Below are 288,358 nucleotides of genomic sequence, written 5' to 3'. Positions count from 1 at the left end.
TCCCCACAATATCCAGCACAGAGCTTTGCTCATTAAAAAAAACAAAAAAGAGAGATATAGTTTCTGATGTGTACTGATTGATCAAAATATCTATTAAGATTATATGAATGAGTTGGCCCTACAATCCTTCATTTCAGTCATCAGTATAGTATGTACCGATGCCTGGCTTATGGCCTGAAAATATTAACTTTCTAGTCTTCTTAAAATTTTTCAGAAGGTGTGATAAAAGGCTGACTTTGTCCTGAGCTTTAAACAAACCAGAGAAACATTAAAATACTTGAATGGCTTATCAATGTGAACCTGTTTATATGTAAATATTTTTTAGATCATGAGTAAACAGATTTGGGGTGGGGGGTTGCGAAGGACTGCCTGGTTATTTTAAAATAGGATTGAGAAGTCAGGCTCATGTGGCAGTTGGTAAAGATACAGAATTCCACAACTAGAACAAAAAAATTTCCACATCCCCCTCTATCTTCATTGTGTTCTTTCTTAATGCTGAACTTGGCATGACAAAGAAGTCTGATGTTTCAGAGGTGAGCTGCAAAGTGGCCAAAACCGCTCTTTGGTGCACTATAGCTTGACATAATATTTGCTGCCAGCTTTTTGTTTAAAAAATGCCATCAGTTTAACATTAACTGAAAAAGTAATTATTCTCCAGTTTCACTGAGCTATTAAGCGAAAAAAAAAAAGTTCATTGAAACTCCAGGAGATGAAATATTCTGCTTTTAGGTTTTGTTGGAAGCCTTTCAACATTCAGAGCAGAAAAACATAAATTAATTAAGAAGGGGATTTAGGAACTTTATTGAATGAAAAGCAAGAAAATTATGCTTCAGGAGAGATAGTCTGGATCAACAGAATTCAGCCAACTCTGCTTAGATTAGACACTTTTCACATATTCTAGAAACAAGGCCATTTACTTCTATAGAATCCTCGAGACATGACCACACACACTTTAGCCCTGTGTACTAAACCAGAAAAACATCCAATTAGTTTGAACTATGAAATGCTGTTAGTTACACTAATGACCAAATATTTCTTTACATTCAGTCACCAAATGGTATGGAGCATGGGTGAGTATGAAGAGATGAAGGGCGCACGATGGGAAGAGGAGACAGCTTTTACAGAAACATCCAGCACGGGAGATCTCTCCCTGTAATAACATTCTCAATTCAGTTGTGAAGACAGAAGATAACATTCAGACGACAACTGAGGAAAACCTTGCTGGTGCATGTAGAATAAACCGAGTTTACATAAATTGAAGAAAATATAAGGAGTGGATAAGGAAGGTAGGATCAGGAGTGGAGAGGTTTTACAAGGATATGCAGATGGCAGAATGTCTGTAGAGATATAAAGTTTAGAAATCACAAGATGTGAATGTGGGCTGTGCATCTTCTTTGCTAATTAACTTTGAACAAGCAACTCCTTGAACCATAGATATATAGGGCTGGAAGTGCTTTGCATACTGCAAGATTGCTCAAATATTGGTTCTTATTCAGAAATGACCTCCTGAAGCTTTAGGCAGAAAAGACTACTTTTTGAGCAAATTACAATTATATATCTTTAATGCCAACATTTTCTTGATATCTTTATGAAAATTTTTAGTTTACATGTTTTACTACTATGTATTATTCAGTAATTTTAAGATGGATGGTCAAAAAAGAAAAGGACCTAACTGGGGGAATGTTGCTAAACGTTATAAACTCATTTTTATCACTGAAAAAATAAGACCTTAACTCTCATTTCTGGATTCTTGAAAACTAATCAAATATACAACTGTTTAGCTATCACAGAAGATAATATTCTAATCTATGGAAACATATTACAGTAGAGAGTGTTTAATTTAAAAGTCTAGAAAGCAGCAGTCAGCACCAAAACTTATTTTATTTGTTTTAGTTTTAGATTTCATTTGTTGCAAAAAAAAAAAATGAAAAAAATAGTAAAAAAAAAAAAAAGAGAGAGAATATCTTACATTGTTTTATGGTCACAATTAGAGCAGAGTTAGAGAATCAGACTATGCCGATGGCTTTGCAGTTAAGATTTTTTAACAACTGCTGTTTATTCTGGGACATCTGAACATCACATGGGCAAACGAGCAGTTTTAAACTGCATGTGTTACAAGATAAACATGGGGAAAATCTCCCCAAAGCTTGACTTTTCTTTGACATAGTAAAATAGGAGGGAAAAGGATGGGATGGCCATAAAAAGCCATAAAATTTGTTCTTCAAAAGGATTATTTTTGTACTCTGTATCTGTCCCAAAATTGTTAGAAAGACTCAATAAAGCATTATAGTAATGAAGCTAGTATAACCACTGAACACAAGATATATGGATCAGTGATGGTGGCAAGACGCAATGTACTGATAGCATCTCTACACAAATACCATGTGTACTGCGATCCTATCGAATTTGGAGACCAGTCCACTTATACGGCATGCTGGTATTTCTGAAGATGGCACAAAAATAATAGACAACAAGCAAAGACATGCTCAGTGAAGGCCTTGAATGTTGGGATCAAGTTACAGAGGTTTGAAAAGTAGATCGTTTTGATATCTATGGGCTAATCATGGTTGACACATTCTTAAATGGGTCTTATAGTAGCAGAGACAAGATAGATTCTATTAATTACTTCAACTATTCACCCTCCCTGGTATCCACTTCTTTGCCCTGTGACTTGGCAATCTCTTTCACAACAGATGATTCTGGCATCAGCAATTTGATGTGCTCTAGCCACTAGAATGAGATGGGATTGACAGTGTGTCTGGCCTTTGAGGCCCTGCATGTCTCTACTTCCTCCCTTATGCTTCTACTGCAGACAATCCTTGGATACCAGGAGGAGTATAACCAACAATGGACATGAGCCCACTCACTCAATGCAACACAGACAGCCAGTCTTCAGTTGGCTGTATGTATGTTAGCTGGACTAGAATGCCCCTTGCTTGTCTTATCTAGTTTCACCAACTGTGAAAACTTGCAAGAAATATTCAATGACTTGTTAGAAGCTGTGGAGCTTGAGTGCTTGGTACACAGCATTACATTTTTGTAAAAATAATTAACTGATAGGACTTCCCTCGAGGTCCAGTGGTAATGAATCCACTGCCAATGCAGGGGACGTGGTTTGACTGCTGGCCCAGGAAGAGCTCACATACCTGGGGGCAACTAAGCCCTTCTGCCACAGCTACTGAACCTGAGCTCTAGAGCCTGCAAGCCACAATTACTGAAGTCTGCATGCCTAGAGCGCTTGTTTGCAGCAAGAGAAGCCATCGCAATGAGAATACTGTTCACCGCAACTAGAGAAAGCCCAAGTGTAGCAACAGAGTGTAGCAACCAGCACAGCCAAAAACTAAAATTTTAAAAAATAACTGATAAAATACCTAATCTCAAGATTGTGATCTTTTTCTATTTATTGCACTTCTTTTAGGAAAAAAACATTGCTTTAGCGTATATATGATTACATGCTGGGCTTTGTCTTCAAGAAATATATATGTGAATCATGCTCAATCTCAAGATGTAGGTCAAATGTAGCTGAATGAATTGATTAGTGAAATTCAGAATAGGAAAACTTTTAATTCTCTGTTTCACACTAATGAACATACAAGAAGCTCTTCAATTTCTATATTTGCTAAACAATATAATTTCTGTTCATATCACTTTGCAAACAATATATTTATATGCTTGTTCTGCTCATTAGATTATTTCCTTTAAGAAAATACATTTGGAATCAAATAAATTTCTCTATTCAATGTCTTCAGTACATTTTCATGCATATAAACAAGCAATTTTTATTTCATGTTTGAAATATCAACCGCAGCCATCTGAAAATTATCAAGAGCTTTAAAACTAACCAACAATTATTTTTTCTCTTAAGAATATAATATAAATTTATCTTTTGTTTGATGGATGGGATAAAAGAATGAGCAAGTTCTGTGAAAATATGTCAGATGGAAGTCAAAACTATATCTTGTACTGCACATTGAACACTGAAATTTGAAATTAATCAGACAAATACTTAAATAAAATGAAATCTACCCAGCCAAAGAATATCTAAATATTGTACCTACACAGTCATGGATTCATCAGAGACCTTCAATAAAGCTAACAGAAGTGGTGTCAACAGCTGAGTATCATGTAGGAAATAAGGGAATCCCAAGGTTATAACATAATTGAAGAAACACATTCATGAACAGAGCTGAAATAGTCAAGTGACCAATATTCTTTGAGGAAGTGGAAGTAAATGACCTAAGGGTATTGGAGTTGCTTCCATTTTCACCTGTTATTTCCTCCAGTTTTTCTTCTTGGTTGGAATTAAAAACATGTATACTCTTTATGGGGCTTCCCTGATAGCTCAGTTGGTAAAGAATCCACCTGCAATGCAGAAGACTCCAATTCGATTCCTGGGTTAGGAAGATCTGCTGGAGAAGGGATAGGCTATCCACTCCAGTATTCTTGGGCTTCCCTGGTGGCTCAGCTGGTAAAGAATCCACCTGCAATGCGGGAGACCTGGGTTCAATCCCTGTGTTGGGAAGACCCCCTGGAGAAAGGAAACGTTACCCACTCCAGTATTCTGGCCTGGAAAATTCTATGGACTATATAGCCCATGGGTGAGTTTATGTTTGAATTATAGAAGATTCAAGAATTAATAAAATGTTTAAATAAAACCTAAGTAGGTGTACTTTTAGCTAATAAAATAGATTTTTTTAAATTTTTATTTTTACTTTATTTTACTTTACAATACTGTATTGGTTTTGCCATACATTGACATGAATGCACCATGGGTGTACATGCGATCCCAAACATGAACCCCCCTCCCAACCCCCTCCCCACATAAAATAGATTTGTTGCTGAGATAGTGTTCATAGAATCATAAAGGTTTTTAAATTGCTGTTTATTAGCTATAACACTTTGTTTTACTTTTCTAGTGTTTCATAATGTGCATCTTTAGCTTATCAAAGTCCAACTTCAATTAATACTGAACACCCCAACCTTATACTTGCAACCACCCCTGCACACTCAGTCCATCATTTGTTTTTCTACCTTTCATTTCACTTTACTTTCTCTATATTTTATAAAACCTAAAATAACTTATTTTGCTTTTAAAACCCATTCTTATAAAAACAATTTTAAAACACAAGAATATTTTATATTTGCATATATATATATATATAATTTGTTGTTCATCATTACTTTCTAAAGATTCAAGTTTTCATATGGTATAATTTTCCTTTGCCCTGAAGAACTTCTTTTAACTTTTCTTGTAGGGCTAATTATCTGGTGGCTTATTCTCTCAGCTCTTTCTTGAAAATGTATTTATTTTTGCTTCAATTTGGAAGGATATTTTAGCCAGATGTAGAAGTCTAGGTAGAAAGGGACTTTTGCTTTTGTTTTCGTCACTTTAAATACTCCGTATTATCTTGCATCCATTATTTCTGGTAAAAAGTCAGCATATGTCTTATCTTTGGCTTTCTTTCATCTCCGCTTTCAAGAATTTCTCTTTTTAACTGATTTTCAACAATTTGATTACACTGCATGCTGATGTATTTTTCTTAGTTGTTTATCTTGCTTGGGGGTTTGTAGATTCCTTGGATTGATGAGTTGTATTTTTCATTAAAAGGGGGGAGGAGCATGATGCACTGAGATACTAGCAATGATGGGAAGCAGTTATGATTCCCTGGATGTAGAGACACGAAGGCGGCAGCATTTCCAGAAGTAAATTCATGGCAGGGTCGCCTGGGAAGAGCAGAACTCACTAAAGGAAGAAATGCTTTGATTTTTCCATACCTTCGACTCTCTCTAATCTTCTGCCAATACCTCCCATAGGCTGAACTTACCAAGAAATCAGAAGCCAAGAGACCCTCAGGAAATGCTAGTCCCTACCAGGAACTGCAGAGCATAGAAGGTTAGCATTGCTGAGAGCAAGTCAGCAGCAACCCTCACAGCAGGACTGCGTTTCTTCTCTGTCCCTGTGGAATCTGTATCACAAAGAAGGCACATATTTGATGAATGCATGAATAAATGGGTAAAAGAATGAATGAATAAAAGATCATTTCTAAACTCATGGCTTATTATGGAGGAGACTGAAGCTCCTAGAGGCTTCACAATTTACTCAAGTAGTTAGTGGAAGAACTAAGACTTAGATTTGCCTTCTCTGATTCGTACTTCAGAAAGCAACTGCTTCTCATTTCTGTAAATCAAATCATGTTTTAAATGCCTACCAGAACTCTCTTTCTGGAGGCTCTCGATATTGAATCTTTTTGTAAAAATAAAAATCCTTTAATTAGGTGGACTTTTTCTGAACCTTTGCTTGGTAGTTTTTTCAAGTTTCAATTTCTCTCCAAGCTCTGGACTATTTCTAATGCTAGGATTTTTTATATAACAACTCTATTTTTAAAAAGTACAGCGCATTCCAAAAGGGTAGCTTTTTTTTTTCTTCTTCTTTCATTTTGGTGGAAGAGTCAGTACAATGGAAAAGACAGAACTTGGCTTTTGATTCCAGATAAAATTAAATTCTGATCCAGGAGTTGCAACATAATCGCTGTTTGAACCTTAGACAAAACATTTAACTTTTCTGGTCCCTGGTTCCTTCTACTGTAAATTGGAGATAACAGTATCTCTCATCACTTCACTGAACTAAGAGAGCAAAATTAGATGATACAAATATGTGAATATACATGTTGTTATTCCTTAGCTGTGAACTACCTTTTCTCCAGATCTCTGTTTATTGCTAGGACAAAGTCCAATTCCACGATTATGACAGGTAGCAGTGGTTGCAGAAAACAAGTGGTTGAAACGTAAGAGGCCACAACAACAAAAACTTCATTGTCCAATGAGAGTGAGCCAAAACAATTAGACTCGTAGGTAAAGGCACAGCAAAATGTTGATAAGTTCAGTAAGAAAATATATGAGGTAAACACTTCCCTATCTTGTACTTTCCACCCTAATGAGCATTTTCATTAGTGAGGAGGAACAAGAAATCTTTACCCAGAGACTCACAGCCCAGTAAAGAGAACCATTGTGATACTTTCAATGTTTGTTCTGGGCACCACTAAAGCCATAAAATGTTTTAAAACAGTTTTATTGAGATATAATGAATATGCTACACAATTCACCCACTTAAGCACAAAATTTAGTGGTTGACCTTTAATAACTACAGATTGCACATCCATCTATCATCTATAACCAATTTTAGAATATTTTCATTATTCCCCAAAGAAACCCTGGATCCTGTAACAACACGCTCTAGTCCTCTGCTCCCTATTCCCAGCCCTGGGGACTCACTGATCTACTTCCTGTCTCTATGGATTTGCCTGTTCTGGACATTTCACAGAAATGGAACTGCACGGCAATGGAATATTGTGTGTCTGGCTTCTTTCGCTAGCATAGAGCATTTGAGGTTCCTCATGTTGTAGCATGTATCAGTACTTCATTTCTTTTTATGGCTGACGTTGTTATGGTTTTTTGAAGCGTTTCACTTCATTGCTATTTGAACTTCCAATGATTTACTTGTCCTAGCAGCTGAATATTAAAAATTACAAGAATTCTTAGAGATCATTAATTTGTGCATGCTAAAGCTGCTTCAGTCATGTCCAACTCTGTGTGACCCCATGGACTGGAGACTGCCAAGCTCCTCTGTCCATGGGATTCTCCAGATAAGAATACTGGAGTGGGTTGCCATGCCCTCTTCCTAGGGATCTTCTGGCCCCTGGGATAAAACCCGCACCTCTTACATCTCCTGGATCGGCAGGTAAGTTCTTTACCACTAGTGCCACCCAGGTAGCCCACCTTTTAATTTAATTTAATTCAACTACCTTTTAATTTTGAAGAAAGGAAAGTCTAGATTGTTTTGAGAATCCAGTGTTACACTTTCACCTGTGTACTAGAGAACATGGGTCCAGTTTCTGCCCTCTTATTGTACAAGCCTTAACTTCTTTAGTGTCTACTCTAAAATGACAGTAACTCACTCTCAGATAGAATCTAGTTTATAAAATGCTTTCATATACATGGGTCATCATCAGCATACAAAACTTGTTTTGACAAACAGGCAAGAGAGAGAGGGAGATACTAAAATTTCAAAGTATAATCACTGATCAAATTATCAGATAAAAAAATAGACATATCCCCAAAGGACTTCCCAAATAGCCTTTAGAAATGACAAATCCATATACACACTATTGATACTGTGCATAAAACAGATAACTAAGTGAGAACCTACTCTACAGCACAGAGAACTCTACTCAACGCTCCATAGTGACCTAAATGGGAAGGAAATCCAAAAAAAGAGAAATATATTTTAAAAAGGGGGATATACGTAAATATATAGTTGATTCACTCTGCTGTACAACAGAAAGTGATACATTAAAAAGCAATTATACTATATAAAAAGTTTTCATAAAGAAATGGCAAATGTAAACACCTGTCCAATCTCATTGACTACTTCTTAGATTCCAAATATTATGTATGACTTTCTGTTCTTACAATCCATAAAAATACAGATACAAAAAACTATGACAGTCTTGATGTCCATGAAGAAGCACTTCTGTGTTGGAAAAAAAAAACGGTTCTGATTTAGATCTGTTAGAATATGGATGTTCTAAACCCAAACGTGACTGCTCCTTTCCTCTCCATAATACGTCATAAATTTTCTGAAATCTTTTATACCAAAGTGACTCAGAACATGTATTTATATGCCATTTCGGAAGTTTGACATGCAGTAATTCAACATCAGTACTGATAGAATATAAGCTGCAGAATCAAATGCTATTGGTCCTGCTACTTGGTCAAAAATGAGCAACACTAGTATGAGTGATGGTGAAGTCCTTTCCAAAGATTTAACCCAAAGGTTAAAATCTTATTTCCCTTCTTAAGCACCTTTTCATCTTTTCTCCAGTGCAGTATTTGCATGACTTATTCTGCCATCACTGAACTGCTCTCTGACCTCATTAACATTCTTATCTCCCTGAAAAAAAAATGTTGCAGGAGACTGGCTATTATCTCTACCACCTAGGACTTAAAGTTCGGCTGTCTGCTTCAAACACATTTACACTGAAATATATCTAAGGCCACTTTCCCAAAAGTGCTGGGTTCTAACGTTAGAGATCCACTCCGTCTGTTTTCTGTTTCACACTTCATGATTCCTCATGCAGGAAATGGCCCAAAGCAGTAACTGCGTTTGGAAAACAACAACAACAACAACTAAGCCATAAAACGCTAGGACTGTTACACTCAGTAGGATAAACAACAGAATAGAGAGATCCTATAGAAAAGAGATCCGAGTTTATTCCATTGTTTTGGTATGTATGAAATTGACTTTTGCAAAAGAGAAAATGGAGAGATTGATATTATATTTGTACAATGTATAATATACTAATTACAGGTTTGACAATTAACCCATTGCATTTTCAAATAAGAGTAGTATGGAAACTGTGAAATGGTAAAAAAAAAAAAAAGGCATATATATCAAATTTTGAGGTCAAGAAACAATATTTTCAATAGTGACTGAAATAATATTACTTTTAAGTACATGTTTTCTGAACACTTCCTATTTGTAGTAATGCCCCAGTAGCTCTGTTCTCCCTCCCAAGTTCCTCCATTTCTACTTTCACTTAAAGGAAATAATGTGATACTTTAAATCAAAGAGAATTTTAACACAATTTGGTTTGAGGATTTATCTTTCTCATGGGGTACTTATAACTCAGTCTAAATGGTTTGTTCCTTTTTTAGCTCCCTATAGAAGCATGATTTAAGTCAACATATAGGTAGGGTATACAGGAGTTTACCCATAAATTACTGCCCATAACACACATACCTACATACATATGTCTGTGTATATGAGTAAAATGTATCTGTGTTCATATCTTTATCAACTTCTCTACCATTGGGTCAAGAAAACAAAGAAAGCATTCAAGTTTCATTTCATTCTTCTACTCCTGAGTGGCTGGGGGTGGGAGATACCTTTCTTTATAACGGGGAGTTGTTTTCTATTTCTTATTTTTTTTTATTTTACTTTACAATACTGTATTGGTTTTGCCATACATCAACATGAATCTGCCATGGGTGTACGCGTGTTCCCAATCCTGAACCCCCCTCCCACCTCCCTCCCCATACCATCTCTCTGGGTCATCCTAGTGCACCAGCCCCAAGCATCCTGTATCCTGCATCAAACTTAGACTGGCGATTTGTTTCTCATATGATATTATACATGTTTCAATGCCATTCTCCCAAATCATCCCACCCTCTCCCTCTCCCACAGAGTCCAAAAGACTGTTCTATACATCTGTGTCTCTTTTGCTGTCTTGCATACAGGGTTATCGTTACCATCTTCTCTTTTTTTTAAATTATTTCTTAGATTATGAAAGTATGATAACACATTTACAGGAGACTTGGAAAGTACGAAGTCACACATAGCTTCACTATATATTACAATGATTTTTTAAGGAGATAAATTAAGATTTGTTTAGTTGGAGTCCCAATATCAAACTCTCACAAATTAACAGAATATACAGAGAAGTAGAGGGATATAGTAGATCTGAAAATCATCTGAATAAATTCAACATACTCAAGATTTATACAGTTTTCACACAACAGTAGGATACAAATTCTATTCAAGCTCCTATAAGCTAGGAGACACTGGACCATATCCAGGGACATAAAACAAGGTACGAATATTTCATGGTCTAAAGGCACTGAAATCATATAGAGTCTATTCTCTTATCAGTGTGGAATTATGTTAGAAATCAATATCAAAAGATATTTGAAAATAAACCACATATTTTCATGTGAAATGTGACATTTACCAAGAGACCTTTGACTTAGCCATTGAAAGCCTTAGTAAAGTTAGAAGAATAAAAATCAGAATGGTTATAGATAAGAAAGCATTTAAATGAGAGATTAAAATCAAAGATACTTTAAAAATCCTATGTACTTGGCAATTAAATGTCCACTTTTAAATATCTAAGAGGCCATAATAAGGAAAAATTTTAAATATCTGTAATAGAATAGAAAAGAGAATTTACCAGAATCTGTTGCAAGCAGCTGAAGTGACTCAATGCAGTTAAATACAATGTGGAGTCTTGAACAAGGAATGGAAACAAATAATAGATGGTAGCATAAAATCAGTTAATAATACAGTATCACATGTTAATTTCCTGTTGTTGTTTTTTTCTACATCTGTTTTCTGTTTGTTACTCTTAATGAAATCCTGGATTTCAGATGGGCATGTGGCCACTCAGAATAAAGATTGTATCTATTTTCTCCCCATGGAGTCAACAGCAGTAATGTGTACAACTGCCAGAACCTGTTTCATTTTGTTTTTTAAGGAGCACACTGTCTCTCTTTTTCTTTCTTTCTGGCAGGAAGGCACAGCTTCGTCCTGTACTACAGGGCTGTCGCTAAAACAGCAAAGCAGCAAGAGTCGAGGATACTCACACTGGACTAAGGTTGTGCCATAAACAGTCTTCCTTCACATCTAATTATTCATCAGGTTTACGTAGTTTTCTCCTTTTATGATCCCTTACGGGATCAGTCTCGTTTTTACTTCCCACGTCTAAATTCAATTTTGTACTCAATCTCTCATCTAGGTTTTGAAATGACCTCAGAATTGCTTCTTCAGCCTCCTTCCTTTCACATGTTGCCTCCAAAACAAACTATGTAATGCACAAGCCTGGTCATAGAAAAATAGTGGTGTCAGAATTGTAAATCACCATCTTAATACAGAGCTGAAATCTCTGAGATACAGTGGATAGCCAGGAAGAGAAAGAGTAGACCTACTCAAAAGATGGGCATACTAAAACTGATCAGACCTGAAGTGTGCACGGGACTCTGAGTAAGCCACGGTGGATATGTTCGTGTCCAGGTTGTTTCAGAGGAGAAGGTAATGGCACCCCACTCCAGCACTCTTGCCTGCAAAATCCCATGGACGGAGGAGCCTGGTAGGCTGCAGTCCATGGGGTCGCCAAGAGTCGGACACGACTGAGCAACTTCACTTTCACTTTTCACTTTCATGCTTTGGAGAAGGAAATGGCAACCCACTCCAGTGTTCCTGCCTGGAGAATCCCAGGGAGGGGGAAGCCTGGTGGGCTGCTGTCTATGGGGTCGCATAGAGTCGGATACGACTGAAGAGACTTAGCAGCAGCAGCTGCAGCAGGTTGTTTCAGATATTGCTGGCCTGTATGTCATTTGCACCTTTACAAGCAGCCTCGTATCTGAATTAGTGTTTTAGAAACTCAACATAACCTGGGATTACTATGAATGACCAGCTGCTAAGAATGAACATGGGACACAGGAAATAATCCTTTTCAGCATTCAAAACCACTTTCTGCATACATTAATCCCTAACATTCACCTATGAGAATCATTCTCTTGCTGTACATTCTCTATGAGAAATAGTTATGGTTGTTCAGTTACTAGTTGAATTGTTCCTTAGCCTATTCACATGCACTGATTTTGTCTATTTTACCTATTTGAAAAATTCTATACTTCTCCATTTCAATCCACAATATAGTAGTACATTAAAAGAAAAACACTAAACATGAATATGTTTAATTGAACTGAAAACCTTATAACTGATGGAGAATTAAACTTTTCTGAAGAGAAATTTCTTGATGTGAAATATCAAAAAACTCATGAGTCCAGTACAGTGATGGGGCCAGATAACATAGGGTTCTGATTCTTAGATCTTAAAATCACTTGACTTACAGCCTGAAACAGACAGAAATTTTATGATCATAAACGAATTAATCTTAGTTCTTCCCAAACACTTTACACCAAAGTCCAAGTGAAGCAAAATCAGATGAAGCAAAATGGTGGCTTTCAGAGTGAAAAGAGGCACACGCACCTCCTTTATATAATTAAAATACTATTTGCATGAAACATATGACCTACAATGGAATGGTATTTAATTAGAAAAGCTGTGTGCTTCCTAATGCTTATTTAGTCTAGTTAAATAACTATGTTTTAAAATAGAATTTTACCATCAAGATATTTGCTTAAGTACCATCTTTACAATGTTGTCTGTAAATAATTTCTTTAACTAATTGGTGGCCTTTTCTTCTGTGAGGTATTTAACATTTACGTCTTATCTACTTGCTTTTTATGTGCTCCAGTGCTATGACTGCCTAATACTTCTGAGCTAGGACAACGGCATCCTCCGTGGAAAGACCAAGCTACCATTAGAAATGGGTCATGAAACAAATGTCATTAACTTATTTTTAAAAGGGCAGAGCCCAACAAAGCATTACCGACAAACCTGCTTCCTTGTGTCCATTTGTCTTTATGAAATATCACATTTAATATCTACCTCCACGCATGAGATGGCATCCTGAAACATCTATAAAAACCTTAAAAACCACTCTAAATTAAATTTACTTTCAGGTATTTACTTTGAAAAAACAACCTAATTCTTTTATGAAAGATTAAATAGTAAACTAAGTATTAGTAATTCTCACTAATAAAAGTCATGATTCCAGAGTTACTACTTTGAAAACATCCATGGGCTCTCAGAAAAGGAAAATTCAATGAATAGAGGCAATGATGGAGAACAGGCAGATCAATGTAGGTTCTTTTATTTTCTCCTTGATTCTGGTTGCAAAAAGACAACTTGAGACAAGCATCTGCATATTCTCCACATACCAAATGAGAAGTTTCTTAAAAAATAATGTTAAAATGATAACAAAAGTGATAGGGAATGATATTTCTATCCCTACGCAGGTAGACTTTCTGTACGAACTTTTCACATTTTATTTTAGAATGAGCTTCTGCCTTCAGCATTCAATCGGAAATTTCTTATAGTAAGGAAAGATAATCTATGCTCTGTAAATCCCCTTCTAGGAAGGAGAGCTTGGTAGAATCCATCTTTATATCCGTTTTCCTCCATGGTAGAAAATTTTTATGAATTTTCTCCCCTTTGGGTGTCATTATAGAGGACACTGCCAAATAAGGCCAGGGGCAATTCTTGTGAGAGGAGTGTCCAGTCAGACAAAACACTTTGCAACTTTCAGCACAGGTCAGGACAGGTAGGAGAAAGGCTATATGGAGTAAAGGTCTGTGTTTCTGCTCCACAGCAGACCCCAGGAGAGGAAGTCAAGTGTTGGCAGCTTTGGTTATCTCATCAAAACAAGTTCTGTTTTGTTTTATTTTACTTATAATGAAGTCTCACTATCTCAGATATACCTATAAACAAGTAATAAAAATTTAAATACTCAAATTTTTAGGACTACATGCATGACAATCTGTTGTCATCTAAAACAGAAATAATACTATTTTATAGGCAAAGTAAAACCCATAGTTTTATCAGTTAGACAAACCCTGGGGTTTTGCCTTTTAGTTTTGCCATAATTTATTCTGCGGTTTTTAAAATTAATTTATTTTTATTGAAGGATAATTGCTTTACAGAATTTTAATGTTTTCTGTCAAACCTCAACATGAATCTACTTACAGGGCAACGATGGAGAAGCAGACATAGTTTACTCTTGATGCTTCCCAGGTGGTACTAGCAATAAAGAACCCACCTACCAATGCAGGAGAGGTAAAAGGTGAAGGTTCAATCCATGGGTCGGGAAGATGCCCTGGAGGAAGAAATGGCACCCCACTCCAGTACTCTTGCCTGGAAAATCCCATGGATGGAGGAGCCTGGTAGGCTGCAGTCCATGGGGTCGCTAAGAGTCGGACATGACTGAACAACTTCCCTTTCACTTTTCACTTTCATGCTTGGAGAAGGAAATGCCAACCCACTCCAGTGTTCTTGCCTGGAGAATCCCAGGGACGGGGGAGCCTGGTGGGCTGCCGTCTGGGGGGTCGCACAGAGTCGGACACGACTGAAGCGACTTAGCAGCAGCAGCAGCAATGCACACACACACACATTCTTGATTCTAACCTGCTCTTTATTTCCTTCTTCCATCCTCTCTTCCTTTCTTCTTCTGCCTATTATACCATTTTCTTTTCTTTTTTTCACATTCTTTTATGTCTTTGTTCTTTAGGAATACATAGTCTTGTATTTTAAAATTCTTACTCCCCAGTGACAACAGGTATTAGATACTCCATAGCAGAGCATCTGAGAGCAACCAAGAGACTCCGCCTACTCCATCAGAATCTCTCCATGAACGGATCTCAATGTCTGCTTCTCAAAGCTGCTCCATCAAGGCCATCTCGTTTCTACCAGTGGCCACCTTCTCAAGTCAGTGGTCTAACACAAACAGCAACCCTGTTCTTGCAGTGCCCCCAGTCCTGGATCTGAATTCATTTGTGTCTCCCTTGGTGGTTGCTAAATTCTTTCCTATCTCTACTGTGACTGACTCTTCATTTGGTTTCATTGTAGGGTTGACTCCTGTCATTCAGCACTATGCAAATTGCGTAAGAAAATGTCTAACATCTTTGATTTATATTTGTTTCGTATATGTTTTCCATCCTCTTATTTTCAGTCTTTCTGAGTATGTTTGCTTCCAGTTTGTCTCTCCTGCAGACAACATATTTCTTCATCCAATTAGGGAGTCTTGGTCTTTTAATTAGTTTACTCTTAGCACTAATTGGTGTAATTACTATGAAATTAGATCTTATTTCTGGCATCTTAATTCACAATTTCAATTTAAATGTAAATTATAGTTGTTGTTAAATTAAGACCTATCTCTGCCATTTAATATTTTTATTTATTCTTCTCTTTTTATACTTTCCCTGCTCCTTCCCTACTTTCAGTAAAATAGATTTTTCTCCTTCTGCTTTAAAAGTTACATACTCTACCATTTTAAATATTGTTTTTATCAAAAGACTCATACTCTTTTGTCCTTATTGATGTCCTAAATGTAAATATAGCTTCTTTCTAACATTAAAAACTTGATTAGTTCTAATATTTCCTTTGTCTTGTCTCTCACTATTATGCTATAATATTATTAAGCAGAATTTTAGTTTTGAATTACTGTCAATATACCTTTTCGTAATCTAACTTTTATTTCTATAAGTGTAACCATTAGTTAATAGTTAACTATTTTTACAAGTTTGGTGTTTGTTTATCCCTGCTTTCTGTTTCTCTTTCAGCATTTCCTAGTTCTGTTCTTCAAAAGATGTTTTAAATGAGGGCTATTTCATAGTAAATGTTTTTGGAGGCCTCTTATGTGTAAGAATAACTTTATTAAATGGTTCTCTTTGTATACCAACTTCTTTAGCGATACTATTTTAGATTCACCGTTCTTATGCTTGAATACTTTTAAAATAACATTACATTGTCTTATTCTCACTTTGCTATTGAGAAGTCTATTGCTATCCTCATTCCTTCTCTCTCTCCCAGTTGGCTCTAAGTCCTACCTATTTAAAGTCTTTCAACTTTCTTTGATTTTGAAAAGTATCTATTAATTCTTCACATTTTCTTTTTGCATGTTTCTCTCATTCTGGACTCTTTCAAAATTTATTTATTCTATTTTTATGTCTTTTAGCTTTTCTTTTATATTTTCTCTCTCTTCATTCTTCACTGTTCTCCTTTATAAATTAATTGATCTTTTAAGCTCACTTATTTGTTCTACAGTTGTGCCCATTAAGATTCCTAGAATCCTCTTGATTTTAATATTCAGTGAAATGTTTTTGAATAAGACCACTAGATCTAGTTTCATAGTAATGTCAGGAATCCAAATCATGGAACTTGTTTGGTGTCCAGTATTTATTTTGGTAAGTGTTCATATTTCTTATTAAATGGATCTTGTTGAAAGCAACTGTAGAAATTACAGCACGTAGAAGCGTGAGATAAATGCTGGATCACACTAATTTTTAAAGAAGAACTAAGCATATGTTCTCTTTGTCCAGAAATTCTAATTTAAAATTAAATAAACCACAAGATAAATAATCCATAAATAATTTTTGGTTTTGAACCTTCCCTGGTCCTATTTTATCTCCTGTCTTGCCTTTTAACTAGCTGTGCCCTCTAACTATATCCTCCAGCCATACTCTCCAATTGTTACTGTTGTTTATTCACTAAGTCATGTCAGACTCTTTGCAAAGATATGAACTGTAGCCCACCAGGTTCCTCTGTCCATGAGATTTCCCTGGCAAGAATGCTGAAGTGGGTTGCCATTTCTTCTCCAGGGGATATTCCTGACCCAGGGATGAAACCCTGCACTGCACTCTATGTCTCCTGCACTGGCGGGTGGATTCTTTAACAGTGAGCTATTAGGGAAGCCCCAAAAGGAATTGAACTGCACTGGCTAGGAATTGAACCCAGGCCTCCCAGGTAGTAGGTGAACCACCTAATCTACCACGGAACTACCTTATCTCCAACGAGGTTCCCAAATTAGCCAATATTTGTATTCATTTCCAAATCTTTGTCTTTTCTTCCTCAGTATGGGATACTCCATTCCTCTCAACGTTATTTCCTTTTTTGCCAATCCTCTGCTTATGCTGAAGACGCTTTCTGGTGCTTTTTATGTGACTTCCTCCAGGAAGCCTGCTGTCACTCATCTTCCCAGCTAGGGTTCAGAGTCAGGTCTCCTTGTATGTTACCATCATACTCTTGTGCTTAGATTTCTTAAAATAAATTCGACTTGACTTTTCTTTCACTATAATATAGGGTCTGTGTACTTAGGGACTCTATGTTTTGTACACTTTTACACCCAAACTTAGGCCCAAATTGTTATTGGGCAATTACTGAAAAAAAGTAAGCATTCTTTAGGTTTTACTGGAAGTATGCTCTGAGATGCACTTGAATTTAGTGACCAAGAGCTTGGGTTCCAGGGTCCAATCTTGGTTCAAACTGTCCCTCCATTGATTACTACTTGCATAACTCTATTCTTAGGTCATTTAACCTTAGTCAACTTACCAAGTCTGTGTTTTCTCAAGAGCAAAGTGAGGCTAACGGTGGTTGTGCTGTGTATACTTGGTCACTGAGTCGTGTCTGACTCTTTGCAAGCCCATGGACTGAACCCCACTAGACTACTCTGTCCATGGGGATTCTTTCCAGGCAAGAATACTGGAGTCGGTTGCCATGCCCTCCTCCAGGGATCGAACCCAAGTCTCCCACATTGCAGGCAGATTCTTTACTGACTGAGCCCCAGGGAAGCCCTAGTGGGTTCCCTGGTTACGTTATGGTAACAGTAGTTAAAGTGAAAGTGAAGTCACTCAGTCGTGTCCAACTCTTTGCAACCCGTGGACTGTAGCCCACCAAGCTCCTCCATCCATGGGATTCTCCAGGCAAGAATACTGGAGTGGGTTGCCATTTCCTTCTCCAGGGGATCTTCCCGAGCCAGGGATCGAACCCAGGTCTCCCACATTGCAGGCAGACGCTTTAACCTCTGTACCACCAGGGACATAAGCAAATTATAAGGATTACAAAGATAATTCATGTAAAGGGTTTAGCATTTCTAGTTAATACATAGTAAGCTGTCAATAAAGACTTTAACTTATCATTTGATCCACTTAGATTCCTTTCAATGAATAAAAGGCTAAATGAATTACATTATCCATTGGTATTCTCAAAGTCCCTTCCCATCTTTTCAGTAACAACTTTGTGTCTTCATGTGACACTAGACCCTTTCCCCACAGAAGAAATCTGATGAAGAGATTTACATAAAGACGTAAGTAAGAATGATTCAATGAATTATCTTAGTCTGGTCAATGCTAATCCAAAGGGGGAAAAGTGTGTAATGCTGAAATTTCAGGCACCAATATCAAAAAGGTCCTGGAAATAATTTGGGACAACATGGCCTTTTGGGACAAATAATAGAAATCTTACTATGTAAGGAACCTGCTTATTTATTCACTCAACTGAAAATATATAATGAATTCTTACTGTGTGAAATATCCTACCTAGGGGTGTAGTGATATAAAGATTTATCTTACTCAATTTTTTCTTCAAGTATGCTTTTAATCTAATGAAGCAGTTAATAACATCTTATATTGATAATGCTTTAACATACATTATCTCACTTAGCTATAACAACTATCCTGTGATAAAGGCTTGGATGCTTACTGCAATGTCCCTGTTTGGATAAGCTACTGGGTTTTCTTAAGGTCACACAGTTAGAAAGAGGTAGCATTTGGATTCAGACACAGTTCCCCTGAATATAAAATTGTTTTCTTTATATCATAAAGCTTATAACAGAATTTAAATAACCTTAAATAAATTTAAATAAAAATGATGTCATAAGTATCATAAAGTATTCAAGACATTTAGATGATGGCAACATTAAAGTTTTCATTTCACTGAAATTTCGTAATGAGGGGTATTACTCCGTATATAGACACCTGAAGAATGGATTGGATTCTGATAGTAGAGATGGTGGAAGAGGACATTCCAGATGGAAGAAAAGGCAGGGAGTAGACAGCAGACATGAGGGAGAGCAGATGATATGATGGGAACATAAAAAATCCTGCCTGACTGAAATTTGGGATACATGAAGGAAGTGATTTGACAATATTTAAAAGACAGATTGGGATCCAGTTGTAGAGAATTGGAAGTTTGCCCTTTTCTCCATGAGCCAGTAGTTTTCAGCCCTGGATGAGTATCATAATCAATTTTCTGAAATGCCCATGCCCTGGCACACACCCAGAGATCCTATTACTACCTCTTAGGGGTATGGCCATCTGTATACTTTAAATATCCTCTGTTGATTCTGCTCTGTAGGCACAGTGGAAAATCCATGTCATGGTGACTAAGGTGTGGCTTACTCCACATGTCATCTGTAGACTGTGCCAGTCTATAAACTGTTACCATCCTTGATGAGAAATTGAGAGTATGTGCATAAAAATTGTACAGCAATTTAATGATGTAATTTTATATCTGTTAAAACATATAACTTAGGAAGTGGCATTGTTTTTTGTATGCCATTTTTTTAATCTATGTGATTCATTTTACTGTATTTTACAAAGGTATTCTTTCTTGTTAAATGGAAATCAAAAGCAAAAACAAAACTGGGCTTTCAATACAGATAATTAAGAAGTAGTCTCTAAGCCACAGTGGCTTCTGTGAATATGAAATAATGTTATAATTATGGTACTGTTGTAACATTGATAAGGCTCTGGCACATCAACTAGATGAGAACAGAATCCAGGTAGAAGCCCACCTGTTGGGACATGCTTGGATGCAAGTACATCAATGGTAAAGGAAAGAAAGGTTAAATGAATCAGAAAAATACACAAGGAAGAACAAATAAAAATTGTCCATACATCAAATTTAGAATAAAAGAAAGGATAAAATCGAAAATTAAATGCTATTATTAGCAAATGAAGCAACTGACAAACAACTAATCTCAAAAATATACAAGCAACTCCTGCAGCTCAATTCCAGAAAAACAGATGACCCAATCCAAAAATGGGCCAAAGAACTCAATAGACATTTCTCCAAAGAAGACATATGGATGGCTAACAAACACATGAAAAGATGCTCAACATCACTCATTATCAGAGAAATGCAAATCAAAACCACAATGAGGTACCATTTCACGCCAGTCAGAATGGCTGCAATCCAAAAATCTACAAGCAATACATGCTGGAGAGGGTGTGGAGAAAAGGGAACCCTCCTACACTGTTGGTGGGAATGCAAACTAGTACAGCCACTATGGAGAACAGCGTGGAGATTCCTTAAAAACTGCAAATAGAACTGCCTTATGACCCAGCAATCCCACTGCTGGGCATACACACCGAGGAAACCAGAATTGAAAGAAACACATGTACCCCAATGTTCATCGCAGCACTGTTTATAATAGCCAGGACATGGAAACAACCTAGGTGTCCATCAGCAGACGAATGGATAAGAAAGCTGTGGTACATATACACAATGGAGTATTACTCAGCCATTAAAAAGAATACATTTGAATCAGTTCTAATGAGGTGGATGAAACTGGAGCCTATTATACAGAGTGAAGTAAGCCAGAAAGAAAAACACCAATATAGTATACTAACGCATATATATGGAATTTAGAAAGATGGTAACGATAACCCTGTATGCGAGACAGCAAATGTATAGAACAGATGTATAGAACAGTCTTTTGGACTCTGTGGGAGAGGGAGAGGGTGGGATGATTTGGGAGAATGGCATTGAAACATGCATAATATCATATAAGAAACGAATCGCCAGTCCAGTTTCAATGCAGGATACAGGATGCTTGGGGCTGGTGCACTGGGATGACCCAGAGGGATGGTATGGGAAGGGAGGAGGGAGGGGGGTTCAGGATGGGGAACACATGTACACCTGTGGGGAATTCATGTTGATGTATGGCAAAACCAATACAATATTGTAAAGTAATTAGCCTCCAATTAAAATAAATAAATTTAAATTAAATAAAATTAAGTGCTATTATTAAGAGATGTGAATATCAGTAAGAAAATGTAGAGAGAGAAGAGGGAAGTGAGTGGGGGTGGAGATAAAGATTTTTAGCTTTATGTAAATTGAGTTTAAGATGTTGAAAATAAATCAAATGGAAATCTCCCAAGGCCATTGAAAATATGGGATGGGGACTTGTTGGAGAGGCGACAGTTCAGTTCAGTTCAGTCGCTCAGTCGTGTCTGACTCTTCACAACCCCGGGGACTGCAGCACACCAGGCTTCCCTGTCCATCACCAGCCCCCGGATCTTGCTCAAATTCATGTCCATCAAGTCGATGATGCCACCCAACCATCTTATCCTCTGCGAGATGACAGATGGGAATAATAATCATGGGTGATATTAAAATATATAACCAGCAGTGGAGCAGCACACTAGCTAGCCTGAGTGCTCCGTGGCCATGAACACACAGCACTGGCCGGAGCCCACCAGCGGGCCGCGGGCTCTAGAGGCAGGCGAGACAGCTATGGGTGGGTGGGGACGGGCAGAAGGATCTCGGAGCGAGAAACGGCTATAAGAAAAAAAAAAGAATCTGATGAAAAACTCTTCCAGATCATCCATACTTTGTAGGTTTGAGGTGAAGGAGAGACAGAGGGTATTAAAAAGACAGGACTGTGTTATGAAATTAATTTTCTCTTGAAGTCGGGAAGAGGAGAAATTTTAAGAGGAAAGAAAAAGACTATAAATAGTGATGAATTTCATAGAGAAATTGAGGAGAATGAGAAGCAAGGTAAAGCATATGGATTTAGTGAACAGGAATAAATAGGAAAACTTGAAGAAATCAGGTTTGATAGTATAGGGAAAATTTAAGATACACAGCAATAAATAACGATATTTGGTAATAATGATGCAGAGCCAGAAAATATAAACTCTTCTTTAATAAATGGTACCAGAAGACTCAAGGGAAATGACAAGGTTATAGTTTAGAAGGTGAGAAGAAACAAAGGCCATCAATATTTGAAGAGTGAATGGATGAGAATTTTCCAGATTTGATGAAATACCTCACTTCGTAGATACTAAATCCCAAGAAATCTTAAACAAGTAATCTCAATATATTGTAACAAAACTTTTCCCACATCAAATACATGGAAATCTTAAAACTGTTGGACCTCAAATACGTGGAAATCTTAAAAGCTGGCAAAGATGAAAGACCACACGAAAAAATGCTGCATAAACCAAAAACATTTCTTGGTAGAAACAACGGAAGCTGGAAAATAGCGGAATCACAATTTCAAAGTGCTAAAAGAAGACGCAGAGATCCACACCCAGCAAAATTCCTTCAACAGAAATGAAGGCAAGCTAAAGACATTTTCAGATAAACAAATGAAACAGCATGCCTCTGAAGAAAATTTTCCTGACTGAAGGAAAATGATTTGAGCTGGAAAGCTATAGATACAGCCAGGAACCAAAAACAGCAAGACTAGTATATACACAGAAATTTTAAGTAAACATCAACTATACAAAAATTTTAATTATGCTTTGTCAAGTTTAAAATAGAAAGAGACAAATTAAAGTAAATGATAGCAGCATGCAAATCATGAAGGGGAAATGGTGTATTTTACAGAACTTGAAAAAGGGAGAATGTGGAAGAGGCTAGACCCTCTTGATATTCTAGAAAGACCATTATTACCACAGGATGAGGGGCAGCTAAAGCTGTCAGGACACCAATGCCTCAAAGAAGAAGGAAGCATCAGTGTCATTTTGAAAGTGAAGAGATGAGCTGTAACTGTTACTGAAATAAGTGTTATGAAGAAGATAAATGTGCTGACACTCAAGAATGGTCAAGGCGGAGGGGTTTACATATACTGTCTTAACCTATGTGATTTGATTCTGGCTCTTGCTTAGCCTTTATTATTACCTCTGCTTTACCAGTGAGCAAACTGTCTAGGCGGAGCCACCCTGAGTCAGAGGAAGTGGCAAACTAGGAACTGGTGAGTCCAGGCATCATCACCTCCCCTAAAAGAAAGGTGTACTGGGGCTGGGGAGTATCTGTGTTTGCCATTCCATGGGTGTCAGGAGCCTCCGAGCTCCAGGTGTGGCTGCCCCCGTTTCTGCCAGGTTGCAGGGAAAGTAAAGCCACATGTCTGAGGACAGGACTCTTTCAAGGTTTCAGTAAGTCATGAGAAAGTCTCATTTTCTGTAATCCATTACTCGTCTGGATGAGTCATCTTCCTCCAGGATGAAACTCACTTCTGTCGAGTGCTCTTCTATAGACTGCATTGCTAAGTCTTCCCCCTCATCTGGTTTCACAAGTGTCCATAACCTTGCTCGCCCCTCTCCACTGCCATTTTCTCCTACAATGTTAAAGTGCTTGGGTTTTCTTAAGTCATCGTCACTTGCTTCATGTTCATCCCCTTTTTGCCCCTCTTCTCTTTTTCCTTTTCCCAAGCAGATAAACCTTCGCTGCTTTTTGTAAGAACTGATAGCTAACAATAAGTCTTAGGGTGCCACTTTACAACATCTACAAGTTTCGAGGAATCTACCAGAAATTCGGTTTCTTGATGTTCAGCTGCTAAGTCATGTCCAACTCTTAGTGACCCCATGGACTGCAGCACATCAGGCTCCTTTGTCCTCCACCGCCTCCAGGAGTTTGCTCAAATACACATCCATTGAGTCGGTGATGCTATTTAACTATCTCATCCTCTGCCAACAGTTAAATGACACTTCACTGCCTGGCACAAGTAGGGGCTCCTGGTGCCCAAGCTCAGCCTGGCAGGCAGAGGCAGGATTTTAAACGACCACTACCGGCCTCTCTCTCTGATGGACACAGCTCCCTCAATATACCAAAAACATCACTGCATCATCATCCAAATTATAAACCATTTCTTGTAACAGCAGACCATCAACTATTTTTCCACACTTTTTTCATAAGAAAGGAAAAAAAATCATATATTCATACAACAGGTGAGACATGGAAATAGAGCCACAAAAACATTTCCCGAGTGTAAGGTTCAGAAAATATGGTTAATCAGCCAGTGTTTTAATTACCCTGAGGTTGGACCTTCAAACCAAAAACTCATAATCTAATTAAAGAAGTCCATCATATAGACAGAACATAAAGCAACATGCAATTAACATTTCCTAAAAATTAAACTGATCCAAGAACATTTTGATTTATTCTAATTATACTGTTAATTCTGTACCTAATGCAGCAATGGTTTTGCATTAAGAAAAAAGTCCTTGAAAGGTCTTTCTTCAAACTGTAATAAGCTTATATTTCTCCCACTGTAGCTGCTTGTAACATACATAAAAGAATTACAAAGAATTCTCAATCTGTGGATATTATAAAATATAGATGACAGAAACCTGGCCCTGAATGCTCCCATAAGAACAGTTTGCTACAATCACACTACAAAGAGTCTTAAGGATAGCACTTTGATCAATCTGCTTCATTCATCTCCATTTACTTGAAAGAATGTCTTAGAAAGGGCTAAAAGCCAATATTTCTGAATTCTTAAACACAGACTTGCACTTGGTACTCTGTATTGCTCCCACTGAGCATGGAAGAATTGATGTTTTTGGACTCTGGTACTGGAGAAGACTCTTGGGAGTCCCTTGGACTGCAATGAGGTCCAACCAGTCCATCCTAAAGGAGATCAGTCCTGGATGTTCATTGGAAGACTGATGATAAAGCTGAAACTCCAATACTTTGGCCACCTCATGCAAAGAGTTTACTCATTGGAAAAGACCCTGATGCTGGGAGAGATTGGGGGCAGGAGGAGAAGGGGACGACAAAGGATGAGATGGCTGGATAGCATCACTGACTTGATGGACATGAGTTTGAACTCCAGGAGTTGGTGATGGACAGGGAGGCCTGGCATGCTGCGATTCATGGGGTCGCAAAGAGTCGGACACAACTGACTGAACTGAACTGAACAGTGCCACGAACCCACTAAACCTTCAGAAAGCATTGCTTCCAGCATGGTGGTGGGTACTTTCTCTAATACAACATGCTATGGTATACAACTGATCATTGGGAAAGCTGATGAATTGCATGTGACTCCTGGTATTTAAAGGTTTCAAAAGCGAAGATACTATATTCCAAAGTGTGATATTAAACATGAAGTAGAAGGGAACTTGAGAAAACTTCCTAGTCCCATTATTTTACAGGCATCTAACACCCAGCGAGGTAAACAATTCTGCCTATTTGTACACCAAGTCCTGTGAAAGTTCAGTTCGGTTCAGTCACTCAGTCGCATCCAACTCTTTGCGACCCTGTGGACTGCAGCACAGCAGGCCTCCCTGTCTATCACCAACTCCCGGAGTTTATTCAAATTCATGTCCATTGAGTCAGTGATGCCATCTAACCATCTCATCCTCTGTCATCCCCTTCCCCTGCCTTCAATCTTTCCCACCATCAGGGTCTTTTCAAATGAGTCATCAGGTGGCCAAAGTACTGGAGTTTCAGCTTCAACATCAGTCTTTCCAATGAATATTCATGATTGATTTCCTTTAGGATGGACTGGTTGGATCTCTTTGCTGTCCAAGGGACTCTCAAGAGTCTTCTCAACACCACAGTTCAAAAGCATCAATTCTCTGGCACTCAGCTTTCTTTATAGTCTAACTCTCACATCCATACATGACCACTGGAAAAACCGTAGCCTTGACTAGACGGACCTTTGTTGGCAAAGTACTGTCTCTACTTTTTAATATGCTGTCTAGGTTGGTTATAACTTTTCTTTCAAGAAGTAAGCGTCTTTTAATTTCATGGTTGCAGTCACCATCTGCAGTGATTTTGGAGCCAAAAAAATTAAAGTCTGACACTGTTTCCATTGCTTCCCCATCTACTTGCCATGAAGTGATGGGACCAGATGCCATGATCTCGGTTTTCTGATTGTTGAGTTTTAAGCCAACTGTTTCACTCTCCTCTTTCACTTTCATCAAGAGGCTCTTTAGTTCTTCACTTTCTGCCATAAGGGTGGTGTCATCTACATATATGAGGTTACTGATATTTCTCCCAGCAATCTTGATTCCAGCTTGTATTTCATCCAGCCCAGCATTTCTCATGATGTATTCTGCATATAAGTTAAATAGCAAGGTGACAGTATACAGCCGTGACATACTCCTTCCTCAATTTAGATCCAGTCTGTTATTCCATGTCCAGTTCTAACTGTTGCTTCTTGACCTGCATACAGGTTTCTCAGGAGTCCTATGCAAAGTGCGAGCCAAATCAGCTCTACTGACTCCTAGATCTTTGGAGTCAGAAAGATCTGGTTTTAGACCTGACTTTTTGCACATAAACATATGAAAATGCAAGTTACTTCCCTAACTCTTGCTTTCCTCATCTTTAGAACAGAAACAGTAATGCAGACCCAGCAGGATGTGAAGATAAAATAAAATAATGATAAAATACCTTTGATCTGGCTGCTCTTTTAAGCTGCAGAACCCAAGGTGATGGTTTTCCTTCTAAGGATATGTGAGGATTATCTTAAATATCCTCTATAGAATGTTGAAAAGAGAAAGACTTCCATATGCATCAGAGGTTAGCAAAATTATCAGCACCAATTATTAAAGATTCTTCACCAATATCAAGAGAATTATAAATGAGATCTTTGGAAGTAAGAGGATAAGAGGTTCTTCAAAGAAGCCATGTAAGCCTTCTATGATGGATGAGCCCAGAGAGTATCTATGCCTTCAAATCAGTCCATTACGACATTTTGTATTCCTTTTTTTTCAATCACTCCTAATATTTATTGTGCTAAATTTATCTTGCTATAGCCACAGAAGCCATATTTTCTGTCCTTTCTTAATTAAAAGGTGGTGTGTGAAGGATGGGGAGGAAAGCTAGATGTGTAAAGAAGGAAAAGGGAAGAAATCTTCTCTTTAAATTTTTGTTGTCTTTTTTTTTCACTGGAGTATAATTGCTTTACAAAGCCCAGGTGGCACAGTGGTAAAGAATCTGTAGGTTCGACCCCTGGGTTGGGAAGATCCCTTGGAGTAGGAAATGGTAACCCACTTCAGTATGCTAGCCTGGCAATTCCATAGACAGCAGAGCTTGGTGGGTCCATGGGATCGCAAAAAGTTGGACACAACTGAACACTATCCATACAATTGCTTTGCAATGTTGTGTTAGTTATATACCACTATACAACATAAACTATGGTTTTGAATGCTGTTAAAATTCTGTAAGTACTATAGTTTTGAATTAAAAAAAAAAGAAGGAGCCTAATAGGGCTCTTTCTCCATTTCAGAACAGAAATTAGGGAAAAAAGGAAATAATAACTTTGAATAAGTATAAAGTTGTAATTATAAATTAATTTCTAAACTGAAATTTACAGACTATTTTTATGTTTTGTTAAGTATTCATGGCACTTTTATTTATCTAAGAATGACTAGAGAATCACAGAATTTGAGCTAACTGCCATCCAAGAAGATAGGAAGAATTAGTCCCACAGAACTGCTTTAACAAGAAATGAACAGACATTGACCAAAGAAGATCTGGTACATATATGCAATAGAATATTACTCAGCCATAAAAAGAACAAAATAATGTCAGCTGCAGCAATGTGGATGGACCTAGAGATTATTCACACTAAGTGAAGTAAGCAAGTTAGATAAAGACATATATGATATCACTTACATGTGGAATCTAAAAAAAATGACAGAAATAAACTTATTTACAAAACAGAAATAGACTCACAGACTTAAAAAACAAATGTATGGTTACTAAAGATAAAAGGTGGGGGAGGCATATTAGGAGCTTGGGGTTAACATATACACACCACTATACATAAAATAGATAATCAACAAGGACCAATTGAATAGCACGGAGAACTCTACTCAACACTCTGCAATAATCTAAACAGTAAAAGAATCTGAAAAAGAATAGATATATGTAAAAAAAAAAAGATCTTGTGAGAATATTGAATTAAATTGGAAACATAAATTTTAAAAAGGACGTGACCAGACATTAAGTAGATATCTGACTATATCCCATGAGTCTTGTCTCTCCAATATAGCAGTTAGACCACAATAAAGATTATTTTACAATTAGATATTTTTAGTATTTCGTGTAGGTGCCACAATTTACTTAACCAAATCTCATTTGTTAAATCATTTTTAAAATCATGATTGACAATATTTAAATGAATGTAACTTTATATAATAAGCTTTTTATGCTTTTGAATTATTTACTTAAAATAAATACCCATAAATGAGGCTTATGAACTTGTGGGTATGCATTATTTTTGCTCTTCACATGTGTTACCAAATTGCTCTCTAAAGAGACTTCATCACCTTTATTGCTACCAGCAATATATGAACATTTCTGTTTTTACTAGAATTAGATATTATTAGTTTAAATGCTAAATTAACATCTATAAAATAATACCTAGCTTTTAAACCTGAATCTCTTTACTACAAAACATTCTCCCATACATTTACCATCTATATTTTTATCTCTGAGGAATGGTTTACATTTATGCAAATTCATCCCAATGGTATGTTCTGATTAAAGGATACTTGGTATCAATCAGGCTGTCTGGTTGAATTTATAGCAGCAGGAAGGAAAGGAACATCATAGAGGGTAAAACAGTCATAAATATTTGCAGAAATGCCACTCTCCAGGTTCCCTATTCCCCAGGCATTAGCACTTAGTGATGAGTCAGAAGACAATGGAATTCTTAGAGAGATCTTCTTCTTGGGAAAGGAACTAATTTCCTTGTTTTGTAAAATACATACTATTAAGGATTTAATTGAGATCAAAGATGGAAAAAATCAAGGGAATTTTATTTCTTGTATAGCGCTTCTAATAAATTTTATCAATCCGGGGATAATCAGCTTCTTTTCACATTAAGTTTAAAATAGGACACTGAATACCTTCTTATCCAAACTAAAGTAAAATTTTACTGTTAAGCAACACTAAAACAGAATAAGAAACTTCTGTAGTAATTAGAAATTCTAGTTTCTTAAAGATTGTTTTGGGTTTGATTAAAACATAACTTTACATTTTTTAAAAAAGTAAAGATACATATTACTTTTTTTTAAATTTTTTATTTTTTTAAAATTTTAACATCTTTAATTCTTACATGCGTTCCCAAACATGACTTTTAAACAAGAGGAATTTAGAGACACATTCGTGTATTGAAACACTGCAAATATAAAAAAACATGAGTTTCACAGAAAAATACAAAAGTGGCAGAGATGATGGATAATGATGGTCACAAAGAAATGGTTAGAAAGATATTTCACAACAACATCCAAATAGCAAAGGTATATTTAGTTGTAGAAATCATAAAGCAAAAAATACATTTTCAAAATCAGTGATATGTACCAAACATTTGAATTTTGGATAGTAATATATTTCTACCCAAATGAACCCTGCTATTATATCTATATGACAGCTGCCAAATTGTTCCAGAAGGAAATCTGGCTCATGTGCTTTACAGCAGTTCATCCATTTAGTTTCAACAGCTGGCAAGGTTCAGAAATACCAGAATTAGGACATATTAATATGCAAAGAGCAGTTCAGAGTGATGGATATTTTCTTCTGCTCAGACTTGCTCACAGTTCTGTAACTTTAAACAAAGATACAATCATAGAAGCTTTGACTTTAACTGGCATGAAGTTTGGGTTGTAAGATGACAGTTCCTTTAAGGACAGTTTCCATCACTTTTCTCAGGAACATGAGAGAAAGGACAGAAAGCAGAGAAAACACAATTTCCTCTCCTTGGTTTCCTCTGGATCCTAAGAACTTTCCCTTTTTCTCCAGTATTCCTGAGGCTGGTTCTACATTTCTACCTAATCTCTTCAAATCTCACTTCATACTCTGACCTGCCATAGTTATTATGAGTTTTAGAGATGAGTGATTCTACAGATTTATTTGATAAAATCCACCCTCTGGAACACCTGTGCGCTGTTGGTGAGGATAAACTGGTGCAGCCACTACAGAAAACAATACAGAGCTTCCTTCAAAAATTAAACACTGAACCACCATATGACCCAGAAACTCCACTTCTGGGTATACATCCAAAGCAAATGAAGCCGCTGCCTCGAAGAGACACCTGCACTCGCGTGTGCACTGCGGCATTATCCACAATAGTGAAGACATGGAAACAAACAGTATTTAGCAATACAAGAATGGGCAAAGAAAACGGAATGTTACTCAACTGTGAGAAAGAACTCCTGCCACTGCAGCAACATGGATAAAACTTGGAGGCACTGTGCTAAGTGAAATGAGTCAGACACAGAAAGGTAAGTACTTTATGATGTCACTCACATGTGAAATTAAACAACATAAGAAATTACAGGTATGGAAAGCAAATCGGTGGTTACCACAGGTAGCGGGTGCTGGGTGGGAGAACTGGGTGAAGGTGGTCAAAAGGTGCAAACTTCCAGCTATAAGATGAATAAGCTCTGAGGATATCATGTATCGTGGTGACTAGAGTTAGCAAAACTGCATTGCTTATTTGGAAGCTGCTAAAGGAGACGAGTCCTGGGTGTTCATTGGAAGGACGGATGCTGAGGCTGAAACTCCAATACTTTGGCCACCTCATGCGAAGAGTTGACTCATTGGAAAAGACCCTGATGCTGGGAGGGATTGCAGGCAGGAGGAGAAGGGGATGACAGAGGATGAGATGGCTGGATGGCATCACCGACTCAATGCACATGAGTCTGGGTGAACTCTGGGAGCTGGTGATGGACAGGGAGGCCTGGCATGCTGCAGTTCATGGGGTCGCAAAGAGTCGGACACGACTGAGCGACTGAACTGAACTGAACTGAAGAGACTAGATCTTAACAGTTCTAATTACAAGAAAAAAATAGTAACTGTGTGGTGATGGATGCTAACTAGCCTTATTGCAGCAATCATTCTGCAACATATACATGTACTAAATCACTATTTTTGTACATCAAAAACAGATACAATGTTATGTCAATTATATTGTAGTAAAACTGGGGGCAGGGGAGAATTCACCCCTCTTTCCTAAATAAAACAAACAAACAAACCAGCAAGCAAATAAAACAACTATTTAGCAAACAAAAAGAAGAGGAAACTTGTTGACAGAGGTAGGTACCAGTAATATTCAATCTGTATAATATTTGTCAGGAAACATCAGAAACATTCATTAAATATTCCAGTAATAAGACATAAATACCCTCTATCAGCAGTAGTACTGTTCAACACTATATTAGAAGTTCTGCCAGGTAAAATATAAGATCTATTCTATCACATAATGAGAAACAAAGAAAAATATTCTATGTGGAAAAGCCAAGAAAATCAATCAACAAACTGATAAGTGATTTCAGCCAACCCATGATAAAAAATAGACCAAAATCAATAGCATCAGCAATAGCCAATTTGAAACCATAAGTAAAAATGCTCAATTGCACTGGCAACAAACATATTAAAATAGTTAGGAATAAACCTAATGAGAAAAATGTGAGTTCTATATAAAGAAAACCATACAATTATATTTAAGAACATAAAGGAAGGTATAAAGAAATGAACCCACACCTCATGCCAGATTAAGAGAGTTCAATGTAATGGAGATGTCTATTATCCATATTTTAATCAATTCAGTTAAAATTTAGCATGTTTTCCAAGAAACTCATCAAACAGACTAAGCTTCATTTGGAAAAATGAGTTTAGAAGACACAAATGAAGGAATAAACATATCTATACACTGTATGGTAGACAAGTTTAAAATTTTTTAAAGAAAGGATTGGACGGTAAAGTTAAAAAACTAGCCATTAAACATATTTAAAAAAAAACAAACAAATTATAAGCTTGTGGTAGTGATTAACATTCACTTATGGTTCTAAGCAAAGATTTGTTACAAGAAAAGGAAAAACAATCAGTGCCACAGAATAGAAAATGCAGAAACAGATCTATGTGTGCAAACTCAAAGGATGATAAGGGCAACCTTATAAATTAGCAGGGAAAGGATGGATGGGAAAACTCAGTAAACAGGGCTTACAAACCGGTTATCAACTTGTGGAGTAAAAATAAACTTACAGATTATATATCACATATTCTAAATGTAATGAAACAATAATATTATTAGGTAAATTATTATTTATATTAATAATATTAAATAAAATAAAAATAATATTAAGAAAAATATACAATGGATCTTTAGACTATAGAAGAGCTTAAAACAATACAGGGGGGAGAGCAACAAAGGTAAAGACTAAAAAACTTGGGGATGTAAAATACAGGCTTCTGTACAATAAAGTACCAAGGAAAGTACCAAGGAAAGTACTTTTGATACTAAAACGCTCCTTCTGTTTAAACTCTTCTGTTAAGAAACAGAAGACAGAGAGAAAAAACTCTACTACATGAAACATAATAATATCAGATGTCTCATCTAATATTATATGTTGGTTAATAAAATCAACTCCAGGTTTGTTTGATTATCTGAGTTTGTCCCCAACTCTGCCAGCTACTGTGACCTTGGGCAGGGTTTCTCAGCTTTCTGGTCTCAGCTCCCTCATTTGTAAAGTGGAGACAATCCCACCAGGTTTGTTGTGCAGAAAGAAGTTAGTTAATCCACATAAAGTGCTTAGGATGGTGTGTGGGCTCATTGGCCACAAGTGTCATTATTACTGTATACAATAAAAAATATTTGGAATATTTAAATACATAAAGAATTTTTTAAATTAATTTTTTAAAGTACAAAGAATGTAATTTACAAGTGAATAAAATGTTCAGTTCATTTCAGTTGTCCGACTCTTTGCAACCATGAAATGCAGCACGCCAGGCCTCCCTGTCCATTACCAACTCACGGGGTTTATCCAAACTCACATCCCTTGAGTCAGTGATGCCGTCTAACCATCTCATCTTCTGTCATCGCCTTCTCCTCCTGCCTTCAATATTTCCCAACATCAGGGTCTTTTCAAATGAGTTAGCTTTTTGCATCAGGTGGCCAAAATGTTGGAGTTTTAGCTTCAACATCAGTCATTCCAACGAACACCCAGGACTGATTTCCTTTAGGATGGACTGGTTGGATCTCCTTGCAGTCCGAATAAAATGTAGGGATAGATCATTCATAGAAGAAGAAATATAAACAACCAATAAACATTAAAAAAAATCGTCAATGGTAATACTCTAAGAAATGCAAATTCAAACTCCAACAAGAAAACAATTTGTATCCATCAGATTAAAAAAACTAATCAACAGAATGATTATAATGCCAGTGAGGTTATAGAGAAACAGCTCCTTAAATTCAATGTTGGTGAGTATAAATTTATGCCTACTTTTGAAGAAGAAATTTAGGAGAACATTATAAAATAAAAAATATATATACTATCACCTAACAAGTCCATTTCCTAGAATCTGCCTTGGATAAATACTCTACTACTACTAAGTCGCTTCAGTCGTGTCCGACTCTGTGCAACCCCATCGACGGCAGCCCACCAGGCTCCCCCGTCCCTGGGATTCTCCAGGCAACAACACTGGAGTGGGTTGCCATTGCCTTCTCCAATGCATGAAAGTGAAAAGTGCAAGTGAAGTCGCTCAGTCATGTCCGACTCCTAGCGACCCCATGGACTGCAGCCCACCAGGCTCCTCCGTCCATTAGATTTTCCAGGCAAGAGTACTGGAGTGAGGTGCCATTGCTGTCTCCTGGATAAATACTCTAGTACTGCAAAAATACATTGTTTATAATTAGGGATATGAGAAAATCCCTAAATGTCCATCAGTGTAGCTAGGTAAACAGTGATTCATGGTTTAATGCAACTGTTTAAAATAATAAGCTCTATCTACATATACTGCCAAAGAATTTTCAAAGCCATAATGTTAAACTGAAAAACAAATTGAAGAAAAATACATAATAATTGATCCCATGTACTTTTTAAAGTCCACAAAACAGCGTAATATATAATTCATACATATACATGTGTACTATATAAAGCATATTTGTAGAAAAATATATATGCTTTACTTGTATATGTATATATGTAAACCACATAAACACAATGGTCAATTGGGGACCAGGCAAAGGAGGGGGTGGGGCCTGCAGGGAAATAATTTTATCAAGGTTGAATTTTATTTTATGTGTATTACTGAATCCTTTACAATGAAATGCATTCACTTATTTATTGTGAAATTTTAAAATTCAACAAAAGCAATGAGACCAACACACAGAAACACTCAAATAATTGCTGTTACTGTAGATATGAATATAATGATTAACCCTGAAATTACGTGCTACTCTCTTACTCTCAAGGCACTAAGAGTCTAGTTTTCTGAGAATCAGGATGAATACCACTCTCAGCTCTAAATGCATTACAATTTTTCAGACAGATTTCTAAAACCAATGAAAAGTGAAAGCTTGCATAGCTTTCAAGCAATCAAGAATCCCTGCTGGATTGATTCAAAATGAAAGAGAATCCTCAGTCCTCCTCTTCAGTAGATGTGGCCTAACTAACACAGAGCTTGGTTTTGCAAAGGCCAGCATACTTTCAGATTCAAAGAGCAAGAAGAAAATTCACACTCTGAGGGTGTTTTTTCTTTTTTCGCTTTATTCGCATTTTCATTTTTTAAAATTACTCCCATTAATATCCTATGTCTGTGCAGCTGACAGAAATACAATTTATTTGAGAAACAGAAACATGACTTGCCCCAGGTTTTAAATTTTGTTTGTTAAAAATATGATACAGCGAATGCTGATTTGAAACCTCTAAAAACAAGCTCTGCAAAATTCAAATCATTTTTAGATAAAATGTTAAATTTTCTACAGCAAGTTTGTATCAGGGAAGCATCAACTATTTTAGGTCTGCCCTTCAGTTCATACCATAGAAATCTCAGTCTTTTCTTGGTCTGTCCTTCAATTATAGATGTAAGGTCAACAGTTTGGTATATTATACTTAATGTAATGGTTGTATCCAATTTATCCCTTTCTTATCCAATGATAATTTTTATTAATGTAAGTTATGTGGAATAGATGGAGTCAGGCCAATCATAAAGTCCCCTGACTGCAGTTATGAAATTCGTTCAACTTCATAATGATGGAAAGTCATATCTGGAAATTCTGAAGGTACCTTCAACTTGGAAGTTAACTTCTTTGAGTAAATTAGGACTGTCCTTGGCGAATGGTAAAGGACCTCACTAAATAAAATGCATGATTAGATTTACACTGACATAAATGTATTTCCCTATGCCTCAACTTATTCATTTTCAAAATGAGATTGGATTAGATGATTTAATCCTATCTTTCAGTCCAAAAAAAGGCGGGGGGGTGGGGGTGGGGATCGGGGGGGTGCGGGGAAGAAAACTTAAGTATATGTTTTCTAATAGAAATCATTCCAGAGAAAATTAGGTCAATTTTAAGTAAGAAGTATAAAATAAAATAAAAAATATATATATATCTGGTGAAATTCTAGAACAGATTATCAAAGATGTATATGGTCCATCAGTATGTGGACCATCATGTCTATGGTCCACTCTTACTTTGACAAATTTAGTAATGATCATAATAACTAAGCAAAGGTTGCATACAAAATTTCATCAAATAAGAGGTTTTATTCTTTTTCTTTTTAAAGCAGGGTAATTGGATTAAACAATGAAAAAAATGCTGGAAAGATTACATGCATTCAGGTTGTTATCAAGATATTTGAAGATTTTTTCATATGAAGATTGAAAAATGTGGATAATGAGGTCTTCTTATGGCTTGGGAGACAAAAAGGACTGATAACTGTTTCATTACCAAGATAAACTTCATGATCAAGTTGAAGGACTAATTATTTATTAATGATTTATTATCTGTTTTGAAGGTTTTGCCCACAGTCTTGATTCCATTGCTTTTTAAAAAATCAATAACTAAAGATATAAAGAGAATCAAATTTAGAAATCATTTAAGTCAAGGAAGCATGGGGAACTGTACATCTAATCACAAAGCCTTAATTCCAAATGTTTAACAGGCTGAAGTGACAAGATTAAAAGTATGAGAGGAAATGTAGGTAAAGAAAAATCTTGCCTACCAGTAACAATAAAGAAATAATAAAAATTTTGGCTATTCAATACTCCATCAGTACTATGAATATGACACAGGACTTACACGTCTAAGACAAGCTTGACATGAACCAGTCGTGTGCATGACCTCATCTTCTCCCTCTCCCAAAACAACTGCAGTTTAAACTTGGCTACTAGTGTCCAGGAAAATCTATGTTTCAGTGTTCAGAAATCTATGTTTAGTTCTGGCTACCCTATTTAAAAGATAATGGTTACCTTTTTAGTTCTGGCTACCACACTTAAAAATACATTAGAGACAATTTTAGACAAAAGGCAGTTTTAAATATGGTAACTCGGAACTGTATCACATAAAGAAATTAAAGATATTTTTAGTTTAGAAATTCAAAGTGTGTGCACTTGGGTTTGTATGTACGATTTTTAGAAAAGAAGTAAAGGGAAGTAGCCAGTCCATCCTATAGGAAATCAGTCCTGAATATTCATTGGAAGGACTGATACTGAAGCTGAAACTCCAATACTTTGGCCACCTGATACAAAGAACTGACTCATTTGAAAAGACCCTGATGCTGGGAAAGATTGAAGGCGGGAGGAGAAGGGGACGACAGAGGATGAGATGGTTGGATGAAATCACCGATGCAATGGACATGAGTTTGAGTAAACTCCGGGAATTGGGGAGGCCTGGCATGCTGCAGTCCATGGGGTTGCAAAGAATCAGACACGACTGAGTAACTGAACTGAACTGAAAGGGAAGCAAAATGAAAATACTAATATTTGTAGGATTATCTCTTGGTAAACAAATTTGTTTCACATTTACTTATTTTTATGCTGTGTTATTTTTGTAAACAGATGTTTAACCAAAAACAGTAGAATCATTCTTCACAGCCACCATTTCTATAACCAGGAAAAGAGAGAAGCGGGAAGAAGAGATGCACAAACATCCCGGTCGCACTCACGTTTCTCCAGGTTTATTCACCTTGTGTACTCAATGTCAAGCATATTGGCAGGTAAAGAGCAGATACTCAATAGGTTTAAATAAATGAATGTTTAAATAAATGAATAATGGAAGAATGAATAATTATGGAGTGAGTGACTGGAGAGGTCCCAGACACTAGAAAGGTTCCAGTCAAGGTTGGATGACTATTTATCAGGAATCTCTTGAAAGGATTTCTAAAAGAAGATAATGAGACTAGAGGACTTGAAGATGCCTTTTAAACGTCAAATTATTTAAGAGATCAATTATTTCCTATAGTTTTGATCATTATTATCATTTAAGCATTAGAACTTGTTCAAAGATACGAGTTTATTATTAAAGGGAGAGAGAGTGATACATAAGTGTAATGTTTAAGATTACTGGTACGGAAAACTTGCATTTTTCCATATGTAAGCATTTTTCCATATGTAGGTAAATTATGTCAATTTAAGTGTAATGCCCTTCAGAAAGGAAATAAAATATATAATTTGAATGGCAATGTACAATTTCACTTTTGTCATGAACTACTAAATCCGTTCTGCAGTTTTGACAAAAACATAGCAATTAAATCACATTCTAAAACAATATCTGTGTATTTTGGGATCCTAACTTACCTATGTAGCTTTAATGCATTTTACATTGCAATTAAGTATTGTTTCCATAGATTAGTGACTCCTGTGAATAAGTAGCTACTTATGTTTCATGCAAAGTTTTTTATTATAAATATTTTATAATACAACAATGTTATATTCTATTAGGCTTATTTTTTAAACAGAGAAATTTTTGTTAAAGTATTTAAAATAAAATGTATTACAGACAGTGTTAGAAAAAGAAGGATGGTGTACATAGATAAACAAAGGCATTAACCATATCCCATAGGATATTGAAATGATCTACTCTTTTAAAAATTACTGAAATGTTGCAAGGTTTTAGATATACAAAGAATAATAATTTTAAACTAATAATAAAACATTAATCTGAAGAGTTTTAGAAGAACATAATTATGTAAAAAACCTGTAATGAAACACACAAATTTTAATGGTGTTTGCCTTTTGCTAGTGGGACTGTGGGTGATTTTTCCCCCCATTCTTTCTACATTTTTATAATCAGCATAAACCATTTTCAAAAAAGTTTTCATAAAGTAAGAGTGAAATAACACATGATACATATTTCAAAGGCAAAATATTTATGCTAATTTAAAAATTATTATTTAACTTGAATGTCTTTATCTCACACAAATGAAAAGCTCTCCTATAACACATCTTAAGGGTACCTGGGGCAAAGCCCCTTGCTACAGCACTAGGAAAGGAATTATTTCACTGAACTGAATACTCTTGTTAGGCAGTCAGAGTAGGGAAAAGGGGCACCCAAAATGTTGGTCAGAAGAAGTGGCAGCTAAACCAAGGACCTGAGTGAAGACTCCTGGCAGGAAGATAAGTCTGGCACACCCCCTTCCCTGATTGGTCTCGGCTCATGCCTTATTTGCATAGGGTACAAACAATCAGGCCCCAGGAATGCCCAGAGGAGGAAACAAAGGATTTAAACAGGAAGTCAAAAGCAGGGCAGGACCACTCCTGCAGGAGCTGGTCTGCTCACACATTTCCAGAGCGTACAGCTGAATAGATCTTGCCTGCTTGGGCTATCCTGGTCTGACCTTTCAATTCTTTGCTACAATGAGACAAGAACCAAGGGAGAGAAGAACCAACCTAATAGTCCAAATAAGCAAAGTCACTTTTTTAAGCAGTAAAATCGTTGGAAAATTAGACCAACTCATAAAATTTATTTTTTTCCTGAATCATTTTAAGGTCCTTTCTTGCTTTCATGATGAGATCAATGTTTTTTAACCTTCTCTACATGGTTCAGCAATATTTTGTGGCTGTCAGGGATTTAATATGGAGCACTCAGTGCCTGCCAAGGTGCAGAAGGGCATTGGTGACAATAAAAGTTTTAGCTTTAGAGTTATAGCGTTTATTCCTCACACAATTTCTGTGCTAGATATTAATACTTATTAGACATTAATACTTCTTATTATACATTACCACTGTTATTATGTCTTTCTTTACCTTTTACTGTTCTTCCCTTGACTTCCCCTAGTCTATGGCTTCAAATACCACATGGTATAAAAATAAATTAATATTGCTTATGGTTATGTTTAATAAACAGTCTCTTAAATTTATTCATCAACAAATATGTTCCATGGCCAGGCACACATCAAAGCAATTGAGGAGCTGGGAGCAGGGTGTGCTTGAGAGGGTCCAAGTGGCCAAAGTGAAGACAGACTGGTAGTGTAATAGAACATGATCAGAGATGAAGTAAAAACCCAAGTTATGCACTGCACTATAGGCAACATACAGATTTTAGTTTTAACTCTAGGTGGGGAGCTGCTGAGTGGTGTTAGAACAGGAAGTCAATATGTTCGACTTTAAATTTTTTATTATTCAGTCCACTACAAAATTATGGTGGTTCTAACATTCAAAATATACTTTAAATCTATTTACTTTACATCTCTAATGTCACCATCCTTATGTGAACCATACTCTCTTTTGCAGGAACTATTTTAGTTGCTATTTAATGTAAAGCATTCTTTCTGTACAATCTTGGCCCTAATCATGAAGTGTTAGAGAAAAAGAGAAAACAAAGATGACTCTAAGGTTTCAGTCTGAGAACTGCAAGAATGGTATGGCCACTGATATACAGAGCTCTGAAGAAGGCTAATTTGGTGAGGCCACAGGTCAACATAATTTTGAAAAATAAAAACATGGTTCAGTTCAGTTCAGTCTCTCAGTCGTGTCTGACTCTTTGTGGCCCCATGAACCGCAGCACGCCAGTTCTCCCTGTGCATCACCAACTCCCAGAGATTACTCAAATTCATGTCCACTGAGTCAGTGATGCCATCCAGCCATCTCATCCTCTGTCGTCCCCTTCTCCTCCTGCCCTCAATCCCTCCCAGCATCGGAGTCTTTTCCAATGAGTCAACTCTTTGCATGAGGTGGCCAAAGTATTGGAGTTTCAGCTTTAGCATCAGTCCTACCAATGAACACACAGGACTGGGCTGGATGGATCTCCTTGCAGTCCAAGGGACTCGCAAGAGTCTTCTCCAACACCACAGTTCAAAAGTATCAATTCTTTGGCGCTCAGCTTTCTTCACAGTCCAACTCTCACATCCATACATGACCACTGGAAAAACCACAGCCTTGACTAGATGGACCTTTGTTGGCAAAGTAATGTCTCTGCTTTTGAATATGCCATCTAGGTTGGTCATAACTTTCCTTTTAAGGAGTAAGGGTCTTTTAATTTTATGGCTGCAGTCACCATCTGCAGTGATTTTGGAGCCCAAAAAAATAAAGTCTGACACTGTTTCCACTGTTTCCCCATCTATTTGCCATGAGGTGATGGGACCAGATGCCATGATCTTCGTTTTCTGAATGTTGAGCTTTAAGCCAAATTTTTCACTCTCCTCTTTCAACAAGAGGCTTTTTAGTTCCTCTTCACTTTCTGCCATAAAAACATGGTTAGAGAACTTATACTTACTGAATTCAACACTTTTGTAAAGCACTTCTAATCAAGAATATGTAGTACTGAAAGAAGTATAGAAATAAAGATTAATGAAACAGTCTTGAAAGCCCAGAAATAAACTCTTACATATAAGAGCAATTAACTTTGACAAAGGCACCAATTCAGAGTGGAAAATGTTAGATAGTTAACAAAAAGATGATCTTTGCAATGAAAAGGAATTTAGACACTTTACTCACACAATACTCAAACACTAACTAAAAACGGAGCACAGACCTAAATGTAAAAGCTAAGATTGTAACATCTCTAGAAGAAAACACATAAGAAATTTCTTATGAACTTGGGTTTGACAAAGAGTTCTTATATGTAACTCTAAAAGCAGAATTCATAAAAGGGAAAAAAAAAAGATAAATTGATCTTTGTCAAAATTAAAAATATTTATGCTTTCAAAATTCACCTTCAGGAAATGAAGACAAGCTACATACAGGAAGAAAAAGTCTGCAAATCACACGTATCTGATAAAGGACTGGTTTCCAGGATATACAAAGGCTCTTATAAATCTATAACAAGAAGACAAATAACTTAGTTAAAACTGAGTAAACAATTACAAGACATTCACTAAATAAAGCATGTGAATGATTGATAAACATATAAAAAGATGTTTCCCTACAATCTCATTAGTCAATCAGGAAGTTCAAATTAAAGCCACAATGAGAAACTACTTCACATCTATTAGAATGACAATGATCAAAAAGCAAGAAATAACAATATAATCTATACCATATGAACCAGGTATTCTACTCCTAGGAATTTACCCCAAGAAATTATGCAGATAGCCACACAAAAACTTGTATGGAAATAGTCATACTAGCAAGAAATGGCAAACAGAGAGACACAAGGCAGATTAGGTAAGTGGTTCTCTAGGGCTGGAGTAAGGGTGAGCATTAACTGAAAATGGGCACAGGACAGCCTTTTAAAATGAAAGAAAAGTTCTAAAACTGATTATAGTAACTGTTGCATAAGCCTATAAATTTATAAAATTTGTTAAACTGTACACTTAACGCCAGAGGAATTTATGAGATGAAATTATAGTTTAATAATATTGTTTAACTTGTATGCAAATACAATAAATTGATTACTGATAAAAGAACAAAAGCAATTCAACAGAGGAAAAATAGTCTTTCAACAAATGGTGCTGGAATAATTGAGAAACCATGTGCAAAAAACAAATCTAGACACTCATCTTACACTTTTCACAAAAGGTAACTCAAAATGGATAATTCAACTCAAATGTAAACCAAAATGCTATAAAACTTCTAGAAGAAAACATAAGAGAGCAATCTACGTGACTGAAGAGCATAAAAAAATAAACAAGGAGAAAAATAAATACCAGGAGAAAGTATTTGCCAAAGACACATATAATAAAGGACTGTAATCCAAAACATACAAAGAATTCTCAAAATGTAACAACAAGAAAACAAAAGACTGGATTAAAAACAAGGTCAAAGATCTTAGCAGATGCGTCACCAAAATATACAGACAGCAAATAAGCATATAAAAAGAGGCTCCACGTCGTATGTCAACAGGGAAATGCAAACTGAAGGAACACAGAGACTTCACTATACACCTATGAGAATGGCCAAGACTCAGAAGGAGGACCAAAGGTTGGCAGGGATGCAGGGCAACAGGAACTCACTCCATCAGTGGGAATAAAAATGGCACAACCACTTCGGAAGACAGTCTGGTGACTTCTTAGGAAGCTAAGCATATTCTTAGCATAACAGCCAAGGATCACGCTTCTTGGGATTTACCCAAAAGAACTGAAAACTTAAGTCTACAGTAAAACCTGTGGCCAGATGTTTACAGCAGCTTTAGTCATAATTGTCAGAACTTGGGGACAGCCAAGAAGTCCTTCAGTCGTTAAATTGTGTGTGTGCACGCACCTGGTCAGTGGTGTTTAACTCTCTGAGTCCCCATCCCGCCAGGCTCCTCTGATTTCCCAAGCAAGATTACTGAAGCGGCTTGCCATTTGTAGGCAAATGGGTAAATAAATTGCAGTATAGTCAAACTATATTCAGTGCTAAAAGGGAATGAGCTATTGAGCCAGGAGAAGATATGAGTAACCTTAAATGCATATTCCTAAGTGAAAAAGCCAACTGAGTCAGTTGTAGTGAGGTAGATGAACCCAGAGTGTCATACTCAGTGAAGTAAGTCAGAAAGAGAAAAGCAAATGTCGTATATTAATGCATATATTGCATACATGTGGAATGTACAAAAAATGGTACTGATAAGCCTATTTGCAGGGCAGGAATAGGGCCGCAGCTGTGGAGGAAGGGCTTGCGGACACAGCAGGGGAAGCAGACGGTGGGACAAACCAGGAGAGGAGCACTGACGTGCATGCGCTACCGGCTGTCACAGGTAGCCAGTGGGAGGCTGCCGGGTAACACCGGGAGCTTAGCTCGAGGCTCGGCGACAACCTAGAAGGGTGAGAGGCTCAAGAGGGGCAAGGAACATGTAAACATACAGCTGACTCCTCTTGATATACAGCAGAAACCAGCACACCATTGTAAAGCAATTATCCTGCCATCAAAAAACTTAAGAAGCCCATCTGAAAGGTTATATATTGTATGATTCTAACTGTATGACATCCTGCAAAAGCAAAACTATGGAGACAGTAAAAAGATCTGTGGTTGCCAGGGCTTAAAGGGGATGGAGAGATGAATAGGTAGAGCACAGAGGATTTTTAGGGTGGTAGAATGGCTGTGTATACTATAACGTGGAATACACGTCACTACACGTTTGTCCACCTCCAGAGAATGTCCAACACTAAGAGTGAACCCTGATGTAAACTGTGAGCTTCGGATGATAAGGATGTGTCGGTGTAGGTGTCTCAGTTGTAACAAATGTCCCATTCAGGTTGGGGTGCTGATAATGGGGGAGTCTATGTGTGTGTGGGTGCAGGGAGTGCATAGGACATCTCTATATCTTGCTGTGAACCCAAAATTACTCTAGAAAATAAGTTCATTTTTGTTTTACCTTGACCTTAGCAAGGTGATTTCAGATATGACACTGACAGCATAATCAACTGGAAAAAAAAAATTGTTAAGCTGAATCTTATTAAAAGTTATAACTTCTGCTCTGCAAAAGACACTGTCAGGAGAGTGAAAAGACAAGCCAGAGATCAGGAGTAAATGCATGCCAAACAGATATCAGATAAAGGACATGTATCCAAACTCTGCAAAAAACTCTTACAACTCAACAACAAGAAAAAAACAATTTTGAAAATAGACAAAATATCTGAAGAGTCTTCAAAAAGATGGCAAATAACCAATACAATATTGTAATTAATCTCCAATTAAAATAAATAAATTTATATATAAAAAAGATGGCAAATAAAGATACAAAAAGATGCTCAATATCTTGTCACTAGGAAATCAAAATTTAAAACAACAATATGATACCATTACACATCTATTAGGATGGTTAAAATCTAAAAACAACTCACATTACCAAATGATCATGAGGATTACACAGCAACAGGAATACTCATTCATTTGGGGGTCAAATGAACAAAAATGTATAGAAGACAATTTGTCAAGTTCTTATGAAGCTAAGCATAATCTTACAACACCATCCACTAATTGTGCCCCTAGGCATATATTGAGTTTATCTGAAAACTTATATCCACATGAAAACCTAAGTATGAGTAACTATAACTGCTTTATTCGTAAGTGCCAAAAACTGGAAGCAAACAAAAAGTCCTTCTCTAGGTGAATGGATAAACAAAGTGTGTTATCCATGCAATAGAATAACATTCAGTGATAAAAGGAAATGAGTTGTCAAGACACAAAAAGCCACAGAGGAAAGTTAAACGCATATTGCTAAGTAGAATAAGCCAGTCTGAAAGGCTATAGACTGTATAATTTCAATTATGTGACATTTGTAAAAGGCAAAACGACAGTGATAGTAAAAAGATCAATGGTTGCCAGGAGGGAAGAAGAGAGGTGAATTAGCAAAGCAGCATGGATTTTTAGGGCAGTGAAACTATTCTGTATGATATTGTGGTCGATAGACGGATAACATGCTAATGGTAGATGGATAACATCATACATTGGTTAAAATGATAAAATTTTATAGCGTGAAGAATAAACGTTAATGTATGCACATTTTTAGAAAATAGGAAACTGGAGACCCCAGAAATAAACGCAGAATATGAGAAGAGAATCCAACTGTATTATAAATACATGAAATTACTTCACTGGAGTGGTAACGTGGGGGTGGAGGAAGAAAGATGCTGACCTAAGTAACTTCGGAATTAGGTACATTCCCTGAGCTTAATGGAGAAGGATATGGTAAGCCACTCCAGTATTCTTGCCTAGGAAATCCCATGGACAGAGGAGCCTGGCACCTACTGTCCGTGGGGTCATATGAGAGGTGAACACAAGTGAGCAACAACAACCTAAGCTTAAAGGGGAAAAATTTTTGCACATAGGCACTCTACTCTAGTTGATAATATTACTTCCCATGAGGGTAAAGTTCAACAACTCCTATGCTGTTATACATGTACATTGGAATCGAATGCCTCTGTAAATGAGCGGAGGCAGTCAGGTTTCTTAGAGTGAGAATTTACAGATGAGCAAGCAGAGGATGTTACAATGATGCATAAACTAATGGATCAGAGATGATGACATCATTGTAACCTCATGTTCAGCTGAAAATACATAGAAGTGATCACCTGTATAAATATTGATAGGTGTGTACTCACATGCATTAGAATTTGTTGTTTGCTGTTGTTTAGTGGCTAAGTCGTGTCCCATTCTTTGCGACCCCATGAACTGCAGTATACCAGGCTTGCTTGTCCTTCACTATCTCCTAGAGCTGGCTCAAACTCATATCCATTGAGTCGGTGATGCCATCCAGCCATCATATCCTCTGTTGTCCCCTCCTCCCATTCATTAGAATACACACATATATTTCTTTCCACTGTCAGCTGAGAAGGCCTAAAATAAATGGCAAACCAGAAGCAAGGAACACACCGGGTGCCCAGATCTGGCTTTCTAGTGCTTTCTCCCATAAAAGGAACCAGGGCTCTTTAGAGAAATGGCTGGTGCTCGCACTGGAGCAGGAAATTCACAGGATAAGCCTCGAGTGTCTTGTAACACAGAGTAAGGCAGTGCTGTCTCTCCCCAAAGTAAAACCCCACATGGTGAGGGCAAGTCAAAGGGGCTCAGAAGGCAGCGCTGCTGATGGCCAACACCGGACCAGTTTGAGAAACAAAGTAGAGCTGGGCTACAACCTAAAGTATAAAATAAATATCCGCAAGTCCTTACGAAATGAATGGCTGACTAAATAAACTAGTCGGGAACAGAAACAAACGTCTTAAGCAGAAAAATTTATGCGGCTACTCTGCTCTTCAGGAGGTGGAACATAACTCCCACTCCTCAAGTGTGAGTTGCACCGAGGGACATCCTGCATCTTTTCCATTATAGAAAGGGGGAGCATGGCAAGATAACTCTGCAGTGGAAAGAACTGCCGAAACTGCCTCAGTGAGGTACAGTCCAAGTCATCAATCACGTTGAGTGTACACCCGTGACATGATGCGATGAAAACGGCCCTTGGCTTTTGTAATCTCCCTCCCCAAAACCATAACTCCAGTCTAATCATGAGAGAAACATCAGAAAAATTACAGTAGACAGCAGCCTATAAAACAGTCCTCTTCAAAACTGATAAGGTCATCAAAGATAAGGAGGGTTTAAGAAACCATACATCCAAGAAGAATCTAAGGAAACAAGACAAAGTAATGTGGCTCCCTGGGTAGGATTCTGGAACACAAAATGGACAGTGTAAGAACTAAGGATGTCTGAACAAAGTATGAAGTTTAGGTAATAAATAATTAACTATATTAATTCATTAAGTAGTCTAAACTCATGTGAGACGTCAATAGTGGGGACTGGTTTGGTGCATAGGAAAGCTATCTGGAATGTCTTTACAATTTTAAAAATAACTCTGTAAGTAAATATATAAATGTGAGTCCTATTTATTTTCTACAGTCTCATCTTTGTATTATTCTTCCTCTTGGGACTTTGAACAACTGTCCCTCTGCCTGGAACACTTTTTCCCTAGTATTCTTCTAATTCACCCCTAATCATTCTTTGAATCTCACTTAAAATTACATATTTTGTATTACTTATGTGTTATTTATTTGTTAAAACTTACCATTTCCATAGACTACAAGCTCCATAAAAGCAAGTCATATATGTTCTCAGTATTGCGCCTGAGAATAATATTCAATATTACACAGTTTCAATTAATAGATGACAGAATAAGTTTATCTCGACCTCTCAAAGGTTATTTACAGACCTTTGCTTCTTCCTTGGCTGCATACAAGATTATTTATATTCTAAATGATTGATAATTGACTTCTATATAACCAACAAGGTGATATAAAAGACATTTTAACTAATCATGTATGACTTAACACTCATATCAGGGATATATAGGCATAAATGTCTAGCAGTTTTAACTCCATAAAAGAGCAATATTTTGCTCCATAATTTATACTGCTGTTGAGTAGGTACTTTATTGAAACAGAGTAAAATCTCTCAATTTTGAAAAAAAATAAATAAAGCATCCAAAAGCTTTGAAAACAAAAGACTACCCAAGCAGCATGCTGCTGCTGCTGCTAAGTCGTTTCAGTCATGTCCAACTCTGTGCGACCCCATAGACGGCAGCCCCAAGCAGCACGCTGCTGCTGCTGCTGCTGCTGCTAAGTCACTTCAGTGTGTCTGACTCTGTGCGACCCCATAGATGGCAGCCCACCAGGCTCCCCCGTCCCTGGGACTCTCCAGGCAAGAACACTGGAGTGGGTTGCCATTCCCTTCTCCAATGCATGAAAGTGAAAAGTGACAGTGAAGTCGCTCAGTCGTGTGCGACTCTTAGGGACCCCATGGACTGCAGCCCACCAGGCTCCTCCATCCATGGGATTTTCCAGGCAAGAGTACTGGAGTGGGGTGCCATTGCCTTCTCTGCCCAAGCAGCATAGTAATCTGCTATTTGAAAAGCACAAAATAAAAAATTCCAACCAAGAGTGGACTATTGACAATCTCATGAGGCATCAACATAGAAGATAAAATACACAAATAAGCACTTTAGTCAACACTACAGCTAGATAGTAACAAGAAAACTTTATTCTGCAATCAGCAGTTTATAGCAGACAGCAGTGTTCTTGCCTGGAGAATCCCAGGGACGGCAGAGCCTGATGGGCTGCCATCTATGGGGTCGCACAGAGTCGGACACGACTGAAGCGACTTAGCAGCAGCAGTGGCGGCAGCAACAGCTCTTAAAGGCAGGTAACAATATTAAATTAAATTGTGTTAAGAGTATTCTCTATCAAGAAAATATCATGAAACTACTGTTGTCTGTGTTAAGAAAGAATAGAGGTATCCTCTTTAGAAAAAAAAAAAAAGATAGTTTAAACTTTACATTTCTCTTAGTTTAATATCCAGCTAACTTAAATAAAGAGACCATGACATAAAACTATATCAACTACTCCAGCATCAGTTCTAATTCTCAAACTAGGATTTCCAAAACTGTGTAACACCACAAGCTGCTTCTAATGCCTTAAACACTGTCCTACCATTATGAAAACAAGATATGGAGTGAAAGGAGGAGAAAATTGTTGAAATTAATAGAAAATGCAATATGGAAAATAATGATCATCTAAAGAAGGTTGTAAATGTTAAATGCAAGAAAGATTTGTATATACTAGCTACTGAAAGAAACGCTAAATTATTTGAGTATTTGCTATAATCATTTGACAGAACTTAAATCTGGATGCAAACGAGTGTATGATTTGGCAAATATCAGGGCATGAATCAAGGGTAAAGACAGTTCAGTCAAACTATAATCATGTCTAGCTTTTTCTTTATCAACCTGATGAGTCTTCATTTAAAGTCAGTCATGACCAGAAAGAGCCAAAATATAAATCACTCCTCTTCACCAGTTTGCTTGACAAGTGACCCAGTGCTTAAGGTTTTCTTGTAAGAACAGAGAGGAGGAAATAATCTCACACCACAAGAATTTATAATGATTAATGTTAGTCTAATAAGCACCAAAGGAAGTGATCACAATTTGCTACTTGTAAAAGCGTTGCCCAGTTTTCCAGTGAGAACCCGTCACTATCTGCTTCTGCAGAGCAAGGATTTCAGACAGAAGAGAGAGGATGTTGTTGCTCTTTTCCTGAGCAGGCTCTGCACCTTGCTGAATGCATCACAGGATTAAGCCAATACTTGTGCGAGGTCCCCCCTGTTTCGCCTCTTGACCTTTCTCTCTGGACTTGTTAGGAACTTGACTGTCTGCCAAGTTTGAGACTGCATTCCTGGAGAGTCCTGCTCCTACCTGCCACCCTTTGGGCTAAATAACTTCTCTGCTCTTCTGTCACAGACAGTTCCTTCCACAAAATTACCACCTTGCTGTCCTTGGTGCGTTTGCCGGCAAACCATGCCTCGGGCTTCTGGTGTGCTTGTAGCTAAACCTTAGAAAATACTCACGCATGAAAATGGAGACTTTGGATCTCTTGCCACTAAACTCAGCACTGAACAGCTTTACCAAAACGATTTGAAACTTGCCTGCTCTTCAACTGCCTGCTCTCTGACGCTATATGATTTTAATGAGTGAGGATTCCAAGGTTAGAAAAGAACTTACTTTTCCAACAAAATTCTGGTGAAAAGGAGTATTAGCTATTCCTTGACTCTTCTTGCCATTTAAGTCATATTTGAACTGTTCTTGCCTCATGTGATGTGGATGTCTAAAAATGCCAACGAGGCATCCATTTATTTTCAGAATTTGCAAAAACCACAAACTTGACTGCCGTAAGGTGGGATCCCACAGGAATTCGCGTAATTCTGTGGTATACCATTGACTTTAAGTGGCTCCAAATACATTCTTAAAATGTCCTGATGTGGTCTATATTTGTGGTGACCTTCACCGTAAAGTACAGTGAGACAAATAAACACATGCTTAGTAATAACTTGCTAGCCTGAAGATGAGTGCTTTGCCCATGTGGCACTGGATCTATCAAGGAGCTCTCTTGCTTGAGCAAAAACCAAACTTGAAAAGTGAATGCATTCTTTCAGGTAGCGAGATAATGTCAGCTTTTCGCATCATAAATTTCAGGTTAGAGACCTAAAATAAATCACATCGCATTCAGAGTGTTGTAGTTCATTAGTTAGGCAAGAGAGAGAAGGTTTTGATTGTAGGATCAAAGTATGTCTAAAGGGCGTGAGTAAACGAGTTCCCCCAGGAAACGATTTCAGTAGCCATTAGTAATGGCAGTACATATGTGATTCATAAGGTATGAAAAAAGTTTATGGCAAGAACAACTTCTTGTTCTGTATTTTGCGATTTCTCCAGTTTGGAATCCCATAGCCTGTAGTTTTTAGATTATTTCCTGTAATATGACATCTGAAAACGTCCCCACAGTGTTAATTTTTAATGTATATCATTTCACGACCTCCTTCTTGCAGAAGCACTGAGTGTACAATGTCAGTTTTGGGTTAAAGACTAGCATGTTGGTTTCAAGAGAAAAACAGAAAAGTGCTATAACCAAGAAATAAAGCTTGACTCTTTTTCAGAGAAGAAGGAATAACTATTATAATAAACATAATGACTCTTTTTAGTTAAAAAATAAATCTCACTTTTTTAAGATTAGAATACTTTTATCTAATACATTATCTCTTTATCCTCAAAATTTTATTTGCCATTTTGAAAACTGTATCTTATTTATTTTAATAGCAATGACTGGGCAAAAGTCTTGAATGCCTGTGCTTCCTTGTCTGTTCTGCAGTTTTTACCCTGCTCCTCAAGACAGATGACTATAAGCTGTTCTCTAGCTGTCTATTTTATGTGCGTGTGTATTGTGCTCACTTACCTCAGTCATGTCCAGCTCTTTGCAACTCCACAAACTGTAGCTCACCAGGCTCCTCTGTCCATAAGATTTTCCCAGCAAGAATACTAGAGTGAGTTGCTATGCCCTCCTCCAAGGGATCTTCCTGACCCAGGGATCGAACCCATATCTCCAGCATCTCCTGCACTGCACCATCCTGGATTCTTTACTGCTGAGACATCAGGGAAGTGTGCGTGTGTATACATACACACATATACACACACACACACACACACACACATTCTGGCCCTTTATTAATACAAAGACAAAAACTGCAACTATCTATTTGGAATCATTTTAATAATGCAGAACCCTCTCTTTCCTCTGCACATCAGCAGTAAAATTAGGGGACTGAATCAATCAAGGCAAAACCTCCAGAGGTCTTTCTCTGGGCCGGTCTGGTTTTTAAATTCTTATTGTACTCTCCATACAATCACAGGGTCTATGGTGGCTCAGATGGTAAAGTGTCTGTCTACAATGCGAGAGACCTGGGTTCGATCCTTGGGTTGGGAAGATTCCCTGGAGAAGGAAATGGCAACCCACTCCAGTACTCCTGCCTTGAAAGTCCCATGGACGGAGGAGCTTGGTGCAGGCTACTGTCCGTGGGGTTGCAAAGAGTCAGGCACGACTGAGCGACTTCACTTTCACTTTCATGCTAACCTGAGTTGCAGTTTGAGATACATACCAATAGGTGGCAGTGCTACTCACACAGCAGACCGGACGTGAGGAAAGACTCTTTACCACCGAAGTACGCCATTAATTACAGAAGGTTCAGAAATATGTCTAACAAACATCTTGTTTGTCAGTACAAAGATCAGTCAAATAAATACACATAAAAAAAACTAACTTGGAATTTGCAAGACAGTATTAAAAGAAAACATGCTTCTTCAAAGTTCTGATTCTTTCCTCACACTGTTTATGAGTTCAAATTGCTGCTTCCACTTATAGACTCCTCATTTGCTTCAGAGACCCAAGCTGAGGCTTCCTGGAGCCCGGCCATAGACACCTAAAGTTTCGTTAGTGTCTAGATACATGGAAATAATCTTTTAAAATCTGTCCTAAGACCACTTAATTCATGGCTCTTATTAAAGAGTGGTTTTGCTAAAGGAAAAGTAAATTTAGATTTAGATGCTCTCCACAGAGGCTCAACAATATCCCCTTTCTCCTTAGTTCCCTGCTCTCTCACAATCTCCAAAGCAGACAGTATCCCTTTCTGCCCCCAACCCCAGATCTGAACAATAAACAGAGAAGCAACGGGTTCGCAGGCGGTCCAGGTGGCTCCAGGAGCCCCTTCTCCTTCCAGGTAGCCTGCTGCCACTCTAGTCTGGATGTGGTCAAACTGATAAAAGATGAGCAATGATTCAGGAATGTTTGCGCTCCTGTTACTTAGCTTTATGAATTTATATGGGTTATATAATCCTTTATATGGGTAATATAATCTCATGATGTTTGTCTGTCTGTAACTTCTGTGCCTACCCTGAGCCTGTGGCAGCATAAACTTCCTAATCAGGGGCTACTCACTCCCTGAAGAGCACAGCAGGATCCTTGTTCCTGGTGGTCTAGCTATATCCTCAGCTATTTCTGCACTAAACAAGCTTGCTTTGCTCAAGGAACTCAACCCGTTTCTTTCCCAGCCAAATGCATTTTAACTTAACCTCAACATAAAATATTTTAAATGATTAATTAGCAACTGCCCCATAGACTTGGATGAAATTTATTCAAGTTAGGCACTCTATGGAAATTTCATAAAATGGGTAGTTCAAAATCAAAAGACAGAAATCACAGGCATAGGTTATGTTTCAAGAGTTATGAATTGTTAGATCTTAAAGAAAATTTTCTGTTATAATGATAAGTACTGAATTCTCATTTATATTTATTGTGGAGCCTCTAATATCTGTAAGTTCCAAGTTTATATTTTATAGCATCTCCATTTTTAAGTTGAGGAATCTTAGGAAGAATGTTTAAATATCTTGCCCAAGGACACCCAGTTAGTCCTTCGGCAAAAGCCAGGAAAATTGCCAACAAACTGACTTTCCGCAGTGTGTTAACCTGAATCATGCTTTCTTGGAAGTCTAATTCTGGACTGTGATATTTCTACTCTAACAGCTTACAGTGAAGAAGGAAAAAAAAAAAAAGCAAAAACCTGATATTATATACACACCTTGAAGTCCTTTAAAGTATGTGAAATATTTTTGCAAATATTCAGACTGAGTTTAAATGAAGGAAAGCATTCTGTTAGCAGTTTGCATATCCGTTAGAGTAAATGAGCTGACGGCCAAGATAGCCTATGGCCACACAAGATGATAAAAGTTAAGGTACAGTTGGATAGATTTTCACTTGGGCTGGCAGCAAGAAACACCTGGTATAGAGTGACAGATGGCAGAAGGACTCTTGTTTTTGGTTTTAAACTCCTATTAGCTGAAGCACTGACTCTGCTCTAAAAGCAGCTGCTCACCTTCTCTCCTCTTGGCTGGAAAACAGCCTACTATAAGGCTTACAGGACCACATGACCACCAGGAGGTGGCTAAGTCAAGAGCAGAGTTAGAGACAGGCAACAGATTTCATGTGGAAAACAAGAGGGAAAATTCCTCTTGGAAACAAATATGGGAATATAATTATACTTATAAAATGTGTGTGTATTTTTATTCTATCTTAAATAATTTTCTCTCTCTACAAGAATATAGCTTGAAAGTGTTAGTCTCTCAGTCATGTCTGACTCTGTGAGACCTCAGGGACTGCAGCCTACCAGGCTTCTCTGTCCATGGAATCCTCCAGGCAAAGAATACTGGAGTGGGTAGCCATTCTCTTCTCTTCTCATCAGGGGATCTTCCTGATGCAGAGATCAAACTTTGGTCTCCTGCATTGCAGGCAGATTCTTTACCATCTGAGCCACCAGGGAAGCCCCCCTCTGTAAGAACACTCAATAAATCCTGCATTCTCTATTTAAAGGCTTCTTAATTTTTCTTGAAAGAAGTCATCATCTCTGAGACTTTTATTTTTCTGAGATCTCCATATTTTAATCAAACATTTCTTCAAGCATTTGATTATAAAATATCAGCTTAACTCAGTTATAAAATTATTTTAAGTCATTCTTGGGACTTCCCTAGTAGTCCAGTGGTTAAGACTCTGCGCTTCCAATCCATGGGGCATGGGTTTAATCCTTGGTCAGGGAACTAAGATCCCACATGCCACACAGCCAAAAAAAATAAATTAATTAAATAAAATCATTTTAAGTCACTCAGTTACCAAATCATGTATATAATGATGATGCATTAAATTTTAAATCCGATATATAAAAGGTTGAACACTATACATATTTTTTGTTGCAAACTCGTAATATATCAAAACCACAAAATTTAGATTTGTAATTTCTTTGCTTTTTAAGCTTGCAAAACTCTACAAAAATGCATCCCACAGATTTATTTTGGGTTTTGCTTCATAATGGCTCTTTATTCTTTTATTGATTTTATACTATTAAATTAGCAAAAACAAATGTAATATTTAGTTTGCTAGGAATTATGTTTTGTGAGCTGGGACAACTGAAAACCTACTGATGGCTACATTAAGAAGTAAGTTTTGCAAATAAAACACCTTTTTTAACACCCTATCAAATAGTATTCCTTTCATTTATGTAACTTTTCCTTGAATATTTTATATCTATTGTTTTAGATGGGAGATGGTTATTTATCTTAAAACTTCTAAATTTGTTATTTTAAAAAAGAAAAGATTGCTGTACAGATAATTCTTAAATTGTTCTCTCAATTTTCTATTGAACATAACCTGAGGGAAGAATTTCTAAAGGTTTGAAGGAAGCAGACGGAGTTGCTCTAACAAAGTCCTTGTATTAATAACTAAGAAATCTGTTAACACTGCTGTCAAATTTCTTAATTGATATGGAAATTTGATTGGGTCCCGTGGGGGGAGTCGTTTTCCTGGGAAGCTCTCTTAAAAAGAATGGTGCAAAATCAGAAGTTGAAGAAAAGCATGTAGAAGTAATCAGGCTCTGTCTTTAACTCAGTGTATATCAGATAACTAAGAATTTCATTAGTAAGAGAATCAGCACAGGTGGAGTGAAAGTGAAACATCTATCCAAAGTAAAGACTACTTTTTAAAATATTTGAACTTCAACAACAACACTGAGCCAAGTATACATTGTTTAAGAGTAATTAACAAAGCAAAATCATAGCTGAGGTCACCTTGTCTTTCAGATTTCTTACCTACATTTGCTGGGCACTCTTGAGTCTGGGTGCCACCTGGTAATTACCTAACAGAAAACTGGTTTCTTCATTTCTTAATCATTTTCAGGGTTCATTCTCCAGAGCCCTGATCTGACTCAGACATTGTGGGTCCAGACTCACTCTATTCACTTTCCCTCAACAAACCTGAGCTAATGAAATGAGACATGGTTTGGGTAATCTTACAGAGTATATCAACGGTATAGGCTGGTTCAGTTTAATTCTTTTTAGGAGAACAATAACATTCTAGATTCAAAGGGAAGGGATCATTTGGGAGTGTGTTAAGGAATACGGGATACAGAGAAGCAAGGAAAAAGAGTGTATTGTGAAAACAGAAGGGGGTCATTTTAAGCAGATCACTTAATTTGTCTTGAAAGAAATACATGAACAGGTTATTGTAGCAGAATCATAAACAAGGTAATGTGACTTAAAACTAGTTTACAAAATGTGTCATGGAAAAAATAGAGTGACATAACTCCAGGGATCAAGGTTACCTTTACATGCTTTTAAAACTCACAGAGCCTCTATCTGTGGATTTCCTGCTCCCATGTACAATGTCAGAGGACGGTGGCAATAATATTATCTCTGAGTAAATTTAGTTATGATGGCAGGAGATATGAATAGACCATATTGGGGATTATTCAAAATCTTTGTTACCATGGTGCTAAAAAAAAATTCAGTATCTGTGATTGATTGATTTATTCCTCACAGAAAAGGTGCTTTGGCTGCAGATTCACACTGAAAAGAAACATGGTCCTTTAGAAAATTTGCCAGCAATTACTTGGTCTCCAGTTCCAATTTATCAATTGGACGATCTGTCTAAACTTGTATTAATGTACTGCTATTCTAGTCAGCCACTGGGCAGCTTTACGATATTGTGACCTGTTTACATATTGAAGACAAATAAAGTTGTTACATTCTTCTTTTGCTAGCACTTAAATTCCCAAATTTCTACATGCCAAAATTGTTTTGGCAAAGAAATATTTAGCAAAGAAAGTATACTATTGGTGAGAAATGTAAGTTGGTGTATCCACTGCGGAAAACACTTTCTCAAAAAACTAAAAACAGAACTACCACATGACACAGCAACTCCATTCCAGGGTATATTTCCAAAAAGAAGAAAGAAAGAAAAAGAAAATTCAAAAAGATACATGCTTTCCAATGTTCATAGCAGTGTTATCTATAATAGCCAAGATATGGAAGCAACCTGAGTGTCAATCAACAGATGACTGACTAAAGATGATCACACACACATGCACACACAGTGGGAAAGTACACAGCAATAAAAAAGAAAAAAATTGCCATTTTCAACAGCATGAATGGACTTGGAGGGTATTATGCTAAATGAAGCAAGTCAGACAGAGAAAGACAAACCCTGTACAGTAACACATGCGAAACTTAAAAAGTAAAACAAACTATTGACTGTAACGAAAAGAAACAGATACAAAGATATAGAGAAAAAACTAGTGGTGATGCTTGCTCCTTGGAAGAAAAGCTATGAACAACCTAGACACCACATTCAAAAGCAGAGACATTACTTTGCCGACTAAGGTCCGTCTAGTCAAGGCTATGGTTTTTCCAGTGGTCATGTACGGATGTGAGAGTTGGACTGTGAAGAAGGCTGAGCGCTGAAGAATTGATGCTTTTGAACTGTGGTGTTGGAGAAAACTCTTGAGAGTCCCTTGGACTGCAAGGAGATCCAACCAATCCATTCTGAAGGAGATCAGCCCTGGGATTTCTTTGGAGGGAATGATGCTGAAGCTGAAACTCCAGTACTTTGGCCACCTCATGTGAAGAGTTGACTCATTGGAAAAGACTCTGATGCTGGGAGGGATTAGGGGCAGGAGGAGAAGGGGATGACAGAGGATGAGATGGCTGGATGGCATCACTGACTCGATGGATGTGAGTCTGAGTGAACTCCGGGAGTTGGTGATGGACAGGGAGGCCTGGCATGCTGCAATTCATGGGGTCGCAAAGAGTCAGACATGACTGAGCGACTGAACTGAACTGAACTGAACCAGTGGGGAAAGGGAAGGGGGAGGGGCAACATAAATGAGAGGACTAAGAGGGCCAAACTACTAGGTGAAAAATAAATAAGCAAAGCCCAGCAGCTCCCCACACTCCCAGCTGCCACCATCCTGAACTGAGGTATGGTTGCTACCGTTTTGCACCTGGAACTCCAGTCATAAGTGCTGTGTGCAAGACCTCTGCAAGTGGCACCCTCTGAACAAGTGAAACTTAACTAAGCACAAAAGGAAAGCAAAAGAGATCAAGCCCTGAGCCTTTGGAGTGAGAGCAGCACTGACTTCAAGAGCCTAGACTACCAGAGAACTAAGCCTAGTGAGTATCAAATAGTGAGAACTCACACAAAGGAAACCACTTGAATACAAGACCCGGCATCACCCAACCACCAGTAGCACTGTGTGCAGGATGTCTCGTCTAAACAACAAACAGAACAAAAGTATAAACCCAATCATCAGCAGACAGGATTACCACCTCACTCAGCCTTGCCCATCAGAGGAAAAACAAACAAACAAACAAACAAACAAACACTCAGCACTGTAGCCCACAAGGCTTCTCCATCCATGGGATTCTCCAGGCAAGAGTACTAGGGTGGGTTGCCATTTCCTTCTCCAGGGTATCTTCCTGACCCAGGGATTGAACCCAGGTCTCCCGCATTGCAGGCAGATGCTTTAACCTCTGAGCCACCAGGAAAGACCACCCTATACAAAGCTAACACAACCCCCTGCACCAATTAGGAGGGAAGAAAACAAAAGGAAGAAAGAATTCAACCATCTTCAAAGAAAGAACTCAACTTTCCTTGAAGCCGTGAAAAGAAGACTCCAAACACAATAACTTACAAAAAAATAATGAAAAGGGAGAAGAATACTGCACAAATGAAGGAACACACTAGAAACACAGAAGTCAAAATAAATGAAGAGGAAATAGGTAAACTACCTGAAAAAGAATTCAGAATAATGATGGTAAAGATGATCAAAAACCTTGAAAACAAAATGGAGAAAATGCAAGAATCAATTAATGAAGACCTAGAAGAACTGAAGAATAAACATACAGAGACAAACAATTACTGAAATTACAAATACTCTAGAGGGAATCAATAGCAGAATATCTGAAGCAGAAGAATGCATCAGTGAACGGGAAGATAAAATGGTGGAAATAACTTCTGAAGAGAATAAAGTAAAAAGAATGAAAAGAGCTGAGAACAGTCTCAGAGACCTCTGGGACCATATCAAACACACCAACATTTGAATCATACGGGTCCCAGAAGAAGAAGATAAAAAGAAATTGTATGAGAAAAATTCTGAAAAGATTATAGTTGAAAATCTCCCCAACATGGAAAAAGAAATGTCAGTCAAGTCCAAGAGGCTCAAAGAGTCCCATACAGGATAAACCCAAGGAGAACACATGAAGACACATACTAATCAAACTAACAAAGACTAAACACAAAGAATATTAAAAGCAGCAAGAGAGAAGCAACAAGTTACATATAAGGGAAACCCCATATGCTTAACAGCTGATCTTTCAGCAGAAACTCTACAGGTCAGAAGGGAATGGCAGGATATATTTAAAGTACTGAAAGGGAAAAATCTATAACCATGATTACTGTACCTGGCAAGGATCTCATTTGAAATTGATGGAGAAATAAAAAACTTTTCAAACAAGCAAAAGTTAGGAGAATTCTGTATCACCAAACCAGCTTTACAACAAATGTTAAAGGGACTTATATAGTCAAGAAATATAACAGAAGAAAAAAGATCTATAAAATCAACCCCAAACAATTAAGAAAATGGCAATAGGAACTTATATATCAGTAATTACTTTAAATGTAAATAGATTAAATGCTCCAACCAAAAGACACAGACTGGCTGATTGGATACAAAAACAAGACCCATATATATATGCTGTTTACAAGAAACCCACTTCAGACCTAAAGTCATATATAAACTGAAAGTGAGAGGATGGAAAAATATATTCTGTGCAAATGGGAAGCACAAGAAAGCTGGAGTAGGAATCCTCGTATCAGACAAAATAGATCTTAAAAACGATTACAAGAAATAAGGAAGAACACTACATAATAATCAAGGGATCAATCCAAGAGGAAGACATAAAAATTGTAAATATCTATGCACCCAACACAAGAGCACCTCAATACATAAGACAAACACTAACAGACATAAAAGGAGAAATTAACAGTAACACAATAATAGTAGGAGACTTTAACACCCCACTCACACCAATGGATGGATCATCAAAACATAAAATTAACGAGGAAACACAAGTCTTAAATGATACATTAGATGAGATGGATCTCATTGATATCTTCAGGACATTCCATCCAAATTCAGAACAATACACCTTCTTTTCAAGTGCACATGGAACATTCTCCAGGATAGACCACATTTTGAGTCACAAATCAAACCTCAGTAAATTTAAGAAAACTGAAACCGTATAAAGCATCTTCTCTGACCACAACGTTATGAGACTAGATATCAATTACAAGAAAAAAAGTATAAGAAACACAAACACATGCAGATTAAACCACACGTTTCTAAACAACCAACAGGTTACTGAAGAAATCAAAAGGGAAATCAAAACATTTCTAGAAACAAATGACAATGAAAACACAACTCAAAACCTATCAGGTGCAGCAAAAGCAGTTCTACGAGGGAATTTTAGAGCAATACAATCCTACCTCAAGAAAGGAGAAACATCGAATAGGCAACCTAACCTTATACCTAAAACAACTGGAAAAAGAACAAACACCCCCAAATTAGTAGAAGGAAAGAAATCTTAAAGATCCAAGCAGAAATACATGGAAATGAAATGAAAGAAACAATAGTAAAGAGTAATAAACTAAAAGCTGGTTCTTTGGAAAGAAAAACAAAATTGACAAAGCTTCAGCCAGACTCATCAAGAAAAAAAGAGAGAAGAATCAAATCAACAAAATTAGAAATGAAAAAGGAGAGGTTACAACAGACAATGCAGAAATACAAAGGATTATAAAAGACTATTATGAACAAATATATGGCAATAAAATGGATAACCTGGAAGAAATGGACAGATTCTTAGAAAAGTTCAATCTTCTAAGACTGAACCAGGAAGAAATAGAAATTATGAACAACCCAATTACAAGCACTGAAATTGAAGCTGTGATCAAAAATCTCCCAAAAAACAAAGCCCAGGACCAGATGGCTTCACAGAAGAATTCTGTCAAACATATAGAGACGAGCTAATGCCTATCCTTTCAAAACTCTTTCAAAAAATTGCAGAGGAAGGAACACTTTCCAACTCATTCTACAAGGCCACCATCACCCTGATACCAAAACCAGACAAAGATAACGCAAAAAAAGAAAACTACAGGCCAATATCACTGACGAACATAGATGCAAAAATCCTCAACAAAATTTTAGCAAACAGATTTCAGCAACACATCAAAAAGTTCATACACCATGATCAAGTTGGGTTTATTCCAGGGATGCAAGGATTCTTCAATAAACACTAATCAATCACTGTGATACACCATATTAACAAGTTGAAAGATAAAAACCATATGATAATCTCAACCGATGCAGAAAAGCCTTTGACAGAATTCAGCACCCATCTGTGATTAAAACGCTTCAAAAAATGGCCATAGAAGAAAACTACCTGAACATAGTCAAGGCCATATATGATAAGCCTATGGCAAACATTATTTTCAATGGTGAAAAACTGAAAGCATTCCCCCTAAGATAAGGAACAAGACAAGGGCCTCCACTTTCACCACTATTATTCAACATAGCTCTGGAAGTCCTAGCTACAGCAATCAGAGAAGAAAAAGAAATAAAAGGAATCCAGATCAGAAAAGAAGAAGTAAAGCTCTCACTGTTTACAGATGACATGATTAACTTTTTCCATGTTCCTGGGTAGGAAGAATCAATATTGTGAAAATGACTATAATACCAAACACAATCTACAGATTTAATGTGATCTCTATCAAATTCTCAATGTCATTTTTCACAGAACTAGAACAAAAAATTTCACATTCATATGGAAATACCAAAGATCCTGAATAGCCAAAGCAGTCTTGAGAAAGAAGAATGGAACTGGAGAATCAACCTTCCTGACTTCAGATTATACTACAAAGCTACAGTCATCAAGATAGTATAGTATTAGCACAAAAACAAAAATATAGACCAATGGGACAAGATAGGAAGCCCAGAAATAAACCCATGCACTCATGGGTACCTTAGTTTTTACAAAGGAGGCAAGAATATACAATGGGCAAAGACAGTCTCTTCAATAAATGGTGCTGGGAAAACTGGACAGCCACATGTAAAACAATGAAATTAGAACACTTCTTAACATAATACACAATAACAAACTCAAAATGGATTAAAGACCTAAATGTAAGAAAGGAAACTATAAAACTCTTAGAAGTAAACATAGGCAGAACACTCAATGACATAAATCAAAGCACGATCCTCTATGACCCACCTCCTAGAGTAATGGAAATAAAACCAGAAGTAAACAAATGGGACCTGATTAAACTGAAAACCTTTTGCACGGCAAAGGACACTACAAGCAAGGTGAAAAGACAACCCTCAGAATAGGAAAAAATAATAGCAAATGAAACTGACAAAGGGTTAATTTCCAAAATATACAAGCAGCTCATACAACTTATGCCAGAAAAACAAACAACCCAATCAAAAAGTGGGGAAAAGACCTAAACAGACATTTCTCCAAAGAAGACATACAGATGGCTAACAAACACATGAAAAGATGCACAACATCGCTCATATTAGACAAATGCAAATCAAAACTACAATGAGCTATCATCTCACACTGGTCAGAATGGCCCTCATCAAAAAGTCTACAAACAATAAATGCTGGAGAGGGTGTGGAGAAAAGGGAACGCTCTTGCATTATTGGTGGGAATGGAAATTGATATAGATACTATGGAAGACAGTACAGAGAGTCCTTAAAAAACTAAGAATAAAACCACCATATGACCTAGCAAACCCATTCCTAGGCATACACCCTGAGGAAACCAAAATTGAAAGGGATACATATACCCCATTGTTCACTGCAGCACTATTTACAATAGCTAGAACATGGAAGCAAAATAGATGTCCGTTGACAGATGAATGGATAATGAAGTAGGGGTACATAGACACAACGGAATATTACTCAGCCATAAAAAGGAACCCATTTGAGTCAGTTCTAATGAGGTGGATGAACCTAAAACCTATTATACAGAATATAGTGAGTCAGAAAGAGAAAGATAAATACCATAATCTAACACATATATATGGAATATAGAAAAATAGTATCAAAGAATTTATTTACAGGGCAACAGTGGAGAAAGAGACATAGAGAATGGGCTTATGGACATGGGGAGAGGCGAGGGGAGGGTGAGATGTAGGCTGCTGCTGCTGAGCCACTTCAGTCGTGTCCGACTCTGCGACCCCATAAATGGCAGCCCACCAGGCTCCTCTGTCCCTGGGATTCTCCAGGCAAGAACACTGGAGTGGGTTGCCATTTCCTTCTCCAATGCATAAAAGTGAAAAGTGAAAGTGAAGTTGCTCAGTCGTGCCCGACTCTTAGTGACCTCATGGACTGCAGCCTACCAGGCTCCTCCATCCATGGGATTTTCCAGGCAAGAGTACTGGAGTGGGGTGCCATTGCCTTCTCCAGGTGAGATGTATGGAAAGAGTAATATGGAAACTTATATTACCATATGTAAAATAGATAGCCAACAGGAATTTGCTCTATGGCTCAGAAAACTCAAATAGGGGTTCTGTATCAACCTAGAGGGATGAGATGGGGAGGGAGATGGAAGGGAGGTTCAAAGGGGATAAATGTATATGTATGGCTGATTCACCTTGAGGTTTGACAGAAAACAGCAAAATTCTGTAAAGTGATTATCCTTCAATAAAAAATAAATTTAAAAATAAATAAGCTACAAGGATATACTATACAACACAAGGATACAGTCAATATTTCATAATAATTATAAATAAAGTATAGCTTTTAACATTACACCTCAAATTTACATAATATTGTACATTATCTATGGGCTTCCCAGGAGGCACTAGTGGTAAAGAACCCACCTACCAACGCAGAAGCATGAGAGACATAGGTTCAACCCCTGGGTTGATAAGATTCCCTGGAGGAAGGCATGGTAACTCACTCCGATATTCTTGCCTGGAGAATCCCAAGGACAGAGGAGCCTGGTGGGCTACAGTCCACAGGGATGCAAAGAGTCAGACACGACTGGAGCAACTTAGCATGCACGCACACACCTACATTAGCTATAACTCAATTTAAAAGAGCACAACTCATAAGAGAAACAGTGATACACTGTACTTCATGAACTTTAAAAATTTAAAGCTTCAAAACACAGAGAGAGAAGGAAAAAGAAAGAAAAAGACAATACACTGGCAGAAAATATCTGCAAATCATATCTCTTGATAAAAGCTTGCATCCAAAATACAGAATTCATACAGTTCATTAAGAAGACAAACATCCCAAATAAAAACTGGGCAAATATCTGAATAGATGTTTCACTAAAGAAGATAGACATATGGCTGATAAGCACATGCCAAGATGTTTAACATTTTAAAACTACACTCCTTTATACCAACTAGACAGGCAATAATCAAAAAACAGACAGTAACTAGTGGAAAAATTCTTATACAACCCTAAAGGAAATTTAAAATAATGTTAATGACTTTGGGGGGAAAAAATGCCAGTTTCTTGAAAATTAAACATAAAATTACCTTATGATCTACTCCTAGAAATTTACCTAAGCGAAGTGAAAATATATTTGCATACAAAGACATATATGGCATATTTACTGCAGGCTTATTCATCAGATTCAACAACTGTTAGATAGCAATTCAAATGTCTATTAATTGACAAATGAACAAATAAGACATATTATAAAAAATCCATGGAATATGGTCAGCAACAAAAAGAATAAACTGCAGATAAATGCTAAACATGGATAAAAAACAAATACGCTACATGAAAATAGCTAGAATAAAAAGACTAAATATTTTCAGATTTTATTTATATGAAATGAAAGTTGCTCAGCTCTGTCCAGCTCTTTGCGACCCCATGGACTGTATAGTCCATGGAATTCTCCAGGCCAGAATACTGGAGTGGGTAGCCGTTCCCTTCTCCAGGGGATCTTCCCAACACAGGGATCGAATCCAGTTCTCCCGTACTGCAGGTGGATTCTTTACCAGCTGAGCCACAAGGGTAGCCCACAAGGGAATGTCCTCAAAAGGCAAATTTATAAATACAGAAAGCAAATCAGTGGCTGCCTGGGGTTGGGATTGAAAGGTTGTTGTTGAATTATGACGCCGGGATTTTTGGCCCCCGGAGGAGAATTTAATCCGGGGCCAGAGGCGAGGCTTGATCGCTCAGAGCTTTTGTGTAAAAAGTTTTATTAAAGTATAAAGGAGATAGAGAAAGCTTCTGACATAGGGATCAGAAGGGGGCACAAAGAGTACCCCCCTGCTAGTCTTTAGCTGGATGTTATATAGTCACCAGCAGTCTGTTAATGAAAAAAAGGAATGTCTCAAAACTTAGAATGGCAGCAGGCCCCTCATCCATAGGATGTATTTTGGGATAATCTTGGCTCCAAATGCTTCATCTTGGGCCATAAAAGGATTAACTTGAATCTTGAAGAAGGGCAGAGCACCATACAAATAGTGTCATTTACACAGATTAGAGGAACAATGTCGGATACTGGTTTATCAAGTAGGTTCTGAGCCCAAAAGGCGGAACCTACTTGATGGCAGAGTTTGGGGTAAATGCATAGTACATTCGCATAGCTTAAGATAAACATTTCCATAAAAAAAAGGCATTGGTTAACTTCAGGTGAAACCAGGTGTCATGACAACACAGAATTTTAAAAGAAACCTCCTTTTAAATTTGTATAGAGAAGGAAAAAAATATCGCTAGTTTGTTTCCTCCTGCCGCTTAAGGGAGATAAAAATGTCTGACACTTGCAGGCTATTTCCTCCCTTTGGAGACCCCTGGCCTTCCTGCCTGTTACCCTCTCAGGATCAAAACCAAACCTACAGGCTGGCACAGGCAAACTTGGAGGGAGTGGTGAAATGTATTCAATAATTGGCTTGGGCGATGGCTGCCCAACTTTTCACGTTTATTAATAACCACTGAATTGTACGTACACTTACAATGTATGATAAGCAGAATAATGACCTTCCTAAAAAATGTCTACATTCCAATCCCCCAAGCTTGTGAATATGCTACCTTACACAGGAAAAAAGGATTATCTAGATGTGATTAAGAGTTCAGACTCTGAAATGGGAGGTTATCCTAAATTATCTACGCAAGTCCATAGAATTACATATGTCCGCTAAAGTGGAAAAGGAAAGCAGAAGATTTGGTCAGAAAGATGCAACATGTTTGATCCTCCATTTAAGCTTTGAAGATGAAGAGAGCAAACAAGGACTTCTAGAAGCTGGCAAGGGCCCTCAGCTGACAGTAAGAAATGGAAGCTTTATTCCCATAACCACAATGAATTCAACTATGCCAAGAAACTGAATGAAATTGTCCCCTACATCCTCCAGAAAGGAACAGAACTTGGAGACATTTTAGTTTTAGTTTGGTGAGACCTATACCAGACTATTCATATGCATAACTGTGAGATAATAAATTTGTGTTATTTTAAGCCCCTGCGTTTGTGGTAAACTTGTTAAGGTGGCAATAGAAATGCAATGCATGATGGGAGAAAAAGAATTATAAGAGGACTTTTATGAATCACATCAAGGGAAACTGTTAAAAACTGGGAAAAAAAAAGACTCCATGTTCTTTCAATGTCATACAGAACATAAGTTCAAACAGGGATTATTTAATTCTCTAGAAGACTGCACCTGTTTTCATTTCTCTGATTTTATTTAATTAAGAGCTGAGTTTCTGTAAGGTAACATGTTAACTTAGCGGATATTTCTTTTTGGTAGCAAAAAATTATCTCCAAAGGTTATGGCTTTGTAGCCCTGTAACGAGTCTTGACTAATCCAGCAACATTATGCCAAAGAAACTTGTTTTTTAATACCTAAATACTCTGTCATTCAAATGCCCTCAGAAAACCTTTAAAATATCTCTCCTATTCCTCCACCCACAGCCCCTGGTAACCTCCGTTTTACTCTCTGTGTTCACTAGTTTGACTTTGATTCCACACGTAAGTGATATTGCACAGTATTTTTCTTTTCAGTTCAGTTTAGTTCAGTTGCTCAGTCATGTCTGACTCTTTGTGACCCCATGAATCATAGCATGCCAGGCCTCCCTGTCCATCACCAACTCCCAGAGTTTACCCAAACTCTTGTCCATCGAGTTGGTGATGCCATCCAGCCATCTCATCTCTGTCGTCCCCTTCTCCTCCTGCCCTCAATCCCTCCCAGCATCAGAGTCTTTTCCAATGAGTCAACTCTTCGCATCAGGTGGCCAAAGTATTGGCACTTCAGCTTCAGCATCAGTCCTTCCAATGAACGCCGAGAACTGATCTCCTTTAGGATGCACTAGTTGGATCTCCTTGCAGTCCAAGGGACTCTCAAGAGTCTTCTCCAACACCACAGTTCAAAAGCATCAGTTCTTCGGTGCTCAGCCTTCTTCACAGTCCAACTCTCACATCCATATATGACTACTGGAAAAACCATAGCCTTGACTAATGGACCTTTGTTGGCAAAGTAATGTTTTTGCTTTTTAATATGCTGTCTAGGTTAGTCATGGCTCTTCTTCCAAAAAGCAAGCATCTTAATTTCATGGCTGCAATCACTATCTGCAGTGATTTTGGAGCCCCCAAAAATAAAGTCTGTCACTGTTTCTGCTGTTTCCCCATCTATTTGCCATGAAGTGATGGGACCGGATGCCATGATCTTAGTTTTCTGAATGTTGAGTTTTAAGCCAACTTTTTCACGTTCCTCTTTCACTTTCATCAAGAAGGTCTTTAGTTCTTTGCTTTCTGCCATAAGGGTGGTGTCATCTGCATATCTGAGGGTATTGATATTTCTCTCAGCAACCTTGATTCCAGCTTGTGCTTCGTCCAGTCCAGCGTTTCTCATGATGTGCTCTGCATTAAAGTTAAATAAGCAGGGTGACAGTATATAGCCTTGACGTACTCCTTTCCCAATTTGGAACCACTCTGCTCTTCCATGTCCATTTCTAACTGTTGCTTCTTGACCTGCATACAGATTTCTCAGGAGGCAGGTCAGGTGGTCTGGTATTCCCATCTCTCGAAGAATTTTCCACAGTTTGTTGTGATCCACACAGTCAAAGGCTTTGGCGTAGTCAATAAAGCAATAGATGTTTTCCTGGAACTCTCTTGCTTTTTCAATGATCCAACTCATGTTGGCAATTTGATCTCTGGTTTCTCTGCCTTTTCTAAATCCAGCTTGAACATCTGGAATTTTTTCTTTTACTGACTTACTTCCATTAATATAATACCCTCTAGGTCCATCTGCATGTTGTCACAAAGGTCACAATTTCTTTCTTTCTTAAGGGTGAGCTGCATATATTTCACTGTGCTATGTGCATGTATATTTATATATATAACACAACTTCTTTATCCATTCATACATCAAAGGACAAATTTAGGTTGTTTCAATATCTAGGATTTATAAATACTTCTGCAATGAACACTGCTGCTACTGCTGCTAAGTTGCTTCAGTCGTGTCCGACTCTGTGCGACCCCATAGACGGCAGCCCACCAGGCTCCCCCGGCCCTGGGATTCTCCAGGCAAGAGCACTGGAGTGGGTTGCCATTGAACACGGGGATGTTTATATCTGTTTGAGCTTGTGTTTTTTTTTAATTTTCTCTGAATAAATGCCCATAAGTAAAATTGCTGGATCAAATGGTAGTTCTAGTTTTAATTTTTCAATGAACTTCCATACAATGAACTTCCATTAAATTCATACTTTAAGCATAATTCACTGTACCCATAGTGGTTGTACCGATTTACATTCTCACCAATGGCACACAAGAGTTTCCTTTACTCTGCGTCCTTACTAACCCTTGTTTCACACCTTTTTGACAGTAGCCCCTCCAACCTCATTGTGGTTTTGATGTGCATTTCCCTGATGAATAGTGATTTTGAGCACCTTTTAGAGAAACGATTTAGTTCCTCTGCCCATGTTTTAAATGGATTTTTTTGTTTGTGGTTTTCCATTATTGAGTTGCTGATATACATTTTGGATACTAGACCCTTATTTGATATATGGTTTGCAAAAAATCTTCTTCCATGCTGTAGGCTTCCTTTTTATCTTGATGATTATTTCTTTTGCTATGCAGTGGAATTGTTTATATTCCCATGGTTACTTCTCTGTTTAAAGATCTCCTAGGTAGAATTTTGAATTTTAACACATTTCTACAGCCCAGGCTTTATTCTTCTTCCTCAGACTAGATTCCTGTGCCTGTAACAGAAGCCCCGTAAACAATTCTGCTTCATATTAATCGTGTATTATTACAAAGTCCCTCAAATGATGGGCAGTGCCCCATATTTAGCATTTTATGTACATTTCTAATCCTCTCATCAAGCTTAAAATATAGGAACTATTATCTCAACTTTTTTTCATCAGTGTTGAAGAAACTTTGGCCAAGAGAAGTTTTGCAACCTCTGTCTAAGGTCACACAGTTAACATCCACATCCAGCTCTATTTAAAGCCTCAGGCTCTGTTCTTTCCATTAAAAGGCCAGAACTGGGAGGTCTGAGTTCTGGAGCAGCTTTGTGACCTGGAGTTAATCATTTTACCTCTCAAAACCTTTGCTTCTTCAACAGTAAGAGAACATGGTCAGACTACGTTATATTGAGTATCTTTTTCAACCTGAAGTACAGGCACAATGCATATTACCTTGTTTACACTGTATCCATTTTGCTCTCATGAGGAGATCCTTTGATGAAAAATAAAGGAAATTTGGGATGCAAACTTCCTCTCAACTTTTTAACCAGGGCAGCTTGCCTTCCTCTCTAGAAGGTATATATCACACAGCCATATTAAAATAGGCCTAGGGATAGGGTGGGAGGTAGGAAAGAGGTTCTAGAGGGAGGGAGTATATGTATACATATGACTGATCCATGCTGCTGTAGAGCAGAAGCTAACACAACACTGTAAAGCAATTATATTCCAACAAAAAATAAAATAACCCTAGGATTTTGCTACTGGCCCCCAGAGATGTGCATTTTGGTTGTATGAATAGATAATGTTAGATAAAATGTTTGGATTAAAATAATATTTGCTTTATAATCCACATTCATGATGTTTCAAAATCCACGTTCATGTTTTATATTTCAAACAATATGATGTTTCAATATATATATATAATTAGCTTTCAAAATATTTTTTCATTTAATTTGAGAATCAATGTGTTTAACAGGTCTTAAATGAAGAATAATTTTTTTTCTTAAGCATGAAAGCATGTTAGGTAACTGATAATTCCAAAATTAAATTAAAGTATTAAGAAAGATTGCGATAAAGACTTCAATCTAAAGGGGAAAAAAAAAGCAGTTAAGACTGGACTTAAAATAAGTTACATGTACCCACTCGAAGCTGAGTTTAACAAAATACGATTTATGTGCACAGCCTTTTTGCTACATAATTTATGAAGCAAAAAAGTGGAATGTAGTCAGCATATGGTGACTTGCTTTTGAAGAGAGAATTTAAGCATAATTCAGTCTCTAGTTTATGCCTTATTTGAATAAAGTATCTGTCTTCTCTCTGCCTGCTCCCATCCTCAGGACTCAACCCCTTACAAAAACACACTATCACATCTTATGTATTTTCTGCATTGCTTTCATTATTTATTGTTTTTGACCTTAGAAAAGCAAAGGCTTCTTATTATGCACTTTCCTTTCACAGGACTCAAGTAGTGTGCAGTATGCCTCACCTAAAATAAATAACTAGCAGGGTTGGTTTGTTTTTGTTTATTTATTTCCAAATCCCAGCTTTCTCAGGGTCCTTTGTGAAATAAAGAGAAAGAATAGAGAAAAAGTGGTTCTGGCAACTCTGTTTCATTATTTCAGACATGCATGGCCTCCTATACAATTTGCTTATTGATCTCAACAATGGAGACCAGAAAATTACATCCTCTCTCATCTATGGAGCCTATGAATCACAGATTGCTCAACCACTGTCAAATTAAACCACCTTTCCTGTGACTGATAAAGGATTCACAAGAAACTAAAATGATCATCAGCCTTCTGTTGAACCCAGTATATCACTTATGTTAAACATAGTTACCATCACTTAAGAGAGCTGTGCCACCTCCCTCAAGTCAATTCAAGAAATTGTCCTCCTTTTCAACCACTATTATTTCCATAAGGCTTGAATACTGTCATTTATGAAGATTATGCTAGATTATCTTTCTTTCCTGGAGAAGAGATGCTCAAAAACAATTAAAATAAAAGTCAAGTCAAACAAAGGGCATTGGAAGACAGTGGTTTCTGGTGGTATAAAAGCTCCCAGTTGACACTGAAACTACTGTTTTCTAACACTAATGTTTGAACATTCAAGGTCTAAAAAATAAATAGAATTATTCCATAGTATTTCTCTAATTAAATTCAGACTGAAGTCAATCTGCAGAAGTAGGCACTCACTCTAAATCACACAACTGTACCAAAAAGCTGAATGGTTGAAGGGACAGAACTAACAGTAGAATCTGGACTCCCAGCACTGCAGTACCCAGAAGTATGTTGCTCATTCAGAATTCCACAAAGGACAGCAGTATTTATGAAAGTAACTCAAGGGTTAAAAGCTAAAAATTTATCTAGGTCCACTCTTCTCATGATATGAAGAATAATGATATAAATTATAATGAACGATTTTAAAGGGAATTGTTCTTAAAACCAAATAAATTATTTTGGACAAGTTTCTTATATTTCCCTGAACTTCAATTTCCTTACCTAAACCTGAGGGGTTTATGATGTAGATGTTTTTAATAATGCTAACTTTCTATATTTTAGTGCCTGCATAATGTTTAAAGCCCATCTTAATTCTAAAATTTAAAAATAATTCTTAGTTAAAGATTTCAGTGAGCTTGGATAAGCTTCAAATTTACATTTACATATATTTATGTAATTTTTTCATGCAAATTTAAATGTATTACTTCTGCCCATGAGACCTTAAATTGAAAGACTCATCTATGCTAGGAATATACTTAACCTATTAACATACATCTCCTGAGATCCAAATCAATTTCAGTATCAATCCTCTTGGTCAGGAAATTCTCCCTTTTGTTGATTTAATTAAGTTTTTGTTTAAACACTCTTCACTAAAGATGAAGAATGTTAGTTGCCATCCTTTTTAAAATAATCTATTTCAAGTTTAAATTTCATCAATAACTAATTTCTATAACCTTGTTTTATCAAAATAGTATGATACCATTTCTTTAACTATAAAATCATTTGAATTATTTCTGTCTTTTAAAAACGTAAAAGCTATGACAGATAATATAGATATCATATTATATAAAGAACATGTACATGAACTGGATGGCCTCTTCTTATATGAATTAAACAAAAAGGAAAGCTGGAATACATTTTAGAAAATTATAAAATGAAATGGACACATTTAAAGAAGAAACAAAATCAATTCTACACAAATTACTCCAGAAATGAGAAGAGGAAAAACTACTTCCTAATTCATTCTCTGATTTAAAAACATATAAAAACATTATAAGAAAACTATGGGCAATATTCTTAAGAACACTGACACAAAAATCTCAACAAACTTTTAGGAAATTGAACCAAGTAAATATAAAAATGATAATACATCACAACCAAGTGAGGTTCATTTCAGGAACACAAGCCCATTTCAACATTTGAAAATCAACCAATGTAATTCACCACATTAACAGACCATACAAGAAAAACCATATGATCATCTCAATAGCTGCCAAGAAAATCATTCAACAAAATTCAACACCTATTTCTGATTTAAAATGAAATGAAACAAACATACAAAAACTCTCAGCAAACAAATGAGGGATATCTACTGCCAAAGAAGTCTTCAGCTAGTAGCACACTCAATGCTGAAAAATTGAAAGTTTTCTCTTTTAATTGGGAACCAAAGATGTATATTCTCATCACTCCTAGGAAACATCTTGGTGATGCTGCACACTATGCAAGAAAAAGAAATAAAAAGTACACAGATTGGAAGAGGAGGCATAAAATGGTCTTTATTCTCAGACAACCTGACTGTTCACAGAGGAAATAAAAAAATACCTACCAAAAAAAAAAGCTTTTAGAATCAGTACATGAATTTAGCAAGATTCCAGGATATAAGGAGCCAAATATCAAATGTATTTCTATGTGTTAACAATAATTTTAAAATTAACTTTAAATGATGCTGTTTACAAAGACATCAATAAATCAAATACTTAGGGATAAAACTAACAGCAAAATATGTGTAAGATTTACCTATTCCAAACTACCAAACACTGATGAAATATGTATAAGAACTAAATAAATGAGGAGATATACTGCATTTGTATATCAGAGACTCAATATTGCTTATGTATCAACTCAACACTAAATAGACCTATGGATTCAGTTCATAGATGGCTCTTTTTTTTTTTTTTACTGATTCTAAAATTCATGAAGAAGAAAATCACCTAAAATATTCAAAACAACTTTGAAAAAAACCAAAGTTGTATGAGACAAAGCAAAGAGTTGCAGGTAGAAAGACAAGCAAATCAAAGGTCCTAACAACATCCTAAGCATGACTTGGACTGAACAAAGCTTAATTTAAACACAGCTTTATGTGTTGAAAAGCACAGATCTCCCAGCATCTTAATTAGCAGTCACTATCACATATGCTGACTGAAACAAAAGAAAAGCACAATGTGAGTAGTGAGTTAAGCTTTATTTGAAGCAAAATGAGGACTATGGCCAGGAGACAGCCTCTCAGCTCTGAGGAACTGCTTTGAAGAGGTAAGGGTGGGGGAGTCATGCATATGTGATTTTGGTGAATGTGGTATGTGCAATCAAGCACGCATTTTGGCAGAAGGCTGTTGCTAGTCACAAGAAGGTTGCTGCTATGAGGAGCAGATCTCTCCATTAAAGATTTACTGCTACTGCTGCTGCTAAGTCGCTTCAGTTGTGTCCAACTCTGTGTGACCCCATAGATGGCAGCCCACCAGGCTCCCCCTGTCCCTGGGATTCTCCAGGCAAGAACACTGGAGTGGGTTGCCATTTCCTTCTCCAATGCATGAAAGCGGAAAGTGACAGTGGAGTCGCTCAGTCGTGTCCGACTCAGGGACCCCATGGACTGCAGCCCACCAGGCTCCTCCGTCCATGGGATTTTCCAGGCAAGAGGACTGGAGTGGGGTGCCATAAAGATTTAACATCTCCATTAATGATTTTAGTGTTTTTCTAGATATGGGAGGATGCAAAAAACTGGGCTCATAAAGTCTCTTCCAAAAATACCTAATTATCTGAAGAACTGTTCTGCCAGTTTTTCCCAGAGCACAGATTGCCTCATTCCTAATTTCTGTCCTGAACTCCTGGGCTGTGGTGAAGGTCAGCGACTACAGTGGTTGGTGAACTCATTCTTGTAGTGTCAGATAGTGAGTGACAATTTTTAGTTGGCACATACATAATTATTGGTTCAATTACATATGCTGGTGTAAGAGATTCTGTGTCTTGAAAAGAGGATTCATTTCACTATCTTGTAAAAGATGCTGAGACAAACATCCATATGGTGATGAACTATGAATTTAGTCCCTGCTCTCAGGTTTCCTTAAAATTTATGATGGCAGAAATCAACAACTTATCAGAAGAAAGGAAAAGAGATAGGCACAAATAAAAGAGAAAGATTAGACAGGATTATAAAAAGGTGGACTTCCGTGGTGGCTCAGGTGGTGAATCTGCCTGCAATGAGGGAGACCTGGGTTCGATCCCTGGGTTGGGAAGATCGCCGGGAGGAGGGCATGGCAACCCACTTCAGTATTCTTGCCTGGAGAATCCCCATGGACAGAGCAGCCTGGCGGGCTACAGTCCATGGGGTCACAAAGAGTCGGACACGACTGAGTGACTAAGCACACACAAGATTTGGCGTGGGTCTTACACGGTTGAAGAAAACTAACATTTTGATACTTTGGGTAGATTTTTAGAATAGACAAGCAACACACTGCTGAATGGTGGAGTCAGTGAATAGTTCCCATGGAGTAGAAGAAGAACAACAACAAAAAAGAAAAGAGCAAACAGAAATTTAAGTAGAAAGTTGATCAAAATTAATTTTGGATGTCAATTATATTTAGTCAATGTGTGAAGAGAAGATCTTTTACTAGCTCTGTTTTAGGGCTATAATGGATAGCATGTCAAAGTCAATTGTTAGTAACACTCTTTTATCATTTTTTGGAAGGGCAGTACATATTTACTGCTTTATTCACATGAAATAACTTTCTATTTTAAGTTCTCACTGTCCAGTTTTGCACTGTCTAGGAGATTTGTCAACCACTAATAAACAAATTAATCAATTCTGCCTGTTTCTCCACCTAGAGATCTGGTGTTAGGGTTGGGCATGGCTTAACAATCAGCTCAGTCCGCAATCTATGAGTCCATCTACCCTGGGAGCTGGAGAAGGCAATGGCGACCCACTCCAGTACTCTTGCCTGGAAAATCCCAGGGACAGAGGAGCCTGGTAGGCTACAGTCCAAGGGGTGGTGAAGAGTCGGACACAACTGAGAGACTTCACTTTCACTTTTCACTTTCATGCACTGGAGAAGGAAATGGCAACCCACTCCAGTGTTCTTGCCTGGAGAATCCCAGGGATGGCCAGCCTGGTGGGCTGCCATCTATGGGGTGGCACAGAGTTGGACACGACTGAAGTGACTTAGCAGCAGCAGCAGCAACCCTAGGAGCTGACTGCCAGCCTCCGCTCAGAGGTCCCTTCCCACACAAACTTGTTCTCTGCCACATAGTTTATATTTTAAATCAAATGATTCCAGACACATCCTCTAACATTTGAATAAAATCTGGCTAGTCCATTTTTGTGACACAGATTTACCACACAGAAGCGCCGCTACATTTATGCAACCAGAATCTACCCTCTTGAGGCTCTTCCTAAATTTATAGTTACCCAAATGCCAACGTGGTTACTGTTCATGACCCAGCTTCTTTACTGTTTATGACTCAGATCATTTACGCCCTCATGGAACTTGCTTACTGAATATCTGCATACCTGATTTGAACCCAATTAGCTATTTCACTGGTTTATATATTCCCCTTTTGGCCAAGCATGTCAAAGATTATAAACGTTTCATAACTTGCTCTTAATTTTATTAGTTGGAGAAGGTTCTTTATATGTAAAAAAAATACAGTTAAGGAACAAGGTAACTTTGTATCTTAAATTTTAGCTGTCTGATAGGCCAGCCAATTTAGAAAATAAATTCATCAGAATTTCTGACTTTATCCAGAAACCTGGTCAGTTGGATATGTTAATATATTCCTCCCTTGATTTATCTGACCTGCACTCTTCCTGTTTTTTTCCTGTAATCTGTCCTTTTATATTAATGTATCAGTATCTTTGAAGGTTCTAACCTAAACCCTATTCTTTTCCCATCTTTACATCCTCTCTGGCTAATTATTAATATCTACTCAGTTGACTTTAATAATGATGCACATTATTAACTACAATGTCTCAATCTTTAAAAAAATAAATCTTGTTTTCTAAACCTCTACTCATTTGTTTGCTCAAGCACTCTATTGAGATGGCGGGTCTGTTCTGAAGAGTTCTTTCTTCTGACCCTAAGGTCTGAATGCTTCTGGAGCCAAGAGTGGACTTCCCAGACCACTAGCTTGCAGATTTCAGTTTTCTGTCTCCCAAGGAAACAACAGAATAGTGTAGAGTTCTTAGAGCAGCAATGCCCAGTAGAAATATAGTACACTACACATGCATAATTTACACGTTTCCAATATTCACATTAATAAAGTTTAAAGAAACGTGACATTTTAATAATATTTTATTTAACCAATTATATTTTAACATGGACTCATTACTTTTTAAAAAATAATGATCTATCTTACATTCTCTTTCTGGTACTTAAGTTTTCTGTTCTGATGTGTTTTCACTCTTAGAATGCATCTGCCTTCCGGGTAGCCATACGTTAAGTGTCAACAGGCTTGTGGCTGCCACACTAGACAGTGCTTTTTTAGGGTCTTAGCAGAATCAATCATCTATTCCTGAAAAATAAAAGACTCACTATTCACATACCAAGGATTACAGAGTCAAAGCCCAAGTCAGATTCAGAGTGTCAAAGCTTGCTTGAAAGAGGTAATCTTTTCTTTCACCAGGGAACTAACTCGAGATATGAGTCTAGAATTTGATTCAGAGTGCACTTCAAGGGCCTAAAGTTTAGGGTGTAGGCTTGACCTACAGTGATTAATACACTAAAGGAGAGTTTGAAAGATCCTGCAACTGAGTCATGACAGACACCCTGAATTATAATAGTGGAGCGTTGACACCACTTGGCTTTTCGATAATGTATCTGTTAGAGTCATGAAGTTACCTGTCTTTAGAATCACCGAGAGCCAGTTCTAGGATAATTTAATTGACTCCAACACTACAGTAATTATGATATGCGACCTATGGGAATAGATATCAAATACTCTGTTGGAAAACAAATTACATCATTTCATGAAGTTATCCATTTAAGGGTGACTACAAAAGCCATGAAATCACCCTGTTTTCCATATTCCTGTTTTCTAGCTTTATTGTTATTCACAAACTAATGTTTAAAAAGGTAATTTAATTTTTGGTATGAAAGTAATAATTCTACATTAAAATATACTAGCTTTTGTATTATAACTTTAAGCTTATATCTAAGGTAGTAACAGTATTAAGCTTAAAACGACTGCCTGGGTTCATATCCTAGGCTCACTACTTAGTAGCTGTGTGACCTTAAGCAAATCACTGAACAGTTTTGACTTTTGGTGCCTTGTTTGCAAAACAAAGCAATTCTATACCTTCTTCTTAGGGTTGATGTGAAGATTTTATGAGTCGATCGATAGGTATAAAGTACTGCAAAAGTCCTTGCTACAGAGTAAATGCTCAATTTATTATTGTTTTTGAATGCTTACTATATGCTAGAGACAAGGAAAATGCTGCACTTGAGTAATTAAATAGGATAATGCTTGCACACACATTATCCCATTTAATCCACATAATAATTCTGGGATGTAGCTGCCTCCATCTTGCTTGGAGAAATTTGCTCAAGGTCACGCCATCAGACAGTGGTCAAGTTAACACAGGGAAGGTCAAAGCCAGTGAAAACAAATCTTCAGTGATCTTAACACTTCTTCATAGCCTTTCTTTTCTCAGATTTCTCAGAATCTTTTAGTCAGCTCATGTCATCTACTTAGTCCACTCTCCAGAAATCATGAGATTAGATCTGAATCTCAGTCAGTCTTGTCCTTGATGCCACTGGGAATTGAAATCCTTTCATAGAATATATATCAATATAAAACTTGATTCTTCCAGAGCTTTGTGAGCCATCTCAATTTTGCTGATGAATACCTGCTCCAGCTTACACTGCAGATACTACTCCCCTGATTTTTTTTTTGTTTTATTCAAAAGAGTTTGCACACTTTTATCCTTTTGAGAACAAGATTTTCTGCAAATCCATCTGAGACATACAATATATGCATGTGGATTTTGTTCTGAAAGTAAATGCACCGCTCTGCCCTTCAGCTTTTTCACAAAGTCTCAGTGTATCAAAGTTTGTTACCTCAGGGGTTGAATGCCACTTTCATATCATCAAATATTTATCCACATACTTTTCAAAGTATTGTCACAGAAGTATTTTCTCTGCAGCAAGATTTAACTTTTAATATTCAATTAGATGGTTAGTTGTGTTGTATTTATTTCACATCATATCACCATTGCTTCCTATCAGACGTCCTGCTCTGAGTTGAGTCAGATATTAACAGTAAAATCTCTGCAGTAAAATTACTGCAGCCAGATGACCCCTGAGATGACAATATCATGGTTCAGGAAGGACTTACATACAGCTGCTTGAGGGAGATGACCACATCACATCATACTGTCTTTGAACCCCAACTGCCTAACTAAGAGGCTGACCATTAGTACACACTCAACAGTGTTTCATGAATGAATGAATGACTTAAGTGTTTGCCCCCCAAAAATTCACTTACTAAAAATAAAGCAAAACTAGACAATATTTAAAAATTACTGATCTTATTTTTCCCCAAGAGAGGTTTCCACATGTAAAGAGAAAAGACTAAGACAATACAGTTGATTTTGATTTTGATTTGTAATGTATACAAGTAGATTTACTATTCATCAAGTGCTTATTGAGACCTAACTAAATATTAGGAGTTTTGCTGGATACTGGTCACCTGGCCAAGCAAAACCAGAAATGTCTTCCTGGCCTATATCCTGCTTACTGTCTTGAGTGCATGTGAGTGAAACCTCAGCATAGAAACCCTAAACTGCCCTTCAATGGAAGCCCAAAATGGTCCAGGTGATGATGGGCATAATGTGATACTAAAAACTGCAAGCAGAGTGACTGCAACATATTCACTGTAAAATAGTGCAATCCGTTGGAAGAGGCCCTGATGCTGGGAAAGACTGGGGACAGGAGGCGAAGGGGATGACTAAGGATGACACGGTCGGATGGCTTCACCAACTCAATGGACATGAGTTTGAGTAAACTCCGGGAGTTGGTGATGGACAGGGAGGCTTGGCGTGCTGCAGTCCATGGGGTCACAAAGAGTCGGACATGACTGAGCAACTGAACTGAACTGATAGTACCTTATATATTAAAAGAAAAAGATACATGTCTATGTTTTTGGTTTACCACTGTACTTTGGATAACATAACATTCTTAAAAGTGAAAAAGAATCTTTTAAAAATAAAAGTCTTAATAAAAAGCTTAAAACAAAAAAACTATGATAAATCTAAGTTCTTAATCTGTTAAAATCAGTTTTTCAAAAATATCTTTATCAATTTTCTTACAAGAGAATACAGTACTTCATTAACAAAACATTCCCAAACCTTAATCACTGATGCTTGATTAAACTATTAATAATATATTATTGAAAACCACAGACAGTAAATGATTAATATCTACATTTATAATAGAGTAAGATAACAATTGGAAAAGGAAATGGCAACCCATTCCAGTGTTCTTGCCTGGAGAATCCGAGGGACGGCAGAGCCTGGTGGGCTGCGGTCTATGGGGTCGCACAGAGTCGGACACGACTAAAGCGACTTAGCAGCAGCAGTAGCAGCTTTTGTTCTTGGAGAAGGAAATGGCAACCCACTCTAGTGTTCTTGCCTGGAGAATCCCAGGGACGGGGGAGCCTGGTGGGCTGCCGTCTATGGGGTCGCACAGAGTTGGACACGACTGAAGTGACTTAGCAGTAGCAGCGGTAAGATAACAATTACAGCAAATCTATTCAAAACACATACAAATTTTATATACCTACAACAACTATAGGTCCTGAGGTTGAGTTATTTTAAAAATGAATTTTAAAAGAAAATAATTTAATTATCAACATAAACACTGTGAAACAGAGTTGGTATCTTTTGAAAACAAGAGTCTGGCATTTTCTCATGTCATTAAAAAGAGTTAAAATACAATCAACAATTTCACTCTCACACTTACACCCAGAGAAATAAAAACGATGTCCACTCAAAAATAAGGATAAAAATGTTCATAGAAGCATTACTCATAGTATATAAAAGTCGAAACAACTCGCATGTCTATCTGATATACAGATCAATGAGGTATATCCATACAATGGAATATTATTCAGTAAAAAAATAAAAGGAACAAATTACTGACACATATTGCTACATAAATGAACCTTTAAAATGATATGCTTAAGTGAAAGCAGTCAGTCACCAAAGGCCTCGTATTGTGTGATTCCATTTATATCAAGTGTCAAGAATAAGCAAACCTACAGTGTCAAAAGGCAAGCAAAAGTGGTTACCTGGGCCTGGGAATAACAGAGGACCAGGGTGGAGTCTAGCGGTGCAGGCTTTCTTCTACGAGTAACACAGTTTTTCTACAATGGTGGTGATGGTTGCACAACTATGACCAGACTAACAACTGACTTACGCTCTTTAAGTGGGCAAACTGTAGGGCATATGAATTATATTACAACAAAGCTGGTTTTTTAAAATATGAATTTATTTATTTTAATTGGAGTTTAATTACTTTACAATATTGTATTGGTTTTGCCATACATCAACATGTATCCGCCACAGGTATACACGTGTTCCCCATCCTGAACCCCCCTCCCTCCTCCCAACAAAGCTGTTTTTAAAAAAAGAAGAGAAATAGAAAAGTGGGTCACTCTTAAGATGAGAGAAATTTTCATTTCCCTCCAGATTTGTTTAAAGATCTTGCCAAACTGTATTGTATGTAACACATTGAATTAATATAAAGGATTTGAATAATACCAGTTCTTAATCATACTTTAATAATTCTTAATAAAAAATATATGCTAGATGAATGCTGTTCAATATATAATTACTCTTTGCATGGGTTACAATGTTTTTAAATAGCATACACTGTAGTTATGAAAAGTCTTTAAAATGAATATTCCCCTTACAGAAAGAAATAGATCCTTTGGAAATAATTAAGCATATGTATAATTATTTCATTTCAAAATGTTTGTTAATATTGTCTACAATAGTAAAATTTAAGACAACCAAAGTGTCCAGCAATAAGCATTAGGTTAGACAATCTCACATCATTCATTGATGTAATATGTACACATTTAAAAAATATTATGGGAATAACTATTGAAATAAAAATGCATATAATACAGAGTTGGGGATAAAAATAGGTTTTGAGTGAGTATATATAGTATGAACCCTTTTTTTAAAGATATGCACAGAAAATTACCTGATATTATTGCGGTGGCATAATCATGTGATTATGGATATATATCTTTTCTTTTGGTTCTCTATATTTTCCTATAATGGTTTTCTGTTGATTTGTTAATCCACAGGATATTTTTCATTACCTTTTAAATAACTAAATAGCATATTAGTTTTTACAGCAACCAGCCCAAGGCATTGCGTCCCTTCACAATATTTTAGCCAAGAGGTTAACTCAGGTTACTCTAAAGGAAGATGATAAGAAATGGTGAGCCTGGTGGAATATATACAAAGTTAGAGCGACATTCTTACCTACCTGTCTTTCCATGAGAGACGAATATTCACCATGAACTGATGAATGGTACTCACCGTTGCTCAGGCTGTTTTCATCCATCATTGTCCAGTCAACCCCGACCTCATACCATCCTAATCCTGTGGGGGGAAAAGTGACAGACTGTGTATTTCAAACAAGATTTCCAGTTGTAAGCAACAAACAATGAGTTTGGCTCTTCTAAGCCACAAAAGAGTCTGGAAGTACGTAGGGGACTCACAGAGGTAAGAAGACCTGCTTAGAAAACCAGCAAGAACCAAAGGGCTTCTAGAAGCTAAGATACAACAGATTCCAGGATAGGATACCACCATCCACTACTGCCTTTATGTCCAGTGGGAAGGTTAAAAGGCCTATCTCGGTCCTTTTCTGAATATGACCTTCCTGAAGCAAAAGTCTGTGAAGTTCAGGAAACATGCCTGTCCAGAGTCCATCCCTGCCTTCTTGAGCAGGCTCTGGCTGGATATACAGGACCCCAGAATTCCCTTAAATACCCTGAGCCTGTGCAGATCTCTTCACAGCCTCAACCCACTCAAGAGTGGACCACACACGGGAGTGGCCAACATACAGCTTTATGCTGGGAAATATGAATTTCCCAAGGAGGATGAATTAAATTGACCCCAGGATTATTAGCTGAGTAAGGACGGTCCTCTTCCTCCTGATAGAATGCGTATTTGCATCTGCAGGCCAGGGTGTCCACGTGCATGGGCACGAAGCTCCTAACAAAGCAGGACAGAGCCTGGAGCAGGAAGAGAAAGAGGGGGTCAGCAGACCAGGGCCAAGCACCAGGGTCCACTTTCCCCAAGCTTTCAAAATGCAGCCCGCAACTCTGAGGGCTCTCAGAATTCAAATTCAATCCTGGCCAGCTGGGTTTTAATGAAAATTACATTTGTCAAGGTATAAGAATAGAAATACATTATTAAGCAGTTTCCTTAGATGGATTTACAATGTTTAAATATTTAGTTGTACAGGATGTGGGCCTCTGTGTACCGCTGGGCCTAGCAAATGCTGCTGGCAGCAGACACAGCCCACAGAACTATATTCTCATCATTCTTTTATTTTTTTTTCTCAAGATTCATTTTTCCTCAGATTCAATTAAATTGACTGAGCCCAGGTCATGAGCTACACCCTTGCTGCCAGGCACTAGGAAGAAGGGGACCAGGCCCTTTATGGTTTCCATGGCGGGGGGCGAGGCCCTGTGAGCCCCAGGACCACAAATGACAGTGACAGTCCATGAAGTTCACACGAGGCAGCCAAAGGAACCAAACACAAATACACATTCTTTCAGGAAGACGACGACCATCCTCACTCAGCTAATAACCCGGGGTCAATTTAACTCATCCTCCTTTCCTTCATATACAGAATGACCATAATAATTCTTGTGTGTCTTGGGATTGCTGAAAACGTGGAAAAGATGATTCTTTGAAAAATGCTCTGGGACTTCCCTGGTAGTCCAGGGGCTAAGACTCCAAGTCCCCAGTGCAGAGGGCTAGGGTTCAGTCCCTGGTCAGGGAACTGGATCCCACACGCTGCAACAAATATAAAATATCCTGAGTGCCCCCATGAAGACCTGGTTCAGCCGAATAAATTTTTTAAAAGAAAAACGCTCTGCAAACTGCAGACTGCTATCGGAACGATCACAGTAGTGTTATCACATTCTAGAGAGAGCTCTGACAGTTGCTAATCAAGAATTAAGAGAAGCAGACTCAACAGGCGAGGCTTGACAATGACGCAGGGTGACAACAGGCATGACTGTACCTGCTGAAACACTCTTCTACTCAAACCTTTACATTTCTGTGCTACGGTTCAACCTTTCATCAGGACTCTCTCTCATACAAGCTGCACAATTTCCTCACACTAAATTTGCTGGCTTCATTTTGGTCATCCCCATCAATCCAATACACTTTAAGCAAGCTGTTAAATACATCCAAGGATTTCACAATGAACAGCTGAGATCCAGTTATCATTAAAATGAAGTGCTGACACTGGAATAAGGCCACAAGGAAGTATTTACTGCTACTTTCCTGGAATTATAATGATTTCCGTGCTTGGCCTTTAAAAGACTGAACTATCTGATGCCTATCTGTCTTGTTTACTAATAAGATGTTTGAAATACAAATATTAACATGCCCATGTATACATGATTAACAGAACTAGAAACAATCCTAGCACTTAGTTTACAAAAAGATAGCTTCTTTGTTGGTTGCGGGCCGAAGGGGGAAGGTGGGGAAGGGTTGAGGGAGGGAAAGTTAGGGAGTTTGAGATCAGACTAATATATACACACTGCTATATTTAAAATGGATAACCAACAAGGACCTACTGTAGAGCACAGGAACTTTGCTGAATGTTATGTGGCAGCCTGGGTGGGAGGGGGGTTCAGGGGAGAACGAATACATGGATATTTATGGCTGAGTCCCTTTGCTGTATACCTGAAATTATCACAACACTGTTAACCGGGTATACTTCAAGATAAAATAAAAAGTTTTAAAAAGATAGCTTCTTTGTTAATTGCCTACATTCCCTATCTCTGCTGGATGCATAAAATTTTATGAGATCATGCTGCTGCTGCTGCTAAGTCGCTTCAGTCATGCCCGACTCTGTGCAACCCCAGAGACGGCAGCCCACCAGGCTCCCCCGTCCCTGGGATACTCCAGGCAAGAACACTGGAGTGGGTTGCCATTTCCTTCTCCAATGCATGAAAGTGAAAAGTGACGTGAAGTCGCTCAGTCATGTCCGACCCTCAATGATCTATTAATAATTTTAAAACTCAGTCTTAGAACTGGAACTTTAAACATTCCTAACATCTGCCTACAGGAAAAAATAAACAAAGAAATGGAGCGTGGAATGTATTGGGCCTCGGGGTTCCAGATCTTTATCATTTGTTGTCCATGACTCATCTGCTAATCATCACTTGTACATCTGAGACCCAGTTTTAGTTCATTCATTTATCTATTTATTTTGATTAAATCGTCATTCACTGAAAATAATACATGATTAGTGAAAAAAAACAAAGAACAAGACACTTGAATACCCCTACTTTTAGTCAACATCAAGATAGATTATACCTTTTACTAATAAATATCACTGCTATATATTATCAATTAATCAATATAAGGTTATATATCATTATATTATTGGCCCATGTTAATCTTTTGCTTCTATTGCTTTTGAGAATACAATAAAAACACTGAAAACAAGTCCCCAAACCAGACCAGAACCCTGGCCATTACTCACCTGGCTCTCTGTCCCATAGCAATCTGAAGCTCATGACCTTGATCACCATGGAGGCTAAGGTCACCTTGAGCTTCTATTTAGCATGAGAGACGCCAGTCATTTTCCAACTTCACAGAATATAAGCTAAGAAGCATTGGAGACTTTGAGAGGAAACCTGACATTGTGTAGGAGGTACAAGATAAAAAGTGAAGGCTTTTTAGAAGATGCGCATCCAAAGAGATTTCTGTCATAGAGACAGAGAATCTTCCTGAGAAGCTCACGTCCATGCAAAAAAGACTAAAGATAAGCATCCCAGCAATTAGAGATTACATATTCGAAAGAATATTTGAATCAGGATGGATTTAAGACACTTAGAAAAAGTTGGGAAAATGAACATTGCACTTTGCTACTTTCCTCTTTTTTTTTTTTTTCCTCTTTGACCTCAAAATACAGTTCTTTTCTGAAACAAATAAGTCTATGGGCTACTGACAAAATCTTATAAAATAAATGTCAGAATAAGAGCAAGCAAATGTATGTCAATTTACTGCCAGAGTCTTGGATTAAATTCCCACTTCTCCTGAATTTTCACATCTATGGTTTGGAGAAGTGATTTCATGAGTTGTTACTAACAGTAATTAATGTCTGGTAGGGTATTTTAAGTATGAGTTTTAAAACATCACTTTGTAGGGAGCAAAAGAGCTTCTGAAACTCGTAATTCTCAAAAGAGAATGAAACAATGCTATGAGGGGCTAGCTGACAAATGGCTGTGTGTGTGTGTGTGTGTGTGCGCGCGCGCGCGCACTCATGCACTCAGCTATGTCCAACTCCTTGCCACCTTCTCCAGGAGATCTTCTCAATTCAGGAACTGAACCCGCCTCTCGTACACCTCCTGCACTGGAATTCACCAGTGCCACCTGGGAAGACTGACAAACAGTTATGGGGCAACTAAAATAACTTGATCAAACCTATGCATTTTACTTGCTATGGAGCATTTTATTGATTTTGCTCAAATCACTTCAACCTCATTCTTTCTTATGTCTTAGCTTTTTTCTAGGGATCTCAAACTCGGTATTTCTCAAGAAGAACTTGCAGACTCTCCAACAGAAAGGGCAATGTGACATATATTATCTACTCCAGAAAGCAACACTTTACTGAGTAGGATATAACATTCAGTACCTACGAGATCTCTTCGGTTGAGAACAAAGCCTCCAACGACAATCAAGGTTCTCAATGAGGGAGGCCTCTGTTGTTTCACTTTCGTCTTTCTGTGTTTCCCTACCTGGCCTCTTTTGGCCATGTGTGAAAATAGTCTTTCGTTTCTTTTGTTGTCTTGATTTCATTCTTGCTTTTTCTTCACCTTAAACATCCAGCCTTGCCCCCAGCACACATACTAGGCACCGCTCAACATCTCTGTCCACATTTTAACATTTTCTAAGATATTGCTGCTCAAATTGGTGTTGATGGATCATCCGCTTCTGAACCACCTGGAGTCCTTGTTAACAATTCAGATGTTTGAGCCCAACGCCAAGCTCCTGAATCAGATCAACTGAGGGAAGGGCCCGGAAATCTGCATTTTAAACAAGATGCCTTGCTGAGTCTGATGCACAGCTAAATTTGAGATCAGCTGTTCTATAATTTCTGTAAATTCCTTCTTGTTCACTCAGTTCCCCAGTGATTCACTAATACCCCTAGCTTAGAACCCTTATTTCCTAAACCACCTACACGGGAAATGTATGACATCCTGCCTGGTGATATTTCTTACTTTGCTTAGTGGTTTTGTGAATCTTTATAATAATTTTGACTGTGTGTATGTGACTTTCTTCCCAACATCACTTCTGTAATTTTGGGGGGAAATCCTGATGTCACACTGGTTACGTGCATCAACTACAGGGCCCAAGACAGTAGCTTGTGTACATAAAAAGCATAATTAACACTGACAGGCTGACTTTACACCAGACTCATCTTGGATACCATTCTGACTTCATTCATGGGCTTCTCTTCCGCTTAGTTCTACTTCTGACTGTTTTGTCTTGACTTGCCAGTTTTTTCACTTTATATTTCTTTGTGAGTAACCATTTATGTGATTTTCTGTGATTGGCCTGTAGATGGTTAGCCTGCCCAGACCCTCTCAAACTCCAGATAAGTATATACCTGCTCAAGGGACATCCCTCTTTAGATGTCTAACAGGCACCTCACATTTAACATATTATCACATTATCCACACATACCTCATTACTTTTCTCCCAAACTCTGTGTCTGCACCTGAATTTTTTCTGGTGAATGGTAGAACCGGCCCTTAAGATCCTCTCACCATTGCCCTTGGAAGTATTATCTGATGCTTCCTGGTACATATATTCTAAAGTCAGATAAATCTGTTTGTCCAAATTCTGGTTTACCAATATCTGTGCAGTCTCAACCAAGGTTTCCAAATTCCCTGAATCTCAGCTCCTTTATCTTTAAAATAGGTATCTGGTACTTATTCTGTAGGTGTGTTATAAGGATTAAATGAGATGCATTCACAAAATACTTAGCATCCTACTGGTTTATGACATATTTAAAGTTAATGATTACTATTCAGACCATGATTACTTCTTGCATTGATTCCATGTTTTCTAAGGTCTTCTTATACCGTTGTAGGAATGTAAATTGGTACAGCCACTATGGACAACAGTATAGTGGGTCCTTTTAAAAAATAAAAAGAGACCTACCATACCACCCAGAAATCCCACTACTGGGCACATACCAAGAGGAAACCATAATTTCAAAAGACACATGCACCCCAATGCTCCTCGCAGCGCTATTCACGATAGCCAGGACATGGAAAGAGCCTACATGTCCAACAGCAGAGGAATGGATAAAGAAGATGTGGTGCGCGTGCGCGCGCACACACACACACACACACACACACACACACATACACACACGCACGCACCCATACAAAAACACACAATGGAATATTACTCAGCCAGAGAAAAACAAATATATATTAACACATATATGTGGAAACTAGAAAAATGGTATAGATGAACTTATTTGCAAAGCAGAAAGATATACTCAGATGGAGAGAACAAATGTATGGATACTAAGGAGGGAAAGGGGAGTGGGATGGATTGGGAGATTAGGATTGACATACATACACTATTATGTATAAAATAGGCAACTAATTAAGACCAACTGCATAGGACAGGGAGCTCTACTCAGCGGTCTATGGTAACCTAAATGGGGAGGAAATCTAAGGAAGAGAGGATATAGGTATTCATGTGGCTGATTCACTTTGCTGTATAGCAGAAACTAACACAACATTGTAAAGCAGCCATACTCCAATAAAAAAATAATATATAAAAATATTCTTCCTGCTCTGGTCTTGGTTCCCCACATGTGCCTTCCCCACAGCCACCAGAGGCTATATTTAAATCACATATATGGACATGTCAATCTTCTGCTTAACATCCTTCAATGAGTCTGCAGGACTTTCCTGATAAACTGTTAACTCCTTGATTAGCACATGGGTCCTCTCACTGACTGGGTACACTCTGTTCCTCTAAACATCTCTTTGTTACCCTCAACATTTGCAATTTTTGCTTTAGATCCTGCTTTGTGTCTGTCCAATGAGTCATGCAGATCAAGCATCCATATATTCCTCCTGGATGTAAAAGGCATGATGTATCATTCTCATCACTCAGATCTTGGGGAAACTTCCTTTCTTTTTCACTTAGATTCGCCTGTGTTATCTCTTAGCACTGTGGCTGCATGTTGGTCATAGAGCTGACTGCATTTTGGTGTGGATGTGATTTGCTTGTTTACTTCTCCCAAGTAATTAAAATGTGTCCAATTCACCTTTTGATCTGACAACACCAGACACTGTGCCTGGCACATAATAGGTGCACAATGGATAGGTGTTAAGTATGCTAGTAACATATTAAAATGAAATCTCTTCTCTTTCCCAGTTCACTGTGATCCTCCTCTCCTTGCGTACTATGCTGACTCTGCTAGGATCCAACTTAGCATTTTAAGACTGGCTGAGGTGTTAGTCAAGTGCTCCACCTCTCCTTGGAACCAAGAATCTCTACCACAACCTAGCCTCAACTTAATTTCAGAAATGAGTGAAAAGAAAAAATCCTAGGAAAGACTATCTGTATTCCTGTCTCTTACCAGCAAGATATAATCCACAGCACTTCATTTAGCACAAGGCAGGAATCTGCTTCTAGGTGAAAGATTCAACAGCTATTTCATACATGCGGTGCTGATAAAACTCAAAATGGGTCATGAGGCCAACTATCGTGACGATGATATCAGATTTGAGGAGACCCAGGTACTTCTCTCTACACAGGATTATTCCTTGGATGAAAACTGGGCTTAAACGCCCTTTCTTTTATCAGTAGGGATCAGAGGGATTTGGGGAGTGAATCAATAGACTGCCCCCCTTCTCCTACTACATCAATTTACCCTCCAATGGAAAATAGACAATTCAGTTAAGCTCTGCATTTCCTGAACTTCTTTCAGATCAATAGTTCATTACCTGCTATATTTGGCGATATGTAAAACGTTCACAAGAGTTTCTACAATTAAATGAAAACCTATATTTACAGACTGTGAAATGATTTAAAATTCAAAAGGTCTTCTTCCTATTTTTATTTTTTAGAGTATCAGCTTTGACTCTCATTCTGCTTGTCAGTTTCTCTTTAAGGAATATGCAGTTCTAAGTGCTTCTCCTTTAGACAGTAGCCTTGACATATAACACAAGCGGACCTTTCACCTTTTACAAAACAAAAGCTACTTATCAGATTTCCTGGCTTCTCAAACCACTGTTTGCTGTCAGGTGGGAAGGACTATCCTCGTGGGACATCAAGGGCCATTAGATATAATTAACTGACTCCATTCCTTTCCCCTTAAGAGATGATTTTAAACAACCACTATGCATCCCACCCTGGTTTGTGATTACATTCTATTAGAGGTGATGAAGCATCTTCAGAGAAAAGAGCCATCATTATGAAGTGAATTTAAAAACAAATTCCCATGAGATCTGATAATTATCTCATGGAGTAGAGATTATCTGCCTACAGTAAGAGGATTTATTTTGTTCATTACTGTACTCATAATAATAGCTTGCAGCATGATACCAAAAAATGAGAGGGCAAAGCATGAGTCTCAGGAGAACAGAGATCTCACTTCAGCTCAGTGAAGGAAATCAGCCACAAGAAGACAAAAACTAAGTGTCAACAACCATCGTTCTCTGGAAGATAACTCGGTCAACTTTCAGTTATCTTTCATGGTTCATACAGATATAATTAAACAGAGTAGCTCACAGTTAATATGGTTTAGTATTTCTGGTTTTCATTTCTACATGCCGTCTACGCACCAGTAACCAAAGTACTTAATTATCTCCCCCCAAATGAGAAAAGTAGTGATGAGAAAATCCACTGAGGAAGGGAAAGAAAGAGAAATAGGGTACAGAAAAGGCCAGCTTAACCCAGTAACTGTCATCAGGGAGAGAGGCAATTGTGATTTAGGCATTCGGCAGGGGATAGGGAGCCAGGGACAGCTCTGAGCAGAAGGCAAGAGGAAAAGCTGAGAGTGGCACTTCAGCACTTTGATTAAAGCGTATTTCCAAACACTCATATCCGTACATATGTTAAAGTACAAAATGACATCCCCAAGCCAAACATAAATGCATTGCATACCGTGTACAACTTCAAATGAAAACACAAGGAGAGTGGATTCTGAGACCTGTGAACAACATACAAGCATTCCCCTAACGGAATGAGGATCTGAATACATCACAGAAATGAGCATTTTATGCCGCCCGGCAAGAGCATTTGCTTCCATTCTCTCCCTTTGCTGATAAAGACTCTAAGCCAGAGAAGTGACTCATCACATTGTCAGAGCCAGACTGGAGCTTCCCTCCTCGTAAAGCTGTGTCGAGGTCATGTTTACATTACATACAAGTCAGCAGTACGTGCTCGTGTACATGTGTCTGTTGGTTTAACCTTTTTTAAGAACAGTGCTTCAGTGGTCCAGGTTTAAGCATCATATGTCCTCAAACATGAAAATGTTCCGAATTCTAGTGAATGGAAATAATAGAATAATGTTTATTGCACAGCTGCTATGTTGAAAACTAGGTCTGTGACTTACTGCATTTTATCCTCAAAACAACTCAGGGGAAACATCCCATTTTCCAGCCGAGGCACCAAAACTCAGAGGACTTAGGTACCTGTCGCCACACTGAAGAGGAAACAGCAGAATCTGAGTTTAAATCTGGGTCATTCCGAACCTACGTGCAGTCTTTCTTACCCCATTAGCTTGGCCTTGGAAAATTCTATTTGTGAAGTTCCTGCTTGTGTTTTTGCAAGTAAACAAGTGGTTGGAAATAACAGCACTGTGACTCTAACTCGTGACTTTTCATGAAATGACCCGTTGACAGCAGTAAACAAGACAGAAAGTACTGCGGGCTGTCTGAAGAGTGCAGAGCAGACTCAGTCACAACTTCAAACGTCAGGCTTCTTCAGTGTCTCTCTGAACATCACTCACACTTCGACGGTAGCCCGATTTTTCTCAAGAGAAGCCATCACGTCCCTCAAGGATTTCAAGGCTATAATCCTACAAGGACAGGAAAGATGGAAGCTGCCTTTGAAGCCTGTTCACACATGCCTGACGCTGAACTGAAGTTTAGAGCCTGTTAGAACTCTTAGCAGAGGAGTCTGCTAAAGCAGCTGATGAGGTTTCAACTTGTGGATAATGAAAGAAACACATCGGTCTTTGTCATCGTTTTTCTGAGGAAGAAAATAAACAGACCAACCTGTCTGATTTTGGAAAGACTAATTTATCAGGTGATCTCATGGTTGGAGCACAAAGATAAGAGTTAAGAACTCTGAAACTTGGTCAGCATTACTTTCCTACCAGCAAACATCTATAGGTGTCCTCCGAAAGGCCAGTTGAGGCATTGAATGGGATTCTGCCATGCAAAACAGGTTCCAGACATAAGCTCTTTCATTGTCTTTGTCCCACACGTGTGGATACTGGAAAAATCATCCTTCCAAATTAGCTGTATTTATGTTAAGATTATGAAACATAAAAAGAATGATCCAATCTAAAATCACTTAATCCCTCTAGAGCAGGGGTTTGGCAAACTTTTTCTGTAAAGATCCAGATAAAATTTTAGGCCAAGTTTAATAAATCTGTGTCTATTTTTTCAGAGTTATTGGCAGCAAAATTGTTGGATATGACAGTCTTATTTATATTTAAGGGCAAAGTAGAAAGGGTTTTGGGGGGCGATTCTTTGCCTGGGCAAGATTGGGGATGTGGCAGTACAATGTTCCAGTACTGTTGTCTCCTTGTTGGGGGAGGAGAGGATATTTCTTTTATGCTCTCTTCTTAGAATAGATATTTAATGAGCCTAAAAGTTTTATATGTAACACAGGTGATTTGCCAGAAAATTCAAGGGTGGAAAGGGTTCAGGGACATTCTACCTGGGTAACCTTGGTCTGTTCGAGGTGCCCCAGCTACATCTCAATGCAGTGATTTTTGGAGACACCGACACCTCTTCCAACATTTGATTTCATCTCAAAATGCATCTTTCAGTGCATCAGACAGCAAAACCCTACAACAGAATGAGCATCAAGAGACAGACGACAGATGGGGGCCTTCAGGGCCCAGCACTTCCACATGCAAAGTGTCTGACCATCATTTCTCTCTGAACCCCAGTTGCCCCAAGGATGAAATGGGTTGGCATTTTCTAACCTCTAAAGTTACTATGGAAATTCAAACTAACAGAAGTCAGTGCTCGGCATAAGGCCTAGCTCATCATGGACGCTCAGCAGCAGCTGTTACTACTCGTTTTTTTTTTCTTTAATTTGTGGCTGCACTAGGTCTTCATTGCTGCATGCAGGCTTTCTCCAGTTACAAAGAGCTAGGGCTCCTCTTCCTTGCTGTGCACAGGCTTCTCATCGTGGTGGCTTCTCTTGTGGCAGAACACAGGCTCTAGGCACGAGGGCTCAGTAGCTGTGGTGCGTGGAGCAGGGTTGCTCCACGGCACGTGGAACCTTCCAGAACCAGGAATCAAATTCATGTCCCTTTCATTGGCAGGCAAACTCTTACCCACTGTACCACCAGGGAAGTCCTGTTACTGTGGAGCAGCAAGGTGCTACTTTCAAATCCACATCTGGTTTATTTCCATCACTTTGGAAGACAGTTGAATATCATGACAACTTATTATGTAGTCTCCTTTTTCTCTGAAGTAGTAAAACTCTGAAATAATTGAAATTATGAATCTTTCAGATGGAAGTCACTGCCCGTGACTCATATTTCTCTTTAACCTCACACTTCTCTCTTTTGACTTGTTATACTTAATAAACTAGCTGAGGCTCAAGCTGAAGTTCCAATACTTTGGCCACCTGATGTGAAGAGCTGACTCACTGGAAAAGACTCAGATGCTGGGAAAGATTGAGGGCAAAGGAGGAGGTGACAGAGGATGAGATGACTGGATGAAATCATCAACTCAAGGGACATGAGTTTGAGCAAATTCTGGGAAACAGTAGAGGACAGGGAAGCCTGGTGTGCTGCAGTCCATGGGGTTGCAAAGAGTCAGACACAACTGAGCAAATGAACAACAACAAAACTTAAGAGTGATCGTTCCGGAGGCAGTGGACTTTTCTCATGCCTATACAATGCTGAAACGTCAAAAGGCTTCATTTTATGTGACCATACTTTAGTTTTTTTAAACTCTACTTCTGCCAAGTTGACATTGATAGTACAGAAGTTTCTTTGAATTTATATATAGTAAAATGTTTGCTTATGAACACAGATAAAATATAAATAGGAATCCTTCTTAAAGTGCAGTCCTCCTATACAATTAAAATCAACCACCCCACCAGGTTAAAAGCTTTTTCACTTTACAAAGATTGAGCTAGGTGGCCCATTCACCTCACTGCCACTCATCCACCTCATGTCAAATTATTTCAGAAAAGAAAGGCACTTTATAAGATTCACACATTCAAAATGCTGTAGAAAATTTTCCCTGGGAAAAAGGCTAAACACAACTGGCTATGCGCTAGCTTCTATTTGACTGTATCAAATGTACTCAGATAGGACACTTTTATCTTTGACAATGAGCATTCCTGTCCCTTGCACTCTGACCTCTGAGCCGTGGCAGGAGCAGCCCTAAAGAAAACCTCAATGTCTGTTTCCCGCCTTCTCCCAAGAATGTTGTCTACAGGCAAAACCGGAAGAGATACTGTGAGCATTAACAGCAGCCTGGGAATGGGAAAAAGTTACTAGAGAGGAATCTGAGATGTTTGTAAAAGTAGAAAGATATAGTCCCCATGGTGTTCTGCAGAAAGGGATGGAAGAATTATGAGCTAACTGTGTGCCTGGGAGCCCCAGACATCTTTCATGTTGTAGAACAACATAATGGGCCTCCCTGCACGAGACACTGCTCAATTTGTAGCTCTGTGTGGTAACCTAAAACCAAAGGCTTGGGGGAAACAGCCCTGATTTCAATACCCTTGTAAAGACCCCACCTATTAGTAATTGCGTGCATTTTTAGTTACAGAAGGCTAGCTGAGACGTCTGGACACCATCCAAAATGTGCCCCCCCCCCCAAGGAAGAGGTGTCAGAGCTTCTGCACTGGCTCACCATGCTACCTGGGCTCAGGGTGACATGCCCTCCCAAAGCCACAGGTGCCCTGCTACTCCACCCACCTAGCGGTGTCCTTTTCAGTAGCTTCAGTTTCTCTTTCTCCTTTCTTTCTGTACAGTAACACCCAAATTTCTTCCAAAATTTGCACACACACACACACACACCAGAAAAAGACACCAAGATCCTACTGCATCTTTCAGTCTTTTTCACTTGTCTTACTGCTAAAATCTAAGTCAGCGGCCATCGATGCAATCCTCAACTTCCTATAATCAGGGTAACTTGCTCCCCATGCTCTGAAAGGTGCTCTCTCGAAATCACTGAAGTGTTACCTTCTTTACAATCTAGAACATTCCACATGTTCTCATTTTCCTTCTCATGTTTGCGACAAGTACTTTCTGTTGGCTCTTTGGAGCTCTTATCTCTTCTGTGACAAGAGAAACAGCAAGTCGTTCAAAGTTTTTAACCCTGGACTTACACCTGCTTTGTACATACCTACCTATGCTGCCAGTTAGCTTTGGAAATGAATCAAGTAAAAGATGTGGCAAGTGCTCTCTTCTGAAAATCAGGGTGATTAACCAAGAACCACGCCCACTTGGATGGCCTCTGATACCGCTGCTGCTGCTGAGTCACTTCAGTCGTGTCTGACTCTGCGCGACCCCATAGATGGCAGCCCATCAGGCTCCCCTGTCCCTGGGATTCTCCAGGCAAGAACACTGGAGTGGGTTGCCATTTCCTTCTCCAGTGCATGAAAGTGAAAAGTGAAAGTGAAGTCGCTCAGTTGTGTCCAACTCTTTGCAACCCCATGGACTGCAGCCTACCAGGCTCCTCCATCCATGGGATTTTCCAGACAAGAGACCACGCCCACCTGGATGGCCTCTGATACCTCAGGAGGCCGTGTTTCACAGCTCAGTGTGACAGGTACCCTGTGGAGGTGGGCATTGCAAATGACATGGCCATAAATGTGCCCTATGCAGAGGGGTGAACTCAGATGGCACCTATGAAAGGAAAAGCCAAAATCCACCTCAAAAGCAGTTCTGGGTCTGCCATAATATACACCTTATCTGGTGACCAAGGCCACTTAGGACTATGTAAGGACTGTACATGGTCACTGAGCAAGCATGAATCACACAGAGAGAGGAGGCAGGGAGAGAAGGTGAATGCACCAGCACCTTGATATCAAGATGCTGCTACAATCCCATTCTTTACAAAGTTAGACTCAAATAACAGATTTTAAGCATAGGCCATTTTTTGCTTGATTTCTTCTTTGAAATGTTCCCTTTCCGTTCAGTTGCTCAGTCCTGTCCGACTCTTTGTGATCCCATGAACTGTAGTACACCAAGCCTCCCTGTCCATCACCAATTCCCAGAGCTTGCTCAAACTCATGTCCAGTGAGTCGGTGATGCCATCCAACCATCTCATCCTCTGTCGACCACTTCTCTTCCCACCTTCAATCTTTCCCAGCATTGGGATCTTTTCAAATTCAGTCAGTTTTTCGCATCCGGTGGCCAAAGTATTGGAGTTTCGGCTTCAGCATCAGTCCTTCCAATGAATATCCAGGATTGATTTCCTTTAGGACGGACTGACTGGATCTCCTTGCTGTCCAAAGGACTCTCAAGAGTCTTCTCCAACACCACAGTTGAAAAGCATCAATTCTTTGGCCCTCAGCTTTCTTTACAGTCCACCTCTCACATTCATACATGACTACTGGAAAAACCACAGCTTTGACTAGATGGACTTTTGTTGGCAAAGTAATGTCTCTGCCTTTTAATATGCTGTCTAGGTTGGTCACAGCCTTTCTTCCAAGGAGCAAGCATCTTTTAATTTCACCATCTGCAGTGATTTTGGAGCCCAGAATAATAAAGTCTGTCACTGTTTCCCCATCTATTTGCCATGAAGTGATGGGACTGTATGCCATGATCTTAGTTTTCCAAATGTTGAGCTTTAAGCCAACTTTTTCACTCTCCTCTTTCACTTTAACCAAGAGGCTTTTTAGTTCTTCTTTGCTTTCTGCGATAGGGGTGGCGTTATCTGCATATCTGAGGCTATTGATATTTCTCCAGGCAATCCTGATCACTTTAGGAAACGGTTGATGCCACAGGTGTTTTCTATGAATGAGGATTAAAACTATTACACATACTCGGTTATACTGCACTAAACAGTATTTTTCACAACTCACGTGTTTTCTAATTGAAATTACATGCTATTCTTTTCTCTAAGGATGCAGAAGCCTAGAACTTAGAATTATTCTTCAAGGGTATCTGTGCAAAATTCTTATAAAAGGACTACAGACTTCAATTTCCTGATCTTCTCTTCATCCTAAAAATGTTACAAATTCCTTGGAGATTTTCTCTAATATTGAACTCTGGGGCAAGAACTCTTGATTTTAAAGGTGGAAACATATTATATGGAAGATATCAGACAGTTCTATTAGAAGATTGCAAGCGAATCCCTTCCTGCTAACTAATGGTGCTATTTTTGTCCATTCGCCCTCATTTCTATCAGGTAAAATTTATGTTTGTAACAGAATCCTTCACCTAAGTTCTAGCAATTCTCTATTTGTCAGATATACTTCTAATTTTGAATTTATTTTCAATGATCTGATCCTTTCAGAAAAAGAAACGGATTCTGAACTTTCAAAATAAATGTCTCATTGAATTTGTTTTATGTTCTTCCATTATTCCTTCCCTCCAACACACACACAAAGATGGTTAGCACGTGAGTGATCTCTTCCTCTCTTATCTTTGTGTGTGTTTATGTCGTCAATGCTGTAAATTCATTCAGAATCCACTTTCTTTCTCAGTGGCCCTTGAAGTGCATGTCAGAAGCTATAATCAGTATGTATTATGCCCACCCTCTCTGCAGGATGCTTTCATTTCCATGGTTTCTGTTTATGCATTTCAGCTTGTTACTGCATTTTTCCTTGTAACTTTCAATTCCTTAAAGCTCCTTACATGCTTGGCATATTTCTATATGTATCTGCCTTTAATTCCCAACTGGAAAGAAAACAAATGCTGACAATGTTTTCTTTCTTTGATCATGCATCCCTCTGTTCTTGCGTCAAGAAGATCTTAAGATTCAAAAGACGAAAGAAAATGAAAAAATATATTTTAAAAAAGCACTGAGAGTTGTAAGTGAAAAAGCCTCTAGCGTTGTGGGGGAAAATGAGGGATCTGATGAACACATGGTTTATGTGCATATAACACTTGGTTATATGTGACCTGGGGTTTTCTTTAGGAGAGAAGTCCTGATTTTCACTAAACTCAAGAATTGCTATGTACAGAATGAGAGGTGGAAAGAGGAAGTCAACATTCTCATGCATGGTTGGTAATAATACCAATTAGTAAAGCATTTTTTGAGTACAATTGGGCAATCTGTGTTGAAAACCATCAAATATAAATGTAAAGTTACTCAACAAATCCCAAGAAGGCAATAAAGAAAGCAAGCAAAGATTCAGCTATAAGGATAGTCATCAAGTGTTGCTTATAAAAGCAAAAAACTGGAAACCATTTCCATGCTCAACAACAGAGGATTAGTTAAATTTATGGAGATCTGTAAAATGCAGTATGAACCAATCATTTAAAACAGGAGGCTTGAACCTTCGGGATCTAATGTCTGATGCTCTGAGGTGGAGCTGATGCAATAATAAAGACAGAAATAAAGTACACAATAAACGTAATGCATTTGAATCATCCAGAAACCGCTCCCCTTTCCCCAGTCTGTGCAAAAACTGGCTTCCATGAAACCAGGCCCTGGTGCCAGAAAGTTGGGGAACTGATGATTCAAAATGATGCTGTATAAAACTAATGATATACTGTAGGATTATTTGGAAAAAGCAGACTTTAAATATCTATTTACAATATGATTCTACTTAGTAAATACACAAACATATAAATGATAAGAGTATATTCTTCAAAATTTAATAGCATTTCAGAGTAACCACAGTTTCTATTTTCTTCCTTTTAACTTTCCGAATTTTCGCTAATGAACAGCAATAGACATCTCAGCTTTTCAAATCTTCCTTTAAAATTAAATCTCTTTAGAAATGAGACTGGCAAGGATGAACACGAAAAAATCATAATTCAATGGAAGGATAGAGCTGGGACTCAAAGTCATGCCTGACCAATCTCAAAATTCAACTTACTTCCAGTTCTCCTTCTGTTATAGACTTGATGTTTGTATCCCACCCCCCAAAATTATATGTTGAAACTCTACCCATCAATGTGATAGAATTAGGAAGTGGGGCTTTTGGGAGACAATTGAGATTAAGATGAGGTCATGAGGATGGGGTCCTTATGAATGAAATTATTGTCCTTTTAAGAATCATAAAGAGCTTAATTCCTCATTCTATTTGCCTGTGTGAGGATATAACAACAAACAGAAGTTTGTGTCCTAGAAGCGGGCTTTCATCAGAACTAGACCATGCTGGCACCCTGATCTTGGACTTTCAGCCTCCAGACCATGAAAAATATGTTTCTGTTGTTGATAAATCACCCAATCTATACTACATTGTTATAGCAGCTATACTAAGACACCTTAAAACAACTTATGTGCCCATGGGTTTACAAAACTGACAAGCCCTTGTGGACACAACTAGTGGTCCTTGTAATCTCTTGCGGTCCTTCAAACCAGAGCAGTAATTGCATGTGTGAATCCCATCTGAGTTTCAGATAGGTGAGGAAGCCATTTTTCTCCATGTTTGTCAAATAACTCAATGTTTTGGGCAAAGGTTGCTATAGCAGTAAATACAGACTTCCAAATACATTGTTTCTAAAAAGAATAAAGCTCAGCACATGAGCCTAAAAGATGATGATAGCTAACAAATAGAGAAGAACAGTGATCCTATGTGTCAATATCTTGAGTGTATAAAAAAAGCTGAATTCTTATAATTAAGGATATTCTATACATTTTGTCAAAACAGAGGAGACAAAAGGGACTAGAAGTTTTTAAATATCACCTACATTTTTACCTGGGATGACTAAGTAGAAAATTGCTCCATGACTCATGTGTAATATTTGGAAAGGGAAAGTGAAAAAATGGAACAAGTCCCATATTTGAAATGAGAAGATTGAGTCTGATCTCTGAGTTCAGCCCAAGAGCTGTGTGCTATTTGGAGGGGATTTCTGGCTTCTCCTTACTCCAGTTTACTTGGCTAAAATATAGATAATAATACTTTATAGGGTGAGCAATATATGTGCAAGGTTTATTTGTAAAATATAAAGCATTCACTCCACAATTATTGTCCTTAACTCACATTTCCACAGTGTTAGACCTAAAATGCTTTTATAAGTAGAATTTCATATAACCACACAATATTATAAGATGTTTAAGGCTGTGGTCCCATGATATAAAGTTTCTAATTTTAACATTTGAAAATAAGAACTATAATTTAAAACCACAGCATTCTAAGAACAATAACATTTCTTTAAGGCAGCTTGTGCCAATTTATTTTTAAGCACATTTTTACTGCTAGCTTCTAATTCACCCCCACTGTATTGTGAAACAATTATTTTAGTAATCTTTTAAGTGTCAGCAGTTCTTTCTTCATTCATTCGTAGAAGACAGGTACTGTTATGTTCTTAACTGTTCATATTTTTCTACACATAATTATCTTATTGTGACAGACTGTGTTTTTCAAGAAACAGTAAGGTAACTTTATCACACTGCTTACCACAAATTCTAATAATTAGACACTGAAATGAGAACCACCTAAGATGATTAAAGAGTTTTAGAAAATATGGTCTAAGTAGAAAGGTTAACAAAATTATACTGGATAATTTTAATCTTTTTTAATAACTAGCTGCTCAGATGTCTGCCAGTAATGCTCTCTGGCTTCATTTTTTTACAAATCAAGAAAAACTGAATCTTCATTATAGTATGAGAGATACAGTTTAGGAGGAAAAAGTACTTTTTGACAGTACTTATCTAGAATCAACATGACTTCACTGCAAGAACTTGGAACCGGAAGACCTGTATTAATGACCCAACTCTAGTCCTTCATCAGCAACTTGATTATGACCCCCTTTGCTAATGAGCCTCCTCTTGCTTATCTGTAACAAGAATAAACTATGTGCTTCCTGTATCACTGGCGGTAGAAATCTAAATGAGAAAATCTATGAAAAGCACTTGGTAACCTGTAAGGGCTAAACAAATAAAGCTGTTATCGAGTGTGTGTATTGGTGGCAGAAATCCTTTTTTTCTAAATATCTTCAGAAGTAGATCAGAGTCTCATCATGATAGGGTGGTTACTGTCAGTCTTCTGCAAAAGCAGCAAGGAAGATTAGGTCAACACTTAGTAAACACTTTGTCAAGACGGATATTACGCTATTTACATATGCATCACAGAACTTAGAGACTCTCTATGCATTTACTTGATGACAAGATATTTTATTTCTAGTGTCTGATTATCTGGTATAAAAGCCTTATATGAATAGTTGTCTGGTCTCCTAACTCTTATTTTTCAGTTCTTCTCTCTTGCAAGCATATACTTCTTTCATGGACCATACAATTACACCTTAGTATGTGGTATTCATCAGCGTTTCATCTGACATGCCTTTGCTCATTCATTCAATAAAATATTTGCTAAGCAGCTGTGCCTCCCAGCTGCTCTCTGCCCTGCTCTGTTGAAGTTACATGCCCGATATGCATCCTTCTTTCTCTCTGCTGCCCACCTCCACAGTAAAGCAGGATGCCCTGGGACTACCCACACTGCCAACATTGACTTTTAAGTCTAAGAGGCTGAGGATGACCTACCACGGCTTCCTTGTTCACTTGAACCTCAAACTTTATAGGTCACATTTTCTGATTCTTTCAGAAATGCCTTATGCTTTATTGGAGAAATTTCTTGGTATGTGATTAAGTTCTACCAGGAAGACCATCCTCCCAGAATATCAAACAATTATCATGTTTTAGTCACACGATAATTGCTGTTGTTCAGTCACTAAGTCATGTTTGACTCTTTGCGACCTCCTGGACTGCAGCATGCCAGGCTTCCCTATCCTTCACTGTCTCCTAGAGTTTGCTCAAATTTATGTCCATTGAGTCGGTGATGCTATATAACCATCTCATCCTCTGCCATCCTCTTCTCCTTTTGTCTTCAATCTTCCCCAGCATCGGGGTCTTTTCCAATGAGTCAGCTCTTTGCATCATGTGGCCAAAGTGTTGGAGATTCAGCTTCAGCCCCAGTAATTCCAATGAATATTCAGGGCTGATTTCATTTAGGATTGATTGATTTGATCTCTGTACAGTGCAAGAGACTCTCAAGAGTCTTCTCTGGCACCACAGTTCAAAAGTATCAATTCTTTGTCGCTCGGTCTTCTTTATAGTCCAACTATCACATCCGTACATGACTACTGGAAAAACCATTCTTTTATATATGGACTTTGTCTGGAAAGTGACATCTTTGCTTTGTAATAGGCTGATTACTTTCCCTTAAATCCATGCTACAATTCCTACTGGGCTTCCCAGGTTGGCAAAGAATTCACCTGCCAATGCAGGAGACATTGACTCAATCCCTGAATTGGGAAGATCCCTTGGAGAAGGAAATGGCAACCCACTCCAGTATTCTTGCCTGGGGAATCCCATGGACAGAGGAACCAGGTGGGCTACATGGGGTCACAACAGACTTGGGCACAACTAAATGACTGAGCAACAACAATAATCATTGTTGTTATCAACTACACTGGAAATCTTTATTTCCAGCACCAAAGACATTGAATTTTGAAACACTGTATTCATTAAATTGCATTTTATTAAGTAATAATTTTATTTTATTAATCATAAATATTAACCTAAATGCACAGTCAGTGTGAGACAACTATTTGTAACAGCACAGAGCTGATAAAATTATAGCAAAGAATTTTGCGGTTTTTATTATCCTGAGCTTCTTTACAGAGGGTAAATTTATGAATCCCACTTCACAGTGTGGACATGTTTAAAACAGCTCTGGTATGAAATGAGTATTATGCTTTCCCCTTAATTCATTTATTGAAGTGAAACCCCCAATGTGATGGTACTGGTGGTGGGACTTTTGAGAGGTGGTTAGATTCAGATTAGGTCAAGAGGGTGAGAAATTCAAGATGGAATTAGAAATAAGATTAGAAGAACAGGAAGAGAAAATGTCCTTATAAGAAGGAGGAGAAAGAGTTCACTTTTCTTTTCATGAGCATGCACCAAGAGAAAGCCCCATTTACAGTCAAGAAGAAAACTCTCACCAGAACCAGACATGCCAGCACCTTGATTTCTCACTTCCAGCCTCCAGAATTGTGGGAAAATAAACGTCAGTTCTTTAAATCATCCAGCCTACAGTATTTTTGTTTTGTTTTACTTTTCCAATGTTCTCAATGCACTACAAAGGTTCTCAAACTTGGCTATGTGGCAGAATCACTAGAAAAGCTTGTTTGCATGTATGTATGTGCGTGTGTGTGTGTGTGTAGTTTATTTATTAAATAGTGATATTTTAAAAGTAACATGCAAATAAAAAATACATTAGTGACTCTACAATTATAATTTAAGTAAGTACTATTTATTAATGCAATGCTAGTTTAAAATGTAAAATATATGCCAGGATGTTATCTATTGTAAGCAACATGGCATAATATACACAAAATGATAATCTACTGAGAGTCTCTCCATAGCCTTAAATTGTTGTTTCTCTATTTTGTACTGTTATTAATTTTTGTCAGTGTGCAATGATGCCATCAGAGAAATGCATTGTTATTCATTCTTCATTACTGATAACTCCTCACATACGTGATTTCTATTCATTATTTCCTTAATTTTGTTCAGATCTATTTTTTTAATTGAAAAATAATTGCCTTACAATATTGTATTGGTTTCTGCCATACGTCAACATGAGTCAACCATAGGTATACATACGTCCTCTCCCTCTGAAATCTCCCTCCCACATTCCACCCCATCCCATCTCAGCCTATGGTATTTTATTACTGCAGCCCAAGCTAAGACAAGCTCACTCAACCCCACTGCCCTCTTGTATCCATATAATTGAGGAATTTCAGGACAGAACCATTTTGTGAAAACAAGACCTCTGAAGCAAAATTTGTGTGTCCACTGTCACTCAGCTAGTTCATGGCAGAACTGAAACTTGCTGCCTAGATTCTCTGATTCTGAAGTCCCCAATTTTCAACTATACTTGGCAGTCATTTTAATTAACAATCTGAATGGCATTCTGCCCAACATTAGTTTTAGTCTTTGGGAGTCAACTGGAGTCTTAAGGAAGTCATTCAGATTTCATGCTCCAGACTCAGATGAATGAATTTCTAGTGAAACTGAGACCCTGAATCACAGAGGTGATGGCCTTTGAGTCAGCCCATCCATTCTGCTCACACCTAAGGTGAGTGAGCCATCATCCAAGGAGACCTGGGGAGTAAGAAACGTCCTTGTACTAATCCATGAAGAACTGGGGCAGTTTTGTCTGAGAGGAGAAAAATGGCCCCTACCTTTAATCATGAATCAAACTTGATATTTTCATCTGACTCTTAAATAACATTTCTGTTAAGATTTGGCAATGGATTTTATTAGCTATAACCTCTAACCACACACACACACACACAATGGGTATTCCTGACGTTACTACATCATAGCTGTGTGACATCTATCTTGGTTTTCTTATCTGTATACTGGAGCTTAAGAATAGTACTTAGCAATATTTTATTCAGTATTATTATGGAGACTATAGTCCTTAATATAAAATAAACCTCCTAGAAAGTTTCTTGACACAATGAATGCTAAATATTATGATGGCAATTATTATTTTTAGAATGCATGTTGTGATGTTTCACAATAAATATACCAATAGAAAGATATTCTACTGACTTTGAACTGGTTTAAATTACAATATATTATGTTTATGTACTGCTCCATTCTTTCTATAATCACTTCTTAAAAGAATGATCCTCCCTTATTTGAGGCTTCTGAGAGAAAGAACTGAAAGAGGGTTTGAAATCACAATCAACAAATCCCCATAGACATAGGTTAAATAGTTATAGACAAGTTAAGAAAATAGAGACTACTCAAGTTGATGAGGGTATCAAAGACAGATGAAAAGGTCAAATTAACATAAAGAAGTGTTGCTAAGATATGAAATAAATATCAGCCAAAACAAAAACAACTTTGAAAAATGCAAACTAGAAATTCTAAAGTGAAAGAAGTGCTGAAGTATAAACTAGAAATATACTTCAAATAATTCAGAGAGGATGAGAATACAAAATGAGCTTGTACTAAAGCAAAAAGAGTCATATTCTTTGCAGCTATAATGAAGGAGATGTGAAAGCTTCATCTTAGAAGCTTCTTAAACATATTGAATTTTCTTGGTCTTAATTACATTTATCAATGTTATAAAATGCTATGTACATTTTTTTAGCTTCCCAGGGGCTGAGTAGTAAAGAACCTGCCTGGTAATGCAGGAGATACTGGAGGCGCGGGTTTGATCCTGGGTTGGAAAGATCACACGGAGCTTGAAATGGCAAGCCACCCCAGTGTTCCTGCCTGGGAAATCCCATGCACAGAGGGGTCTGGTGGCGTACAGTCCATGGGGTCACAAGAGTTGGACGGGACAGAGTGACTGGGCACACGTGTGTTTTTCTGACTATCTGGCTGAGGTGTGATATTAAGAATTGCTTTTATAGCCACAAATCTGTCTTTAATTCTGTGTCCAAATACCGGGCTGCTGTGTGCCTGTTAGGGAATGGTTGTATGTATTAGTTGCTTAGTCATGCCCAACTCTTTGCAATCCCATGGACTGCAGCCTGCCAGGCTCCTCTGTCCATGAAATTCTCCAGGCAAGAACACTGGAGTGGGTTGGGTACTGGTATATTAATCATATTGTTTTGTCATAAACATTTTGATCCAGATGAAAAATAGCTGGGGACTCAGACTCCAAAATATCAGCTTTCTTACTTACAAACTGAATTAGGGAACTCAGTTTTGGCCAGCAGACCGTTCACTCCTCTTTTAAAGTAGATTCACCCTCCCACTCTGAGGCACGAATGTCCAGGTACTGCTTCTGCACGTGGCTTCCACTGAATGACCTGAGGCTACTGCTCTAACTCTGTTGCTCTAATGCCAGGCTCTAGAAAAATGCAGTAAGTGAGCTGGGATCCCACCTGGCCTACACAGACTGAAGTGTAAACAGACTGAGGTATACACAGCCTGACTCTCTTGTTTACCGGTCTTTTATCATCTTAAGAAAGTTATTCAAATTCTCTGAACTTCGAGTTGCTGCTGCTGCTATTTAGTCACTAAGTCACTTCCAACTCCTTGGAAACCCATGGACTGCAAGCCTCCCCAGCCTCTCTGTCCATGGGATTCTCCAGGGAAGAATACTGGAGTGGCTGCCATGCCCTCCTCTAGGGGGTCTTCCCAACTCAAGGGTCAAACCCACTTCTCTTACATCGGCAGGCGGGTTCCTTACCACTAGCACCACCTGGAAAGCCCGCCTTGTATATAGGATATTAATAATCTAAGTATATTTTGTTGAAAAATAATACACATAAGTGGTGAATTATTTATGCTGAATAAGATGAAAATCATTAGAGTAAAAAGAGAAGACTTCAGACCTGAACATGTCTTTATGTGTGTGTGCACTATTTGTGTCTAAATAGCAGTTTAGAATATTTAAAACAAATTCAATTTAATATTAGCTTACTGACTCCCATACATTGTTTGCTATATACCTGATACTATGCTATGATGATGATGAAAGGTATGGAATATGTTTAAAATATATAAAATACATAAATATTTTGGGAACAAATATTGAATTATTTGTAAAAGCAGCTTTAATTTCAGTCTTCAGAAAACTCTCTCTGAAGGCTTGACACTTTTGTCAAATAGATTCACACATCATACCAATGAAATTGCACTGAGAAATAGCCCAAAATAAGAAAATCATTCTAAACCTCCCTGAGCCACTAGTCGAATTTCCTCACAGGTAACTAGCTACTCCAAAAAGACTTCAAAGAACTCTCAACATGTCTAAGAATAAAGAGAACATTCACTCATAGAAGGAGAAATTCGTGAGAAGGACATTTTTCTATTGTAACTCAACATTCTATTTAGAGAGCTATGGCAAAAAACAAAAACATCAATTGTTTGTGTCATTTGTCCTCTGAGTATTTTCTTTTTACTAAGATAACATATATATACATATACATACACATATGTAATCATTATTATATACTATCAATATATATAATCATTACTATACATATATAATTATTATTTACATATATTACTACATATAAATTAATATATTTGTGAATCCATGGACTGTGCCCTGCCAGGCTTCTCTGGCCATGGAATTCTCCAGGCAAGAATACTGGTGTGGGCTGCCATTTCCTTCTCCAAGGGATCTTCCCAACTCAGGGATTGAACCCAGGTCACCTGCACTGCAGGCAGATTCTTTATCATTTGAGCCACTAAGGAAGCCACACGTGTGTGTGTGTGTGTGTGTGTGTGTGGGTGTGGGTGTGGGTGTGTGGGTGTGTGGGTGTGTGGGGGTGTGTGTGTGTGTGTATAATCATTTGTGCCTCGGACACTTTATTAGAAGTTCAAAATCTTGGCCTCAACAAAGATCTACAGAATGAGAAAATTTATAGATTAGGATCCATCAAATACCCACTCCATGGTTCTTGTGCATTTAATTCTTGCTTGAGATTTCATGATGAGCTTTGACCTTCCCTATCTGAGGGGTGCTTCTTTGTTACATACAACAGTTACTAAGGTAATGACTTTACATAATTGGAGATTACTATAATCTCTCAGTATAATTCTATGTCAGTGATGACTATAAGATACAGTTCTGCACAGAGAAAAAACATTTGTTGGTTCACTTAGGTCAAGCAAACCAATAATAACAGCTATTGGAAATTATTTTGGGTGCCAAGCACGGACCTGATTAGCTTATCTGTATTAACTAAATTACCCTTCAAAACTATAATCAACTATAGTATAATCAACTCTCTGTTTTTTAGATGAGGAAACTCAGACACCAAAACAGTAAGAAACTAACTCAAGGTCATAAAAAGGCAGGTGTCAGAGCTATTCTTTAAACTGATGTGGTCATTCTCTAGACTGTAACCCTAAGGACCACACTATGGTATAGGAAAGTATAAGATACTTATACCAAGGGTCTCAGACTGTGGTTTACAAGATTTGTTTGGTCATAAAATCCTCTGAGACTCAAATGCAAGCTGTGGTCCCTCTCTGAGGCAGAGAGAGAGAGAGAGAGAGAATAGCAGAGAACCCTTATATACCAATTAGAGGCAAAGAAAACACAAATTCAGCATCTACAGAAAGAACTAGGAAAGAAACATTTGGTGAAAAGAAGTTCAAAAAACATAACAAATACTAGATGACAATCTAGGAAAGTCATTTTTTCTCAAAAGGTGAATAGTTAAAAGAAGGAAAGAAGAGGACTGCCTAACCTATAGATTTCACAGAAACTGTGGCATTTCAAGAGACTCCCACATGAAAAGTTTTACATTATTCCAAATTAGCTGCTCACAAAAATCAAAATCAAGTTTCACTTTTATAAACTTCTGCCCTCCTGTCCAATTCTTTTGTGCTGTAAGATTCTACAGTAGTTTCTTTTAAAAAGAAAAATTGTCTAATGGATTAAAGCTGTAACTTGGGGGTTAATCATTTTGTTATAGAGAACTTCCCTTATAGATATTTTGTGAATATTCTTTCTTATTTCACTTGTGTCATATTTCAGAAATTCTGAATGCAGATAGCAAATGTTGGTCATCTCTTTCCCAAATTTTTTCTCCCAGTCAACACCTAGTTTGTGTTGCTACTAGCTTTCAGACTTTGTACTCATCCAAGAAACTCTGAGGGGAGAATCAGAGTTTTCAACTGGTAATCTCTTTGGGGGCATTCATCTCGCATATATTCACATATAATCCAGGTCTTGCTTGTAACCAGATGTGGAGAAAGCAAACTGCAAAAATTCAGGAAACATTATAATCACAATGCTCAGGGGCATTTTATTCTCCTTCGTGGACAGAGGCTCACTCCATCCTCACCGTGAAAACACCTGCAGATGGTTTCCTGGTATAGATTTACCAGAGCTCATTTCTAAGCCTTAGGGTGAAGAATAAAGTCCTTTGTTACAAACCTTAAATGCAGTGTCAACATGCTGAGCCCATGTCCCTGAGCTCACGTTCCCTACTGCACTGGAGAAAATGACTCTTTCATGTGTACTCAGTCGAAAAAAATATTTGTATTAAGAAAATTTCTCTGAGACTCCTGTGCTGGGAATTAAAGCTATATCCATATACATGAAATAAACAAACTGTCCTATGGCTGATACGCTCATATCAGCTGTCTTAATGATTAATGGGGATTGTCGCACAATCAATTCAACTACCCCAATCAATATTATTCATGAACTCCAGGAAATCTGGTGCAAATAAAATGGCTGGCACATTGGAAAGTGTTCTCATTTATCAGGTAGTTGATTTAAGGATCTTCAATATACTAAAAATCATCAACTTTTACTTTTTTTTACAACTTTGCAATTAACCTTTTCTGAGTCAAAATTTTGGGTCTCTGTATCTTTTGAACTTGAAGATAACCTCTTCAAGATCTGATAACTGATGATTTCTCTAAAAGATAATCAATAAATTATTATGATTCTTGTCATGTTAAATGTATATTTAATACTGGATAAAGAATTCCATCGTAATTTGTGAAAGACTAAATGTCTGAAAACAGTGTTTGGTTCACAAAAACTTGGATCAAAGTCTTGTCTCTTAAGAAAAGAAATTCCTTTGTAAAATTTTCTCTAGTGTGTATCACACACAAACATGTCAAATTTGGCAGCTTTTTCAGATAGTCTCCCAATAATCAGAGTCAGACAGTAACCTAAGAGGATTTAATAATTCTTATAATCCAAAGTTTTTCAGACTGCCTTGCAAGATTTTTTTTCCTATATTATGAATATCAAAGGGATTATCTTCCAAAGAAGGCTTTGGTTGGTCAGAGTAAACTACAAACAAATGACCTCAAAGAAACCAAGTCTTCATAGTATCAAATGTTCCAAATATAACTGAATTCAAGGTGGATTTCTGTGATAATACTGAGTGCAAAAGAGTAAGGAGAGATCTGTAGGTCTTCCTGAAAAATTGTCTACTAAAGTAAACTAAAGTATACATAATTAGGGTTGTTCTGCAGGACACGTTGTTCTAATGGACGCATGAAAGCCTGTCCTCCAAGAAAGTTATATTTCTCTATGAAAATAGGGAAGATTCTAGCATCCAAAAATATATCATATCAGGGAGGCCTGATAAACTAAGATGATCAGGGAATATTTGTATTGCCAATTGATTTCTACTGAAAATATCAATTGTGTTCTTTGTGGAAGATAAGGAATTTATTTCTTTAAGGCAGTTTTCAAATTCTTTGGTCTCAGAATCCTCTATACTTTTAAGAATTACTGAGGAACTCTGAAGAGCTTTTGTATATGTGGGCTATATCTACTGATATTTTCCTTTCCCTACTAAAAGTTAATACTAAGAAGTCTTTAAAATACAAGAATGCACAAGGACACATTTTATTATCTGTAAGAGTGATAAAATAATCACTTACTAAGCAATCTATGGAAAAAACACTATATATCCGTGGAAGAATGAGAATGCAAATGGAAAAAAAACTGTCCCATTATTAAAACAGGATGACCTCAAGAAACCCTTGAAGAGGTCTTGGCAACTCCTGAAAAGGTCTCGGGAACCCCATGGTTTCACAGATCACAGTCATGAGAAACACTCCTCCAAACAGAATATGAGGTAACACAGAATATGGAGCCAGACAGTCTGATATTTCGGATATTGCACACTAATACAGTGTTAGAATGCATGAGATTTCTTTATAAAAAAGAATATATATGTATATATATTTATATTTACATAAAAAATACATAGTATTTACTAACCCTTTCACCATTCAGGAAAATTACAAAGAATGATTGTCTTACACCGTTTGACCCCAGTAAGAAACAGCCCTCGACTCTTGAATGCACAGTGTATAAAAAGACCCTAATGGGCTAATATGTCTAAGTAGATTTAGTTGTTCACACTAAGCTGTGAACACTCAATAAATGCAAAATTAACCTATGTTAAATACACAAGCACAACAAAAAACCTCTTTTCCCTCTTGGCCAAACAGAGATTCATAGCCTTCTTGATCTACTTAGGGTCTATTTCCAAGTCTCAGAAGACTGGATATCATGACAACTATCTAAATAATTATGAAGAATTACGATGAGAGGTAAATATAAAACATACTAAACACTTGATAACCAATTCATTTTGATAGCAGTTTCTCTGCCTAGAGAGCAGACTTTTCTAGACATCACTCCCTCCCATATTCTGCAAGAGATCAGGGGAATTGCCTTTAAATGGGCCCACTTATCAGCCCCTTCACAGTCATAAAAAGCCCACTACTAGACCATTTATGTAGTATGGCTAAAAGAAAAGCTACATTTCTTCAATTCTGTTTATATATAGCCTGGCTAAATGAAAAGTTATGTTTCTTCAACTCTAGAGCACAAAGGAGCTGGCTTTTTAATAAGTATGATATCCTAATCATGTGTTTCATTTAAAGTATCAGCAAGGCACAGAGAAAATATCAATTGACACCAAGGATGATCAGACAACACTGCCCAACAGGAGAGCTTTTACTCATGAATGATTGAAGATTTTAGATACTTGTCCCTTTCCTTGGCATAATGTCATTCTTTGAGCAAAAATAGTGGCAGAAACAAGTGTAGCATTACAGTAAATTGATCTCAAATCCTTCCTCAAAAAGAGTGTCAGAACAAATTGATTTTCCACCAATAGCTTAAGTTGTTTTAGATTCCTAGGCTCCCAGGTCTAAGGTTTTTTTTCTGCTGCAGGACCTTATTTTCCCCCAGAGAGGTTTCAGAGGGGAGGAGAATTGAAGTGGCATAGGAGAGGGCAAAGCTTAGTGAATGATTAGTCAGGACTACTCTTGGCCTAAAAAATCATTTGGAGGGAAGGAGTGGAAGACTTCTGCCTTGGGAGGGTTAATACAACATGTATATTGTATACATGTTTCTGTGTGTGTGCATGGGTGTATGGCCTCCAATCACCCTTCAAACACTCACATTTTATAATTTTATACATCTCTATCAAGACCAAAAAATCTAATAACATATGTGAACAGGTTAATTGGAGAACTTGGAGAGCACAGATCCTGAAGAAACTTTCCTATACTTGTACAAAGAGACTGCACAAACTATCTTGCTAAGAATCAAGGTAGAACTGAACACCAATAAGCTACGATGAGTTTAACTAAAAAATGTGCTCTATAAAAATTAGTCAAATTACTTAATCTAAGGAAATAACATTTCAGTAAAGATCTTTTCTCCAACCTTTGCCTGCACAAAACACTACAAAACTAATATATGTCAACGAAAAAATAAAAGAATGATAACAAAATGGACTCAAATAGGTTAAGTACAACTGGGTGAAAGGAAAAGTTTGTAGCAACCATGTACATGCCCACTTCATTTCTTCCATAGGTGGACTTCAATTTACTAATATCATGTTCTATATAACTTTCTCAGAACTGTTGTAAGCATCTAGAACAGCAATAGTTCTAATTACTGTTTGTCGGATTTCACGATGACTTTTTAAAACATGAAAACTATTGTAGAAGGGAAGTGGCTACCTGTAATTTGTGACTGATAAAATCTGATGGAAACAATGGGCCAGAGTTTCTAACAAGGCCTCTTGTGAGCACTGACTGTATTACTAAATAAATTCTTCTTCCTTATTGTTAATTATCTGTACAACATCGCCTCAGGACTTCTACTTAGAATGAATGGCTGCACACCACACACACACACACAAACACACACACACACACATACACACATTCTTTTGGGGTAACTGAATGTTTTAGAAAGTCTAGACTTTCCCAAGACAGTTTCAATTTCAGATATCCTCTCATTTGTTAGATTTGACCATGTGCCCAAATATAGCTACTTTATATTTTATGTATTCTTATCACTAGAGATAGAGCCAATTGCTGTATACTTGAACTCAATATTCACAGATTGAGAAATTATAGGAAAACCTTTGACAATATTTCAAACAAATATAACAAATAATAGCGACTAAAAGTTCATAATTCTTAGCTACTCTTCTCCTGTAATTCCTAACATTCTCCTGCAAGTCAGTAGTTATGAAACAATGGCTAAATATAAATAGGATGTTTTAGAAGATGATTTCAAAATAACCTGCATTTGGGGTTTGTAGAAAACCCTCCCATGTCACATTATTTTAAAGAAATGCTTGAATGCAAATGAGTTGACCTATACTTGATGATCCATTTTGATTTCATTATCCGATATCTTAATGTGGAAGATCTTGACAGCCTAACAATTTGTCTTCTGTTCTCTTTTGAAATTTCTTTTATTTTTAATTTGGAGGAAGGAAATGGCATTTTATTTCCTGCTTTCTATAGACTCAAAAGTCATAAAATTGTAAAGAGGAGAAAAATTGTCAATTTTTTAAAGGTTAAATGCAGGAAAATTAGAGTGTCTGAAAGGGCAGACTCTGAATGGATCCAGCGCAGAAAGGTAGATAGCACTGGAGGGCAAGCTCAAAAATGAGTATTGAACAAAAAGATTGAGCGGAAGTAAGTATGTAAAAAGAGCGTCCCATGTCAGTGACATCCATCCTTCCAATTATTTCTTTTAGCTTTACGGTTGCCTTGAGTCACACAGAATATAAGCATCCGTTTGATCACATAATGGAAGAACACAACTGTGTTTTGAAGTGAATCACTAACTCTAGGGGCAAATCTGCAGAAAGGTAAAATTTCCCTTCTCTTCTGTCCCAAATCTTTCCTTCTGAAGTACAGGATGACAGCTTTGCAAGCGGAAGAAAATCTCAGAAGGTCAGGCAGAAAACTAGCTTCTCACGACTGAATGTAGCACAGTTGGTACACTTTTTGAATTTCACACGGTAGAATTATCTAAAACAATCTCTGCAGATAATAAGTTTCTGTGTGGGGAAAAGTTCTGGCACACAAGTAGTATATTTTTTGTTCTCGCCATTCTTAGAGACACTGGAATGATTCCTCCTTGTAGAACACTTCAATCACAGCCTATTTTTTCCCTTCTCTATGAAAATACAGGCTCAGGAAGACTTTTCATGAGCATGTTTCCACCTGTAGCTTTCTCTCAAAAAAACAATGATCAGGATGCTTGGGAATTCAGTCAGCCTATCCTGGCAATGTTTGCATATTCATTTGTATCCACCTGTTCTCTGCTGTTGGTCCTATTCCTTTTCTCAAATCAGTATTGAAAGCATCCTTTGTATTTTAAAACTATTTTAAAAAAAAGGATTTTTTTTCTTCAGTTTTAAAGATGCTGGAAGCCACTAAAGTATAATTTGGTGCAAAGTTGTCACTCTATGAATCCTTATGCAAATTCATGTGGAAATGTGTAAACACTCATTTAATGAACCAGATGTTTCTGGGGTCTAAACTATTCATTGAGAATAAAAGGAATCTCAGCTGGTAAAGAGTCCACCTGCAATGCAGGAGACATGGTTTAGGTCCCTGATTTGGGAAGATCCCCTGGAGAAGGAAACAGCTACCTACTCCAGTATTCTGCCTGTAGAGTCCAGGGAGTCACAGAAAGTCAGACACGACTGAGTGACTTTCACTTAGGATAGCATATTTCTTACTCCCTAGGAGCACCCCACTCCAGTACTCTTGCCTGGAAAATCCCATGGACGGAGGAGCCTGGTAGGCTGTAGTCCATGGGGTCGCTAAGAGTCGGACACAACTGAATGACTTCACTTTGACTTTTCAGTTTCATGCATTGGAGAAGGAAATGGCAACCCACTCCAGTGTTCTTGCCTGGAGAATCTCAGGGATGGCGGAGCCTGGTGGGCTGCCGTCTGTGGGGTCACACACAGTCGGACATGACTGAAGTGACTTAGCAGACTTAGCAGGAATAATAATAAACATCCATGTAAGCTGAATTACCAAATACTGACAAGGTAGGGGGAAAGGTTTTCAAATACGCTCATCAGCATGATCAATAGAAACAAGATTTAGAAAATCACATATGTACAGAAGATTATGTTCCATATACTCAAGGGAAAATTGTAATAACTTGACTCAGTGCCTGCTTTCAATAAAGTTACTATCTAAGTGAAGATACGACAAACATCTGAAAAGATAAATAACAAGTGATTACCATAAATGTTACAGGCAAAATGAGCAGTACTGGGATGTGGTGATTCATATATAAGAAATATGCATTTGGTCCTGGTCCCTGCTTCTGGCACAGAGCACCTAAAACCCTTAGCATTTCCTAAGTGCAAAGAACAATAAAAGTCTCTTTTTTTATGTTAATGAAGTGACTTCTGGATAGATCCTACAGAGGGGTGCTGATTACCAGGAAAAACAACCAGAAATGGAGGGTTTGAACTTTTAACCCGGCCCCCTGACCTCCAGGGAGGGGAGAGAGGCTGGAGGTCAAGGCAACTGTCAATGGCCACTCATTTAATCAATCAATTAAATCACGATACACCTGAAGGAAAACAGGGTCCAAAAGGGAACATGCATGCCACTGCTCCCTGCAGTACTGTACACAATTGCCAAGACATGGGAATAACCTAAATGTCCATCGACAGAGGAACAGATAAAGATGGAGTACATGTATACAAGGGAATATCATAGATCCATTAAAAAGAATGAAATAACGGCATTTGCAGCAACATGGATGGACTTAAAATTATCATACTGAGTGAATTCAGACAGAGAAAGAAAAATATCATATGAAGTTTGGAATTTTTAATTCCATCCCCTAACCTCCAGGGAGAGGAGAGGCTGGAGGCTGAGTCAACTGCCAACAGACAATGATTTAACCAATCATGCCTATATAATAATAACCTCAATAAAAGCCCCAAAGGACAGAGTTTGAATCCGTTCTGGGCTGACAAGCTAGAACACTTCCACATGGCTCCATGTCCCAAAGTCCACCAGAATAGAAGCTTTTTGCCTCAGGACACTGACCTGCGTATTTCTTCATCTAGTTGCTGCTTCATATCCTTTAATATAATAAACCAGCAATCTAGTGAGTAAACTAGTTTCCCGAGTTCTGTAAGCCACCCTAGCAAATAAATGGAATCCAAGGAGAGAGTAGGGGGACCTCTGATTATAGCCAATAGGTCAAAACACGATAAACTGGATTCACGATTGGCATCTGAAGCAGAAAGTAGTCTTGCTGAACTAAGCCCTTAACCTATGGAATCTGATGATGTCCCTGGGTAGATTGTGCTAGAGCTGGATTGAATTGCAGGACACTCTCTGGGGTCATAATTGCTTCGTGCTGCGGGGAAAACCCCCACACACTGAAACTAGATGCAGAATCTAAAGTACAGACAAGTAATTTAAGGGAAAAAAAAAAGAGTATTATATAATCCCTAGATTGGAAAGCCTTCAAATGTTCTAGTTCAATAACTTACTGATGCTGAAGTCCCTTTTAAAAATGAGTTCACATTTAATAAATGTGTATTATTATACCAGCTCTGTGCAAAGCATTTTGATAATAAATATTGAAAATATATATTCACTGTTTTGCATAACAACTTCAGGAGGTGAGTTTTGTTTTGTTTTCAAATGAGGAAACCAAAATTCAGAAAGAGTGTCTAAACATCTTGTCCAAGATTTCACTTCTAGCAAGAGACAGAGCAGTGATTCAAACTCCAGTCTTTCTTACCTAAGGTCTGTGCTCTCCACTGGAAGTAAGAGACTCTTCAACATGAATGGTAACATCCTTGGGTAGTTTCTCCAGTTAAGGAGACTCAACACATTCCCAGTAATTTGTTCCACTGATGGTTCCTGGGAAGCCTAGTAAAGGTTTCATAGATCTGAATATTCCAGAAAAAAGGAAACCAAAAGTTAATTAAATAGATGCGAATTAAAATTTGGAAAAGTAAATTCCAAACCATGCTTGTAATTTGTAGACTGCAAATTTGTACTGCACTTGGAATAGCCTTTGACTCCTATTCCACTCTTAACTATCAGAGTCAGTTCTACGTAACTAAGAACTGAACTTAGAAAAACTGCACTTTTAAAAATTTGGTTTTTATGACATTTAAAAGATAACTGAAGTATGGAGGAAAGTATCAGGAGATGAATGCAATATAATCCATAGAGTTAAAAATGTAAATTCAGAGAATTTAAATTCATGATTGACAAGGCATACAATGGTTATTACAGACCATTTGACAAAAATCCTTTACTTCTGTGATTTTCCACTCAAGAACAACTTTGTCTAAATCCATTGTTCTCCCTTGAGTTTTATCTTTTATCTGTTCAACAGTTTATTTAATTTCAAAGACAATTAGATAAGCCAAAGTAATGGCTCTACAGATGTATAAATGTATCCTGAGATGAATAAATTATAGACATTTCAATAAGTACCAAATGGAAACTGGGTAGCCTATCCCATCTCCAGCGGATCTCTCCGACCCAGGAAATGAACTGGGGTCTCCGGCATTGCAGGCAGATTCTTCACCAACTGAGCTATCAGGGAAGTCTATGAAATGAAAAAGGAGCAGCTATTTGCTTGAACATAAATGGGTTTGTTGTTTGGAATAATCATCTTTTTTTCTTTTTTCTTTTTAACCAAGCAGTTTGGCTCCTTTTGTTACTTATTGAACAATTTAAATGAGTAATTCTTTTTTTTAATTAATATATTTAATTGGAGGCTAATTACTTTACAATATTGTAGTGGTTTTTGAAGTGAGTAATTCTGAATGTACTGGTCTTTAATGTCCATCAGTAAATCTAATGATTTTTCTTTCTCAAGGTTTCTCAGTGTTTCTCATTGTCCTTTTTCTTTCTCAATGACATAGGTACGTGGGTTGAATCTTTATATGTGAGGCTTAAAACCGGAGAAAACTATGAACTCATAGAAAAAAATACATATATGGCAAGTTTTTCTGCAAATGAAAGAAATATTTTTCAATACAATCTTTCCTCGCATTGTTAGGCCTTTTCCTCTATAGAGACATCAGTTCAGTTTGACTATGGTGGAGTTTTTTAAAAATACTTGTGGTAAATAAGAAAAACAGGATTATTGGTTAAAATACCTTGTTAAAAAAATTATACCACTTCACTCCTCCAAACAGCAATGGATTCACAATTCTACACAAGAGAGAAAAAAAATTTTATGACATTGTATTAAATACTTTGCATGATCTGACCACAATCACACTGATTTGGGTTGAGGACCTTAAATGGTATGATATATACAAAGATCATTTAAAGGGAAACCAAACAGTGGAGGTTAAGAGTTGGGACCTAGAGTCCATTAGGTTAGGGTTAAAATGTATATTGTCACCCTGCTTATTTAACTTGTATGCAGAGTACATCATGAGAAATGCTGGGCTGGAAGAAGCACAAGCTGGAATCAAGATTGCCGGGAGAAATATCAATAACCTCAGATATGCAGATGACACCACCCTTATGGCAGAAAGTGAAGAGGAACTAAAAAGCCTCTTGATGAAAGTGAAAGAGGAGAGTGAAAAAGTTGGCTTAAAGCTCAACATTCAGAAAACGAAGATCATGGCATCCGGTCCCATCACTTCATGGGAAATAGATGGGGAAACAGTGGCAACAGTATCAGACTTTATTTTGGGGGGCTCCAAAATCACTGCAGATGGTGACTGCAGCCATGAAATTAAAAGACACTTACTCCTTGGAAGTAAAGTTATGACCAACCTAGATAGCATATTCAAAAGCAGAGACATTACTTTGCCGACTAAGGTCCATCTAGTCAAGACTATGGTTTTTCCAGCGGTCATGTATAGATATGAGAGTTGGACTGTGAAGACGGCTGAGCGCTGAAGAACTGATGCTTTTGAACTGTGGTGTTGGAGAAGACTCTTGAGAGTCCCTTGGACTGCAAGGAGATCCAACCAGTCCATTCTGAAGGAGATCAGCCCTAGGATTTCTTTGGAAGGAATGATGCTAAAGCTGAGACTCCAGTACTTTGGCCACCTGATGCGAAGAGATGACTCATTGGAAAAGACTCTGATGCTGGGAGGGATTGGGGGCAGGAGGAGAAGGGGACGACAGAAGATGAGATGGCTGGATGGCAACACTGACTTGATGGACATGAGTTTGAGTAAACTCCAGGAGTTGGTGATGGACAGGGAGGCCTGGCGTGCTGCAGTTCACGGGGTCGCAAAGAGTCGGACACAACTGAGCAACTGAACTGAACTGAAAATGTAGCCCAGCACTTGCTAGTTTAGCAACTGCAAACAAATTAATTAAAATGCCTAAGCTTTGTTTTCCTCTCTAAATGAGGATAATGATTTTACCTTTTCTATAAGGTCATAAAGAAGATTAAATGAGATAATAAATTTAAATGCTTAGCTGAGTGCTTGGGTTTATGTTCAGTACGTGTCCTACTCTGCTTTTGTGGCTATGTTATTGTTGTTGTTGCTGGAATTTTTATCATCTTATTCTCATACATTTGCCCTTGAAGTTCCATCTATCTAGAGTGAGTGCTCTTTCATCATCTCTCTGAATGGTCAAATTCTATAAATCACCCAAGACTCAGCCCATCTACCACCTATATCACTGAATTTTGCCAGTCTAGAGAAGTTAATTCTCATTCCTCAAAAACACTGCAATTCTTCTCACCAATGATAGATATCTGTACTGAATTCTTACAGGCTTATTTAGGTATTTACCTTTTCATGTATTTCTCAGCTATATTATAGTGAGCTTCTTGAAGGCAGGTACTATAGTTATTTCTACATATCTGATACAGTTTCTGCAACTGATACAGAGTCGTTAGCAATGAATATTTGTTGTTCATTTCAAGCTCCTTCATCATTGGATGAAATGGCCAGAGTTAAATGGCTATATAATCTACTGTGCTGGCATTTATTATATATTGCTGTTAATGCTTATTATATCCCAGGCATTTGTTCTAAGCACTTTAATGTTTTATTTCCTTTAATCTTCCCACTGCCTCTATGAAGCAGGTATTTGCAATTCATTTAGATCTGAAGATACTGAGGTACCGAAGGTTAAAAAAAATTTTTTTTTTCCTAGTGTGAAATAATAGAAATTACATATATTGGTCTCTGCTGGCAGTTCCTGACACAGACATCCTAAAACCCTTGTTATTTTCTGAGTGATAAGAGCACTAAGAGGATCTTTTGTTCTAATACTTGGTCTTTGATCCCAGTTCCTGACCCAGCTCTTAAATCCTTTGGAATTTCCTGGGTGATAGAAGTGTCTTGCTCTAATGAGGTGACTTTTCCTCGGCTCCTAGCTACCTTCAGGATCAAGCTTGGTTACCAAGCCATAATTAGAAGCTAGAAACTTTCCACCTTACCCTCCTACCCCCCATTCTCCTGGAAGTGGGAAAGCAGTGGAAACTGAGTTAACAATGGATGATGACTACATGATGAAAACTGCATAAAAGTCCCCAAAGTACAGAGTCTGGATGTCCTGGGTTGCTGAATATATGCAGGTGCTGGGAGAGTGGCATACCCAGACTTGGCATGGAAGCTCCATGCCCCTCATCCCATATCTTGCACTATGCACCTCTTCCATCTAGTTGTTCATCTGTATCCTTTTACAAGCAACAGGTTGATGTTAAGCATTTCCCTAAGTTCTGTGAGATGGTCTACCAAATTATCAAAGCCAAGAAGGGGGTCATGGGAACCCCAATTTATCTATAGCTGACCGGTCAGCAATACAGCTGACAAGCTGGGACTTAAATTGGCATCTGAGGGAGCAAAAGAGACAATCCTGTGGGATAAGGGTCTGACCCCTAGTGTCAGAATAGAGTCAACTTCAGGACACCCAGCTGGTGTCAGAGAATTGCTTAATATGTGGGAAATCTACACATCCAAAGTCAGAATTATAGACTGTGAAGAAGCAGAGGTGTGTTTTCTTCACACAAAGATTATATAGTCAGTACAAGACTGAGGGGGCATCCACACCCAGGCAGACTACCTCTAGACAGACAACATGCTCTTGACCTCTGTTCAATACTATCCACCTACTAAAATATCCAGAGATTACCTGTAACGCACATTACTTATAAGAATAACATTTAAATTGTGTTTAAAAGCACTACAAGGCCTGATATTATCATCCTCTCAACTTCTTCGAAGTTGGACTAGAAACCAGGAAGCAGAGAAATAACAGTGGGAGATGTCACTGTCTTACTTGAGGGCTTCTTTTTCAGATCGAGGAAATACGTCCCTATTTTCCTAACCAGAAATCAAGTCTAAACATAACAAGACAGAATATCTCAAATAGGACTGTCATAGTGAAAAACCTGGCATCCATGATGAAAATAATAATACGGGAACATATTTTGAAGTAACAGGCACCATCCTAGGCTGTTAAAGTGGGTTTTCTCTTTAATTATAATACACTACTGTTACCACTATGGACAAAGAGAAGAGCAGCCGGAAGAGCAGGGAGCTGGAGCTTGATGATCTGCTGGTGTGCGTCACTCTCTCACACAGAGCCATCCGGTGGGATCACACTGTGATGAGGACGGAGCAGGACGAAAGTATCACCGCCCCATAATCAAGCCTGAACCCAGATAAAAACAACAGCATTCTCCCAAACCACAGAACTAAGCCAAGGTCCTCTTAGCCTGGCTAAAATGAGGGGTTGCCACTCCTTCACCAGTCACTACCTGAGCCTCCTCCATTCCTCTGTCATGATGAATCCGAAAACACCCCACTTCCTAACAGCCTCCAATCCAGAATAAAACTGCTTCTTTGAGCCTTCTCCAAAATCACTTGACAGAAGCCCAAATCCTATCATTTCTTTCTAACGCTTCCCTGCTGATATCTTCCAGGGTCCCCAGGATGTGTGTCCTTCCTCACTGTAACATGTCAATGAGCCAGCTTTGTTCAGTCACAAGTTTCTGGTGCTTTGGAGCTGACATCATTGACACTATTACATCACTAAGTTATTGATGAAGAAACTGGCCTCAGAGAAAATAAATCACTAATTATTCGACTCGAGACTTCAACCCAGTTTGCTTTTTTCCTTTTGTTATTTTTGTTTCTATTTGGGTGTGTTTTTGTTATACAAACTCCAAAGACTTCCCTCTGAGCCACTCACTGCATTATAGAGTTCCCCAAAGATTACTGTAAATATACATGAATAACAGGAGGACAGGAGAGAACACTAGTGCCCTTTGCGTTCTTATTATGTACTTACTAGCTGCTTTATCTGTATCTTCTGTTCCAATCTCACAAGTACTGAGTTGGCCAAGACGTTCTTTTAGTATTTCTAAATGATGTTTCAGGAAAACCCAGACTAATTTTTCTACCAGTGCGATATGTACAACAATCCTTTAAAGAAGCTCAATTCAACAACTGAAAAATATCTGTATATGAATGGTAAGAAATTTCTCAAGACTAGTGAGTTTTAAAATTTTAACCTACCTGAGCAACTGCTTAGTCACTCAGTCAGGCCCAACTCTCTGCAGCCCCATGGACTACAGCCTGTCAGGCTACCTGGTCCATGGACTTTTCCAGGCAAGAATACTGGAGCAGGTTGCCATTGCTTACTCCAGGAGATCTTCCCAACCCAAGGATGGAACTTGCGTCTCCTGCACCTCGTGCATGGGAAGACAGATTCCTTACCACTAGAGCCACTTGGGAAGCCTTAACTTAGCTATACCAGATATCTTGTTCTCACATGCCCACACCATACTGGAATAGCTCATGTCTGGAAAGCAGTTAGGCAAAGCTTTCTCTGTAAGCACCATCTGGTCTGGCCTCATGCTTAGTTCTGGATAAAGTTCAGCAGCAAACATACACTCTGCATGCACTCACGTTATATTCCAGTTGCTGTTGTTTTTCGCACAAGTTTTAGAACTGAACCCTCTCTATTTCTGCCTCTATTAAGTAATCTACTAAAATCAACCTGATTTTGAGAGCATGTTGAGAGTATGTTTGTTATTATGGCAGAACATTTACTCTAACACAAATAATGGCACTGGCTTGAAAGTTTCTAGCCAAGATGGGAACTAGCAAAATAAAATGTGCTATTTCAAGGAACGGTATATGTGCAATATATACTATCAACAACTACTATATTAAATTATCCATGTCCTAAAGAGACACTTTTATTCTCCTGAACTATAATTGGAGGATCTTAGGTTACTGGGATGCTTCTATCCCAAAAGCATACTAAGTCCTGATTTCATATACCTCTTGTTTTTCTTTAACAAAATCATTTTCTGTAAGAAATGGCAAAAGAAGAAAAGAAAATAGAAACAAACTATCTCATATGCCTCATCCTCTATGATATCAATTTTCAAAAGCTGATTCTTTGTTGAAGAACTACTCAAACCTGCATTTGAACAGGAGTTCATTGAAGATAGCAATAAAAACTGTAGACATTATTAAGTTAACCCATTATTTCTTAGACTGATAATCTGCACATTAGCATAGCTAAAGTAAATGCTAAAGTTGTAGGCAAAACAAAAGCGTTTGACTTTTCATAGAATTGTTTAAGATGAAATCATAGTACAACATTTTTTAACTACAACTAAAACTCAAGTTCTGGAAATCTTCAAGAAGACAACATCACTAGTAACGCCAGCATTTCTACACTGATTTTTCAAATTTACTGATGTAGATAAAGGGTATAAACATGTACTAAGAAGACATTTTCCTGAAAATAAAAACACTACATAAATTACATGAGCTAGCAAACCTTCATGTCATATATACAGCCATTTATACTTTCTATCGATGAACACTCATATATATATATATTTTCAATAATGTAACTTTCAATGAAATAATTGATTTCTAGGTGTCACTGAGTCGTAAAGTCTGAGTCATGATTTCACTTTAAATTTGACAGTACAATGCAAAAGAAGCCCTGAAGCCAAGAGGTCTCACAATTTAAGAAGCATTCCAGGCAGCTATGTGGTATTCCTTCCAATAATGAGCACTCAAGATCAAGCCTTACAACTGACATTTTTATACATTTAATGAAGATATAGGATTGTGGAATAATAAGTTTTTAATTTGTACTTTCATTAATATATTTCCCACTTTTGTTCACTAGTGAATACAGAAAAACTCAATATAAAGGTAGTGATCATTCAGAGACTTGGCAAGGTTTTACTGCAACAGAGCCCCCACTACTAACATTAAGTGGATGGCTCACAGCAGCAGCTATAAAGGAACTGAATTTAATATTCTGGGACTCAAGTCTGGGACTGCAGTTATATAGACTCAGATTTAAGGATCACCTCATTTCTTAAAAGCAATAAGGGATAAAGAAATAGGAAAGAACTACATTAAAAGGTCAACATATTACTGGATTCAGTGTAAGAGCCCCATAGAAATTAAGACATTTTGATTAATGAACATTAGTAACACTAGGAAGTCTAGAAAGCCTGGAAAGTAGGGTCTGACATAACATGGACATATTTATAATGATTAGACATTTTGGGATAAACTTGCTTCAAAAATTGAAGAGGACTTAATATTTGGAATTTTGTTATTTCCAGTGTTACCCTTTTTTCATATATCAGTAAACTCATCGAAGTTTTTTATTCTAGACTTAGGGCTCAATTCACATTCCCACCAACAGTGCATTAGGGCTTTCTTTTCTTTACACCCACACACACCAACACCTCTTAACTCATGTGTTTTGATGACACCCATTCTAGCAAGTGTAACGTGATATCTCATTATAGCTTTGATTTGTATTTCCCTGATGATTACTGATGTGGAGCATCTTTTCACGTGTCTCTTGGTCATTTATATGTCTTCTTTGGAAACATGTCTATTCAGATTATCTGTCCATTTCCTTATCAGCCTATTTGTTTTTCTTGCTATTAAGTTGTATGAGTTACTTACATATTTTGAATATTAACCTTTTATCTGATACATATTTATGATGGTTCTTCCAGTCCATTCAGAGACCACAGTGATAAATGGTAAAAGAAAAATAAAAGGGGGTGATTGATAAGGAATGATGGGGAGCAATACAGTAACACAATGTGATAAGTGCTATGATAGAGTTAAAGCAAGATAAGGAGTAATTGGGAGGGGTATTAGTTTGGGCAGTTAGATAAAACTCCCAAAAGATCATATTCAGCTGAAATGAACTGACAAAAGAAATTAAAAAGGCAAGTCCTGGAAAATTCTGGAGGAACAGAAAGCAGCTAGTGCCACAGATCTCAGGAAAGAAGTTGTTCAGTATATTTGAGAAGAGGAGGCCAGCTAAGCTCCCAAAAGGAGAAGGGGGAGGCTGGGGGCGATGGAAGATGAAATCAGGGAGGCAAGAAAGTATATCTAGGAGTAAGGTCAAACTCAGGATTTTAGTTCAAGTATAAAGGGAAATCAATAGAGGGTCTTCCCAGGCTGTAGTTGGATTTTATTTATGTTTCTGATAGAACTGAAGCAGGGAAAAGAGCCTTATCAGGGAGACCAGACAGTAGAAATTACAGGCGTATTAGAGGGAGATGGAATGCCTTGAACCAAGTAGTGGAAATAGTGGAAATGTGGAGCTGGATAGATTTGGGGTGTGTTCTCCAGGTGGAGGTAGCAGGCACTTCCATAACCTACACCAGGAACATTTATTCCTTTTAATTATTTCTGTGTTTCATAAGAATTAATTTGCAGTGTTTGTGATTTGGTAAAAAAAAAAAAAAACAAAAACAGTGCTTCTTTCAGATGTTTTAAATCTGTTTGAAAGCTGGTTAATCCTACTGTATACCTATGGCCAAACTATAAATTATACTCCATGGATATTTCAGACATTGCAAAGTTACCAATTAAAATATGACTAGCTAAACAAAGGTTACTTTGATCATAGTTATATCTGTATTTTTTTCTTTGTTAAAAAAGTAAAATTCTGGTGATTAGTTTGAGGATGTTTAATAGTTTAATAACATTAAAGTATGTTAGGGGAAAAACAGTAAATTTCACTCTGCCAAAAACAATATGTACTGACAATAAATTTTGGAAGATTCATAAAGAATAACTAATCTGAAACTCTGTAACAATGAACCCTCAATATGTAGATATGAGAGCCGGTTTTTGTTTTGTTCTGTTTTTAGTTTTAGGCAAAAAAGAAAACAATGAATGGCTAGTAAAACGGCCAAAACAATCTGGTTTTATTTTATTATAAATTACAAAGGAAAACAAAAAACTTTTGCTTTCTTGAGTTCTCCTATCTACACACTAAAAATAGTGAAAGAGTTCGTTTGATAGCATGCCATCCCCATTTAACATAAGTTTAAAGGCATCCAATAATAGTAATCATTTAGAAGGCATCCATCAGAAAAATTCCCATTGCTATTCATTTTATTAGTTCAGTTGAGTAGAAACAATAGCAGCCTTGCATTTAAGAAAGTTAATGATGGGTTTGTTTTATTTTTAAGAAGGAAGAAAGAAAGAAAGCTGAAATGCACACTGTTGTTGGAGTGAAAACAAAGAAAACTCATCAAAGCAACCAGGAAGGCCACCCTCGAAACAAAGGATTCACGGCCTAGATACTGGTCACAACAGGATGCCTTCAAATTCTTGGGGAAAAGTCGAGAACACGGAGCAGTGGATTTGGCTAATTGTTCAGCACTCCACACACTGATGTCAAGAGCACATTTCTGACCCAAATTCTGATTAGTTAGGATCTAGTTTAGACTTCGAGATAGATCATCACATTCATTCTTGCCAAAATTTCCCAGGCATGGTTATGATACCTTGTTTGACCTCAGAGAATAACTATTCTTGAAATCATCAGTCTGATTTCCTTTTTTCTATCTCCAGTGCTCTTTCAGTCAGAGAGTGTCCTTTTGTTGTGTCACGACTGAACAACAATACACAATTGGACTCTTGACTTTAAACAGAGGCTTGCTTTTCACTTGAGTATAGAATTTCATCTTTAAGAATCCTGGAGAAGTTCCTACCATCTGGGCAGTAGACGCAGAGTCATGTATTTAGAGTAGGGACAGGCTGCCAGTTGCAATCAGAAAGCCACGTGACACTGAGATACAGAGCAAAACGTAATAATTCTACATTTAGTAGCCCTCTTACCGTGTATTAGAAATCACAGACAAGGAGAGGTTGATTTCATAAGTGCAACTTGGCCAGGAGGAAAAATGGAATTTTAAAATAGCACTATAATAATTTTTTTTCCTCTGAGTATTCAATTTATCCTGATAATTTGAGCAATGAGCCTGGGCAAGCTCAGAGAAGAGTATGAGTACATTTGTTGAATGTGTCACTGCTGCAGATATTCACATCAAATAATCAAATCAGGAACCTACAATTAAATATACTAATCCAGCCAGTCCATCCTAAAGGAAATCAGTCCCGAATATTCACTGGAAGGACTGATGCTGAAGCTGAAACTCCAATATTTTGGCTACCTGATGTGAAGAATTGACTCATCGGAAAAGACCTTGATGCTGGGAAAGATTGAAAGCAGGAGGAAAAGGGGACGACAGAGGATGAGATGCTTGGATGGCATCACTGACTGGATGGACATGAGTTTGAGCAAGCTCTGGGAGTTGATGATGGACAGACAGCCTGCCGTGCTATAGTCCATGGGGTCGCAAAGAGTCAGACATGACTGAGCGACTGAACTGAACTGAGGAATTCATAGGCAGAAGTAAAGACGGTATTTAGTGACCATCATGGGGCTTCCCCAGTGCTTCAGACAGTTGACAATCTGCCTGTAATGAAGGAGATGTTGGTTCAATCCCTGGGCTGGGAATATACCATGGAGGAGGAAACGGCAACCCATTCCAGTATTCTTACCTGGAGAATCCCACAGACAGAGCGCCTGGCGTGTCCATAGGGTCACAAAGAGTCAGACAGAACTGACACTCTCACTTTCATGAAGTTTTCCTATACTGATGGACACTGAACAGGTATGAGCTGTATTTCTTCAATGACTAAACATAACTGCCTTCGAAAATAATGACGAAAACACTAAGAATGATCCTTTTTTTCCTCTGTCTCACCAGTTTGCTGCAACATTTCCTGTCCCTTCTAGAACCTTTTTGTTCCAGTCATTTCTCAAGTTCAGAAAATACAGCATCACTGTGACTTCAGACAGAACGACCTTCATTTTCTTCACTTCGATTGACTGTATTTGTTTATTTCCTAAAATGCTCATTTCACTTAGGAAGAGACACCAGTTGATGACAGGTGAAATTACAGTTTCCTTGATCTAACAACTTATTCTAGGTCTGCTAATTCTCATGATGCCCTACTAGAGAAATAATTAAAAGACAATGCAATTTTTAGAAATGCTAATCAAATCAAGTATACTATATCACGGTCAGATTCAGCATGTATCAGTTCTTATTTTTTAACAAGATTTAAGAGGCTCTCTTTCTGTACAGTTTAGTAATAAGAAAAGTTGCAAAGAATAATAGCCAAGGATGAGAATTAGCAGCGATAAAATTAAATTAGGTTAAAAATTAAAAACTCTAAATGGTAACTAGACTACTCTGCATAGACATTTTGAAGGGATAAAAGAAAAGCTCTCAGCAGACTGGCAAACTCACAAAGGAAAGTCAGTGGCTAAGGATCAGTAATCAGCTCATTGGAATGCTACCCTCTGGGAAACTTCACCTAAAAGAAAACCTGCCTGGCCACGTGGTTAGGAAGGAAACTGCATTCTGAAAATGCTACTGAAGGCAGCACCAGTGGATGCAAACCATATGGCATTATTTAGAGATGCTTTCCATTCATATTCATGTATTAAAGGTTCTGAGACTTTCTGCAAAGGAATCTGTTTAACTTTACTTAAACCCAATATTTTCCATGCTTATTTCAGCAAGGGAATACTCTAATATTTGGTGAAACACAGTTTGGAAAAGTTTGTTGATAAGTCAAAGTTTTGCCCATAGTCCCATTTGGTTCTCTCTGAAATTAATCGGTGTCCTGACATATGTCAGTTGTCTGCCAGACTTTGTAAAAGTCTAGATGTATCTATGAATTGTCACAAAGGTAGTGTAAGATAACAAATCAGTTTTATCTCATTTCTGATATTAGATGTTCCTTATCTGTTACCTTGGCAGAAAAGGAATTAAATGAGTTATTAAAGTCTGAGATGATCATTGCCAGTTATCTTTGAGAACTATTTAAGCTTCTCTTAAAGGTGTGTCCCAAATAACATCTAGCAAGAGATTGATCAAAGAAGCCCATGATGGGCCGTTATTTAACGAATAAAAACATGTGCTATGGAAAAAAATTAACTGGTTTTTCTCTGAAGTCACAAACCTGCTACTAAGCATCATCACTCTCACAATCAGCCCATCAGGCATTTGTTAATTGTGCCCTGAGCAGAGCACTGCATTTTACCAAAAACATATATATCCTGCCATCCAGTCAGAGAAGCACTGAATAACTTTAACCATGCCCAGGAAAGCAAACTGCAAGTTGAAAATCTTTAATCAGTATTTTTTACAATAATAAATCGTCAATTTTACTAGGCTTGCCAAAAGCAGGTAAGAAGGAAAACTTCCTGCCATGAGGCTTTACTCTCATAACAAGTGTGTGCTGCAGGAAGTTAGAGCTAATTAGTTTGTAAAGTACAGAGCTTCAGAAATTGGATGCTTCTTCAAACTGTTTCCAATGAGAAGACACACTACTTACTATTTTCAAACAGTAAAAACAATAAGAGCAAATTCTGAGGAAAAAAGCAGCTATACCTAAAATAATGAAAATAAAACAACAATAACAAAATGTATCCCTGGTCAAATACAAAAAAAAAACATTTTTCTTTAAACTTGTAAGTTGGAAAATTAAAGTTAATTATTGCTGACAAGTTCTAGAGAGTTGCTGTACAGCATTTTGCCTATAATCACAACATTGTATTGTACACTTAAAAGGTTGTTAAGCAAAGACCTAATGTTAAATGTTCTTACCACAATAAAATATACATATATATGTAATAATAACTTTTAAGACTTAGCTTCTACAAAACGTAGCTGGGTTTTTAAGATAGAGATTTTTTGATACTTATAATGCACTGATTAAATATTTAGTTACCTTGGCTGGTGCCCACATACCACATAGGTAATATTAGTTTATTTGCTAAATGTCTCACCAACAAAAACTTTAGTTAATACAGTCACTTCAGCTTTATCCTTCCAAGAAATGTTTGCAAAAGAAATAATATCTCAAAAGAGAAGTCACTGCTCATTCTGGACTGTAAATGAAGCATTTTGGTGTTGATATATATACAAGAAAAGATGTATAAACTATTATGGTGCTTGTTATTTTATTCAAGATGCAAGAGAAATAAATGTCTTCCAATAGCTATTGTACAGATTTTTATGTTTCAGAATCTCTCTCTTTCCTAGATAATCTCATGCTCACACACACATATATACACACAAAGGCAAAATAAAACTCCAAATATATTTTAATCCAAACATGTTAAGTCAAACAACAAGATTCTAGTGCAGTTTTGCAGGCTTGGTCATGTCTGGCATATTAAAAAGTTTGAATAACTCAAAACTATTTTGGTATCATCTCTATGATACCAATTCCTAACTGGATCTCTGTAAATATACCAGTAAATATTTATCAGCTGCTGACTATGTGCCTTTGTTACCCTAAGATCTGTGAAGAATAAGAAAGTTTTCTTAGGGGGCATATTAATGTTAGAAAGGTTTTCTAATACTAATTTCTAAAGCTTGTCAGAGTTGTCCACAGCTATGAAAATGATGGTAAAATCTATCTCTCTCTGTATCTGTCTATCACACCACATACTATGCCACTCCACACTTCAGGTTACAAGAATTAATGACTGAAACTGACGTCACAAAATTCCACTGTGAATTCTATAATCGGTTTCAAGGACCTGTGTTGGGTTACTGACGAGCTGAAAGAACTAATACAATGTTTAATGACCCAAATACTCCGAACACATTTTAAGTCAAGGAAAAACTACATTACTACGTTTTTAAAAATAAACTCTCTTCAAGCTTTGTGACTTTCCAGAACCTTCAAGAGCATATGTTTGTTTCAATGAAAGGTACATGAACTCTCTATGGTTTTTAAATATAGGTTGTGCAGACCTGCATATTAAGATAAGCATAGCATCCTTTCAAAATTAAATGTTATTTCCAGAGGAATTTTTGCTCAATGTGAATAATGAGGTAAGCTCAGCATTATAGGAATTATAGTGGCCCTGATTTTAATAAGTGCAAGCAGGTATCTTTAATTATATATGTGAAATGGTTTAAGGAGCTTTTCTTTGTTGAACAGCAAAGCAATAAAGGGGGCCTATTTGTGCCATGTACTGTCTCCTCGCTAACATAATTCTGAAATAGAAACTTTACAAGGTTGTTTTCTGTGGTGTGGAAAACCAGTGTTTCTATGAGATAAAAACATGGAACTAATTGTTTATGTTAGAGCCTTTAGGACTGGTGTGCTATTTTACATGCAAATTTACTAGAGTAATTTGTTTTACATGTGTATTAAGCCAAAAGGATCAAATTATCTGAGTGGGTTGAACTAAGATGATAGACCACCGGTTCATTCCATTTCGAAAAGAATTTGCAATTCAGCATTTTATACAAATCTAATTGAAATGTATTCATGCCTCTGTAAAGCAGTGATAAACTTAATAAATGAGGACAGTTATTATGCACCCGTAAAATATAAAAACCCAGGAAATTATAAAACCGTTATCAGCATGACTGTTTAAAATAACATAACTAGCTCTAAAGCTGGGTCAAAATAATTATTCCATCTGTCAGAAGGGCACTCTAGTAGAATGAACCACATTTTTCTGTCAACAGATTACGTTTCTTTATAGGATGACAATAATAGATGTTATCAGCATCTGAACCATGTATCACGGATTACAGTTCAGGAGGGTCATTACCACCTGAACCAGGGCGAGCATCAATTCTCAGGCCAACACACAGGACTACTGTGTGTTATAATCTGCAACAAACAGGTCTGTGGTCCTTTATGAAGTGAAGTGCTTTGCTGTCACTGCAGTGAAAGAGGTAAACGAGCCCTTTTTGATCATGAAATCATGAGTCATTTAATATTCTATGAGTAGTTATTTTCAACTGTTTTCCTTTTCTCCCTTCTTTTTGGTCAGTGCTAAAGCAAGCTTTTTCCTGAAGAACCCAGCTGCAGTACAAGAGTGGTTTCTGGGAACAACGTGGCAGGACCTGGATCCTAGGCACCTTTTCCTGTTACATAAGAGGATGTACCAAATTTTTAAAAAAAGATTCTAACACCCTAGATGACATTTCATGTCACTACTGTAACAGGGTATTTTTTTTAAGAACCTCTTAATGCTCTTTGGTTTTCTTACAATAATCCCCTTTTTAAAAAATGTTGAATCTAACTCAACAGCTCTACAAGAAACTTTTGACTTGCTAACAAGATAAATAAAGGGTGCTTCATACTGAAGACCTCACTGAACAAAGTGCCGTCTGCAAATGTTTACCTTTTCAGCGAGCTTAGAAATATTTTGAAGTGAAAGAGCTTTGGGTAACAGTTTTGTAATGTGGGGGCAAATATAAAACTCAGTTCACTATAAATTTCTATTTTCTTTTTATTCGTTCATCCAAGTACAGAATTTTAATGGCCAGTTTGTGACCTTCCTATCTAGAATAGGAAACAACCTCCCTGTTAAGAGCAGAACACTGCAGTTGAGGTCTAGATAGCCACCATTATAAAAGCCTGAACTACTTATTTTATGTGAATGATGTACTAAAATCCTCATATACATCAATTTTAGGGATAGGTCCACCTCAAAATGTTGGAAGAACATTTGAGCAGAACCTACTTATTAGAATCTCCTATTTTAATTCTTTTTAAAATGTTATCTTGGGACAAAAAATGAAAGCCTCAAAGCATATACACGTGTGAGTCCTGGAAATAAATACTAAATGCAACCAAAAATGGCTCAGATTATCATTCTCACGGTGCTCCAGGCAGCATCTAATTATAAAGGGTTTTTTGATGTGTTTTGTTTTCTTTTCTTTTCAGGCATATTGATATATTCTTGTCCAGGAAAAAGGAACTCATGAAATAAGTCTTTAATTCTAATGCACAATAGATGAAAGGAATTTTGGGGTTCTATACATGTTCTGTACAGGGGCTTCCCTGGTGGCTCAGAGGTTAAAGCGTCTGCCTGGAATGCAGGAGACCTAGGTTCGACCCCTGAATCAGGAAGATCCCCTGGAGAAGGAAATGGCAACCCACTCCAGTACTCTTGCTTGGAGAATCCCATGGGAGAGGAGCCTGGTGGGCTACAGCCCATGGGGTCGCAAAGAGTCGGACACGACGGAGCGACTTCACTCACTCACTCATACATGTCTATAACAGACAAAGTGACCTCCAAAGTTACCCTCTAGCTCTGTTTCGGTGAGTCTGTGAGTTTTGATTAATGAAAATGGGTAGGAGAGGGCCATGTAAGCAACCTCAGTGTCAGTGAACAATGTAGTCTGCTCTCTGTATACAAGGACATGATTGCAGGCCTTGCACCAAGCACACATCTCCATGATTCCAAGACTGTGAGGTGTTACTTACACCTATGAAAGAGTAAAAACAGTGAAAAGAACTCAGCCCTTTGTGATGTCAACATTGTCTAAACAAATTCCTTTTTAAATAATCATGAGCAGAAAACACCAATTCTCAGATGACAAAAACTGTTTGAAAAATAGAAAACTCAGTTTTGTGTTTTTTAAATTTTTTTTCATGGCAGTGCCTAAGTTAATGTACTATTCTACACTTGCTCACATGATCTCAGATAAATATATTTATCCAGCATTTTCACCTGTGTCCTCCACTTTAGTCCCTTGGACTGCAAGGAGTTCCAACCAGTCCATTCTAAAGGAGATCAGTCCTGGCATTTCTTTGGAGGGAATGATGCTAAAGCTGAAACTCCAGTATTTTGGCCACCTCATGCGAAGAGTAGACTCACTGGAAAAGACTCTGCTGCTAGAGGGATTGATGGCAGAAGGAGAAGGGGACAACAGAGGATGAGATGGCTGGATGGCATCACCGACTCAATGGACATGAGTCTGAGTAATCTCTGGAAGTTGGTGATGGACAGGGAGGCCTGGCGTGCTGCGATTCATGGGGTCGCAAAGAGTCGGATACGACTGACCAACTGAACTGAGCTGAACATCTAAGAGGTTTTGATAAACTTCTACAGACAAAAGCAAGTAGAAGAGCAAAAGTGCTCTTAACGTTGTAAACAATGAAACTTCCTTTCATAGTTATATCAATAAAAACAAGATATTCTTATAATCTAATCATGCCAGGTCTAGACTGAAACTCCAAACAGGATAGCCAATGCGGAAATGTAAAGCTAAGTGTTGGTTTCAAAGCACAGTAGAGATATTAAAGACATATTTTTAAAATAGATTTGTAGGGACTTCCCTGGTGGTCTGATGGTTAAGACTCTGTGCTCCCAATGCAGGAGGCACAGGTTCTATTCAGGGTCAGGAAACTAAGATCCAGCAAGCCATGTGGTACAGCCAAAAAGAATACAGATTTGTAAAAATGGGAGAGTAGCTTGAAGAAGCAAATGCTCTATTGAAAACTTCATCTGTATACATGAAGAGAAACAGAGAACAAAAAGCAGATGGAAAGACAAAGGCTGGAAACAGCAGGAAAAAACTTGATTGTTAAGGTAACAGTAAGGTTTTGAATGAACCAAGAAGGCAAAGACTCAAAGCTTTTGTTACAGTCAAGATCCCTCTTCTCTGGGCTGTTGTTTTATTCTTGGCTCCTCAGGTCATACCCATCTGATTATTTATAAAGGTTGCAATCTCTAAACCAAAGTTCTCATCCACTAGAACCTGTGAAGACCTCCAAGACCTAGAGATAGATATCAAAGCTTTAGAACTATATCATAAGAAATCTTTTTTCATTTTATCCATGTGAGAAAAGAAGTAATAATTATGTTTTTGCCTTTAGCATTGTTTTTAATTCTCAGAACTTTTTGGTAACATATGGAGTTTGTTTTAGTTATGAAAATTAACCGTGTTTATTTTAATTGCCAGATAATATAAAATTCAATGAATATTTTTTTCCCCATAGAATGTGGAAATTATGTTGTCTAACCATGTGAAATACGAACTGTTCCTTTGGCTATTCATATACTGGCTTGGGCATGACTTTTATTTTAAATGCTAATTTTCAGAATCCTTTCGGAGGGTGTTGTTACTTCATCCCATAGTCCTGTGACATTTGCCCAGTGTCTGTAAAATTCTGAAGTGTGTGTAGGTTTTTTTAAGTATCACATATAATGAAGATTAAATATTCACATTATCATGAGCCTGTTCTTACAGATATAAAGCAAAGAAAATTCCCAACAGACAATACTTCAGAAAATATTTGCATCCTTAACTTCTATAGCATTAAATCTGTCTTACTGAGTTAGAGCTAAAATTGGTTTAGTGACCAACTTTGAATACTAAAACATAAATAAATAAATCAAAAACATGACCTAAAAGATAACTAATTGAGCAAGAGAAAGAGATAAACAACATAAATGATGTTATTGATTTCATTTTCATATTTTAACTAGTTATTCTGCCAGTAGTAAATATAGTTTATGTATGTGTACACATACATATTGCCACTGTTTAAAAACAACATGGTTCAAAGATCTTTAAGGAAATTTAATACTTTATGGGCTTAAAATTATGAAATCTTTATCCCAGAAAAACTGGGAAACAAAACATCAGAACACTTTGTCTTTTCTAATGCTATAATTCTGTATTATTAACTCTTTAGTCTTCATGTTGTCTCAAATTTTTAATTGCTGGTGTGTGTTACTCGCTCAGTTGTGTCCAACGCTTTGCAACCCCATGGACTGTAGCCTGCCAGGCTCCTCTGTCCATGATTCTCCAGGCAAGAATACTGGACTGGATTGCCACTTCCTTCTCCAGGGGATCTTCCTGAACCAGGGATCAAGTCTGGGTCTCCTGCATTGCAGGCAGATGCTTTACTACTAAGCTACTAAGGAAGCCCTTTAATTGCTAGAGATAGCAATAAACATTGACTCAATCCTGGAAAAAATGGCTCAGAATAGCTAATCTATAACTTAGCAGTGGAAATACTTGAAGAAGATGCACTAATCTAACAATTTAAGATTTTAATCTTTAGAGTATGTTCACTATACAGAGATCAATTCAACAAATACAGTCTGAACATCATCTCCAATAAAGCACAGTACTGAGTCCCTTTAAGATGCGCAGCAAATGAAATCCTTGCCCTCAAGGAGCTTAGGTTATGTGTGTACATTAGAAGGGAGATTAAAGTTGTTTTGCCTCAGACAATTTTATATAGGAGCATTAAACCTCATAAATGTAATGCTTTTTCCCTTTAAGAACAGAAAAACTAAAGACATTTATAGGGAAACACTGCAATTGTATTTAAAGACAATTGAAATTACTTAAAAGTGAAGACACCATAAAATACTATTAACATGAAACTATATTATTAGAGTCCTCAAATAAAGAGATATGTCCACATTGTTAACTGAAATTCGGGAGGAAAATGACACCTTTAAGAAGGAAATTTTTTGTTAAAAAATATTTTTAAAATAATTCTAAAGAATCACTTTTAAACAAAAAGTTAACAAAACATGTATCAATCAGAATGTTGTCTGAGGGTACTTAAATTTATTTTTTAATCTGGTGACTTAATATGAGAAATGCTATTAAATGCATCCCATCTTCATCATAGGGTCTCAAATGACTTAAAGGAAGAATGGTACTTTACTCATCTTTTCGTCAGTCCTTAGCATGGAGACTTGTACATAGTAGGAAAGAAACAAAAGTTGCTCAATGTTAGAACTACTTCTAATATTATCTATTTGGTCACCTGCAGAAATATTTTCACATGCTCAGTGTCCCTTCCACTCTATACCATCCCTAGCAGCAATTCTCCGATGTTGCTACTGCTATACAGGAGGATGAGGGAGAAGCAGGGTAAACCTGTGGGAGCACGAACAAAAAAGAAAATTGGTCAGGTTTTACAAATGATCAACAGAGTGATGGCAAGCCTCTGGCAGCTATTGTGATATCTGATGGGTGGAAAATATTCATCACCATTTCTAACTATTTTCTGGATGATGCTATTCATTGAACTCTCAAATTTAAATCATCACATACCAGCTAAAGATATGAGCAAATCATCCAACAGGGCAGTACTAGCTATAATTAATATACAATAAATTTTTAATAAATATTTAATGAATAATTCAGTGAATAAACGAGGAGAGAGATACAAAATGAAATGAAATAAGGCATAAAATTAGTATAGAGTGGCACAGAAAAAGAAGTCAGGTGGTAGAGGGCCAGAGGTAAGATACAGGGCCATCAAAAATCACATATGGATACAACTGGATTCCAGCCACACTACTGGCTAGCTGACTTGGTACACAGCACTGCCTATAAAAATGTAGACAGTAGCTCTGTGCCTTTACACACCCGCCACCTTTCTTCCAGAAAGGACCGAACACTCATTACTTATGTAGTCTTAGATCTTTATCTCAAGCATTATCTTCTAGAAATTTCCTGTAATGACCTGACTCCTCTTGCTTTAGCACTTATATGTTCAACCAGTCATTAGAAATTCTTATTCTCTTTGTAGCCTTATTTTTTTAGTGCTCTATTTACTGGGATTCTTCTATATCAAATCCACTAGGCACTGGGTATAGAAAAGTGAACAAAAAACTTACTGTCCAGCACAGCAATACCCTATAATGTAAGCCTTTGTTTCCTATATTATTTTCTTTGTTTCACAAGAATAGTCTTAGCAATTAAATGTGTTTTACAAGTATTGTTGCCTTAGTAACTATTTAAATGATAGGTATGTGATAGAGGTTAGAATTATTTAGCAATTTCCTAATAAGCACATGGAACATTAGGAGAAATTTTGTTTGTTGCTAATGAGGGGGATAAAAATGAACTAGTTTTCTCCATTATATATTAAATGTGAGAGATCTTCATGCAGATGTTAGATTGTAATTCCTCTCTACATCTCCGAACATAAGATCTCAATTCACTTACTGAAACATTTAACTAGTAAATGAAATTGATAATCTAGATAAATTCCATGTAATAGCTATAATATCCTTATACAACTTCCTTATAAAATCCAAAGGCTATTTTTAGTGCGTTAATGAAATTCTCCTGAGAAAATCAGGAAATAGGATTTTTAAATTGAAAAATAATAAACACATTCCTTTTTCTCAAGAAATATACCTGGTTTAGTGTTTTGCCTCTATGCTATGAAAAGACAACTTTTTCTACTTAAGATGGCTGGGAAAATATTTTAAGATTCCCAATGAAAGGTTAATAGCAAAACACCTAACCTCAAATTAAGCAATATATAATAACGGTTAATTAAATGAGCTTGAGAATCTAGCAGCCTGAGTCTGAACTTCATGTCATTACTCACCACCTGGGAAACTTGGACACTTACCTTGACTTTACTAAGCCTTAGCTTTCCTGTCTGTTGTCTGTGGTGAAAGTGCAATGGTGAATTAAGCATTTTTCTCAGTCTCTAACACAGAGTAAGGACTTAATAAATGTTACACATCATTATTACATGTTTGTTCAACTGACAATATTCCCACTGAGTGGTGCCAACTTTGAAAAAAAATATTATAGGGTAGTTCACTATATGACTCTTAAAATCCCCCCACTGACTAATATTAAAATTTTATTTTCGATTAATAATTTCAGCTTCAAAATGTAAGCTTTTTTTCTTTGTCTCTCACATAAAGAAACAGTCAAGCTTAACATAAGAAATGCTTTGAGCATGCATTATACCCATGTCTGGAAAAATAACCTTTTAATTAAGGTTATTATTGCATACTTTTTTGCCTGATTTCAATTATAATTAATAGTGTTAAATAATTCAGGGAAATTAACTATGACAAGAGTAGTGAAATTATAAGCAATGGGGTAGGTGAGCAAGAATAGGCTTGGAATGCATCAAAGTACATAAACTAACTTCTCAACTCAGGTGAATGCCTCGTGTACTTTGCAGCGAGACCTGACTCCCACCATCACAGAAATATACCAACTAGAACCAGTTCTCATTTGGCTTTATCTCTCTGCTCCGTGACCCTCTCTGACTTCTTGAAACATCCTTTGAGCATAACCTGATTCTCACTCAATTCAATTCTCTTTCCTTCAGCCTCCCTGTATTCTCTGACTCTTTTTTAGATTCTGTTTTATTCCCACCTTTTGCAGGTCTATTTTCAGCCTCTTCTTTTGTCCCTCTACATTTTTTCAATTACAGTTACTAACTTTACATTCATAACTTCCATTTATTTCAGAAAGACTTCAGCCACCTCACCACTTTTGTCTGTTTCTGTTTAGATATTTGATGACACCCAGAGTCAAGGAATCGGAGAAGACAATGGCACCCCACTCCAGTACTCTTGCCTGGAAAATCCCATGGATGGAGGAGCCCGGTAGGCTGCAGTCCATGGGGTCACAAAGAGTCGGATATGACTGAGTGACTTCACTTTGACTTTTCACTTTCATGCATTGGAGAAGGAAATGGCAACCCACTCCAGTGTTCTTGCCTGGAGAATCCCAGGGACGGGAGAGCCTGGTGGGCTGCCATCTATGGAGTCACACGGAGTTGGACTTGACTGAAGTGACTTAGCAGCAGCAGCAGAGTCAAGGAATACAGGGAAATACCTCTAGCTAAAAGGTCAAGAGCCCAAGAAAGACTTGGGAGAATCTGGTGTTTGTTTTTTTTTTTTTTTTTGAGGAAGAGCCAATGCAATGACTAGTCTTTATTGGGAAGAAGGAACTTCACAGCACATTTTGAGAGAGTTAATGCAGGGGTTCAGCAGGCCAGCTGGGAGGCACCAGCTTGTGGTTCCATACTGTTTTCTTCACAGGTGCATGCCGCTACTCACTCGCTGGTGATGGAGGAGACTAAATGAGGATCTGCTTTGGTACCCAAAGCTGCCTCTGGGGCGAGCACATTGAATGGGTCTCATCCCTTCTGTGACCTTCCTCTCCAGACCAGTTGTCTGCTCACCATTAGCAGGAACGCCACCTCCGTAGGCCTTTAAGTACATCACAGTAAGTCCACCTGGCCCATGGGACCTCAGGGCCGTCTCCAGCCGGTGTTCCAGCTCTGCAAAGTAACCCTGACTGGCTTTCTTTCTAAGGAAAAGAGTGAATGAAGTCTGCTGACCTCTAACCCTCACCTTGGTTCTCAGTTTCCCTTCCACTGAGGCTGAAGCCCTACTTGCCTTCCCTTTTTTTTCCAAAACAAATTACTACATAGAACCCTTGACTGGGTTCCTGCTACCTGTTTTTGGCCTCTTTTCTTACTTACTTATCATTTAAAGTATCTTCAGAAGGACTGTGCCATAATTTGTCACAAAAAAGTGACAAACAAAAAGTTATTATGTTTACAGGAAAATAATGGAATAAAGCAATGGGGATAAACTTGATATGAGTAAGGAAAAAAAAACTTAAACATTGGAAGAATAACTAGAATTCCATATTTTCTTGCAAGTCAACAACAAAGATCTTTACAGAAGATATCCACAGGTAAGTAAAGATGTGTTATATTTTAGTACTGATGTATAAGCAAAACTAATAACTATAACAGGCAAAAAAAATGCAATTGAGAGAAGACATTACTAAACCTCAGTGGTGATAATAGAAAAGAGGAAGAATTAAAAGTTACAGATGCAAGACAAATTACTATTGGAAATGACAGAAGGGTCATTGCTACAGATCTCATGGTCATGAAAAAGATAACACAAGAATATTATGAACAGCTCTATAACCACAAACTTAATAATTTAGGTGAAATGGGACAATTCTTTGAAAGACACAATGTACCAAAACTCACACAAGGAGATTAATAGGCCTCCATCAAATAACTAAACTGAATCAACAATGAGTAACCTTCCAACACAGAAAGCATCCAGGCCAGGAGGTCTCAACGGTTAATTCTACCAAACATTTAAAGAAGAAATGATCCAGTTCTCCATAATTTGCTCCAGAAAACAGAAGCAGAAGGGACCCCTCCTAACGTATTCAATATGAGGTCAGTATTATCCTAATGCCAGAGAGACATTACAAGAAAGAAAAACTAAGAACAATATTCCTCATGAATATACACGCAAAATTCTCAATTAAATATTAGAAATGGAGTCCAAAAATGTATGGTAATAATCCTACACAATGATCATACCTGGAATCTATTCCAGGTATGCAAGGCCGGTTTGATACTAGAAAATCAATGAGTGTAATCCGTTACATCAACAGCATAAAGAAATTATAGATGTAGTAAACAACATGATAATGATGAGCTGGGAGGAGGGAATTTTGGGATTATCTCAAAAGAATACACCCCTAGAGAACTCCACAGATCACTAAGTTTGGCCAGCTCATGGGAAAGAAGAAAAACACCCATTGATTCAAAAGACTTAGAGGTAAGTTTGAGAGTCCAGACTTCATCCTTAATGTCACCATATAATATTTTACAAAACCTTACTTTACAAAACCTTAATCTTATTTTGTAATGGTAAATAGATAAATATAATAGTCATATGCACTCCACAGAATTGTATAAGCAAAATGATTGTACTTATGAAATCATTATTTAGATTTTGGTTTCTGAGTTTTCTATTAAAAATGTGACCAAATAATCTCTTAAAAAAGCTAAGTATAGGGCATATGAGGCAGGGCTAAATTTACAAAGCTAACATTTGTAACATGAAATAAAATTTGAAATTCATTGGGCTGAAATATATTCAATATCATATGACTAGAGGGAAAGAGAATAAAAAGGATATGTGAAATTTTAAAAATATTCCTCTCATTTTAAGAATGACTCCAGTAAAAAGAATGAATTATAATAGTCTAAATGTAAATTCAAGTCCCTTAAATATCCAACCTGAACTAAAATGAAATCTCCATTTTTATCAGTGGGTAGACAGAGTTTCTGCTTTAAGGTTCATTTTTTTAATCCTGTGCAAAAGCAAAATATTTATACATTACTATACATCTTCCATAGCCTTCTACTTTTCTGTATTTATCTCCTTTTTTGAGCACATAATGTATTTCCATCTACTGAAAAAAAAAACTGTCTCAAATATTACTACTGATTGAACTACATTTGGTTTTTATACAAAGCCACATGAGAAAAGAATTGACGGTGGAGAAACTACAACCATTTGTCATTTGCCAAGCTACGTTTACACTCTGGCAGAGAAGGACTATAAGGTAACTTTTTCCTAAAACTGCTTATCATTACCAGGACAAGGAACTTTCTCCAGATCCTTAATAAGTTATATACAAGCTGAAATGATGTCCTTTTTCAAACCTTAACCCTGCTTCATACCATTGTTTATTCAAGCACTGGCTTCATTCAGAGTTAGAAGGAAGAAGGCAAGGCAGCAGACGACATCATTTCAGCTTTCTACAATAAATTATACACCTGTCAAATCTCCACATTCTATAAAACCGCATCACTTTGGAAGCACATGAGAGTTTTCAATTTTTTCCATTATTCTTACATTTTAACTTATAAAATATAGATGAAAAATAGTGTTTTTTTTTGCATTTAGCAAATCCCTGTTATGACTTCTTGGTTAAAAACACAAAATTTAGAAACTCTTAATGAATTAAGGGAAAAGTACATACCCACTAAAATATTACAGTAATAATGTAGTTTTTTTCAATGAAGTAACTCTTAAAGTGAAACAACCACATTCCAAAATATTCATCACAGATCCAATGAGCATTAGAAACTTAGTATAGTAAGACATATCAAAACTGTACCCAGGTCCCTGGGAACTTACCACCCAATTAAGGTAAGTTATATAGTAGTAATAACACTAACAACAAAGCAAATATATGTAATACAATCTAGTACATGAGTATATAATGATTACTATCTCAGGTATATGTCTAAGTCCCTTACCTATACTAACTCCTTTAATACTTACAACAACCCTACAGAATGGGTGAAATTACTATGAATCTGCATCTCCTGCAATGGCAGCCAGGTTCTTTACCACTGGGAAGCCTTTTGGGTATATTATCCATATAAATATACCACAGGCTCCTCAAATTCAACATGCCACCTTGACATTTTATAAAAAACATTTTTCATGTGTTCACTTGCTTTCTCTCTCCCTGACTAGTATGTAAGCTCCGTGGAACAAGATCTTGCCTGTTAGTATCTGGTTATATCCCTGGTGACCAGGCATGCTGCCAGGCATATAACAGAGGCTGATTTATTTGCTAAATGCTGAATACTTATGTATATAAAGGAACGAAAGTCTAAATTTGGCTCAACTTCTTTCCCCCACCAAACAAACAACAAAAACAACACAGGCTTGACAGTCTTGATATATGCTCCCTATTTCTTGTGTTATACACGCGTTCAGGCAAAAGACCTAGAAATCACCTTTGCTCCCTTTACCACCACTCTCTACACATACAATCATGCAATTGTCTTGCTCCTTCCTTCTAACTATCTAATTCTTCCACTTCTGTTTTCACTTCCATTATTGTATTTCTGACCACATATTAATATCTTGCTGGGAATAATGCTATAGCCTCTTTACACATCTGCCCCTGACTTTTTTTCCAGTCAACTCTCCCCACTGGCATTCAATAAATGTTTCTGGAACATAAATCTGATTACATCGTTCTCTTACTCAGAATATTTGATAGGTTCCCAGTGTCCTCAGGATGAAGTACAAGTTCCTTACCACCACTTAGAATGTCTTTCATGGTCTAGTCATTGCATAAGGCTATAATCTCAGCCTCACAACAAACCCTTCTTCTGAACTTCTTGGCAGCCTAAATTTTACATTAATGAAACTCTTTATCAAATAAATTTCTTCTCTTGTTCCCTTGGGTTTTTTCAAATAATCATACAACCTGAATCTCTCCTTTTCCCCTTTTACCTTCTTCCGTAAGATTTATCATTCAGGCCTTGGCTTTAATATCTCCTCTTTTAGAATGTTTCCCATAATTCCCAAAATGCTGCTGTCTGCTTGATTATGTTCTCTATTCCTCCTGCTGCTGCATTCTCTATCACCTTCTTCCAGGAACTGCTACAGACGATTTAGAGCTTCCCAGGTGGCTTGGTGGGTAAAGGAGCCACCCGCCAATGCAGGAGATGTAAGAGACGCAAGTTCCATCCCTGGGTCAGGAAGATGCCCTGGAGGAGGACGTGGCAACCAACTCCAGTATTCTCGCCTGAAGAATCCCAAAGGACAGAGGAGCCTGGTGGACTACAGTCCATAGGGTCGCAAAGGACACAACTGAGGGACTAACACACACACAGATGACTTAAGATGCCTAAGTAAATCATGCTCATCACCATATCATAATAAAGAAGGCTCCTAGCTGGCTCAACCACCCCAGGGCACTGTTTCAACTCACCCTGTCCTCTAGCATCTACCCACCCATGTGCATGCTTGTGGAACAATCAGATTTTAAAGGAAAGACGAGACTGATGAAGCTTATTCATGGATTCTCTCCTCCTTCCTTAGAACCAATCATCTGTGAATTTATGTTGCTCACTGATGCAGGGAGATTTGAGGAGCTGCTGAGTTTGCGTCACAGACGCGTACATGCCCAAGTATATACACATCTTTTCATCAGCTTACGCAATTCTGGAATTCCAGGATAAAGTCACAGAATTTATTGCCCAACTGTGTCCTTTAACAAATTGAATGAAGGACATCCAAGCAATAAACTACACTCCCCCTCCAGAACTCATGGCTGGGTCCTTATTTAGACATCAGTACCAATATTCCTCTTTAGTGATATAAAACAGCTGTATAACCCCTAGGAACTCTCTGGAATATCATTTATTTAATCATTTTCACTATACTTATCACCACCTGAAATTATCCTGTTCATGTATTTGGTTACTTGTCCATTGCCTCTCCCCTCCCCATCATTGTCATGTAAACTTTTTCATAGCAGGGACCTCGGATGACTTTCTCACTGTTCTACTACTAGTCTCTGCAAAAATAGTTGGTACGTAATAGGTGACCATTAAATATTTGCTTAATTAAGGAAAGGATAAATGAATAGATTCAATGGATATTTTGAAAACACTATACTGTCTATTCGGAGAGGTTCTTAATGTGCAAACTAGGACTCAACGAGGGTACATTATATCCAGAAGGAGGTAACTTGAATTAATAAATTGGTATTCCTTCTCGAATTCTAATTTTTTTTCAGGTTTAGAAGTAATTAGCTTGCATAAAAATTGTGAAAGGTAGAATTATAATCTCAAAAGATAGATTCAAATCTATAAAGTATCAACATACTTTTAAAGGTAAAAAATTAGAAATTAAATTATCTCTTGATTTGAAAGAATGCCAGCTAAGGGTTTACATCTCTTCATTAGTAAGGAAGCAGGTACCACTCCCACTGGTTTTGTATCTTACTCGGAGAAGGCAATGGCACCCCACTCCAGTACTCTCGCCTGGAAAATCCCATGGACAGAGGAGCCTGGTGGGCTGCAGTCCATGGGGTCGCTAAGAGTCGGACACGACTGAGCAACTTCACTTTCACGCATTGGAGAAGGAAATGGCAACCCACTCCAGTGTTCTTGCCTGGAGAATCCCAGGGACGGTGGAGCCTGATGGGCTGCCGTCTATGGGGTCGCACAGAGTCGGACACGACTGAAGCGACTTAGCAGCAGCAGCAGCAGCAGACACACAAAAACAAGCTAACTGGAAAGAACCCGTCTAACTTATCTATCAGGCCCTAACTGAAATCAAAGTCTTCTGGCGTGTGTGCAGAAAACTTCATCAAGATCCTACTCAGGATCTACACAACGTCTATAAAAGATCTACACTGGATGAGTTCAACTCAGAGTCACAGAGAACACCATTTGGTCTCCAGCCATCATCTCCACCTTAGTATTGACCAAGGCTCCTGAAATAAGCACTGAGATTCAGAACCACTCATAAAGAGTCTTTCAGAAATCTCCTTTGCCCTGCTATGTCTCATTCCACGTCAGTCTGCACCTTAGCTAGCACTGTATCTATTCTAACTGAATGGTTCTTAAAATGATGAAGTAGAACACCAGCTAATAATAAGGTCCTTGACCATGAATACTTCCGTTTGCAGAGAACGGAAGACTAACTGAGCTGATCAATATTATAGTCTCAACTGCACTACACCTGGACAGCATGCTGCTGCTAACTGCCATACAGAAGCATCATTCTAAGTGCTAAGTAATAGGAAGAATATGTCTGTCATTAATTATGAGTTGGAATTCACACTGTGCAGGGTGCTATTCAAAGCCGCTACATTCTTATACAACTGTAAATCACAGTTTTATTTTGGAACAGGGACTCTGCTTTCTGACTAGGTTTAGAAAGACCATGACACAATGTGAAAGTGGACACTTACTAAATACCCCTTTCTGCACCTGCCCACAAGGAGCAGGTAATAAATGCTGCTGTCTGACTTGATAATGATGACGCCTGCCACAGTGGAGACACAATTAATGAATGTTCTTTGATTGATGATGAGACAAGCCGTACAAACATGGATTTTTCTCCTTTGTCAGTTTTCCCCAAATAGTTCAGAACAAAAGCAAAATGTGCTCCAGCCACAGCAGAAAGCTAAGACAACAGAATCTTTCTTGTTTCATCTTAATAATATTTACATATCAGTTACTATATAACAGGCACTGTTTAACCCTCAAAGCCACCCTAATAAATAATAATGATGATAATAGCGTGCTATTATGATTTCTGCTTTTACAGATGAACAGAAAACACAGAGGGGAGTATCTTGTCCAAGGTCACTTTCCCATTCCAGTAGCTTTCACTTTTGGCCTCTTATGTGCAGTGCCGCAGGGCTTCCCTGGTGCCTCAGCGGGTAAAGAATCTGCCTGCAATGCAGGAGATCAGGGTTCGATCCCTGGGTCAGGAAGATACCCTGGAAAAAGGAATGGCTAACCCCTCCAGTATTCTTGCCTGGAGGATTCCATGAACAAAGGGGTCTGACGGGCTACGGTCCATGGGGTCACAAAGCATTGAACATGACTGAGTGACTAAGGACACACACACACACACCTACACTGTTACAATGAACATTCATGTATATATGTACATATACATGAATACAGTCTCTCACTTTTCATTCTTATTTCTTTTAAGGTAATGTGCTTTTAAATAAGCATTCTTCCAACACATTTAGTCAAGTTTAGGAGTTTGCAAAACAAAGGAAATCATCCCTGAGAAACTTCATCAATTGAAAGAAGCTTCTCTTTGAGTTGTGAGACTTGTAGGTTTAACACCAACAAGCTGCAGTCCTTGCATTAATTCTGACAATGGTGCTACTTTCAATTAAGTAACCACTAACACCCAAGGCACTGCTTCATGCTTCATTGCTTTTAACCTTTTTTCAAAAAATTAACTTTAAATAGGTAAGAGTCACATCAGCTTTGTGATGAAATATCTTCCTAGATGTTTGCAGGAAAAATGATATAGAGAAAGATGGATCCTCAGATGAGAAAGCATTTTCATGGCACAGTCAGGGAAGAAATTCAGACTGGATTCCTAAGAAGCAGAGAGCTAAATTCTTTGGACATCTTCTATCTACCCCGAGCTACTTACCTATTTCGTGTGATTTTTTTTTCAAATGTTGAGAAATATTATTTTGGAAAATAACTTTGTCATCTTTATAAGGAGATGACTTTCTGAAACATATACAAATGTTTGTCCCTTATCGAATGAGACATTTTATTGCGTATTTAAGGCAGCCACTCTACTTGTCTGTATGGTTGTTAAACCTGCGCTATATATAAATACGTATTTGGTAATTTTAGCCATAGTTTTTATTTTTATTTATGTAAATAGGGAAGGAAACTTAATTTTTTTTAACCTTTTCATTCACCCGTTTTAACCTAATCCTTCACCCATTTCGTCTAACCTCCAACCTTGTGTCTCTGGCAACCACCAATCTGGTCCCTGTATCGATAAGCTGGGGTTTTTGTTTCTTTAGAGTCCACAAAATATAGAAATCATAAAGTATTTGTTTTTCTTTATGACTTATCTCAGTATGCATATTGCCCTTGTGATCCATCCATGTTGTCACAAATGGCAAGATTTCTATCCTTTTTATGTCTGAATAATATTCCATTATGTGTATGCATGTGTATAGATATATAGATAATATATGTATATATACACACTACAATTTCGCTGTTCATTCATCCATTGATGAACACTCATGCTGTTTCCATGTCTTGGTTACGGTAAACAATGCTACAATAACATGGGGGTGCAAATATCTTTTCGCATTAATGTTTTTGTTTGCTTTAGATAAACACACAAAAGTGCAACTGCTAAATCATACGGTAGTCCATTTTTAATTTTTTGAGGAACCCCCATCCTGTCTTCCATAATGTCTGCATGAATTCACATTCCCACCAGTGCACTAGGGTTCCTTTTCTCCACATCCTCGCCAACATTTCTTACTTCTTGCTTTTCGAGACTAGCCATTCCCAGACGTGAGGTGATAGCTCACTGTTGTTTCTGATCTGCATTCCTCTGATGATTAATGATGTTGAGAGTCTTTTCATATACCTATTCGACATCTGTATGTCTTCTCTGGAAAAATGTTTATTCAGATCGTCTGCCCATTTTTAACTCAGATTGTCTGATTTTTGGCCACTGAGCTGCATGAGCTTTTTATATTTTTTGCATATTAGCCATTCATCAGTATATGGTTTGCAAATATCTGCTCTCATTCAGCGGGCTGCCTTTTCATTTTGTTGATGGTTTCCTTTTCTGTGCAGAAAAGTATGATATAGTCCCAATTATTTCTGTTTTTGTTGCTCTTACTTTTGGTATTAGATTCAAAACATCACCACCGAGACCTATGTCTGGAAGACTGCCTTTCTTCTAGGAGTTTTAGGGATTTGGGTCTTACATTCAAGTCTGTAATCCATTTTGAGTTAATTTTTGTGTATGATATGGGACAGTGGCCAAATATTTAAAACTGAATAACTAACTTAGAGATATTTTTCCACAGAGCAAATTAAGACATATCTGGGTTTATAGTGTGATGCCAGTTGCATTTGAAAATGTGAGAGAAATACAATAGTACAGTGAAGTAATGAACTAGCTATGTTCAAATCCTGGCTCCATATTTAATTTACTGCAGATTTTAACAACTTGAACAAAATGAAAAAGGTGGGAGAAAACAGAAAAATCTAAAATGAAGAAACTTAGTCTGCAGTTTTGCCACACAATTATAAATGATCTAAGTGGTCAGTACAACATATTGCACAGTAGTAGGACAGTAATTTAATAATGGTGATTTTAAAAAAAGTGAAAGTGTTAGTTGCACAGTCATGTCCAATTCTTTGCAACCCCATGGACTGTAGCTCACCAGGCTCCTTTGTCCATGGAATTCTCCAGGCAAGAACACTGGAGTGGGTAGCCTTTCCCTTCTCCAGGGGTCTTTCTGATCCAAGGATCAAACCTAAGTCTCCTGAACTGCAGGCAGATTTTTTACCTCTGGAGCCACACCAGAGAAGCCCAATGATGCTGATAAGATGATGCTATTTTAAGTCAAGTCAACCTGCTTTACAAGGCACCTATACAAGCTACATAACTCTCCTAGGTACTGACAACATGGGAGTATATAAAACAGACCTCTTTCCAGCCCTGAGAGAATTCACTGTTAACTTGGTGCCAAAGCTTCGTAAGATTAAGTAATGAAAGTTAGGGATTTGGGGGTTGGATTTTATTAGAAAACAAAAATTAAAGGAAGATTCTGAAGATGAAAACAGGAGTGACTTCCAATAACTTTTTATGTTTTATCATATTCACTATATGCTGCATGCAAATACATGTGGGCCTTGGAGTAAATGCAACCTAATCCTGAGGAGCATTTGTCCTTTTTAGTTTCAATGTGTTTTTATGTAGTTTATCCAATTAATATGAGAATAAAAAATAGAAAATAAACAATACACATAATTTAAGGAAATCATTTCCAAAATACTTGGAATCATTCCCAAAAAGCTACTGGATATCAAGGCAGAAAATGGAAAAGTAAAACTAAATGTTAACTTTAGTTGCTATAACATATCATGTAACTGCATTGCATTTTTTCTACTTTGAATTAAGATCAGTTATATCTTAATGAATGAATTTTTTCTACTATGAAACAACAATTATTATAAATGATTTTTTAGATTATTCCAGTAGTTTTTACTACATGAAATCTGATTACTACATTGCCTTAGGCACTTTTTATGTTTTGTTTATAAAGCTCATAAAATGACTAAATGAAAAAGATAAACAGAATGAAAAGCTTGAAGGGCTGACAGAAGAGCTATGGTTCCTACTCTACTAAATCTATATTGCACATCTAAAAAAATAATTTATGACAATCTCTTTGTATGGAAGAAAAATTTTATAATATTTAGATCTATTAAGAGAAAGGATGACTTCCTGGGGTTTGAAGCCATAAGAATAATGAAGAAGAGATATATCATCTCACTGTCTTCTATCATGTGTAAAGTCAATTTTTAAAATGGCAAGATATTCAATCTAAAACCATTAAAGATTATTTCCAAAATCTTGCACTAACTTTAGATATATTATCTATTATACAGTGATTTTTTTTAAAAAAAAAGTAGAGGGAGATTTATCCTTTTACTAGATCAGGTAGCTGGATAGTTGTCTTCTTTAGGGATTTAGTATAATCTTGCCTCAGGCAGATAAAAGAACTAAATCACCTCTTATGACGTCTCTATGACAACTTCCAACAGTTGGAAAGTAAGCACACTCTTAATGCAACAACCAGCATTTACAACCGGAAGGAATTACAGAAACCATCAAGTTCAGGGGTTACCAAACTACTGACCACTTCCTGGTTTTAATAAATTTCACTGTAAGACAGATACTTTCATGCTCATTCACGTGTTTCTTCAAATATTGTTTCAGCTGCCTTTGCAATACAACAGCAGAGCTGAGTAGCTGCAGCTGAGACCACAGGGGCCACAAAGAAAAAAAAAAAAAACCCCACTATCTGGCCCTTACGAAAAAGAGCTGTTGACTCCTGACCTCATCCATCTACCTCATTTACAATGAAATGGTTAAAGCCCTGAGGAAAAAAAGTAAGCTGCCCACGATTACCCAGACAGTAAACAGTGGAGGTCTTCTGTTTCTAGATTCACTGAATGCATCATTATACTATCCTGTCACTTGTGATAGAAAATAATGTTTGATATCCTCCAGGATGGCTTCCCAGGTGGCGCAGCGGTAAAAAACCCACTTGCAATGCAGGAGATGTGAGTTCAAATCCTGGGATGAGACGATCCCCTAGAGGAGGAAATGGCAACCCACTCTAGTATTCTTGCTCAGGAAATCCCATGGACAGAGGAGCCTGCCGGAACACAGCCCACGGGCTTACAAAGAGTCAGACACGACAGAGCCACCGAGCACTCAAACTCAGGATTACTGATACAGCGACAGAATCCTTTCTAAGAACTTTTTACACTGGTAAATGTGCTCCTTCTTTTCCTTGAAAACGAGGGAAGGTTTAAAAAGACTAGTAACTAGAACAACACCCGTATCTTTTGGTCTATAAGTCGCATTTGTATTGGATTGGCCAAAAAGTTCATTCAGGTTTTCCTGTAAGATAGCATGGAAAAACCCAAACAAACTTGTTGCCCAACCCAATACATAAGGAAAACAATGTGATATGAACATGTAATACATTATATATCACTGGCTTCCCACTGTCAATCACATTTTTACTTTCTCTGATTGACTCCAAATTTCTGCCTATTACTGATATCCAAGTATTACACCATGTGAAGTCACCATCAAGCAGAATGCCAATCCGTATCTTCAGAAATACTTAAGTCCCATCACTTCATGGCAAATAGAAGGGGAAAAAGTAGAAGCAGTGATGGATTTTCTTTTCCTGGGCCCCAAAATCACTGCGGATGGTGACTGCATCCATGAGATTAGAAGACACTTGCCTCTTGGAAGTAAAGCAATGAGAAACCTAGACAGCATATTAAAAAACAGAGACATCACTCTGCCGACAAAGGTCTGTATAGTCAATGCTATGGTTTTGCCAGTAGTCACATATGAATGTGAGAGTTGGACCATAAAAAAGGCTGAGCACAGAAAAACTGATGGTTTCGAAGACTCTTCAGAATCCCTTGGATTGATCAAACCAGTCAACCCTAAAGGAAATCAATCATGAATATTCATTGGAGGAATTGATGCTAAAGCTGAAGCTGCAACCCTTTGGCCACCTGATAGAAAGAGCCAGCTCACTGGAAAGCTGGGAAAGATTGCAGGCAAAAGGAGGAGAAGGCTGCAGACTATGAGGTTGTTAGATAGCATCACTGACTCAATGGACATGAACTTGAGCAAACTCTGGGAGACAGTAGAGGACAGGGAAGCCTGGCATGCTACAGTCCGCCATGTCACAAAGAGTCAGACTCAAAACTGAACAACAAAATCAAAGCTTCAAAAAATAGACAGACGGTCTGTTCTTTAAAGATTCAAGGAAGAGATGGTAAGAGCTTAGTGTTAAGAGTGAAAAGATGGCAAGCAGGTTACCTTGGATCAAATTTTACTCCACACTACCTACCAGCTTACAACACTGTACACACACACACACATGCACACATGTATCTAACTCTTAAGGCACCGTATGGAAATGTTACATATCTTTTCAATCTTCAGAAATATGAGATGATACATTCATTCTCTTTATCATGATGATTATATATATGTTATACCTCAATTTAAAAAAAACAAAGAAACAAAAATCATGGGATTAATATTCTTGTAGCAAGAGAAGAAAGGAAAACATAAACTAGCCATTTCTTGTCAAATTAAATCTTTGGTTATTATGTTGCTGAACTCCAAATAAACAAAATGACCTCTATTTCCCATTTTGCAGTGGTAAGTATTTTGATGTTTATGGTATCAGTGGTTTGCAAAAACAAGTTACCAACTAGTGCTGTCATCCAAGTACTATGTAATCATCTGAAACTGTTGCATCAATGATTCTAGTCTAGCACAGAAAATTTCAGTTCCAGCAGGTACTTACAGAAACAAATTCTGTGTACAAATGTAAAAACGCGGAAATAAGAACAGTACAATAAAACAGCTGGGTAGATTGAGCCTAGAGTATATTTTTTCCATTTTGGAGTTCAATGAAACTATTCTTCTTTCAAGAATCCAAAATCTGCTTTAATTAGGATATCAAAGAGACCAGACTTACCAAAATTTTAAACTCACAAAAATGCTAGAATTAATGTCCTTTATGTTTCTAAAATAATGAAGAGTTTCCTATAGAAGGAAATAACACTTAGGGTGTATGTTACATGCCTACTGAAAAGATTAAAGCCTCCTTGGTAATTTCCTTGTTTCCCAGCTCCTTTCTTTCAATATTTGGTCTCAAGAGATTAGTGTTGACTTCTGAGAAGTGCAAGCTGCTCTTTAAAATCATCTTTTATATCCCACAATCACTGTTGATAAAATAGGACAATGTCAAGGGATTTTATGACATGTAATTCTTCAACATGCACAATAAATGAAAAGAATAATTTATACATCTCTAATTATAGTATGGTAAAAGGAAGAAGGAAGATCATATCACTGAAATTACGAATTATGTATAAGACTCATCCAAAGCCAGCACTTACTTTTGTTCAGGATAACTTTATGGCTCATTAACTCTGTTGTGTGTAGAGGTAAGACTTTCATGGTCTTACTGTTCATACATTCTCAATTATAATTAGATTGATTATACACATTTCTAAATAACTAGTTTTTAAAAACAAAGGTATGAATGACCCAATATATCATGGGATAAATACACGAGCCACAATTAGTTTCTTCTCAGCCTTATGGAAAGCTACTTTTAAAAAAAAATTCTTAAACAGAAGTTACTTAAATTATAATTATAAAAATCAGTTATATTTTTAAATATTCAGAAGTTTCAGCAATTAGTAAGCTACATACATTCAATCTTATCTCCTTTCCTGTTTTAAAATCTGAAATAATATTTTATGTATATGTACATTCAGTAATAAATTCGAAACTCTTCTCATGTCCCTTATTGCTCTATAATTTGGCTGAGGAAAACTGTTTGATTTAAAAAAAAAAAAAAAGAAGAAGAAGAATTGCATACTTCTCCATTCATTCTTCAAATGTACCCCTGAATCAACATTAGTTGGCCTGAAGTATATTCAAGTATTTAAACAAATATGACTGTGTCTGTCAGGGTCTGCAGAATTTAATTTGATTTGATTATAAAATAGTGAAGTGAAGTTGCTCAGTTGTGTCCGACTCTTTGCGACCCCATGGACTGTAGCCCCCCAGGCTCAGTCCATGGAGTTTTCCAGGCAAGAATACTGGAGTGGGTTGCGATTTCCTTCTCCAAAACAGATAGTATAATACTGTAAACTGTGCAGAGCATAGAGGTAAAAGTTTCAGTTTCCCACTGTTCACCTCCACCAAATATTCCTCCCAGAAGTAATCACAGTTAGGAATTTTTTTGTGTATCATTTTGAGTTATGTTCTGTGCATATGTATGTGGGTTTTGAAATGTTAAGCCCTGTAGAGGAGAACAGGTAAGAACTAGGGATCAGTGCAGAATATTTTAGATAAACACAGGGTGATGACATTCCACTCAATAAAGTATACTCACTGGATAGCTCCTGTGTGCAAACTGTCATAATAAATTTTATAGAAGACATCAGTTCAGTTCAGTCGCTCAGTCATGTCTGACTCTTTGCGACCCCATAAACTGCAGCACGCCAGGCCTCCCTGTCCATCACCAACTCCCAGAGTCCACCCAAACCCATGTCCATTGAGTTGGTGATGCCATCCACCTATCCCATCCTCTGTCGTCCCCTTCTCCTTCTGCCCTCAATCTTTCCCAGCATCAGGGTCTTTTCAAATGAGTCAGCTCTTCACATCAGGTGACCAAAGTATTGGAATTTCAGCTTCAACATCAGTCCTTCCAATGAACACCCAGGACTGATCTCCTTTAGGATGGACTGGGTGGACCTCCTTGCAGTCCAAGGGACTCTTGAAAGTCTTTTGCAACACCACAGTTCAAAAGCATCAATTCTCTGGCGCTCAGCTTTCTTTATAGTCCAACTCTCACATCCATACATGACCACTGGAAAAACCATAGCCTTGACTAGACAGACCTTTGTTGACATGGGAGGGTATAAAAGTGGAGAGATCACACTAGCTGCCTTCCATGAGTGTGTATTTCTGTAATGTACAGAAATAAACACCACTGGGGCTTCCCTGGCAGCCCAGTGGTTAAGACTTCCTGCTTCCAGTGAAGGGGGCATGAGTTCAATCCCTGGTCCAGGAACTGAGGTCCCACATACCACTTAGCGCAGCCAGAAAAACAACAACAAAAAAGATAAATTGTAAAAACAATGTTGAGTGTTACATGGTATAAAAGACTCGGTTATGGGAGAACAAAAGTGAGTGGCTTAAATCTACTTGGATGAGTTTGTTTGAATTAAACATATGGTCAGGAAGACTGACACTGCTTAACATATTTAGAGAGGAGAAAAAAAAATGGTGAGGATTAGAGTACACACACAGGTACAGTAATTAATAAAGTAGAAAGGTAGGTGGAGGCCAATTTTGGATTTTATACAGTAGACAAAATACTGACATTACTGGTTATTTTAAAATAAGCTATCAGTATCAGATATGTATTATAGAAAAGAAAAAATATCCAGTGAAAGAAGAGTGGATCAAAGATGGAAAAGATTAAGATGAGTAAAATAAGAACTTACGGTGATCCTCCAGGCAAGACTTTAAAAAGGGCTTATAAAAATGGTAAGACTGAACTGAGAGACAATTCAAAGAGGAGGGTCGACTTGAATATGGGATTTAAACATCTGAATCTGAGGTATGAAACAGCAGGAAACTGGGGAAGCTGCAAGATTTCTCGCTTGACTGACTGTGTGGCTGTTGAAGTTATTAATTAAGAAAAGGGAATATAGAAGTAGCTGGGGAAGAATGGTGAGGAATAATGAACTCGGCTTTGAAAATACTAAACCTGAGTCGCCTGTGGGGCCCTCACAAAAATTATCCCAGAAGCAATGTCTGGGACATATAAGTTAACTGAATAGCAAAACTCAGAGCCATAAATTTAAGATGATTTTCATCTAGTTGATATCTCCCAGCAAGATATTTTAAACTGAAGAAAGGTCCAAGACGTAAACACATCCACCAGGCAAGAAATGCTGAAGAAGAAAGAAAAGAAGGACCCAGAGGGATGCATCAGGGAAGAGAAACACCAAACAGCTCCTGACATGCATGCAGGCCTCCCGGAAGCTCGCATCTTCTCAGCACCACTTCTGCTCCTGGGATAGTTCCAAAGCTTTCTCTTGTGATTTTTCTTTGGGCTTTGATGACTGCTCTACCTGGCCCCTTCTTTGTTATCAGCACTCAGACTTTCATCTTTCAGAGACATAAAGAATACACTACTTGCTTCTGTCCTTAAGAGTTAGAAGTTATTTTGAGCTGAAAACAATTTTAACTAACAAATACTACATGAAAAAAATTAAGAGGTTTTTAAAAATAAAAACAATAAGAAAGCTATAAAGATTAAATGGAATCTTAAATTGCTTTCCTTACTGTTCATGTTCTTTTGACATACAAAGAAACTAAAACTGATGGTTCTTAGCATCCTCACTGATTTCATTTTTATGTGTTTCGTTTTTGCATCAGGCTTTTCTAAAACTCCAATTATCTTTTTGTTCCAGGGCCATGGCTCTGAATCTTTTCCAAATCCTTCCCTATTCAGTACACTTTAAACTCCCTAAATAAGTCTCAATGTTCAGCAACTGGACCCACCTGTGAGATTCATTTATATCTCGGAGATTACCACATAATCAGTGTTTTGTTCCTTAATGTAGGAAAATGCCTGTGTTACTGCTGACTTAAGTGAGAGGAACAGATACAGGGTACAGAATGGAGTAGCAGAGATTTTTTTCCCCTTCTCTGTGTTTTATTCCAGTGTCAACAACAATAAACATTTACTGACTGTCTCCCAAGCAGAATACTGAGTAATGAAAAGAAATGCCGCTTCTATTTTCTCCTCTCAAAAAAACTAATTAAAGAATAGCTATGCAAACAAGTGGAAAAGTTAACCTAAGAAGAGAAAATTACCTACGTAACAACTTAGCGTATACTGAAAAAGACATCACAAAACTGGGCAGAATGGAAGGGGTAGTTAGTAAGTATTATTTGAATTAAGTGCTTTGCAACTGGGGTTGGGAGGGGGGGAATTCATTTAGAACCATACTTCATACCATAAACCAAAATAATTCTATTTAAAGTGCTTTTAAAATACACAAAAATAGACTATGATTGTTTCCCCAAATCTCTACCTGAATTTTTCCTTCATCAACTAATAAAAGCATCAATAGATCTGAGGATAGCAACAAAAGAGAGACTTTTTATGTTTTAAAAAACCACACAAACTAGAAAAATTACAGAAAAAATTCATTAGTTAAATGGAAAAGAGATATGAACATGCAATTCAAAAAACAGCACATTTTAACTAGACATTGGCTTTAAAATATGGGAGTGCTGAAACTTGATAAACAGGAAAAGTTTTACATTAAAACAGCAATGAAGTAGAATGACTTTCACATATTGCTGGGACCATCTGAAATTTCTTCAACCATATGGAAAGCAATTTGGCAACATAACTGAAAGACTTTACACGCTTTAAATCAGTAATTCTACCTCAGAACAAGCATGGAATACATTATCAGGAAGTAAATTGTAAATTATGATTAATTCACTTAATGTAGCATCCATTAAAAACTATAAGAACAGTAGAAATAGGGTAAAAGTCTTCATAATTACAAGTGGAAAAGCATGATATAAAATTTCACATACAACGTAATTGCTTCTAGGTAAAATCTATGAGTTCATTTGCCACGTGATGCATAAAACGCACAAAGATGTGTTAGTCGTAGCTCAAAAGAGGTCTCTGCCAGCCAGCCCGCAGGTTCGCAGGACTAGACTCCAGCTGTGGTTCTGCTTCCTTTCTCTCTTTCAGGGTCAAGGCAAAAGGGAAGTCGCCACTATGGAACGCTCTACCCATAGTACTACTAAAATTGAGTCGGCTGAATGAAGTTATGGGGTCAAGTTCAATATCAGAGACAAGCACAAACACCCTTTTATTTTATTTTTTTTTAATTTTTTTTTTTAATTTTAAAATCTTTAATTCTTACATGCGTTCCCAAACATGAATCCCCCTCCCACCTCCCTCCCCACAACATCTCTCTGGGTCATCCCCATGCACCAGCCCCAAGCATGCTGCACCCTACGTCAGACATGGACTGGCGATTCAATTCTTACATGACAGTATACATGTTAGAATTCCCATTCTACCAAATCATCCCACCCTCTCCCTCTCCCTCTGAGTCCAAAAGTCCGTTATACACATCTGTGTCTTTTTTCCTGTCTTGCATACAGGGTCATCATTGCCATCTTCCTAAATTCCATATATATGTGTTAGTATACTGTATTGGTGTTTTTCTTCCTGGCTTACTTCATATATCCTTGTATGCTGCTAAAGTCACTTCAGTAGTGTCCGACTCCGTGCGACCCCATAGACGGCAGCCCACCAGGCTCCCCTGTCCCTGGGATTTTCCAGGCAAGAACACTGGAGTGGGTTGCCTTTTCCTTCTCCGATGCATGAAAGTGAAAAGTGAAAGTGAAGTCGCTCAGTCGTGTCTGACCCTCAGCGACCCCATGGACTGCAGCCTTCCAGGCTCCTCCGTCCAGGGATTTTCCAGGCAAGAGCACTGGAGTGGGGTGCCAGTGTCAAAATTGAAAGCAAAAATTATAGAGTTAGACATACCATAACTACTAAGATGTCAAAGGAAGTGAAAACGGGACTGGGAGTGGGACAGTATGAATTAACGAGCAAGAGAAAGACGAGGCTGGGGAGAGCAGGGAGCATGTGCTGAAGATACCAGGAGAGAGGCCCCAGGGAAAATTTTAATCTTAGACAAGTACCCAGGTAAAGAAATAACTGGACAAGATTTCAAAACCCCATTATGTGCTCAAGCGCCATCCTCACCATGGAAGCCATCTCTGCCATCCCCTCATTCCTTGGCCTCTTTTTCATCATCAGTGATCACCTCCAGCTGATCATCCCTCTGATCTTCATTCTGCAAAAGCACATGACAGAGTGCAGAATTAAGAATAATCCAACGCATCACAAGGAGGTGGAGGACCACCTGTTGGCTTCAGAACCCTCATCTATAAAACGAGGATGCTGCGTTATATAATCTCATCGACAAGTTACTTCATCTGTCTAAACTTCAATTTCTTCATTAAATACAAACAATAACAGTATCTCAAATGAACGCACTAAACATTAGGAACAGACTCACAGATTTAAGCGAACGACTTATAGTTGCTGTCGCGGAAGGACTGGGTGAAGGAACAGCTAGGGAGTCTGGGATGGACATGTACACACTGCTATATTTAAAATGGATAACCAACAAGGACCTACTCTAAAGCATAAGGAACTCTGCCCAATGTGACGAGGCAGCCTGGATGGGAGGGACTCTCGGGGAGAACGGATACGGGTATATGCGTGGCTGAGTCCCTTCTCTGTTCACCTCTAACTATTAAAACAATGTTAATTGGCTATCCCCTGATACAAAATGAAAAGTTTCTTAAAAATTATAGTAATATCTATAGTGACAATAGTATCTACTTCATGAGATGATGCGGGATTTAATTAGATAGCATTTGTAGAACACTGAACATAAGTGTTAAACAGTTTGGCGGTAAATCCAGCTATTTGAGACATCTGTAACATTTTAGTCTATGATAAGCCATTGTATCCAAAAGGACAGGAACCGTTCCTTGCCAAGAATCATCCCGTCTCCATTATAATCATCTCCTCTCCAGATTTACTCTCAAACACTGGCTAATTCTAAAGGTTTACTTAATGTGTCCCAGTCCAACTATATAATTCAGTCAACTACTCTAATTTGAAAATAACTTTAAAATACACACACCCAATCTAAGTTTGCCCATTTCTCATCTGATGTCATAAAGCTTCTTAACTCATCTCACGCATCCTATCCCAGTTGATCCCCGCCTTCTGGCAACTTGAAACTCTCATTGCATGTGAAATAAACTCTAATCCAGACTCATTACCTTGGCCTTTATGATCTCAAATGACCCCTGTCCTCTGCTTACTTTTCCACTGCCATTTCAGTCACCCTTCCCATTTACCCTCTCTTACCATACTAAATCTCTCTCCCTACTTCCTCCATTGTGCCTTGTCCCACTCTTTACAGGATTTTTCAGAGGATGTATACTCACTATGTTCTTTCTCTCTCAATCTCTCTCCTTCCCTCATTAGTTCCTCATTTCAGCTGACCCCTCATTAACATTTAAAGTGCTGCTCAAGGGACTACCCTAGTGGTTCAGCGGTTCAGAACCCGTCTTCCAATAAAGGGGATATGGGTTCAAGCTTTGGTTGGGGAACTAAGATCCCACATGCCATGGAGCCACTAAGCCCATGTGCCCCAACTAGAGAAAGCGTACATGCTGCAAAGAAGACCCAACACAGCCAAAATAAATGAAGTGCTGCTCCAACTATCACTCCCTAATAGGAGACTTGCCCAAATTCTCAGACCAAGTCAGAAACTTCTACTGCTTCTTCTTGTCAGTCTATATATAGATCATTCTCTTATAACCCTTTCCCAAGACTAACATCCTGTAAGTTTATCCCTTTGCTTTTTTGCATGCATCTAGAACAAATGTCTGCTCAGGGCACAGTCCTACTGGGAAATAGCAATAAACAACGCAGAAAGGACTCTGTGTGTCAGCCAGTCATTGAAAATATTTTCCTGAATATGTCTGTGGGATGATTTAAATGTCTCTGTCCGTCACTAGACAGTTGACTCCACAGGGTTATAGGAACTTATGTGTCAGCTGATTGCTTTAGGTGGAGCCTCTCTATACTGCACAGTAAAGTGACTAGGGCTCAGTTAATACTTAATAGATGTATACCTCTTCTCAGAATGACCTGCTTGTTGTTGCTATTCAGTTGCTAAGTCCTGTCCAACTCTTGCAACCCCATGGGCTGCAGCACACCAGGCTTCCTGGCCTTCACTATCTTCTGGAGTTTGTTCAAACTCATGTCCATTGAGCTGGTGATGCCATCCAGCCATCTCATCCTCCGGTGCTCTTCTCCTACTGTCCTCAGTCTTTGCCAACATCAGGCTCTTTTCCAATGAGCCCGCTCTTTGCATCAGGTGGCCAAAGTATTGGAGCTTCAGTTTTAGCATCCATTTTCCAGTGAATATTCAGGGTTTATTTCCTTTAGGATTGACTGGTTTGCTCTCCTGGCTGTCCAGGGGACTCTCAAGAGGCTTTTCTAGCACCAAAGCTCGAACACATCAATTCTTCATGGCTCAGCCTTCTATATGGTCCAAATGTCACATCCATACATGACTAATGGAAAAAAACCATAGCTTTGAATAGATGGACCTTTTTCTGCAAAGTGATGTGTATGTTTTTTAATATGCTGCCTAGGTTTGTCATAGCTTTTCTTCCAAGGAGCAAGCATCTTCTGATTTCATGGCTGCAGTCACCACCCGCAATGATTCTGGAGCCCATGAAAAGAAAATCTGTCATTGTTTCCATTTTTACCTCATCTATTTGCCATGAGTGATGGGACCAGATGCCATGATCTTAGTTTTTTGAATGCTGAGTTTTAAGCCAGCTGTTCACTCTTCTCTTTCAACCCTCATCAAACAGCTCTTAGTTCTTCTTCACTTTATGCCATTAGAGTGGTATCATCTGTGTATTTGTTGATAATTCTCCCAGCAATCTTGATTCGAGCTTGTTATTCATCTAGCCCAGCCTTTTGCATGATGTACTCCGCATAGAGGTTAAATAAACAGGTTAAATACACAGACTTGAAATACTCCTTTCCCAATTTTGAACCAGTCTGTTGTTCTATGTTCAGTTCTAACTGTTGCTTCTTCAGATTTCTCAAGAGATAGGTAAGAGGGTCTAGTATTTGCATCACTTTGAAAATTGTCCAGAGTTTGTTGTGATCCACACAGCCAAAGGCTTTTGTGTAGTCAATGAAGCAGAATTAGATATTTTTTGAAATACCCTTGCTTTTTCTTGGATCCAATGGTTGTTGGCAATTTGATCTCTAGTTCCTCTGCTTTTTATAAATTCAGCTTGTACACCTGCAAGTTCCAGGTTCTTGTACTGTTGAAGCCTAGCTTGAAAGATTTTGAGCATTACCTTGCTACCATGTGAAACTGTGCGGTAATTTGCACATTCTTTGGAATTGGAATGAAAACTGACTTTTTCCAGTCCTATGGCCACTGCTGAGCTTTCCAAATTTGCTGGCATTTTGAGTGCAGGACTTTAACAGCAGCATTTTTAAGATTTGAAATAGTTCAGCTGGAATTCCATCACCTCCACAGTTTTGCTTGTAGTGATTCTTCCTGAGGTCCATTTGATTTCACACTCCAGGATATCTGGCTCTAGGTGACTGACCACACCATCATGATTATCCAGGTCATTAAGATCTTTTTTGTATGGTTATTCTGTGTATTCTTGCCACCTCTTATGAATACCTTCTGCTTCTGTTAGATCCATACCATTTCTGCCCTTTATTGTTCCCATCTTTGCATGAAATGTTCCCCTGCTATCTTCAATTTTCTTGAAGAGATCTCTAGTCTTTCCCATTCTATCATTTTCCTCCATTTCTTTGCACTGTTCACTGAAGAAGGCTTTTTCATCCCTTCTTGCTATTCCTCTTCAGCTTCCTTTCTGCATCTCAGGGAAACACCTTGGGGAGGAGGTATGTAAGACTTCCACTGGGAAGACTCTTCATCTCTGAAGGTGTTCACTGTGCAAATTTTGTCTTTTCTAAATTCAAAAATAGAAGAGTGAAATGACGCTAAGTGATCTGGATGCAGAGAGAGATGCTAACAAGTTAATCAGTTTACTTCTTCACACAAATATTAAAGCAAAATGTAGCAAAAGGAGGATTTATAGCTACATAGCTACAATATCAATATAACAAACTATAACAAATATTAAATAGATTTTCAGAGTTGGCACGTAATTGTATGAGAAGACTCAGAGATTCATTACTGTGAAAGGCTTTTGCCAATATTCCTTCCGGAAATCCATATAACCAAAGAAATTTACTTGCCAAAAAGCCTTCTGAATTTCAGATTAGAATGCCGGGCAGGTTTATATTTTTAAATTTAGAAACTAGTCTTAAAATTTTTTTCTAAATTCCATTAAGACTCAGTTATAGAGGCTGTGCTCTGTATCAACTAGGAGGAGAAACAACTAATATTGCAAGGATTGCTTATCAAGTCCAGGGAGAAAATGTTTTAAAGGCAATACAATTCTGACTCTTTCTTATATAGAAATTTTACTATTCTATATTACATTTTCATATAACACGTTATTTGATGCCCCTGGGCCATTTTGCAGAATGGAAGCCTATCTTAGTAAATGTCATGATGAAATGAAATCCAGGATTATGTAAGTTGTGAAACTTTCATTAAATATGAAGTCCTGTATTCACTGCTTTAGAATTGATGTCTTTAATACTTGCTTTTCAGAGTTTGGTGTCAGTATCAGCTATGTCCCAAAATTAACAAAACGTACTGAGAATTTAAGGCAATGACATTTAATAAAATAAACAGTCAATTCATATTTTAAATATATCTCTTTGTGCGTCCAAATGTAAAATGACCTCAAATGTAATTTCCCATTTTATTCCAAACCTTTTTTCATCAACTTGAAATGTCAATATATAAATGAAACAGTCAAATGTCTATTTACAATATTAATTATTTTCATTACCCAAATATTTAAAGTTATACTCTGTTATAGCATCATACAGCAAAACTTTTTGCAATAATAAAAATGTTCTGTATCTACTCTGTCTAACGTGGTAGCTACTAGCCATGTGTAGTACTGGGCCCCTGAAATGTGACTAATGCAACTGAAAAACTGAATTTTTACATTTCTTTCATTTTAAATAATTTCAATTGCCTCACATGACTAGTGGCTACCACAATGGACAACACGGCGATATAAAATTAAAGATTCTTTGGGGAACATTATTCTTTTTCACTCTCATCAAACTGTCCACATACACCTTGAGTGAGTGATTTAGTGATAGTTGTTCAGTCATGTCTGACTCTTTGCAGCCTCATGGACTGTAGCCTGACAGGCTCCTCTGTCCATGGAATTCAGAAGGCGAGAATACCGGAGTGGGTTGCCATTTCCTTCTCTACGGGATCTTTCCAATCCAGGGATCGAACCCAGTTCTCCCACATTGCAAGTGGATTCATTACCAGATATCTGAGCTACCAGGGAAGCCACATCCATCTTAGACAATATTATCTTCACTGTCTTTAACAAGTCTAACAATGGCATTAGATGAGTTACTTTTTCTTTTCCATAGCATGTAATTTTGTGACTTCTAAGGCGCTTTAAAATACAAAGAAGATTGAAAAACTGTATGTGTAAAGACAGGGCCATAAGAACAAGAAAAGTCCATGATTCTTATGTCTCAAATGAGATTGAGGAGAGGAGATGCACAATAAGAAATTCAGACGCTTAAAAAAAAGAAAAAAAAAAAATAGGACTTCCCTGGGATCCAGTGGTTAAGAACCCACCTTGCAGTGCAGGGTATGCAAGTTTGACCCCTGACCCGGGAACTAAGATGCTATATACTACAGAGCAACTAAGTCCATGCCCGAGTGCCACAAGAGAGTTCGTGCATCACAACCAAAGATCCCACATGCTGCAACTAAGACCTGACGCAGCAAATAAGAAACTTTTTCTAAAAGTTCAGAAGTAGAATCACAGATGTAGAAAACAAATTTATGGTTACCAGGGAATAAGGTGGTGGGCAGGGATAAATTAGGAGATTGGAATTGACACATACACACTACTATATAGAAAACAGATAACTAGTAAGTACCTACTGTATAGCACAAGGAACTCTACTCAATGCTTTTAAATGGCGTATCTGGGGAAAGAATCTTAAAAAAGAAAAAGTGGATACATGTGTATATAAAACTAAGTCACTTCCCTGTGCACCTGAAATTCACACAACATTGTCAATAAACTTGGCCAAGAATCCGCCTGCAATGCAGGAGACCCTAATTGGATTCCCGGGTCAGGAAGATCCCCCGAAGAAGGGATACGCTACCCATTCCAGTGTTCTTGGACTGCCCTTGTGGCTCAGCTGGTAAAGAATCCGCCTGCAATGTGGGAGACCTGGGTTCAGTCCCTGGGTTGGGAAGATCCCCTGGAGAAGGGAAAGGCTACCCACTCCAGTATTCTGGCCTGGAGAATTCCATGGACTGTATAGTCCATGGGGTCACAAAGAGTCAGACATGACTGAGAGACTTTCACTTTCACTTGTCAATAAACTACTCTAGAATGAAGAGGCTGGGCCAAAGTGGAAATAACACTCAGCTTTGGATGTGTATGATGGTGAAAGCAAAATCTGATACTGTAAGCAACAGGAACCTGGAAGGTCCATGGATCAAGGTAAACTGGACATGGTCAAACAGGAGATGGTAAGAGTGAAGATCAACATTTTAGAAATCAGCGAACTAAAATGGATGGGAATGGGTGAATTTAATTCAGATGACCATTACATCTACTACATGGGCAAGAATCCCTTAAGAGAAAGAGAGTAGCCCTCATAGTCAACTAAACAGTCCGAAATGCAGAATTTGGGTGCAGTCTCAAAAATGACAGAATGAGCACAGTTCATTTTCAAGGAAAAATATTCAACACCAAAGTGATCCAAGTCTATGCTCCAACCACTAAGGCTGAAGAAGCTGAAGGTGAATGGTTCTGTGAAGATCTACAAGGCCTTCTAGAATTAAAAGCAAGAAAAGATGTTCTTTTCATCACAGGGATTAGAATGCAAAACCAGGAAGTCAAGAGACACCTGGAGAAACAGGGAAGTTTGGCCTCGGAGAACAAAATGAAGAACAAAGGGTAACAGAGGTTTGTCAATGGAACATACTGGTCATAGCAAACACTCTCTTCCACCAACATAAGAGATGACTTTACACATGGACATCACCAGATAGTCGATACCAAAGTCAGACATTATATTCTTTGCAGCTGAAAACAGAGAAGCTCTATACAGTCAGCAAAAAGAAGACCAGGAACTGACTGTGGCTCAGATCATGAGTTACTTATTGCAAAAGTCATGCTTGAATTGAAAAAGCAGGGAAAACCACTAGGCCATTCAGGTATGACCTAAATCAAATCCCTTATGATTATACAGTGGAGGTGATGAATAGATCCAAGGGATTAGAACCTAGTAAACAAGAGTATCTGAAGAACTATGGATGGAAGTTCATAACACTGTACAGGAGGCAGTGACCAAAACCATCCTAAAGAAAAAGAAATGCAAGAAAGCAAATCAGCTGTCTCAGGAGGCTTTACAAATAGCTGAGAAGAGAAGCGAAAGGCAAGAGAGAAGGGGAAAGATATACCCAACTGAATGCAGAGTCCAGACAATAGCAAGGACAGATAAGAAAGCCTTCTTAAGTGGAAAACGCAAAGAAATAAAAGAAAACAATAAAATAGGAAAGACCAAAATCACTGCAGATGGTGATTGCAGCCATGAAATTAAAAGACACTTGTTCCTTGGAACAACATTTATGACCAACCTAGACAGCATATTAAAAAGTAGAGATATTACTTTGCCAACAAAGGTCTATCTAGTCAAAGCTATGGTTTTTTTCAGTAGTCCTGTACAGATGTGAGAGTTGGACTATAAAGAAAACTGAAGTGAAGTCGCTCAGTCTTGTTCAACTCTCTGCAACCTCATGGACTGTAGCCTACCAGTCTCCTCCGTCCATGGGATTTTCCAGGCAAGAGTACTGGAGTGGGTTGCCATTTCCTCCTCCAATAAAGAAAACTGAGTGCTGAAGAATTGATGCTTTTGAACTGTGATGTTGGAGAGGACTCTTGAGAGTCCCTTGCACTGCAAGGAGATCCAACCAGTCCATCCTAAAGGAAATCAGTCCTGAATATTCATTGGAAGGACCGATGTTGAAGCTGATACTCCAATACTTTGTCCACCTGATGCGAAGAACTGACTCACTGGAAAAGACCCTGATGTTGGGACAGATTGAAGGTGGGAGGAGAATAGGATGACAGATGGTTGGATGGCATCACCAACTCAAAAGACATGAGTTTGAGTAAATTCCAGGAGTTGGTGATGGACAGGGAGGCCTGGCATGCCGCAGTCCATAGGGTCACAAAGAGTCAGACACTGCTGAGAGACTAAACTGAACTGAAGAGATTATTCAAGAAAACTGGGGCTATAAGGGAACATTCCATGCAAGGATAGGCATGATAAAGGACAGAAATGCTAAGGATCTAACAGAAGCAGAAGAAATTAAGAAAAAGTGACAAAAAACCAGAAAACTATACAAAAATGTCGTAGCAACCCGGATAACAATGATTATGTGGTCACTCAACCAGACATTCTGAAGAGTGAAATCAAGCGGGCCTTAGGAAGCATTACTAAGAATAAAGGTAGTGGAAAGGTATGGTGAAATTCCCACTAAGCTACATAAGATCTTAAAAGATGATGTTGTCAAAGTGCTGCACTCAATATGTCAGCAAATTTGGAAAACTCTGCAGTGGCCACAGGACTGGAAAAAGTCAGTTTTCATTCCAATCCCAAAGAAAATAAATGCCAAAGAGTGTTCAAACTACTGCACAATTCCACTCATCTCACACGCTAGCAAAGTAATGCTCAAAATTCCCCAAGCCAGGCTTCAACAATATGTGAACCATGAAATTACAGATGTTCAAGCTGGATTTAGAAAAGGCAGAGGAACCAGAGATCAAATGGCCAACATCTACTGGATCACAGAAAAAGCAAGACAGTTCCAGAAAAACATACACTTCTGCTTCATTGATTATGCTAATGCCTTTGACTGTGTCGATGACAACAAACTGTAGACAATTCACACAGAGATGAGAATAATAGATCACTCTTCTAGCCTCCTCAGAAACCTGTATTCAGGTCAAGAGGCAACAATCAGAACTGAACATGGAACAATGGATTGGTTCAGAAGTGGGAAAGGAGTACGTCAAGGTTGTATATTGTCACCCTGCTTATTTAACTTCTTTGCAGAGTACTTCATGTGAAATGCTGGGCTAGATGAATCACAAGCTGGAGTCAAGTCTGCTGGGAGAAGTATCAACCACCTCAGATATGCAGATGATACCACTAATGGCAGCAAGTGAGGAGGAACTAAAGAGCTTCTTGATGAGGGTGAAAAAGGAGAGTGAACAAACTGGCTTAGACTTAACATTCAACAAACTAAAACCATGGCACCTGTTCCCATCACTTCATGACAAAGAGAAGGGGAAAAGTGGAAGCAGTGTCAGATTTTATTTAACTGGGCTCCAAAATCACTACAGATTGTGATTGTAGCCATGAAATTAAGATGCTTGCTCCTTGGAAGGAAAGCTGTTTCAAACCTAGATAGCATATTAAAAAGCAGAGACGTCACTTTGCCGACAAAGGTCCAAATAATCAAAGCTATGGTTTTTTTCAGAGGTCATGTATGGATGTTGAACGTTGGACCATAAAGAAGGTTGACCACCAAAGAAACTACACTTTCGAACTTTCAAGCTGGCAACGACTCTTAAGAGTTCCTTGGACAGCAAGGAGATCAAACCAGTCCATCCTAAAGGAAATCAATCCTGAATATTCATTGGAAGGACTAATGCTGAAGCTGTAACTCCCAATACTTTGGCCGCTTGATGCAAAAAGCCAACTCACTGGAAAAGACCCTGATTTGGGGGCAGGAGGAGAAGGGAGCAACAGAGGCTGAGATGGTTGGATGGCATTCCCATCACAACTCAATGGACATGAGCTTGACCAAACTCCTGGAGATAGAGAAGGACCAGGAAGCCTGGCATGCTGCAGTCCACAGGGTTGTAAAGAGTCAGACATGACTTAGTGACTAACCAACAACAAAAATTGGCTAAACAAAAATTTTTCAAAAAAAGAAATTTTGGCTTCATTTTCTTTGAAGACAGTCCTACTCTTACACTGGGGTTTAGCATTCTGTTCTTCCAAGTTCTCAGGAACCAAAGGATCCAGATGGTAATAACAAAGGCTTTCATTCTGCAACATTTTCAAGTAAGTGACTATAAAAAGACTAGTGTACAATCACATCCACATTTGCAATTGTGAGACTTTGCCCATAGGAATAATCACTGAATCTGTTTTTTAATATATATTTCCTTATTCTTCACCCACTAGGTAAGGTGACTCTTAAAACAACAAAATCTAGGAAACTTGAAATCATTTCAGTCAAACCTGAACTTTGTTGTTTAAAATGAAATGATAGAGACCTATTATATGAGAGGCTTCTTAAGGACACAGACAGTGCTGTCTTCCAAAAAATAATTTTGCCAAAAAACAATCGCTTTATACTTGGGACATATGGTAACTAAGAAAAAGTACAGAAATGAGAAGTGAGGATTACTACTTTAAAAGCTGTGTATTTTCTTTATAATCACATGAATTATTTTCCCATCACCAGCCATCTTTAGAAGTGGGTCCTTCCTTAACTGTCAAAACAGCAATTCATGAAGAATAATTTGACTTTATTTGGAAGTGGCTGGTCATTCTAAGGATCACGTGCCAATCTCAAGAGTTTGTACATATAATAATGTTTATTTCTAGCATATAATAATGATGAGTAATTACATGATCATTTGTTACCTCTTGATATGTATTAGTAACATATATAGCTATGTATTTACTGGCAAATAAAATGAAATATCCAACGAGATTGAAGAACTATTCTCAACTCACTCTTCAAACTTTCCTTGTAACTAACTTCCCGCAAGATTAAATGAATGATGTTTAATGTGTGCCATTTAGTTCTGCTTTATTATTAAGAATTCCTAGAATGGGGTGAATGAAAACGAATGTTAATATACTGCAATCCAGAAAAAAAAATCTCATATCCATAAAAAGAAATTAATGATTTCCAGAAGCAAATAATTTTAGTGTGATGATGATCTCTGAAGAAGAATTAAGGTGCTTTCAGGTGCTCTGCTTGGATCTTTAGCTTAATGGGGAAGATTAATCAAGAGAATAATGACTAGATGAATATTTTTGTTGTTCTATTTTTAATGAATAAGAGACACTTGTATTCATTAAAATTATAAAAAAGATAAATAATGAATCACCTCAAATTACAGAATTTTCATATTTCTCTAGAAACTGACACTGTGTCTGCCAATAATAGCCACATATAATATTTATGAAGGGCTGGCTTTCTGTAATGAGAAATCCAACAATTACCATCGTAATAACTTGGGAGGCACAGATGAAATATACGGTAATAAAAGCAGGTTTCAAGTGGAGGTGGTGTGTGTAGCATTAGAGCTCTTGGATGCAGGAATGCTTCCAAGGTCCGAAGGGTGAAGCATGAGTTCTCTCACAATCATTCAAATGAACATGAAACTTACTTTTTATAAAGCAATTTCCATTGTTCTTCCTTATACATTTCTCACTGTATTTTACTAAGAACTTTTCAGAACCAAAGTTTACATTTTTCTCTGAACATCTTCGTCACTTTTTTACCTTGTTTTTTCAACTCCACTGTCCCTTTCTTCTCCACCCAGATTTTACTCTGAGTAAACCTTCCTTTTATCAAATCCCCTGAGTTATATTTCAGTGATTGTATTCCTCTTCCTCCTTCTTCCTCTGAAATATCTAGATACAAAAATATTTCCCACAAATGATTTCTAACACTACTGGGTAAGAGAGAAAATGGCACACATTACACATCATTCATTTAGTCTTGGGGGAAGTTAGTTACAATGAAAGTTTGAAGAGTGAGTTGAGAATAGTTCTTCAATCTCAGTGTTCGATATTTCATTTTATTTGCCAGTAAATACATAGCCATTGTTTTTCCTGCTTTCTTTGGTAAATGTGACCTCTGCCGGAAACTGAAACAACACAAAGTATTCAAACTCCAGTGCTGGAATAAAAATTTCTATTTGGCTCAATAATTATTTCTTAAGATCTTTAAGATCTTAACCTACATTTATTGGTAAAGGTCAAGCTATAAATTTAAGCACAAAATACTTACCAAAAACTCTTAAAGCAGCAGAGCATTGAGATGCTATGACTAGAAAGAAAATATTAAGATTTTTTTCTATGCATACACATGTAATTTGATTGGGTGCAGACTTTGATAAAAAGTACTTTAAATGAAATTAACTGTTTTTCATATTTTGTAAAAAGTTTTCCATCCATGAGCCAAAACCATGACAAGTTGCCACAAAAGGAAACAAAACTACAGAATGATTATAAAATACTATTTAGAACTAATATTTTAAATATATTTAAGCTGTCATTCTTGAATATTTCACAGCAAATTACTTCAATGATATTTCTTAGTTATCATAAAGAACTGTATCAAGAAGCGTAGCATATTTTAACATGCCTATGCAAATGCAAATAAATAAAGCATTTTAAAAGCGTTACAATTCATCCTGTTATTACTTAAAACTCCTGATTGTGTACACTTAAGAACAGTAAAGATACAACAGGAAACAGACTGGAAGCAAGCTGAACAAATAGATAGTGTTCATAAATGCATCTAATTTGATACTGAAGTCAAATGGTTCTATCAGAATGATTTAGGAACCTGAGAGATAAACTAATACTAAGACCTGCAGAGAGTCTTATCTTGTTCTGTACATATGAGTTCAGAGCTCTCCATTGAATTCTACTCTTTATCACCTCTGATTATTTCACATGGACCATTGGGAGTAGACCAAATTGGGGCCACCCTAATTTATGTCCTTTCTGACCCCTTTCCAAGTTTTACCAGTGTTTGAAGATGTTTGTATCAAAATAAAGCTTGGATAAAAAAGTGTCTATAACTCAGAACTTTCTGTTTCATTATTATACTATTTTATCTTCTGATGTGGCTCTCCTCTGTTCCTCTTAATATGAAATATAATGTTTGTCAGAATGTAATAAAAATACATTATATCACATTTTTCAAAGGCAATGAACTTTTGACTTTTAATAGAATTTTTTAAACTACAAAAAAATAACTAAATTTTATAGTAAATATTTATATGTATATGCAATAGATTTTTTACATATATATGCAACATGTATATCAGAGAGAGAAATTTCTAGTTAAACATCATCTTGAGAAATTTTTCTATATGTTGAAAACTCCTCAGTTCATGTAACATATTAAGATAGATACACACAGGGAGGTATATATACATTTATGCCATAGACATTTACTTCAACACATTATATGTTATTTTTTTTCTTTCCTAAGAAAAAGAACAGCTCCCCCTATAGAAGTCATTTTCTGGGGGCAATGGAGCAAGGTAGCAAATTAAACCTTTCATCTGTTGGTTAGAATTCATAAGACTGCACTCTGGCTAATCTGTTTGACCTCTCTGTGTGTATACCAAGGGACAGAGGTAGAGATAGAGATAAATATAAAATATGTATCATAACCAATAATCATTTATACCTTTCACTTATGTGAACCCATAAAACCAGCCCCATGTAGTATCTCTGGGTGTGGTTTCTGCATGTTAACAGGGTTTTGACAGTTACATCCATGAATGTCTCTGAACTTATCTGGTAGTTGAAAACCTATTTTTTTGTTTAAATTATAAATTAGAGAATTAGTGCTGGGGTATTCAGCACTAATTTTATTCATCCACCATATCATTCATTCACCTCAATTTACAGATGTGATAATATACTGAAAGCACTTCTCTTCCAAAGGCCAAAAAAAAAAAAAATTAATAATGAAGATGGGAAGAGAATCTAAATTGCTTCATCTTCAGTTAAGTCTATTTCTAACCATACTGCACTGCCTCACAAATGGCACCTTATTATCCTATTCGTTGTATTGTTATTCATCTGGCTCTTTGAAGAACTGATAAAAATTAACTAGCAAAATGAATAATTTTCATGAACATTTGATCTTGGAAATATATTCTGAAACCCTTATAGAAGAGCAATATTAAAGCAGATTAAATATTAGGGTGGGTGTGTGTATCTGAAATTGTTTTAATATAAACCGGTTTCTCTAACTTTAATCAAGAATACTTAAACCCAGTTTAGGCAACAAAATAGTCTAGTTTAAAAACATTTTTAGGAAGGGACATTCCATAAGTTCATCTGTCAACTGTTAACACAGCAGTCCAGAGCCCTGCCTGTATTCGACCCTCAATTACCCCTCAAATGCACACACACTCTCCAAAATCATGGGCAAAACAAAAATCTCCCAGATGATTCAGACATGCTCTGTTTTGCTTACTTCGAATAAGACATAAAAGTAGAGAAACTGAACATAAATAAAAGTTTGGTTCAATCATTTCTTTAAAAACTATAAATGACTGTAAAAGTCAATGACTGTTAAAAAAAAAAAGTCATTGACTGTAAAAGTCGAGGAGGAATGTCTCACATTTATGTAACCTTAAGAGTTCATGGAGCAGGTAATCGAATGACATTACATGATGAGAAAGAAGCCTTCACCGGTTTCCAATAAATGGGTCTGACCCTGAGAAGAGTACTTAAAATATCACTGCTCCTTTGTTTGTAAAATATGTATAATTCTACAACAAGTTTTTCATGAGTATTGAGGCTCATAATATATATTTCTGGAAACTTAAAAAAAATAATAAAATTGGCAAAATTCAAACTACTGTCTGTATGATGCAGTTTATCCATTCCTATGAAAAACTATGGAAGAGGGACTGTCAAGAATGATTAGATCACATGTGAAAGAGAACTGGAGCACTAGTTTATTTCAGCGAATTGCATCAAAGAATTATTTGAAATAAATCTAGCAAGGTGTAAAGATAAAGTAACCAACAAACATCATGATTTGTACTTGCTAACGATGCTGGACAGAGACTAAGGGCTTGAAAAATACAAATAAATGCCTAACATAGAGAAGGAGGATATGAACTGAAAGAATTTATTTAAATGGAAAATAGAAGAAGACAGTGAGAAGCAAGTGGTAGACAAGAACTATCACATATGCAAATGAGCTTCACTAGAGAGATTACTTTAGAATTCAATTTCAGTGCTAAGTTTTCCAAAAATTAAGACAGTAATCCTTTTGAATATCTAGTATTAATGATAATACAACAATCTATTAAGTCCTTAAAGGGAAACATTACATACACACACAGAGAGAGAATATAAATTTATGACTTATCAACCTGAACACACGTATTCACTTTTAATTTAGTCAACTTTTCTTCACTTCTAATGTGTTCAATACAATTTACTGTATACTTATTACACACCAGACACTGTTCTAAATTTTTGACATCTACTCTTGTATTCACTGTTGATATCTGCCCAAGAAAATAAGCATTTTCCCTATTTTAGCTGTGTGGAAACAGAGATTTCAAAATGTCAGGGTCATACCTTACCAAGTAACTGGCCCAGGATTGACCTGGTCTGTTAAACTTCAAAGCCTGCAGTTTAAAACAATGTACTGTCTTTTCTCCTGTATAATATTCAAGTGGTGCTATCATTATTCACATTTTTAATATCTTTTGATCTTATTTCAGGTTCATTTTCAGGAGTGTTTCAGTCAGAGCAGTGTCATGAAAAGAGAAACCATGCCAGCATTTTAACAGGGGAAATTCCTGGAGGCCTGGAAAGAGAACATGTAGGCATAAGAGGAGTCCCAGGTAACACGCCTGGACTGGGATAAAGGAAGAGCATGGGCTTATCATAACCTAGAATCTTGGGAAACCTGTGAGAGAAGGGCAGCTACTATTGATGGAGGCCGCCTCACAGGTCTCAGGAGGGATCGCAGAGACCTGGAACTTCTATCTCTGGGCTGGGGTTTGGCGGTGGGGAGGGTGTTTCTGGTGGGGAGGGGGGTGGGTGTTGCTGCCTGGTTGGTCCTAGTATTTCACTCTCAAGAACCGTGAGCAAGGCCTGGGGTGTGGAACAAAGGCTGAATCAAACGCTGCTCCTGAACAAGGCTGACAGGAAGGAGCATGTCCCCCTCACCGCCTCCCGCCTTCCTGCCTCCCTCTAGCGCCTTTTGTAGGCCAGAAACCTGATGGCAAGACCCGATATTGGTCACATATTTCCATCCTAGTACCACGGAGCAGAGCTTAGAAAGGTCGGTTTGAGGCACAGAATACACACAAGACCGTAAGCTTTGTGCTAATGATTGTAAGTGTGCCAAGACTTGTAATAGCACTCTACAGAATGTGTCTCCTGTAGCAGAATGTGTCTCCTGAATCTTTAGTAGGTAAAGGAGCACAAACATTGTATCAGTATTATAGATAAACATTGTGTGTTATAAGCAATGGTGTGAAGCAGGAACTGGATGTGTATCTAAGTGTCAGAGGTAACATGCTAGCTTGATTGAAAGGAAAGGCGAGGCATGTACAGCAAAGTCAGACTGTGGAGAAACTTGACCCATATTTCTGACTTGATAGAGAAGACGACTGTAGGTTTGGGAGCACTGGAGATGTAGAAGCAATGTTTCTTTAGGATAGTCATGCTTCTCAGGCTGGTGATTGCTGTTGTATTTTTTCAAGAACATTCAGATTTAAACAAGAAGATATTTTTAATACATCTGAGCATAGTGTCCAAGAAAATCAACTAGTTCCTACATTATGAAAATTGTCACTTTCTTTTGAAGCAAAATGATTTAAAGGACTAAAAATCAAGCCATAATGGAACAGTTCTAGATTTGCAATCTTATTTTAATTTTCTTCTTTATAACATGTGAATTTTATGATTCTCTTATTTTAAGGATTATGGAAGCTACAAATAAGTTTTGGAACTCTCAGTTCAAGCAGTGGGTATGCTTTATTACAATCTGAGAAACCAGCGAGAAAGGGGCAGGCAGGCTGATTTAGTATTAGAGATACACTGTTTTCCCAACACTTGGCTCATTTAGATTTTGCTTTGTTAAAAAACTAAAATAATTTAGATTTTGCTTTTTTTTAGAACTGCTGCTTTCAATAAAGAGGGTGAGAATTTTTTTTAATCTATTTTACTATCTATTAAATATGTTTCATCAGCCTGGATGAATCACAAGCTGGAATCAAGATCTTGTCAGTCCCATGGACTGCAAGGAGATCAAACCAGTCAATCCTAAAGGAAATTAATATTCATTGGATGGACTGATACTGAGGCTCCAATCGTTTGGCCACCTGATGTGAGGAGCCAGCTGGTTGGAAAAGACCCTGATGTGGGAAAAGATTGAAGGCAACAGAAGAGGGCAGCAGAGGATCAGATGGTTGGATGGCATCACTGACTCAATGGACATGAATTTGAGCAAACTCTGGGAGATCCTGAAGGACAGAGAAGCCTGGCATGCTGCAGTCCATGGGGTCCCAAAGAGTTGGACACAACTTAGCAACTGAACAACAAAACATATTTCTGCAAAAATACTAAAATTTATATAAAGATTTGTGTCTTTACATAGATAAATTACATGTATATTAACCATATCTCTATTTCTATCTTAACGGTTTGGGCTTGTTTTTCTTCCATGCATGATTTGTTCTATTTTAATTATTGCCTATTGTTTGCTTCTCTCAGGAGGGTAAATAGAAGTGAATGTCCAGATATTTGGAATCAGGCAGGTCCACTTTGAATCTTGGCTAGCCTACTTATTAACTCTATGGCTTTGTTCAGGTTATTTCTGTGAATTTCTGATTTTTTATCTGGACATAAATATAATTATACTGCCCACCTCACAGAATTTTTCTATCAATTAAATAAAATGATAACGGCACTTAGCAAAGGGACTGGCATACTAGAAACGACATATGATACCTATTATTGTTATTGTTGTTATTACACAATGGTTGGAAAAAAAAAGGAACGACCATCAGTGAAAGTCTAAACTACCCAAAAATACACTGAAGGCTAGTTATTCTCTCTCGATATAAAAGGACTTACAAATGGAATCACATCTTTGAATCTGATTAGGAAGGAAGATATAATGTGGGATCACTGTTTCATCTTTCATCCTCCCCAGCACTAGATACTCTCTAACTACTCTGGCTCTTCCTTTCTCTGGGCTCAGATTTCAGCAGGTTTGCACATCTAAGCCATTTATAAAAGGGAAACATTGTATCTTTTTAATATGGCTAGTGAGGAAAAGCTTTTAAATAAGTATTTCAAGCCCAAAGTGTGGATACTTGGGAAACCATGAATAGGTATCTAAGAAGGTACTGAGAAAAGAAAACTGAAAATTACACTTTGGAGGTAACTTTTAAAAATTCTAATTTCCAGTGAAGGATGGGATGTGCAGCATTCATGCAAATATATGCAAATAAATACAGCTGCTTTTCTTTTTTATTCCTAAATCTGGTCCTTCTAAATAACTCAGCAAAAATTACTTGCATGGAGGCTGTAATAAACTGTAGTACATATCCCTGTTACATAAAACAAAACATTCTCTGTATATATACTGCCACATTTATTATGATGTAGTTTAGAATCACATTATATGATGACTATTATTCACTGGATCCTGGTGATGGTTTTCATTCAACTGATGTTGGCAAGGATTAGACTTCTCCTTCGGAATCAAGCAGCATCTCATGTGCAAGCCCCATGAACCTGGAGACTGTGTTCTGTTTTGTTTAAAACTGTATCGCCAATGTCAAATTTAGTACTCCAAATAAAATAATTGTTTTATCAGTAGCTGCTGAATAAATGAATAATTAATACTAGTTGAAAGATTTCTGGTGTTTTCATTTTTTTTAACTGCTGAAGCATCTACACCATTTCCCCTCAAAATCTGTTAAGTATCTCTTACAATCTAAGTGTGAGTTTTTACACTAGATTGAGTTTTCTATAGTAACGAGACCAAATCATAGTTTCTAATTAAAAAAATCAGAGTTCAGGTTACCTTGTTTTATAATAAGAAAACATATCTGCCTCAGTCATAAATTAAGTTCACAGGTTGGAAGCATCTAGACTTTTCCACGAGAGAGCAGAAACTCACAAAGCAGTGGAGGGGGGGAAATGGCCTATTCACCCCATTCTGTCCATTGCAGGGACCCTGTTCACTCTTCCACTTTCAGGAGGGACAGTACCACCACCTCAATCTACACCTGACCTCCACCCATCACTGTTCACCACCGATGACACACAGGTAGGTGTGTGTCAGAGCAAAGCCATGAAGAGCCCTATAATTGACCCCCGGCCACTTGAGGAGGCTATTTTAAATCTATGGAAGAACAAAAATGTCATGCTCTGTCCCTAAGGCAAGCTCAGGTATTTACAGCCATTATAAAGGATAGAAACTGGAGTAAAGGAAAGTCATTTGACAAATTCAAAGCTGTCAGTTATAACACTGGAATGAGAACACAGAGCCCCTGATTTTTCTATTACTTTACCCTAGGAGTACAAGCTTTCTCATCTCCAAGAAGTGAATAAATAATGTGTCTTTGACTTAAATTGTGAACTCTGATATCTCAAAAATCTCGACAATTCCTTATAGCCCTAGAAATTTTCTACTTTTTCATGTTCTTATTAAACCGATGTCAATGTAACTCTCTCAATGAGTTTGTTCCCCTGTATATGAATCAAAATAGAATCACACCTCCTAAAAATGCAATATTGTTTGCAGAAAGCAAGCAATTTATAAATAATCTATGACCTACTAAAGTGAAGCCAGTTTTCCTAAGACTTGATAAAGAAAAATTAGGTCAACTTTGGAGCACTTTAAATAAAGCACTGTTAACTAAACTTTGTAGGTTGATTAGTGTCTCAAAATAGAACATTTAGTCAATCTTACCAAAGAATACTTTTATCCTGAATTAAATATCCCAATATCTTCCCTAGGATGTTAAGAAATAATATCATATTGGTCTAATCTGACATGCTGGTCAGCAATTTAATTTTCTAGGATATGAAATCTTTATTTGCTTAGAGAAATCATTTCCAATAAAACATTCAAGTTTCAAAATGCACACCTACCTTCATTGAGGACACACTATCTCCATTGAAGACACATTTATATAATGTATTTCTGAGAATTATCTATGGTTATGGTTTAAAATAGAAGATAAATATACTACCATCCTTTTTCCCCCTTCCTCACTTTATTCTAGATGGAACAAAGGGATGCAATTGATTCTACATCATTTAACTCACTTTTTGTATCTATAAAGGTAAAAATGAAGATCTAAATGTCAATCAGTATTTTCCTCTTTCTTGGCATTTAAACCAAAGTGCAGAATATTACGTATTAATTGTAATTGTTTAAAACTTTACCTAGGGAGCTTTTTTAAGTAAATGGGCATTCCAAGAAAAATTATAAGGTGACTTGAGAAACAAAGATACAAAAACATATCTCTAAATAAATGTTACCCTTCAAGAAAGTTACAGTGAATAAATAGCAATGGTATTACAGCTTCTGGCCTAAAGTCACAGAGTACTATACAGATTTGTAAAACCATCTGCTACTTACAGATGGGATGATCTAAGGCAAGTAACATTCCATGTCTCAGTTTAGCTGTCTGTATATGGTAGATTGTTACAAAACAACACTGGATAAAATACACCTTTCTAAATGCATGTCCTTATGGAGTCTTCCCCCACACTGAATCTGGGCTAGCATTATGAATTGCTTAGTCCAACAGACTATAATGCAAATATGTGACATTATCCAAGTTCTGGGCCTAGGAATTAAGAAACTTCGCAGTTTTGATTTTTACCTCCTTGAACTCAGACCATCATGCTATGAAGATGCCTCATCTAGCCTATTGAAGGGTGAGAGATCCTGTGGAGCAGACATGTAATACCCTAGCTGACAGTCAATAGCCAGACACAAAATTCAGGCCATCTTGGTCACTCCAGCCTCAGTTGAGCCATCAGATGATGGCAGGAACGTGAATGTTCCCAGGAGGTTATCAGAAGAACTATCCAGACTGCCATCTGAGAATCAACAGAATTGACAAATTGTTGTTTTAAGTCATTAAGTTTGGGGGTAGTTTGTTAAAGAGCAAGGATCAAGTGAAACATTGTGCAATGGGATAATATTAATAATAACATGTATCTAATGAAGCTTTGTAAAGATAAGATGAAAAAATATATATACTTAGAACAAAATCGGGAACAAATAAATGTTCAGCAGATGTTAATCATAATTATTACTACAAAATAACTAATTAGAAGAAGATAACACTAATATACGCATGCAAATTCTAGAGAATTTGTTTAAAATCTGCATATTCCTCCATAACATAAGAAAAGGCAATAAATGGCAAGAAACTGCAGTGATTTGAAACCTGGGGTTAAAAAAAAAAAACTTATAGATGTATAATGATGCTTTTATCGGAGACAAACTCAAGGTCCAAAGACCACATCTACAAGGTAGAATTTTTCTTTAGTTTTTAAAATTATTTTATTAATTACTCTCATCTAATAATCAGAAGATTTCATGTAATAATATATATTTTCAGCTTCTGTAAATATCTGGCTGACTTTTCAGGATCTAGCTAAAAAGGCCCTCATCATAACCATTGTCTGGAGCTGATGAGTCACCTCCCAGTCTGAAACTGCACGTGTTCTCCAAGCCGTGGTGGGCTCCATTTGGCCTGTCACTTGTTTAGTTAGCAAACTAACCCCTGCAGGCATTTGAGTTTGGGGACACCAGCTTTAAATCAAGGATAAATAGAGGGCTAGGTCTGTATTTCTTAATCTTAAAGCTATGAACTTCTAAAGTTGCAAAAATCCTTAGAAACCATCTATTTCAACTAATTTAATTTAGAATCCAGCATGTTGCAAATTAAGCAAATAAAAGGCTAGAATGCAGAGATTCTAAGTCTAGCTCCAGGCTACTTCCACCTCTCTGCAGGTCAACAATCTGGCCGTTTGGATTTGATGACAAAAATTCAGCATTTGGATAGGGACTCAGCCAGGGTTGGTGGGGTTGGTGGTAAAAACAGAAACATGTAGTTCTAATAGCACCATCCATTCTTAACAGTAAGAAATAAATCACCAGAAACAACTTTCAGATCTGTTAGAAATATTTGCTTTTGTACTCAATGTTGCTTAAGATCAGTATTTGCTGTCATAGGACTTCAGAAGCCATAAACCCAGGGAAGGGAGATTTGGAAACTTGGTGAGATGAGATGAGCTGACTACTTATTCACTTCCAGTTGAGTGTTGTTTTTGAGAACTTTACCTTACCAAGAGTAGATTTCGTGAGAAAAATCAGTCTTAGGTTGGGAAGATCCCTGGAGAAGGGAAAGGCTACCCACTTCAGCATCCTGGCCTGGAGAATTTTATGGACTGTATAGTCCATGGGCTCACAAAGAGTTGGACACGATTGAGCAAATTTCACTTTAACTTTCATGTAGAACTGGAGGACAGCAAATTATCTTTGAGCCGGCTGTAGGTACTTTTCTAGCAAGGAGAAAAAAAATCAAGGGCTGGGTCACCCAAGTTAGTTTACACCTTCCTCTGCGTGCATAAAGCATGTTGCTTCATTTCTACTGCATCTCCAACAAGTAATATACACACACTGACTGCCTCAATACACTAAGTTTCTCAGAGATTACAACTTTTATCTTTGAAACAAGGTTGCCAGATAAACTCAGGATGCTCAATTAAATACGAATTTCAGGCAAACAAATCATTTTAATTTACATATGTCCATGCAGTATTTGACTAATATTGGAATCAGAATATGATTATAAACTAATTCACTGCTAATCTCAAATTCACATTTAAATTTAACTGGGCAGCCTGTTCTGGTTGTTGGTTTGCTTCATTTTCATTTGCTTTCCGCTAAATTGGTAACACTACTTAGAGATAAATGCCAAATACAGTCATGTCATAGAAGAAATGTTTAATAAAGGCTATTTGAATACTGAATGTCACTTTTTGCAATTCCACTTAATGGTGTGATATCCAGCCTTCACTAACCTTTGGATGTCGTCAGATTCTAATCTGATTCTAGACACAATCTCATCTCCAGTAATAATAATTAAAAACCAAAATAACAATACTGACAATATTTCTGCAGTATCTTATGGTTTTCAAAGGTCAGAAGCAGTGCTTTCTCTTTTTAAAATAAATTCAGAATAATCACATTACTCAACTGTGACTTTAATAAAAAGAAGATGCAGAGAGTCAAGAATTTAATGTGGTTCATGGAAAGATCTTCTACTTATATAAAGTACTATATTTCCGGTTCATACATTTTCTCTCACATTTAAATCAGATCATTCTTTTTCTAGCATGACTCTGTCAGTTTCAGAAGAAGAGAAAATAACTTAATTTAGAACACTGCCGGCTGCAGGTGAACATGCATTTATTTTTCTATGTCACCCCATTTTTATGCCTTGCAATCTTTCAACTGCTAATTAAGACAAAGGGCAAAAGTATATCCTTGAGCAAACAGTCTAGTACCCTTTCCCAGTCTGGGATGTGCCAGACACCACACTTGAAGTGTGCTTTTTTTCAGTCTTTATATAGCATAATAGACTAACCAAGTACAAGTTGAGCAGACTGAAAGGAAGAATTATTTCACACTCTTGCTGATGTTTCTTGGAAGTACAGAAATGCTTCTGTTAATTTTTTACTCTTCAGAATGGCACACAGAAGGCATACTAGCCAGTATCAGAATTCACAATGCCACCTGTCTATTAAAAATACAGTTTAATTCATTAGACACTAAGATATACATGTATTTTTTGGTTTAGTTTACTGGTTATTTTTATTGCTTTCTGTTGATCTGGAACTAAGAAATTAAGCAGTAAGAAAATGAGAACTAAGTTTATGTTCCAGTCAAGGAAATGTGCTGCTTTCCTAGGACTTTGGAAAGTCTCTGATGGCCAGAAAGTATCGTAGAATTCTTGAGTGAAAAAATAGTTACATAGTAATACGGCAAGGAGGTGGGAGCCAGAGTTTATCAATAGGCAAAACTAATTTGATGACTCCTATCATTCTTAGAGGATATGGATGTCTTCGGAGGCTGACATATCCTTCTACCATTTCAGAGAAAATTATCTCAGATCAAAAATAGAAAATTCAATGAACTAAAGACAGTTTTTTGGTAGAACATGATCATCTGTGAGAATTTCATGACAATATCATCTCTTTATACTATGCTCCAGAGTTTCTTTCATCTTTCAAAGATCAAATGTTTACCCTCCAGTTAAGCATCATTCTCTAAACCTTTAGACCAAAATACCTGGTTCTGATCCTGAGGAAAATGTGTAAGCATTTGACTCAATCACTCAGTGTATACCAGCTCACTCTACCCCTGGGAAGACAACAAAGAAGGGTTTATACAGATATCAATGAGGAGAATGCACTGTATAAATTTAGAAGCACCTATAAATATATAGATCAGTGTATACACTGGGGCATTTATGTATGTCACTGTAATATACATTATATATAACATGTACTTTATAAATGTCAAAATCTCAAAAGGGAACTTTTGAAATTAAAAAACAATATTTAATATTTATTTGACCATGTCAGGTCTTTGTTGTGGGAGCTTCTTAGTTGCAACATGTGGGATCTTTTGTTACAGTACACGGACTCTAGCTGTGGCTGGGGCTCAGCTGCTCCAAGGCATGTGGGATCTCAGTTCCTCAACCAGGGACTGAACCCACTTCTCCTGCACTTGCAAGGCAGATTCTAAACTACTGGACTGCCAAGTCCCAACTTTTCAGGTTTTTGACCTGTCTCTCTAACAAACAGGAAGTACAATTCTTAGAGAATAACAACTGGAGAATAAATAGCTAATCTTTCAAAGATGAGACAAACTCTAGACTTAAAACTAAGGTCATTAGATTAGAAAACCTTAGCTTCTTACGATTTGTATTCCTTTATCCAGTCCTACAGAAAAATAAAAGCCTTAATCTAAAGAATATGCATAAAGAAGCTTCAACTTACACTCTAATTGCAAAATTTTTACCAATAGTCTTTTGATCCCTTCCTTCCCCAGTTCTCCTCTACATGAGTTTATCATTTGAAAGCAAACATTTATCTTTACATTGACTTGGGAAAATTTGTTCAGAGACCCTAAGAATTTATTAAGAAAGAGGAGCTCAGGCTTAATTTCCCTGTCTTTTTTTGCTACACTTCAATATTGATAATATGGTTAAGAGGAGACCTCCAATACCTACTCAAGCTCTTTAGATGTAATTGGGATGCTTGTGAAAAGTCCCAGTTTACTTTTCCCTTAGAGCAAGGTGTCGGTCACATTCCTCCAGTATCCACTGCTGCATTTGGTTCTACACCAATCCAAAGCAACCCCTCATTAGCCAGGCCAGGCAGAAGCCTGCAGCAACCCGCTGGAGATGTAGCAGTCACAATCACCCCGTGTGACCCAGCCCATCAAACAGGCTGGATCAGGGAGCGAAACTGCCTTCAGCTCTAAATTCCTAGCTCTTCACAATGTTCACTGCCAGAGAGGGTAAAAGGACAGAGATTTCAGTTGCTCCAGCACATAGGGGGATTTATAATGAGTCAGGCAGCAAAATAACAGATGGTGCCTGGAGTGTAAACATGAAAATACCCTCAGAGCCGAAACAGAAGGCTGGCGCTCTCAGGGGAGTCAAGCAAAAAGAGAGAGGGCTTCGGCTCTCTCCTAGCTCTTCTCAGTTGTCCCCTCACTTCTCAAGCCACAGTCTTTGCAGCCCGTAACATCTTAACTCTCACAAAGTAACTGATAAGAACACAATTGTCCCAAATTGTGCTCCAACAAGAGGTCCTCAGCCTCTGATCCCTAGGCTCACTCACCTCCGTATCTGCTCAGATAGGTTTCCTCATGTTCCTCTCTTCCATGGTTGGGAAGATTCCCTTGGGAAGGGACGGGCAACCCACTCCAGTATTCTTGCCTGCAGAATCTCCGTGGACAGAGAAGCCTGGTGGGCTCCAGTCCATGGGGTCACAAAGAGTCAGACACAACTGACTAACAGTTGTGTTAGTCAGTAAGCCACTAACACTTTCACTTTAGAGTGTTAGGCCGCCTTCCTCCCTTCTTTCTGGACTTGATTGTCTGTTAAAATGATCCACCTCGAGAACTGTAACACTGACCATATTTCATCACTCTCATTTCTTTTTTTCTTTTCCATTTTGTGTGTATAATTGAGCAGTCACTCCACCGTCACCACTTGCTTACTGTCTGAAAAGCTTCTTTTTTTCCTTAGTCTTCTTAATCTTTCCATTAACTGTACTAGAATTTTCATTTTTCTTATTAGAGTCAGCCGGAAATTTTGTTAACATTTACTGTGAACTTGACATAATGACTCTGGTACAACAATTACCCAAAGTAACACTGTATCAGGGAAGATGTGTGGTACACTGCTTTCCTTTCATACTGCTATGCATTCCCTTAGGCAGTAAAAATGTGCAGCTTCCACTGGACTGGATTTGGCTACTCTGCAATTAAAATTGTGAAAGAGTATGTCAGTGTTCTACAGAGAAACAGAAAATATGGAATATGGTTATACAGCATTCTAAGAGAGCTGAGAAAACCAAAGAAGAAGGGACAGAATACATAATATGAGAAATTCTTTTAAAATTTTAAAACCCACAATGGGATTCTTTTAAAACTTTAAATGAGTATTTCAAAATTGAACTGAGTAATTTTCTAGAAAATATGTTAAATTGGATCCAAGAAAAAAATCTGAATAATATAATAAATAAATTTAGTCTGTGGAGATGTAAATAATTTCTATTTTATACAAAATTTTCAGAGGAACAGTAAAACAAAAAATAAGGATACATATGTGCTGTGAGAAATTTATTAACTCAGTCGTGGGGATCTTTTCACAATGCACAGGTATATAAAATCATCATGCAAATATATTATTAAAACAATTGCATTTGTCAAATATGTCTCAATAAACTGAAAAATACTTAACAAGATAAAAAAGGACAGCAAAAGAAATTTTTCACCAGCTAGAACATAAATTTTAAGAACTCTAAACAAAATATTTTAAACCAAATGCAGCAATGCATTAAAAATGACAATATATGATACCCAAGTATCATATATCAGACACAGCATTCAGAATAGTAATTTTCTCTAGAGGATGCAATTGGTGAAAAGGCAAAAGATAAACTTCTGTAGTCTTGTAAATTTATTTTAATATGTGCTGGGGTTACACGGATATACAAAATATATTTAATATATTTTATTGTAAAATATAATTAGTTTATAAAAAGTCATTGAGGTACATAATTAAGATTTTCTATTTTATTATGTTTATTCTCCTACAATTTCTCTTAAATCATGACATATTTCTCTTTAAATCTACACATATTGGTCTTCTAGGTCCATATTTTAGTGTGGAATCATAGAATATACTGATGTGTTTATACCCGAACTTATTATTGCTATATGTCCAATCACCTGATGCAGGAATCCATCAAGAGGAGTATGAAAGTTTTTATTGGCATTACTAACCTTTACCTCTTTGAGGAGAAGCCAGCTATGGATCAAATGTCTTATATTTCACTGCAGATGCCCAAGAACAGGGCTTGTAGAAAATATGAACTTTCACTACAACTGCACAAACGTAGATAAGTAGGAACAGGTGACTTAAACATGGAACAATACGCTTAAATGATGTTATGATAGGCTTTGAGCTACCTCTTCAAAAAATACCCATCTAAGCTTGCTTTATATCTGAAAAATTAAAAGAAATAACCAGCAAACATTGCAATATAAGTAGATCCAAATTATATTAACAACAAAGAAAATTTAATTGTTAAAAAAATATCATTTATATTTATAATTTTAAAACATTATAACAAAATAACTGATAAAAAAAACAAATTCTAAGACAAGGGAAGTTAAAATTCTATTTATGGAAGAATAAAAGTTAGGAATAAATTTAACAATTTACACCTAGAACTTCTACATGAATACTAAAATGTTACTGAAACAAGGTAAAGAAGCCTAAATAAACAGAGGTATACGACATATTCACTCGCACGTCTGAGCGAGATCAGCCCTGGGATTTCTTCAGAGGGAATGATGCTGAAGCTGAAACTCCAGTACTTTGGCCACCTCATGCGCAGAGTTGACTCACTGGAAAAGACTCTGATGCTGGGAGGGATTGTGGGCAGGAGGAAAAGGGGATGACAGAGGATGAGATGGCTGGATGGCATCACTGACTTGATGGACGTGAGTTTGAGTGAACTCTGGGAGTTGGTGATGGACAGGGAGGCCTGGCGTGCTGCGATTCATGGGGTCACAAAGAGACAGACATGACTGAGCAACTGAACTGAACTGATACAACATATTTATAGATTGAAAGATTCATGTAGTATAGATGTCATTTCTTTCAAATTTATCTACAGATTGAATGAACTCTAACAAATATCCCAGCTATTTTTTAATTGACAGATACTTTATACATGATAAAGTTAAGGTACAGATAAAGCTACAGATAATTTATACATGAATGCAAAAAGACAAGAACAGTCAAGGCACTCCTGAATACAAACGAGATGGGAGAATTTACTCTACCCAATATCAAGACTCAAAAGAAAGCTATAATGAATACAGTGTGTTATTATACTGGCACTAGGATTTTTAAAGAGAGATCAATTAAATCCAGTAGAAAGTCTATAGACAGTCCCATGTTTATACGTACACTTAGTGTATGACAAAACCAGCAGTATGGGAAAAAACGGTCTTTTCAATAAATGGTACTGGGTCAACTGGATATCTGTATGGAAAAGTATTTTAAGCTTCACTCCTGCTTCATAAATACACAATAATTTCAAGTATAGTAAAAGCTTTAAATGAAACAAATTTATAAAGCCTCTAGAAGATAATATAAGGCTACTGCTGCTGCTGCTGCTAAGTCGCTTCAGTTGTGTCCAACTCTGTGCGACTCCATAGACGGTAGCCACCAGGCTCCCCCGTCCCTGGGATTCTCCAGGCAAAAACACTGGCGTGGGTTGCCATTTCCTTCTCCAATGCATGAAAGTGAAAAGTGAAAGTGAAGTCGCTCAGTCATATTAGACTCTTAGCGACCCATGGACTGCAGCCCACCAGGCTCCTCCATCCATGGGATTTTCCAGGCAAGAGTACTGGAACGGGGTGCCACTGCCTTCTCTTAAATTATTCCTGCTGCTGCTGCTGCTGCTAAGCTGCTTCAGTCGTGTCCGACTCTGTGCATCCCCATAGCTGGCAGCCCATCAGGCTCCACCGTCCCTGGGATTCTCCAGGCAAGAACACTACAGGATTTTAGAATAGGAGATTACCTAAATATGACCCCAAAAAATGAATTTTAAAATTAAATATTGCTCAGTTCAACTGTGTTAACTTAAGAATTTTTTTGTATCCAGAGAAATACAGTAAGACAGTCAGCCACAAGTGGGAGAAAATATTTACAACACATACATGCAAGATAGCATTTACAAAGCAGAAAGATAATGACTGACACACTGATAGATAACATGAACAAAGTCTTACAGAAGAGGATATTATAACTAACCAATAAGCATATTTTTAAGTGTTTAACTTCAGTAATAAGCTAATTAAAACCACCACAGATGCCATTTATATAACCTGACTTTCTAAAATTAAAAAAAGACAGTAGCAAGTGTTGATAAGATTATACAGCAAAAGGAACTCTTATACCCAGAAGTTGTGTCAATAAAATGATTTAATCATTTTGAAAAACAGCTTAATACTATATAAAGTTGCAATAGATATATATATAATCCTCATACCTTATAGATCAAATACTTCACTCCTAGGTAAATACCAAACTAAAATGGTATTCTAGTATATGAACTAGAATGTGTATTGCAACATTATTGGTAGGCGCTAAAGACAACCCAAACACCCATCAAGAGTCCAAAAAGACATAGTGATAATCCTTACAGTGGAATACTATCCAGCAAAGAAAACAAATGTATACAATAATACAGATAAATCTCACAAAGGATAATTTTGAGTAGAGAAGCCAGGCACATAAGATGCCATCCTGTGACTTTATTTCATTAATACCATTCATTTAAAAGTTCAAGAAAGCAAGCAAAACTAAATTACAGCGTGGAGGAATAAATGTAGTGAACGTGAAAGTGAGTCGCTCAGATATGTCTGACTCTTTGAGACCCCATGGTCTGTAGTCCGCCAGGCTCCTCTGTCCACGGAATTCTCCAGACAAGAATACTGGAGTGGGTTGCCGTTCCTGTCTCCAGGGGATCTTCCTGCCCCAGGGATCGAACCTAGGTCTCCAGCATTGCAGGCAGATTTTTTAACATCTGAGCCACAGGGAAGCCCGTAGGGAAGAATACTTACATGAAAACAGTAACAAAGAGAGTGGCAGGCAGGAGAGCTACAACTTGAGAAGTCAAGGTAGAGGATCCCACTATCAGGAAGAAAAGGGCAGTCACGTGTAGCAGTCACGAGGATGCTTCAGGGAAATCTACCATGAGAAACACTTTAGGATGTTATGGGAAAGCATGTAAGAAGCAGACAGGGTAGCCGAGGCTCAGACTGGCTAGCGACAGAGCAGCAGCAGCAGTGTTTAGGAGCATGAAAGAAACAGAACTTCAGGCCCCACTCCAAACCTACTGAACTAGAATCTATCAGTTTAACAAAATCTCCAAGTGACTGACATACTTTAATTCTAGAGAATAAATGGCTCAACAGAGCAGATAATAACAATAGAGAAGGCCAGAAATTTTTTTAAAAGAAAAACAAGAAAGAAAATTATAAATATAATCCACATAGGCCAGAAGATGATGCAGGTCCAACCTGGTCCCACAGAAGCATCTGTATTGCCAGGTCCTTTTTAGGAGTCTGAGTTGGAGCTGTAACCTGTACATGACAGGAGAGCAGGAAGGGTTTCAGTGTTCATCTCCACTGCCCTGAATTCTGTACTGCAGAAGCACTTAATAGATTCACCAGATCACCATCTATGAAACTCTGACTAATGGAAATGTGCTGGGAGTCTGGAGTTAGCACAGTCACCGGCATCCCTGGCTGTTTTTCAGATTAGCGGAGAATCATTTCTAGGATATATCTGCACTCTGGCTGCCTGATGCACTCCATGCAAATAAAATGTCAACTAATAATTATATCTTTTTCAGGCTTGGTTCATTTTGAATAAAAAGACCTCTTCTTGAAGGCATATATGTTGGCTTGACTTCTAAGGAAAACATTATCTCAAAATTGTGCTTCTCCAGTTATTCGTCTACAAGAATTTTTCTCTGCAATGCTTCATAAAAGTCTTTACCAAAAACCAAGTCATAGGAGCGCTTTACTTAAAGTTGTTTACAACCAACTTCCAAAAACACTGAATGCCAATTGTACTATACTTTGAAAAGAAGCTATTTGTCACTATAGATTTCTTATCAGATTTTGTTTATTTTGCAGAGGAAAGGCCTTTTAGTTTATGTGAAAAATGACTTCTGATTTGATTTAGTAGCAATTTTTAATTTAGGTTTTCCAGTTTCATTTTCTTTTTCCTCTTCTCTAACCATATAAAAATGTTCCAATACGACAAAATACGTGTCCTTGATATAAACAAGAGCAAGCTCTAATATGGCAAAAATTTACAAACATACTAAAATAATTAGGACACAATTTTTCAACTGAAAGATTTTTATAAAAATAGATAAAACAAGAAAAATCTATTAATATTAGATATTTCTAAATATTCACAATTCTACATTGCATGAATTTAATTATCTATTTAAGAGATGTTCCACTCCCGTGACTAAATTTTATACAAAAGAAATTACCTTTAAATCTAGGACACCTAGAATACTGGAGTGGGGGCCTATCCTTTCTCCAGTGGATCTTCCCGACCCAGGAATCAAACCAGGGTCTCCTGCATTGCAGGAGGATTCTTTACTAGCTGAGCTACCAGGGAATTCCAGTTACTAAAACAGAAAAATATAAAAAAGTTCTATAACAAGGAACTAATATGATATATATGGTTGTCATTGCTCTCACCTTAGAACTTATGATCTAACTTTCTCAAATAAGTAGTCAAACACGGCATAATATACTGAAAAGATCTTCAAAAATCTTTCAGCTTTATATAGTGTTTCGTTTCTAAAAGTGTCATGGAAAACACACACACACACACACACACACACACAAAAGGCTGAGAAGTTTACCAAGGTTACAAAATGAATCAGTGGTAGAACAAGAAACCTAATTCAGATTTGATCACTCATGCCTGTATCAAATAAACCCTTAATTTCTGCTCATTTCCTAAAATATAGTGTTGTTTCACAGAAAAAAAAAAAGTGCATTTTACTTCTTTCACTTCAGTAAGCTATTAGAATATAATATCCTTTGGGGATCAAGACTTTTCACATTGCCCTTCTAAGGGTCTAAATGAAAAATTGTTGATTCCATTAAAGATTAGAGGAAGAAAAAGAAAACTGGAATCAAGAATTTGAGGACTTGAAAACATCACACAAAAAGCTTATTTTTAAATTCGCTAACAACACTGAACATATTTTTGAACATTATTGAAATTCTCTTTCACTTATTAACACTGGATTCTGCAAAACTGGATTTTACCCAAAACTCTGTTTCTATGCAACAGCAGTGAAACTGGACATGATATTTGTTTAAAAGAGACGTAGATCTTTGTACATTGCCCATTCACTGGTTTACAGCCTTGCAACCAGAAAGTCCATACAGCAAAATGGTATCGCTCCTGCAAGAGAAGGAGAGGAGGTTGTAGAAAAGTGTCCTGTCCTGTCCCTGTACTGCTGACAGTGACTGATCCTATATATAGATGACCTTGTCCTCAGTTCCTGTTTGCTTCTGAAGCCATTCAACACAATATTCACTAAGCCTCATCACCAACTCAGTGTCTGTTAGTTATCTACTGCTGCCTAACATAGAAAAGGCAAAGGGAAGTGACAAATAGATTCAAGGCTTCAGATCTGATAGACAGTGTCTAAAGAACTATGGACAGAGGTCCATGATATTGTAGAGGAGGCAGTGATCAAGATCATCCACAAGAAAAAGAAATGCAAAAAGGCAAAATGGTTGTCTCAGAAGGCCTTACAATAGCTGAGAAAAGAAGAGAAGTGAAAGGCAAAGGAGAAAAGGAAAGATATACCCATTTGAATGCAGAGTTCCAAAAAACAGCAAGGAGAAATAAGAAAGCCTTCCTCAGTGATCAATGCAATGAAACAGAGGAAACAACAGAATGGGAAAGACTAGTGATCTCTTCAAGAAAATCAGAGATACCAAGGGAATATTTCATGCAAAGATGGGAACAATAAAGGACAGAAATGGTATGGACCTAACAGAAGCAGAAGATATTAAGAACAGGTGGGAAGAATACACAGAAGAACTATACAAAAAAATATCTTTATGACCCAGATAATCACACCAAGACATCCTGGAATTCGAAGTCAAGTGGGCCTTAGGAAGCATCACTACAAACAAATCTCTAGTGGAGGTAATGGAATTCCAGCTGAGTTATTTCAAATCCTAAAAGATGATGCTGTGAAAGTGCTGCGCTCAATATGTCAGCAAATTTGGAAAACTCAGCAGTGGTCACAGGACTAGAAAAGGTCAGTTTTCATTCCAGTCTCAAAGAGGGCAATGCCAAAGAATGCTCAAATGACTGCACAATTGCATTCAGCTCACACGTTAGCAAAGCAATGCTCAAAATTCTACAAGCAAGGTTTCATCAGTACATGAACCATGAAATTCTAGATGTTCAAGCTGAATTTTAAAAAGGCAGAGGAACCAGAGATCAAACTGCCAACATCCGCTGGATCATGGGAAAAGCAAGAGAGTTCCAGAAAAACATCTATTTCTGTTCTATTGACTATGCCAAAGCCTCTGATTGTGCGGATCACAATAAATTGTAGAAAATTCTGAAAGAGATGGGAATACCAGACCACCTGACCTGCCTCTTGAAAATCCTGTATGCAGGTCAGGAGGCAACAGTTAGAACCTGACATGAAAAAAATGGACTGGTTCCCAATAGGGAAAGGAGTACGTCAAGACTATATACTGTCACCCTGCTTATTTAACTTATATGCAGAGTACATCATGCGAAATGCCGGGCTGGATAACGCACAAGCTGAAATCAAGATTGCCAACAGAAATATCAATAATCTCAGATATGCAGATGACAACACCCTTATGGCAGAAAGTGAAGAGGAAGAACTACAGAGCCTCTTGATGAAAGTGAAAGAGGAGAGGGAAAAAGCTGGCTTAAAACTCAACAATCAAAAAATGAAGATCATGGCATCCAATCCCATTGTTTCATGGAAAATAGATGGGGAAACAATGGAAACAATGACAGACTATTTTCTTGGGCTCCAAAATCAGTGCAGATGGTGACTGCAGCCATGAAATTAAAAGACACTTGTACCTTGGAAGGAAAACTATGACAAACCTAGACAGCATATTAAAAAGTAGAGACATTACTTTGCCAACAAAGTTCCGTCTAGTCAAAGCTATGGTTTTTTCAATAGTCATGTATGGAAATGAGAGTTGGACCATAAAGAAAGCTGAGCGCCAAACAACTGATGCTTTTGAACTGCGGTGTTGAAAAAGACTCTTGAGAGTCCCCTGGACTGCAAGGAGATCAAACCAGTCAATCCAAAAGGAAATCAGTCCTGAATATTCATTGGAAGGACTGAGGCTGAAGCTCATGTGGCCACCTGATGTGAAGAACTGACTCATTGGAAAAGATCCTCCTGACGCTGGGAAAGATTGAAGGCAGGAGGAGAAGGGGATGACAGAGGATGGGATGCATGGATGGCACCACCAATTCGACGGACATGAGTTTGAGCAAGCTCCGGGAGCTGGTGATGGACAGGGAAGCTTGGTGTGCTGCAGTTCATGGGGTGGCAAAGAGTTGGACACAACTGAGTGACTGAAGTGAACTGAATGTATTACCATGACTTAGGCTCAGAAAAGCACCCATTTATTACCCCTCTGTTTCTATGGTAAGGAATCTGGACACCAGTTAGCTCTGTCCTCTGCTTCAGCGTTTTTTACAAGGCTGCTATTGCACTGCCCATCAGGGTTGGCATCTCATCTCAAGCTCTACCACTTCCAAGTGTACATAGGTCTTGGAAGGATTCAGTTCCTTGGAGGCTGTCAAACTGAGAAGCTACAGTTCTTGCTGACTCTTGGTTTCTCGCCACATGGGTCTCTTCATAAGGCAGCTTACTTTATCAGGGCCAGCAAGGGAGAGCACCAGAGAGAGAGTATGACAGCAAGACTGAAGTCAAAATCACATGGAGTGATATCTGACCACCTTTGCTGCATTTTATGGTTAGAAACAAGTCACGTGTTCCCACCCACATTTAGGAGAAGAGGATCATAGCAGGACATGAACAACAGAAGGAAGAGACTGGACTCTCAGAGCCTAACTGCCGCAGCGCTTTTCTAGATCACTCAGTCACTATCTGCTGTTTCAGCCTGAAATCAGATGAGATGCCTGGGACTTCATTCTGCTCGTAAACCACTTTATTCTCCCACTTTCTCTCTCTCTCCAGCCCCCTCTTGGTTTTTGTTTGTTTCTCTTTTGCTGGATAGCTTGGTTCCTTGAGTATCATGTTCTAAGCTGCTTCTGTATATCTGAATGAAGAAGTGAAGTGAAGTCGCTCAGTCGTGTCCGACTCTTTGCGACCCCGTGGACTGTAGCCTACCAGGCTCCTCCGTCCATGGGATTCTCCAGGCAAGAATACTGGAGCAGGTTGCCATTTCCTTCTCCAGGGGATCTTCCTGTTCCAGGGATCGAAGCCGGGTCTCCCGCATTGCAGGCAGACGCTTTAACCTCTGAGCCACCAGGGGACCTACTTTCCTGCCAAGTTGGTCCTTATTTCCTATACATACTTCCTTCACCCCTACCAACCAAAGTTTCTATTTATTGATTCGTGAAGGACAGAGTTCTCAATATGAACACTCCTTGTATACACTTACTGACTTCCGGCTGCTATATCTTCATCTACCGGCTTCAACAGCAGGTTAGATTGCTACTCTGGAATTTAAACTTGGTCTGTATCTTCGGCCAATAATGTTGGTACCACATCTATATTTACCTCGTTATAACTGCTTTTCAGACTAATGTTTAGAACACATCTCTCTCCTTTAGTTTTTTTAACTGAAGCATAACTGCCTTTGGAACGTATCTCTTTGTACTGATTTCCTGAATAACCAATCCCAAGTCTCATTCCAATACTGTAACATCTGCAATTCTCCTGATCCTTTTGGTATCTTCCTGGGTTTTTGACTATAACTTATTCTGATCTGGTTCATCTTGAAAATGTCTGAGCCTAGGTCTGATAGGTATATACTTGCTAACAAAAAGTTAACCTCTCATGAATCTTCCCCAGTGGATGTTCCATATCTAATCAAAAACATTTACATACTCATTGAAGTACTGCCTTATAAAGATGAAGAAAAAGGTTTTTAACCCAAAGAAATACTGCTTTTTTACAGTAGATATTTAAAACTGTCAAACTATCTATTCTGGAGTTTTCATTTTATTAAATAGATAGGTCAAGTGAAAAAGACAACTCTCTATAAAGCCAATATTATTCTCCAAAATACGTATCTTTGTTTAAATAAAATGCTTATGCTTTTTCTTCTGCCTGAGATAACCTCATACATCATTCATTTTTATATGTCAAAATTCTGTCTATACCTGCATTCTCTCTGATCACCTTAATTCAACATAACAGTGAGCCTTCTTTCTAAATCTTCAGAGACAAGACTCATATTGCTTCTGGGGTGTATCATGTGTATGTTAGTTGCTCAGTCATTTCCGATTCTTTGTAACTCCACAGATTTCAGCCTGCCAAATTCTTCTGTCCATGGAATTCTCCAGACAGGAATACTGTGAGTGGGGAGCCATATCCTTCTCCAGAGGATCTTCCCAATCCAGGAATCGAACTAAGGTCTCCTGCATTGCAGGCAGATTCTTTAGCATCTGAGCCACCAAGGAAGCCCTTGGTGTATCATATTTTTTATTTTTAAGCATCCCTTTTATGATGCTGCTGGGTTATGAATATTCCTCTACCAAAAACAATATCTTTCTTACTCACTAAGATATATTTACTGTTACCCTGAGCATTTTAGCTTTTCAGTAAATATTTAACTGAATTATACTGTATTGTTTTACTGTATTATTTTATATATTTCCCTTGTTAATGTAGTCTTTCCCAACATATGTTTAGTATTTATATTAGCAATACATTAATAGCTAAAATTTTATTATGAATAGATAATATTTGCTTCCAGAAAGCAGTGTTGGTATCTTTGACATCATATGTGATTTAATTAGTGACTTAAGTTTAAAATATGGTGACATTAGTACTTAAAATCACCGACTCAGTGGCCGTGAGTTTGAGTGAACTCCAGGAGTTGGTGATGGACAGGGAGGCCTGGCATGGTACAATTCATGGGTTCACAAAGAGTCAGACACGACTGAGCAACTGAACTGAACTGAACTGAATTAATAATATTGGAAATAAACTGCAAAACTTATTCTTCAAAATATCTACACAGTTTTACATAGGGTAGAAAATAATTTTTAATTTTCTTTGCCTTGTGTCTTTCTATTCTGCTTCTTAATTATGTTTCATTTTGACATACCTATATTCTTCAAAACAAGTGTTGCTCTTTGCATATGATCACATTACTTAAAAGTATAATGGCGTTTGAAATACCTTGACTATCTCAAAAGATCAAAACACTGAACCTTAGATTCAGGCTCTTAACTACACAAAGATCATCTCTCTTTAGAGCAGTACAGGGTACAGGCTTCACTATCGAGCTTTGTAGAAAATCAGCACCTCTCCACCTGAATTCCCACTTCTGGAAGTCCCTATTTCCCCAGTGGCTAGAAGTGCTGTTGGAAAGATGGCCCTTGGCTGTTAAGTCTCCCTGGGGGATGTTTCAAAGAACGCTGCTTCACTCAAACCGTGGCTCCACCCAGGAAAGCCCAAGTCTCACGACTAAACGGCAGGGTGGGTACCGAGAACTGGCCTGCTCAGCGCTTGGAGCCTGGACAGTTCACCCCGACTTCCTAGTTCTTGGTGGATTTGGTTGATGCCCTCATTGAACTTCATTTCAGCTCAACTTTTTCTCCCAATATGCTTTCTGGGTAAGGAAGGAAGGAAGGTATCCTTCCACAGGTGCTAATCCCTAAATTATTCCCTAAAAAATACTCTGTTGGCTCATTTCCATCTTAGTGTCTGCTTCAGGAGGAACTCAACATGTAACAAACATAAAAATGCTCCTGGCAGGAGCATTTCTACAACGTGATAGGATTATGATTCTTTGCTTTTTCTGCCTAGAGAAGTTTTTATCCAACTATCAGTACTACTGACATCATGGGTCAGAGAGACAATTGTCTTTGGGGGCTGTCCTGTACACTGGAGAATGTTGAGAAGAATCTTTGGCCTCTACCACTAGATGCCAGTAGCACTCACACAAACACCCATACTGTCTGAAAGCCAAAAATCTCTCCAGACATTCACCAAAAGCCCCTGGGATGGGAGCAAATACCCCACTGAGAACCACTGTCCTAGAGCTAATTTTCTAATGAAAGGCAATAGGAAAATAAAAGGGAAGAGAAGGGAATCGGTGTCACTTGGACAGTAGGTGGTCAGGGGGTAGCAGCTAGCAGTACGCCAGGTAATAAAGACAGCAGTTGCCTGGCACAGACTTCAGTGAACACCTCCCCCCAGCACCTCATATCTCTTTTCTACTCCCACCACTGGATTAGCTATTAAGAGTCAGGATTCTACAATTTAAAACTAAAGGTTGACAGGTATTTTTTCTTATAATATCTTATAATGACTATGGAGTCATTAATCATACTGAATGTTTATAATATTCATTACTTATTGGCTTATAAAAGGTGTCAAATTCTCTTCAGTCCTTTAGGAAAAGCGGGATTCTTCAATTCCAAAGAGAAATTATAAGTTTTAGTGTCTTTTTTTTTTTTCCCTCCAAATTCTTGAAGTGCCAGTGTTCTTAAAGGATTTTCTGATCTGCTTTAAATGTCCCAGGCATCTACTTAAGTAATAGAGACACTTTCACCACCTATAATCCCTTCGATTGCGTGGGAAGACATGATATGAAAATTCTGGACAATTTTTCTAACTCTTGAATTCTTCATTACAAATGAAAGCTCAACTTGGCTGGAAAGGAAACTACAGTTGAATCTGGCAAAGGATCAGAAGCATAAAGGGACTAGCATGGAAAGAATATACAACTTTAAAAGGGAATACATCTCTTTGTCTTTTGTAGGTATGGTGTCTTTTTCTCTTATAGGCAAAAATATATTTAAATAACGTCCCATCACCAGGTTTTTCAATAATCCCCAATACTGCTCCTATTATATGTTGTTCCTAACCACATAATTTTTAAAAGAACTTTAAAAAAATAGGTGTTGTTCTTATATATGTGTGTGCACACCATAAAAAAGATTATATGTAAAGCAACTGCAGAAGAAATCGCTGCTTCTGGGCACTATCTTTAACCATTGTCTTTACTTTGGGATCTAAGGTTTTTATATTTTAAATTTATTTTCTGCTAGCCAATTTCATTTTTATATGTTTATTAAGGTACCTTTGTATCACACAGTTTAGCATTAGCAACTTTGTGGGTAAGAAGTAAAAAGAATATCCATGAAATAAAGGTAATTTTTAATTTTATCAGATAATTTCTTCCCATGAAGAATTTATAACTTTCTCATCTCTAATCAAGTTCCCTGCCATAGGAGCACATTCTAATTACAGCCGTCTGCTCCTAGCAGGGTATTCATCCAAGTCCAATGTGTGAAATATTCTAATCCATTTTAAGCATATAATTTGTTTCTGCACTCAAATTCTAGGCAAAGAGCAACTGAGTGTCATTGAGACATTTCTTACACAATAAGGGCAAGAAAAGTTAAAATAGGAATTCACTCAGTGCAGAACAAAGAATTACCACTAATTAGGAAATATTAATCTAGGACATGAGTGGACAAAATGAATTGACCACTGCATTTACTAAAGTAGCTGGCCCTAAGAAAACTACTACCATCCCATTTGTTCACAGGCTGTAAGACTCCCTTTTCCGAAGATTCAGAGGCATAATTCATTCACCTCTCCACCCAATCATATATTTATTCATACTACAAAGACTATTTTCGAGCAAGGCACTATGCTTTGTGCTAAAGAAAATGCCAAGAAATATAAGCCATTGAATTTGTTTTCAAAAGTTCATAGACACTGTAAAATAATTTCTAGAGTTTTTTAAGGTCATTTCTTCCCTGTATCTTGGTGGCAGGGGAGGAACAGTCTGTAGAATAGTCTATTTTTGTCCCACCATAAATACAGAGATAAAATATATGTAGTGAATTATTCCTTTCACAGTTTGTATACTATTACAAAATCATATGAATTCAGAAATCTCAGATTCTAAGATACAAGGATGATACATTCTATGACAGTTTTTTGTATTTAAAAGCCAGGATAAAAGACCACAGAATGGACAGAGGGACTATTAAAGGAGAAAAAAAGGCACTATTCAAACTTCCATAGTTGGATATGACTTTAAGGGAAAATGTAAACTACTAATTCAAATGTTAACAAATGACCCCTAGAAGACAACTGCACATACAGACACACAAACACAATGCTGGAAAGCATCTCCTGTTAGGGTCTATATTCTATTGCATTGTATAACTTCTACATCAAGTTATAATTACATGCAACATACTCTGAGCAGTTGTTTTTCAGTATCTTATTGCTAATAGCCCCTGCTGATACTGCTCTTGTCTCCTCTGCACCTTTGCTTCATTTCTACTTTTCCAAATTTCTCTGATGGGGTAAAAGAGCCCACTGAGAGAGGAGAAGGGGAAAAAGTCCCTACAAAAAGCAAAGAAATGCATTCAACTGAACCAGAGCAGATTATTTCTAAAAAAAAAAAGTATTTCCATTAGCAAACACACATACACACAGCCTTTCATATTGAGGTGAGCACTAACAGTTTCAGATTTCAAAATGAATGAAGCTATGTACATGTAGATACCCATGTGCACACAAACACATATTACAGAATTTATTTATTTCAGCAGAGAATGAGAACAAATTTTTAACCGAAAGACACTGTGTAGTTTTACAATGATTCTGTTAAAGGCAGAACCAAGATGAAGAAGCTCTGATGACCAAGGAAAAAGTTCTAGACCCAGAACCAGAGCAGCTGCTGGCTGTCCGTAACCTCACTGAAGTGGTTCAGCTATGGCAGAGCCTCAGGTTGGATACGGACTGCTATGCAGAAACATTCGTTTGGATACAGAGACTTTCTCTCTGGTGCCCATATAGGCATACTCCACCAAATTTCAAATATGTATTTTTCTTGGAAACAAGTTTATCCTCAGAACTGAATCAATGCCACAAACGATGCACACAGTTAGGAGTGGATGATCAGCATTAAAAATGCTCTTCCAAAAAATGCCATCCTCAAAGCTTATCACCAGTTACTGCCTAGCAATACCTGGTCCGTCTTATTTCACCCCATTATAAGAGCATGTATTAAGAGATTTAGCCTGTAAACAGCTGACTCTGAGCTCATTTCACATAGGCAAGGCATAGGAGAGGGAGATAAATAATGCAGGTAGTGATGCTGCAAAATAGTTTGAGTGCATGCAAAATGAATGACCATATTACATATGGTTTACCAAAGGTTCATTTACGCTTGTTTATAACTGGGCGGCTGCTAAGCATAGACATCTGTATAAATATTAACTGAGACTAGGGTTTTCAACAGATCATACTAATTAAGACGCTGTAAAATAATTGCAAGCTGGAAGCCTGCTCCAAGGTTTGCAGACAGGACGTGTGCAGACTCTGAAGACAATGTACATTATTTAGCATATATATCATATATTTATAACTAGTACAGACCCAGTATTTTTACTGCCTGAAATCATTAAACTATCTCCTTAAATAAGATATTTTAATTGCTTGATGAGAATAAGTGGTTTATATTTCTAAAAATCCAGTAAAAACATTTCATCTTTCTTATTAACATATTTTGTTGTTGAAGAAAGTAAAAGTGGACAAAGAAATAAAGAAAACACAAATAATAAATATCTTTAAATTGTCTTCCAACATTCACAAACGAGCTATGTAAAGAAAACCATGTTTTGGCCTAGTGTTTTTGTTTTAAATAGCCCCACTTGAATTTTCTATACAGCTTGTTGAATTAATTTCAAATTTGTCATATCTGGCAGAATTGGGTAATACTGAAAAGGTATGCTCACGGCAGGTAAGTCCGGGTATGTGCCCTGGCAGCTTTCTTTTTGGCAATTTCCACTATGGGTACATGCTGTTGATAATATTGATCAGTAATGCAGCAAAAGGGCTGGAGCATTTAACCTAATGCTTTCTGTATATTTCCATACTGAAGCCAGATAATTGAAGGAATATCTCATCATGAGATAGCAGATGTTTATTAAAGCAAAAAAATAATACATAAATATGGCTCAGACAGTAAAGATTCCACCAACAATGCAGGAGACCTGGGTTCGATCCCTGGGTTGGGAAGATCCCCTGGAGCAGCGCATGGCATTCCCCCCTACTCCATGGGATCCCCATGGACAGAGGAGCCTGGCAGGCTGCAGTCTATGGGGTCGCAAAGAGTCATACACGACTGAACAACTAAGCACACCCACAAAGAATTTAAAAACCAGATTGGTTTCCTAGAAACTCTGCCTTTGGCAGATTCCTGTAATTTAGCAAAGCAAAACAATGAATTTATATCCCTTTTCTCCGAAACCCTTGGTTTTCACTGCACTGGGAAAAAAGATAAATATCTTCCATTAAGAATTCCTGCTACTAATTATAATTGTTATTATTAAACATTCATTCCAATCTTCACCTATGTGCTTGTTTTGTTTCTTTGCCTTGTAGCATGCCTGAAGAGCATGATCATTAGTTTGGTTATATCAAGCTACTCCTCTTCGTTATGAACGAAATATGCATTGACCTCTTCGTAAACAGCACAATGTTATACAAAGACAAAATTTTAAAACGTCAGAGGGAAAAAACATCTCTTCCCACAAAAAGCCTTCAAATTGGCTGGATTTTTAAAAAGTCACGAAATAATTAAAAAACAAAACAGCATTTGGAAATGTGCTCTACTGCAGTTCTTATTGTACTATGTACTAAAAGCATCAGAGAAACTTTACAACAACACTAGAACTTGAGTTGGACCCAGCAGATTTCACAAAAGCTGGATAGATAGAAAGAGAAAGGCAGACTTGACATAGACCCAAACACAGATGTGAAAATATGATTTGGAATAAAGGAAAGTATAATCTATTTGGGGAGAAGGCAATGGCACCCCACTCCAGTACTCTTGTCTGGAAAACCCCATGGATGGAGGAGCCTGGTGGACTGCAGTCCATGGGGTCGCACAGAGCCAGACACGAATGAGCAACTTCACTTTCACTTTTCACTTTCCTGCATTGGAGAAGGAAATGGCAACCCACTCCAGTGTTCTTGCCTGAGAATCCCAGGGACGGGAGAGCCTGGTGGGCTGCCGTCTATGGGGTCGCACAGAGTCGGACACGACTGAGGCGACTTAGCAGCAGCAGCAGCATAATCTATCTGAAGATATAGTACACATATTTAAATACTTCAAATTGGTTCAATAGGTTGGAGACAGGACTTTGCTTAAAGCAGATAGTAATATTCATATGACCCGGTCTTTAATATCTTATAGCATTCAAGTATTGCGAGATTGATTAGACACTGATTAGATTACGCACTTAAAAAGAAAGGAAAAGGGACTTTCCTGGTGGTCCAGTAGCTAAGACTCCACAATCCCAATGCAGGGGGCCCAGGTTCGATCCCTGGTCTGGGAACTAGAACCCACACGCTACAGATGAGAATCCGCATGCTGCAACTAAGACCCAATACAGTCAAATAAATAAATTTTTTTTTAAAAGAAAGCAAAAGAACATACATTGATTCCCACTGAAAGCAACCATCACATTATTCTCCTCTTTGGGAGTAACTTTTTCACAAATTAATTATTTTTGGTCCATCTTATACAAGGTATGATACATATCATTAAATATAAGAATGGCAGTAGATTATGTATTTTAAAGTATAAATGAATTAGATATCATGATGACCAACCACTTATTTGATTAAATATCAATTATCTTGTGGTAAGTTTCACAAGAGGAAGAATTATCTCTTTGTTTTTTGCCTCCTGTATCTCCATCCCTGTTCAGAGGGATGGTCTGGAATAAGTGCTATAACAGGTACTCTGTAACCGCTGAATGAGTAGCTAAATCAAGTAATTACAAAAACTGTTTCTATTGTTTAGCTGCTAAAATGTGTCCAACTCTTTCGTGACCCCACGGACTGTAGCCCGCCAGGCTCCTCTGCCCATGGGCTTTCCCAGGCAAGAATACTGCAGTGGGCTGCCATTGCCTTCTCCAGGGGGTCTCCCTGACCCAGGGGTCGAACCTATTTCTCCTACACTGGCAGGCAGATCCTTTACCACTGAGCCACCCGGGAAGCCCAATTATAGAAACAACTTCAGATAATAAGCAGACCAAAGCTACTGCATTTCTGTTACCCAAATAGGACTGCGTCAAAAGAAAATGAATGGTGCTTTCATTAAGAGGCTCTGGGGTTTCCCTGGTGGCTCAGTGGTAAAGCATCCACCTGCCAGTGCAAGAGACAGGGTTTCCATCAACTAATCCGGGAAGATCCCACGTGCCACAAGGCAACTAAGCCCGTGGGCCACAGCTACTGAGTCTGTGCTCTGGAGCCCGGGAGCCACAGCTATCGAGCTCACATGTCACAACTGCTGAAGCCTGTGGGCCCTGAGCCTGTGCTCAGCAACCAGTGAGGTCACTGCCATAAGAAGCCCACACACCGCAACTAGAGAAGAGCCCCTGCTCACCACGACTCGGGAGAAGCCGGCACAGCAACAAAAACCAACACAGCCCAAAATAAACAAATTTTTAAAAAAAAGTCCTCTCCCATTCTCAGAGGTCATATGAAAAGGTGTGGGAGATAGGAAGTCCATAGTAATAAAAGGAAATTTTTATTTGCTTGTCATTAACGCTAGAAATGAAAGTTGTTTCTCCCATTTCTGGCTGACTAAATTTGCAGTGTACAAGGTCAGATGATCTTGACACTTCCTATAGTTGTGACACTTAGGGTTTGGATTTTAGTCTGTGAATCTGAAACTCAAAATCTGGAAAACACTGACCTCTCTCTACCTGTTCATGTACCATAAAAAGAGAAATTTTGAAAGTGCTCAAATTTGGCCTATCTTAGAAGAGCTAATTTCATTTACCACTCAATTAATACATGAAGTATTTAATTAAGTACTTACTATGTACAGAGTTCAATTAGACATTTCTTAATATTCATATAAATGATTATTGATATTCAGTACTTATCTTGGAGGAAATTAAACAAAGACAGGATAGGCAAATATTAAAAAGTTAATTAACAAGACAGAATAATATGTATAAATGCCATGTGAGTTAATTAAATAGCATTGTAGGTCATCCCCTGGCAGTCCAGTGGTTAAGACTCTGCATTTCCAATGCAGGGGGCAGAGGTTTGATCCCTGGTTGGGGAACTAAGAACTCACATATCACACAGCACGACCAAAAGAAATAAACCAAAAAAAAAAAATTTAATAGCATTGTAGGACTTCGGGGAAGTAAGATTCACTAAAATTGGCATAGTCTTGGATGAGTTCATGGAGAGAAAGACTTGTACCTTCAAAACTGGATATGATTTAGCATGATGAAGAAGAGATAAGAGTACATTTCAGGAATGCATTCATAGCATGAAAAAAATCACCAGGTCTGGAAAGAGTCTGACATATTTAGAGAAAAATATACATTAGCCTTCCAAAGGAAGATAACGCCTATAAGGGTGGGAGATGTGATAGGAAAATCACAGTTTTGTTCAGCATATTGAGAGCCTTAAATGACAGCTTAGGCTTTTAAGACAATTTTATAAGCTGCGGTTGATGATAGGACAAAGAAAGTCATTTTAAGATCATTTATAGGATGTGCATTTCAAGATGCAGGATAAATGTGAGGTGGGATGGACTAGAAGCAAGGCGTGTTAGGAAGCCCTTGGAGTAAATCAAGCAGGAGAAAGAATCACAACTACAGGTGCAGCAGGCGACTGGAAAAGAAGATGGACGGGAGTAGCACTTCAAAAGAGAAGTCAATGGCACTTTTAGACTGCACGTGAATGGAGACTTTCAGCGTCATTTTTAAACTAAAAAAACTGCAAGAATGACCACAGAACTAAAGGAAGCTCCTGTTCAACTTAAGAGTGTTGGACAGATAATTCTTAAGGCTTTGTGCAAAACGAATTCCACTTCCTGTGCCTAGACACATTCTTTCCTTCTCTCTCCCATCTGCCTATCCAACTATGTTCATCTGTTAAGATCTAGCGCAGTTTTCACCACTCCTTAGAAAACCTCGACGAGACTCCTTGCCTGGTATGGGGTCTTTTTCTTTGAGCTCGTGACGCATTCACTTCTCTTCCACATAAATCTGATGTTTAATTGCAACCTCCTGCATGTTACAGTCATTCTTTCTGTATGAATCTTTCCTCCTCCACCAGTTCTCACTATTCACAGATCACAAAAGCTAGCACCGAATTAAAAATTAACTAGTATGAAATACAAAGTTATAGGTTGAAGTATTACAGTTAAATAAATGTATGTCTCTTCACTAGGCCACTGAAAATTTTAATACTCAAAGGATACAGGGAAGCCTATTTCACTGCATCTTCAGAAATTCAAATAACATTTTCAGTAATTCAGAGCTACAAGTGTTGTTAGATACTCAAGTATTATCTGTTAAAATAAACCAAAGAGGCACTAGAAAAGTGTGCCAACTACCTTCCATTGCTGACTAAACAATTAGAAAGCCTGGGGTAAGAGTTACAATGGAGCTAACATTTCTTACACTGTACAAAGAGAAACAACTCAATGATGCCTTTGTGCTGCTCAGAACATCACACAAAGTCACTTTCTGCTTTTTAGTTTGCTCTTTGGCCCTATGTAAAATGTTGCCACAGAAATTGCTTTGTGCTCAGCAAAAACTCAACCTGTTAATTCCAGTGACTGGAATCATTGAAGGTCAAAAGGTAAAAACCACCTGCTGTGTCACATTCTCACAATTCAGAGATTTCCTCTGTACTCAGCGTTTATGTGGAGCTTTCCTTTGGTAGAACATTTATTTCATTTTCAAAACTCTTACTCTTGACTAACTTGCACTTGGTAAATAGCAATTTATTGAGAGTCATTTTGATTCTGAGCACAATATTAAGGAATCTAGAGAGGAGATAAAAATACAAAATATATTTATAAAAAATATATATAAATGTATAAAAATAATTACAGAGACATCAATTTAAACCGTTGATGTCTTGTAACATATATACTTGTATATATTACTATAAATAATAACATATATACTAACTTTGACACTATTTTATCAATATATGTTTTTAAAAAATAGACATTGCATGGAGAAAAAACAGAAATGATAATCTATAAAACAACATATAATTTATGGTTAAACAAACTAGAACATTATAAAAATGTATTGTATAGGTTTTAATCTAAATACAGAAATATAATCAGCACTGAGAAACAGTCAAAAGGAATATAAAAATTTAAAGGATTCATGAGACACTTCAAGGCACATAAGAAGGAAATTCTCTGATAATTTCAACAAATTTCAGGGACTTCCCAGGTGGTTCAGTGTTTAAGAATCTGCCTTTCAATGTAGGGAACTAGAGTTAGATTCCTGGTTTAGGAACTAAGATCCTGATCTGTGCACATAACTAGAGAAGTCCGCAGGCGGCAAACACTGAGCCCACAAACTCTGGAGCCCAAGCACTACAACCAGAGAAGCTGAGTGCCCAACAAACAGCCAGAAACAATTTTTAATTTAAAAAAAAATGAAAAATTTCATAAAATTTGAGATGTGAATGATAAAAATAAACAATTCAATGGTGACGTTTTATACTACTTTGTGTATTAGAACTTTATATTTTTAAGCAACAGAATGACAAAAACATTTTTCTAAAATTTCTAATAATTAATGGCCTAATGAATGTTGTCACTATATTGAGTGGCCCCAGGTTACTGGGCTTTTTATACATCAATTTTTAGCATTTTGTTCGCTTCTAATACTCCACATTTAATTTACCATTCACTGTAGCCTATGAAAAAATAACCAGCACCAAGGGAAATCGTGTTAAACCAATTACATGAATTTTTTTTAAAAAATTCAAAGTCAATAGGCTCCTTTTGAAAACCTGTGGTGAGTTCTATGAGTTCTCTATATGTTGTATTTGCTCATTACTGAGTCCCTGAGAACCGACATGCCATTGGCAATCAATCTAACTTAGAAAAGTGACAAAGAAACAAATGCATGAATTAATAAATAATTAAAGTGTAAATATTTGTAAAATATGTTTTACTTATTCTTTGAAATCCTCTTCTATTTATGTCTAGGTTTTTATGCCTTTGTCTAAATAGGCACAACTGCTAGAAGTTTTATGTCAAGTAACTGAAGTGTAGTGCAGATTTAATGTTTCACATTAAAGCTAAATATATTTGCAGATGTTTTTAATTGAAAGAAAGAAGTGTTAAGGGATACTGAAGATATTTTATTTCAATATCAAATTCCCCCTGTCTTTTTTTGAACTGTGGGTGTGTATAGCAGATTCAATTTTTAATGAAAAATTTCAATGAGGTTCTTTCTGCCTCACTAAATGTAAGTAGCAAATGGCTAACTCAAGAGTTAATAGTTTAATTCATCAAACATTTATATATATATTTATTTATATGTATGTTTATATATACATATATATTTATTTCATATATATGGAAATATACTGGGGTTGATTTTATGCAAGTCTGAAAAGAAAATTCTGTATTTTGAAACGCTGTTTAGATTTAAGTCAGAGGTGATCAAGAAGGCTAGGAAATTAATTTCAGTAAACTATGAGATGCCTTAATTTGCAAAAACAAAAAAGACCAAAGATTTACTTAATACTAAAGTATTGTTTTACATCATTCCTTTGAAGTGTTTCTATGCTACCTTGGATGGTAAAATGAGCCACGGTATTTCAGAGCAATTCTCCTTGATGTGAATGGGAGTCTCCATCTGTATGTACAGTGAATGTATTTCTGAAGAATCAGTCTTGTGGGGAGACACTATATACAAACACACACACACGTGTGTGTGCGTGTGTGTGTGTGTGTGCATACGTGCATGCGTGTGTGTGTGTGTGTGTGTATTCATGTTTATTCGGGTCTTCTGCCTTTTTCCTCCCCTGGGCCACGTCATTTGTGTAATCTGTCATTTGTGTAATCTTAGTTCCTCAACCAGGGACTGAACTTGTGCCCTCGTCAGTGAAAGCTGAGAGTCCTAACCACTGCACCACTAGGTAATTCCCTTCTATCCAACTTAACATATATTTTTAAATGTCCTATAGAAGCTGACTTGAAAGAAAAAAAAAGCTTGTAATGAACTCACTTAGAAAATAATACTAACCTCCCCTAGTGTGTCCCTTTATATGACAGAATTTTATATAAATTCTCACAGAATGTCACATGAAAGGAAAAAAAAATGTTTTATGGAATCAAGACCTCAAGAAAAAAGTACACAGTCATCATTAAAGATTGCTCTAGTGATATTTCTTCAAAATGACCAGCTATGCCATTTTGTAACATCACCCAGAGGTTAAGCTTTTAGAGGATTTCCCGAAGAATCGTTCAATGTTACCCACTTCATGCAGGATATAAATAGCTTAACATTTCAATCACTCTTATACACATTTTTATTAACAACTCATAATTCTAATTTTTTCATCGCTGATGCATATCATAACTTGACAAATGAAGAAACTGAATGTATCTTTGCTGGAGTCAAGAATATCAGAAAAAAGGGATTTCTCTGGGCATCCAGTGGTTAAGACTCTGCACTTTTACTGCAGGGAGCACAAGTTCAATCCCTGGTCGGGGAACCAAGATCCCATATGCCACACAGAATGGCAAAAAAGTGGAAAAAAAAAAAAAAGCTTTCATTATATCAAAAACTAAAAGCATTAAATACAAGTGTGTGTTTATATGTGTGTATAAATATATATGTGTGTGTACAGATATATATTTTGATATATATAAACAAATGAGCACTCTTACTCCCATATAGAATTGTTAAACCCACTCAGTGACTTGTGCCCCAGATGTGAGCCCTCAGGAACACTTCTTCATTGCTGAAAGGACTGTCAATCTGGCAGAAGCCAAAGGTGCTTTTCGAATTCTACATAATGTAACTATTTTGATACCAAAACCAATTTTTTAAATTGAGAGATAATTTACATACCATTAAGTTCACTATTTTAAACTGCATACTTGAATGTTTTTTAGTATATGTACAAAGTGGTGCAATCATCAACACTAGTTTCAGAATATTTCCATTGCCGCTAAAAGAAACCTTATACTTGCTTTTTTTTTTTCATATTTATTTGACTGTGCCAAGTCTTAGTTGTGGCATGTGAACTCTTAGTAGCACCACACAAGATCTAGTTCCCTGACCTGGCATCGAACCCAGGATCCCTGCATTGGGAGCATGGAGTCTCAGCCACTGGACCACTAGGGAAGTCCCAAACCCCATACTTATTAGCAGTGACTTCCTGTCCCACCTCCCTCAATCTCTGACAATTGCTGATCGACATCTGTCAGGATTTGCCTGTTCTGGATACCAACACTAAATCTGAAAGAGAAACATTTCATTGGTTTCCTGGGATAGCTGGCACTCCTCTGATTTTTTTCTTTAATAGAAGAAACAAAAAACAAGAAAACAAAACTGCAGATTTTTGTCAACTATTTTTCACCATAAGAATTATTTTATTAGGAAACATAAAAAGAAATTCCCCTTCCTGGGTTCACTTTCCTAGAATTCATTATTTTATTTATTCATGCTACCAAAGAAACCTTCTTAAATAAATTATGTTGGTTTTTTCATGGAAACCACATTAATTATGCTTTATAGTTAAAACAAATAATACTAACATAACTTAAACATAAACAAATTCTTTACTTAAGAGTTGAATGAAATAATACTATGGAAAATATTGAAATGTTAGTTATTTCAGCATAATTGCTTGATTATGTGAAAAAGAATCAAATGCAAATTTGTTCCTTGTAAAATGAATAGAAATTCAGTTTCCCAAATCATCTCTATTTAAATTAAAAGAAATTTACTGTCTTTGTAATTAATCTTGTATTAAAATAGCAAATGCTTTTGCAGATGAGTTCTGTTGATAAACCTACGATTTGAACATCTGGATTCATTCTAGCAGCAGTATTTATTTTTAACAACAGGAGCAGGAATAACAGACTGTTATCCCATAGTCTTAGTGAGAACATAAAGGTCTGGTTTAAGATGGTGAGAAAATAAGGAAATAAGATATTTCAATGAGGCAGAACCAACCAAGCTTGGTAACTAATTAAGTGTAAAGGATGAGAAAAACTTTAGGATGGCTCCATAATCTCTTGCTTGAATGACTGGCTATTTAAGACAAAACCTCCAATATAGGAGACGGGTGGAGAGTTAAGAGGCAATGGAGGAAAGATAATGAGCTTTTGCTCTGTAGATACTAAACTGTCTAAAACTAAAACTCAAATATTGGGTATTTGAGTTTATTGCTCAGAGAAAAGATGGAAGCTAAAGAGATATTTGGAAACAATCGGTATAAAAATGGTGGAAAGTACAAGTTTCAGTTAAGATGACCCAAAATTTTTGAGGAGAAAAGAAAATAGCTAAGGACAAAACAGAAAAGTAGCTCAATAACAAAACTGAAGCTGGGGAGAGGGGAAGTCAAAAGGCTTGAAAGCTACTAAGCAAAAGAATTATAGGAGAGGAAAACAAAAAGAGTGCAGAGCAAACACCAAAGAATTGAAGCTTTAAACCAGACGCACCAGTCAGCAGAAACAAGTGCATATAAAGATCCAGGGAGAGGGGGACTGAAAAAATACTGTAATTGGCCACTGAATATCACTGACACTCTAGAAGACAGTTCAGCACCAATGAAAATGTCAAGTAGAGAGATAATTGAGTCTGAAGTTTGTGAAAATTTTCTAGGGTAGAAATGCGCATTTGGAAGTGATTAGTACTTCCAGTACTCACCTACGGATGTGAGAGTTGGACCATAAAGAAAGCTGAGCACCAAAGAACTGATGCTTTAGAACTGTGCTGGAGAAGACTCTTGAAAGTCACTCAGACAGCAAGAAGATCAAACTAGTCAATCCTAAAGGAAATCAGTCCTGGATATTCATTGGAAGGACTGATGCTGAAGCTCCAATACTTAGGCTACCTGATTCGAACAAACTCATTGGAAAAGACCCTGATGCTGGGAAAGACTGATGGCAGGAGGAGAAGGGTTAAACAGAGGATGAGATGGTTGGATGGCATCACCAACTCAATGGACATGAGTTTGAGCAAACTGCGGGAGATAATGAAGAACAAGTAAGCCTGGCGTGCTGCAGTCCACGGGGTCTCAAAGAGTCAGACACAACTTTAGCAACTGAACGCCAAGCATGTAGGTGGAATATAAAGCCACTGACGTGGTATAAGATCCATTAGGGAGTGAGTGTAGGTAAAGGAGAAGATGCCTTAGAACTGAGCCTTTGGGGCTAGCCAACTGTAAGAGGTGGCAGAGCAGGAAAGAAACCAGCAATAAAAACTGAGACTAGGAGGCAAGGGAGGCAGGAAAAACATTAAAAGACAGTGGGGTCCTGAAAGATTTTATTAACTTGAATCAAGGAAGACAGAGTGACCAGTTGTGTCAAATGCTGTTGTCAGGTGAGATGGAAAATTGCCCATTAGAGTTAATACTGTGGATGGAAAAGGAAATGGCACCCCACTCCAGCATTCTTGTCTGGGAAATCCCATGGACAGTGGAGCATGGCAGGCTACAGTCCATGGGGCCATGAGAGAGTCAGACATGACTCAGTGACTAAACAACGAACGAATGAATATATGCATATAATGGTGATAAACAGGAAAAAGAATTAACTCTGTGGATATTACTATTCACAAAGCAGGACTACTTCAAGAGAGTGGTAGAGAAAACACTTCTGAAAGGAGTTCATTTAGGAATGATGACAAAGTCAACAAAGATAAAGGAAGCCTTGGGGATGGCTGCAGACCCTCAAATGACTAAGAAAAAAAGAAGCTATGAGGGTGTGTATGTGTGTGGATGGATGTGTAGAGAGACAGATACAGAGAATCAAGAAAACCAAGCAAAAGTGCAAAAAAACAGAGAGTTCATATGTAAGATATGTAGGAGTTTCTCATACTATTCATTTGACTTTTACTTATGGTAGAAAGTAGATCAAAACAAAAAGTTCCCAAAAGAAAGAGTGAGGAGGACAGAAAGACAGAACAGTGGAAAAAAGCTGAATATAGCAACTCATGGATACTTTTACTAAAAAGGTGAATACAGAAATGGGGTGGTATTAATAGTTGGTAGGAGAAGGATTTTTTTAAGTTTAAATATTCATATTCATATTTTGGAGCATTACTTTACATTTCACAGGACACATCTGTATCTGAACCAGTAAGTATTTCTGTTCTTTTCTCCCTGAAATTATTTACATTGCTGTAGCTTCATTTTATTCTTTCCTAACAAAATAAAGCATTTCTCAGAAAACATTCAGATAAAATTTCATACACTCGGAGAATGAAACTCTAGATTGCAGATTAAAAACTATGCCATATTAAGCATAAACGATGGTAGAGGGAGTACACTTTACAATGTCAAAATTTAATATTGCAAAGAATGTTCATAGGATAGAATGCAGACTGAATTCATGGAGACATTTTCTTCAATTTATGGAAAGAATGTCATTTTATTCAGTGAGATTTAATCAGGCTGCTTGAGACTGAGATATAAGTTTAGAGCTGATCTTAACTTTTTTCCATATACTTTGAATATAAAATTGCTTAGGAAATGTTACACTGAATCTACATAGTAAAGACATTCTATTCTTTATATTTCTTTTTAAAATGAAATAAATTTTATTCTAATGAAATATTTGAAATGCAAATAAAATGTTAGAGAGATAAAATATTATTCCTGTGAAACATAAAATTGACATTGAAAAGTACTTGTTTGAAGTATCAGTTGTATCAAATTTGAGTGAAAAAATAATAAAAATGTGAGTCAAACAATTAAAAAATGATATATATAAGTCCTATGTTTGTGAATATATTTTATTCTCAATACATTATATTCTGTTATGCAATAATTCTATAATAATCTATACTTAAACTTAAAATTTAAGTGCTAGATTTTAGTAGACTACTTTACCATTCATTAATTTCTGCTCCCTTTTATAAAGAGTCACTCTCTACTACTAAAAATATATGGATATTTCAACAGTTAATTTAATCTAAGACAGTATCTATAACAAAAAGGGAAAATTGCTATTGTGAATTTCTTATATATAAAATGACATAATCGTATGATTTTATTTGAAGGTAAAGTGTTTAAAGTTAAAACTATCTTATAAACTTATAAAATACAGAAGTATTCTACAAAATACAAACATAAAAATACATAAGTATTGCTAATAAGCTAACGTGGACATGAAGCAAGACATTAAAAGATAATCAAACCTAGAGCAGAAAATGAAGGGAAAGAGAGGACAGAGAGAATAAAGCACATGTAGAGAACAAATAGCAAGACAGTGAACTTACATTCGACCATATAAATGATTAAAGGTGAAAGAACTAACATTTCACAGGAAAGTAGGAGACCGGCTTCCAGTCTCCAGTAGAGCGTGTGATGGATTTGAAGACCACCACTCTTTCTTAACAAGGAAAACGCTGAAGAAAACTGAGAATCAACGACTCTTTTAACCCCATCAGGGAATTTAAGTCACAGGGCAAACTGCTGTCCTCAAAACTGGAAAGATAGCCCAGTAGACACACAGAATTACCAAAGCAGAAAGTGCCACAGAAAATGAATTGTAATCTACAAATTGCTGGAGGCTCAGTTTGGATGAGGCTGAGAGTTAAAAACTCCAAGGGGGTTTGGTATTAGGGATACTTTTGTATTTTACCTTCAGGAGCACTATGAGATTCTTGTAGTGAAGACTGGAGGGGAAAAACCTCATGCTTTTCACAGGATGAGGGAGAAAATAGCTATTCAGAAATATGCCCAGAGTATTCTGTTCTTAACAAGGTCTTCCCTCAAGAGAAAATATTTTATCAGAACCGAATCTATTGGGGTTTTATCAGACCTTAAATAACCTGGGGAAAAGAAAATACCCAACTCCAGCCCCTCTGAGACTTTCTGTTCACCAACGGAAAGGTCAGTGAGAAGCACTTGTGAAGGTCACAGCTCAGCAAAAGCTCACAAGCTCAGCAAAAGACTTAAACACAATCATAGGACTACAGGATGTTTCCTTTCTACTCATCCCTTACCATCCTATCACTAATGGTATATTGACTGCAATTTCCTTTACCCAGTTCATCACATCTGGCTTTCAACAAAGAATCACAAGGCAAAACAGGCAAAAACACAGCTTGAAGAGACAGAGGAAGCATCAGAACCAGGCTCAGATATGGCAGGGATGTTGGAGAGGGAAATTACCATACAAAAAACAAATCCCAACTACATGCTGTCTACAATAAACTCATTTCAATATAATGATACAGGTCAGTTGAAAATCAAAGGATGGGAAAAGATATACCATGCAAATACTAATCAAAAGAGCTGTAAGGGCTATATTAACATCAAAGTAGACTTCAAGACAAAGACTATTACCAGAGTGAAGAGGAACATTTCATAATAATAAATAAGTCAGTAAGTCAAGAAGATATAATAATCCTTGGGAATTTCCTAGTGGTCCAGTAGTTAGGACTCCACACTTCCACTGCAAGGGGCACAGGTTTAATCCCCAGTCAGGGAACTAAGATCACACATGGCCAAAAAAAAAAAAAAAAAAAAAACCAGAAAGAAATAAAGAAAAAAGCCTTCATTCTAACATGTATACTATCATGTAAGAATTGAATCGCCAGTCTATGTCTGATGCAGGATACAGCATGCTTGGAGCTGGTGCATGGGGATGACCCAGAGAGATGTTATGGGGAGGGAGGTGGGAGGGGGGTTCATGTTTGGGAACGCATGTAAGAATTAAAGATTTTAAAATTTAAAAAAATTAAAAAAGTAAAAAAAATAAAAATAGAAAAAAATAAATCTAGAAATGGTTGCTTTTAAAAAAAAAAAGGATATTACAATCCTAAATGCATATACATCTAAAAGTAATCTCAAAATACATGAATAGACAGAATTGAAAGGAAAAATAAACAGAAATCCATAATTATGGTTGGATATTTTAACAACCCTCTCTTAGCAACTGATAGAAGTAATGAGAAAATCAGTAAAGAAGATATGAACAATCAATATAACTTGATTGATATTTATAGACTACAGCACAGAGCAAAATCTTAATACATATTTTAAAGAGTACATGGAATAGTCACAAAGACAGATTGTATGCTGGTCCATGAAATAAAACTTAAGAAGTTTGTTGTTGTTCATCACTCAATCGTGTCCAACTCTTTGCAACCTCATGGACTCCAGCAGGCAAGGCTCAAACTCATGTCCATTGAGTTGGAGATGTCATCCTACCATTTCATCATGAGAAGTTTAAAATAACTGAAATCATGACAGTACTCATGATTCTCTCACCACAAATGAACTAAATTAGAAATAATTTTAAAATATGTGGAAAATCCCCAAATATTTGGAAACTCAGCAACATATTTAAAATTACTCAAAGTCAAAGGAGGTAAGAAAATACAGGGAAATAAAAAATACTTTGAATATGATACTAAAAATTTAACATCAAAATTTATGGGATACAGGGAAAGCAATGCTATGCTTAGAGGGAAGTTTCATCTCTATAGGGTTCTATTAGACATTGTGAAACCAAATAATTACATTAAAACAGTATTTACCACCACTGGGAGAACATTTAAACCCACTTTGCGTGGAAGCGGCAGGGGGTAAGGGATAGTTGTGAAGGCAGAGTAGTACAACCGGTGGGGAAGAGTCGATATTGAGACTGGACGTTGAAAAACAGGCTAGGTGAGAGATTTCTGGAGACGGAGAAGCATGAAGAATGGCAGGGGGATACTATTACTTGAGATGATGATAGGAATATACTCTGGTTTGCCTGAGGCATAAGATTTATAAGGACAAAAACTGGAGTAGAGAACACACAGTTAGTTGTACGTGTATCAGATGGTGAACAGCCTTGTATACTCTACATTTTCATGTAAGTAAATGGGCCAGTCAGAATTCCTTCTGTTAACACCTTCAACAACATCTTTCTTTCACCTTTCTGATGGCAAAGTGACCAAAACTAATGCAATAATAATAATTTGGAGTAAGAAATGACAACCCACTCCAGTATTCTTGCCAAGAAAATTCCATGGGCAGAGGAACCTGGTAGGCTACAGTCCATGCAGTCAGTCGTAAAGAACAGGACATGACTGAGTGACTAAGCACAGTGCAATAATCAGCCCAGGATACAATTAATGCAAAAGAGAAGGGAGCTTGGTGAATGTCAAAATTAACAGAGGATTTCTACTTGTACCAGATCAGGGTAGCTTACTGGCCCAAAGGAAGAACCACGACAGCTGCATGGCAAGTCCACCGAAGAGAGCCCCAGTTATGCCTCTTTCTAACGCTCAGCTGGGTGGTCACAGAGCACTGGTCTGAGCTCTGTGAGTCATGCAGCAAGTTCCCACTGGCTTCTGCAGTGGCTCAGATGGTGAAGAATCCACCTGCAATGCGGCAGACCTTGGTTCGGTCCCTGGGTTGAGAATATGTGCCGGAGGAGGGCACGGCAACCCATGCCAGTATTTTTGCCTGGAGAATCCCCATGGACAGAGGTGCCTGGTGGGCTACAGTCCATGGGATCACAAAGAGTCAGACACAGCTGAGTTTCTAAGCACAGCACATCTATTTTACAAGGGGTGGAATGGGGTGGGAGGTGGAAGGAAGGTTCAATGGGGGAGGACATACGTGCACCTACGGCTGAGTCATGCTAATGTACGGGCAAAACCAACACAATATTGTAGAGCAATTACCCTTCAATTAAAAATAAATAAATCTTGACAAAGAAAAGGAAAACTCAGTGGCATGCAAAGTGTGAGAAAATAGACCAACTAAACTATGTTACTGAGAAGTGCTGAATTTATAAACAAGAGACAGTTGCAAAGCAAACACAAAATGGCACCACGGTGTCAGGCTGAGGAACAGTTTTGAACCAGAAAATGTAAAAGTGATTAACTCAGTGTTGATGAATACTGGTTCAGTGGGTCAAGGTCTCTCAATGAAAATGAACACCTGAGACAGTCCATATTATTGACTTACTGGTAACATTAAAACACTACATAAAACACTTCCATTCAGCAGAAGTTAACATTGTCAGAAGTCATAAAGCAGTTTTATTTTACCTAGTTCACAATTAAGTTATAATAGCAGCAAGTGGTATTTGGGGTTGTTAAAGTTACTCCGTTGCAGAGCTAGAGGATTTGATGAGGTATACAATTTTTCCCTCAAGGCTAAAAATGTAATTATGAAAACGTCCTGAACTGAAAAACTGTGTTGTCAGCTGTTTCCAGGAACAATAAAAGATCACTTAAAGGTAAAGATTATGGACAAAAGAGACACCAAATTAAGTACAAACCACCAGTGTAAAGAGAGCAAGTTATAAACAAGAACTAAATATTAAAACATTTTACTATAAAGGCAGAATAGGGCTTTCATGTTTCTAAAAGAACAGTGCTGAATTATTTCATTTGTGTCTCTGATTAGTTTATTAAGATGTTTAAAGACGAGTAGAAATCGAATGATTATTTAGCTTCAAATTGTGCTGGAGAATGTGTCTCTGTTTCTCAAAATGGCACTGTCCCACATTCAATAACCAAGGGACTTCTTTTCATACATTCATAGAAACTGCAAAGGATACTTCATCATTTTTTTCATTTCTTACCCCAAAACCTATCTTACTCTAAGTCCTCTCTGCAAAATAAAGATATTAACATCTGCCTTCACAGGATAGCAGGGAAGATCAAATACAAGTAAATGAATAATACATGTGAAAGAACTTTGTACAATGCAAAGCCCTACACAGAAGACAATATTACAAAGTACCTTATATTTCTAAAGCCCTTCTCAAAGCATTCCCCACTTGACTCAATTCCTAATCATTAACTAAGACCTACTGCATGTCAGGTACTCTATTAGATGCTGGGACTTAAGACATAAAATCCTCACCCTCTGGGGACTCAAAGTACAGGTTTTTAAGGAAAAAAACAAACATTATCATCAGATAATCTTGTCTGTACTTGACAAAAATGCTATGGAAGCATAGAGAAGAGGCATTTGTTATAAAGGAACTGGCATTTAAGGTAGAGAAATGAGGAGAAAGCTTCTATTTTCAGGACTCATCTTCTGCAATGTCCATTAAATACTTATGAATAACTTGAAATCATCTCATTTGACCTTGTTATCAGTCTTCGGATGGAAAAGAGGAGAGATGTATTTTAATTTTTAGAGGAGGCAAGTGAAGCTTAGAAAAGATTACCAACTTCATTCCTGCTAAACGATCTCACCTTCAGCCAATAGTTTCAACAATACCTCGGTGGTGGAACTGGTCTTCAGACTCAAGAAGTGGTCACAGTTATGCGATATAGTTTACTCGGCATTTGCAAGAATGTGAATGGAGTATGGGGTCCTGTTGGAAATCAAAGTTTGCATACTAGACACAAAATAAATCATCATTCTCAGAAAATAAGATGCTGCCATTGTACATGTAGAACAGAGTCAAAACCTGGGAAATAAATTCAGTACGCATGTACATGGTTTACAGTCATGGACAGTCCAGTCTCTCAAACCCAAAGCTGTTCTGGGAGGATAAAAAGAGACACAGATATAGAGAACAAATGAATGGATACCAAGGGAGGAATGAATTGGGAGAGAAGGACGGACACATAGACACTACTATGTACAAACGAGATGACTACTGAGAACCTGCTGTACAGCACAGGGAACTCTACTCAGCGCTCCGTGGTGACCTGAATGGAAGGAAGTCCAAAGAGCAGGGCATGTATGTGGATGTATAGCTGACTCACTTTGATGTGCAGCAGAAACTCATACAACATTGTCAAGCAGCCAGACTCCAATCAAAAAATGTTAAATAAATAACTAAATGTTAATTGGTATGCCATAGCAATGTCAAACGAAGTGGTATTCATAAAACCATTAGCTCGGCCACACTACCCCATGGAGAGGGGAAAAGCCCATGCATGCCGGGTGGCCCATGCGGGTTTAAAACAAGAAGGGATTTTTATTGCCCTCTCCCCAGTCATAAAGCACACACTGACACACACAAACACACACGCACAGGCAGGCACACAACATGGCAGTCCGCACAGTGAGCTTCCAGTGACTCTCGCTCTGCTCCTCAAGAAGGGTTTTCTTGAGTATTTTTGAAGGATCTTCCAGAGCTGATTTAGCAATACTCCTCTGTCAATAAACAGAGGTCAAGGAACTCCTCCACATCATGGGAGTCTGATGAAGGTGAGCGTACCGCTTGTGGAGAACAGAGACAGACGGGAACAGGACGCTCATCAAAAACAAGCTGAACTCCAGAAAGCAATCTGAGTGACTAACAGTAAATACTCTGAAGAAATTGTATTCACTGACAATCTCAAATATTGTGAGGCCATTAAAACTCATGCTCCAATTATCACTTTATAAGTCAATGCTCATGGCACAATAGTAAATTTTAAAAAGCAAGCTATATACAAAATTGATGGTAATTTCCTTAAATACAGATGTATTAAGCACTTATATATGTTATTTCATATCTTTTATATTTATATAATATGTAATTATACATCATAAATGTAAATATTAAACATTTAAATTGGTATTAAATATATGTGCAGGGAATATAGATTCAAAAGAAATACAATAATGTTAACCATCAGTTTTTAAATGTTTCATCATTTGCTACAATGAATATTTGTTATATTTATAATAAATGTTTGGAATGAAAGTATAATTTCCCAGTTAAAGATAAGAGATTGGAAATATGTACTAACCTCTGCTTCCTCTTTAGTGTGCACAAAAACAAGCTTGCTTTGTTGACTTGTGTTTTAAGGCATAAACCCATCAGGGCAAAAATATCAAAAGAGAAGAGAGTAACAACATATTGGAAGTAGAAACCAAATGAAAGAGTCATAACAGAATAACAGAACTGTAAGAGCTCATATCAAGGCCACTAATGAGGACAGCAAGGAGGCAACATGGTTTATAGCAGAAAACCCACAAAGCCCCAGAAACTAGTAGCAAAAGAATGAAAAGCTGTTTAAGAACCAGGCAGAAACTCGCACAGGACAATCCTCACTCCCTCACCAGCCAGCCAGGCAACCAACTGTTCTCCACCATGGGACAAGGCTGGAGTTAATTCCCTGGCACACAAGAAACAGAACTCTGCAATGGGAGACAGCAGAAGAGATGGGCAGCATCTTGGGGGAAAAGAGAAGTACAGTCCCAAAGAAACAGCCTCGCCTATTTTAAACTAGAGGGAAGCCCCAGCTGATGTGAAACTTGTCCCTATAAATTCCAATCGATTTTTCAGGGTTCTGCTCTTCAATAAAAGCGGATAGCGAAGGATCATCATGCTTTTGCAGAATTAAGCATGAGCAGATAATGGAAAGATTCTAGAATATAACCAGCTTCTTGAAACAGAGTAGGTAGAATATATTAGAATACCCAAATTAAACCTCGTAGAAATTACATAGGCAGTCAGTGATACTGCTAAAGACAGAATGAATATGTATATTTAAAAAAATGCTTTACATTCAAGAATAAGGAGAAACAGGTTTTCAAAAAGACCAAGTGAGGCAAGAACAAGGCCTGTCACAAGGTTATGGTGCAAGGATGGTTTATCCACTAGGAATTGGTTCAGTGGAACATAACAGAAAGCACAATGTAACTGTCTTGAGTAATAGTTTTATTTTCTCATATAACATTTCTAATGATGCATTCAAATGCATCATCATGTTTTTGATGATGCCATTTCTCTCTCTTTCTTCTCTCTTCCTATTGAGTGAGAATTATCATGTGTCTTTTGTCTTCATGATTTTTTACCTCCTTGTTGAAATATGGCCATTCACCTTCAAGTTATGGAGAGGAGAGTAAGAGCAAGACTTCCCTGGTGGTACAGCGGATAAGAATCCTGCCTGCCAATGAAGGGGACACTGGTTCGATCCCTGGTCCAGGAAGATTCCACATGTCGCAGAGCAACGAAGCCTGTGTGCCACAGCTACTGAAATGCATGCTCTAGGGTCTGTGAGCCACTACTAATGAGCGCTGGGCCACAGCTGCTGAAGCTCGCATGCCTAGAGCCCGTGCTCCTCAGCAAGAGAAGCCACTGCAATGAGAAGCCCCTGCACCACAGTGAAGAGTAGCCCCTTCTCTGCAACTAGGGAAAGCCCACCTGCAGCAACAAAGACCCAGTGTAACTAAAAATTAATAAATTTTTTATAAAAAGAGAAAAGGGAAAAAATAACTAGCACATGACAGTTAAAGTATGAAGAGCTCACCTAGAAATCCTGCTGGCTAACTTTTGCTCCTGTGTTATTGACCAGCATTGTGTCACATGGTCACTTACGGATACAAAAGATATGTAGAATTTTTATGTTTGCTTTTTTACCTTAAACTGGACTCGTTACCACTCTAAAAAATATCAAGTTCTGGTCATAAAGAAGAAGGACAGAATACATGTCGACAGGGAACAGGCAGCATATAGCACAGATGACTTTTTTTTAAGTTGAAATGTTTCAATAATAGGCCTAAAACTCGATTCCAGTTGTCAATAAATTAGATGTATACAATGAAGGAAGGGGATCACTTAATTTAATCACCATTCCAGGCTGTTCTGTGCATTTATGGCAATGACGCCTAAGGAATAGATGCAAACAAAGGAAATATTGAGGAAACAGAAAATTGGAAAATCAGTAGTTATCTTACTTCACCTTTCAGGTAACTGCTTTCAGATGCTTCAGAATTTTTATAGAAGAAAATCTACATTATACTATCCGTTGCAGTTGGTGACAGTAAGTCAAAATATATTTCTTTTTACTTGGTAAATCTAAGAAAACACACAGAAGTCTGACAATAAACTATCCCAGAATCAATAAAAAAAAAAACTAAAAATTAAATATAAAAATTGCCTTTCTATTGCATAAAAATGTAATTTTACCAGTCCAATGTATATATCACTCAAAAAATGTAGTTGCAAAATACAATCTTTTTTATGCTTTATATTGCTGAATTTTGCAATTCAAAATAAAAGAGAGGCATATATAAATTGATTCCTTCTTTTATTTCTGAAGAAGTCACTATTTCTTTTTCATTGCCATCTGCTGTGATTAAGATTTTTACCCCAAAAGGTGAATATAACAATGCAAAAAAGGAATAATTAACAAACATTGTTCTCTCATTATATTTCTCACAGAAGTTAAAAGAATAAAAAGTAATTGCAACTGCAGATATGTTTCAAAACAAAGACCTTAATAGGAACAATAACTCTTAAATGTATTGTAGACTATCTGAAAGTGTTAGTCACTCAGTCGTGTCCAACTCTTCACAACCCCACGCACTGTAGCCCACCAGACCCAGACCCCTCTGTCCATGGAATTCTCCAGGCAAGAAGACTGGAAGGGTTTGCCATTTCCTTTTCCAGGGGATCTTCCTGACCCAGGAATCAAGCCTGGATCTCCTGCATTGCAGGCATAGTCTTTACCGTCGGGCCACTGAAGCCACAAATTACTGAGACTGAATTGAACATGGTTTTCAGACAATAAATTAATAGGATAAAACCTGTATCTACGTTTATTAAAGGGGAAGCACTTTGTATCTACACACAGATGTGCAATATGATCTGATAATCAGTTTTAAGTATTTCTGAACTAAAAAATGTGACACCTAACAAGTAGTCATTCTTAGACTAAGCTGCCCATTGGAATGATCTGAAAGCCTTTCACATTCACAGATTCCTCAAGCCTATCCATCTCAAGTTTGGATTCACTAGGGTGTAGGTTGGTGGCTCAGATGGTAAAGCGTCTGTCTACAATGTGGGAGACCTGGGTTCAATCCCTAGGTTGGGAAGATCCCCTGGAGAAGGAAATGACAATCCACTCCAGGACTATTGCACGACTGAGCGACTTCACTTCACTTCTTCAGGTTGACTCTAGGAATCTCTATTTCTTTGAAGCTTTCCAAGTGATTTTGATAGGCAACAAGGAGGCAACTGAATAAACCTTTAATAGTTGCAGTATTTACTATGGGTAAAACTGCTAAACTTGGGAAAAGGGAAAGTTGATACATTTATTCTCATGTAGCTTATTATCTGGCTTACTGGTTTTTAAACTGAGAACAAATTTGCTTCTCAGTGACATCTGGAAATGCCTGGAGACATTTTTGGCTGTCACCACTATGGGGGGAAGGATGCAGTCCGGGAGGCAGTACTACTGGCATCAAGTGTGTAGAGGCCAAAGGATGATGCTAAACATTTCACAATGCACAGGACAGCCCTTCATAACCAGGAATTATCCAGCCCAAAATGCCACTTCCGTCAAGACTGAGAAACTCTGGTTCTAGCAGGTACATCAAAATATGTAACTCATGGCATAAATATTTAAATATCAATGCAAAAATATAGATAAACATCATGTTTGTTCAGAGTAGTGTAAGTTAATACCAGCAGATAAAAAATCTTAGACCTTGGAATGAAGTCTGCCCTTTTTTCCTACAGCCCTACGATGCAAGCATTCGTTCATTTAACATTAGTTGAAACATAAGCTTCAAGCATCTGTGGAAATGATAATCAACTAAATACTAATAGATAAAATCCCTGCTGTCATAAAAGTCAAATTTTAGTAGGAAGAATCAGGTAGAATGACTAAAGCCTCAAAACCGAGAATATTAAGTGTGGACAAGGATGTAGGACAACTGAAACACCTACACGTTCCTAGCGAGAGCAGAAATGTGTACAATTACTTTGGAAAACTAATATGGCAGTATCTACCAAAGCTGATTTGCATACCCTCTAATTTAACACTCCCATCTATAGGTACACAATCAATATAACTGTATATGTCTGTGCCCCAGAAGACATGCACCAGAATGTTCATAGGAGGACTATGTTTAATAGTTCAAAACCAGATTCAATAAAAATGTCTGTAATAGTAAAATGAGTATTTTTAAAACTGGGGTTTATTTATACAGTAGAATAATTAAATTGAATGAGCTATAGTACACAAAAATATAAAGATAAATTTCACAAACGTAATAATCGCAGTGGAGTGGAAAAAATGACCAAAACACAAAAATTAAAAAAAAAAAAAAAAAAAAAAAATAAACAAAAAAAATTATATATGGTATGATTTCACTTATATAAAGATCATAAAGAGGCAAAACTAATCTATGGTGTTACAAGACAGAGAGTTGTCACTTTGGGAGGAGAGGATAAAGGGATTTCTGCAAGTCTTCTGGAGGCTGTAACATTCTATGTCTTAGTCTGGGTAGTAGAGCCAATAACCCATATAATCTTTTCATTTTTCTATATACTATATTTTAGTTAAAAATTAACAATACCAAGGTGATTAGTGCTATGAAGAAATGCAAAGTAGGAAAAGGAGTGAGAGGGAGACAGGTTGGTATGGGAGGTATGATAATATATAGAGCAGGGATCAGCAATCACTTTCTGTAAAGAGTCAAATAATAAAAATATAGGATGAGGCTTTGCTGGCATACGGTCTGTGTCAACCCTGTCACCACAGCACGGAAGTAAGCACAGACAGTAAGTAAAGGAATGAGTGTGATTTTGCTCCGATAAACATTTACTTATGAATGCTGAAATCTGAATTTCACACAATGTCCATGTGTCACAAATTATTCTGATTTTTATTTTTTTCTAACCAATTAAAATTATCATACCATTCTCAGCTCAGGAACCATTCAGAAAGAGACAGAAAGCAAGTTCTGCTGTGGGCCATAGTTGACAACTCCCGATGTACAAAGTGGTCAAGAAAGACCTCTCCACTGAAACAACTTTGTACACAGCCTTAAAAAAACTAATTAGCAAGTCACATGTTTATCTGGGAACAGAGTTTCTCTAGAGACGGACTAGCAAGTGACAAGCCCCTGAGGTGGGAGCTCGCTTGGTGTGTTTGGGGAGTAGCCTATGTAGCTAGACAAAGTGAGCAAAGGGGAGCAGTTGCAACCCACCACCACACAAAGCTTTTTTCTTTTTTTCCCTTGGCCACACCACACAGCCCAAGGGACCTTAGCTTTTGACCAGGGAATTGAACCCCTGCCCTCTGCAGGGGAAGCATGGAATCTTAACTGCTGAACCACCAGGGAAGTCTGCCTTACACAGACAGGCTTTTAGCAAAACACCAATGGGGAACATGGATTGGAGGGAAGAATTTTCCAAAAGGAAGATGAGAGATCGAACCAGCATGAGGATGAGGTGGAGAGAATGAAGGAGGCAGGTATTCAAGTGTTTTTAACTGTTCAACCCCACCACTGTAAAGACACACACTGAGTTTATTTTAAGCCTCATACAATGAGACTATAATAAATGGCCTCTTCCCTTCATCCGTCCTTTCTTCTGTCTTTTCTTCATTGATTTTTGTTTGTTTGTTTAACCAGAAACTCCAAACCAAATAAGGTTACAATGATGTTCTTCTAGGTAAATTCAGAATTTCCAAGTAAAGAAGAATGGCAAATAACAGTGCAGTAGTTTTTAAAATGCGACATGCTTTGGGACGCACCTAATCTTGGCAGAAAGACTGCTTTAAAATTTCAACATGAAATGAGGTGATGATGCCGGCATAGGCCTACTGGTTTTTTTTAACTCAGCAAAAACAGTTTTTTACTGAACTTCAGCTATCCAATGTTTCTTCTCTTACTTCTTGTTACCTCTTTTATAACAACCATTAGATATTAACAACTAAAAGGCATGGAAATGATTGGTTATATGGGGTGAAAAGTAAGGCAACAGGAAAGAATATTACTGAAAGCTTTCATAAAATGTCCTGTTATTTTCTCATATCTTTTATATAGAGGATATATCTTGGGTAATGGACTATGCCCTTTTGATCTACAGACTAGGAACATAAGAATTCTATCAGCATAGATAAGGTTGTGTCAGGTATACTTAATATGGTCTTTTACCCAATTTATTGTATACCTTGCTTCACAAGTTGGTGAAAAGGAAAACACATTTAGAATAATCATTAGATAAGACAGATGCCAATTAAAAGTGGATGAATTTAGGTAAACAAAATTAAACTCTTAATTAGTAGTTATAGGAAGTGCCCAACATGTGTCAAACACTTCCTAGATTCTAAATAATATAGATAAACAAGATACTGGTACTTTAAATCCTATAAAAGCTCATTATCTTCTAGGAAAAAAAGACATAAAAGTAAATATTTGCAAGAGTTTGAATTGGGAGTGATTAAATCTGACTATTAACTAGTACTGATACGCCAATTTATATATGCATAAACCAAAGCTTCAACAAGTTAGTTCATACTTCTAATGTGACATAGCTGACAAATAAGTGGTAGAGTGAAACTTGGGTGCAAAGCCTTTGCCCTATATAAAAATTCAACTTATTTTTCATCTTCATTATACAGTCAGCAAATGTTTACTTAGGAGCTACTATAAGCAGGGTATAAGCAGGTTATGATACTAGAAGAATCAGCATATTTTAGTGATCACTTGAAGTAGGTACAGTCTAGTCCTTAAGCCTATTGATAGTCTGATTTCAAATTTCAACATCTCCCTATGTATACAGAAGACCAAAGACAAAGTTAATTTAACCTCCCTTTGGTCATAGGTATTCCTATCACAATGATTAAAAGAAGTAAATCAAATTACATAGTGCTCAAAATGCTGACGATAACTATTGCTATAAAACTGCCTTATACTTGTATACAGGATCTTAGTATCTTGATATATATGTTAACTACACTTATAGAAAGAAGACTTATCAAAACAGATGGCAAATTAAGAATGTGGAGTATCATCTCGTGATGATAAATATAAGCGACTGAACCAAAAATGGTTTTCACCCCAAAAGATACTCCACAATGTTGAGTAAATGAGAATCAACAATAAAAGGAATTTCTAAAATCTAGTGAGTCTCATGTCACGGTTCTATGAATACCAGTCTCACTGGAATTCTAATTTATTTTTTCAAGGACCTTTTTTAAAGAATGGTTGACACCATGCTTTTGCCAAAAGCTTTTAGAAGGATTACGAAAACTGGAACAATTGCAATTTGTTCTTATGATTAAGACTGGCAATAAAAGGGAAGATAAAAACACAAAAGAGTAACAAATACAGTCTGCTCTCATTAGACTGTTGATGGTAGTACACTGCGTCATTAAGCTTACATCCAGTTCTCTCTTCCAACCCGTTTTCACTTACTCATAAGAGATTATTGTTTGAAGTTGACATTTCTTATCTCTCATTTATAAACAAAGGTTAACATGTATGTTGAAATGTAGAGAAAATTTAAACTAGATTCTAGGAGCAAATGTGTAAATAAAAAAAAATATTCAAGTCTCATATTAGTGTCTGGAAGTGAATTATGGGTAGTCACAAACAAAGTATATTGTCAAATAAATATTTTCAGATAATGTAAAGGCTGAAAAACCTAAATGTTTCCAAATGCAAAATGTTAAACATATTTAGAATATAATCAGTTAAATACTGATCAGACTGAAAATTTAGCAGCACAGGGAAGATTTATGCTACAAAAGGTGAAGGGATATTTTGAATTTAGTAATCAAAACCTGAGTTTGTTAGTAAAATTTCCTACCGTTGAACTTAAATAGGAAGAAAGTCACTTTAACTAAGGGAAGTGTGGACCAAAAACTGGAAGACTAATACTGTAAACTGAAATACTGAATATTTCTTTTCTTTAAGTTAAATGAAAACACAATAAGCTGATACATAAGAATAAGTAGAATAGAGATTCCTCACGCAGCGATGTCAGGGTGCAATTACATTAGACCCATGCAAATCTTCATTTGCCTAAGTTTCACACATTTTAATGTAAAATTTCCATAAGTTTATAAAATGTTTATGTTTATAAAGTATACTATGATGTATTTTTTCCTTTTTTTTAAATTTGTTTATTGGCTTGTGTGTATGTGTGTTTATAGTGAGTAGAACACAGCCAGCAACAGTAAACTATTTTTGGAGAAAAAAATCATTTTTAATTTAAATGTGGGCTTTATAGACAAGAATAAGAAGCCCTGATTGCAGTTAATTTCAACAAATTAAAAAAAGCCTACAGGGAAAACTTACTGGTACGAAGACATGCAATCAAGTGTGCAACCATATTGATCTTCAAACACAAAGCTGAATAGATAATAAAATACAGTTTCAAAAACCCATTCATTTCTGTTATGAGGATACAGCAGATGCTGGTTTAAGTACGCGAATAAAACAAAAAGCCCATTGATTATTACAGCTGATACTGACAACACTGGATATACATAACTCTCCATAGTTTGTAATTGTTCGTGTCCTCAGGCGAAGTACTAACCCAGAGCTGGCACTGAGCCACTTTTATCTGAACAGACTCTCACACATTAAATATTTAGGTTTCAGCGAGGGAGGAAAAGGGAAGGAAATCAAACAGATTCAGGGGATGTGTGCAGGAGCATTTGTCAGACCGTAAACACAGCATGTTCAAAGCCCCTCTTTTGCTCCCCTTAAAACTTCTCTTGTCTTTCTTTGATCGACAGAAGTCTCCTGAGCAGAGTTTATAAATTAGGCCAAAACAATGACTTGAGATAAATACTGTCTTAACTCCTAAACAGAAATATTATTTTTAGGATTAATTCTTACAGCAGAACAGTGCCTTGTTTGGTATAGAAGGATGTTGTCAGCTCTCTCTCTAGATCCTCGTGGTATTAGAAGCACTACTTGCTCATTGAGACAGAGGAAGCATAAAGGGTTCTAGAATGCTTGAGAATGGGGTGATGATTTCAAGAGGAAAGGACTGAACTTATTGCCTTGAGAACAGTTCTCCCTCCTCCTTCCTCCCTTTCTTCTTTCCTTCCCTCATTCATTTAGTCAACAGAAGTAAGAGCATGTTGTGTAGTTGCTCAGATGTGTCTGACTTTTTTTGCAACCCCATGGACTGTAGCCCACCAGTCTCCTCTGCCCATGGGATTCTCAGGCCAGAATGCTGGTGTGGGTTGCCATTTCTTCTCCAGGGGATCTACCCTGCCCACAGATCAAACCCTAGTCTCTAGCTTGGCAGATGACTCTCTACCACTGAGCCAGCTGGGAAGCCCCCGAAGACACCATAACTAGGCTCTAATCTGAGAGGTCAAGCATAGAGGGCCTGAGTCATTATTGGTGAGGGACCACTCATCTATCTTCCTGATATATTTCTGGTCTTATTTTCTCTGAGCTATTATCAAAATCTTAGATATTATGCCAGCATCATACTTTAAATGTGCTGAAGAGGTACACGTTTTGAAATATGTGCTCCTCTACCTAATTGTATTTCCAGAGGCTGGCTGTCAAATGAAACGACCATACTGTTGGAGAGAGAGAGAGAAGAAAATAGATAACTAATTTTTTAAAACTAGATGATTTCAGAAACTGAAACTGCTGCAAAACCAATAAAACGCCAATACGACAGGAGTGGGTTTGACATAGACTGCTAACTTGTCAGTAATGCCCACTGAAATGATGAGCAGAAGGCCATCTTATCCAAGCTTTGGGTGAACAGCTTTGTGCATAGAAAAAGCACCAAGAGCAAAGGCCCTGTGGCCAGAACAAGCTTGGCATATTAGAGGAACAGAAAGAAAATAAGTGTGGCTGGAAAGAAGCAAGCTAGTAAAGAGAGGAAGGACTCTGATAGGAGATTAGGTTGTAGATGGGAGACAAGAACCAGAAAGGGAGAATTATTTACAAGCCATAACAAGCAGCTGAGACTTTATGCCTTGTTCCATGAGAAGCCATTGAAAGCCTGGGATGCTTAAATAATTACTTGAACTTTTAAAAAATGAATATATTGTAACCAAATCTTGTGAAGCAAGAAGCCATATCTTTTATATCCACGATTCACTGTTTACAGAAATAAAGTCATGCTCTAATGTATTTTTCTAAAATGGAAACAGTTCTAGCTTTATTTTCAAATGAAAATACCAGAGATACTTTGGCTTCCAATCCTGCAATAGTACATATATTTTTATAACACACTGATTTTCTTTACCACATCAGTTATAGTTGTAGCAAATAATTTTAATAACTATGTTTATTTTTTGTCTTACGGACTATAAGCTCAGATTGAGTGACTGAACCTCCAGCGCATCCCTGAGAGGCCAGCAAATATTTTAAGTGATTGAACTAATATAATCATACAACCATTATTCATTTAGCATGAATATTTTCCTTATCATTAAGTCTTCTCAGCTGTATATTTTTTGCATAGCTGCAAAATCCTATTGTTGACTAATAAAGGTGTTCCAAGTTTCACGAACATATTTTAACTCTATATAAAAATGTTCCTATTTGCTTAAATCTTTTAACTTATATGGACATGTTTAGGTCTTGCTTCAATGTGTAAATAATAATGAAATTAAGTTTTTACACAATATTTTCTAATCTGTCATGGGTGGACCAATGTCCCTTTAAAGGATGAGTTAAAGTCTTAACCCCCAAGATCTCAGAATGTGATCTTTTCTGGAAATAGGATCATTGCTGATATAATTAGTTAAGATAAGGTTATTATTTTAGGAGGGTGGACCCCCAATCCAATATAACCAGTGTCCTTTTTTCAAAAAAGCATGTCATGTGAGGAGATGGGCATGCACACTTCTCGTAAAGACCAAAAAACACCAGAAGCTGGGAAAGTCCTGAAACGTATCCTTCTTGATATGTGGTCCTGCAGACACCTGGATCTTGATTTCTGGCTTCCAGAACCATGAGATAAAAATTTTCTGCTGTTCTGAGCTACCTTGCTTGTGGTACTTTGTTATGCCTGCCCCATGAAACTAATACACAATCAGAGAGTCTTCAATGCTAAATTAGCCTTAGATCATCTGAGAAGAAAATGCATTGGTCAGTCCTGATCACAACCCAAAGACATTATTGTGAAGTCCACCACACAACAGTTCTTGAGTTCTTCACTTGGAACTCAAATTTTAGAGAAGGAAAAATGCAGGCACAGGATTCCCAGTTAAATTTTAATTTCTGATAATATATAACATGTAAAGCATACTAGAAAACTGTCATTTATCCGAACTTCAAATTTATCCAGGCATCCAGTGTTTTCATTTGCTAAATTTGGCCACCCTATGAAGGTAACCACCAGGAAGTAAACATTCATTTGGTGGAGGGCACAATCACTCTCTTCTGAGGTTTATTCTGATGGCTGATGCTTTGCCAGCAGTTGGCCAAGCGAAATGGAAGCAATAAATGCTAACCCCTGGTCAAGTTCAGTGATGTAGATTAGGAAAAGTCAAAAAAGACAACTCAGAGAATCAGAGGAGCAAAAAGATCACTAGAAGATTGTAGCAAACATGTGGCAAGGGACCTCCCTGGTGGTCCAGTAGTTAAGAGTCCACTGCCTAAAGTAGTGGGTGTGGGTTTGATCCCTGATTGGGGAACTAAGATCCTGCCATGGGCCAACCAGGCCAGTGCACCACAACTAGAAAGTCCATGTGCTGCCATGAAGACCCAGTGCAGCCAAAATTAAAATAAATAAATATAAGTTAAATGTGTAGTTAAGTGCCCCTTGGAAATGGAAGATGAAGAAAACAAGCCCTCCTACTGACAATGCAGGTCCTTTGTGACATGGTTTATTAATCCAGTACTGATACTACTTTAAAGCACCAAAGATTATAGTCAAGAAAGTGGAAAAAGAATGATAAAAAATAGTATCTAGCTTCCATTTACTAGCGGAAGGGGCTCCTTAAAGTTCTGAAGTGTGGCACCGATATGAAAAATTATTTTGAAAGTGCTAAACAAGTTACAGAAAAATTTCCTGGCATTAATGTAAGAGCAGATGAATATGTCTACTCTCATTTGATACTTGTGATAGAAAGAAGGATGATGGAAGGGCTCAAGTTTAGATAAATTCACGAAGGCTGCAGAAGCACATGCAGAAAATAGATCTGGCAAATGGAAAGCCCAGAAGTCCCCTGATAAATTAACCTTAGGAAAATTACCCCCTAAAATGGTGGGACAGGAAAATGAAGTTTCCAGTAGGAAAAGGGCCAACAACAGGAAAGATGACAAAGCAAGTAAGTCTGATAACAATTTGGAAAAGGCCTGAGCAGAATTCTGACTCAAGAGATGGAATTTCTTTCTTAACCTGCAGGATTCAGTATCTAGGAGTTAACTGTCAAAGTTAGGTTGAAATTTTGGTTAGGGGCATCCTAAACAATAGTGAGAGAGAAAACTACCCAACAGAATGGAAAACATGTGTCTCTTAAAAAACAAGCATACAAATGATCATAGCAGCACTGTTCCTAATAAATCAGCAGTGGAAACAACCCATTCGTCCAGACTCCCAGAGGAGACGGATGGGCCCAAGGGACCCACTGCTGTTACCAAAGCTCCAGTTCCTTCTGGAGTTCAGGTGAAGAAGGGGAGTTAAGGGTCGCTTCGGTGTTCGGCATAACTGTCGTCGAAAAAAGATGCACAGCGTGAGAGTTGCGAGTTTAAGTTTTATTTGGGGCAAAAGGAGGACTGTAGACTGGGAGATAGCATCTCAGATAGCTGAGAAACTGCTGCAAAGAGGTACTGGGGCAAGGTCAATGCATAAGATTTTGGTGAAGGGGGAGTTCAAAGCCATCAAGCTCTCATTTTACAAAAGGTTTTCTGCTCACACGAGGAGCTGATGTGACCATGAAGGGGTTTAGTGCTTTTCTAGATAAAAGGAGATTCAAGGGTTGGGACCATGAAATCAGTTCCTGAAAACAGCCAGTTTCCATGGAGCAGAGCGGAGCCACTCTCCACTCCGAACTCCCTTCAAGGCATATCAAAGGTCAGCAGCTGCTGCAGCACACGGTTCCATCTCGGCAGAGGCTAGTAACTCATTTAACTTGCCTCCTTTTCAAGACAGGCTAGTCAGTTTTGATCTCCCAGCCCTCTGGGTGTGGACAGGGTGGGAGGAACAGTGGAGGAATTTCTGCTGGGGAGTACAGCTGGTGTCCATCAGCCAGAACCTGTCTCCTTTCCTCACACCAGCTGATCTCAAGACGCCTCACTGGCACAGCTGCAGGCCACCACTATGCTGAGCTTGCAGCCATCTTGTGGCCCCACAGTAGCAACAGGGCAGACAGTGAGAAATGAGGAGAAACCCTCCTCATTCTCTCTCATCTATAATCCATTAGAAGCTGCCATTTACCATGAGCCAAGAAAACTTACTTTGCCGAGTGGGGTTTCCATAATTGTTATATAAGTTTGACATATTAATTTTCCTCCCTCTGGTTTCTAGAGCATCTCTAGGGCCAAGATTGAAAAGGAAAAAGCATATGTTATTAGGCTACTTTGTCAGTAATCAAAGCCCCCTGCATTGCAATTAATGCCTATTTGATGGGACAATCTTGAGGACTGATGACATATAGAGAGAGGCAAAGGGCTTCCCTGGTAGCTCAGCTGGTAAAGAATCTGCCTGCAATGCAGGAAACCCTGGTTTGATTCCTGGGTCAGGAATATCTGCTGGAGAAGGGATGGGCTACCCAGTCGAGTATTCTTGGGTTTCCCTGGTGGCTCAGCTGGTAAAGAATCCGCCCAGAGTGCAAGAGACCTGGGTTCGATCCCTGGGTTGGGAAGGTCCCTCGGAGAAGGGAATGGCTACCCACTCCAGTATTCTAGCCTGGAGAATCCCCATGGGGTCTCAAAGAGTGGGACACAACTGAGCAACTTCACTTTCTTTCACTTTCTTCATAGAGAGGCAAACAGGAGAATGTGCAGGACGGTGATTTTTTTTTTTAATTTTTATTTTCAAGATCGTAGAGCTAATTAATGTTAGAATCAGGACTGTGACACAATACCTTAGTGCCATAATTTCCACTCTAATGCTGAACTTCTGATATATTGAGTCGGCAAAAAAACCCATTCAGGTTTTTCCAAAACATCAGAAAATAATGGATGAACTTTTTGGCCAACCAAATATATGAAATGTGTTCCAAGATGATTATTAAAGGGGGTATTTTAAACCAACCTTAGTATAACAATTTTATTAGATGAAGAGAGTAAGGAAGAATCATGCGGGTGCCTTTGGCCATTTTCCTTAATAGTTAATGTTCCATCTTAGCATATTTATTTTGTTGGCAGTATCTATATTTAATAAAATTAAGTGCTCTGTCTACAGCGCTACTTCATACTTCTCATTTCAGGTAAGATCGTTTTGTTTTTTTCTTTTTGCAAGTATGATAAACTAGCTTAGGTTTTTAGATAAGATTACAACTATAACTTTTAAAAACCTAAATTTTTGTTCAGTCCAAGCCATAAAAATACATCAGAAGAATGAAGAACCTAGCCATTTAATCATACAGATTATCAGGACTTCTATAAAAAAGCTTTTAAATGGCAAGAAGATAAAATGTTAAGTGTCGATGGTAATTACTTGCCTTTATCTCTTGTGCCAGGTTTCAAACCTCACCATATGGGTGTTTGTGCAAGATTAAATAGCTATTCAAGTGTGTAATGAGGTACAGATACTAAACGGGACCAAAAGACATAGCATCGAATAGGTCAGAACAGATCAATTCTGCAGAAATAAAAGAGGAAAAAGGTTACTGATAGATCTTCATGATTCCAGCAATACATGTACTTTGAGAGCTATTTAACAAAATACAGAAAATTCTACTTTTTGTTATTTTTTATAGGTAACAAAATACTATGGAGGGAAGCAGGAAAGAGATTGAGATTAAAACAACAGACTTGCCAGAAATACCCTCTAGAAGTGAGATGCCTGAATAACTTGATTTGCTCAGGACGACTCAGTTCAGGAACTGATATTTAAATGACCCAGCAGTCCAACTCCTGAGCATATACCCAGAAAAAACCATAATTCAAAATGATACATACACCTCAGTGTTCACAGCAGCATTATTTACAATAGCCAGGACATAGGAGCAATTTAAATGTCCATCAACAGAGGAACAGATAAATAAGATATGGTTCATAACTATAATGGAATATGACTTGGCCATAAAAAGGAACCAAATTGTGTCATCTGCAGAGATGTAGATGGACCTTGAGCGTGTCAAACACAGTGAAGTGAGTCAAAGAGAAAAACAAATATTGTACATTAATGCATGTATGTGGAATCTAGTAAAATGATCAAGACAATCTTATTTAGCAAAGGAGAAACAGATGTACAGAATAAACATGGACACAAGGGAAAAGGGAAGGGGTAAGATTAATTGGAGATTGGGATTGACATCTACACACTATTATGTACAAAATAATAAGAACCTACTGTATGGCACAGGGAACTCTATTCAGTGCTCTGTGTTGACCTAAATGGGAAGGAAATCCAAAAAAAAGGGAGGGATATGTGTATACATATAGCTGATTCACTTTGCTATACAGCAGAAACTGAAAGCAGTGTAAAAAAACTGTCCTCCACTAAAAAAATAATATTTAATTACTCCCAGGCTCTGTTTTTCACCCTAAAAAATATCCCAGTTTGGTTGATAAATTATATGATCACCTATCCACTATGATTTTCAACAGCTATCATCAGAGTCCACCTCAAAAAAATTTAAGCATGAACTTGCCTCCAAGCTCTGTCTCTAAAGGTGGCAGCCAGAGAAGATACTTGAGAAGATAGAGGGTTATCTGGTTGATAATCTTAATCTCACGTTATGACAGCTGAGAACAAAGGTTCAGATAATCTGAGCTATACTCAGGGAGGTGTGATGGTGTGTATGTGTGTGCACGCCAGAGACAAGAGACCAAGTGGAGCCACCGGTTTTGATCATGAGACAGGGCGTGTCCCCCCTTCACTCTCATACTCAAAATATATGGAACAGCAAATGTATCAAGCCTAATGCTCAAGTGTAATAAAATCAATATTTCTTTCTGAGCAAAATTTGTATTTTTTACGAAACACAAAAACAGAAGCGGTGAATGTTTTAATTTGTAAATATCCCCAAGATACACTGTTAAATGGCAAAAGAAAACAGGAAAACATATAGTATCTTCTAGTATGGGAAAATGTATTAAATATTTGAACATGTTTTTGGAAAAATGTCTGAGGGACTCTCCGTCTCTCTCTCTCAGATGCAAACTAATACACACAGAATGGATAAACAAGGGTCCTACGGCAGAGCACAAGAACTACACTCAATATCCTACGATAAACTATAAGGAAAAAGAATATGAAGAAGAATATATATAAATATGTATAACTGAATCACTTTGCTATGCATCAGAAACTAACACAACACACTAAATCAACTATACTTTGAAAAAATAAATTTAAAAACAAAACAGAAGAATGGATGAACAACAACAAAAAAGATCAACGGAGACTTTAGCGACAAGTAACTAGTACAAGTAGTCATAGGTTAGGAGTAGGATGAATAAAAAATTTTTCTTTTTATTTCTACAATCAAAGACTCTTACAACAGGTATTTCTGTAATAAAAAATTATAAACAAGCTGATAACAACAATACCAAAACACCAACTTGTCGTTTATTCTCCTCTGAACCTCCCTTAATCTCCAGCCCCAACAACAAACTACCAAGAGACCAGGAACACCAAGTGGTTTCCTGGGGTTTTCTCACCGGAATTATAAATTATAATACCTGGATTGGTATTATAAAAAAATAAATATATACTATCAGCCATGTGTGGCTTTGGGGTTTGTGTTCTAGACAGAGACGGTTGCTATGTGTGTTAGTCTACATTAGCATCTGAAGTTCTTAAAATCTGAATGCGAGTAAGTCAAAATGATTCTTCAGACCAAATCAGCAAGTTTTAGTCCATTTAAGTACTTAAAAAAAATAAAACTTCCAGTGGAATCAAGTCATTCAATATAAATCACTACATAACTAATTTAGTTGCAAGTCAACTGAAAAGATAAACCAGTCAAGACAACCAAGTCAACTGGTATTTCTAAGGTACAGTTCACAGAAACATGCCACTTGATCAGTATCTACTACTGTTCGCAGAAATCTGCCACTTTATCAGTATTACTGATGAATTATAATCTTCACTAAAATCACAAAATATGCATCAGTTCAGTTCAGTTCAGTTGCTCAGTCGTGTCCGACTCTTTGCAACCCATGAATTGCAGGACGCCAGGCCTTCCTGTCCATCACCAACTCCTGGAGTTCACTCAGACTCATGTCCATCGAGTCAGTGATGCCATCCACCCAGCTCATCCTCTGTCGTCCCCTTCTCCTCCTGCCCTCAATCCCTCCCAGCATCAGAGTCTTTTCCAATGAGTCAACTCTTCGCATGAGGTGGCCAAAGTACTGGAGTTTCAGCTTTAGCATCATTCCTTCCAAAGGAATCTCAGGGCTGAGCTCCTTCAGAATGGACTGGTTGGATCTCCTTGCAGTCCAAGGGACTCTCAAGAGTCTTCTCCAACACCACAGTTCAAAAGCATCAATCCTTCGGCGCTCAGCTTTCTTCACAGTCCAACTCTCACATCCATACATGACCACTGGAAAAACCATAGCCTTGACTAGACAGACCTTTGTTGGCAAAGTAATGTCTCTGCTTTTGAATATGCTATCTAGGTTGGTCATAACTTCTCTTCCAAGGAGTAAGCGTCTTTTAATTTCATGGCTGCAGTCACCATCTGCAGTGATTTTGGAGCCCCAAAAAATAAAGTCTGACACTGTTTCCACTGTTTCCCCATCTATTTGCCATGAGGTGATGGGACCAGCTGCCATGATCTTCGTTTTCTGAATGTTGAACTTTAAGACAACTTTTTCACTCTCCTCTTTCACTTTCATCAAGAGGCTTTTTAGTTAGTGAACGTCAACAGTCTAGGAATCACCAAACTAAAATGGACTGGAATGGGTGAATTTAACTCAGATGACCATTATATCTATTTCTGCGAGCAGGAATCCCTCAGAAGAAATGGAGTAGCCATAATGGTCAACAAAAGAGTCTGAAATGCAGTACTTGGGTGCAATCTCAAAAACTACAGAATGATCTCTGTTCATTTCCAAGGCCAACCATTCAATATCACAGTAATTGAGGTCTATGCCCCAACCAGTAATGCTGAAGAAGCTGAACTTGAATGGTTCTATGAAGATCTACAAGACCTTTTAGAACTAACACCCAAAAAAGATATCCTTTTCATTATAGGGGACTGGAATGCAAAAATAGGAAGTCAAGAAACACCTGGAGTAACAGGCAAATTTGGCCTTGGAATGCGGAATGAAGCAGGGCAAAGACTAATAGAGTTTTGCCAAAAGATGCATTCAGTTCACTTCAGTTCAGTCGCTCAGTCGTGTCCAACTCTTTGTGACCCCATGAATCGCAGCACGCCAGGCCTCCCTGTCCATCACCAATTCCCACAGTTCACTCAGACTCACGTCCATCGAGTCAGTGATGCCGTCCACCCAGCTCATTCTCTGTTGTCCCCTTTTCCTCCTGCCCCCAATCCCTCCCAGCATCAGAGTCTTTTCCAGTGAGTCAACTCTTCACATGAGGTGGCCAAAGTACTGGAGTTTCAGCTTCAGCATCATTATTCCAAAGAAATCCCAGAGCTGATCTCCTTCAGAATGGACTGATTGGATCTCCTTGCAGTCCAAGGGACTCTCAAGAGTCTTCTCCTACACCACAGTTCAAAAGCATCAATCCTTCAGCACTCAGCCTTCTTCACAGTCCAACTCTCACATCCATACATGACCACTGGAAAAACCATAGCCTTGACTAGACGGACCTTAGTCGGCAAAGTAATGTCTCTGCTTTTGAATATGCTATCCAGGTTGCTCATAACTTTTCTTCCAAGGAGTAAGTATCTTTTAATTCCATGGCTGCAATCACCATCTGCAGTGATTTTGGAGCCCCCCAAAATAAAGTCACCCACTGTTTCCCCATCTATTTCCCATGAAGTGATGGGACTGGATGCCATGATCTTCATTTTCTGAATGTTGAGCTTTAAGCCAACTTGTTCACTCTCCTCTTTCCCTTTCATCAAGAGGCTTTTTAGCTCCTCTTCACTTTCTGCCATAAGGGTAGTGTCATCTGCATATCTGAGGTTATTGATATTTCTCCCGGCAATCTTGATTCCAGCTTGTGCTTCTTCCAGTCCAGCATTTCTCATGATGTTCTCTGCATGTAAGTTAAATAAGCAGGGTGACAATATACAGCCTTGATGTACTCCTTTTCCTATCTGGAACCAGTCTGTTGTTCCATGTCCAGTTCTAACTGTTGCTTCCTGACCTGCATACAGATTTCTCAAGAGGCTGGTCAGGTGGTCTGGTATTGCCATCTCTTTCAGAATTTTCCACAGTTGATTGTGATCCACAGAGTCAAAGGCTTTGCCATAGTCAAGAAAGCAGAAATAGATGTTTTTCTGGAACTCTCTTGCTTTTTCGATGATCCAGCAGATATTGGCAATTTGATCTCTGGTTACTCTGCCTTTTCTAAAACCAGCTTGAACATCAGGAAGTTCACAGTTCACGTATTGCTGAAGCCTGGCTTGGAGAATTTTGAGCATTACTTTACTAGCATGTGAGATGAGTGTAATTGTGCAGTAGTTTGAGCATTCTTTGGCATTGGAATGAAAACTGACCTTTTCCAGTCCTGTGGCCACTGCTGAGTTTTCCAAATTTGCTGGCATATTGAGTGCGGCACTTTCACAGCATCATCTTTCAGGATTTGAAAGAGCTCAACTGGAATTCCATCACCTCCACTAGCTTTGCTCGTAGTTATGCTATAGTATCCTATAACAGCACATGAATAATAGTCCAAAAATATATGAATTTTTCATATCTCAGATCAGACCATTGCTAACTTGAAATTTTTAAGATAATGCGTTGTTTGCCTCATTCACCAATATCTTCAAAGCATAGTCAAACAACAAATTGATATTACTGGCAGTATACTGAGCTTTGACAGCTTATTTGAATAGAACTGTATATTCTACTATAATTTTAGAAGTCACATTGAGGTTAAAAGCAGATGCTTTATATCTCCAATTTGTTTGCTCCACTACAGTTAGTGCAGCCTTTCAAAGGTAACCTCTGAACACATCACACACTTTTTTTTTTTAATTTATTTATCTTAATTGGAGGCTAAGTATTTTACAATGTTGTAGTGGTTTTTGCCATACATTGACATGAATCAGCCATGGGTGTACTGTGTCCCCCATCCTGAAACCCCTCCCCCTTCCCTCCCCAAACCATCCCTCAGGGTGGTCCCAGTGCACCAGCTTTGAGTGCCCTGTTTCATGCGACAAACTTGGACTGGTGATCTATTTCACATATGGTAATATACATATTTCAATGCTATTCTCTCAAATCATCCCACCCTCGCCTTCCCTCACAGAGTCCAAAAGTCTCTTCTTTCTTTCTGTGTCTCTTTTTGTGTCTTGCATACAGGGTTATCATTACCATTTTTCTAAATTCCATATATATGAGTTAATATACTGTATTGGTGTTTCTCTTTCTGACTTATTTCACTCTGTATTTGTAGGCTCCAGTTTCACCCACCTCATTAGAACAGATTCAAATGCATTCTTTTTAATAGCTGAGTAATGTTCCATTGTGTATACATACCACAGCTTTCTTATCCATTCATCTGCTGATGGACATCTAGGTTGCTTTCATGTCCTAGTTATTGTAAACAGTGCTGCAATGAACATTGGGGTACATGTGTCTCTTTCAATTCTGGTTCCTCTGTGTGTATGCCCAGCAGTGGGATTGCTGGGGTTTTTGGCACTTCTATTTCCAGCATTTTAAGGAATCTCCACACTGTTCTCCCAGTGGCTATATTAGTTTACATTCCCACCAACAGTATAAGAGGGTTCCCTTTTCTCTTCACCCTCTACAGCACTTATTGCTTGTAGACTTTTTGATAACAGCCATTCTGACCAGAGTGAGATGGTACTTCACTGTGGTTTTGATTTGCATCTCTCTGATAATGAGTGATGCTGAACATCTTCTCATGTGTTTTTTAGCAATCTGTATGTTTTCTTTGGAGAAATGTCTGTTTGCTTCTTTGGCCCATTTTTTGACTGGGTCATTTATTTTTCTGGTATTGAGCTGCATGAGCTGCTTGTATATTTTTGAGATTAATTCTTTGTCAGTTGCTTCATTTGCTATTATTTTCTCCCATTATGAAGGCTGTCTTTTCACCTTGCTTATAGTTGCCTTTGTTGTACAGAAGCTTTTAACTTTAAATAGGTCCCATTTGTTTATTTTTGCTTTTATTTCCATTACTCTGGGAGGTGGGTCATGGAGGATCCTGCTGTGATTTATGTCGGAGAGTGTTTTGCCTATGTTTTCCTCTAGGAGTTTTATAGTTTCTGGTCTGACATTTAGATTGTTAAGCCATGTTGAGTTTATTTTTGTGTATGGTGTTAGAAAGTGTTCTAGTTTCATTCTTTTACAGGTGGTTGAGCAGTTTTCCCAGCATCACTTGTTACAGAGATTGTCTTTTCTCCATTGTATATTCTTGCCTCCTTTGTCAAATATAAGGTGCCCATTGGTGCGTGGATTTATCTCCGGGCTTTCTATTTTGTTCCACTGACCTATATTTCTTCTTTTGTGCCAGTACCATACTGTCTTGATGACTGTAGGTTTGTAGTATAGTCTGAAGTCAAACAGGTTGATTTCTCCAGTTCCATTCTTCTTTCTCAAGAATGCTTTGACTATTCAAAGTTTTTTGTATTTCCATACAAACTGTGACATTATTTGTTCTAGTTCCATGAAAAATACCTGAACAGAGGTCATATTCTGTTGGTAGCGTGATAGGGATTGCATTGAATCTACAGATTGCTTTGGGTAGTATAATCATTTTCACTATATTGATTTTTCTGATCTATGAACATGATATATTTCTCCATCTATCTGTGTCATCTTTGATTTCTTTCATCAGTGTTTTATAGTTTGCATGCACTTTTGAAAGCTTAAAACTTATCTTGGCTCCTTCCTGCCTCAGGATGAAACCAGTACTCCTTATGGTGCCTAACAAAGTCCTCATAAGCACATTTCTGCCTATTATCTAGGCTTCTCTTTTGACATACTTCCTCTCACAAGACATAAGCTATCCCTGAATTTGCCATTCTTTTTTTCTTTTTTTTTTTTTTTTTGCCATGCTGTGCAGTATGTAGGATCTTAGCTCCCCAACTAGAGATCAAACCTGTGCCCCCTGCAGTGGACACAAGAAGTCTTAACCACTGGACTGTCAGGGAAGTCCCTTAATTTCCCATTCTTTGTCTTTCCTTGTGGCTTTTAAATATGCCTCACTCTTTGCCTAAATAATTTCCCTCTTCTAGTGTCTATTCAACCATTTGATCATATTCTAAGATTTTACTCTACTTTCTTCCAAAACACTTTTTAAACTAAGTACTAAGTAAGAGTTCTCTGCATTCTCATAACCCCTTCTCTTTACCCCATTGACAGAGTGCTTGATGAACTATGGACGGAGGTTTGTGCCATTGTACAGGAGACAGGGATCAAGACCATTCCCATGGAAAAGAAATGCAAAAAAAGCAAAATGCCTGTCTGAGGAATAGCTGTGAAAAGAAGAGAAGCAAAAAGCAAAGGAGAAAAGGAAAGATATAAGCATCTGAATGCAGAGTTCCAAAGAAGAGCATGGAGAGATAAGAAGGCCTTCCTCAGTGATCAATGCAAGAAAACAGAGGAAAACAACAAAATGGGAAAGACTAGAGATCTCTTCAAGAAAATTAGAGATACCAGGGGGACATTTCATGCAAAGATGGGCTCGATAAAGGACAGAAATGTTATGGACCTAACAGAAGCAGAAGATATTAAGAAGAGGTGGCAAGAATACACAGAAGAACTGTACAAAACAGAGCTTCATGACCCGGATAATCACGATGGTGTGATCACTCACCTAGAGCCAGACATCCTGGAATGTGAAGTCAAGTGGACCTTAGAAAGCATCACTGTGAACAAAGCTAGTAGAGGTGATAGAATTCCAGTTGAGCTATTTCAAATCCTGAAAGATGATGCTGTGAAAGGGCTGCACTCAATATGCCAGCAAATTTGGAAAACTCAGCAGTGGCCACAGGACTGGAAAAGGTCAGTTTTCATTCCAATTCCAAAGAAAGGCAATGCCAAAGAATGTTCAAACTACTGCACAATTACACTCATCTCACATGCTAGTAAAGTAATGCTCAAAATTCTCCAAGCCAGGCTTCAGCAATACGTGAACTGTGAACTTCCTGATGTTCAAGCTGGTTTTAGAAAAGGCAGAGGAACCAGAGATCAAATTGCCAACATCTGCTGGATCATTGAAAAAGCAAGAGAGTTCCAGAAAAACATCTATTTCTGCTTCATTGACTATGGCAAAGCCTTTGACTCTGTGGATCACAATCAACTGTGGAAAATTCTGAAAGAGATGGCAATACCAGACCACCTGACCAGCCTCTTGAGAAATCTGTATGCAGGTCAGGAAGCAACAGTTAGAACTGGACATGGAACAACAGACTGGTTCCAAACAGGAAAAGGAGCATGTCGAGGCTGATTACTGTCACCCTGCTTATTTAACTTACATGCAGAGTATATCATGAGAAATGCTAGGCTGGAAGAAGCACAAGCTGGAATCAAGATTGCCGGGAGAAATATCAATAACCTCAGATATGCAGATGACACCACCCTTATGGCAGAAAATGAAGAGGAACTAAAAAGCCTCTTGATGAAAGTGAAAGAGGAGAGTGAACAAGTTGTCTTAAAGCTCAACATTCAGAAAACGAAGATCATGGCATCTGGTCCCATCACCTCATGGCAAATAGATGGGGAAACACTGGAACAGTGTTAGACTTTATTTTGGGGGGCTCCAAAATCACTGCAGATGGTGATTGCAGCCATGAAATTAAAAGATGCTTACTCCTTGGAAGGAAAGTTATGACTAACCTAGGTAGCATATTAAAAAGCAGAGACATTACTTTGCCAACAAAGGTCCATCTAGTCAAGGCTATGGTTTTTCCAGTGGTCATGTATGGATGTGAGAGTTGGACTGTGAAGAAAGCTGAGTACCGAAGAATTGATGCTTTTGAACTATCGTGTTGAAGAAGCCTCCTGAGAGTCCCTTGGACTGCAAGGAGATCCAACCATTCCATCCTAAAGGAGATCAGTCCTGGTGTTCATTGGAAGGACTGATGCTGAAGCTGAAACTCCAGTACTTTGGCCACCTCTTGTGGAGAGCTGACTCAGTTGAAAAGACTCTGATGCTGGGAAAGATTGAGAGCAGGAGGAGAAGGGGATGAAAGAGGATGAGCTGGGTGGATGGCATCACTGACTCGATGGACAAGAGTAAACTTCGCGAGTTGGGTAAACTTCGGGAGTTGGTGATGGGCAAGGAGGCCTGGCGTGTGGCAATTCATGGGGTTGCAAAAAGTCGGCATGACTGAGTGACTGAACTGAACTGAGCACTAGGCTCTCCAAGTAACCTATATAACCAAGTTATCTAACCCAGTGAGTGCTAAGACATAGGAAGCTCTTTTTATTTTTATGTTTATTTATTTATTTGGCTGCACTGGGTCTTAGCTGTGGCATTTGGGATCTAGCTCCCCGACCAGGGATGAAACCCAGAACCCCTGCATTGGTTTGGAGAGTCTTAGCCACTGATCAACAGAGAAGTCCTCACAGGAAGTTCTAGATAAACATTTACCGAGTAAGTAAATTAATTCCTCAAAAAATAAGCCAGTGAAAAGGATAAAGAAAAGAAGCCAGTGACTCAGACCTCCAATTTCTCTCTTTTCAACACTTCTTTTTGCTGTGCCATTTACTGGGCTAAAATGTCATTGTGTGAGAATGATATCTAAAGATCCTTCTGTGCCCATGACAGAATTAATTCTCAAATAGACATGCCCTGATATGTAACTAGATGTTTTTATTATTGCTTTGGGAAGTGCTTCAGCAAATACATTTCTTATTTTTGTAGGACAACTGACATCTCATAAAATTCTTCCACAAATAATCAACTCAGAAATGATTTCATTCTATGTAATAGATTTTCTGATTCTTTATACCCCACATTTTATTTTGTATGAACTTACGTTGCTTCATTTTTAGTCCTCAAATTCAATGACCAAGATAATATAAAGTCACAGAATATGACCTCTGCTCAGAAAAATTCCGTTTCCACACCATGTATTTACAAGGCTTGGTGAAGGATGAAACAGCTCTTCAATTCCTTCCCCTTTTCAACTAACACAGCAATTTCTGACACTTTTTTTTTTCCCCCGAGTGGTTTTTCCTTTCATTTTCACTTATGCCTTCTGACCTGATTAGTATAACTAGCCTTGGACACACAATAAACAAAAGCAACAAACAAAAAAGCCCACAACATTCTGATTAATAGCCTGACTTTCATAGATTGTGCAGATTTAAGTTTTCAGCTGTCTTCATAACTCATAATCTTTAATCCTAACATCAATCTCAGTATTCCACTCAATGACAGCTGCTGTCTATTGAGAGGTAGCAAAGGTTTTGGAAAGTTTGTGGGACGCAAAAGTTGCCCCATTCATTTTCATTAGTAAACTCAGGGGACACAAATTTCACGAAAATTGCCAACAGCATTCTTGGCTGTGTCTGGATGATTTATTATTAGACATCACATTTCTTTTCAAAATATGGTTAAACGAACTCAAGAAAATCATGTGATTGTTTTACCTGAAATATTTTGTAATTTTATCACCTGAGCACTGAAGCTGCTGACTAGAATATTGATAGAATAACACAAAAGGGTTTGCATGGCTGGAGCGAAGGGAAACAGATAGCAAGACCCATAAGTAGTGGAGTATAACATGGTTAGTTCCTATGAAAGTGACCAGAGAGGACAGCTTGTACACTGTAAAAGGACAACTTGCCATACCTTTAAAAAACGGAAAAACTGTTGTTACTAAAAAACTAAGTCATAAAATGTTAAGGCAATATACCAGCACTAGAGGGCAAATATTATAATTTATAAAAGCAATTAACAAAACCGTTAGGCTGTAGTTTTAGGCTAAATGGCCCATGCTTGCCCTTGAGGAGCCTTGAGTAGCTAATTTCCTAGGAACAATATTCAAGACCTTCCACACACGACCCTACTTACCCTTCACAGCTCATAACCTGCAGTGCCAGCACTGCCGGTCCAGTATCCACATTTAAGCAACAGGGTGTTAGCTCGTGTTCCCACTGCACTGGAGGATCCCCTGGGGGAGCTTTGGAAACTGTGCTCAGGACCCAGCCCACACTGATGAAATGAGAATCTCTAGGCATGGAATTTTCCAGGTGATTTTATATATGTGTGTGTGTGTGTGTATATATATATACATATATATGTGTGTGTGTGTGTGTGTGTGTGTGTATATGTATATATATATATATGCCTCTAACCTCTGGGTCACCAGGGAAGTCTCTCCAGGTGGTTAGAATATACAGTCTGTGCTGAGACTCACTGCTCTCCTTTCATTTGACTGTGTACCTTTCCCCATCAAAGAACTGTTTTCTCTCCTTTGCTCATAGGACTCCCTCAATCTGCTTTTTACCATGGGACTAATTTTTCTTCTCTCCAGATGTGACTGGAGTGCCACTCTCATAAGCAATCCAACTTTTCCTAAAATCCACTCTTGGATTCAGCTGGATTCACTGAGCATGGGTAACCTAAACTCAGCTGTACTAGCCTCTGCTAAACTATCTGTGTCACCACCTAGGGTTTGGCATGTCACCATCAGCATCTGTTTAACTTACCCACCAACAATATGCTGCACACAAATTAAATAAAAAATAGACTTCCTTTAAGCTGAACCCAACATTTCTATCAACATTATCCCCTAAACTTCTGGGATCTAATGCCTGATAATCTGAGGTGGAGCTGATGTAATAACAATGGAAATAAAGTGCACAATAAATGCAACGTATTTGAATCATCTCCAACCACCCCTCCCACCTCCATCCACGGAAAAATTTCTTCCACGAAATCAGCCCCTGGTGCCAAAGATTGGGGACCGCTGCCCTAAACTCTGTTTCCATAGTATTTTTCTTCTTTCCCAGATTGTAGCCTTAATTTTATTCTACTTTGCATCACAGAGTTAGCTGTATCTCCTTGAGGACAAGGAACATATCTTACTGACTTGGATAAAATCCATGACATTAACACACAGCAACTGGTTGATGACTATTTGTCACTGTTTGCTTTTAACAGTACAGAACTAATAAAACTTGATTAGAGTTACAAATTTGTCACATACCAGCTGGACATCTTAAGCAAGTCAGTTCATCAGTGAGGCCTCATTTGTCTAATTGTGAAATATAGAAAATTGAAAATACTGCTTATATTGCAGAATTGTTAAGAGTATGAAATAATACCTGTTAAATAACTTTTTTATGTGGCAAGTACAACCCAAATTTCAAACAAAGGAAAAGGTCTGGAAAAGCCTCATCTGTGACAATCATTATACATATCCATACTATGTGTATATGAATACACACACACACACACTGAGAGACTAGGACCCTTGGACAATGCCTGAGACCATGGCTGAAGAGGTAGACGGAAATGAGACCATTCATAGGTTTTTATAGCCAGAAAAGACTCTGTTGAATCATATTCTAAGAACAACGGGAAACAACTGAAGCAGAGAGTAACAAAGTTATATTTAAGATTTTAAAAGTGAACACTGGCTTTTGTGTTCTCGAAAGAAAGGTGCTATGGGAAAGGGACAACGAAGGAAGCAAGGACAGCTGTTAAGAAGCTACTGTAATAGCAAACAGGAAAGCAATTTTAGGCGTCACGCAATCTTATATCATTGTACAGCTCCACTGAGATAGAAAGCTATTTGCATTCACACTAAATTTATTATGTATATGACTCCATTCTTCTCTTCGGAAGCACTTTCTCTGTATAAGTAATTAAAATATTTTCAAGCAAAATATTTTATCCTTTCACAATATTAACAATATCAGCAGTCTTAGAAACTGAAAATGTTTCTACAGCTGAACTTCCTCTCTTTAAGAAGAAAGCATGTTTAACTTCTAAAGCTACAGATCTAAAATTAAAAATTCAAAGATCCTCAAAGTCTCCCTCAAACAGAACATCTCTAAATGGTCCTTAATTTTTCCTTGCAGCAAGAAAATTCTGCATCAGCAAAAATTACTTGTTCTGAGGTGAAAGCAAAGGACACTGGGGGATACGGGTTTGAAAGCCAGAGGCATATGGGTGATGTGAGATGTAACATCAACTCCACCACAAGTCAGAGAATGTGATAGTCCTTTTGTTGTTGCTGTTGTTGTTCAGTCACTGAGTCATGTCCAACTCTTGCAATCCCATGGACGGTACCCCACCAGGCTCCTCTGTCCATGGGATTTCCCAGGCAAGAACACTGGAGTGGGTTGCCATTTCCTCTTTCAGGGGATCTTCACCAACCAGGGATCAAACCCAAATCTCCTGCATGAGCAGGCAAATTCTTTATCCCTGAGCCACCAGGGAAGTCCCATACAGGCAAATACCTGTTAGCCATGGCAAAGGGCTCAGGGCATCTTTGGGGCAGGAATGCCAGAATCACAGTGAATGGCACAGGAGCAATGGAAGCCAACAAAAAAGCAAATCTGATGAAATAAGAAGAGTATCAGTTTGGGCAAATCAGGCAGACAAGGGATCATTCACAGCATTATCGTCTTCCCACTGGAGAACTTTGAGTAGTTAAAACTTGGAGCTTCAGTTTCTCACTTGCAGAATGAGAAATTCACCTGTGGCATGTTACTGTGAAAGTAAACAGAATGTTTATAAATCGGTGCAGTGCCTAGCACAACGTTGTACTCATTATGGTTACAGACACTGACATTATCAAGAGCTATATGTAAAGGCTGATACAATCACCCTCAAAACTACATAACAAAGTCATTCTGTAAATGCTGTTATTTCCTGCCTTCAACCTAGATCATAGTTCCTTTAAGGACTGTCTGTCTGTGGGCACACGGTAACTGTAGCAACACAGAAAAACTAAAGAATACCAAAACAGTTTTGAGAAGAAAGAAAAGAGGAAAAAGGAAAGAAAGAGGAAAAGAGGGAGGAAAAAATAAAAGAACAAAGAATATAATTTATTTTGAAAATAATCCCTTTTCACTACATACTCTACATTTATTTCCTCATAGTCCCTTTTCCTTTGGACAGGAATTCACCTCAATAAAATTTCCTTTATTTTTAGATAATGCACTGCTGCTGCTGCTAAGTCGCTTCAGTCGTGTCCGACTCTGTGCGACCCCATAGACGGCAGCCCACCAGGCTCCCCCGTCCCTGGAATTCTCCAGGCAAGAACACTGGGTGGGTTGCCATGATAAGGCACATATTATCCTATAACATTTGCCTTTGTTTTCATGGGATTTGTTCATATTAAGTAAAAGCACAAAACTTACATATTATTAGTATCAATTAATCACACCCTACAAAGGCAAAACAAATACCTGTCACTCAATCAGCACACTTGTAGCAGGCAGCCATCTCTTTACCAAGGAGGAAGTGGAGGAAGTGGTGTCTCGATGCTAATACTTCCACCCAGGCTTTTCTAACGCCAAAAGCTTCTGTGTATTCCATCTGTGCGCCTGCCTCAATTCTCAGAAAGTGTTATTCAAGTCTTTTGCTTTTATACATTTGTCAGTAGCTTTACTAACAAAGCAGTGTGGAGAGCATTTCTTCTACACACCTGTCCTCTCTGCCTCCTAAAGCCTTACCTCCTATCTTCAAAGAAAGTTCAGCTCCTCCCTTAAGCTTGTCCTAAAATCTTATAACGTACACAGAAACCTGCTTATGTGAATGAACATCAAGTGTGGCTATTTCAAATTCCTCCGGGCTTTTGGGCTAATTGTTCTTAGGTTCCATACCGAGTGGCTACATTCCAACCACAAGTACAGAAAAATCCTTGAGACAAACTCATTTGGAAACTCAATCAGCAAGACAAAGAAACTAAAAACTGTCTAAGGTTAAAATTCTTGTCTCCTTGTTAAGAATCTCCTTCACACAAAGATTAACTTGTTTTCATTTCAGAATACTCTAGCAAATACAACATTCTTGCTTTAGCAATAAGAAATAATGTTGACATCAGCTCCAGGGAGGAGACCACCCACCAGATCGCTGTCACTGTAAGTTCCTGAGGGATATAAACATGAAAAGTAGAGCCAAGTCCTACATGTGGTGGACTCAGAAAGCCGTGAGCAAGAAAGGGACACCTTTTCTCACTCAAGCCTAGGGCTCTGCTCCCTACCTTCCCCCTTTCCTTTCAGCCACACCTGGGTTTCTGCTTGGCCTCCTGAGAGGATAAGGAGATGAGCAACTAAGCAAGAGGATATCCAGGTCTCTCATATATCACACAAAGGACATTCAAAAGACAAAAGAGCACAGCCAGCAAGACTAGACTTCCCTGGTGGTCCAGTGGCTAAGACTTTGTGTACACAATGCAGGTTCAATCCCTGATCAGGGAACTAGATCCCACATGCAGCAACTAAGAGTTCATACGCCACAACTAAAGATCCTGCATGTTGCAACTAAGAACCAGCACAGCCAAATAAAAACATGTATTTAGGAAAGAAAACAAACAAACAGCAAACAAGAGATATTCCAAAGTAGAGAGCCCTACAAAGCCTTGACTCTCTTGGTTGGTTGTACTGAGAATTCCACCATAGTGCACATAGAATTCCTGGTTCAGACCCTTTCTTCATCTTCTTCTTCCTCTAGATAAGGAGAGGCTTCAAGCTATCCCCGGAAGCCTCTGAGAAACCTCTTCTTTGAGTCACTATTCAGCATGGTGTAAACAGAGATTTGAACTGGCATTGGCTTGATAGCAAGATTACTTGCTTAACAACTAGAAAGCCTGAAAAGAATAATAGATTTTGCTATCTCTGTTTTTATTTTTGATGTATTTCTTTATACATATAAACTTTTGTCAGTGGTATCCTAGGTACTTTGAAGAGAAATCAGACTGGAGAAACAAATGTGTAATACAGATACCTAAGAATTAAGCTGGAATTAAGATTGTTGGGAGAAATATCAACAACCTCAGATACGCAGATGCTAGCACTGTAATGGCAGAAAGAGGAACTAAAGAACCTCTTGATGACAGTGAAAAGAGTAGAGTCAAAAAGCTGGTTTAAAACTCAACATTCAAAAAACTAAGACCATAGCAAACAGATGGGAAAAAGTAGCAGCAGCGACAGACAACTAACATACTGAATGATACTTCAGTGTGAAGCTTGTATCAGAGACTAGAAATAGTAGACAAATTGTTCGTCTTTTTTGAGGTTTCACATGTCTGATGATAAGCTCAAGGCCAACATATAAACACATAATTACATTACCGTGTAGTAAATGGTATAAAAGACATATACACAAGAAGTTATTGGAAGATATAACCATATGAGTAGTATCAGTTCAGTTCAGTTGCTCAGTCGTGACCGACTCTGTGAGAAGTATAGGAATCATTAAAAACTTGAAGGAAATGATGCTAAATCTCCATCTTGAAAGGAAATATCACTTAGCTCACCCACAGGCAGTGGGACACAGTGCTATCACTAACTAGGCTATTTTGTTGTCAGGGTGTTAAAATCTTCTGCAAGTAAGACCAGGGAGGAATGTATACTGTACAGGGAAACTGGAAGCAATATATCAGGGCAGTTTGATAGCTACCATATTGCTTCTACATGTGTGATCAAAATACAAACTGCATACAGAGGTTTTATCCATTGGCTCTGCAGAAATCTTTCACTCAATCTATTCTTTGACACTGTGTTCACCATTGGTTGTTGATTACTGCAATTTTCTGTCTCTTCAAAATGAATGCCAGCTGTGGGGCTCTCCTGGTGGTTCAGTGGTTAAGATTCTGCACGCCTAGTGCAGGGGGCCAGAGTTCAATCCCTGGTCAGAGAACTAGATCCTTCATGCCTCAACTCTGGTCACCTGTGCAAACAGCCAGTTCATTGGAAAAGACCCTGATGCTGGGAAAGGTTGAAGGCAGAAGGAAAAGAGGGAGACACACAATGAGATGGCTGGATAAAGGACATGAGTTTGCGCAAACATGAACTTGGGCAAACTCCAGGAGATGGTGAGGGAGAGGGAGACCTGGTGTGCTGCAGTCCATAAGGTCGCAAAGAGTCAGACATGACTGGGCGAGTAAATAGCAACATGCCTCAACTAAAAGCTGGCATGCCACAGCTAAGACCTGGTGTGGCCAAAACGAGAAAAAAAGGCTACTTGTTTACGTTCTTTACATAGAGATAAATATCTCCGAAAACTTGAAGCACAAGGAATTTACAGTTTATTGTCCCTTACAGCTCTTAATTGGAACAGAAAATGAGACCCCTTTTTCATGCAGCACATTGTATACCACACCATAATGTAGAGCACACATTCTTTAGGCAATAGTAACTCAGTAACATCAACGCTTAAACACTTCATGTCCAAGATCTGATGAGTTATACTGAGAGTTAATGTAAAATCCCTTTTGTGGTTGTCCATTTGCTTGGTATTTTCAACTTCTCAATTAGTACTGTAATACAAAGCAAAGTGTTCACCTTATGCTACAATCTCTCTTCTAAATTCAGGAATAATACACTTATCTATTGTGCTAAGATAATACTTTTCCCTCCCAGTGATAACCATTCTGTATCTTTTTATTCTTGAGATGACCTCTGGCAGTGCACTTATCAATTCCTCCCCACTCCCTGGGCCTGCCACCTCCTCGACTGCCTTACAAGAGACTTGACCTGGGACGCCTCATTAGCATTACAGATCTCAAGTCCACAACCAGCATCTAGTCCCCCACAGTTTATTTTGACCATTCTATGACCTGGTAGCTGAATTTTCCCACTGTAGCTTCCCTTAACTGAGCTAAGCTCCTCAAAAACACATAAAACAATTGATTTTTGTTTGTTTTTGTTTCTTAGTTGAGTGTTGGCTTGAAACAAAGATATTTGTCTTCCCCTTTCCAAAGCTTAGCAATATCCACCTCAAGAATCTCATTTTAAACATACTTGTTACAACATATTTTTACATTTTGTGGGGTTTAATCTCTTTGTGTTGACTTCTACTAATAGATTAAAAATAATTCTAAGTGCTGAGATCAAAATTCCTTAGAGAAGAAGAAATAAATCAACAGCTGTTTACTTGTTAAGTCTAGATTTGCAAAGTAGAGAATGATGGTAATCTCTTTAAGGACTTGGAAGAAAAAGGCAATAATTATATTTTGTTTTACTTTGGCATGTAAAATGAAAATGAAATGAAAATGTTGCTTTCATCAAAAATGAAAGCAAAGATGCTTTAACTATCAAGGGGGATACCAATTATTCTTAAAATAAAATATGATTATATTTCTCATAATTAGAGTTAATATTTCTTCTTTAATAACTTGATTAGCATAGAAAGGAGGAGAGTTATGTGCTGATGCTTTATGGGTGCAGCTTTATAATGCCATGATTTTTTGCAGCACTGTAAACCTACCAAAAAAACATAGTAAATTGTATTGACAAGGTTTTCATGCTTAAGCCTACATTTTATTGTACCATTATCCTTGAACAAATTGAGGCACAATATTTCACTAGACTGGACAGATACATTATTGAACACATAAAAGAATATCAAAGGCCATTCAACAGTTTTAGCAAAGAGGATCGATACTAGGTTTTGTAGGTTTGTACAAACAAAAAATTCAATATCATAGCTATATCTTTTATAATAAGACTTATTTTTAAAATACTCCAAATGAACAGATTATTTATTTTTAAGAGATGCATTTTAAGGTACTGATTTTCATAGAGCTTTAATATTCAGAGTTATTCTATTTAGAAGAAGGAGGTTCACATTCAGACTTACAAATCACTTCTCAGAATTGCATCCTGAAACAGCTCTGAAGGTAAGTGTGTTAAATCATCTATTACTTACTAGGTGATATGAAATTTAGTGGCACTTCCCTGGTGGCTCAGACGGTAAAGCATCTGTCTACAATGCGGGAGACCCGGGTTCGATCCCTGGGTCGGGAAGATCCACTGGAGAAGGAAATGGCAATCCACTCCAGTACTATTGCCTGGAAAATCCCATGGACAGAGGAGCCTAGTAGGCTACAGTCCATGGGGTTGCGAAGAGTCAGACACGACTGAGTGACTTCACTTACTTACTTGAAGCATCTGAGACTGAAATTTCCCCCACTTTCTACTATTAGCAGTGTTAATTTTTCACAGAGCATCTAAAGTTTTATAAGGTTTTCACAAGAGGAAAACCCTGATATTCCATGTAAACATTAATCCTAACAAAGTAAAGTAGCTGCATTAATACAGACAAAGCAGACTTAGAGTGAGCAATAATACCAGGGGAAAAAGGGACATTACAAAAAGGCCAATTCATCAAGGCTAGCTAACAAGCCTAAATGTGTGCAACTAATTATAGAGCTTCAAAACAGACAAAGCAAAAGCTGACAGAAAAAAAAAAGAATGGACAGATGCAGTTATTATTTGAGACTTCCATGTGTGTCTCAGAACTTGATAACACCACAGAACATCAGTGAGTAAACAGGAAACGTGAACAGAAGTAGCTACCAACTTAACTGAAGACTCCAACAGCAAAATACACATTCTTTTCAAATTTAAATGGAATATTCACCAAAACAGATCAATAGATTCTCTCCTAGTTGGCTGGGTATTTAAAATCTAAGTCATTTCAGTCGTGTCTGACTCTTTACCACCCCATGGACTGTAGCCTGCCAGGCTCCTCTCTCCATGGGATTCTCCAGGCAAGAATACTGGAATGGGTTGCTATTTCCTACTCCAAGGGATCTTCACAACCCAGGGGTCGAAAACGCACCTCTCTTATGTCTTCTGCATTGGTAGGCGGGTTTTTTACCACTAGTACCACCCTGGAAGCTATTTAAACTTATAATGTTCAATATTGAAGTAAAAATATTAATTCATTGAACAATTGGAAGAATCTGATTATGAAAATTGCTGGATTCTAGTTAGTTCTATGCACCTGTAGTTTACTATCTAATTTGCAAGTGATGTACCATAGGATGGGCTTCCCAGGGAGCGCTAGTGGTAAAGAATCTGACTGTTAATGCAGGAGATGGAAGAGACGTTGAGTTCGATCCCTGGGGTGGGAAGATCCCCCGGAGGAGGGAATGGCAATGCACTCCAGTATTCTTGCCTGGAGAATCCCTTGGACATAGGAGCCTGGCGGATTACAGGCCATAGCGTTGCAAAGAGTCAGACACAACTGAAGTGACTTAGCTCCCATACACACACGTACTATAGGATAGCAAGTCCTGGACTTCCTATCATCAATCCTACAAACATCTAATAGCAAGTAGGCAAGGGAGTTCCTTGGTGGCTTAGTGGTTAAGATTCCAGGTTTTCACCTGTGACCTGGGTTCAGCCCCTGGTCAGGAAACCGAGATCTTGCAAGAGCCGCCCCCCCCCCTCCAAAAAAGTAGGCAGAAAAACAGCTATACGACCTCTTGCCACTCTCAGTCTTTGGCTGCTGTAACAAGCAGGGGGCACAAAACACTCACTTCAGAGCAGATGCATTATTTTGCCGCTAGGATGGACCAGCACACTTTCTTATAGCAGATACCACGGTCATTACCTGTGAAGGGGGGGTCATGGGGTTACATGAAGCCCTAATGGCCTATTTTGACAAGATTAGGAATGCAGATCTTATGAGATATTCTTACCTCCTTTATTCAAGGGCAGTACAGCTGATAAAATCCTTCTTGCCTATCACATATCTTGAATACTGTTCATTTCACCAATGAAATATAGCCCACCAGGCTCCTCTGTCCATCGGATTTCCCAGGCAAGAATACGGGAGTGGGATGCCAATATCCTTTCCAGGGGATCTTCCCTACCCAGGGATGGAACCCACAGCTCGTGTGTCTCCTGCACTGCAGGCAGATCCTTTACCACTGAGCCACGAGGGAAACCCACCCCTAAGTTGTAGATTGACATTAATTTACATTTAAGACATGTATCACACTCTACATTAATTATATAAATATGTTTAAAGCTACGATGCAACCATATATAAATCGATATACTTAAAAATCCTAAAATATTTAAATAATCTAAATACTGAAATAATTGAATTGGGAGGCGGGAGGCTCAGGCAGTAAAATGAATTGATAATGTCAAAGGAAACCATGGGATTTTAGGTAAACAACACCAGGGAAAGAGTTAACCACTTTTTGATAGTTTTTCCTACCATCTCATTAAGAACTGTTATTTAACTACCACTCTAGTTTTCTTGAGAACAATGAACAAATTGTCTGTCTGTAGGTATACAGGACTTACCTTCTTGAGGCATCTATTAAAATGTTGCTTAATAAAGGTAATCATTATTTCTAAAATCAACATTTTACAAGGGAATTTAATTATCTTACTTTTAGTTGTGTAGGAAAAGTATTCTCATTGTACCACATGTTTTTTTAATCCTATTAACATAGGAAATATTCTTAGCTGTAAGTGGTTCTATTGATGCTGTCTTATTTCAATCATGGATGGTTACACCATTAAATGGTGTTCATTTGATGGAGCCACTGAAGAATCATTTACCTCCCACGTTCCAATTTTAATACCTACTCTTTGCTCTTCATTTTGTATATTCCACGTTATTCAACTTCCACAGAGATTTATCTATTTTGAATGCTTGTCAAACTCTTCCAAGGGCTTTCTCTAGTATTAGAGAAAAATATGCCTCCTCAGGCTTAATCTTTCTTTGAAAGCTTTGATTTTATCTTAGAAATCCACATGAATTTTGTGTTTAAACACACAAAATATCAATGTTAAGTTTTACTTAAATGTTAATATTGAAAACTCTGATTGCTTAAATCACACTTATCACATAGTTTCACAAAATTCTTCTAGTGTCTCTATGTGGACCCAACCTAATTTGGACTCAGGAACTTAGTGAACACAGCTATAAACAAATTTAGAGACGATTCTGAAAGGTGAGAAATGTCTCATGAACCTACTATTTTTTCACAGTAGCCTTAAGGGGTCATATAGAGAGGAAGAAAATGGAGTTAGCAAGTTCATGAATTCCATGTTTCTAATTCTGTTTCAGAATGCCTATCTCAATAAGAAGCAGAGGGATTTTAGAAGTGAATATTTGCTGCATCACAACAAGTATGATTAATTCTATACAGAAGCAACTAGTGCACTCAAGAATCTCTGGAGTTTCCTTTCTTCCTAAAAAGCCAGATTACAGGAATCATCTCCCAGGTTTATATGTGGGAAGTCATGAAGAATGCCTTTTCATTAAATACCAGCCTTGAAAAATAGCTATTTAATGCAGCTCACGGTTATCTGGAGATGACAGACGACAAAAGCCACAGAAGGCAAGGTCATGTAAGTTAGTTTGGGAAAGAGAACAAGGGGAGGCGAGAGGTCAGGGGTAGGAAAGACACTTCCCTTTCTGGTTCTCCCTGTTGCCTCTGTGTTTGTATTGTGCATATGTATTATATTGTTTAGGAAATAAATTTCTAATAATTTTTAATAAATGATTTCAAGATAATCAGAAAAGCAGCAGCTAAGTTCAAAGTCACATTAAATCAAGCATCTGTGCCTGCGACTGCTTCACAACTGAGCAGCTGCAGTTAATCCTTGAGGTTGAAACAACAGAGAAGGTATGCAAATGCGAAGGAATAGCTAACGATACCAATAAATTGTGTATGTTCCATTTAAAAAATTAAAATTTTAAATTTATTTTAAAAACAGAGGGAAATGAATATGTAAATATATTTACTCGTTTATGCATCAACAATCTTTTGAAACTACAGATGCCTAAGATTTGCAATGTGCCACATTGCATGAATTGCATCTAATAAGTGGAAACTAAAAGTGTTAGTCGCTTAGCTGTGTCAGACTCTTTGCACCCCCATGGACTATAGTCCAAAAGGCTCCTCTGTCCATGGAATTCTCCAGGCAAGAATATCAGAGTGGGTTGCCATTCTCTTCTCTAGGGGATCTTCCCAGCCCAGATCTCCTGCATTGCAGGCAGATTCTTTACCATCTTAGCCATCAGGGAAGCCTTAATAAGGGCAGACCAACTATTAACATAATTTGCTTTTCTATTTACTTATACTTATGACTGTGTGGATCACAACAAACTGTGGGAAATTCTTAAAGAGATGAGACTACCAGACTACCTTACCTACCTCCTGAGAAACCTACATGCAGGTCAAGAAGCAACAGTTAGAACTTTACATGGCACAATGGACTGGTTCCAAACTGGGACAGGAGTACATCAAGGCGGCATATTGTCACCTTGCTTATTTAACTTATATACAGGGTACATCATGCAAAATGTCGGGCTGGATGAAGCACGAGCCGGAATCAAGACTGCCGGAGAAATATCAATAACCACAAAATATGCAGATAACACTGCCCTTATGGCAGAAAGCTAAGAGGAACTAAGCCTCTTGATCAAAGTGAAAGAGGAGAGGGAAAAAGCTGGCTTAAACCCAACATTCAAAAAACTAAGATCATGGCATCTGGTCCCATCACTTCATGGCAAATAGATGGGAAAACAATGGAAACAGTGACAGACTATTTTCTTGGGATACAAAAATCACTGTAGATGGTGAATGCAGCCATGAAATTAAAGGATGCTTGCTCCTTGTAAGAAAAGCTATGACCAACCTAGACAGTGTGTTAAAAAGCAGAGACCTCACTTTGCCAACAAAGATCTATTTGGTCAAAGCTATGGTTTTTCTAGTAGTCATGTACAGATGTGAGAGCTGCACCATAAAGAAGGCAGAGCACCAAAGAACTGTTGCTTTTCGCACTGTGGTGTTGGGGTTCAAGTCCCTTGGAATGTAAGGAGATCAAACTAGTCAATCTTAAAGGAAATCAATCCTGAATATTCTTTGAAAGGGCTGATGCTGAAGTTGAAGCTCCAATACTTGGCCATCTGATGTGAAGAGCTGACACATTAGAAAAGACCCTGATGCTGGGAAAGACGGAAGGCAGGAGGAGAAGGGGGTGACAGAGGATAAGATGGCTGGATGGCATAACTGACTCAATGGACATAAGGTTGAGCAAACTCCTGGAGACAGTGAAGGACAGGGAAGCCTGGCATACTGCAGTTCATGGGGTCGCAAAGGGTCAGACACAAATAAGCAACTGAACAACAACAAATTATACGGTTATTCATATTAATAAAAAGAACATCCAATACTAAATGAATTAATCTAAACTAAATATGTCTATGAATGCATGCCCCAAGTCAGGGGTGTGGCTTTGTTGAGATTACAGGGAAAGGGTGCACCACACCATAAGACCCACCCAAATGCCTCTTCACTGTCCTAATCTTGCCCCTTCTCATCCGAAATGCACACATGTTAAAGCGGTGGTGGACCTGAGTGACAAAGCTCTACAGACATGGACTCTTAAAGATTGCTCTCCTGACTTCTGACTTTCCATTTTTGATTCAACATCATCAGGACTCACTGACTGTACTCACTGTGGGGCTGGACAGCACAGAAAAGCTTCACTAAGTACAAAGCATTATACTAGGACCTGCGTCAGGTAGATTGTTAAAACTGAAGAAACACTGGAGGTGGAGTGTGAAGCTCCATTTCTCCAAACTCTGCTTCAGAACAATCTTTGACACATAGAGAATGATTATCTCTTCTTGTTCAGTCTGAGATGTTTAGAGCGGACGGCATCATTCATTTTTTATGCCATAGCCATTTAAGACCACTGCTGCCAAGGAACGGAGGCACTGGTTAAACGACTGCTAATTAAAAATATAGGAAAGCTTAAAGTGACTTCATAAAGATGTCATGGCAATATAGTGCGTTAGTAAATCACCATAATTCCCCAGATCCAAGCAAATAAGCCTAGATCTATTTCTTTTTGAATTTTTATTTCAGGATATGAATCCACTGTCTACTCCAAAGGTCTTTGGGAACCCAACTGCAGTTCTTTTCCTCTTTCCCAAATAACATCTGTGAAACAAATTACATTCTTCCTCACCCACCAAGGGAAAAGCAAATCCCTTCTTATATAGAAATATATATAGGAATCTATTTCAACAATGTTTATTCCATACAGCCTCCACACAGGCAAATTTCTTTTTTTTTTTCCATTTCTCAATTTCCATTTCTCTTTTTCCTTCTTTCTCTCTCCTTGGTGGTCAAAGTTAACCTAGGACACAGAACCAAACCTATCACCTTCTGACGCACCTTCTCCCCAAAGGTACTGAAAAGCCTTGAGGAAATTCATACACTGAGTTAAAACTCTAAATGGGGGGGCGGGGGAAAAGTGTTTCATTATAATCAAGTCAGAAAATAGACTTGCCCTCCATTCTCTGTGTAATACCAAACACCTGTGCTATCTTAGACTAGTCACTAGACTTAATGACGTGTGTGTTCATCCAAGTTGCTTATTTTGACCACGAGGTGAAAATTAATTTCTCTTAAGCCTCCTTTGCATAACCTGTTCCCTTAATTCACTGTTCAGACATCCCTCACCCCCAGCTTCAATCTTTGTTCTCTCTCAGTAGATCTGGAGTGAAGACTAAAACCTTTCATTCCTGACAAGTTCCCCTATGATGCCAACACTGCTGATCTGAGATCACACATTGGTTTAAAATGTTCTACTACAACCCTTTATAAAAACCTGGGAGCTCCAAACACGGGCTCTGGACGACAAATCATATTCGCTCCTTACGCACCATCTCTGCCAAAGCAATGGATGAATTAATCCATCAGAGACTATCTGCTGAATACTACACTTCAAAGTTCCTAGTAACATATTTTCATCCTGCCTTGGTAGTTACTTTCTAAAGCATTTGTCATCTCACAACTCAAAAGCCTTCAATCCATGTCTTTCAAAGGCCATCAGTAGCCCATCTGTTATTAACAATCTCCTTTTTCCTTATTACCAAGTTATTATAACATAAGACTTATAATTGCAGTCTCTGCAGGTGGGCTTCAGGACCAAAGAGGCTTTCCTATCCTGAAGATGTGTTTATTCACTCAGTCAACAAATATTCATTGATCACATTGTGCCAGGCACTGTGTCTACTGATAATCACAGAAGGCGGACAAGCAAATTTCTACAGTTATGGAGCTCACATTCCACAGGGGTAGGAGATGGACAATAAAATAATAAAAATATAAATAATTTCAGAGATTCATAAGTAAATGACTAAAATAAAACAATATAACAGGATAAAGGGTGATGAAGAGTACTCCTTTAGAAGGATGATTAGGAAAAGTCTTCATGTGCTGAACTCAGTTAGGCTGAGATGCAAATAATGAGAAAGAGCCAACCATGGAAAGATCTGAAAGAAGAACACTCTAATGACCTAGTTTCCATAATTTATTCTGTGTCCCTCCAGTGATAAAGTGATAAGTGAAGGGAAAGCTCTGGATGGAAGCACAGACAGTGCACCTTTATTACCAAAGTAGGCTGCAAAGCTCCTGAGTACAGATGTAGATGAGTTGGGTGGTGGAATGCATAGAGGTTCTGATCAAATTGCTTTTATTTCTCAGTGCAGCAAGATAACTGCTGGGACTGGGGGATGTTTGATGAAAGAGGGGACAATGTAAAATAATTGTGACATGGGGAAGGGGGCAATGAGCATAGGGGACTTTCAGGAACTATACTATGTGATACTGTAATAGCAAATACATATCATTATATAACTGTCTGAATCCACAGAATGTACAAGAGTGAATCCCATTGTAAACTATGGACTTTGGGTAATTATGATGTGTCAGTACAGGCTCATCAATGTAGTTAACAAACATACCACTCTGGCGGGGGATGTTGATAGGTAGAGGAGGGGGTTATGCCTGAGTGGACACATGAGTATAGGGGAAACTTCTATACCTTCACTCAATTTTATTGTGGACCTAACACTGCTTGAACAATAGAGTATATTATATAAATAAAAGTGAGAAGGTAAACTGATTTGTGCAGTTGTTCTCAACCCTATCAGACCTAATGTCCTCTTTTATAACACACATTTTTTAACACCTTTGTAACTATAATAAAAATAATTTAAGCTGTCTACATATATTTTTTAATCAATATAATGCCCTCATCATAATATAAAGAAACAAAAGGAAAGTTATTCATAATAAAAGAACATTTATTCCCATATGTTAATGCTCAGTACTTAAACATATTAGACCATAGACAACACCACAAATTCTAAAGGAAATCAATCCTGAATATTCATTGGAAGGACTGATGCTGAAGCTCCAATACTTTGGCCACCTGATGCGAAGAGCCGACTCATTGGAAAAGACCCTGATGCTGGGAAAGATTGAGGGCAGGAGGAGAAGGGGTCAACAGCGGATGAGATGGTTAAATGGCATCACTGACTCAACAGACATGAGTTTGAGCAAGCTCTGGGAGATGGTGAAGGACAGGGAAGCCTGGCGTGCTGCAGTCCATGGGATCCCTAGGAGTCAGACACAACTTAGTGACTGAACAACACCACAAAATAATTATGCCCACTAGGGGGACAATACAACTGCTGATGAGGACCAGTGTTACTGGACAAGAGAAGAGCCCACTCCATTAGGAATTATACTTTCCCAGGAGACCCATCAGTACCCGGGGACCTGGGTTCAATCCCTGGGTTGGGAAGATCCCCTGGACAAGGGAAAGGCTACCCACTCCAATATTCTGGCCTGGAGAATTCCATAGACTGTGTAGGCTTCCCTGGTGGTGCCTGGTATGTATATATATGGATGCTGGTTTAGTTGCTAAGTTGCGTCCAACTCTTCGTGACCCCATGGACTGTAGTCTGCCAGGCTCCTTTGTCCATGGGATTTTCCAGGCAAGAATACTGGAGTGGGTTGCCATTTCCTTCTCCAGGGGATCTTCCCCACTCAGGGATTGAAACTGGGTCTCCTGCGATGGAGCCAGATTCTTTACCAACTGAGCTACCAGGGAAAGCCCAAAGGAAGTTGGGATGTGGTGGTGAAGTCACTAATATATGTTAGTGACATGTGGGCTTCCCTGGTGGTACAGACGTTAAAGCGTCTGCCTGCAATGTGGGAGACCTGGGTTCAATCCCTGGGTTGGGAAGATCCCCTGGAGAAGGAAATGGCAACCCACTCCAGTATTCTTGCCTGGAGAATCCCATGGACGGAGGAGCTTAGTGGGCTATAGTCCACAGGTCGCAAAGAGTCGGACACAACTGAGCGACTTCACTTTCACTTTCACATATATATGTAGATATATATGTACAAATATATGTACAAAATATACATATATATATGTAAAGAAAGAGCGAGAATATGACACCAATTTTTTTTTAATTTAGAAAGAGGCTATGACGCTAGTGGTAAAGAATCTGCCTGCCAATGCAGGAGACACAAATCAGACGCAAGTTTGATCCCTGGCTGGGGAAGATCCCCTGGAGAAGGAAATGGCAACATGGCAACCCACTCCGGTATTCTTGCCTGGAGAACCCCATGGACAGAGGAGCCTGGTGGGCTACAGTCCATGGGGCCACAAAGAGTCGGACATGACCGAGCAACTGAGCATACACGCATGGTAATGACAAGTTTGGACCACGAGGTGGCTGAGATGAGGAAGAATCATCCATCCTCGCAGACACTGAAGTCACTAACATTAGTACTGGGATCCTAACATCCGACAGCATCAAAGGGTAGTGGTGATGGCAACAGTCTGACATGGTCAGCTTCAACAAAGCTGCTCAGCGTGAGGCACTGGGAAAGAGAGAAATCTGGAGGAAGCAGTGAGGAAAAGGGTGAACATCTATCCCATGGTGCGGAGCAGGTGTGAAGAGAAAATCGAAAACTAAAATAATTGGCTGAGTCCTAAGAACACACATAAAAGCAGCAGAATTTTGTAGATGAACCAGCTCAATTCAGCTAAAATGGAAGAGTTCAGGGGTCGGTAAGCTTTTTTTCTATAAAGGGCCAGATAATAAATATTTTAGGTTTTGTGTTATAGTTCCTCATCTCTGCTGTTGTAATATAAAAAGCAGCTCTATCCAATAGCTGGACATATAGGCATGTATCTGTTCCAATAATATTCTATTTATGGTTATTGAGCTTTTAATTTCACATGAATTTCAATATCAGGAAATACTGTTCTTTTGATTTTCTTTTTGTTGTTGTTATATCATTTAAAAATGTAAAAGCTTTTCTTAGCCAAGTCCAGATATGGACCAAGTGCCAAAACTAGGCAAGCCTTGGAAGAGTTTAATATGTAGACAGTAAAAAGGAAGAAAAGGTTGGAACCAGATTAGAGAAGGCTTCAAAAACATACTAAAACCTCTTTTCTTGTATGCTTTAGAACCTATTCAAAATTTTCATGGAAGCAAAAGATGTATCATCAGTGTTTTAGGAGACTGGCTGCAGTGTCTGATAAGAGGCTTGGCACTTATGCAGAAAGGCTATAAATGCCCAGGGGCCCCGTTGTCCGAAGAAGACATTCAATGTCATTATAAATAAGTAGAAACACTGAAAGGATATTAAATATATGATTTTACTATCACTCCAAACACAACTGTAAGAAGAAAGGTTATCAAATGAACAAAAAAAATCAATCCAATGTCCTGAACAAAACTGTGAAAAGAACTTCAGGCAGAGGAAACACATGTAGGGCATGTAGAGACAGAAAGGAAAAGATTTAGAAACATTAAAGAGATTTAACTCAAAAGACTCAGGTGCTAAGACTACCATGGTAGAGAAGTAAGGTGAGTTGGTACACATAGGAGAAGAGTTCAGAAAAAGGCGGTCCAAGAATATGGTACAAGCTGGTACCAAAGCTAAAATTATTTTCTCTTAGAACTTAACAATTCTTTCCTATGACTGCTGCTGCTTAGTCATACAGTCGTGTCCGACTCTTTGTGACCCACTGGACAGTAGCCCACTAGGCTCCTCTGTATGTGAGATTTCCCAGGTGAGAATACTGGAGTGGGCTCCCATTTCCCACTCAAGGGGGTCTTCTCCACCCAGGGATCGAACCTGCATCTTCTGTGTCTCCTGCATTGCAGGCAGATTCTTTACCCACTGAGCCATTGCCAATGTCTTAAAATGCTTACCTCCCTTGAATTTTTGGCCATTGTGTGGTTGAAACCCTAGGGGCAGGGAGAGGAGACTTCCCACACTAGAAGCTATAAGGAATTCTGACCTAGCAACACATGTCTGAGACCCATTTCCAAGCCCAAAGACTTCCCAGACTGGGTCAGCAAGAGACATCTTTATTATCCCACCACAGCAGTGGTGTCTTGGCTCTCTCTGTAGGAAAGGAAACATATACCCAGCGGCCTCCACATGAGCCTTTGTATTTATCCAAGCAAAGAATCCCAGCAACCTGAAGAAACTTAATGAGTACCCTGCAGAAAATCCATTCAGCTTTTTCTTTGCCCTCTGTTATTTACAGACTACACTTCAAGTGGGTAAACTGACATTCAGTCCTGGACTGCCTCTCTTCCACCTGTATGTTCCTCCCACATTGGGGCAGGTAATAATATCTTTTAGAGTGAGAAGTGCCATGAAGGAAATGGAGATATCCTAGCATCTGAGGAGTCTCATTTACACCGGCCCTTCCCTACAACTGACTCTGAAATCAGAATGGAGCAAAGAGCCAGGCTTGTGATAATCCAGGGTGTAGAAATTCAGAGAGAAGAAAGATAAGGTCAAAAATCCTACCAATAAACATGGCCGAGATATGGACATGGAAGAATGAAGATGATAGTTTGGCTTGAGAGGAAAAGGAGCAGAGTTGAGGAAGAAGGGTGGGTGGAGACCAGATGATTTATCTTCTAAGATAGGAAGGAATTGGGATTTTTTTTTTCCTAAGGGAGATGGAAAACCATTGGAGGGAGTGGCATCTCATACACCTTTTTTTAAAATCACCAGGATATACCTTTCTATTCTTTCAGTGGTACCTCTTAAAGTTTATAATTTCAATCTCACCCAATTTATCTATTTTCTTCTATATTCAGTATTTTTGTGTATCAAATAAAAAGCTTTCTCAATCCCAAATTTAAGAAGCTGTTCTATTTCTTTCTCAAAGCTGTTTTTACCTCCCACAATTGTATCTACAATCCATGGTTATAGCAACAACCTGGAACTTATTTGTGTGTGCAATGTCATTTATGGGTCAAGATTCATTTTTTGCCACACAGATAGCTAACTGTCCCAACTGTTTCTGAAAATACTAGACTTTTCCCACTGTCACCTTTGTCATGCCTTAGGGTTTTAGTCAAGCCAGGCTGCTATAATAAAATGCCAAAGTATACCATACTGAGTGTTTTATCACCTTATGGGAAATTTACTTCTCATAATTCTAGAGGCTGAAAGCCAAGATCATGACAGCAGCAGGGTCAGTTCTGGTCAAAGTCCTCTTCTGAGATGCAGACTGCCAACCTCTCATCATGTTCACAGTGATGCAAAGAGAAGAAGCCAGCTGTCTGGCTTCTTCTAAGGACACTAATTCCAACCTCAAGGACTCTACCTTCATGAACTAATTACTTCCCAAAGGTCTCACCTCCAAATGCAGTCACATTGGGGATTAGCTTTCAACACAAAGTTCAGGGGGATGGAGATGAGTCACATTACCCCATGTATACAGGCCAGCTTCTGGGCTCTAATGTGTTACATTCTACAGCTTTTTAACATTTAAAAAAAAATTCACGCCAGTCCATGTCTGACGTAGGGTGCAGCTTGCTTGGGGCAGGTGCATGGGGATGACCCAGTGAAACTGGAGAAATGAGGACCTACACTATCTAATTAGATGAAGTAGGTCACCTGAACCAACTTGACTTATAGCACATTTGGGAGATTCAGTTTAAAAAAGAAAAGACGGCACAGCAGTGTTAGTCGCTCAGTTGACTCCGACTCTCTGCGATCCCATGGACTGTAGCCCACCAGGCTGCTCTGTCCATGGGATTCTCCAGGCAAGAATACTAAGGTAGATTGCCATTCCCTTCTCCAGAGGATATTCCCAACACAGGGATTGAACATGGGTCTCCTGCAATGTAGGTAGATTCTTTACCATTTGAGTCACAGGGAAGAGCTATGAAAAGATAACATACTGAACTTATAAATCAACAATTGCTAATGGGATACTACTCAGCCAAAGAAAAAGAATGAACTAATGTCATTTGCAGCCACATGGATGCAACTACAGATTATCATACCAAGTGAAGTAAGTTAGAAAGACAAACACCATATGATATCACTTTTATGTGAAATCTAAAATATGGCACAAACGATCATCTACAAAGCAGAGACAGACTCACAGAGCGCAGACTCGTGGTTGCCAAGGGAGAAGCAGGAAGGGAAGGAGTGGACTGGGAGTTTGGGGGTGCTAGATGCAAACTATTACACTTAGAAGGGATAAACAAGGTCCTAATGTATAGCACATGGAACTGTATTCAAAATTCTGTGATAAATCATCACGGAAAAGAACACTGAAAAAGAATGTGTATAAGTGAGCACCTAAGTCAGGCTGCTGTACAGCAGAGACTGGCACACTGTAAATCAACTATACTTCAATAAATAAATAAAACAAAGACTGTATGAATCACTGATGTTTACATATTTACCCACAGTGACCCACTTCTAACCATATATGTAAACAAATTATTTAGAGTTGCATCTTTCAAATGTTTTCAGCAATGACAAAATGCTCACCCACTGATTCCAAGTCAGTTTGAACAATATAAATTTAAATCTTAAAACGCCAAAAAAAAAAAAAAAAAAAAAAAGACTATATATGACTGTGTAGCCCAGGACTATTTTTTAATACATTTTTCTTTGCCCAAATAAGGGCAGAACCAGCATTATTCACAGGCTGACATTCATCATTTATTCTCATAATTTTTAATACAAAAACAGAAACCATTGTTCTGGTTTTATTGTTCTACCATATTCCTTTTTAGAACATATAGACCTTAAAAAGCCTGGAGCTTCCAATGTGTCACAATGATTTTCTCCTGCACACATGTGTTTTACTGGTTTTCTACTTATCTCATTATACATACCAGAAAAGCTTCTAAAGGTAATGTTAAATGGCTGTTTATATCATATAGAATACACTCCCTAAAAGCCAAGTCATGTCTGACTCTGCAACTCTATGGACTGTAGCCTGCCAGGCTCCTCTGTCCATGGGATTTCCCAGGCAAAAATACTGGAGTGGGTTTTCATGCTCTTCTCCAAGAGATCTTCCCAACCCAGGGATCGAATTTGGGTCTCCTGCAATTGCAGGCAGATTCTTTACTGTTTGAGCCACCAAGGAATCCCAATTCTATACAGGGAGAGATGGAACTGAGTTTCCAAAAAAAAGTTTCCTGAGAGGTGGTAAGTCTTGATTTGAGTCTTAAGAGAGATATAAGCTGGAATCGATTTTGGGGTGAATTTTATGGGAGAGGTGATATTAAAGAGGATATTCCAAGGCAAAAATTACATTTTCTGGGCTAGAACTGGGGTTACATTGTGGAGTTTATGTCTGCGCATCAACTATGTTCTAAATACGAAAAGGCCTCTGGATTGGATCAGAACAAAAAATTTTTTAAGGAACTGATGGGAAAAAAATGGTAAAGTCCAAATAAAGTCTGGAATTTGGTTAATAGTATTATACCAATATTGATTGCTTCATTTTGCTAAATGTACACTGTTCACATAAGATGTTAACATTAAGAGAAACTGGGTGAAAAGATATATGAGAATGACCTGTACTATCTTTGCAACTCTTCCATAAACCTCAAAATATCTCAAAATAAGAAAGCTAAAACAGAGAACACATCTGAGGTTGACTCCTAAATTTTTATGGGAAAAAATGATAAATTACATAAAGTAAGACAGATCAAGCAAGATCAAAGCTAATCAACGATCAAGCTAGATCAAAATTTCAAGCTCTAAAATTTTTCTCCAGGTTAACCCAATTTTAATTCTTTAATAGGAAAGGAGTTATGTGGATAGTTCATCTTATACTGCCCAGTAATAACATTCATGAGTCACTGTCAAGGACTGAGGAGAGTCTGTAGTCTAAAAAATCGCCTTTAGCTCCTGCATTGAGGCCCACTGTTCAATGCTAACAGAGGAAATGAAACATGACAATATTTATGTGGTTACAGTTTTCATCTAAAGAGTGTAAGACTGTTGAAAATAAACAAGATTTTGATACAAGTCTCATTCAGCTCAGGGTGAAGTACCAAACTGCATCCACTTAGATTTTCTTTTTAATGTAGAATTTTTCACCCATTTTGTGGCCCCCGTGCCCCACTAACCCCTCGATACTCAGCCTGGTAAAGGGAGTCAAATGATACAAACTTCTAATTATAAAATAAGTTCTAGAAATGTAATGGTGACTATATTTATAAATATTGCATGTGTATTTGAAAGTTGCGAAGAAAATAGATTTTAAAAGTTCTTATCACGAGAAACAAAACTTTGTAACTTTGTGTGTTGATGGAAGTTAACTAGACTTATTATGCTGATCATTTTGCAATACATACATATATCAAATCATTATGCTGTGCACCTGCAACTAATGTTATATGTTAATCACATATATTTTTAATGTAGTCAAAGTGTGCCTGAATATGCCCTCATAAAAATCATGATCTACTAAGATATCAAATTTCAAGGAGAAACATATATTATTGACTGACTTTTTCGGAATGGAAACTCTAAAAAGACATTTTAAAAGCTCTTTAAACAACTGACTGAACTTGGAAAATTAACTTTACCTTTAAACTTTGTATCATGATAGCAAGAGTCAGGTTCTAAACTCTGGCCCATAAACTAATACCTCTGTGACTTTCAGTAAGGCATTTGTCATTACTGACTTCCCATTTCCTTATCCATAAAATGGGTAATAACAATTCATAAGCTTTCTATCAAAATCAAATAAGTATGTAAAAGAGCATTATAAATTACTGGAAATAATAACGCAAGAGGCTTTTTATGAAAGCTATACCCATGCAGTTTGTAAAATACCATAATATAAAATGCTGTATCTCAAAGAATTAAGCACACTCAAGTTCTGAGTTTAGCTCCTTACTGGTGTGTAAACTTCTTTTGTGCCTCAGAATTCTTAAGTTAAAATATTAGTAAAGTGATAGTGAGGATGTTAGTAACCATTTTATAAATTTGATTTTGAGATAAAATGAGACAATGCATGTAAAACATTTAATTCGCTAAGTCAAACAGAGATAGACTGAAACTCCAACAATGAAACAACATTCTACAAGTTTAAAGTTATTATGCATTGACTATACATGACACATGTTTTCTTAAAATATTCCGTTCCCGTTTTTCTTGGCATAAATATCTAACTTCTTTTCCATGACTTAACAAGGCCTGGGGGTCTGGCACTGCACATCCCCTCTAGTCCCCCTTGCCTTCATAAGTATTCTGTCTATTCTGAGAGCGATCTCTGCTCTTGGCTGACTACCAGATTCCAGCACTCTAGGGAAATCTTCCTCAACTTCCAGATTGTCACAGTCTCCTACTCTGGGCTCTGGTGACATCCAAAACCTATCCTTCATTGTCCTAACAACAGCCTGAATTTCAGTATTTACAAAGCATGATTATTTAGTTCTCTTTATTTAAATTTTTGGTATTGTGCTCATCATGAATTTTTGCACTAATTTTATTTGCTGAATACTGCATTAAAATATTAGCAATCTTAAACACTGAATTTGGGGGCATCCCTGAAATATTTCTGCAGAAACCAATAAGTTACATGCCTCGCCCTAGTTTCGGCCCTGCAGCTCCAGTCTGCAAATCCCAGGAGGCCAGGGCCACAGATCCCCAGGACCCATAACAGCGGCTTGACTGAGGGACAAACTTACATATGTGTAGAGTGAACTACAGCATATTTGCAGTTTTCAAATTCTAAGGGTTTTTTTGGAAAATATTTGTTGATAACAGAAATAAGCTGTCAAAGTAAAAACAAATTTTAAAAACCACCTAAAATGTTATTTGTAGAAGAATTACTATGACTAAAGCCCCAGCAATCCAAAAAGCCACTTGTTTCCATCCACCACCCTCTTTGTATCAATTTCAAAAGGCAGCCCAATTTTGTTTCCGGATTTAATTGGATCCCTAGCTCATTTTGAAGAAATTCAATTTTCCTTGAGCTGGGTTCATATGACAACAGACGAGTTCCTTCTTTTTGATTTACTTCTCTAGGGCCATGGAAAGGAAAGCTAAAACAAAATGGGATCAAAATAATTTATGTAAGAGGTATAGTGTGAAATGTAAATTTAGATTTTCTAAACATGTAGCCTCCAGTTTACATGCAGAGTTACATTCATACAAATCAAGTGACCAGAATGAATCAGTAGTGGGGAAGGAGATTATAATTTAATCTAGTTGATTGTATGCACTGTCTCAAAGGTTAAGGGGGTGAAAACAAGAAAGGTGTAGTATGGCAAATAAGATGCCAGAAGTAGGTGGGAAAAAAAAAGAAACTTCAGCTTTACTTACACGTGTGTATGTGTGTCTATTACTCTATATACGTCATCCTATATGTACTATATACATTACATCAATATACAACATACGCAATATTGTGATATTATCATTTATTTATATTTTGTTTAGATATGTAAATGATGATAATGACAGTTTATACAGAGAGACAGCCTCCAGTGAGGAAAAGGACTTTCAAGGATCAATGATACTGCCATTTAAAGGCTTGGAAAGAATGTTCTTCTCGGATTCTTTGGCTCCTTGAAGTTGTATTTCTTATTGAAACGCAAAACGTTAACATTTCTGTCACACTCACACAGACATCTGATTCAAACCTGCTCGGAGAACTTGCCTGCAGTTTCTAGAGACCATAGCGGTGCATCCCAAAGAACGAGAGAGAAGTAGATCCTCACAATCCCTGTCTTCAGAAATTCACCAGCAAATAAAAATATTTCCAGGTAAGGAGATAAGAAAGTTTTACATAATTTTGATATCAAACAGATGGGGACCTGGTGTGGCCTACTGGGGAAGATCGGGGAATAATCCATTTTTTAAAAAGTCATTATTGCCCCAATAATCTCCAATAATGATCTCCAATTTTTCTCACTGGTTTTTATTCTAAAACAGATTTTTAAAAAAAGTGGAGAACTGCTCCCAGATATACATGTGAAAAATGTTAAGAGGCTTTTAAACATTGACTTGGTTTTTGTTTTAATGATCTGTGTACTTATACAAATTATTAAACTTCACTAGACCATAGCCAATGGTGAGCGTGGACTGACCAGTACTTTCAAAGTGAGTTAAATTCAGAGACAAGGACAGTCGCATAATGGCTGGAAAAGACTCACAGGCATTTTTCGGAGACCGAGGGTAGGGTGAGATCTGGGGGAAGGTAAGAGAAAGCACAGGGAAAGGCGTGGTGTTCGTTTAGAGGGGTGAAACTGCCTCCTGGCAAATGGATTTTCTTTCATTGGCACAGAATTACTTAAATTTGATTCTACTTACGTTCATTTGTTCAGTAGAGATTTACTGAGTGCCTACTTCTTGCTAAAACTGGGCGGTAGGGATTCAGAGGTTTTTCCCACGTGGCAGAGGGGTGAGGGGTGAGGGGCACGGGTGGGGTGGGGAGTCGGCCCTGGCCCTGGGCTCCCGGTTGAAGGTGACCTAGGCAGGCAGTCAGGCGGCCAAAACCTACCTGAGTCCCACCCACCTCCACGCCCACCGCTGCTTCATCCCTCAACCTTCCTGGGGGTAGGTACGGCCTTCCTCCTAAATTCGACTAATCAATGCAGAGTTGAAAAGTAGGTGTAACCTGTGACCATCCAAAGGAGGGTGGATCCAACCCTTGGAGCATAAAGCCACATTGATTTTAGCCTGTGTGGGGACCTCTAGTAGCAGTTTTTTCTACATTTTTACCTTCGAAAGGACTTGGAATAGGCGATAGAGTGCTTCGCGGTAGCATGGGTAAGTACCGTTCAGTGGACCTGCTCTTTTTCAGCTATTGGAGAAGGGGTATGTGTTGAGTTCACTATTTAGGATGGATTTTAAACTGTATCCCTATCAAAAAATTTTTTGAAAATCACGAATGGGAACTGTTTTGTCATCCTAGAACCAGGTGGGGAGTGGACCTTGGCCAGTAGACTTCCAGTGTTTAAACGGCCTTAATCTACAGCTGTTTCGGGCCAGCCACTGGCCTCAAACTTTCAAACCGAAGTAGGAAAGTAAATACACTCTCAAGAAAACAGATGCCTGGTTGAAATTTCCTTGAAATTGCATTTTTAAATTTTGTTTCAAAATGATATTGCTTTCATTGCAAGAAACGGCTAGGTCTATTTTAGGCTAACACTTTTAAATTATTATAAAGAGAGTAAACTTATTTTCCCTTTCTTTCCTCTTCAATTATCTCTGTAAATGGCACTGCCATCCACCCAATGGCTTGAGCAAAAAACTAGTCTCCTCACTCATTCTTGATTCCTGTTCTCTCACCCTCTTCATCCAACCCGACAGCAAATTGAAAGGCCATCTCCACTTTCCCTCTCCCTTCATTTCTCCTCCATTGCCAGCACAAACTCCAAACCTAGATTACTAAATAGCCTAAGGGATTTTTCTCCTGCTTTCACTCTTGCCTGCCTTAATCCATTCTTCACAAATCGGCTTGAGCAGTCTTTCCCCCTAAATCAGAGCATGCTAATTTCCTTCTTTGAAAGAAACCCCTTAATGGCTCCCCTCTGTTTGGGAACTACCTGCAAATGGCTCCCTCCTGCACGTCCCCAACCTTATCTCTGACCTCTGTGGCCTCCGCCCGCCATTTTGTGTAACAAGCATGGCTTTCTTTCCATCCAGCAAGCTAATCCCTTTGTGCTTTCTGCTGCAGCTTGAAAAGAACACTCTCCTACCACCTTTCAGCTGACTAATCTTTTTCAGATGCTTCTTCTAATGCTTCCTTGGAAGCCTTTGCAGACGTTCTTTTCAAAAGATAGCCTCCTCCATTTTTCCTCTTATTGGTTTCGTTTCGTAGCGTTTTTCTCAACCGGAAACTATTTACCATCTTATAAAAACTTTATTTGCATTTCTATCACACACAGATAGAGGTTCCATGAAAACCAGGGACTTTGTATCTTTTCTGCTGCCTTAAGAGTCAGCTCTGGGGGAATTCCTTGACAGCCTAGTGGTTAGGACCATGCTTTCCCTTCCCTGCCATAAGCCCAGTTCGATCCCTGGTAGGAGAACTGAGATACAGTAAGCCATGCGGTGCAGCCAAAAAACAGATTTTTTTAAAAGCGTCAGCACCTAACAATGTTTGCTACTAAATATTTATCGAATGACTGAATAAGTAAATGATGTACTTTGGAAGTAATTACAGCACAATTTGAGAAATAGAAAATATAATATTTAGTCTCATGCCATTAAGTAATACGTGTAACAACCAGATTTTGTCTTCATACCACACTTAACCAGTATTACCACCGGAGTGGATGTAGTTGAGCATCAACAGGAGTGTTCTCATAATAAATTACCATTCCAATTTATACAGCATTCTCACAAGCTTGCATATTGTGAGAAATGGCACGGTCACAAGCTTGCATATTGTGAGAAATGGCACGGTCACAGATCTGACAAATAATCTTACTTTAGAAGTTGAGTGCTGTACACATTAGCATCACTGATTGGCAACTTTTTCTTCTAATAAATTTATTTTTTATAGATTGCTAAATGAGGTATTACCAGTCTGATGACTAAATGCATATTCATCCATTAGTTTTTATACAATTAATATATAATGTATACATCATTATACAAAACTAGTGAGTGCTGGGGCATGTGGATAAGACACAAAGCCTTAGAGCTTTCCGACTGGTAGGAAAAACAGATCTGAGATAATAAGAACCAAGGGGCTCTGGCCAGTGTTCAGTAGGGAGCTAGGAGAGCATTTAGCTTAGAGACTTGACTAGAGATTGAGAATCAAGGAAAGCGGGCCTGAGCAAATGCCGTTTTTAAGTAGAGATTTTTAATTCTTGGTAAATAGCTTGGTATTTATCCTAATTTCTTTGGGGTTGGGGGAGATATAATTGATTACAGTAATATTATGTAAGTTACAGATATACACATGAGGCTAGGTAGTATTTTGTTGAGAGGAAAGAGCTTAACACTTTACTGAAAGGAGAGTTTATTTGGCTGGAAATTAAATAGGAGAGCTGGAGATGGCAAGAGATGGGTTTGTAGAGAAAAGCTGGAATCAAATGAATTGCAGCTACTTTAAATGAGCTGATTGAGGAAGTGGGCTATTGTGGTCTTTCCTGCTTTAGGTCTGTCACTAGTGGTTTTGCTCCAAAAATGCTATATTCACTAATACAAAATGCAACAAAAATTATTTTTTAGCTATGAGAGCAAGATTTTGTTAGGCAAATATTCCTGGATACAGCCTCCTTGATTGGAGAGAATAAATAATAATACTGATACCATTAACTTTATTATTAGGAATACAACATACATAAACAGCTTCATAGTATTTTTTAAAAGGCATGTTTAAAAATAACCACCTCAAAAAAATCAAGATATTTATTTTTGGCAAAAGAAAAACATGCAATAACAACAAAACATGCACTTCAGTTGATAAAGGAAGAGTTTTAAATAAGCATATATATAGTATAGAAATATATGTTTATTACATTTAAACCTCTTCCCTGAGCAATTTATTTATAAATATGACATACTTATATATAAATGCTTAAGACATTTAAAAATCTTCCCTTAGCAATTTTAAAATATCATATAACATTTATATTTTGTGTGTGTGTATGTGTATGGCTAAGGCATGTAGGATCTTAGTTCCCCAATCAAGAATCAAACCCTCAACCCCTGCATTGGAAGCATGGAGTCTTAACTACTAAACCATGAGGGAAATCCCCATTTATATATATTTTATACAGATAAGTAAATTTATATAATACATACATATGTAAATATATACCAATATATAAACTATTTATACATACATAAGTAAATATGCATTATACAAATACAAATTATACATTATACAAATTTTTATAAAGTATACAAATATACTTTAGTATATATTAGTATATACTAAATGTACATATTTAGTATATATATACTGAATATATATATACTAAATATATACATACTAAAGTATATTAAATGTATATTTACTTTATATATAAATATGTATGTGTGTATATATAGTGTTTAAGACGACATGAAAGCATGTTTTGTTTTCATTCTGTGTATTATTTTACCAAAAGTAAATGACACAAAATTTTGAGGTGGTATTTTTTAATATGGCTATTTAAAAATAAGCAGTTAATTTTCATTCCAGTACTTACACATTTGCTCCTTTTTAAAAAGCACTTAATTTTTGTTCCTACAGCAGGACATCAGGCTAAAATTAACAGATCTTATAAAAGATCTTTAGATCCTTTGCTTAATTGCTAAACAATTGTAACAATTAAATAAAAGGCTCTTAGGAAGAATATAATCATGCTGTAACTCTCATAATGCTACTTTTAGATTTTTTTAAAAAATGATCAAAAACCATTTGGGGCCAAATTCCCCTGTGCCTTTATTTGACTTGCACTGATAGGAGACGGGAATGTGTGGATCTCATGTGATTTGTTCTCTGGATCTGCATCTTCTAGAACAAAGGTGGGCAAGCTACAGCCACACACCAAATCAGTCTCTGCTGTAAACTGCCCATCCTCCACGTACTGTCTATGGCTGCTTTCATGCTACAGTGAGAATTGAATAGCTATGACACAGGCCTGCAGGACCCACAAAGCTTAAATCTGTCTCATTACAGAAAAAGTTTGCTGCCCTTGGTCTAGAAGAGTACCTGGCACTTAGCAGGATCCTATATTTACTTACAGAATGAATATAAAAGTAAACTAACAGTAGCTCACATGAGCGGTCAGCATTTGCTCTATGCCATGAAGTGCGCTGAGCACTTTAAATGCAGATCATGAGTGCCCAGTAGACGTTAGCTGATCAATTAGAAAGGTCTGATAACATGTGGGGGGGTAACCAGGAAAGAAATGGTTATGATCCAAGTCTTACGTACTTCACAACTAACTCTCTTACTCTCTTGGAGAATTAGTCAAAGATGTAAATGTAGTGATTCTATTATTAGAAAGTGAGTTCTAGGCCATTTTTTGAGGTCATTTTCTGATCATGGCTCAAATTGAGACTATATTAATTGGAATATATTTCACCTAATGACTGCTGTCTTAAACAGGTGCTTGCTGAAGACAATTCAGGCTGATCACTCCTACCCAGAAGTGGTTGATCTATCCTGGTGTAAACCTTCAAAGAGGGAACTAACAGGACACCATGGACCAGCAGCGGAAGAAAAGGGGAACAACACCTAGCCAGAAAGGCCTGGGTAGAAGAGCTGCCCGTACAGACAAGTCACTGCCAGCCCAGCAGGAGCCTCCTGACACGACGCGGATCTTATGTGACGAGGACGTGTGCTATGAGACTAGCTTCCGGGTTGTCGAAGATGATACATTCTCTGACTGTTACATAGAATGCATAATAAGAGGTGAGTTTTCTGAACCTATCGTGGAAGAGGACCCACTCCTTCAGTCCTTTGAACGTCTGAAAGAAGGATCAGAACAAGACCTTTCTCAACAGGTTCTTGCGGCAAGCTCACTTCTTGAATGTTCTTTGGAATATATGAAAAGGGATGCAAAACAAGAATTTCCTCAACAGATGATTGGAGAGAATCCACTTCTTGAGTTTTCTGAGTACAAGACAAGCAAGAAGCTTCCTCCGGGAAGAATACCCAACATGGACTTTTCAGAACCTAAACAGCTCACAGGATGTACTAGAAGGAGGCCAAATACAAAGAAAGAATATGGTGCTCCTGAAAGCTATGTTTGTCCTCACGACGGATGCATAAGAGAGTTCAAGAATAAAACATCCCTGAGGAAGCATCTTCGAGTTCATAATCCCCGAGATCATGTGTGTGCAGAATGTGGGAAAGCCTTCAAGGAGAGTACAAAGCTAAAAAGACATTTTCTGGTTCATACTGGAGAGAGGCCATTTCCGTGCACTTTTGAAGGGTGCGGAAAACGCTTTTCCCTGTCCTTCAACTTGCGTACACACGTGCGCATCCACACTGGGGAGAAACCTTTTGTGTGTCCTTTTGTAGGCTGTCGCAGAAAATTTATTCAGTCGAATAACATGAAAGCCCATCTCTTGACTCATGCAAAGGCCGATATGAGTCTGTGAGAAAAGATTAAAAAATAATCATTAAACAGGAGGAGCATATATTAACTAAAGAGTTACTGGGAACAAATATGCCTCATTGATAATTGGTTCAGGAAACAATTTTAAAATCAATATTGCAACCCTCAAGCCATTTTTTTTATTTTTTATGTTACTAAGATGCTCCTCTAGTCTGAGGTATTATTTTAGAACTTTGTGTAGAATTACAGCGTGCTTCTAACAGTAAGGTCAGTAATGAACTTACTTAAAAAGCATAATCCTTAATACCTTAACAAACTGGATTTTTGGATATGAGACTTAATATCTCATACTATAAATAAGAAATTGACTTACTTTTTCACTTTGTAGTTTTCAATCATTTAGCTTTTTCCTTTTAGGAGTATACTTCTTAATATAAGTGATAATTCTAGAGAATGAAAATTTTGCAATAGAGTTTCAATAAATTAATGCGTAGTTAAAATTTTTCAAGTTAAGCATATTGTTTAATCATTTTATTTTTATGATTGTATCAAACCATGTTAATCATAGTAAATAGTTAGCTGATGATGTCAATCCATTTGAATCCATTTTAGATATTTTTAAATAAAAGGAATTAAAAACCCAGGAATGTATTAAATCTGTATTAAAAAATCAAAGAAGTGTGCATTAAAAAGAGATATCATTTAGCTGTCTTCCAAATTAGCAAAACATGGTAAAAAATTGATTGTTTAGTGTCAGTGAGGTGTAGGGGGAAAGTTACTCTCCTACATGGTCGGTTAAGGGATAAAAAGCCATTTGGGGAGGGGTGCACTAGCCAGTTTTCTGGAACTGCCATAACAGTACCACCAACTGGGTGACTTAAACAACAGATATTTGTTGTCTCATAGTTCTGGAGCTAGAAGTTCCAAGAAAGGTACGGGCAGTATTGGTTCCTTCCTAGGGTTGTGAAGACAGACTCTGTTCCAGATGTGTCTTACTGGCTTGAAGATGACTGTCTTCTGGGTTACGTGACATCTGCCTGTATCTTCACATCATCTTCCCTCTGCATGCCTGTGTTCAGATTTCCTCTTACAAGGATATCAGACAGACTAGATCAGAACCCACCCTGATGATGCCCTCATTGTAACTTGGTCTATAAAGATGACTATCTCCAAATGAGGTTACATTCCTAGGTACTAGGTGTTAGGATTTCAACATGGATTTTTGATGGTGCACAGTTCAAACCATAATGAGTGTTTTTTTTAGGCCAAATATTTTCTAGAATTCCACTCTACAGAATATGTGCACTAATGTAGATAATTTGTTCAAAGATGTTGACTAAAACATGTTTTAATAGTAGTCTGATTCATAATACAAATGTCCATTAAAAGGGAACAAGTTGCATAAATCTTTATTCAGTAGGAAATGTACAGATATCCTTAAAGGAAGCTAGGCTATAAAGGGAAAGAAAGAGGTCCACAGCCAGAGGGAAGCCACAGGAGGAAGTATGTACCATAAACAACTTTTCAGGGGGAAAAAAGTCAACACACAATATAAACATATCAAATTTAAAGTTAATGTTGCTTTTAGAAATGCCAAAAATAAAACTATATGTGCTTTTTTTTTTTTTTTTAAGAAAACAAATCAAGGGCTTTCATTTTTACTTAAGAACAAGCTAATACTACTGTGGTGGTGGTTTAGTTGCAACGTTGTGTCCAACTCTTGCAATCCCACAGACTAGCCTTGCCAGGCTCCTCTGTCCATGGGATTCTCCAGGCAAGAATACTGGAATGGGTTGCCATTTACTTCTCCAGAGGATCTTCCTCACCCAGGAATTGAACCCACGTCTCCTGCATTGCAGGCAGATTCTTTACTGACTGAACTATGAAGGAAGCTTCAATAGGACTAGGTAAAAGGCAGGATTAAATAGAGAGCGGTCAAGACTAGAGAAATTCAATGGCAAAGTTTAGGCTGTAAACTTGAGAGCTGGGACTCAGAACATCAGGAAGGATCCCCTGTGTGTGCAGGCAGGTCTCCTTCAGAGATGACTCTTTCTGGAGCTGAAGGGGCCAAAATCTCAGTGTTGACGTGTAAATGTACAAGGAGCATCAGCCTGAGAAAGAGTCTATCTGGATTCCAAGACTAAGTTAAATTCTGATCTGAGAGTAGGAAGTTACTTGGCTAGCCTCCTAACTGTTCTTGTTTGTCCTTTATGTCTGCAGATACTGGCATTTTACAAACCCCAAATCCTGATCAATAACTAAATCCCACACTGATATTTGGATTCATAGCATGTAGCCTTTGTTTTTTAATTTATTTAATGGCCAAACACAGTTAAAGTTAACACTACAGAAATACACTCTGCAAAAAAACTGGTATCACTGTAATATATGGGGCATAATTAGTTAGCACTTAATAAATTATGGAATGAATAAATGTACAAAAATGTACCTTAATGTGTTTTTTAAAAATTAATTACAGGGCTTCCCTTTTGGCTCAGTGGTAAAGAATCTGTCCGCCAATGCAGGAGACTCAGGTTCAATGTCTGATCCAGGAGGATCCCACATGCTGTGGAGCAACAGCCTGTGCTCTGGAGCCCTGGAGCCGCAGCTACTGAGTGCACGCGTCCCAGGGTCTATGCTCGGCAACAAGGGAAGCCACTGCAGCGAGGAGCCCCCGCACTATACTGAGAGAGCAGTCCCTACTCCGCAACTAGAGAAAGCCTGTGCGCACCAACAAAGACCCAGGACAGCCAAAAAAGGAGCAGATAAATTTCTTTTCAATTAAATGTCACCAAAATTATATGTATTTTAAAAGAGCTAGTAAAACACTACTTGATTTTACATAAAATCTGGTTACACCAAAATAAAGGTGGAAACTAGAGAAGGGTTTAATTACCTATGCATATGTCAACTCTTACTCCCCCAAAGTAATCACTATACAAAAGAGCTTTTTTTTTATGGCCATTTTTGTTAATAGTCAAAATTATCTGAAATCCCATATCTTTTTTTTTTTTTTTGTCTTCCTCTAAAAGGGACAGGAGATTGAGGGTCTGTTCAACTCCTAACATCTTAGATAATGAAGAACTATCTTGCTTGAGAATTATATCAACCAAGGCTGTGATTACATAGTTAACAACGTGTTAAACCACTTACATTCCTACTTTATCATACTCTCTGATACGATATGTGCACACGTCTCCCAAACAGTCATATCTGATTTCTGTATTTCACCTTAGCTACACTGTGCACTGGTGGACATAGGATTTTCCTTATATTCTATCCAGAAAGAACTCTGCAAAAAAAATTGTCAGTTTCTTATGTTACTTTCCTGCCAAATATGCATGTGCAGAAATCTTGTGTGCTTATGTTTTAATTACCTAATGCACTAGCTCTGACTGAATAAATTGCATGATTACATCCTACACTGGACACAGAACACTGCAAGTTATATTAAAAAGCTATTATATTTGCAACTCTGAGCAAGAGACTATAATTAAAAGGCAATTGGATGAAATTAGCTCTGAGAGTACAAGAGTTTAAGTAGGATTTGGTAAATGAACATTAATGGTTAACATGTGCTTTTTATTAGGTCTTTTGCTTCTTTTCTCTATGACCCAAAGGTTGAATTTCTTTCATGTCAGTGGATCAGACATGTGAAAACACCTGCACAAAGCTATGCTTTACAATGTGGCTAAACTTATATCCATAAAAAAAGCCAAAATAACTTTTGTGACTTCAGTAAATCAAGGTATTAGGTGAGCCAGAATGATGCCCTGGGCATTAATAAACTATTTTTAATACTCCTAAGATCTCAGGTATGTGTCATAAAAGGCAAACTACATGCTTCCTGCAACTGCATATGTTGATAATAAAATACACATGCAGAAATCAAAGAAATACAACTTTAGCGAATTTTCATTATCATGGCCATTAAATATTTTAGAAGTTATTAAAGTAGTGAAGGACAGGGAAGCCTGGCATGCTGTAGTCCATAAGGTAACAAAGAGTCAGACATGACTTAGAGACTGAACAACAACAATAACAAAAGGTATACACAACAGATGGAATAGCACCTCATCTTTATCTAAGACAGCCAACACATTTGCAGACTGCTGAGAACTTAGCGTGGTACTTTCTAATACTTGGCAGGGGACAGTGGAAACCTCTATGCTTATCAAATATATATGCCTAAAAGATTTTATGGCAGTTTAGGGATGACTGCAAATTCTGCTACTCTTCCAACTGACAGTTGGGATCTATGATCCTTTATCTTGAGTCTCTGCTTGGTCTGCTTTGATCAACAGGGTGTGGTATAACTGATGCTATAAGAGCTAAGCCTACTTCAGGCCTAGCCTCTAAGAGACCTGGTAGCTACTGCCTTGTTCTTGCCGAAACCAACTGTCATCTTAAGAAGCACGATTACTTGAAGACCACCATCCCAGAAAACCAGCAGAACTGCAACAGGAGCTGATGCAAGCTGTATGCACAGGCCCAGCGGGACAAGATATGGAGACAGTAAGGCAAAGGAGTCATGACGTGCCAGGGATTCAAATCAAAGAGCCATCTTGGAAGGATCATCCTGCCACACTCACCCCAGGCAACATCAAATCAACTGTAGGGCCTAGATGGCCCTTTTCCAAATCTCTCACCCACAGAAGGATGAGAAAAGTGAGATGATTTTTTTTTTTACATAGTGACTATAGTTTATAATTTGTAAAATTAAAATCTGCTAAGAGTAGAACTTTAAAATTCTCATCATATATATGTACACATACATACATACAATCATCACAATGTACAGTTGAAATATCTTACAATTTTACTTGTCAATTATGGGGCAAACAAGCTGAAAAAATAAAATGCTTGTTTTAAGCCATTTGAATTTTGGGGTTAGGTCATTATGCAGCAATAGATACTTTCCACTTTGGAGATGTAATTTGAATTTCATAGTCTACTTTATATTTGTGTTGTGTGTATATACAGATATAGATTCTGCTATTTTACTAGTTTTTGCCAAAATTTAAAAGGAATTTTTTAATTTATATAGACCTCTTTTTTTTTTTAGCCACAGGATTTTGGGGATTTATGGGATTTTTGTTCCCCAACCAGGAACCAAACCTGGGCCCTTGGCAGTGAGAGCATGGACTGGACTCCCAGGGAATTTCCTAGATCTATTTTCAAAGTCACATAGTGAGGTAGTGATCCCCTCAGTCCTTAAAGGGCTATGCTCCCCTTTAACCCTGATCCAAGTGCTAGCTCTCCCTTACTACTTAATAGTAACAATGAAGTGAGATTGGAACATCTAAAGATCCCACTTAAGACAACAGGTAACAAAATACAGCCTGTGTTCCCAGGTCACAGGCTTCAGAGAGATCTGCTGTTTGGGGATCCAGAGTTAAGACGTTCATTCTCACCTGAGACCCGCTTCGAGTTTTTGAGTGTCATTATTAGTCAGTCAGTTGTGTCTACTCTTTACGACCCCATGGAGTACAGCCCACCAGGCTCCTCTGTCCATGGGATTCTCCAGGCCAAGAATACTGGAGTGAATTGCCATTCCCTTCTCCAGAGGATCTTCCTGACCCAGGGATTGAACCTGGGTCTCCTGCATTGCAGGCGGATTCTTTACCAACTGAAGCCACCAGAAACCCACTTATTCCCCTAGTTTCTAACTTGAGTATATCTAGATGTCACATTTAACTAGACTACACTAAAGTTATCCCAGATGGGGGTACAGGGTAGTGACAAGAGATAACCTTGACGAGGTTGGCAAGGAACATAAATCATTTCAAAGAACCAGAACTTTTTCTAGTAGTGAATAAAGGAAGCATTAAAGTCATTATCATAAGTAATACGATCAAATTCACTTTTTAGAAAAATCATTTGGGATGCAGGGTAAAAGGATTGAGGAGTGGGAAATCAGGCAGCATAATCCACAGGAGAGATGACACGTCTTATCGGATACTTTGTTTCCAACAGGCACAGAACATAATATATTAATGGATGTTTAAATGCATGAAAGCACACGTGTGTGCTCAGTCCTGTCCAACACTCTGTAGCCCCATGGACTGTACCCCACCACGATCCTCTGTTCATGGAATTTTCCAGCCAAGAATACTGGAGTGGGTTGCCATTTCCTCCTCCAGGAGATCTTTCCAACCTAGGGATCGAACCCACGTCTCTTGTGTCTCCTGCATTGGCAGGTTGATTCTTTATTCCCAGTATCACCTGGGAAGCCCAAATGCTTGACTAGAAAAAGCTAAAAGCATTTCCAAGCAGTAGGAAAGACTGTGGAAGTGGCAGATGCACTGAACTTCACCTCACTGACATATAGCAATCAAAAGATGAACAAACCAATAAAACTTAGCAAAGATCTTGAATAGACATTTCTTCAAAGAAGATAAATAAATGACCCATAAAGCACACAATAAGATGGTGAACATTGTAAGTCACTAGGGAAATCTGAGTCAAAACCACAAACAAAACAAAACCACGCTTGCTAGAATGACTATAATTAGGAAAAAAAAGTCTTGGGCAGAAAGTGGAGCAATTTGAACCTTCCATCACTGCTAGTGGGAATGTAAAATGGTACAGCCACTTTGAAAAACAGTTTAGCAGTTCCTTAACATGTTAAGCACACTAATCAGATGACCCAGTAATTTCACCCCCAGATGTATACCCAAGAGATATACAAATTTGTATACAAACATTCATAACAGCATGATTCATAACAGCCAAAAAGTGGAAACACCCCAAATGCCTCCAACTGATGAATGGATAAACAAAACTTGATATACCTGTAAGTGGAATATTATGTCATACATAAAAAATGATGAAGTATTAATGCATGTTACACCACCAATGAATCTTGATGACATGCTAAGTTGAGGCAACCAGACAGAATTCCCTATCTTACAATTCTGTTTATTTGAAATGCCCAGAATAGACAAACTCACAGAAATTGAAAGTAGATTAGTGATTGCCAGGAGCAAGAACATGAAGAGAATAGGCAGTGTTATATCAAACACTGCTGTGTGGAGCTATGGATGTGAATGTAACAGGAAGCAGGGGAAAAGAAAAGACTGGAGAAAACAGGTCAGTTTGGAAGTAAGAAATACTGAAAGCTCCCCAAAGGCAGCAATTGGAGGGATAAAGAAGAAACAGAAGAAGGACATATTTTGATAAAATTTGCAGACTGTCAGGATGCATGGGAGCAGTAAGAAACATATAGAATGTCCTTAAGATTTTCAGCTTGGTCGAGTGGATGGATTGATGCCATTAAGGGAAAGGGAAACTGAGAGTGCAGAAATAGAAGCCAGGAGAGACTGACTACATGATGAGTTCAGTTTAAGATAAGACTTATTTTGAAATGGCAATTGTGCATGGTGGTTGGGGGGGCGGGGAATCACTGTGAAAAGTGAACCTAATTAAATTTGACTGTGGAAGCTAAAAGTTTTGCAGCATTCCAAAATCTTATTGATTTCTCACGATAATTTAATTCTGTGTTGCAAAACAAGTAAACCAAACAGAGAGGATAACTATTCTTTTAACAGGTTAAATGTAAAATAGTCTTATGATATTTTCAATCCTCCAAATTGACTAGTAAGTGTATGACAGAATCAGACCATGTAAAATCAAAATCAAGACATATCAGAACTATTTCTCTCTACCAATCAAGTATATATTTGCACAGAAGACAGATTTGATCAAGAATGTCCAGTCAACTCTTGAAAATAATGAATTCAAAAGCCAGCTACCTAGAAACTTCTCCAGTCAAAGAAACAACCATAGTTGTAAAATAGCTGACAAGCCATTTATTAAAACAGCAGTCGACTAATGCTACTTCTTGCTTCAAGGTTACATTATAAATCAACTGAGAGGGGCAAAAACCTTGTAGGAGATCAGGAGGATGAGCAGAACAATTTAAACTATAAAAAGTCCTAAAGTGCATATCTGACTTACAGAAAGAATGAGGTTTAAAAGGATAATAATTAACAGATATTAACACAGCTGGCACCTAGCAAGTTTCCATTGCAAAGATCATAGGAATTGATTTATAGTGTTCCCATGTGACTAATGAAAGTAGATTGGTGACCATATTGTTCCAAATGATTGCATTAGAGAACATTGTTACTTTAGAGAAGCCTATGATAATAATAAAACCATTATCGCCAAAGACTAAACAAAATAATTTTAAGAATCAACATTTTACATTTGAATGCTCTTATTTTACTGTTATTAACTATCTTTCAAAGTGATTAAAAACTCTAAAGAAGTATCGGTTCTGCTCTTCGTTTTATTTTCCTCTTGGAAGAGAGAGAGATTCAAAACCTTCCTGATGTCAGCACTTAGAAAGGTTAATTATTCATACAGAACAATGAAGAGGAAGCACTAGATTTAATTGGACACATGCTTCTCACATTTAAAGATAGGGGAGTAGATAATGATGTCCCTTTTGTGTCCTTCCAAAAGAAATATGAGGAACTGATAATGTCTCATGTAAGTCTTACAGGAAGAAAATGTAGAGCATGCATTTTTGTAAATCACTCAATCATTAAGGAAAAAGCTCATAAGAAATGTGGTCTCAATAAAATGTTATCCTTTCAGGATGTTTAAATATGGCCAAAGTTAAATATCTTATCCTAGAAGAAGTAAAAGATGACATTCTTTACCTCTAGAGACTAGAAGGAAAAAAAATTGTTTTTTCTGGCTGCACCGTGCAGCTTGCAGGATCTTAGTTCCCTGACCAGGTACTGAACCCAGGCCATCTTCAGGGAAAGTGCCAAGTCCTAACCACTAGACAGCCAAGGAATCCCCTAAGAGGAAATTTATATATGTATTCCTGGTGGCTTGGTTGGTAAAGAATCCACCTACAATGCTGGAGACCTGAGTTCCATCCCTGGGTTGGGAAGATCTCCTGGAGGAGGGCATGGCAACCCACTCCAGTATTCTTGCCTGGAGAATCCCCATGGACAGAGGAGCCTGGCGGGCTATAGTCCATGGGGTTGCAAAGAGTCTGACATGACTGAGCAGCTAAGCACAACACATTAAGTTATACTCAGTTCAGTCCTTCAGTCATGTCCGACTCTTTGTGACCCCAGGGACTGACGCACGCCAGGCTTCCCTGTCCATCACCAACTCCTGGAGTTTGCTCAAACTCATGTCCATTGAGTTGAAATTATACTAGATACAGTCTTTGAAAGGTGCTCTCAGCCAGCTTGTATACAATAATTTTGAGGTGAGAGAGCAGACCATTATAAAGAATTAGATAGAGCCCTGTTTCAGCAGGTCTTGTGACAGGGTGATAATAATTTAACAGGACATTTTCATCAGTTGCAGCAGTGCCTAGGATGGAAGGAATGACAGACAGGCACACCTTACATGGATAATTCTAATAGTTCAATTCTGAGGGAAAACTGGATGAATGAATGAAAACTGAATGAATTCTTCAGTCCAAGTCTATGCGTCAGGACAAAGGGACAACATCTGAGGCAGAGACCACCATTCACCTGGGAGCCCAGAGAAACACTACTTTTTTCTCCTTCACTCATAAGTCCATTATACAAATGGGCTCCTGGTGGCTGACAAGAATCAAACTACTTTGTAAAGAGAGGCTGCAGCTAGAACATCTGACATTCTTTAAAATTTGTTTTTATTTTTTGGCCATGCCACATCATATACAGGATCTTTAGTCTCCCCCCCTCCCTCCCACCCCCCAGGGATTGAACCTGGGCCTCCTGCAGTGGAACAGAGTCCTAACCACTGGACCACCAGGGAATTCCTGTCTGACATTGCTATATATTAGACTGCATCTAAACATTTATAAATGATGGTTCTGAGTTCATACACACAACTTTCATTCAAATTGAAATTCTTTTGACATGCTAATGTTCTTAGATTACTCTTTGATAAATACATTCAAATTTATCCAAATGAGTTTATTTTGGCTTTGTGGTAGACAGCCTTCCAATATGGCTTCCAACAATCCTTCCCATCTCTTTAAGCATAACCCACTCCTCTCATCAAGAATAGATGAAATGAAAACACTGTAGTTATCAAATTCAAGTCTGATAAAACTATTGTTGTCGTTGCTGTTCAACCGTAAGGTTGTGTCCTACTCTTTGTGATCCCATAGACTGCTACATGCCAGGCTCCTCTGTTCTCCTCTATCTCCCAGAGTTTGCTCAGATTCATGTCCATAAGACTACTGGGCCTCCCTGGTGGCTGAGATAGTAAAGAATCTGCAATGCTGGAGACCCAAGTCCCTGGGTTGGGAAGATCCCCTGGAGAAGAGAATGGCTACCCACTGCAGTATTCTTGCCTGGAGTGCTCCATGGACAGAAGAGCCTGGCAGGCTGCAGCCATGAGGTTCAAGAGTCAGACACGACTGAGCAACTAACACTGTCACTTTAAACAATTACCTGATCCACCCAGGTCTCCTGCATTGTAGGCAGAGTCTTTACCTTCTCAGCCACCAGGGAAGCCCATTATCTGATCTATAATCTCCAAATCATATTCTGTCCATCTTCCCAGTAATGTTCTTTATCCCCTTGCCCCTGGGTCAAGGCTCCAATCCAGGATCGTGCTTTATATCACATGACAACTGTCATGACCTTCTGGTCTCCTTTAACATAGCAAAGTTTCTTATCCTTTCTGTTTCTTGACCTTGACATTTTTGAGAAGTACAGTTATTTTGTAAAATGTCTTTCAAACTGGGTTTGTCTGTTGTGGTCTTCACCTTGCATTATATCAAAAGGCCTAAAATGCTGGTTTTTCCAGG

General features: G+C 37.8%; 1 protein-coding gene across 1 annotated transcript; it reads left to right on the top strand.

The window, feature by feature from the left end:
- ZFP42 (ZFP42 zinc finger protein) lies at positions 276,722-277,624 on the top strand. Its single transcript, XM_018041806.1, has one exon. It carries the CDS (start codon positions 276,722-276,724, stop codon positions 277,622-277,624), a length of 903 nt encoding a protein of 300 aa, XP_017897295.1.

Source organism: Capra hircus, chromosome 27 (genome assembly GCF_001704415.2).
Source record: "Capra hircus breed San Clemente chromosome 27, ASM170441v1, whole genome shotgun sequence".
Classification (NCBI taxonomy): Eukaryota; Metazoa; Chordata; class Mammalia; order Artiodactyla; family Bovidae; genus Capra; species Capra hircus.
Note: the sequence above shows the minus strand (reverse complement) of the source record. Positions and strands in the feature narration are given on the sequence as shown.

What these genes read in the sequence shown, in the direction of transcription:
- ZFP42 (XM_018041806.1), top strand. Translation starts at nt 276,722, where the DNA reads ATGGACCAGCAGCGGAAGAAAAGGGGAACAACACCTAGCCAGAAAGGC.